This window comes from Humulus lupulus, chromosome 1, assembly GCF_963169125.1.
Source record: "Humulus lupulus chromosome 1, drHumLupu1.1, whole genome shotgun sequence".
In the NCBI taxonomy this organism is placed as follows: domain Eukaryota; kingdom Viridiplantae; phylum Streptophyta; class Magnoliopsida; order Rosales; family Cannabaceae; genus Humulus; species Humulus lupulus.
The window spans coordinates 69,582,808-69,871,165 of record NC_084793.1 but is presented as its reverse complement, the minus strand read 5'-3'; the positions used below and the strand labels follow the sequence as shown (position 1 = coordinate 69,871,165).

The window sequence follows — 288,358 nt, the reverse complement described above, 5'->3', positions numbered from 1 at the left end:
CTTACAATAAAACACTTAAAGTTATAATATTGTTGCAATTTTAATATACTTCCTAACACTAAAATTCCCTTAAGCAACCAAAAAAAAATTAGTGAAAGAACCTCTTGCATCAAATAATTCTAAGAACTCTGTAAAACAATATTATAAATTTGTTAAGAAACTATGATAGTATAACTTGTGAAACACAAAATATATTAGAATTTGTTTCACATTGATACTAAAACTTCCCTCCAAATTCACTCGTGATGAATGTAAATACGAATTTACATGATAATAGTGGAGTAGCCGATATTAAATCTATCATACAAGTTTCTAATGGCTTTCCATTGGCATATTTGGCGAAACATGTACTAAGCACTTAAAGAGAATTTGTAGCCTTTGCGCTTGCCTCAAAGCCTTCATTAGCTTTAGTTTTTTTTAATTTCAAGTGTAAAGAGTGATGTTGAAAATGTTGTTTAATTATGTTCTTTCTCAGCATTCGATTTGTTCTCAAATAAAATTTTCTAATTTAGAACATTAGAAATTTATTGTTTATTCCTCCAGGTATATCTTTAGTTCATGTGTCTATACAATGTTTTCTTATTGCTCTTAGCCTAACAATGTATGTACTTTTGATAAATAATGAGTATACTTGCCTGGTCACAAGAAATTCCTCATTATTTTGTGAAGTTACTTCATTTTTTATATACACAGAGAGATTTGTCTTTTACAAAAAAAAACTATATATATATATATAAATTAATGTAGTTAATTAATTATGCATAGTAGGGATTAGGGCTGAGCATAAAATCCGAAAAACCGAAAAAACCGGATAAACCGACCATCCGAACACCGAAAAAACCGAAAACCGAAAAAACCGCCAACGGCGCAAACCGCCACTGGTCGGTCGGTTTGGAAATATTGTCCGGACCGACCGAACGGAACCGAAACCGACCGACTACTATTATATATAATAATATAATATTATATAATTATTAATTAAAAATTAAATAAAATCTGTTTTTTTTATTTTTACTAGGGCATCAGAGAAGAGTCTCTTCTCTTCCTTCTCTACGCACGGCGCAGGCGCACAGGACTCTCAGCCCCCTACTGCACTCATCCTTCCTCCCTTTGAGCGGCGACTGCCCAAACGAACGGAACAGCCCAGCCCAGCCCAGCCCAGCCTCCTCTGCTCTTCCTCTCTGTTTCGCGAACGGAACGGACCGAGCACGTCTCTGCGGCGGCAGCACTGCCCAGCCCACTCCGGCGCGGACACAATCTTCCCTTCCCACTCCGGCGACCACTTCACGGAGGTATGCCATTATTGTATTATTATATATATATATATATATCATTATAGATTCGTGAAAACAGATTGATATATATATATATAGATGAGCATAATCTTGAAGTTGTTAAACTTAAATATACTGCTTTAGCTGAGCATAATTTAGAGAAGAAGAAGAAAAAATAAGTAAACACTTCAGCAACCTTAAATATACTGCTCAAGACCGTGTTTAGTTGAAATGAAAGAGTAAAATATTTGTCTGTATCTGTATGTGTACCCTTCAGCAACCTCAGTGAAAAATGAAAGAGTGACATATATATATATAGATGAGCATAAGTTGGGCTAGAGTTTGCCCCAAGAGTAAAATCAGATTCCATGGATTAATTAGATTCAGGTGTTTGTTCTAAGCTCTTTGGAAGCTTATTTCTGTTCTTTCTCAAATGCTGAGTTTGTTTGAATGAAATTGTGTAATATTCCTTAATTTTACTTCGGTGAAAAATTGCCTTTTAATTTTCTTATCTTATAGTTGTCAACATTGTATATGCTAGCTAGTTTTGTTGAATATATGGAGATCAATATAAGGGTAGTGTAGCTATAGCCGATAGTATTACTATATATATAGAGCTATAGCTATATAGCTAGCTAAGAGTAACTTTCAATTCAACCAGCTTGTAGTGAGTGAGAGATGAGTCTTTTCTTTGCACTTTCTTTATGGCTTTGGTTTGGTTTGTTGTCAACATTTTAGAACAGAATAAAGAATTAAGGAATATTAGAACACTTAATGAAAGAGTGAAAACTTGAAAGTGAGGATCTTGTAAAATTTGCAGACATTTTTATTGCTTGATGATGGCCACACGTTTGAGGTATTGATGATGATGATGATGATCACCATCATTCATTATCATCATTTTTATGCTCTCTTCAATACCCCTTTTACTGATTTCATCACCCTTTTAATAATTTATTTTCTTAAAAAAAATAAAACTGTTTCACCTTAGCCCCATTATGATATCACTGTAGTTAGTTGATGTTGAATCTGGAGTGATCTTATTATTATAATTAATTATTATCTCCCAAAGTAAAATAGAACAAAAACTAATACATAAAAAGAGAAGTAAATTTATGTTCTCAAATATAATGTACTTATTAGATGCATCAATATGTAATTATAATATATATATATATATAACTACAGCATTATATTTTATTTTTCGAAGAAAAAAACATTATAATGACATAGTTATATATATATTTAATTGTAAATTAAATATGATATTCTTGTATATATATGCACATTAATAGTGTCTTCAGCGCTATTCTTAATATTCAAGCTTGATCTTGGTTTTGATCTTAACCTTATTAGCTTGCCTTTTATAAGCACTAGTGATCCTCCAACTTGATAGTCATATAATTGAATAAACTTACTTATATTTATTAAAATATAGATAAATTATAATGATGGAATTGGAAGTCATCAGCTTTTGCTTCCTCAATTAAGCAAGCATTAATTACTAATCTCTGTTTATTATTTTATTTATCACTAATCGGTCCTATATATTGTGTATGTAGTTCAATAAATGACGATTTGTGAAAAATATATAAAATTGCCAATTATATACATATACAAAGACTTGTCCTTGAATGATCATAATAATCATGTCTTGTTATTATGTTTTATGAGCACATTCATATTATGTTTTATATTTGTTGCTGAAATTGTGTTTATAAATATGTAAATAGATCGTTAATATGGATAACGAGGAAAATTTAGAAGGGATGATGGGGGAGTGGTTGGAGTATACTGAAACTAATTTGTCAAAGTCTGATGGAGAAGAAAAAACGAAGGAAAGGAAAAAAGAAAACGTACGAAAGAAGAGGAATGATCAACAAAATCAAGATAAGGAAAAAGACAAAGAGACCGAGAAAGAGGATAATGAAAAAGAAAAGGAGAAAGAGGTTGAACGACCAGAAAAGAAGCAAAGGGTTGGAAAGAAAACATCGAGCGTGTGGGATCATTACACTATGTTGCCTGATTGTGATCCTAAGAAGCCAAGAGCTGCTTGCAATTATTGTGGCACCGATTATGCGGCTGATACAAAGTTGAATGGGACTAGCACACTATGGGCACATGTGGAGAGAAAATGTAAGAAGTGTCCTTTCAGTGATTGGGTTGAGCAAAGTAAGAAGCAACAATTAACTATGGATAGATTTACTAAAAAGACAACAACCTGCAATGAAGAAGAAGTTGCTTCAAGTGGGCTGTCGCTAAGGTTTAATCAAAATGCTGTTAGGAAAGTGATCGCCAAATATATCATTATGGATGAGTTATCCTTTAGGCACGTGGACGGAAAAGGATTTCAAAAGCTCATTAAACATTTCTTTCCCACATTTCAATTCCCATCAAGATTTACTGTTGCGAGAGATATGTACAATGCGTTTCTAGATCAGAAGAAAGAGTTGAAGTCGATTTTGGTGAAGCACAGAGTGTCGTTGACCACTGATTGTTGGACATCAATCCAGAATATTAGTTATTTGTGTTTGACTGCACATTGGGTTGATGATAATTGGAAAATGCAGAAGAGAATTATCAACTTTATTCAAGTTCCTAGCCATAAAGGGGACTTGGTGGGGAAAGAGTTGATAAATTGTCTTAATGAGTGGGGTATCTCCTCAGTTTTTGCAGTGACGGTTGACAATGCCTCCTCAAATGACGTTGCTCTTAGAAAATTGAAGGGGCACTTGTTGGACAAAGAAAATACCATTCCATTGAATGGCGAAATGTTTCATATGAGGTGTTCAGCTCATATTTTGAATTTGATAGTAAATGATGGGTTGAAAGAGTTGAATGATGCAATTTCAAGCATTCGAAATGCGGTGAGATATGTCCGGTCATCTCCAACTAGACTGAAAAGATTTAAAGAAAGTTGCAAGGATGCAAACATTGAATCAAAAGCCTTGTTATGCTTGGATGTGGTTACTAGGTGGAACTCCACCTACTTGATGTTAGAATCTGCTATAAAATTCAAGAAGGCTTTTGAGAATTTGGAAGCAGATGCGAACTACACAAAGTACTTTGATGAAGAAAGAATGGATGGCCCACCAACCAACCTAGACTGGGAAAAAGCAGTTGTATTTGTCGACTTTTTGAGGAGATTCTATGATCTTACTAATCGATTTAGTGGGTCATTATATGTCACATCCAATCTATTCCTTCCAGATATTTTGAAGGTTTAAGCTGATTTAACTACTATAGCTTCTAATCCTGATACTTTGTTAGGGGCTATGGCAGTTAGTATGAAACGAAAGTATGACAAGTACTGGGGAAGGATTGAGAAGCTGAATATGTTGACATTTATTGCCAATATCCTTGATCCAAGGTATAAATTAGAGGTTGTGAATCGTGGTTTTAAATTTGTGTACACTTCAAGTGAGGCTGAAAAAATGATAAAGTTGGTGACAAATACTTTGGCACAACTATATGCTTTTTATAAACAACAACAACCATCTCAGTCATCTCAAGCTCAACCATCTCAATCTCAGTCTCAGCCATCTCAGCCTGTTATCAATTCCACTACAGAATCATTTCTTCAAGGGCAATTACAACTTAGTGATGATATTGAAGAAGATGATCTTGAATACTACTTGAGTGATCGTCGTGAGAAACTTGATCCTACCTTTGATATTCTACGATGGTGGAAACAGAATGGATTCAAGTATCCAATAGTTGCGCGCATGGCAAAAGATGTATTGGCTGTTCAGATGTCTACAGTAGCATCTGAATCAGCTTTTTCTACTGGGGGAAGAATCTTAGATTCATTTAGGAGTTCCTTATCTCCGAGGATGGTGGAGGCTTTGATTTGTTCTAAAAATTGGTATGCTTGTGAGTCTGAAGAGCCTGTTGTGCTTCGACAATACATGGATGAGATTGATGGTTTAGAGGCATGTGAACAAGTTTTTCCAGGTATTTATTTACTTAATAGCTTATTCTAATTGAAATATTATATATATATATTGTAGCTTATTTGTATTAATTGAATATTTATCAGGTGATGGCTCGTGTATTACCTATGTACCTGAGAATCTTGGCAGTGGGTCTGGGAGTGGGACCGATAAGAACAATTGAAATCTCAAGGTAACTAGTTGAATTCTAAGATTGTAGTTTAGTAGCTTTATTTCTCTAAAAAGTACCATGTAGCATGTGTTATATATACATTATAATTTTATTCTTTCTTTTGTCTTATGAGCAGGTGGTCATGGTTGCTTGATGCAGGCCATGAAATGAATGAATGCTGGATTTTGGATTGGACTTTGTTTTCTATCTATTCTTTTGAAATTTGAACTTGATTTGTGTTGTTGTAGTCGATTAGACTTAGATTTAATTTGTGTTGTAATGGACTATGGACTATGGACTTTAAGTTTAAACTTTAATCATGTGTTGAGATTTGTGGTTGTAGTCTTTTGGTTTTAAATTTTAATTGGGTTGTGTCTTGGATTGAACTAATAGATATTGGAGTATTAGACTTTTGATGATGTGTTGTGATTTGAGATTATGTTATGCTCTTATGGACTTTTAATTATGTTTCAAACTTTAAAATTTGTAAATGTAATTATGTTCTATATATTTATGTTTTAAAAACGCACAAAAATGGATTCCAATAATCCAAAATTTTTAATTTTTTAACTAAAACTAAAAAAAAAAAAAAAAAAAATCAATTCGGTTTGGTCGGTTTAACCGACCAAACCGCGGTCCAAAACGGTCGGTTTTTTTTTAAACTGGTTTGGTTCGGTCGGTTTTCGGATTGCACCAATCCGAACCGAAAACCGAATTCTGGATTTTTTGTTGTGAAAAAACCGCCCAAACCGACCGTTGCTCACCCCTAGTAGGGATATTTACAATAATAATACTCAATCTTTTATAATAGTTGTACTCAAATCCCATTTCAATTTGTTTATGGAAACAATAACAAATTTTTATATTTCACTATAAGAAAATAAACCTTTCGCGCTGTGTTTCATGTACCATGTTAGAAAAGGTAATTTTTTCCAACACATTAAACATACTGGCAAAATATACTACATCAACAACTTGGTGTAACTTTTATTGGCAGTGTTTTACGTTGGGAAAGGTCAATTTTCTTGGCGCTTTTCACCAAATATGCCGATAAAAGTTTAAGCATGAAAATCTCCACTTTAACATTTCGAGTTGACAGGAATAACATTTTTCTCAACACGTTAGGTGAAAAGAGTCAGGAAAAGTTCAATGTTTTTATTACCGCTATTACTTTTATGGAACCTATTTACCTAGCGCCTTGAGAAAAGTTATCACATGATAAATGACATTTGTTGGTAGGTGTGGAGACTTTTGCTAGCGTGTTTCAATTGGGAAAAGTATAAAGTGCACCATGAAAAGATTTTTAAATGCTCGCATTTTTCTTCAAGCTTTTTAAATGAAATTTTGTTGGCGCTTTGATATACACCGGCAAAAGTCTCACGATATACCCAACCTTATGCTACCTCCTTCTCCTTATTCTTCACTCTACTTTTTTTCTTTTCTTCCAGAAACTCTTCTATTCTCTTTCACTTATCTATGACATCCCACTCACTCACTCATTCATTCTCTCTAGCATTCCTCTCACTCTTTTGCTCTCACTCTGACTCATTGGCACTCTGCGATGGATGGCCTCCCCAAGACTTACTCGATCCATTGTCAATCTCCTCTCCTTTCACCAAGATTCATCACATGAATATTTATATAGTTAATTAGTTATTCTTGTGTTTTTTTTTTGGTATTTATTTATTTATGTTTAGGTAGCGGGAGGTAAACATTTAGTGAATGAGAAGATGAATGTTGAGCCCCGTCCTCCCCCTGCTAATTTGGTGAAAGTGAATTCTTTTTTCTGTTTGACATTTATACATGTATATATTAGTTATGTGAATATATTTGGCTTTTTTATTTTATTGATAGAATTTTTCACGACATAGAGTTGAATTTCACTGGATCATGGCAGCAATGTCACTCTGTTATTTACAGTGCTTCATCCCGTACTTAAGTTGTAACGTCCTAAATTACCTAATAAGGCTTAGGGCCTTGATTAGAGTGCCAGGATGGAAAATTATGGGAAATTATTTGAATATATGTGATTTAATTATGGTGTAACGACCCCAAATTTGTTGTTGAGGCTTAAGGGCCTTGATTAGTATGCCGGGAGGGCATAATTGGGTTAAATATGGTTTGCATGTATATATTAATTTAAATGCATAATTCCATGATTAATAATGTTTGTACGATAATTGATGATAATATGATATACATATGTGATATATGTGAGAACCACATTATTATGTGGGTAAGTTTGCGGAGCACGACTCGAGACGATCCTAGGGCTAGTTAGTAGGGAAAAGTCACAACAGGGCTTAACAGTTGGCTTTGGATAAGTCAGGGGTATTTTAGGTATTGGGTAGCTATTTAGACTATCGAGTTATGAAAATAAATATATGGAGATATATTTGAGGTTAGGAAGTCTAGGCGGAAATATTTGGGGATTTTACCGTTTCGCCCTCGGGGACGTTTTCGGCACCCCGAGCCTTAGGTTGACCTAAGTGATAAGGATAACTTACTAAAAATAGAAAGTTGTAGATAGAATAAATAAACCGACTTAGACTTTCTTCTCAGCTCTTCTTTCCTCTCTCTCAAGGAAAGCACAAGGAAGGGAAAAACAGGGAATTTCTGGGACTTTTGAGCTGGGAATTGCTGGATTTTGAGGCTTAGTTCAAGACTCATACAAGGAATTGAATCAACACTAAGGTAACTAGGGATTTCTCTCTCTTTGATTTAAAAATTCTGAGTTTTCAGCTGGGTATTGAGGTGTTTCTACCATTGATGTTTAGGGTGGAATTTGAGCTGGAAAGCTTTTGGAAACTAGCTGGGTTTTGATTAGAGAAAGGATCCAATTGAAGAGGTAAACTTTAATTCACGAATTAGAGGTTTGAATTTGATTTTTTGACTGGTTAGCCTTGAGTGTTTATGTTCTTAAGTTTCAGGAATTAATAGTGTGATTTCTATGAGTTTTAGGTTGAATTTTCTGTTGAATTGTGTGGTTTAACTTGCTCTGAAAGTGTTGGGGTTGTTGGGTGTTGAAATGGGAAGTTTTGGGATGGCTTTGGATGAGGTTTAGATGTTGGAAATGGTGGGTTTTCTGGGCTCGAATGGAAGGGCCGCGGCTCTGTTCTTGAGCGCTGCGGCCCTAGGATGAAGATGAGCCAAGGAGGCTCGACCAAGGGTGAGAGCTGCGGCGCCCAATGCAAGGGCTGCGGCACTTGTCTTTGCCCAGGGTGGTCCTTGGTTCTGTTTTGAGGCTAGGGCCGTGGCTAAGCTTCAAGGGCCGCAGCCCTTAGTTGTGCACTTGAACGTCTAGAGTTTTTAAGGTCGGGAATTGAGCCTAGAGTGCTCGGGATCAATTTCACCACCGTGTTTGGTGGGATTCGATTTCCCGGTAGTTAATTTTGTACCCAAAAACCTATATTTGGATATTAATGAAACCTAATACTTTGGTTGTGACTAGGTGATAAAAGCTTAGGCTCGGGAACAGATCGTGCTTGATGAGTGTTGCTTGTAAACAATGACTGCAAAGATCAAAGGTAAGAAAACTGCACCTGGTTGAATATCTGTGACGGGACTAAGGGTTCCCTATTGTAAATGCTTGAAAAGTTAGTATTATGCCATGCAAGATAATTAGTGAACCAATGGCCTAAGGGTGCCAAGGGTTACACTAGCGCACAGGGCGTGGCTTGGCCACTGGTAGCCAAGGACAGGTTAATATGCACTGAGCTCGGTTTAAGCGGGCCGGAGTCAGTGGGGTAAACAGAGGGTGCGGCCTAAGTTGTCAGCCCTTATTATTATGTGATATGAATGTTATAAGAGTTTTTTTGCATCCATGATTCTGTATTTATACTGAATGATCAATGTGGATTATATAATGAGAATTCATGTTTAGTGAGTTTGTTATTTGTTTCTATTGTTTGTGTTGCACATGTTTTCTTGTTGGGCCTTGGCTCACGGGTGCTACGTGGTGCAGGTAAAGGCAAGGGCAAGCTTGATCAGCCTTGATTGGAGAGCTCTGTGGGCAAAATGTACATGGGCAGCTGCTCAGCAGGCCACGGTTGAGGTTTAGGTAGGGACGCAAAACTCAGAGATTGTCTATTTTGCCTTAGTATGGCTAACAGCTGTTTATGTATTTTTGGAAGTCTGTAAACCAACTTTTAAACTCCGTTCCTTTTGGGATCCCATGTATATAACAATTTAACTTTATGAAATGAAGTTTTTAAGACTAAAACCTTTTTAACCCTGACTCATACATGTTTAGTGACACGTTTCTAAATTAATGACTTGATTAGCAAGTGTTGCACCTTTATAAGTACACAGTGTAGCGGTCTTGGCTATCCAGGGCGTTACATATGGACTATGTGTTTATGTGATATATGTGTGTATCATTATATGAGCACGTGAGTTATATTATAATATGGCTAGATATGCATGTGTTAGGTGTATTAAATATGCATGCGGGTTCGTTTCTTATTAGAAAGGCAATTTTCCTAATTTGGCTCGTTACAGGTATATTTGCATATATGTGATAAATGTGTGAGACCACATTATTATGTGGATATATTTGGGTTAATCGGCATGACGCGATCCTACGGAGCAAGTTAGTGGTCTAGTCATAACAGGATCATATACTCAACTCGGGGTGAGTCTAGAGGTATTTTGGGTATTTAGTACATTACCGAGACTTATCGGGTAATGGAAAAATTGTATGGTGATTATTCGAGGATATTGGAAATAACGGGAATTCTGAGACGTTAATTATGATTAACGAGAAAATGTGACAAAAGACAAATTTGCCCTTGGGGGCATAAGAAGGAAAGGCTTAGGCAAAGGGGCATTTGGGTCTTTTTGTGCCAAAATAGTGACTTAGTCACTAGTACCTTCAGCCTTAGAACCCAGTAGAACCAAGGAAACAATTAAACACTTTCAGCTTCTCTTTCTCTTTCTCGCTCATACGTTTTCTCTTCTCACTATTGCTTGAGCTTAGTTTGGTTTCGAGGGAAGAACTAGTGAATTCAATGCTTGGAATTGGAGGCTTAGATCTAGAGTTTGCTTGGCTGTAGCTAGGAGGTCTTGAATCACAGCTGAGGTAAGCTGCAAACCCATGTTTTAATTGAAGTCTGTTTTGGCTTTTCTAGTGTTCTTGAGCTAGTAGCTCAAGGTAGTGAATTGGAGATTTGTGGGGGTTTTTATTGAACTTAAGGTTGGGTTTTGTTGCTGGTATTATGTTGATGTTGTTTTGGGATTGAATTTTGGTTTTGGGAATTGTTTGGGATGATTTTGGTAGGATTTGGCTGAGGAAGAAAGTTGGAAAATCTGGGTTCATAGGGTCGTGCTGCAATCCTGTTCTTGGGGCGCCGCGACCCGCATGAATGATTGAAGATAATATTTCAAATCAATTTTGAAATATTTCTCAAATATCCATTTAACAAATGACAATCTGGAAAATACAACAACCACATATAAAAAGAACTAAAAATATAAACTAATAATAATAAAACTAAAAAAAAAGCTAAGACTAAAAAATATTAAAAATCTATCCTATCAAATTCCCCCAAACTAAACTTGTACTCGCCCTCGAGTAAAGAACACAAAAGACAAACAAAAACCAAACTAAGAACCTAAAACAATGAACACATATGAATCAAGTCAACAACAACAACAATTTAAGCCTCAAAATATTACGAATAACATGCTTATATAATCTTTAGGAAAATCAACCAATAATCCAGAATTTCAGTCAAAATATTTTTCCCATTCACTTAAGTTCAAACAAAAATAAAAGCTCTTCTAATCATGATTAATAAATAAAATGCATTTGAATCAATTCATACTCAGCAAATTTTTTCATTACAATCAATCATTATCTCATAAGCTTGATATACTTACTAATCTCTACTAATGTAGAAAATACATGCTCAGAAATCAATAGGACTTTCACAACTTATAATTGAATGGCTTAGGTAAATGTAGATGATAAAGTGATTTAGGCTCAAATATATCATAAGCACACAAACCAATCTTGTATCAACTTGCAAACCCCAAATACAATCCCAAATTTCTCAAATTTTTCTTACACTGAGAGAAATTCATAAACTGATTTTTTTTAATGATACTACACTCCCCCAAACTTATTTATTTGTATTTTCAATTGGAGTGTAATTCATTTTCAATATACTTTTTTTCTTTCTTTCCCTCTCAATTTTCTTCTTCTATTGACAAAATTTCCAAATATAAATCTCATTACAAGCCATCCCCCAATCACTTTTCATATGCTCATGGAATATCAATGGGAATGAAAACTAACAAAGTTTCAAATAAGCTCAAAATAAGTGTCAAATAACAAAACGATTTAAATTAAGCTAAAAAATGGGTAACTAAGGATTTAAGACATCAATGTTAGCTTGAAAGGCTCAATCATTTCAAAGAATTGCCTAAATCATCTTCCTAAGCATGTATTGTCTAAGATTTCATTTCAAATTGCAAGCAAACAAGTTCTAGGATAACAATATTTCAATCTCATTAAGCATAAATAATATTCAATCACATAAACTTTATTAAAAAACATGATTAAGCTCTCAATTATTTAAGTGGACAAAGTAAAAATGAAAAAAAAAAATCAATCAAGCACACAGATTTTTATAGTTTCATTCCCCCATTCAATTTATCAACATATCATTCAATATACTATCATTGGTTAATTATCGTCGACTTGATTCACACTAACACCCTAAGCAAAACATAAACCTAACCAAAAGCTAAACAAACACCAAACATAGACAACTAAAATATATATACAATGAGCAAAACAACAAAAATTAAATCCCTTCCCCCAAACTTAATCTTAACATTGTCTCCAATGTATAAATAAAAGAAAGTGAAAAGAAAACTTCATAGCAATCCAATGCATTGCTCTATTGTAGTAACTCTCATTGTTGTCCTCCTTGGGTTGCAAACTCCTTTTTATTCAAAATATCAACTAATTTTCTTCGAATAAACTAATACTACCTAAGATTAGAAATTTAAGACACAAACCAAGTTAGAATTATGAAGGAAAAACAACCAAATTAGAATAAAAATTAATTATTTTTATATCAATAAAACAATCCCAGGAAACGGCACCAAAAACTTGTTGCGGAAATTATGTACTATGCAAGTATACGCAATTGTAAACAAGTAATAAAGTGATAAATAGAGTATCATTCCCACGAGGATTGAATATTAATTACCAATGAATTAATTTCTTAGTTCTATTTGGTTACTAAAAATTGAATTTCAAGAATAAAAGGATAAAAGGAAAAAAGGAAAAAAGAATAAAATAACTAAATTAACAATTGAAAATTAAAACTAAGGTATTTAATTTCATCATTTATCCACTCTATTATATGATCAATACAATTTGTATTATTCTTTCTCTCCTTATGATAGCAAGTTTACTAAAACAATCTATATTCTTATTAGGATATATAAATCTCAACATATATGCAAACTTTCTATATTTCTGTGATAAGTTTCAACATACAGCAGACATTAAGCATAGAAACCTAAAACTACACAAATCATACAGATACTTTCGTCCAATATCGAAGTTTGTGTCTAAACAACTATAGCATATTTAACTCTCACTTTTCAGATTTTAAATCAAAATCATATAAATCATGCAAATGGTGATCAAGCATTAAATACAAATTGAATCGATCACAAGTATGAAGAAGAAATCATAAAACTTGCATTGAATAATAATAGAGTATCAAAAGACTACATTAAAACCCTAGAAAAGAAAATTAGTTCATAAAAAAGAATAGAAAGAGAAGAAAGAGAGAGAAAGAGAGGAAATAGAAGTAAGAGACAAGAGAGAGGAAGAGAGAGAGAGATCTAAAATAGTCTAAAGTATTCTTTTTATAGTGATAAGGTTGTGAAAAGAGTTTTCTAAATGTTTCCATTTGTTACATGATAATGGTCCCAAATATCTTTATTTGAATTTCAAATCACGTAACTCTAGCATGCATAATCTCGTAGGTCAAATATCACCAAGCAAACGTGTGAATTTGATTTTTCTTGTGAAACAAGATTTCGTAGGGATTTGAGTAAGCTTTCAAACGCTACTAAGAACACATAAATCGGATAAGTGAGTCAGGATATAAGGTCAAAATACTGAAACTATCTCAGATTCAAAATATCTCTGTTTTTTCCAACAATTTAAGTTTGAATTATCCTTTATCTTCTCCAATCAATTCAAATAAATATCTTCTATTATTTTTCCCTTGATTGAATATAATATTTCAAATAATTTTGAAATATTTATCGAATATCCATTTTACAATAACAACCTGAAAAATACAACAACCACACATAAAAAAGAACTAAAAATATAAAATAATAATAATAAAACTAAAAAAAAGCTAAGATTAAAAAATATTAAAAATCTATCCTATCAGTGAACCCAAGGCCTAGGGTTTCTTGTTTTGCATAGGCTCGCCGCGACTATAATGCCTTACTACCCTAGAGTCGTTACCATGTGATTTTAAAATGTGCAATTAACTCACTAATTGAGATTTTAGACCAAAAAGTGTGATTAAGTTAAAATAAAGATTCATTTAATAAAATTTCCATAAAAATGTTTAAACATTCATTAAAATTATAGAAAAATTACATGGGATCCCAAAATGTTGTTTAAGACATATTTACAACTCAAAAGTCTTTATATAGTCGACCTAGGTGAAAAAATTGATCATTTACACAACATTCCTCAAAACTACCCCAGTCGTGGTAGCCAAGTAGGCCAAACATGTATGCACTTCTCCATGCCCTCCAACTCATGCTTGGTCGGCCTTTCCCTTGCCCTTACCTGCACCATAGAGCACCCGTGAGCCAAGGCCCAACAAGAAAACTCCACAAACATAGCATATAACAATTCATTTCAGTAAATGCATAACTAAACAAACACAACAGACAATTCACAATAGCGGCCTAAGCCGATCTAGGTGCGTTACAGGTACTAGGTTCATGCTCCTAACCGAGGGTGAGTACAGTATCCTAGATGGCCATGCCATGGCAACCTGCATTCAACATGCTTATTGCCGTTTTGAACCCTTATCGATCTGTCACAAACATATACATGACATAACAATTACATACATTCACACATAATACTAAGCACAGATAATCGGGCCATGCCCTGCTCTACAGGCACAAATAGTTTTCTTACCTTGAGTTCCGAGCTGATAGTACAAGGCGACCCTGAGTACGATCCCTAATGTAACGACCCAAAATTACTAATGGGGTTTAGTGCCTTGATTAGCCTGTCGAGAGGGCATAATTGGAATCATATGTGTGTTTAATTGGTTAAATGCGTGACAATGTGGCATGCATGACTAATATGATTATGTGGATATACGATATGCATGTTTATGAGTACTAGATATGCATGTGGGTCCTTTACTGTTTATAAGGGCATATTTATAATTTTGGCCCATTGAGGGCATAAATGTGATTATATGTGATAAATGGTTGAGACCACATTATTATGTAGATATTTTTGTAGTAAATGGCTCGAGATGGTCCTAGAGAGCGGATTAGCGTAATAGTCACAATGGAGTTTAATACTCGGCTCGGGGGGAGCCTAGGGGTATTTTGGGAAATTTAGAGAATATTCTGGGATTTATTGAGTAATGAATAAGTATTTGGTAACTAACTGGACACGATGGGATTAATTTATAAAGGTTAGGAACACTTGAGGAATTAGCGGGAATCGAGGAAAAGACTATTTTACCCTTAGAACAAATTAAAGGGCTAAGTAAGTCAAGGGGGGGGGGGGTAGGTTGGTCTTTTTTAGTTCAGAGATTAACTCAGTGGGAACTCTAGACCTAGCCAGAAACCACCCCAAGTGTTCTGAATTCTTAGCATTCTCTCTCTCTCCCTCATACACGTATCCCCACTCTATCTCTCTCTCTCTCCTTGTGTATTGAAGTTGAAGAAAAAAAAACATAAAGAAATTGAAACTTGAGCCGGGAACCTTGGAAAGAATTAAGCTGGAATTAGTCAGAAGATTGCTAAGGAATTAGGCTGCATTCTAAGGTAAGAATTCAAGTTGGTTTCTCTAAATTCTGTTGAAACTATGTTGAAGGTTAGAGTTTGCATGAGTTTTAGTTGTTAGCTGATTTTGGATGTTGAATGGTATAAGAAACTGGTTATGGGTTAGTTATGATGGTTGGGATATAAGGATAGGAATTCTGGCCTTGAATCTGAGTTTGGTTGGTCATTTGGGGTACGAATTTGGGGTTAGGCTCGAGGAAAAAATGCTGGAAAGTGTGGTTTTTCTGGGTTTGGGGGCTCGGGTCGCAGCCCTGTTCTTCAGGTACCGCGACCCGCATGCTTTAGGAAGCTGAGAGCCTCTGTTCGCCAGGCGTGCCACGACTCAGAGGGGTGCAAGTCGCGGCCCGTGTCCTCCATCAGGGGGGACTGGGCCTCTGTCTAAGGGGCGGGCCGTGGCCCTAAATGGGAAATTAAGGGCAAACAAGGATTTAGGCTCGAGGAGGCTTGGGGATTCAAACCCAAGCACTCGGGACGAATTCTACTACCTCGTTTAGTAGAATTCGAGGTCTTAGAGGCTAGTTTTTGTTTCCTAAATATTTATTTGGATTAGGAATTGATGGTTACCCATTGACATTGTGACTAGATTTATCGCTAAGGCTCAGGATTGAGGATCGTGCTCAGGACAGTTCTGTATTCCTCGCTCGGAATTCAAGGTAAGAAAACTGCACCCTTGTAGTTGTGAATGGGACTAAGGTTCCCAATATTTGAGTATGTGTACTGTGTGACTGTACGATTGTTATTTATATGAGAATGAACGACCTAAGAGTGTCGGGGCTGATGATAAGCGTACTAAACGCAGCTCGGCCTAAGCGAGTCGGGGTCAACTAGATAAACAAAGGGCTCGGCCTAAGTGTGCCAACCCTGAATATTTGTGTAACTGGCTAAGATATGTACTTGAGAATATATGTTTATTATTGGTAGTTTAATGCTTGCCTTCTGTTAAATAAATGAACTGGTTGTGTTAAGATTGATTGAATACTATTGTTGTTATATGTGCTTGTTGTTTATGGTTTTCTTGCTGAGCCTTGGCTCACAGGTGCTAATGGTGTAGGTAAAGGCAAAGGGAAACTGGATCAACCATAAGTTGGGGAGCTCTGGGGGAAAAGTGTACATACTCAGTTGTTCGACCGCCACGACCGAGGGAAAGTACAGGGACAGAGCAAAACTCGTATTTTTCCATTAGACTGGCTTTTGGTTGTATTAACTTTTGGGGATTGTAAATTACCAATTGTACCATGTTTTTGGGATCCCATGTATCAAACATCTATTTAACTCTAACCTGATAGTTGACCTTAGGATCACATTATTGTTCGTACGGCAGTGCCTCCATATATAGGGTCTGGTAGGGGAGGAGGCCCCAGTAATTTGAAGAGGAAGACCCCTGACACTTTTTCCACTGCTGGTCCTGATAGGAGGGGTTGGGGGTGCTCAGGGTGGCCACCAGGGAGGCGGTGAGACATGGAGGAGTTATCCAGAGTGCACGAGATGCAGGAAGCACCATCCGAGCGAATGTCGGGCAAAGACTTGTTATCTATACGGGGTGGTGGGACACCTCAAGAAGGATTGCCCAACAATGAAGAAAGAAGAGACAGAGAAGGTGGACAGCTTGAATCCAGCTCGAGTGTTCACCTTGACGGAGGCATAGGCTGAGGCTAGTCCCTCGGTAATGACAGGTCAACTTTCTAGTGTTGACTCTTCATATACTGTATTGATTGACTGTGGTGCTACACATTCATTTGTTTCTAGTAAGATAATTGATAGATTGTGTAGACCTAGCGAGTATTATACTGCGGGGTTTGGGACTATATTGCCTACAGGAGAACTGATAGTTTCTAGGAGATGGATTAGAGTACTGCCAGTGATGGTAGATATTAGGGAACTATCAATAGATTTGATCTAGTTGAGTATGGATGATTTTGATTTGATTTTGGGGATGGATTGGCTAGTTAGATATGGGGCTACTATAGATTGCAGGAAGAAGATGGTAACCTTTGAGCCTGAGGGGTGAGGATCTCTTTGTTTTCATGGGTACTGTGCATGGACCCTCATACCCATGATATCAGCATTGTTGGCTAGGGACCTATTACATGGAGGTTGTATAGGTTTTCTAGCTAGTGTGGTGGATACCACTACAGTTATGTCAGTGGGGCTGGGAGAGACCAGATTGGTATGTGAGGTTCTTGAATTTGTTTCCTGAAGATCTACCAGGACTGCCGCCGCACAGGGAGATTCAATTCAATATTGAGTTAGTGTCGGGTACAGAGTCAGTTACGAGGACACCATATAGAATGGATCTGACATAGTTAAATGAGTTGAAGATACACTTGCAGGAGCTTCTAGACTTGGGGTTTATCAGGCCTAGCTTCTCACCGTGGGGAGCTCCGGTTCTGTTTGTGAAGAAGAAGGATGGGACTCTGAGAATGTGTTTAGACTATAGGGAGTTGAACAAGTTGACCATCATGAACATATAACCCTTACCAAGGATCGATGGCCTGTTTGATCAGCTGCAGGGAAAGACAGTATTCTCGTAGATTGATCTTCAATCTAGTTATCATCAGCTGAGGATTAAGGACGAGGATATTCCGAAGACAGCCTTCCGAAAGAAGTATGGGCATTATGAGTTTTTGGTCATGTCGTTTGGTCTGACCAATGCCCCACAACATCTATGGATCTGATGAATAGGGTGTTTAAGGATTTTTTAGATCATTTCGTGATTGTCTTCATCGACGACATCTTGGTTTACTCCAGTTCAGAGGCAGAGCATGAAAAACATCTCCGATAGGTATTGCAGAGGTTGAGAGAGCATCGATTGTATGCTAAGTTTAAGAAGTGTGAGTTCTGGCTACCAGAAGTGACATTCCTAGGACACATTTTTGGTGGAAGTGGGATTAAGGTCGATTCAGCTAAGGTAGAGGTAGTGAAAGATTGGTCGAGGCTAAGGAACGCCTTGGAGGTTAGGAGCTTCTTTGGGTTAGCAAGATATTACAGACGGTTTGTGGAAGGGTTTTCAAAGATTGTTGCACTGATGACAGAATTGACACAAAGAAATCTGAAGTTTATCTGGTCAGACAAGTGTAAGAATAGCTTCTAGGAATTGAAGCGACGGCTGATTACTGCTCTTGTGTTGAGTCTTCCTTCTGAGGGAGGGAAATTTGTAGTATACTATGATGCATCAAGTTTGGGATTGGGATGCGTGTTGATGCAGAATGAGAAGGTTATTGCTTATGCGTCACGTCATCTAAAGGAGTATGAGTAGTGGTACCCTACCCATGATTAGGAGTTGGCAGCGGTGTTATTCGCACTAAAAGTGTGGCGACAATACTTGTATGGAGAAAAGTGCGAGATATACACCGATCATAAGAGCTTGAAGTATTTTTTCACCCAGAAGGACTTGAACATGAGACAAAGATGTTGGTTGGAGTTGGTGAAAGACTATGATTGTGATATCCTTTACCACCCAAGAAAAGCCAATGTACGGGTAGATGCGTTGAGTCGAAGGGGCCCAGGACAGTTATTTTGCTCTAAACAGATATCAAATTAGTTGGCATAAGAGATGGCTAGAGCAAGGATAAAGCTGATAGTGGGCCGGTTAGCCAATATTACCTTACAGTCGACCCTTGATGAATCCCATACTACACCATACTCACTGTAGCATCCCAAATTCCTTAATATGGCTTAGAACATAGATTAGGGGGCTGAGAGGCAATAATTGTTTTAATTATGTGTTAATATAGTATGGGCATGTCATTATGTGAATTATATTATAATATAATTATTCTTGCAGGTTAGAAAGGTTAAATATGCATATGGGCCCGTTTCTTACAGGAAGGACATTTCAGTAATTTGACCCGCTAAGGGTATAATTGTAAATATGCGTCTGTGTGATTGCAATAGACAAACTCCTGACTTATAAGCCAAGACTCTCAGTCGGGAACAAACATACATATAATACATTCATCATACACAGATACAAGACATTAAAATGTACTAACATAGGTATACACATGCATAATTATAATCATGCTCATTAGCTGGGCCCAAGCTCTAATTATTTCTACATTTAACAATTGGGCCAAGCCCCATTCATATTACATTTAACAGTTGGGCCAAGCCCCAATCATAATACATTTAATAGTTGGATCAAGCCCCGCTTATAATACATTTAACAGTAGGGCCAAGCCCTAATCATGTTACATTTAATAGCTGGGCCGAGCCCTAATCATAATACAGTCAACAATAGGGCCAAGCTCTAACCATGTCACATTCAGCAACGGAGCCAAGCCCTAATCATATATTTCACGCATCGGGTGCAGTTTTCTTACCTCAAGTCTAAGTGTGATGTATATTAAGAATGACCCTCGAGCACGATATGTTCCCGAGCCCTAGCAGTAACCTAGTCATAACCATAATAAATGATATTCATCAATATCAAATAAATAAAGGCTTTCGAACCAAGTCCTAGCCTCCGGGACGTTGAATTCTACTAAACCGGATAGTAGGTTTGATCTCGAGCCCTTAAGTTTGAGTTTTTGTCACTAAAAACCTGTTTTGGCCAATTTTTTTATTTTGAGCTGCGGCCTCGCCTAAGTCAGGGGCCTAAAACCCTCTATGACTGCACTTAGCACCGCAGCGCTCTAAACTAGCACCACAGCTCAAATAGCCCAGCAGCCAGCTCCTTCTCCTTCATCTAACTTGAGCCGCGGCGCCCAAGAACAAGGCCGCTGCTCGACCTGGAAACCCAGAATTTTCTCCAAATCCAAACCTTCCAAAATCATTCCAAGGCTTTCCCAAAGCCCCAATTAGGTCCCAAAAACATTTACCCACACCATATACATCACAAACACCCCAATAACCAACTTAAATGCAAACCAAAATTCAGAATCCACGAAAGCCTAAAATTCTAGAATGCTTGGAAAAACTTAAACCACAGAAAATTAAACTTAAAACCAAAACGAATTCTTACCTCCAACGGCTGGAGTATGGTCCCAAGTTTCCTTTAGCTTAATCCTAGACACCAACCCTTCAATCCCCAAGCTTTGTTTTCTCAGAAATCACAAAATCGACAAGTCACCAAGGAGGGAGAGAGAGAGTAAGAGAGTTTTTCCTTTGTTCTTTTTCTAAGTGTTCCTCTGTTTCCACAGCCTTCCACATTGGCTAAGCTAAGCCAAGGTCTACCAAAAGACCACTATGCCCCTTAGCCTAAGCCTTGCCCTCTTAATCCCTTAAGGGTAAATTTGTCATTTGCCACTTATCCGTTAACCATATGTAACGACCCAAAATCACTAATATGGCTTAAGGGCCTTGATTAGTGTGCCGGGAGGGCATAATTAGTTTATGTGTGAATTTATTGATTTAATGCATGATTATATGAATGTAAACGTGGTTATATGTTTTAAATTGTGAGAACCACATTATAATGTGGGTAAATTTGCAGCAAGCGACTTGAGGCGATCCTAGGGAGCTAGATAGCGGGAAAGTCACAACGGGACTTAATATTTGACTTTGGACAAGTCAGGGGTATTTCAGGTATCGGGTGGTTATTTAGACTATTGGGTTATGGAAATAAATAATTGGAGATATATTTGAGATTAGGAAGTCTAGGTGGGAACATTGGGGAAATTTACCATTTTGCCCTCAGGGATGTTTCCGGTACCCTGAGCTTTGGGATTAACTTAATTGCTCAAGGATAGACTTAAGAGGCTTTAGAAAACAGTAGAAAAAATTAGACTGACTCTTTCCTCCTCCTCTCTTTCTCTCTCAAAGGAAAAACACAGAACTTAGAAACTGTAGCTGGAATTCTGAGGATTGAAGCTGGGATTTAGAGGTTTAGCTCAAGGGTTAATTAAGGATTCAATCAAGGACTAAGGTAAGGATTGATTCCCACTCTCTGTTGTTGAAATTATATGATTTTGGTTGTGTTCTAAGTGGTTTTTGGGTTTTGGATTTGAAGATTAAATTGAAGCTAGAACCTTGGAAGTTAGCCCAGAAATCTCTTGGAGGATTGATTCTGCAGTTAAGTTAAGCTCAAATTTATGGTTTAATGGCTGAATTTTTGGTGTTTCCATGGCTGGTTTTTGTGTTCTTAAGTTAGTAAGTTTCAGAGATTGAAATAGGTTTTTGATGGGTTTCTAGTCTAGGTTTCAGCTAGGCTGTGTTGCTGGAATTGTGTGAGAAGTCTTTGGGTAATTGAGTTATGGAGTTGGGGTAGTTTTGGAGGAGTTTGAGTGAGGTTTGAGAGTAACAAATGGAGGTTTTTCTGGGCACGAAGGGTTGGGTCCTACGAAGCAATGGAGACAGGGAGGCTCTGCCGAAGGGGAGAGCCGCGGTGCCATAGGGCAGTGCCGCAGCGCGTGTCTTCCTACAGAGAGGCTTAGCCTCTGTTTCAGGGGCGGGCCGCGGCTAGGTTTTAGGGGCCGCAGCCCTTAGGTGCATTTATGATCTTTTGGGGATTTTAAGCGCAGGAACCTAACCTAGGGTGCTCGGGATCGATTCCACCACCGTGTTTGGTGGAATTCGATGCCCCGGAAGCTAGCATTGTATCCGGAAACCTTTATTTGAATATTAATGGAATCCATTACCTTGGTTGTTACTAGGTGTTAAGCTAGGGCTCTGGAAGCGGATCGTACTCGAGAGTCGTTGCTCGTAGTCAATGAACGTGGAAATTAAAGGAAAGAAAATTGCACCCGGTTGTGTATTTGTAATGGGACTAAGGGTTCCCTAATATGTATGCTTTGAAAGGATTGTATTATGCCATATAAATAGTAAACCAACGGCCTAAGAGTTCCAAGGTTACACTAGCGCACAGGGCGCGACTCGGCCACTGGTAGTCGAGGACAGCTTATTATGCACTAGGCTCGGTTTAAGCGGGCCGGAGCCAGTGGGGTAATCAGAGGGTGCGACCTAAGTTTCCGGCCCTGACTATCATGTAACTTGATTGTTATTAATGCTTGGTTGCATCTTTGATTCTGAATATGTGCTATGTGATTAATATGTGTGTTAAGTGTTTGATCATCCTTATAAGATTTTTCATCTGTTATTGTTGTTTGTGATGCATATTATGTTTTCTTGCTTGGCCTTGGCTCACAGGTGCTACATGGTGCAGGTAAAGGCAAGGGAAAACTTGATTAGCCCTGACTTGGAGGGCTATGTGAGCTGAATGTACATGACTAAGAAGTGAGCCGATGGTTGTCTGTATTTTGGAGATTTTGTAGACCACCTTTTAAACACTGTATCTTTTTAGGATCCCATGTGTAAAACTGTTTAATTATATCTAATGTATCTTTTGAGACCAAAACCCTTTTTAACCCTAGCACATTTATGGTTAGTGACACGTTTTTAATTAAATGACTTGATTAGCAAGTCCTGCACCTTTATAAGTACACAGTGTAGCGGTCTTGGCTATCCAGGGCGTTACACCATAAGTAACATCTCACAAATTCCCGTTACTCCCAATATCCTAAAATAGTTACCAGATAACTTTGCATTACCCGCTCAATCCCGGTAATGTACTAAATTACCAAAATACCCCTAGGCTCACCCCGAGCCGGGTATTTGACCACGTTATGACTTTTCCACTAACTTGCTTTTAGGATCGCCTCGTGCCGAGTAACCCAAATATATCCACATATTAATGTGGTCTCAATCATAAAACACACATATTTACAATTATACCCTCAACAGGTCAAATTATGAAAATGCCCTTCTAATTAAGAAGCGAGCCCACATGCATATTTAATACACCAAAACATGCATGCATAATTATATTATAATATAATTCATATAATTCACATAATAGCATGTTCATAACAAATAAGCATTCAATTGATTCAATTATTGCCTCCCGGCCCCCTAATCCAGGCACTGAGCCATATTAGGGAATTTGGGGCGTTAAAGTGGGGTCCCTATCTGATCCAACTGAAACAACCTATGGGTATCAACTCACACACCAACCTAGTCTCACCTGGTCCAATTGAAACGACCCTAGAGGTATCCATTATGTTTGCTAGGAACCCTATGCAACCTTCTTGCAACAGGTCTCTAGATCTCAGTGTAAAGATCATAGATACTCGTGGTCTACTCACCGTCTCGACAAACACAAAGGGTTCCTCTCCTTCCAGCTCAAAATTCACCATACTTTGCTTGTAGTCTATTGTCGCCCCATAATTTTCTAACCAGTCCATCCCCAAGATCATATCAAAATCATCCATTACCAGTTCAATCAGATCCATTGACAACTCCCTACTGTCTATCTCCAATAGTAACGCTCTAACCCACCTCCTAGAGACTACCAGATCCCCAATTGGTAACAAAGTTCTAAATCCCCTAGCATACAGATTGTTATATTATTTTATAATATAATGTAATATTATATTATATTATAATATAATGTTTTAGATTAAATAAATGTGACAAAGAGTGTCACATATTGTAACATATAATAGAGAGTTACAATATTTAGATATATCCAAATAATGTAACATATTTGGTGTTACAAATTTGTAACTTCCAAATATTACCCTTTATTGTGTAAATTTGGTGTTACACAATATTGAGATGAATTTCATAAAGCCATATGTGAAATGGCTCTTAGAGATATGATTTTAACCCCAATAATGTGTTTTGGGAGTTACAAAATCATTTGGAAGGGTTTGGAACCGTTTGGAAAAACAGCACATTTTCAAGTACTGAAATTGGGCTGTGGCCGCAGCCACTGAATGATGGTGGCCGCAGCCTGGGGGACAAAGAGCAGTGGCCGCGACCACTGATGTCCCTGGCCGCGACCACAGGTGCATTTCAAGCCATTTTTTAGTTTTTTCCAAAAGTGTTGAACGGTTCCAAAAACCCAAATAACTCCCAAATCTCATTTTTAATTCCATATTAATCCAATTAAACATTGGTAACAACCATGGGGGTTGGTGGAATTTGAAATTCAAATGGTGTCTCCAAACTCTATAAATAGGAGCCTATAGCTCACTTGAAAGACACAACATTTCTATCCATTAGAGCAATTGGCTAGAAACACCTTGAAGCTTGATTATTCCAGAAAGCATTTCCAAAAATATGTGAGAGATCCCTTAGTGCTTGAGTTAGGGGGAAATAAGCTTTTGGAGAAAGGTTTCAAACCTTGTTCAAGTTGGTGATCCCCACCACTCTTCACTTTGGTTGTGTGAGTGAGAGTTTATTGTTTTTTGTTCTTGTTCTTATTTTCTTCTATTGCTTTTTATTCTTGCTCTATTTACTTGTACTTTTGTTTAAGAGTTGTAATCCTTTTATTTCCTTGTTCAAACACTTCTAGTTTACTTGTATCATTTTGTAATAGTGTTGTACTTTCTATTTCTATCATCTTACATCTCCTTCTCCTTTTATTAAGTATTTTCAGTTATAGAGTTGTAACACTCTTTTTAATCAATCTATATTTATTTGTAATATTATTGCATAGAGTTGTAATATTCTTACCTATTTCCATTGAGACAAAATAATTTTTTCCTAACATTCAAAAGCTTATCCCTTTGTTTGTTTCAATGGAAGGTGAAACCATCAAAATCATGAATAAAGACCTAGTGAGGTTGGATAGGTTTGATGGGTCCAATTTCACTAGGTGGCAAGACAAGGTCAGATTCCTTTTGACCACTCTCAAAAATCACCTACATCCTAGAATCCACTCTAGAACCTCTCCTAACACCATCCGACATGGACACTCCCGAGAAGGTGGAGAAAAGAAGGAAGAGGGAGGAGGAAAATCTCCTTCGTAGGGGTCATATCCTTAACGCCTTATCCGATAGGCTCTATGACCTCTACACCGAGACCAAATCGCCCAAGGAGATATGGGATGCACCTGAGAAAAAGTTCAAGGCGGAAGAGGAAGGTACCAAAAAGTTTTTGATATCTCAATACTTCGATTTCAAATTTTTTGGTGATAAACCTATTCTTCCTCAAATTCATGAATTGCAAATAATTGTTAACAAACTGAAAGTTTTAAAGATTTAGCTTCCCAAGGCCTTTCAAGTTGGTGCTATAGTGGCAAAATTACCACCAACTTGGAAGAGCTATAGGAAAAGAATCCTTCATAAAAATGAGGATTATTCTTTGGAGCAAATCCAAAAGCATATTCGAGTCAAAGAGGAATCGATATGTAGAGATAAACTTGTGGAGGGGTCTAATGGAGAGACTTCCAAAGAAAATGCGGTGTCACAACCAAAACATCCCAAAAACAAAGGGAAAAATGGTAACGAGAAACCTTTGGGTCCAAAAACTAACCCAAACAAGTTTAAGGGCGAGAAAGGTCCTTGCTTTGTGTGTGGGAAAAATGGTCACTATGCTAGAGAGTGTAGGCATAGAAAAGACCAACAAGGACCTAAGGTGAACACAACTCAAGAGGAAAAAATAGTTGCTACCCTTAGCGAGGTGAATGCGGTCCAAGGCAAGGTGAAAGGGTGGTGGTATGATACATGTGCCACCGTCCATGTCACCTATGACAAATCATTGTTCAAGACCTTTGAAGAGTCAAAGGGCAACCATGAGATTCAAATGGGCAATGAGGGAAAATCCAAGGTACTTGGAAAAGGTACCATTGAAGTCTTTTTCACCTCCGCCAAGAAAGTTACATTAGTGAATGTACTTTATGTTCCCGAAATGAGTAGAAACTTGGTAAGTGGCGATTTACTTGGCAAGCCCGACATTAAAGCCGTTTTTGAGTCCGGTAAACTGATACTTACCAAATCAAATGTATTTTTGGAAAAAGGGTACTTGTGAGGGTATGGTTAAATTGTGCACCAATGATGTAACTTTCAATGTTATCAATAAAAATGCTAATTCCGCCTATATTGTTGAGTATGATTCCTTATTTTTGTGGCATCTTAGACTATCGCATATAGGTTTTTCAATCATGAAAAGAGTAGTAAAATGTGGTATGATTGCATGCAATATTAAAAACTATGGTAAATGTGAAACATGTGTTAAGGCGAAAATGATTAAGGAACCATTTCCTAGTGTAGAAAGATCATCTAATTTACTAGATTTAATCCATAGTGATCTTTGTGAATTAAATGGTGTTTTAACTAGAGGTGGCAAAAGGTATTTTCTTACTTTTATAGATGATTTTAGTAGATATACCTATGTGTTTCTTTTAAAGCATAAAGATGAAACTTTAGATGCTTTTAAATTGTATAAATTAGAAGTTGAAAATCAACTAAATAAAAAGATTAAGGTGTTAAGAAGTGATAGAGGAGGAGAGTACTTCTCTAATGGATTCAATACATTTTGTGAAGAAAATGGTATAATTCATGAGTGCACTGCACCTTATACACCACAACACAATGGTGTTGCCGAAAGGAAAAATAGGACTTATCTAGAGATGATAAATTCTATGTTGGTGTTTTCTAAGTTGAACTTCAACTTATGGGGTGAAGCGCTTTTAACCGCTTGTCACATTCTTAATCGAATACCGATGAAGAAAAATGAGATATCTCCATTTGAGTTATGGAAAGGAAGAAAACCCAACATAGGGTACTTCAAAGTGCGGGGGTGTCTTGCATATTGCAAGAAAAACGAACATAATAGAACAAAGTTAGGTTCAAGAGCCATAAAGTGTTCTTTTGTTGGTTATGCCAACAATAGTAAAGCTTATAGGCTATTAGACTTAGAGTCTAATATTGTGATTGAATCAAGAGAAGTTGAATTTTTTGAGAATATGTTATGTGACAACAATTCTCAAGCTTCAACATCTCTAAAGGAGAATTTGTTATATGAGAACAATTCTCAAGCTTCTACATCCAAAGTTGATTCTCAAGAGGAGAATTCCCAAAAGAATGTAAAGCAACCCTTTGAACCCAGAAGAAGACAAAGAATTAAGAATCATAAAAGTCTAGTAGTGGATGAGATAGATTCTCAACGAATTTCATTCTACATGGTAGAAGGAAATAGAGAGGAAGTCATTAGGAAAATTCCTATTGTACTTCTCATTGAGGATGATCCTAAGACTTATAGAGAAGCTATGCAATCAAGATATAGTGCATTTTGGAAAGAAGCCATCAATGATGAGATGGATTCCATTCTTTCCAATAACACTTGGGAATTGGTAAACCTCCCACCGGGGTCTAAGCCAATTAGGTGTAAGTGGGTATTTAGGAGAAAATACTACACTGACGGCCTGGGGGACAGAGAGCAGTGGGCTGGGGCCACTAATGTCCCTAGCCGCAGCCACAAGTACATTTCAGGCCATTTTTTAGTTTTTCCCAAAAGTGTTGAATGGTTCCAAAAACCCAAATAACTCCCAAATCTCATTTTTAATTCCATATTAATCCAATTAAACATTGGTAATAGCCATGGGGGTTGGTGGAATTTGAAATTCAAAGGGTGTCTCTAAACTCTATAAATAGGAGCCTATAGCTCACTTGAAAGACACAACATTTCTATCCATTAGAGCACTTGGCTAGAAACACCTTGAGGCTTTATTATTCCAAAAAGCATTTCCAAAAAGCTGTGAGAGATCCCTTAGTGCTTGAGATAGGGGGAAATAGGCTTTTGGACAAAGGTTTCAAACCTTATTCAAGTTGGTGATCTCCAACACTCTTCACTTTGGTTGTGTGAGTGAGAGTTTATTGTTTTTTGTTCTTGTTCTTATTTTCTTCTATTGCTTTTTCTTCTTGCTCTATTTACTTGTACTTTTGTTTAAGAGTTGTAATCCTTTTATTTCCTTGTTCAAACACTTCTAGTTTGCTTGTATCTTTTTGTAATAGAGTTGTACTTTCTATTTCTATCATCTTACATCTCCTTCTCCTTTTATTTGTATTTTCAGTTATAGAGTTGTAACATTCTTTTTAATCAATCTATATTTATTTGTAATATTATTGCATAGAGTTGTAATATTCTTACCTATTTCCATTGAGACAAAATAATTTTTTCCTAACACAGATCACAAGGTCTACACAGATGGCCTATCACTTTAGCAGATACAAATGAATTAGTAGCTCCTGAATCAATCAATGCAGTAAATGAAGAACCATCACTAGAAATTTGACCTAGGGACTAGCCTTAGCTTCGATCTGGGTCAAATTATACACTCTGGCTGGAGTGAGGTTGTCGCAATTCTTTGGTTCCTCTTTCTTAACTTTTGGGCAGTCCTTCCTCAAATGACTGACACTCCCACAGACGAAACTTGCTCTGACGCTACACTCTCCCAGATGGTGTCACCTGCACCGTGCACACTCTGGGAAGCTTCTCCAATTCTCTCCCCCGCCCTGACGGCCAACAAAGGCACCTCATGCCCTCCTATCTGAACCAGGAGGAACAAAAGAATCCGAGACCTTTCTCTTTTGCTCACTGGGGCCACTACCTTGGCCAGAACCAGTGAAGGGAGGTACCATCCTTCGAGCATCACACCTTATGGCGCCTTCCTTCCATATCTGGTCATCAGCACCCTCAGCAATAATGGATTTTTCCTCTACCTGAGCATAAGTGGTAGTCCTGGGATCCAACATTATCTTGACATCCTAGGTTATCATGACATTCAACCCACGTACAAAGCGATCTCTTCTTGCCATATTAGTAGGCATCGAATTTGGTGCGAACTTAGCCAATCGATCGGACTTCAAAGCATACTATGTTACAGTCATCTTGTTCTGAGTTAGATTAGTGAATTCATCTACCTTTGCAGCTCGAAGTGCAACATTATAGTACTTCTCATTAAAAACATTCCTGAACTCATCCCAAGTTAAAGTGGCCACTTCTCTCCTCTGAGACACAACTTCCCACCAGATGCGGGCATTATCTATAACGACCCAAATTCCCTAATGTGGCTTAGAGCCTGGAGTAGGGGCCACGAGGGCCATTATTGATTTATTATGCAATGAAATGATAATATGCGTGATTGTGTGAGTTATATTATTATATGATGATAAATTCATGCATGTGGGTCCACTTTTCATTGTAAGGGTATTTTGGTAATTTGGCCTGTTGAGGGCATATTTGTATATTTTCATGCATGTTGGTGAGGTATGGATTAGGCCACATTATTATGTGGATATGTTCGAGCTATTCGGCATGAGATGATCTTAGAAAGCAAATTAGCGGTTTGGTCATAACGGGGTTATTTACCAGGCTCGAGGTGAGTCTCAGGGTAATTTGGTGATTAGTACATTACGAGGAATTAAAGGGTAATGGGATATGATTTATTAACCATTTGAGAATAATGGGAATAACGGAAATTGGAGGACGTTAATTATAATTAACGGGATTAGATGGGAAATGATGGTTTTGCCCTTAGGGGCTATAAAGAAGTTAAATTAGGCTTGGGGGCATTTTGGTCTTTTGACCAAGGGTTATATGTTAAAATTAGAAGGTTGTAGAAAGAGGTAGGCTAAAAACAAAGTGCTTTTTCTTCCTCCTCCACGATCATCTTTCCTCTTTTCTTCCTTTGGATTTTTGAAGCAAGATTGAGGGTTCAAACTTGGGAATCAAAGCTTGAGGTTCTAGGCTAGTGTTTAGCCATTGAAAGGGATTCAAACCTGAGTTTAAGGTAAGGTTTCAGCCATAGTTTTTTTTTCTGGTTTTTGCTCTGTTATTCAGCTGGTTTTTAGTTGATATTTTGGACTGAATAGATGGGAAATTGATGAGGTTTTAAATGTTAAAGCTTAGGTTTTGTTGGTGGAGTGATGGATAAGTTGTGGTAATGCTTTGGTGTGATTTCTAGGTTGATTGGTGAAGGATTTTGGCTGGTTTTAATGGAGAAAATGGCAGGGTGGCTGTGTTCGTGGGGTCAAGTCACGACTTGGCCTAGGCAAGTCGCGGCCCGCCCCTGGTACCCTAGGCAGATTGCTCTCTAACTTGAGGGCGCGCCGCGACTTACTAGGCCAAGTCGCAACCCGCCCTTCTTTTTGTGCAAAGAGGAATTTTCAAGGGTTTAGGCTCGAGGTTTCAATTCTTAAGGCTTGGGATCAATTCTACTAATCGTGTTAGTAGGATTCGAGGTCCCGGGAGCGAGGTTTAGACCATGAACCTTTTATGAATTATTTTATTAATGGGATTTCATATTTGGTTATGATTAGGTGACCACTAAGAGACCAAAGTACTGATCGTTCTCAAAGGTCATTCTTTTATTATTCACACTCAAACTAGAGGTAGGAAAACTACACCCAGTATGTGACATGCATGGTTATTGATGAGGCATGTTGAGTGCTCTATATGTGGACATTGAACAACATTGCAAATGCTTAGCAGTCTTGCTTATCTATGAATGGTACTGACTTATTAGTCAGAAATGGCAATGGTGTCAGTATTAATTGTGAAGTTGTGACTTATTAATCAAGTTTGACAATAGTACTGAGCACTGGTCATATGGTATTGGCTTATGAGTCAAGAACGATATTAGCGTTTTTAACGCAAGCCGAAAAGATTAGATCTAATCGACATAAGCATTATTAACATAAGCATGAAATGCTTGATCGACCTCAAGTTCAATGAAAACAAAAGCGATTGTCTAGTCTAAAGGCTAGTTACTTAGAGCCAGAGCCAGAGTCAAAAGGCTTAGGTGATCATAATGTCACATGGCTTAGGGTGCGGAGACAAAGTTCGTGACTTATTAGTCACTTATCGTATTGGGTTGCAAGCCCCAACATGATTACCAGAATCATTATTGATATTCACTTATATGATTGGGCTGCAAGCCCCGGTATGATTATCAGAATCATTTATTGATATTGCATGCATGCAACAATAAGTTTTATTTTTGAGCCTTGCCTCACGAGTGCTATGTGGTGCAGGTAAAGGGAAAGAAAAGCTCACCCAACCTTGAGTGGAGAGCTTAGGTGGTGATGTGTACATATGCGGCCGCTTGACCACCACAGCCAAGGTGTTTCTCAGAGGAACTATGGGGTTAACCCTATAATTTGCCGCTTAGGTCGGCGGGTTGTAATTTTTATACTGTATTGACCATTTTGGATTGTAAATAGCTTGTACACATTTTTATGGGCCCATGTACAGTTTTATATTTTAAATAAAATATATTCATTCCTTTTGACCAAAATTTTCACCCTGGCCTATTAATGACACCTAGATGCACATTTATAACCTAATGACTCGTTTAGCGAATTAAGCACTATTTAAAGTTCACAATAATGGTCTTGGAGTAACTAGGGCATTACATTATCCCTTAACATATAACTCGCACAAGCAACCCTATCATTCCCTTCTACCCTCATAAAGTCCAATATAGAGGTAATCATGTTCATCCACTGCTTTGCCCACAGTGGGTCTGGATTGCCCTCAAAGGTGGGAGGGTGCTTGTAATGCCCTGGTTACTCCAAGACCATCACACTGTGTACTTTAAATAGTGCTTAACTCGCTAAACGAGTCATTAGGTTATAAACGTGCATCTAGGTGTTATTAATAGGCCAGGGTGAAAATCTCGGTCAAAATGAATGGATATATTTTATTTAAAACGTTAAATGTACATGGGCCCATAAAAATGTTTACAAAGTTATTTACAATTCAAAATGGTCATTACAGCATAAAAGTTACAACCCACCGACCTAAGCGGCAAAAATAGGGTTAAACCCTAGTTCCTCTGAGAAACACCTTGGCCGTGGTGGTCAAGTGGCCGCATATGTACACATCACCACCTAAGCACTCCACTCAAGGCTGGGTGAGCTTTTCTTTTCCTTTACCTACACCACATAGAACCTATGAGCCAAGGCTAAGCAAGAAAACTCATTACTGCATATATACAATATAAATAAATCATTATAGGGCTTGAGACCCTAATCAAATGGTGACTAATAAGTCTTTCTGGGTAGATGACTAATAAGTCTCTCTGGATAGGTGACTAATGAGCCAATCTCTGGATAGGTGACTAATGAGTCACGCTCTGGATAGGTGACTAATAAGTCACTCTCTGAATAGATGACTAATAAGCCTCTCTAGATAGATGACTAATAACTCTCTGAATAGATGACTAATAAGTCACTCCATGGGGTCTCGCGCCCCCAAGCCATGTGACATTTTAGTCACCTGAAACTTTTGGCCATGGCTCTAAGTAACTAGCCTTTATACTAGACAAGCGCTTTAGTTTTCTTCGACCAATAGGTCAGTCAAGCATTTAATGCTCATGTTGATTAGATCTAATCATTTCAGCCTACGTTAAACATGCTCATGCCGCTCTTTACTCATAAGCCAATACCACACGACCAGTGCTTAGTACTATTGCCGATTCATGACTGATAAGTCAGAACTTCATGACTAGTACTGACACCAATGTTGTTTCTGACTAATAAGTCAGTACCATTCACAAGTAAGCAAAGCTGCTATGCATTTACAATGCAACCAATATCCATATATAGAGCACTCAACATGCCTCATTAACAATCATGCATGTCACATACTGGGTGCAGTTTTCTTACCTCAGGCTCGAGCGTAAAATAATTTAAGAATGACCCTTGAGCGCGATCCTGATCTCAGGCCCTTAGCGGTAACCTAATCATAACCAAATACAATAATCTCATAAGATTCAATCCTTAAAAACAAACTTCGAGACCACTCCTGTGCTCTCAGGACTTCCAATCCACCCAACGGGGTGGTGGAACCCTCCCCCAAGCCCCCAAAGTCCTCTCAAGCCCTAAAAATGGGTCTTGATGAAACAGACATAGCGCTGGGGCGCCCATGGGTAGCGCTGGGGCTTTGCCCCAAGTCAGAGAGCACCCATGCTCTCCCCTGCCTAGCGCTGGGGTGCCAGTTCGACAAACCAGAATTTTCTGGTTCTTTCCCCTGAGTTCCAAACTTCAAAACCAACCTAAACATCATCCAAACTTATAATTTAACCCCAAAACTTCATTAATACCTCAACCTCATCAAAACCCAAGTTCAAACACCGTTAAAACTCAAAATCACTACTTGAGTTCTTAAAACTCAAGAACACCCAAAACACAAGTAAAACCCAGAAACTCGGTAGATTAAAGCTTAAAAATGTTACCTTAATCACCTGAAATAGACTCCTAGCTACACCCAATCACTTTCCTAGCTTCAATTCTCCCAAAAATCTAAGCTTTTAATCAAAGTCTTCAAGAGATTGAGAGGGGGTATAAACCGAGAGAGAAAAAAAAGAGTACTCTGTTTTGATGTGTGAGGTCTCCTTCTACAGCCTACCTTGCCTTAAGCATATCTAATGGTCAAAATGACCTAAATGCCCCTAGGGCCATAACATTCTCCCAAACCCTCCAAGGGTAGCTTCGTCATTTGCCACTTACCTCGTTAATCATAATTAACGTCTCACAATTGTCGTTAATTCCAATATCCTCAAATAATTACCAAATAGTTTCCCCCATTACCCGATCCCGGTAATTTACTAAATTACCAAATTACCCATAGGCTCGCCCCGAGTCCGGTATTTGACCCCGTTATGACCAAACCACTAACTAGCCTCCAAGAATTGTCTCATGCCGAATAATCCAAATATATCCACATAATAATGTGGTCTCACCCATATATCACAAACATGCACATAAATATACAAATTTTCCCTTAACGGGCCAAAATTATGAAAATACCGTTCTAATAAGAAGTGGGCCCACATGCATGCTATTATCATCATATAATAATATAATTCACATAATCATGCGTAAAATCACATAATTGCATATTAAATCTATTATGGCCCTCCTGACCCCCTAATCCAAGCACTAAGCCACACTAGGGAATTTGGGACGTTACAATGCTGCTTTCTGAACCTCTCATATAGAGGTTCCCTCCTATTCTCCATCACAAGTTGGGATGGCACTGGTGCCACAGCTTGTGGGGCCTGTAATCAAACATCCCAAGGAGGAGTCTGTTGTCTTAGCTCTCGGAGTTCATATTCAGTTCTTTGAAGTATAGCTTGCATTTCTGTAAACATTTGTTGCCAATTCTATGGGGCATGTTGAGGGTCCTGACCCTGGTTATTATCTTCGACCATATTGCTGCGGAATCGATTTGATCGCCGAGGCATAACTTCAATATGCCTGCAATCAATGACGCTGCACATCAGGCAAGATAACAACATCCAAATAAACCACCCTCAGTTCAATCGATCAAGCACACATAACAAACCAACACAATGTACACATCATAATCATATAACAATCAAAGGGGTCATTCCCTAGCATTATATATACTCATCATGCTCTACATATATCAACAGAGAGATATGAAATTCAGTAAGAAATTAGACAAGTATTTCACTTAATACCGACCAACCCTGACTTGAGCATGTCTCTAGCAACGGACGTACATGTTTGGTCAATCTCTAGGAACCATAAACCTTGGCACGCTCTGATACTAAGTCGTAACACCCTACTACCCTAGATTCATTACCATGTGATTTTAAAATGTGCAATTAACTTGCTAATCAAGGTTTTAGAACAAAAAATGTGATTAAGTTAAAATAAAGATTCATCCAATAAAATTTCCATAAAAAAGGTTTAAACATTCATTAAAATTATAGAAAAGTTACACGGGATCCCATAATTTTGTTGAAGACATATTTACACCTCTAAAGTCTTTATATAGTCGACATAGGCGACAAAATCGATCATTTACACAACTTTCCTCAAAACTACCCCAACCGTGGTAGTCAGGTAGGCCAAACATGTACGCACCGCTCCATGCCCTCCAACTCATGCTTGGTCGGTGTAACGCCCTGCTAATTAGGGTCTATTACCACGTGTCTTTAAATTAGTGTTGGACTTGCTAAACGAGTCATTTGGACTAAAACATGTGATTAAGCCACTAAAGGTTTATGTATTAAAAATATTGGTCAAGGAATAAACATTTCCATTAACATTAAACCTTAGTCTTTATATGGGATCCCAAAATACAAATTTCAAAATTGTTTACAACTCAGGGATTACAAAATAAGCTGACCTAAGCATTGAAATAGGGTCCAACCCTAGTTCCCCTGCGATATCTTGGTCGTGGTAGTCGAGCGGACTGCATATGTACGCATCGCCTATAACACTCTCCAACTCATGGCTGGCCAAGCTTCTCCTTACTCTAACCTGCACCGCATAACACTCGTGAGTCAAAAGACTCAGCAAGAAAACATATTAACAGATTCATATAAGCATAAGAATATAACATCATGCTTAACAGTAGTAACTGAAACCAAGCCAACACAATGTATAGGTAAGCGACCACAGGGTCACACAAGTGTGTGTCGCACGTCTATTTAGTTAAGTGGCATCCGAGCCAGTCAAGTTCATAATACACTCCTGGGGTGGCCTAGCCATAACGGCCTGCGCTCAGCGCGCAAAGTGTCGACCATGACTTATAAGTCGAGTCTTGTAACCCCTCGATTTATAAGTCGAGCCTTGTAAGTCCTCGACTCATAAGCCGAGCCCTTTAACCAAATATGCCCTCGACTAAGAGGCCGAGCCTTTAATTAGATGCAGTAGATAGATTCTCAGCTTATAAACCGAGTTTCCCAGTTAGAACAAACATTCATATAACACACACAGATACAATGCATTACAGTGTACTAACAGAGATATACACATGCACAATTATAATCATGCTCGTTAACTGGGCCCGAGCCCTAATCATGTTCACATTTAACAGTTGGGCCAGGACCTAATTGTATTACATTCGACAACTGGGTCGAGCCCAAAACATATTACATTAATCAACTGGGTTGAGCCTTAACCATGCATCTCCTGCATCAGGTGCAATTTTCTTACCTTTGGTCCGAGTGCAACCATTAGACCAGCAAGCACGACTCCCGAGAATGATCCCCTCCCTAGCCCTAGCGGTAACCTAGTCATAAACCACAAATAACGTTCTCATTACTATTTGATTCCATAATTTAACCCCGAGACCAATCCCATGCTCTTGGAGCATCCAATTCCCCCACACAGGGTGGTGAAATCGTCCCCTGAGCCCATGGGTCTATTCCCTAAAAATGCAAAATGAAGACGCTTGAAAATGGCCTAGCACCGCAGCACACAGCTAGGGCCCCCTGCCTTGGAACATCCTAGCACCGCGGCTCAAAAGAATAGCGTTGCGGTGCCGAGGAGCCCCTACGCGAACCCAGAAAAACTGGGTTTTTCCATCCTTTTTCCCCGAGCCAAAGCTCCCAAATCTCCTCCCAAACTTGCCTTAAAGTCTCAAATGAGTTTAAAACTCGAAACAACATATCATAAGCAGTACAAACACTTCAAAAACCAAACTCAATCTCTAACCCAAATCAAAACTCATCCCTTGGTTTAAAATTCTGCAAAAAATTAAACCATGGCAAGAATTCACCAGAAAACATAGTATATTCTTACCTCACTGAAGAACCATGCCCCTTATCTTCCTCCTACATGAATTCCCAGCTTAAACCTTCAATTTCCAAGCATTTCTCCTTAAAATTCAGCAAAAATCCCAAGTGCATGAGAGAGAGAGAGTGTGTGTAGCGAGAGAGAGAGAAGAAGTTGAGAGTGTGTTTTCCTTAGTGTTCTGTTTCCTTCCCCTGAAACATTCTAGTGCTTAAGTCCCTCCAACTTGGCAAAAGACCAAGCTACCCCTAGTTAAACTCTTACTCATTAAACGCCCCCAAGGGCGAATACGTCTTTTGCCGCTTTTCTCCCGTTAATGATAATTAACGTCTCATAAATTCCCATTATCTCTAATTTCCTCAAATGATTTTCAAATAATTTCCCATTACATTATAGACCCGAGTAATGTGCTAAATTACCAAAATACCCCTAGGCTCACCCGGAGCCGGGTATTTGACCCCGTTATGACTAAACCACTAACTTGCTCCCTAGGATCGGCTCGTGCCAGGTAACTCAAATATATCCACATAATAATGTGTTCACAATTATATATCACACATATTCACAATTATGCCCTCACTAGGTCAAAATTACGAAAATGTTCTTCTAATTAGAAAATGCCCACATGCATATTCAATGCACTTAAACATGCAAGCATAATCATATCATAATACAATTTACATAATAACATGCTCGTAACACATAAGCACCTAATTAACTCAATTATTTCCTCCCGACCCTGTAATCCAGGCACTAAACCATAATAGGGAAATTAGGGTGTTACAGATGGCCTTTCCCTTGCCCTTAACTGCACCATAGAGCACCCGTGAGCCAAGGCCCAGCAAGAAATCTCCATAAACATAATTGTTGACGTCGTTTTTCGTCAACTTAGAATAGAAGAGCACTAAACACAAAATTAGGAAAATCAATAAAACACACACGATATTTTACGTGGTTCGGCAGTTAAAATCCGCCTAGTCTACGAGTCAATATTATTGAATGACAGAATTCTCTCAAAGCTTTTAGAAAGCAATTTTCGCAGGGTATTCCTAGTATCAGATTCAGCGTATCTACAAATGAATTTCTCCAGTCTATTTATTGGCTGGTTTACAAAATATCTTCCCCCTTATTTCAGGAAGTTATAATTCAAATTTCAAATATATACTAATAAATGCATTAATTATATAATATCCCATGATAATTGGGATTCATTATCAAATTACAACAAATCCCCAAGAAATAGGGATTTTCAAATAATAACCGTATTTAAACTAGATTATCGACTTCGTGATTACCGATCTTGAACATTTAACATACATATTTTCGAGGTCAACCAACATCACGAGCTCATCATTTTGATTAGCCTCATCTTTAGCAAGTAACTTTATCGAGATCATCTTCTTCAAGCTCGCAATGCCCAGGCTCGATCCTTCCTGACTGATACTCAATCACCAATACAAACAAATCAAGAATTTATACAAGTGTTGAACCCTTGTAGTTGTAGATTAGAGCTTGATTTGTAACCTCAAAACATCTTCGAGACCGTACGTAGTTTCGAGCTTACCAATTCCATCGTCGTCGTCTAAATACCGAGCGAGACTGTCAAACCTAATCCGCGTAAATGCTGATGACGGGGCACACTTGCTTATTTTGAGCATACATTTTACGAGTCTGTCTTTCGAGACCATAATTTCTATTCTGAAATCTGGGTGTAACAATAACATATAAAATTCATTTCAGTAAATGCATAACTAAACAAACACAACAGACAATTCACAACAACGACCTAAGTTGATCAAGGTGGGTCACCAGGCACCAGGTCCATGGTCCTAACCGAGCGGGTGAGTACAACACCCTAAATGGCCATGCCATGGCGACCTGCATTCAATATTCTTATCGTCGTTTTCGGCCCTTGCCGATCCATCACAAACATATACATGACATAACAATTACAGACATTCACACATAATACTAAGCACAGATAATTGGGCCATGCCCTGCTCTACGGGCACAAATAGTTTTCTTTCCTTGAGTCCCGAGCAGATAGTACAAGGCAACCCTGAGCACGATCCTTAATCCCGAGCCTTAGTGGTAAAACCTTGTCATAACGTAATAATAAATAACCACCACAATCTAAACCGATTAAAATCTTTGGAATAATATACTAGCCTCCAGGACCTCGAATTCTACTAAACTGGGTAGTAGGATCCTTCCTGAGCCCCTAAGTTTGAGTTCCCAAGCCTAAAAACCCTAATTGGCCAACATTTTCCATTTGAGTTGCACGCTCCTCAGAGGCGCCACGACCCTTTACAAGCCAGAGAGCTTGAGACTCTCACTTGGGGGACACAGGCTACGGTGTGCCCCAACTCGCGTCGCGGTGTTTAGGAAATTTCAGAGAACCTTTAGGGCCTTCTCATGCACACAGGCCCGCACTTGAAGAACAGCACCGAGACTCGAGCTCGAAACCCAGAATTCCCTAGCATTTCCCTTGCATTTTTTTGAGCTAAACCCATCCAAATTTACCCCAAGCAATGGGTAAATCCAAAATTGAGCTACAAAACCCAAGCAATACATCTAGAGCAACAATTTAACACCACAACATATCCAAAAATTCCCACAAAACCCTTAAATCCTACCTTGAGCTTTGAAGCTCAAGAACATCAAAACATGGAATTTAAAACTCAGAATCTACAGAAGAAATGGAGTTACAGACCTTACCTCAACAGTAATTTGACCCTAAACTATCCCTTGATCCTAATCCTAGCTTCAACTTCTTGGATTTCTGTCCAATTCCTCAAGAACTTCACAAATCTCCCTAGGACACCAAGAGGGAAGAGAGAGAGCCGAATGAGAGAGAGAGAGAGTGTGGGAGAGAAACTGAGTGCTGCTTGTTTTTTTTTTGTTCTAGACTCCTAAGGTGCTAAGCCTAAGTCTATCCCCTTGGCACCAAAATGACCAAAATGCCCCTAGATCAACTCTTAGCCCTATAATGCCTCCAAGGGCAAACCCGTCATTTGCCACATTCCTGCTAATTCCTCAAGTAGTCCTATAGATACCCAATTAATCCTGGCATACCCAAATAACTGCTAAATAACTACCTGTTACGCGGTAAATCCCGAATACACGCTAAGTTCCCAAAATGCCTCTAGGCTCACCTCGAGCCACGTATTTGGCCCTATTGTGACTATTCTGCTAATCCACTCACTAGGATCGCCTTGAGCCCAATATCGTGAATATACCCACATAATAATGTGATCTCAGTCGTAACAAAGACATAATTATAATTATGCCCCTTGTTAACCAGAACGGGCCCACATACATATTTAATACACCTAAACATGCATATCTAGTCCTATCATATCATAACTCAAGTAATCAAATAATGATGCACATATATCATGATTAATCACATAATAATACAATTAAATAATTTATTGCCTTCCCAACACCCTAACCAAGGCACTAATCCTTATTAGCAAATTTTGGACATCACAGTGACCATTCAGGGCTGAGTCGCGACAGGTATCCCTGGGAAGGTAGGGGCTGGGAATCTCTGACTTGAGGCACGTCGTGGCGTGCATATGCATAATTGGCCAGAATAGGTTTTGAGTGATGGGAACTTAAACCTAAGGGCTCAGGACAAATTTTACAACCCGGGTTAGTAGAATTTGAGGTCCCGGAGGCTAGGACTCAGTCCGGAAGCCTTTATTTACTCGATATTGATGAATATCATTTAATGTTGTTTTGACTAGGTACCACTAGGGCTCGGGAAAGGATCGTGCTTGAGGGTCTTTCTTATTATACATTATACTCGGATATGAGGTAAGAAAACTGCACCCAGTACGTGTTAAACGTGATTGTCTGTGTTATTAGGGCTCGACCCTGTTAAGGAACATAGTTATAACTGTGTTTGTATTTAATTGGTTGAGATATAAGATTAATATGTATGCATACTTGTATTAATAAAAGTATGCCTATCAATATAACCCATGCTTCCTAATCAAGCATGCAAATAAGATATTCATACGTCAACTAGGCAGATAACATGGATTAACAAAAATAGTTACCGAACCCTGAGTTGAGCTTGTCTTTAGCGATGAATGTACATGCCCAGCCAATCTTTTAGAATCAATAAACCTAAGCCGCTCTGATACCAAGTTGTAACACCCTCCTAATAAGTACAGTCACATTGTGTAGTTTAAATAGTGCTTAACTCGCTAAACGAGTCATCAGAGTTTAAATCGTCTAATTAAACTAACTACAGGTTTAGGTACTAAAACTTCGATCAAACTAAACGATTTATTAAAAATGTTTAACTTCCATGCATGGAATTTCATTGTAATTAAAAACGGTTGCAAACCCAAAAACAAATACAACAACCGACCTATGTGGAAAAATCAGGGTTCAATTCTAGTTCCAACTGACAACCTTGGCCGTGGCGGACGAGCAGGCCGCATATGTACACTCTACCCCTGAAGCTCTCCAACTCATGGCTGGTCTAACCTTTCCTTTTCTTTACCTGCACCAACTAGCACACGTGAGCCAAGGCTCAGCAAGAAAACATAATCATACTTATAAGCAGTACATTATCACATCATCGATTTACAACTAACATGCCTAGTATCAATAATCCTACTAACACATGCAATTAACTTAGCTGAGTGGCTATAGAGCCACACTAGAGTCCATCTCCATATTTTGTACAGTCGGCCCTAAAGCTGGCCAAGAGGGTGTGATGTTAACATTTCCGACGACCTTAGAAGCATTCAAGCGTGTGTCTCGCTTCTGGATTGGCTTAACCCTATCGGTCAACGTATGGCACGTTACTGCCACCCTCAACTCCTGGGTCGAGCCTTTAAACTCTCGACTAATAAGCTGAGTGCATCAGTTTATTAAGCCTTAATAGTCATGTCATAATCTTGACTATTAAGCTTGGCCCTTTATCAGATTACACAGATTAACAACCACAAGATTACACAAGTGCGTATCGCACTCCTCCTTATTTGTATGGCATCTGAACCAGTCAAGTGCATGTTACACTCCCTTTCCATTTGTTTGGCACCCGAGCCAGTCAAGTGCATGTCGCACTCCCTTTCCGTTTGTTTGGCATCCGAGCCAGTCAAGTGCATGTCGCACTCCCAGGGTGGCCCAACCATGGTGGCCCACACTCCACATGCATAATACCAATCTCAGCTCATAAGCCGAGTCATACTGATCCTCGACTCATAAGTCGAGCCTTACAAGCCTTCAACTTATAAGTCCAAGCTTTAGTACCCTCGACTTATAAGTCGAGTCTCTCAAAATCCAACGTAACCTCAACTAATAAGTCAATCCCAACTAACATCCTAACAATCCCCTGGTTTATAAACCGAGCTCACTAATCACAATGGACAATCACCTATTTCATTTATCATACACAGATACAAAGACAATGTATTATAATACGCTCAACAACATACATAGGCATAATCATAATCATGCGCACTTTAGTGTGCTTAACCAGACATTCACCAACATAATTATAATCATACTCATTAACAGGGCCAAAGCCTTAATCATGTCTATTTTTAACCATTGGGCTAAGTCTTCATCACACAATCACATACTGGGTGCAGTTTTTTTACCTACGATCCAAACGCAAGTTACTAGTGACGCCCTTTGAGTATGATTCCAGGTCCGAGCCCTTAGCGATGACCTAGTCACAACCATAATAAATAATTCCATCAACATCAAGTGATTAAAGGCTTTTAGACCGAGTCCTAGCCTCCGGAACATCAAATTCCACCCAACACAGAAGTAGAATCGATCCTGAGCCCAAAAGGTTAAGTTCCCGACCTAAAAACACTCCTAGGGCCAAATATCCCCTTAAGGGCCGCGACCCTAAGGACCCATGCTGCGGCCCGCCTCTAAATCAGAGGCTCGACCTCCCTGGAAAACCACACATGCGTCGCGGCGCTCCCCCGAGGCACCGCGGCCCGCCTCTGCCTCCAAGCCCTCCTGGCTCCTTCTTGCTTCATAGGGCCGCGACACACCAAGAACAAGGCCGCGACCCAGCCCTTCGAACCCAGATTTTCTGGGTTTTTCTTTAGCCGAACCCAACTAGAAACAACCTAATTTTACTTCAAATCATCAAATGTTCTCAAGGGCAATTTTGTCCTTTGTCTCATACCAGCTATTCACAATTTACGTCCTATAATTCCCGTTACTTCCAATATTCTCACATGATTACCAAATAATTTTCCATTACCTATTCTCGGTAATGTACTAAATTACCAAAATGCCCCCAAGCTCACCCCGAGCTGGGTATAAAACGCCGTTGTGACTTTTCTGCTAACTTTCTCATCAGGATCGCCTCGCGTCGAGCAACCCAAATATATGCACATAATAATGTGGTCTCAATCACACAAACACATATTTGCATTTATACCCTGAATAGGTCAAATTACTAAAATACCCTTCTTATAAGAAACGGGCACACATACACATATTTAATAATTCTAACATGCAATCATAATTATATTATAATATAATTCACAGAATAACATAGTTGTTGCCTCCCGGCCCCCTAATCCAAGCACTAAGCCACATTAGGAAATTTGGGATGTTACAGTATCCTTTATTTTGTCGCCTAGGTCGGCCTGGCTTGTATTTTGACTTGTATATAACCTTTTAAACATCTCTTTATTTAATTTTGGGAGCCCATGTATATACTAAACTTTTAAATAAAGAGTCAACTTTTCCAATTGACCAAAAAATTTTAACCCTAACCTTTGTCATTAAACTTAGTTACACATTTATAACCAAGGGAATTGATTAGCAAGTCTGGCACTATTTGAAGTACACAGGGTAATGGTCCTGGATTAGGAGGATGTTACATAAGTTGTGACGCCCTGGATAACCAGGAACATTACACTGTGAGTTTAAAATAGTGCAAGACTCGTTAGTAAATCATTTGAACGTAAATGTGTTTCTAAAGTCAACTTGATAAGTTAGAGTTAAAGATTTTGATCATAGAATGGTTGACTTTCATTAAAACAAGTGTTTGATACATGGGATCCCAAAAATAATTTTTACATGGCAGATACAACCCTCAAAAGTTAATATAACAAAAGCCAGTCTAAATGGCAAAATACAATTTTGAGCTCTAATTCCTATATATCCCTCGACCATGGCAGTCGAGTAGCGGCCAATGTACACACAGCCCCTAAAGCTCTCCAACTCATGGCCGGTTCAACTTTCCTTTATCTTTACCTGCACCACGTAGAACCCATGAGCCAAGGCTCAACAAGAAAACCATAAACAATAAGCATAGACAACAACGAGTGTATATAACAAACTTTAATCCAATCAATTCAATTAATCACAAGAATACAAGTATTAAGCTAGGCACCGATAAACATATACTTTCAAACATATAACTCACTCTGTAATACAAATATTTAGGTATTAGCGCCCTTAGGCCAAGCCCTCTGGTTATTTAGCTGATCCCAGCTTGCTTAGGCCGAGCTACATTCAGTACGCTTATCATCAGGCACGACTCCCATAGGTCATGCTTTCACGTAACACATAGTAGATATATAAGTTACAAAAAACATATGTTCATTTACAAGGAGTCTCAATCTCGTTCATAACCACTTGGGTGCAGTTTTTTTACCACAAGTCCGGAGTGATGGGTAAAGAACGGTTCCAAGCACGATCCTTAGTCCTAAGCCTTAACGGTAACCCTAGTCACAAGAAACAATGGATAACTATCAAATTCTAATCCAATTAAATGTTTTGGAAACAAATACTAGCCTCTGGGACCTCGAATTCTACTAAACCGGGTAGTAGAATTCATCCCGAGCGCTTAGGTTTAAATCCCCAAGCCTCCCCGAGCCTAAAAACCAATCTAGGCTATGGCTGCCTAGGCGAGCCATGACCTGACCCTAAGGGTCGCGGCGTGCCTCAGGTCAGATTTTCCCCCTAGGGTCGCGGCGTGCCCAAAAATCAACAGCCCTCCCATGGCCTTCTGGGGCACGCGGGTCGCAGCGCTCATGAACTGGGTCGCGACGTGCCCCTGTGAACCCAGAAATCCCTGGGTTTCTCCAATAATTTTCCCAGCTACATCCTCTAAATTCAACCTAACTAAACACCCAAACCAAAACCAGGTCCAGAATTCTTATTATCACCTCAAAATCAACACATATAGCCTATATCACTAGTTTAATCCTCCCCAAAATACCAAATTCAGAATCCTCCCTCAAAACCCCTAACATGATCAAAACTAGCTAGAAAATCAGCAACTTAAAACCTGAAATCATACCTCAGTTAGAAGCTTTAATCTTCAGAGATTCCTTAGTTGTTCTCCACTTAATTTCCCCAAACCTTAAGCTTAATCCCCTGACTTTTTCCTTCAAAATTTCCTTGGCTTTAAAGCATAGGAAAGAGAGAAAGAGAACGTCAGTGAGAGGGAGAGAGAAAATGCTGAGAGTTGAGAATTCTGATGGGTTCTGGGTATTTCCTAGAGTCTGCTTAGTGTATCCCTTAACTAAGAAAAAGACCAAGATGCCCCTAAAACCAACTCAACCTTCTCATTGCCCTTAAAGGTAAAACGGTCATTAATCCCAATTCCCGCTAATTCCTTGAGTGATCCTACCAATTCCCAATTAATCCTGACATACCCAACTAATCACCAAATACTTACCCATTACTCGATAAATCCCAAATATATCTTAAGTGTCCCAAAATACCACTAGGCTAGCCCCGGGCCAGGTATTAAACCCCGCTATGACTATTCCGCTAATCCGTTCACTAGGACCGCCTCGAGCCGTAAACTACAAATATATCCATATAATAATGTGGTCTCAACCATTTAGCACATATAATCACATTTATGCCCTTAACGGGCCAAAAATACAGATATATGCCCTTATGAACAAGTACGGACCCACATGCATATTTAATACTCATAAACATGCATGCCACATAGTCACACATTTAATCAATTAATCACACACATATCCAATTATGCCCTCTCGGCATGCTAATCAAGGCAATAAACCTTATTAACATTTTAGGACGTTAGAACTATCTCCTCCTATTGAGAATTTCGTCCTCGAAATTTACCTGAATAAATTAGGATACTGATCCTGTATAGTTGTCTATAGCCCCAGGTCGCTTTCTCGAACTTGTTATTCCTCCATAATACTTTGACTACAGGAATCGTCTTGTTCCTTAGAACCTTGTCTTTTCTGTCTAAGATCTGAACAGGTTGCTCTTCATACGAAAAATCAATCTATAGCTCTAGACCCTCATATCCAACACATGAGTCGTATCTGAGACGTACTTCCGAAGCATAGATATGTGGAATACGTCATGAACTCCTGATAATGACGGTTGCAGAGCCAATCTATAGGTTACCTGCCCGATCCTCTCCAAGATCTCAAAAGGCCCTATGAATCTAGGGCTCAGCTTTCCCTTTTTCCCAATTCTCCTCACCCCTCGCAATGGTCAAACTCGCAGAAACGCATGGTCCCCCACCTGGAACTCCACGTCTCTATGCTTAGGATTAGCGTAGCTTTTCTATCTGCTCTGCAAAGCGAGCATTTGAGCTCGGATTTTCTCAATAGCTTCATTAGTCTTTTGAACAATCTTCGGTCCCAAATACTTCCTTTCCCCCATCCCATCCCAATGAATGGGCGATCTAAATTTCCTTCCATATAACATCTCAAATGGAGCTACTCCAATCGTTGATTGATAACTGTTGTTGTACGAAAACTCAATCAACGGGAGGTACTTACTCCAAAACCCCTCGAAGTCTAGCACACATGTTCTAAGCATGTCCTCAAATATCTGAATTGTCCTCTCAGACTGTTCGTTTGTCTGAGGATGAAAGGCTATAATGAACTACAACTGAGTTCCCATAGCTTTCTGCAAACCACTCCAAAACTTGGAGATAAATATGGGATGTCGGTCTGATACTATAGATTTAGAAACCCCATGGAGATGTACAATCTCCCTCACATATAACTCCGCGTACTGATCCACAATATAGGTCAATTTCATTGGCAGAAAGTGAGCTAACTTGGTGTACCTGTCTACTATCACCCACACGGAGTCATGTTGCCCCACTGTCCTGGGTAAGCCTCCCACAAAATCCATGGTAATATCTTCCCACTTCCATTCGGGAATACTCAAAGGCTGTAACAACTCCGCTGGTTGTTGATGTTCATCCATTACCTGTTGACAAGTTAAGCACTTGGCTACGTATTCAACCACATCCTTTTTCATCCCAGGCCACCAGTATAAAGTTCGTAGATCCTGATACATCTTCGTGGTGCCTGGATGGAGTGAGTACGGTGTGGTATGGGATTCATCAAGTGTCTCTCGTCTAATAAACATATCCATCGAAACACAGATCCGATCCTTGTACTGCAGTAAACCCCTCTCTGAAATAGAATAATCCTTAGCCACTCCAACTAGGAAATTCCCTCTAACCTCCTACAACTGTGCATCATCCAACTTACCCTTTCGTATCCCCTCTAGGAGGATAGACTGTAAAGTAATATTGGCCAACTGGCCCACAACCAATTCTATCCTCGCTCTAGTCACCTCCTCTGCTAATTCCTTCAATATATGCTTCGAGCTAAACAATTGTCCTAGCCCCTTCCAGCTCAAAGCATCTGCCACTACATTGGATTTCCCTGGGTGGTAAAGGATGTCACAGTCGTAGTCCTTCACCAATTCCAGCCAACGTCTCTGTCTCATGTTTAAATCCTTCTGGGTGAAGAAATACTTCAAACTCTTATGATCGGTTTATATTTCGCACTTCTCCCCATACAATTAATGTCGCCATACTTTCCGTGCAAACACCACCGCTGCTAGTTCCAAATCATTGGTAGGATACCACTGCCCATACGCCTTCAGCTGCTGTGACGCATAGGAAATAACTTTCTCATTCTACATCATTACGCATCCCAATCCCAGACTTGATGCATCACAGTACACTACAAACTTCCCTTCCTCCGAGGGAGGCTCAACACCTGAGCAGTAATCAATCGGCGCTTCAACTCTTGAAAGCTAACCCCACACTTCTCTGACCAGGTGAACTTTAGATTCTTCCGTTTCAACTCAGTCAATGATGTGGCAATGTTTGAAAATCCTTTCACAAACCGTCTGTAATATCCTGCTAGCCCAAGGAAGCTCCTAAGCTCCGAGGCGTTCCATGGCCTCGGCCAATCCCTAGCTCCTTCTGCCTTGGCCGGATCAACCTTAATCCTATCTCCACTAACAATGTGTCCAAGGAATGTCACCTCCGGTAACCAGAACTCACACTTCTTAAACTTAGCATACAAATGATGCTCTCTCAAACTCTGTAATACCTGTTGGAGATGCTGCTCATGCTTTGCCCCTGAACTAGAGTAAACTAAGATGTCTTTGATGAAGACAATAAAAAACTGATCCAAGAAATCCTTGAACATCCTATTCATCAGATCCATAAACGTTGCTGGGGCATTGGTTAAACCAAACGACATGACCAAGAGCTCATAATGCCCATACCTCGTACGGAAGGCTGTCTTCGGAATATCCTCCTCCTTGATCCTCAGCTGGTGATAACCAGATCCAAGATCAATCTTCGAGAATACCGTCTTACCTTGCAGCTGGTCGAACATGTCATCTATCCTTGGTAGGGGTACTTGTTCTTGATGGTCAACTTGTTCAACTCTTGTAGTCTATACACATTCTCAGAGTCTCATCCTTCTTCTTCACAAATAAAACTGGAGCGCCCCATGGCGAGAAGCTAGGTCTGATAAATCCCAAGTCTAGAAGTTTCTGCAATTATATCTTCAACTCCTTTAACTCTACCGAAGCCATCCTATATGGTGCCCTCGACACTGGATCTGTACCAGGCTCTAACTCAATGACGAACTGAATTTCCCTGTGCAGCGGCAGTTCCGGTAAGTCCTCAGGAAACACGTCCATGAACTCGCATACCAGTCTAGTCTCTCCCGACCCCACTAGCGTAACACTACTGGTATCCACCACATTAGATAGAAACCTATACAACCTCCTTGTAATAGGTCCCTAGCCCTTAGCGCTGATATCATAGGAAAGCGGGGTTCCGTGCATAGTACCCACAAAAACAAAGGGGTCCTCACCCTCAGGCTCAAAAGTCACCATCTTCTTCGTGCAATCTATAGTGGCCCCATATTTGACTAGCCAATCCATCCCCAAAATCATATCAAAATCATCCATACTCAACTCAATCAAATCTACTCACATTTCTCTACTATCCACCATCACTGGCAGCACTCTAATCCATCTCTTAAAAACTACTAGCTCCCTTGTAGGCAGTATAGTCCCAAACCCTGTAGTATAATACTCACTAGGCCTATACAATCTATTGACCCTCAAATTGGTCAACGACACAGAGTCATATAAACGATAAAAAATGAGATGAAAACAAGAAGAAAAATCAAATGGAAAGAAAATGACACAAACAATTTATAGTGGTCCGGCCACAATTGGATGGTAATGACCTACGTCCACTTAGTGTTCTTATTGATATTGAATCCCAACACTGTGATCAATGAACTAGGGTTCACGAGTTTCACAAGTCTTGGGCCGATTATAACTTCGGTGAAAATCATACTATCTTCTTCTCTCAGGATACAAAGATCAAAAGTCCCAAAAAAAAGTCCCTTCCTTGAGCCCTTTGATTCTTATTTATAGGCTCAAGAAAGGTACATGGGCTGATGGGCCTTAATTACAATTAAGACTTGCGTATCATGGTAATAAAAGAAAATATAATTAATGCAAATATTACAAGATTGCATATCCAAAAGGAAGTAAATGAAAGTATGCGACCAGACTGGTCGCACCTAAGCGTGGGGCTTGATAAATCAATAACTCTCTGGTTGATGGTCGAACAAGATTCATTCACTTGAAGTTGCCACGTGTAGGTCGATCCTGCCACATCATTAGGAGCCGTTTTTTGGGTAAACACAATCTATCAATCACTTTACTAGAAACAAATGAATGTGTAGCACCAGAGTCAATCAATACAGTATATGAACAGCCATCGTTAGAAAGTTGATCTGTCACTAGCCTCATCCTCTGCCTGTGTCAAGGTGCACACTCGAGCTGGAGTCAAGCTGTCCACCTTCCCTGGTTCCTCCTTCTTCAATGTCAGGAAATCTTTCTTAAGGTGTCCAACTACCCTGCACAAGTAACAAGCCTTTGCCCGACATTCGCCCAAATGGCGATTCTTGCATCTAGTGCACTATGGATAGCTCCTCCATGTCTCACAACCTCCATGGCAGCCAACCTTAGCACCCTGGCCCCTCCTATCAGAACCAGTAGTAGTTGAGGTGTCAAGGGTCTTCCTCTTCTGATCACTGGGGCCTCGTTCCCTATCACACCCTGTATATGGAGGCACTGCCCTGCGGACATCCCATCTCGTAGCATTCTCCCTTCAAATCTTGTTCCCCACCTCCTTTGTTGTGAGGGCTTTCTCCAACACATGGGCATAAGTCATCTCCCCAGGCACTGATGTGAACCTCACATCTCGGGCTATCATAACATTAAGCCCTCGAACAAATTTGTCATGTATATATGCATCTGTAGGCACTAAATATGGTGCAAACTTCCCTAGCCTGTCAAATTTTAGAGCATACTCAGTAACTGTCATGCTGCCCTGAACCAACCCAGTGAACTCATTTACCTTTGCCTCCTTGATGACAATGTTGTAGTATTTCTGGTTGAACATATCTCTACGCCCATCCCAACTCATAGCGAAAACATCTCGAGTCTGTGATGCCACCTCCCACCAAATACGGGCATCCTCTCTAAGCATATAGGTGGCACAGGCCACCCTATCATCACCTTCCACCCTCATAAAATCCAGGATAGAGGTGATCATACTCATCCACTGTTCAGCCTTAAGTGGATCTGGTCCTCCCTCAAAGATTGGAGGATGCTACCTCCTAAATCTTTCATAAATTGGCTCCCACCTGTTCCTAATCTCAAGTGGTTGTACAGCTGGTGCCACAACAGGTGGAAAATTGGGTGCAGCACTTCCTGACAGAGCCTGTTGCCTCAGAAGGCATATCTCCTCTTCCTGACTCTGAAGTCTAGCTTGCATATCAGTAAGAAACTGCTGCCAGTTCTCAAGGGCTGGCGGAGGGTTCTGGCCTTGCTCATCATCTTTAGCCTCGACCTCGGTGCCGGCTAGTCAAATTGATCGCCTTGGATGCATGACTATCCAATTTTATCTGTAATCCACGACTTGGTTGGTGAGGCAATAATAACAAGTTCATATTCATTCCATGGTCCAAAGCAAATATCCAGGCCACAAATCACAATCATGATGCAAACAAGCATTTAAACAATTACTCGCATACAGTAGCAATGCTAATAAGCATACCTTATCATATTCACATAGCAGTCAGGGGCAGGCCCTATTAGTATATCTCATGTTCCCTATTAATCATGCAGATAAAGCATTTATATTTCATTTATACATTTAAACATATAATCACATATTCGGTTACCAAACCCTGAGTCAAGCTTGTCTTTAGCGGCGAGTATACATGCCCAGCCAGACTTCAGGAACCCTTAAACCTAGATAGCTCTGATACCAAGTTGTGACACCCTGGATAACCAGGATCGTTACATTGTGTGTTTAAAATAGTGCAAGACTCGCTAATCAAGTCATTTGAACGTAAATGTGTTTCTAAATCAAATTGATAAGTTAGGGTTAAAAGATTTTGATCGTAGAATGGTTGATTTTCATTAAAACAAGTGTTTGATACATTGGATCCCAAAAATAATGTTTACATGACAGATACAACCCTCAAAAGTTAATATAACAAAAGTCAGTCTAAATGGCAAAATACAGTTTTGAGCTCTAATTCCTATAAATCCCTCGGCCGTGGTGGTCGAGTAACTACTAATGTACATACCGCCCCTAAAACTCTCCAACTCATGGCCGGTCCAGCTTTCCTTTGCCTTTACCTACACCACGTAGCACCCATGAGCCAAGGCTCAGCAAGAAAACCATAAACAACAAGCATAGACAGCAACGAGTGTATATAACAAACTTTAATCCAATCAGTTCACTAAATCAACAAAATACAAGTATTAAGCTAGGCAATGATAAAAATATACTTTCAAACATATAACTCAATCTGTAATACAAATATTTAGGTATCGGCACTTTTAGGCCGAGCCTCTGGTTATTTAGCTGATCCCAGCTCACTTAGGCTGAGCTGCGTTCAGTATGCTTATCATCAACCCCGACTCCCTTACGTCGTACTTTCACATCACACATAGTAGATATATAAGTTACAGAACACATATGTTCATTTACAGGGAGTCTCAGTCCCATTCAAAACCACTTGGGTGCAGTTTTCTTACCTCGAGTCTAGAGTGATGGCTAAAGAACGGTTCCAAGCACGATCCTTAGTCCTGAGCCTTAACGGTAACCCTAGTCACAAGAAACAATGGATAACTATCAAATTCTAATCCAATTAAATGTTTTGGAAACAAATACTAGCCTTTGGGGACTTGAATTCGACTAAACCGGGTAGTAGAATTCATCCCGAGCGCTTAGGTTTAAATCCCCGAGCTTCCCCGAGCCTAAAAACCAACCTAGGCTATGGCTACCTAGGCGGGCCGCAACCTAACCCTAAGGGCCACGGTGTGCCTCGGGACAGAGGCGCCAGCCTCATGCTCCAAGGGGGAGGCGGGCCCCGACTTGCCCCTTAGGGTCGCGGCGGACCCCCGTGAACCCATAAATCCCTGGGTTTCTCCAATAATTTTCCCAGCTACATCCTCGAAATTTATCCTAACTATACACCAAAACCAAAACGAGGCCCAGAATTATTATTATCACCACAAATCAACACGTATAGCCTATATCACTTGTTTAATCCTCCCCAAAATACCAAATTAAGAACCCTCCCTCAAAACCCCCAACATGATCAAAACTAGCAAGAAAATTAGCATCTTAAAACCTGAAATCATACCTCAGTTAGAAGCTTTAATCCTTAGAGATTCCTTAGTTGTTCCTAGCATAATTTCTCCAGTCCTCGAGCTTAATTCCTTGGCTTTTTCCTTTAAAATTCCCTCAACTTCAAAGCATAGGAAAGGGAGAGAGAGAATGTGAGTGAAAGGGAGAGAGAGAGTGATGAAATTTGAGAATTCTGGTGGGTTCTGGGTATTTCCTAAAATCTGTTGAGTGTATCCCGTAACTAAGAAAAAGACCGAGATGCCCCTAAAACCAACTCGGCCTTCTCATTGCCCTTAATGGTAAAACAGTCATTAATTATGATTCCCGCTAATTCCTCGAGTCATCCTACCAATTCTCAATTAATCCCGACATGCCCAACTAATCACCAAATACTTACCAGTTACTCGATAAATCTAAAAAATATGTTAAGTGTCCCAAATACCCCTAGGCTCACCTCGAGTCGGGAATTAAACCTCCCTGTGACTATTCCGCTAATCCGCTTACTAGGATTGCCTCAAGCCTTAAACTACAAATATATCCACATAATAATGTGGTCACAACCATTTAGCATATATAATCACATTTATGCCCTAAACGGGCCAAAATTACAGATATGCCCTTATGAACAAGTACGGGCCCACATGCATATTTAATACCCATAAACATGCATATAAATATATTCACATTATCACATAAATCATGCATGGAACATAGTCACATATTTAATCAATTAATCACACACATATCCAATTATCCCCTCCAGACACTCTAATCAAGGCACTAAACCTTATTAGCATTTTTGGGTCATTACAAAAGTCATCTACAAAGAATTCTACCTGTCGGGCGGTAGAAATTCTACATGTCGTGTACCTAGTGTGAATATTGTATTTAATATTTTGATTTAGGTGTTTTGATAGAATTTTGCTTTGGAGAGGAAAAGGAAAGCTTAGCTTGGCGAGCTTGCTTTGGAGATGTAAAGTATGTCTTTTACATCTTCATTATGTGTGGTTTTTTTTTGTGCCTAAAATCTTATTGTGTAAAATGCATGTGTAATTTTTTGTTGTGAAAAAAATGTGGTTGTGTGTAAAATGTATAAAATATTGATTGTGTATTTTGTTAAAAATAAAATCTTATTGCGTAATTTTTTTTAGAAAAAAGTAAATGACTACGAGTAAAATGTATAAAATCTGATTGTGTAATTTTTTTTTCAATAATTTGTTGTCATTATTAAAGTTTTGTGTAGTTTTGTTTAACACCCAAATCGTGACAACCATTAAGCGGTGGTTGTAGTATAATCGAGCGGTCGATCCACAAGGAGGTAACCTAAACTCAAAAGATTAGTAGAAAATAACACAAAAATTAGTAACAAGAAATAAATAAAAAGATGGAAATGAAAAGAGATTTGATATTTTGATGTTGTCTTTTTGATGAAATGATAAAATTAGATAAGTGAAATAAAGGTAAGATGTAATCAAGAGTTTGAGAAATGGAAAGGTTTCAAGAATCATCCATATGCTTGCTTAGTTACTTGGTTACTTGATTTACAAAAATACACAAGTAAATAGTTCACATCCCAACATTTACTTGGAAAATCTAATATTAAAGTCCATATTCTTTTCTAACAAAAATCCATTTGAGTTATAAAGTTCTTTACTTTAAAAGCACAATGTTAATCTTATGAAAAATCTAAAAATGACAAAATACCCAAAGGCAATAATGCAATAGAAGATTAAACATAAAATTATGTATCATTATTACTTTTACTAATTAGAAGTACATAGAAAGAGCATGACTAATCCTATATACTATTAGCATAAGTAAATAAAGATAACAAAATAGAGATAGGGATGAAAGAACATAAATAACTCAAATATATTTCATTAAGAACATAGTAAACCAAAGTAGCAAAATAACATCACTAGCATATGGAATCATCCCTAACCTTCCTAGGAAGATTAAGCCATTATGCACATGATTCTCACAAAATTCTAAGAAGAAAATATGAGAAGAAAGTGAGTAGAAATTTTGCTATAGTTTCTTTACTCCCGAAAATTACATACCAATTGTGAAGAAAAAGTCTCTATTTATAGAGGGAAAAAAGGACTAAAAAGAAATTAAACAACAAAACGGGATTTACAAAATAAATCTGAAATATTAATAATAAAATATGATTTTGAAAAAATCAAATCTTATTATAAATATTAACCTATTTATTTTGGTGCATGGTCAAAAGACTATTTTTCTAAAAATACCACAAAGTGTGAACTTTAAAGCTCAAAATAGCAATTTTGCAAGGCCCAATACCCACAAAATATGAGTCGAAGGTGGTTGGTGGCAGAAGTGGGTTTTGACCCATTTCCAGCCAATGAAAATGTGCCACGTAGGCAGGCTGCTGAAGGAAAATGGCTGGTTGGGCCGTGGCAGAGCTGGGCCTTCGTTTGGGGTGCTGGGCATTCAGATGCGTTGGACCTTTGGAGGCTTGCGCTGGGAATGCTGAGGAAGGCTGGGCAGGATGAGCTCTTTGGGCCGCTGGGGTTGACGTTGGGCTAAAGGAGTTTGGGCTGCTAGGGACAGGTGACGCAACAGGGTGAAGCTGACAGGTGGCGCATGGCTCGGCTCGGCTGGGGAGGAAAATGGGCCTGGGCTAATCTAAAAAAATACCATTTTCTCTTCTCTTTTTGTCAATTTTAACTATTTCTTTCTTCTATCTTTTTATTATTGTCCAAATGCAAATTATTTCCTGAAAATTAAAAATAAATTAAACTAAAAATTAATATTTTCAATTAAAACAAATATTACAATAAATTCATGAAAATATTAATTAAAACTTAATTTATTTTACACTTTAAAACTAATGAATTTGCATTTTTGAGCACTAATCACAACCCCCAACTAGCTTATTGCTAGCTAGTCCCTAGCAATTCAAGCGAAAAACAAAATTATCAAGTTGAATAATCAAGTCAAACCAAGCAAAATCATCTAGGCATTTTCAAAGTATCATAAAGAAGTCAGAAATTACTATCTAAGCTACTTAAATTGTGATTCCAGAGTTGTGTGAGTGTGCACCAAACCATATTCTTGTTATCATAAGACATAACACAAATAGTATCGAAAATCTCAAAAGTATAAATGTCTCAACTCCAAATTCCTCACAAACATTAAAAGTATTTGTATGGGAAGGATTTCACTCTTAGGGTTGGAAATATAACAGTTTACGCTCAAATGAGAAAAGATAAACTTTTTAGGACAAGCAATTTGAACAAGTATTGATCACAAGATAGGCAAATCAACTTATTGGAATTCAAATGACAAACAATCTTTGGGATTTACATGAGAAAACTCAAAGAACAAAATGACAACTAACTAGAAATGATAAATAAGAAAATGAAATATAATGATAATAAAATTGTTTTTTTAATACAATTACACAAAATAATAGTAATAGAAATATATTTTTTTTCAACAACTACAAAATAATATAAGGAAGTGTTGCTCTTGTTCTTTTTTTTTTTTTCATTTATCTATTATTTTTTTCTTTTTCTATTGTTTTCTTCTCTTTTTTTTTTATCATTTTTTCCCTTTCTTTTTTTTAATTTTTTTTTATAAGAGACAACACAAAAATGAAAGGAAATTACAAACAAAATCTATTGAACATAAATTTAAAAATTATTACAAAGACTCAGTCTTATATGAAAAACATCCCTCTAGTAAATGTCATGTTTTAAATTCCAATGATGTGACTTTACCAACTCAAATGATCAATAAAAGTTCAAAAAGTTGTTTTCTCAACTCTCACAACTCACCAAGAAATGAAAAACTTTAAACTTGAAATTTCTCTCAACTATTTGTGTTAACGACCAATTTATTATATGTTTGGAAAGTGCACAATAGAACTCTAAAAATCACTTCTTAATAGCTAAACATAGTAAGAACTGACTCAAACCAACAAATTATACTCATGCTTGGATAATTTTGAGAAAAATTGACTTAAAAAAAAATCCAACAAGACAATAATGTTTACCAAATGAATGCTAATGACACAACAATAAGATTTTCCAAATGAAAACCAATGCATGCTCACCACCCTCAACCAAAAATCAGACAATGTCCTCAATGTCAAAATGAATAATCAATGAAAAAGGTAAAGAGAGAGAACACCTGGAGATGACCATGTCCATGGGGCGAGAGCGAAAATAGCCTGGTAACAATACCCCAAAACAAACAGAATACAAAAACGAAAACATACAAAAATAAAAGAAAGACAAAAAGTAAAAATAAAAAGAACAAACACGCAAACCATTCAAAACTTCAGAGTGTATAGATTGGGTCCTTAAAAAGGACCTCCTCAACACGACTCACACTCTCAATGTAATACTTCAGTCTTTGGCCATTTACTCGAAAAATTCTCCCATCGGTTGGGTCCATGACCTCAACAGACCCGTTGGGAAATTCTTGTGTCACGATAAATGGACCAGTCCATCACGATCGCAGTTGACCGGGGTGCAAGTACAAGCGAGAATCATACAGCTACACTTTCTGATTTGGCTCAAAGTGTTTTCGCAGGATTAGTTTACCATGAGCGATTTTCAATTTTTCTTTATAAATCCTGGAATTGTCATATGCAACGTTTCTCAACTCCTCAATTTCAGACAACTGGAGTTTGCGATTGATACTTGCGGCATTCAGATCAAAGTTTAGGGCTTTGATAGCCCAATACGCTTTATGCTCGAGCTCGACAAGTAAATGATAGGCTTTTCCAAAGACAAGCTAATAGGGAGACATCCCAAGAAGGGACTTAGAAGCAGTGCGGTATACCCAAAGAGCGTCTAAAAGACATGTAGACCAGTCTTTGCGGTCGGGATTTACCGTCTTTTCCAGAATGTGTTTTATCTCTCTATTGGCTAACTCAGCTTGACCATTAGTCTGTGGATGATAGGCATTTGCAACTTTATGAAGTACACCGTACTTGCGCATAAGAGCCTCAAAGGATCTATTGCAAAAATGAGTGCCTTGATCACTGATGATAGCGCGAGGAGTACCGAACCTTGATGACACATTTTCTTTGAAGAATTTGACAACTGTAGCGTTATCATTGGTTCGGCATGGTACAGCCTCAACCCATTTGGAAACATAATCCACAGCGAGAAGAATGTAAAGGTAGCCAAAAGAAGGTGGAAATGGTCCCATAAAGTCTATCCCCCAACAATCAAATATGTCAATAACAAGAATTGGGTTCAAAGGCATCATGTGCCGACGGGATAAAATTCCTAACTTTTGGCACCATATACAAGAACGACAGAAATCATTGGTGTCTTTGAACAAAGTGGGCCAGTAAAGGCCGCATTGTAAGATTTTTGCAACGGTTTTCTTCACAGAAAAGTGACCACCACAAGCATCATTGTGGAAAAAATTCAGCACACTAGACACCTCATCGTTGAGGATGCATCTTCGCATGATTTGGTCGGGGAAGTACTTGAATAAGTATGGGTCATCCCAAAAGAAATTTCGCACCTCGACCAGAAATTTGCGTTTGTCTTGCGAACTCCATTCAGATGGGAGTTCACCTATTACTAAGTAGTTGAAAATATGAGCATACCACGGTAACTTAGCAATAGAAAGCAATTGTTCTCGGGGAAATCATCATGAATAGGTGGACCATCAGTGGGATCGCTGAATTCAAGTCAGGACAAGTGGTCCGCGATGACATTTTCAACACATTTCTTGTCTTTGATTGTTATATCAAATTCTTGCAAGAGAAGGATCCACCGTCTTTATCGCGCCTTAGCTTCCTTTTTGGAAAGGAGAACTTAAGGGCGAAGTGATCTGTGAAAATCATAATAGGCGATCCAATCAAATAAGATCAGAATTTTTCAAGGGCAAAGACAACAGCGAGCAACTCTTTTTCAGTAGTGGAATAGTTCATTTGAGCACTTTTGAGAGTTCGGCTTGCATAATAGACAACAAAGGGTTTCCCCTCCCTTCGTTGTACTAGCACAACTCCCACAACAAAGTTGCTGGAGTCACACATGATCTCGAAAGGAAGACTCCAATCGGGTGGCTGAATAATGGGAGCGGAAGTGAGTGAATTGACAAGCGTTTGGAATGATTCCTCACACTTAGGTGTCCATTCAAAAGTGGCATGTTTGGCTAGGAGGTTGCTTAGCAGACAGGTAATCATTGAAAATTTTTGTATGAACCTCCTATAGAAACCAGCATGCCCAAGAAATGATCTAATGTCTTTGACAATCTTAGGAGTCGGCAGGTTGGAGATAAGGTCGACTTTGGATTGATCAACCTCAATTCTTTTTTCAGAAACAATGTGGCCTAAGACTATGCCAGAAGATACCATGAAGTGGCATTTCTCCCAATTGAGTACAAGTCCTTTCTCAATGCATTGTTTTAAAATAGCTTCAAGATGAAGAAGACATGTCTCAAAGGAGTTTCCAAAAACGGTTAGGTCATCCATGAATACTTCCATTGATTTTTCGATCATGTTACTAAAGATGCTCATCATGCATCTTTGGAAAGTAGCTGGTGCATTACACAAGCCAAATGGCATATGCCGGAAAGCAAAAGTGCCAAAGGGACAAGTGAAAGTGGTCTTATCTTGATCCTTTAATGCAATCTCAATTTGATAATAGCCAGAATAGCCACCAAGAAAGCAATAGAATGGATGACCAGCTATAGGTTCAAGGATTTGATCAATGAATGGGAGTGGAAAATGATCTTTGTAGGAGGCGGCATTTAATTTTCTATAATCAATGCACATGCGCCACCCCGCCACCGTTTTTGTGGGGACAAGGACCCCTTTTTCGTTTTGGATAATGGTGACACCAGATTTCTTGGGCACGACTTGAGTAGGACTTACCCATTTGCTATTTGCTACAGGGTAAATAATACTAGCGTCTAGCAATTTCAAAACTTCATTTTTACAACTTCTTTCATCGTGGGGTTCAGTCGCCTCTGAGGGTCTCTTCGGGGGATAGCCTCATCCTCTACATTGATTTGATGGGAGCAAATTAAAGGAGTAATACCTTTGATATCAGTAAGCGTCCAACCTATCGCAGATTTATGCGTCCGCAGTAGCTCGAGTAACTGTAATTCTTGAGAATTTTGAAGGTTGGATGAGATGATAACTAGAAAGGTTTCACCATCTCCCAAGAAGGCATGTTTCAAACCCTTAGGAAGTTGGGTCAATTGAACAATTGGAACCTCTTCGGCTGAAGTATTTGGCTGTGACCTCTCACGAGGTAGCTCTTCAAAGCGGCGTTGCCAAAACTGAGTCCTTCTATGGCATGAGTCTATGCGATCTGATTTTGCAAGAGTAGACTCAATAGAACTGGGACTTTCGTTGTCAGACAGAATGAAGAGTTCATCAAGATTATCAAAGTTGCTTCGCAATTGAACCTCCTCGGGAATTATAGTGTCAATCATAAATGTTTGATAGCATTCATCATCTTCTCGGGGTTGTTTCCCGATGTGGAAGATATTGACTTCAAGAGTCATGTTTCCAAATGATATCTTCATTAGACCATTCCGACAATTTATCAAGAATTTGTAGTGGCAAGGAATGGTCTTCCGAGGATAATAGGAATTTTAGACTCCATGTTCACCATAGATTGGGTATCAAGAATAAGAAAATCCACGGGGTATTAGAATTTTTCAATTTGAACCAATACATCCTCAACAATACCCTTAGGCTTTTTGGTGGAACGATCAGCAAGATGTAGCACAACAGATGTTGGCTTCATTTCTCCAAGACCGAGTTGCGAGTATACAGAGTAAGGCATGATATTTACACTTGCGCCAAGATCAAGTAAGGCTTGGCTGACTTCATGGGTCCCAATTTGGCAAGAAATGGTGGGACAACCGGGATCTTTGTATTTCGGCGGTTCCTTTTGTTCAATCACCGTACTCACTTGCTCAGTCAAGAAAGCAGTCTTCTTAACATGATGCTTCCTTTTTGCAGTGCATAGATCCTTGATGATTTTGGCATAAGCGGGCACTTGTTTTATGATGTGAAGCAAAGGAAGATTAATCTTCACTTGTGTCAAGTGCTCAAGGATTTCAGCTCGGTTATCAGGAAGTTTCCCAACAATTATCTAAATTTATTTCAAGATTTAAATATTAAATTAATTTCTTAAATTAATTCAAAATAAGATGACATAATTAATTCAAAACTAATTATTTTATTTAATTAATGAATAATTACGAAAATTATAATTGATTAAATAATAAATATATTTTCCATAATTATCTCATAATTATGTATTTGCCCATAAACTAATTTTCTTGACAAATATACCCAAACTTGTTCTATTGATGCTCTTACCATGTACAATGTTTATAGAGTCGATTCGGGGACCTATGGACCTATAATTCCAAGCTTCAATAAATTTAGATTATTAATTAAAGCTTTTTAATATAATAATCTTATTTATTAATCACAATATAATTCCACTAAAAATATGGGATTGCACTCTTGTAATTATAGATTTATATTTACTGAGTACTTTATTAAGTGTCCATTGATTCAATCACTACATGCAATTCAATCATCCAATAATTGGTTCATAATTAGAGCTAGGTGAAATTACCGTTTTACCCTTCTAATTACCTCTTTATTCTTAAGTACCATTAATTCACTGGCGAACAGTTAATTTATAAACCTTTTATGAATTAGAGGCCTCAAACTGTTCAGTTCCAGAATTAACACTTAAGGGAGCCATTATCCAATCTTCATATGAAGAAAGCTTGGATTCCATATCTGTAAATCATGTCCTCGACCATCTATGTTAATGAGCCCCCGAAACAAAAGTTTTTAGCCTGATCTTTCTGACAGACCCTAACGAGTGAATCAAAGGACCCATATAACATAAACAAGAGTTCATGATAACTTCAAGATTTAGATAGATTTGCATATCATCATCAAGTGATATGATTATAACTCTTTATGGTATTCATTATTTTAATAAAGAGTTAAATACATATTTGATCCAGTCCTATACAATCTTATTGTAAAAAGAACTTCCACTAAGATGTCCTACTACACCAGTGATCTGGATCTAGATCACATGTATTCATAATACTAGTGAACTCTACTAGCAGTGTTTAATTAAAGATTCCATAACTTTAATATAAATTGCGGACTATTTAATTCATTATCTATAATCTTAATCCTTTCGTACCAATACAAGATTATAGCTACATCAATGAATTAGAAATTTTCTGATATTTATCTAAATATTATTCAATAATAATAAACATTAATTATATATAAAAATATTTCTTTTATAAATTTCATAAATAATGAAGTACTTTAATTTCTTAAAGGGCACTATGCCCAACAATAATGTTGTAATTCTGACATCTTGGGCTATCATAGGTTGTAGCCCCAGAAGGAATCTTTCCTTTCTCGTTCCATCAGTGGGCACCAAGTCTACAACGAAATTGGCTAATCTGTCAAAATTCAGGGCGTATTCTGTTACTGACATACTCCCTTGCAGCAATCAACTGAATTCCTCAACCTTTCTAGCTTTAATTGCCTCATTATAATACTTCTCATTAAATAGAGTTTTAAAGTCTTCCTAGTTCATTGTGATTACGTCCCTAGTCTGGGACACCACCTCCCACCAGATTCAAGCATCCTCCCAAAACATGTATGTGGCACAGACCACTCTCTCATTGCCCATCACCCTCATAAATTCTAGGATGGATGTAATAATAGCCATCCACTGCTCTGCCTTAAGTGGATCTGCGCTACCCTCAAAATCGGAGCTTGCTACTTCCTTAACCATTCATATAACAACTCCCAATGGTTCTCTATCTCAAACTGCTGCTATACGGCCAATACTGTAACAACAGGTGGTGGCACTGACGCAGCGTTCCCTACCGGAACCTGCGCTATCCCAACTGGAAAATCTCTTCTTCCCGCCCCTGCAACCTAGCTTGCATATCAGCAAGCACTTTTTGCCAGTTTTCAGGAGCTGGCGGAGGGTTCTGACCCTAATTATAATTTTTGGCCTATATTCCCTGGCCTACTTACAGATCTGATTGCCCTGGAAGCATACTCCCAAACGTGTACCTTGTTGCAGTAATCAATTCGGCCAGTTATGTAGTAATAACTAAACCTCTTGCCTCCCTATGACCCAAGACCGAACAAACAAACGCTCACACTCAACAGTCATGCTAATAAGCATGTCAATTCATATTCATATCCAAATATGGTGCTAATAAGCACTTCCTAACATTTATAAACAAGTAGCGGTGCTAATAAGCATTTTATGGTACTTACAGACAAATAGTGATGCTAATAGGCCTTTCTTTAACATTTAACATTTCTAATAAGCATATCCTAGCATACATGTTGTTGGGGTTTCATGCCCTAATTTAAACCCAATTTCTTTGTAATCTCATTTATTATCAATAAAAGAACAGAAATCTCTTTCTGACTTGGTCAATCACTTTGCTCACATGCTTTATTTTCATGATTATTTATTTTATATAAACTCCTATTAAATCCCGAGCATATAGCTAATCGTATTTATAGTGACGTAATTACAATGGAATATAAATATGATTATATGTTCAAAATAAGTTAGTCCTAAGCTTAGTCAGTGCACAAGATTTACACTGAATTGCCAATCTACGATATGATCTACTTACACATTGCAGTGTTATGTTCTTTCTAGAACATTAGCAAAGTAGATAAAATCAGATGTATTTGTTACATCTGACTGGACCGATATTGATAATTGATAGGATAAGTAAACATATCGTTATTATCTATTCTAGTCATATCATATAGTTGACCATAGGTCAATTCAATCTCAATTCTGAGTGTTTAGTATTCTAACTGATTGTATTATTCGAGTTCTTTGACTTGTTCGTTACCAGCTTACATGTAACGCCCTAAACTCCAGGGACCGTTACGGTGCGCCTTATAACCAGTGCTAAACTCGCTAATCGAGTCATTTGGCCAAAATCGTGTAACTAAGTATGATTAGCGGTTTAGGGATTAAAAATTTTGGTTAAGATATAACGTTTCATTAGAACATTTACTGTATACATTGGGATCCCAAAAATATAATTTAAAGGTCTATTACAAGAAAATATTTACAACTAGCCGATCTAAGCGACAAAACAGGGTTTAACTCTAGTTCCTCTCCTTCAAACCTCGGCCGTGGCGGTTGAGCAGCAGCATATGTACACATCGTCACCTAAGCTCTCCAACTCAAGGATGGTCAAGCTTTCTTTTGCCTTTACCTGCACCACATAGCACCCGTGAGCCGAAGCCCAACAAGAAAACTCAATATGCTAATCATATTATCATATCAACTCACATCTGGCATGCCTAGAAAATATAGCTCAATTCAAGCATGCAAATAATCTCATATAATGCTGGGGAATCGAGGATAAGAAATCCTGCACTCCTGATTGGATGACTATCAAGTCAATTCTAATCAGATGAGTGATTTAACACTTGAGGTTCTGGTAAACCATACTGAGTGACCGACAAGTAAGTCACTACGGGGCTCAGTACCCAAAGCCATGCAAATGATGATCAGAATGATCATACAGAGCTTATAGCCCTAAACAGATGAGTGAATATCACTTTGAGGTTCTGTTAAACCATAATGAGTGACTGACAAGCAAGTCACTATGGGGCTTGGTGCCCATAGCCGTGTAATGAACCTGTTACTTGGGCTTTCCTGCAATGGCTCTAATAAGATGAGTGACTGATGGGTAGTCACTAGCTTAAACAGATGAGTGACTGATGGGTAATCACCAGCTTAAACAGATGAGTGACAGATGGGTAGTCACCAGCATAAACAAATGAGTGACAGATGGGTAAGTCACACAAGCGCTTTTAGTTTTCATCGAACTTGAGGTCGGTCCAGCAATAATGCTCTTGTTGAGTCATCTAATGCAGATGTCGATTAAATCTAATCTTTGTTGGCTAGTGTTGAATACGCTAAGGCCGTTCCTGACTTATGAGTCAGCACTGTGTGACCAGTGCCCAATACCACTGCCGAACTTGACTAATGAGTCACAGCTTCACAGTTGATACTAACACCTTTGCCAATTCTGATTAATGAGTCAGTGCCATACACAAGTAAGTAATGCTACCAAGCATATGTCATATATTGAATATTGAAACGTATGGCATTTAGCATGCTTACTTAACAGTTGCTAGCCCAATTATGATCACGCAAAAACACAGAGACTCAAGCTCTGATCAGTCTCATAGTCAATGTTCATGGCATGCCCTAATCACATGTTTCTCGTGCATCACATGCATCACACTTAATCATCTAGCATACCTCAATAATAACCATATCCACATGAGCAAGATTGCTAAGCATTCAATATGCTATCAATATTCACATTTAAACATCCAACATGCATCAAGAATAACCATGCATGTCACATATGGGGTGCAGTTTTCTTACCTTTGGTCCAAGCACAGGTTACCAATAAATGAGCCACAAGCACGATCCTAATTCCAAGCCTCTAGTGATAACCTAGTCAGAACCACAAATGGTGACCCGATGAGTTCAAGTTCTAAAACCAATCCCGGAGCCAAGACCTAGCCTCCGAGACATCAAACCCCACTAATCCGAGTAGTAGGAATGATCTCGAGGCCTAAAACCAAGATCCTGAGGTCAAAACACCCAAACGGGCTCAACACCCTGCCTGAGTCGCACCCACCAGCCACATCAAGAGCAAGGGCCGCGGCGCCCAGCAAGGTCAAAGTGCCTCCTCCTGCTTCTTCGAACTAGGGTCGCGATGCCCAAGAACAGGGCCACAACCCCCCACCCAGAACTAGCCATAATTAACCTTTTTGAACCTCCCACAAACATACCTAAAGACCTCCACATCCAAAAATCAAAGTTCCCAAACATCCCCATGATCCAAAACCCATAAAACCCAAGCTTCAAATCTAACAAAAACTCATCAAAACACAAATTCCAATTCAAGCTTATAAACTTTCAAAAACTTAAAACTTGAATTACCTCCAATTGAGTTGTTTCCAACTAAATCCTTCGAATAATAAGCTTCTAATCTTCCCTAGGATCGCTATGCCTCGATCCTCACTTGAATCCGAGTCCTAGAACTCAAGTTACCTTTGAAAATGCGATCGGGAGACGAAAATGGAACTTTGAGGGAGAGAGAACGTACAGAACGTTCTCTTATTCTTTTAAAAAGGTTACTTCAAGCTTAAGTAGCCTCAACCAAATCCTAACGCTCAGGGTCCCGAAAACACTCCTGGGGCCAAAATAGTCAAAACCTCTAGAATTTCTCCCTGATCTTGCTAACTCCCAATTTATCACCAAATATTTATTCCCATTACCCAATAACCTGGTAATGCTCTAAATACCCATTGACTCACTCCGAGTCAATAATAAATCCCGTTGTGACTTTCCCACTAGCTTACCTCCTAGGATCGTCTTGTGCTGAGTAACCCTAGCATAACCAAACCATAATAAAGCACCGAACACATATCACATATATGTCGAATATGCCCGAAATGGCCAAAATATAAAAATCACCCAATTACTCAGAAATGGGTTCACATGCATATTTAATACACCTAAACATGCATATTATCATTCAATAACATAATAGATCAATTATGGCCATTCCGGCCTCCTAATCAAGGTCCTAAACCTTATTAGGAAATTTGGGGCATTATAACTATCCCCTCCTTATAGAAATTTCGTCCTCGAAATTTATCTGAAATGCCTGGAATAAGAATTCCGCACAACGGATTCTAGTTTCCCAGGTCGTTCCCTCAACGTCACTGTTTCTGTAACATACCTTAACTCAAGGTACTCTCTTGCTCCTCAGAACCTTATTCTTTCTGTCTCATATATGGACTGGTTATTCCTTACAAGATAACTTACCCTCAAATCCCCAGATTCTCATAACTCAACTCATGAGTTTCTTTCAACCCATGTCCTCAGCATGGAAATACATAACACACTGAGTACAACTGACAGTGCTAAAGATAAGGTTGATCCAAAGTCAACCTAACCAATCCTATCCAGGACTCAAACTGTTAAAATGATCTAGGGCTCAACTTTCCCTTAACTCCTCACCCCTTTCCATGGTGATACTTTTAAGGAAGATATATTCTTCTACTTGGAATTCCATGTTCCTGCTTTTCAATTCAGTAAAACTTTCCATTTACTTTGAGAAGTGAGTATCCAAGCTCCAACCTCTAATAATCTCAATGGTCCACATATAACATCCCACCCATCTCATTCGATGAATGGGTGAAGAACATGCTCTACCATACCGTAGCTCATAAGGTACCTTTCCAATAACTAGACAACTCTCCCTCTGATTATCATCAGTCTGAGAACAATGAACTGCACTGAATCCCATCTATATATACTCATCGCCTTCCCTCACCCTCCCATAACCTGGAAGTAACAATAGAGTCTTCATCTGATAAGATAGACATTGAATTTCATGAAGGCGCACTATCTCTCTCTCACATAGAGATCTGAATACTGATCAACTGTATTATTCGTCCTTGCTGACAAAAATAAAATTACTTAAAACACTGGTCCACAATGACCCAAACCAATTCACGCTGACCCGCTAACCTAGGCAATCCCACCGTGAAACCCATTGCGATGTTTCCTTATTTCCATTACAAAATACTCAAAGGCTGCAATGGCCTTGCTGTTTCCTGATACTCTGTCTTGACCTGCTAACAGATTAATAACTTTACCACACATTCTATTACATCCCTCTCCATCTCAGGCCACCATTATAAAGCTTGCATATCCTGTTACATTTCCATGATGCCTGAATGAAGATAATAAAAGAGTAGCATGAGATTCATCCAGAATCTCCCAATTAATCTTAGTGTCCATCAGATCCCAAGTCTGATCCTTATACGATAATAAATTCATACCTGACACTGCAAAACCCTTAGCTAATCCAACTAAGACTTTCCACTCAATCTTTCTTATCTGTGGTTCACTTAATTATCTTTCCTTTTTATTTTCTCTGAGATAGTAATCTCAAGCATAAAACTGGCCACCCGGCCCACCAGAACCTCTACTCTAGTTTTGGTCAAATCCTCTAACCAACATGATGCATAAGCAATCACTTCTCCTGTCACTGAGGTGTCATAACCACCTACTAACTGATTCTGATCTGCAAGAAGACTCAGAACTATTTCCCAAGGCCCTGTAATATTCTTACCACCCAAGGAAACTCCTGCCCTTAAGGCATTCCTTGACCTTGGAGAATTTCTGCCGAGAATACAGCACAAAACCATCGTCCAAGACGATCACAAATCCCATTCAAATAAACCTTTGAATGCTATGTTCATCTGATTCATAAACACTTGGCATTAAACAAATTCTCAAGACATACTCAGCACTCTCAGTGCCCTTATCTGATATAAAACAGTCTTCTACATATCTTTCTCCCTGATCTCTAGCGGGTACTAACCAGATCCAAGATCTACCTTGGAGAACACCATCTTACTCACTAGCTGAACCTTAAGTTCTTAAAACTCCCGCTGAACCATTCAAAATATTGCCCTAAATCTGACTCCACCCCTGGCACTAATCCAATTACCATTCTACCATTTTCACATAAAGGAAACCATGGCAGATCCCCTGGTAGCATATCTAGAAAATCATAGACTTATCCAGTCTGTTCTGATTCTACTGGCACAATCTAAGTGGTATCCACCACACTAACTAGGAGTTCCATGCATCTCTCTGCATTAAAGCTCTAGCTCTCAATACAGATGTCATCAGCATACTAAATCTATGCACAGTGCCAACTGCCACAAGGCTTTCCCCTCTCAAGCCCAAGAGATACTTTTCTTTTCTTGCCATTTAAAATTGCCCCACACTAACTAAACTAATACAAATCCCAGATCAAACCAAAGCCAGTCATAACCAGCTTTATCAAAGCCACTTATCAGTAATTTTCATCATAACATAACCATGTGATTTGCATAACATCTTTATGCTTCTATATATGCAACAAACAAAGGAATAACATGGCACCAAAACCAATCAGGATAACTTAGAAATCAGAACTAGAAAACTGACCTGCCCCCCTAAGGAACTAGTCTCAGTCTTAGACTCTGATTGCCTCGGAATAAACACTCGAGCTGGAGTCGAGCTATCCATCCCCTTTTTCTCATCCTCTCTTATCCTTGGGCAATTATTCATGATATGCCCAGCCATATCACATGAAAAGCATGCCTTTGCTCGACATTCTCCCAGATGATGCCTCTTGCACCTAGTGCATGATGGATAAGTCTTCCATCTTTTCTTCTTGCTTGCTCCAATAAGTGGAGATAGCACTATCTGAGCTCCATGCTCCCTACCACTATTCTTCTCATTTCTTATGCTCTCAATAGCAAGAGCCTTTTCTACCACCAGAGCATAGGTAGAAATTTCATGCACTGGAGCAACTCTAATACCCTGAGCTATTCCAAGATTCAATCCTTGAACAAACCTTTCCTTCCGAGCTACATTTGTGGGTACCATGTCTAAAGTGAATTTGGCCAACCCATCAAATCTGTTAACATACTCGGTTACTGATGCCTTTCCCTGAACAAGATTCACAAACTCATTCAACTTAGCAGTCTTAGCTGCATCACAATAATATCTTACGTTGAACAGCTACCTAAACTCTTTCCAGTCCATCACACCTGTGTCTCGTGTTTGGGATATTACTTCCCACCACATCTGGGCATCATCCCGCAATACAAATGTTACACAAGCCACCCTATCATGACCTACCAGCCCCATACTATCAAGAATGGAACAGATCATGGCCATCCATTGCTCAACTCCGAATGGATTTAGGCCTCCCTTGAAAACTGGAGGGTAATATTCCTGGAATCTTCCACAAAGAAATTCTCATCTGTTCTCAACCTTAGGCTTAGCCAAAGCCGATGCCACTCCTGGCATAACCAAGGAAGAAGTGCTCCCCAACATATTCTGATGTTGCTTCAGGCACCTTATCTCTTCCTCGTGCCTCTGCAATCTTGATTACAAATCTATGATCATCTGTTGAAAATTCATAGGAGCAGATGAAGAACTGATACCCTGGCTGTAATTCCCAGCCTCTGTATAACCACCACCAGGCCTCATTATCTGCCTTGGCTATAAACCTGCTGTTTGAATCTGTAGTCAATAACTCGGCCCATTAATCATGATGAGCATATCAAGAGCTTTCCACCACGGGATCAATCTTACCACACCACATTCATAAACCACTTGTAGTGCTATAAACATGCCCACGACATTCATACATCAATTATAATCCCTGTTCTTCAAACATTCACACCATGCCTCCAACTCCAGCATGCAAATATTACAATTATATATTCATGGAGCAGGTAATCATATGATCAAATTCATATATATATTCACGGAGCATATAATCATTTAGTCAAGAGCCAGGCTCTATCAGAATCTCATGCTCCCTAATACAATGTGCAGGTAAAGCATTTACATTCTATTTAAGCAGTTAAGCACATAACTACAGAAATAGTTACCATTCCCTGAGTGAAGCTATCTTCAGGAACCCATAAACCTTGACAGGTTCTGATACCAAATTGTAACGCCCTAAACTCCCGGAACCGTTACAATGTGCCTTGTAACCAGTGCTAAACTCGCTAATCGAGTCATTTGGCCAAAATCATGTAACTAAGTATGATTAGCGGTTTAGGGATCAAAATTTTTGGTTAAGATATAACGTTTCATTAGAATGTTTACTGTATACATTGGGATTCCAAAAATATAATTTAAAGGTCTATTACAAGAAAATATTTACAACCAGCCGATCTCAGCGACAAAACAAGGTTTAACCCTAGTTCCTCTCCTTTAAACCTCGGCCGTGGCGGTCAAGCAGCTGCATATGTACACATCATCACCTAAGCTCTCCAACTCAAGAATGGTCCAACTTTCTTTTGCCTTTACCTGCACCACATAGCACCCGTGATCTGAAGCCCAGCAAGAAAACTCAATATGCTCATGAACAATCATATTATCATATCAAATCACATCTGGCATGCCTAGCAAATATAGCTCAATTCAAGCATGCAAATAATCTCATATAATGATGGGGAATCGAGGATAAGAAATCCTGCCCTCTTGATTGGATGACTATCAAGTCAATCCAAATCAGAAGAGTGATTTAACACTTGAGGTTCTGGTAAACCATACTGAGTGACCGACAAGTAAGTCACTACGGGGCTCAGTACCCAAAGCCATGAAAATGATGATCAGAATGATCACACAGAGCTTATAGCCCTGAATAGATGAGTGAATATCACTTTGAGATCCTGTTAAACCATAATGAGTGACTGACAAGCAAGTCACTTCATTGAACTTGAGGTCGGACCGGCATTAATGCTCTTGTTGAGTCATCTAATGCAGATATAGATTAGATCTAATCTTTGTTGGCTTGCGTTGAATACGCTAAGGCTGTTCCTGACTTATGAGTCAGCACTGTGTGACCAGTGCCCAGTACCACTGCCGAACTTGACTAATGAGTCACAGCTTCACAGTTGATACTGACACCTTTGCTAATTCAAACCAATGAGTTAGTACCATACACAAGTAAGCAATGCTACCAAGCATATGTCATATGTCGAATATTCAAACGTAGGGCATTCAGCTTGCTTACTTAACAGTTGCTAGCACAATTATGATCACGCAAAAACACAGAGACTCAAGCTCTGATCAGTCTCATAGTCAATGTTCATGGCATGCCCTAATCACATGTTTCTCGTGCATCACATGCATCACACTTACTCATCCAGCATACCTCAATAATAACCATATCCACATGAGCAAGATTGCTAAGCATTCAATTCTTTATCAATATTCACATTTAAACATCCAACATGCATCAAGAATAATCATGCATGTCACATATGGGGTGCAGTTTTCTTACCTTTGGTCTAAGCACAGGTTACCAATAAATGAGCCACAAGCACGATCCCGATTCCAAGCCTCTAGTGATAACCTAGTCACAACCACAAATGGTGACCCGATGAGTTCAAGTTCTAAAACTAATCCCAGAGCCAAGACCTAGCCTCCGAGACATCAAACCCCACTAATCCGGGTAGTAGGAATGATCCCGAAGCCTAAAACCAAGCTCCCGAGGTCAAAACACCCAAACGGCCTCAACACCTTGCTTGAGCCGCGACCCTAACACCTGAGCCGCGGCCCCTAGCCACATCAGGAGCAAGGGCCTCACACAACGTCGCAGGGCCCAGCAAGGCCAAAGTGCCTCCTCCTGCTTCTTCGAACTAGGGTTGCGGCCCCCCTCCCAGAACCAGCCATAACCCCAATTTTAACCTTTTAGAACCTCCCAAAAACATACCAAAACACCTCCAAATCCAAAAATCCCTATGATCCAAAACCCATAAAACCCAAGCTTCAAATCTAACAAAAACTCATCAAAACACAAAGTCCAATTCAAGCTTAAAAACTTAAAACTTAAAACTTGAATTACCTCTAATTGAGTTGTTTCCAACTAAATCCTTCGGCTAATAAGCTTCTAATCTTCCCTAGGATCGCTATGCCTCGATCCTCGCTTGAATCTGAGCCCTAGATCTCAAGTTACCTTCGAAAATGCAATCGGGAGACGAAAATGGAACTTTGAGGGAGAGAGATCGTACAGAACGTTCTTTTATTCTTTTAAAAAGGTTACTTCAAGTTTAAGTAGCCTCAACCAAATCCTAACGCTCGGGATCCCGAAAACACTCCCGGGGATAAAATAGTAAAAACCTCTAGAATTTCCCCCTGATCTTGCTAACTCCTAATTTATCACCAAATATTTATTCACATTACCCAATAACCCAGTAATGCTATAAATAGCCCTTGACTCACTCCGAGTCAAGAATAAATCCCGTTGTGACTTTCCCACTAGCTTACCTCCTAGGATCGTCTTGTGCTGAGTAACCCTAGCATAACCACACAATAATAAAGCACCACACACATATCACATATATGCCGAATATGCCCGAAATGGCCAAAATATGAAAATCACCCAATTACTTAGAAATGGGTTCACATGCATATTTAATACACCTAAACATGCATATTATCATTCAATAGCATAATAAATCAATTATGGCCCTCCCGACCTCCTAATCAAGGTCCTAAACCTTATTAGGAAATTTGGGGCATTACATTACCCTTCAATCTAGCCCATACTTACATCTTGGGAACTCAATAGTATACTTGAGTGGGAGTGTTAATCATAGATATGAGCATCTATAGCTTCTGATGAAGAAGTGAAATGATGGTTTCCTTTTAGTTTGGTTCAAGGTGCTAAATGATAGGGATCTCATTTCAGTAATTAATATTAGTTTACTGAAATATCATTTACATGGAACTAAGTGTTTTAAGGAAAAAATACAATGAGGGGTAAAACAGTATTTTAGTCTCATATCATTGTAGACCGTGTATAGAGGATTGAGTGACAATTATGGTTGTAACAATGGATAATTAATAACGTATCTATATTTCTTATAAAACGTTCTATGAATTCAAGAATGCAATTCCGAGTCTTTAGTGAAGTCACGATGAATTAATAAGTTAGTAAATTTATTTGTTAGATTTATGATAACTTATTAGAGCTTGATTTCATAGGCCAATGGTCCCCAATGTACCTTGGATAAAATAATCTAGATAGTCTCAATTAATTGATTTAATTATTAATTAGAATTATCAAAGTTGACTAGGTCAATTTTGGATAGTTTCCCAGAGTTATACAATTTAGAGAAGAAAGGAAAAATTATTGCAGATTTATTAATTAAGGTAAATTGGTATCTATATTAATAAATAAGTTTGAATCAAGGTTCAAATTATAAATAATTAATTTGATAAAGGATTTGAATAATTATTTAATTAACTAAATCAATATAAAATAATATAGTCCTTGATTTTAAGTCCAGCGGGCTTATAATCAAATGGGAAATCTCACGGGCCTAAAGCCCATGATAATTTCGACCTAGGGCTGTTAATTGGCTATTATTTTATTTATTTTTTAATTAAATAAATGACATAATTGAGTCTATAAAAGGAATGCTAAGAGAGAGTTGAAAACACAAGTTCAGAGAAGTTGAAACACAAGTTTCTAATATGTTTTAGATTCTTTCTAAACATAAGTCATTTTCTAAGCCTCATTGTTCTTTTCTCTTCTTTTCTCTGTATCTATTTCATGTGTTGAGAATTTCCCACTCTGTTCTAGGTGATTCTAAGGATACTTTGGAAGGCTGAGAAGAAAATTTAAGATCGGCTCAGTTTCTTGGTAATACTCTGCGACACAAATGATACAAAGGTTCGAGAAACTGAAGCAATGACTCATTCATTCCGCTGCTTATAATGTAAGTATTCTTATCATTATTTATCTTTGAATTCAATTTTAGAAACATAATCTAGGTTGTCTCATATTAACTTGTTTAATTTTAGATCTACATGAAAATAAATAAAGATCCTGTATAAGTTTTTGTAACGTCCTGCGTTTTCGGGTACCTTTAAATAACTCAGGTCGGGATTTTTTTTCTCCGAATTAAGAATATTATTTTAAATAATATTATATTTGTTTGGAATTTATTCCATGAGTTATTGCTAGCCAAATTATTAATTTTGTGATTTAAAAGTCAAGATAAGACTTTCGGTCTTGTATAGACACAAAAACCCTGATCGGGTAAAAATCTCGGAAAATAAAATGAAAAACTATGGCAAATATATTTTGGGCATAAAATACATTCATAAAAAATTAATTTTTGGTCAAAAATAATAAACCTAAGAGAAAATGGAAATTTTAGGGCATTTGGTGTGACATGCTTAATTTTACCGAATTGTGGAATTTTATTCCATGAATGGACCTTAGGTTATTAAATTAAACGTGAGAGGCATTTAATTTAATTATTATGTGTTAAGTTTTATTTTTTTTCTTTTTAAAAAAATATAATAATAACTTTATTATGAGTGAAAAATGTTATAGAAAGTCAATTTGGATTTTTCTTCTGAGAAAATGTTTATTCACCTGTATATAAAAAAATATATATAAATGTAGAAATAGAAAGAGGTGGCCGGCCATGTGAGGTTTTAAATGATGTGAACAAAATTAATTAAGTTTTAAATCCCATTTTAAATATTAGGGTTAATGGCAAGTGGATAGTAAAATACACAAGTGTTTTAGGATATTTTAGAGTAGTCTAAACCCTTATAACCCCCCAAATCTGATCCCCTCTCTCTCACAATCACTCTCATCTTTTTTGAAAACTCTCTCTCAAGTTTTCTCTCCATCTTCAACCTCAAGAACACTAAGGAGGCTTGGAAGCCAAAGCTTTGGTCTAGGAAGGGTTTCCCTAAGGTAAATTTTCAAAAAACTTGACTTTTTAAAGTTTTTAACCATAGGTATTTCAATAGCTAACTATCTATGTTGTTGGGGGAAGTTGGTTAAGGTATTGAAAGAGTTTTGAAGGACTCAAAGCTAGTAGGAACATCAAAACCTAGAACAAGAACAACAAGAGGTAAAATGTTTACTTTTTATGGTTGTTATTGTATGGTTTTTATTTTTAAGCATTATTTTATATATTTAATGCTTAAAGTTTCTTATTGGTGATGTAATATGGCTATGGTAGTTGCTCTATAATTTTTATGATGCTTGTGTGTTGATTTTTTAAAATAGGTACCAAAATCCCCAAGGGGTCAACCATCCACTGTATATTGATTTTATAAAATTAAATTATATTGTGATGTTGTTGAGATTAAGTACATAAAATTGACCATTTGAAACACTAAAAAATGTTTAAAAATGAGTGAGTTATGCTATTTCAAAGTTTAGGTAAAAAACTATTTTTTCGTATTCTTAATTTCGGGACAAAGTCTGGATAGGCATTGTATAGGGCAAATGAACCCAGTTTTTTTCTATACTTTGGTGGACATAATCTTGGCATAACCTAGTATTCCACTGTAAAATTTGGTAACAAAATACTGAACGGTTTGAAAGTTATTAAGTGCCAAAGTTTGGAAAAATTAAGGACTTGAAAATAATGTCATTTTTACCTCATTGTTGGAAAATAATTTCACCAATAAAAAATGTTCATTTTTACCTAATATTTGACAAAGACCTAAATGGCGTACCAAAAATAGAATTGGGAAATTTTGGTAATAAATTTCAAGTTATGTCCTAAGAAAGTATGTAGTTAAAAATGTAAAAAATGAGGTTTTCACACTTATTGTAAAAATGAGATTTTGGAACTTAAGGTAAAAAGTAAAATTTTGCTTATTGCAAGATAAAATGTTGGTAAGTCTTGAAAACATATTTTGACCTAAAATACTACTTTGAAATTAGTGAGAATTATTTTTATTAAAGAATTTTTATTCTTTCTAAAAATAAAAGAATTAATTTATTAATAAGTTAATAAATTAAAAGAGGGTTTAAAACCCTATATTTTGAGAAAATAATAAAGTGAATTATTTTTCTAGTAAGTAAACTTGATTAATTGACTTTGGAAAATTAACTAGTCAAGATGGGAAATTTTTAATGGTTTTCCTAATTAAGATAAATTAGGTTATTTTCTTAAAACGAGTTTTAGAGATTAAAACCTTAAGAAAAATAAAAGAAAAATTAAGAGTTTATTTCTTGAAAATTTATTAAGGAATTTAACTAGTATTTTCTGGATATAATACCGGCTAAAATCTTCCATATATTTGACCGACTTATTGAAAGTACAGGTTAATAGCGATACTTTTAAAGAATAAGATTTTTAGCAGATTGTGGGAAAATACTATTGTGATACCCAAGCCTAGGTATTGAGCCCATAGGATAGGTCTCCCCGAGACTTAGGGTTTAGTCTCAAATATTTTTGTATGTATTTCCTTAATGGGTTTAAAACCAAATAAGGATCATTAATCCTTACAAATGATTTTTTTTAAATGACCAATCTGTCCAAAATAATAATAATGAATTATGAAGTGCCATAATTAATCCAAGTATATTGTATAGATAATTGGCGTATTGGCTAAGCATAACTGGACTTTATATTGGAGGGTGAAATCCTGCTGAGAGCAAAGGACTCCAAGTAGGTCAACTTCTATTGTGTGGCTGTGACATGAAACGACTATTGTATTGTATGTTAGTATAGAGACACATGCACATATATACGCTATCGTAGAAAGTTTGCCTCGAGACGTTAGTCTAGTTGGTGCTGATTCGGAAAATATGACTGATAGATATCAGTCATATTCTAGACGGCTGATCCCCGTCACACTGTTTGCTTTTATTTATGTCCGGTTCATTATCGCGATGAGTGGCCAAGAGGTGAGGATTGTTAGTTTAAACCTAGGGGCGCCAAAATTAATGGGACCTAGGGGCCCTCATGCTTACTTAATCAGTGAACGGTTAGAACCCGAGCAAGTGCTCTAATAAGTTATTCCAGGATAGTAGCCGTGAATATTGGTCATTCAGTGAGAGTGCCTAGAGATACTAGGGGTTGCCAAGTTTGAGTGAGGTTGAACACCCTAGGGGCAACTGCTCACCAGCACCACTGATTAACATAGAAGTCTCTGTAAAACCGTGTAACTTCGATTACACTCTTGGATAAGTAGTGATTCCCTAGGTAACTTGAAGGTTACCCTTGTGAGGGATTTACTCTTGGATAAGTAGCGATGCCCTAGGTAACACGATAGTTACCCTTGATGGGAATATTTATTGGCTAGATCTTAGTGTTGAGACTCGGTTCTCTCTTACAGATTAGCATTTATGCTGGAGAGCGTGTTATGCCCGAATTGTTGGAAGTTATCGAGCGTTGGTCTCGAATTATATTGTGATATATTATATCTGCTTGCTCTGGGATTTTCTGAGTGCAGGAATTTATCTGTTTATATGAAATAATTTGTCATTGGTTATCAGGCATGAGCATAAGTTTGCCAGGACACTTTTGGGTTCTTGAAATTGATTGTGTAGGGTCCGAATGGATCTGAAACCCTAATTCTCTCCATGCTTTTGTTTTTGCTTACCTAGTTGAACTTACTAAGCGTTTTCGCTTACCTAGTTGTTTCCTGTTGTAGGTAAGAACAAGGGCAAGGCAGAGCAGTGAGCTCTGGAGTCTACCTTGCGAATGTACATGTGGACTGACCTTTTTGGGAAGCCGTTTTGTTTTGGAAATGTTGTGTTATTTTCATAAACTAGGCTCATTTTACTATTCATAAAATATGTTTGTATTAAATGTTAAGTATGGCCATACGACTTTTAAAAAAGATTTTTTTATACGGGTTTTCGAGACATATTGTTAAATTAAAACATTTATATTTCCGCATTATTGAGTCTTGAAAATCCAAGTCGTTATAGTTTTCCCAACACATGTATCTATAACAACGCTAATGAGCGTGTCCTGACCCTACATGTCCATATAACAATGCTAATAAGCGCTTTCTTTTGCATTCACAAGCAATGTCAATGCTAATAAGCATCCCTATACTCTCACACATATACAATCATGCTAATAAGCATGGCGATTCATATTAATGTTCAAATAAAGTGCTAATAAGCACGTTCTTAACATTCGCAAGCATTAACAGTACTAATAAGCACGTTCCTGACATTCATATACATAACATAATGCTATTAATCATTTCTAACATTCAAGCGCAATAACGATGCTAATAATCATTTTTTGGCACGCATAGGCAGATAGCGATGCTAATAAGCATTCCTTCTAACATTTAACGGTGTTAATAAGCATCTTCTGGCATACATGCACATATAGCAGCGCTAATAAGCGTTTCTGACATTTAAGAGCAATAATGATGCTTATAAGCAATCTTACAACATTTTTAAGCGACTTTGTGCTAATAAGCACATCTTTAACATGCATACAACAGTTAAGGGCCAGACCCTATCAGAGTAGCTCATGAATTCTATTTAAACAAGCAGGTAAGGCATATATATTTCATTTAAGCAATTGCACACATCACTATATTAATAGTTACCGAACCCTGAGTCAAGCTTGTCTTTAGCGACAAGTGTACATGCCTAGGCCATCATCAGAAACCCTTCAACCTTGACAGCTCTAACACCAAGTTGTAACACCCTGCTAATTAGGGTATGTTTCCATGTGTGTTTAAATTAGTGCGGGACTCGCTAAACGAGTCATTTGGGCTAAAACATGTGATTAAGCCTGTTATCCAAAAAGCAGGCATGGGTGACGTGGCAAGAGCTTTAAACACGTGGCTGACACCTGGCAGAAGCTCTGTTCGACCATCAACCAGTGAGATTCCCCTGGCATAATATTTGGATTTTATATACGACCAGCCTGGTCGTATACTCCATATATTTTGAGATAATCTTGTACGATTGTAATCATATCCGAGATTATCTCCCATGATCCACATTGATCCGATTATTTAGGAAAGAATATATGTAACTAATTCGTGTAATCCTTCTTGAGCTTATAAATAGAGAGAAATAACTCAAGGAATGGACTTTTGGCTGATTTAAGTTTATGCTTTATAAGAGAATTAGAGCTATTATCTTACGATTGTATTATTCATCTCTCTAAGGCTTGTGAAACTCAGAGAACCCTAGTTCTTTGATCACTCCTTTGAGAATTAATATCAATAATAGCTTAAGTGGACGTAGGTCATTACCAATTCATGGGGCCGAACCACTATAATTTGTTATGTCATTTACTGTTCTTTCCATTAGATCTATTTCAACACCTTCCATCACATCAAGCATTTGACTCAGTGTTAGTTGACCAAAACGAGGGTCAACATTCTGGTGCTTTCACTGAGAGCTTGAGACGGGGTTGTTGAAACACTAATGGCGAAAACAACAAAGAAGATTGGGCAGATGGCTGGCGCTGCACCATCTCAACCTCCTCCTCCGAACATGGCTGAAAATGAGCTGCACTTGGAATTTGATGAGGAGGAACTGGACTCCAAAACACTAAGAAATACTCTGGGAGTATTGCAAGACGAATTGGCCAATCTGAGGGCCAGTCAAAAAAGTGCTGTGGAGACTATGGCGCGACAGCAGCAAGAAATAGAGCGTCAGCGCCAAGAGCTGAGTGAAAGACAGGCGGAGATGGACTGTCGTCAGAGGGAGGCCATGGCAGCCCTCAAAGCAGCCATGCAATTGGCTAGGAATCAGGCTACACCTGCCTCGCAGCCTGATCCACCCTCGAATGGGCCACCTCAAAGGGGTCCTAATCCTAGCCCTCCGATCCAGCCAACGAGCCCTAAAAGGCCGGAGCAGCCACCAATGCCTTAGGAATATGTCCCACCAAGGGATCCTAAAATGCAACCTCCATCCTAGGCTGGTCGAGGAAATCCCCCACAGCCAAGGCAGAATAGGGCCGAGCAGCAGCCCCGCAGTCCTAGACGCCTAGGGGGTGAAGAGCCGAACCCATCGAGCAGGGGACAGCGTCCTTCTGGCAATAGAAGGAACTCAGAGATAAGCTCTACGGTCAGGGGCCCCCCATTGCATGATAATGCACGGGGACCTACCGACCAGCGCAGGCCTCCCCCTAACGCTCGGGAAGTTCGAGCCCGAGGAGGCAACCGAGGGGACAGTCGGTCCCACCATACACTACACCAAACACCCATTACCATAACACATCATTATAATACTATTAAAAAAGAGTTATTGTATATTAGGAAAGTTTCACGCGGCACGGGAAAATAAAATAGCGCCAAATATGACTAAGTTTTTCTACAGTAGACTCCCTTTTCCCGTGTACCCATTTCCCGTATACCCATTTCCCGTGTACCCATTTCCCGTATACCCATTTCCCGTCTCATTTTCTTCTCTCTTTCTCTTCCTGGTATACTCTCCCGTGTCTCATTTTCTTCTCTATTTCTCTTCCTGGTATTCCCATTTCCCGTGTCTCATTTCCCGTATACCCATTTAAATGAGACCTATCTCTCTCGGTCTCTCACTCCCCTTCACAAAAGATAAATCCTGAGAAGGGCTACACCACATTCGAAGGCGATATAGGAGTTCTGGTTCGTCGGCGGCGGCAGAGAGGCGACTTCTCTTTGGCTCAATCTCTGCAGCTTTGCCTCATTGGCTTCTTTGACTTTCCCGTTTCCTAGCCCGCCTATAACTCCCCCGTTTTCTTCTTCGCACCCATCTGTGCCTCTCCCTGCATCAAATATTCCATTTACGCAATACCCACCATTAGAATCGACCAGTCCCTTCTGAGGCTAGGAGGCACGATCTTCCCTGGAGGCTTTGGTTTGAAATCAGGTAATGTTCTCGTCACCATCACCAAATGCTTTCCCTTGCTCTCTCTCTTCTTCTTTCTAGTTTCTCCATTTATTCAGAGGCTTGAAAGAACCCAAAGAGTAATCGATTTTGAGAGGGTTTTTCTCTTTCATGATTGAGCTACTATTATTGGTATGTAGTTTTGTTTTCTTTTTTGATTTCCGAAAGCCCCAAAATTGACTCTCAAATTGGTTTGTGTTTCCCCTAGATATCAAAAATCTCTTGCATTTTATTTTTTAGATTTCTCCTCGTAGTTTGGGTAATGCATTGCTCTGTTTCTCATTTTTGTGAAATGAGATTGACTAGTTCAGGCATTGGCATAAATAATTTCTTTCGTTTTGTTCCTTATACAATTTTTTTTTGTTTTTTTGGTTGATTCTATCTCTTGTGGTTTTACGAAGTATTAGACTTGCAGATATAGGTGGGTTATCTCTTACGCTTGTGGCTCACTGTCTTTATGACTCTCATTAGGTGCACACATAATTTCTGGGAATGTTTTTGAACCTCGAGCATTAAACGAACTTCTTCCTCAGTGGAAACAGGAAGAGGTAATTGTTTTCTCTCCTTGATTTCTTTTATTTTAATCGAGTTCTTTAGTCATGTATGTAAATTATTAATGTAATATAGTAAAACTTTCGGGAAGTGATCCTGTGTTAAACTAAGTGTGTACATGAATGTCTCTGGACATTAGATAAGGAACAAAATCTACCTCAGCTTGCGCTTAAATTAGTAATATGAATAAGGACCATGCTTTCACTTTTAGATGAGATAATTCACCCACTGCAACTCTCACTGCAGTTTAGCAACTAAATCTGTTTTCTGCTGATGTGATGATAAGATATTTTCTTCACCAAACTGTGTTTGCAGTCGCTGATCACTGTCCCCGTCTCATCTGACAAATTTTGGTTTCTTACAAAGAATCGTGCACTTTCTTTGCCATGCCCTTTTGATAATAAAGGAAATTATGTAATAAGGTATTCAAGTTTCTTTTTTGCTCTTTTCCTATTTCCCCTATCACAAGATTCACAACAATTCGTCAATTTTATTTTAATTTATTCAATTAAATAGTTGCTTACCCCTATATATTTTTCTTAGCTATTGAGCCCCGAGGATCTATTGCAGTGTGGGCTTCCATATTGTATTCAGTTTGATTTTACCTATATATGCTTCTAGGTGTTTCTTTCCTAAGTGTATAAAGTATGCTAACCATTAGGCTATAAGTGGCACTTAGCCATTGTGCTAGTAATCAATGTCAATCTGCAGCCAGAAGATTGAGTTAGATGCTTTGACTATCTTTTTTTCTCTTATGTCGGACACGATAGTTCCCTTGGCTTGGATGGGTACACAGTAGTTTGACATTGAACCTTTACCCCAATTACAAATATGAAACAAATAAATTGTGAGGTCATGTTCACAACATGAAGCTTTTGGACTCCTGCCAGTCTTTTTGTAACTAAAGTAATATGTGATCAAAATGCTAAATTATGTGATGCTAGTGTCATTGAACTAAATTGTGATTGAAAATTTTGATCCAGTTTAAGTCAATTAGTGCATTGGATGGGAGCCGAGGCTGAAGAATTAGGAGTAGAAATATACCCAGGTTTTGCTGCTAGTGAGGTACTCCTTTTGCTACTCTCTTATTAGTTTTAATATACTGTTGGCTATTTGTATTTACGAGTTATGAAATTAGCAGATATTGTATGATGCGAATGATTTTGTTGTTGGGATTGGCACTAACGATATGGGAATTGCAAAAGATGGTTCAAAGAAGGAAAATTTTCAACGTGGTGTAGAACTGAAAGGCAAATTCTCTCTCTCTCTCTCTCTCTCTTCTCTCTCTCTCTCTCTCTCTCTCTCTCCCTCTCTCTCTCTCTCTCTCTCTCATGCACAACTGCCTATAACACATGATTATGTAAGATTTCTAAGGTGTATGCTTTGTTACATGCTGTTACTGCCATTATTCAATCTTGTCAAGCTACTTGTTTCTATAACTTTAAATCCCTATTCTCCCATTGCATTACTGTCATTTTTGCTTTTAAATCCAAGATTCAAACGTGTAGGAGAAATAGTGCTTCCTAGATGGAACTTCTGCTGTTTAAACTAAGACAATACTCATGATAGTGAAGGAAATTTAGTCTTCCAACTGCCTAGCAAAGCTGTGGTATGGAGTAGATGTCATCAATATGGACACAAATGCTTACATGATTGTACACTTTATGCAAATGTCATGAACTTGTAGCAAGTAATTTTTACCCGTAGATTATTGATAGATGTAGCCTTCTGATTAGCTTGTACATTTTCATGGTATTATCTAGGCTAGACAAATTGATGAACGTGTGAGACCAATGCAAGACGGATAATGCTTTTATCTGAGGGCTGTTGAGGGTCATTATCGGAGGTTTGTTGGGGAAAAAAAGCTGCATAACTTCTTAAAGTTCCAACTTTCAATCTTTTTCAATCACCTATTATAATGTCATACTTTATCTTTATAAGAAAATAATTAAAAAGTACAACTTGAGAGAGAAGGGACACTCACAACATCAGACTTATGCTTTGGGAATTAAAGAGGTGATCTACTTTCAATATATGTTTACTTGAATTTCGTAGAAACTCTAGCATAAAAATAAATAAAGAAAGAAAGAAAGAAGAAAAAAAATGCTTCAAGCACTAGCATCAAATACATTATGTCCATGTTAACTCTATTAATTATATGTATCTTAAGGTAGAACAGAAACTAGGTTGACACATAAGCCTTCCAATTGAGAACAATAAAATAAAGATGAAAAAAATTGTAATACTCCTTAGTGTTGAGGCCCAAAGAGAAGATAGAAATTTCATGCTTTCCCAGAGAGAACTGAAATCCATTTCCTTCAACTTCCAACCAAATTACATAAAGTACTGCTATTGTTTATGTAGAATTATGTCTATAAACATTGAAATATATATTTATTGAGAAACCAATTGGCATGGGAAAGTGTATCAATAGTATTCTATGTAATTTAGTTGGAAGGTAAAGGAAATGGATTTAGATTCTCTATGGGAAAGCTTGACAGTTTCACCTGCATGATTGATACCATAAGGTTTATAAAAGTTTTCATAAATTGTGCTACTTTTCCATTGCCAGGTCTAGGAAATTGATGAGAGCAAACATCATCCTGGTTTTGTGCTTCACACATTGGGTTGGCCTTTGGATCAAAAGACATATGGAGGATCGTTTATGTACCATATGAATGATAGACAGGTTAGAAAGTGCTTTTTTTTTTTGCTTCGTCTAATTCATTCTTGACTACTCCAGAAGAAAAAAATGACTGACCTTATGAGAACTCAAAATAAAACATTTAATTACTATAAGTTTCTTTTTTGATGAGATCGTTGAGCATTGTTTATTGTCTGTGCCACAAGTCTAATTGTTTTGTTGTATGTGTGTGTGTTTTCTTTTTTGTTGTAAACTCATGAAGCGTTAAGTCTTATTTTTTTTATTTTTTTTAATCTTTTAGGTTTCCATTGGTCTAGCAGTTGCTTTGAATTATCGCAATCCATTTTTGAACCCTTATGAGGAGTTCCAGGTAATCTAGATCTCTAATTTCATGATGTAAATGTGGTGATTTATTTATTTTTTGCTGTCTCTTTTATGACTCTTGGGTATGAGAAGTTATTGGGAAATGAAAGGCTAATTTTTAAATTTTGTCTGGAGGGTATTGTTTCTTTCATCTTTGTTGGGAACATGATAGACCCCTAATATGATTCACGCACAATAGGATTACGAGGGGTAAAACTGTGACTTATTAGAAGGAGAAAGAATTAGGGGTATATTGGTCTTTGTACTTGGTATGATGCAGTGACCTACATGTTTTCAGTTGTTTATCTTGCATTTTTTTTTCTATTTCTGGAATATGTACTACAAATAACATATTTTGGCTAGTTTTTCTGTACAAATACAAATATGATGCTAGTTAAATTTTAGTCTATCCCATACCCAGTTTTCCCTGGAGGAGCAATTATTGGATGTTCGACTGGCTTCTTTAATGTTCCTAAAATCAAGGGAACACATACAACAATGAAATCAGGTACCCTTGCCTAATCCTTTTAACTAATTCAATCTGCAATCAATAGATACACAAAGATCGAATTAGGTAAATTTTGGATTTCAAAGGCTGTTTTAATATCTATTGACAAAATTTAATATTCTATTAATCTTTTAAGTATTGATTATATTCTTTAGGTTAGGGATCGAATTGGCAAGGAGCATTGCAAAGGTAATTTGCAAGAGGTACAGAATTTGTTCTTTTAACTCTTATTATTAATATCTTAAAAATGTTAGAGGAGTTTGAATATCTTAAATATTCATCCATAGAGAAGTAGGTTCTGAGATTAAAATTGTGTACTGCGGTGATAACGGAAGGTTGAAAACTTGTGTGTATTAGAGAAGTAGGTTCTGGAAAATTTGTTTGTGTGCTGCAGTGATATAAGGAAGAAAACTTATTGTGTGTTGTTTGAATTTCTTGACTTGGTATTGATAGATGGTTAGGTAAGCTTTTATATGTATAGATTAGATTTTTCATTATATGTATAGATTAAAATTTTCATTTAGTCATATTGTTTTCATTATTTCCACATGTATAGATTAGATTTAATTGCCACAACCCAAGCTAAAATCTTGTCTTTGATCCAAACCCAATTAGTTAGTGGCTACCATTTTAGAATCTGATTTTTAAATTAAAAACAACACTAGAATCTCTTGAACTAGAGACTATTAAATGGATAGAAAATAAACCAGCAGAATTAACAAAAAATGGTGGTCAAGACTTGTGTTTAGATAAGCCTCCAATAAGATAACTAGATAAGCATTTAGATAAGCCTCCAATAAGAAAGACTTGTGTTAGAAGTTGTCTGGGCTGTTAGGTTGGGAAGATATTGTAGATAGAGAGTGAGATTTACTTAGAGAAGAATTTGGCAATCTTTGGGAAAGGGGAGCCTCTCAATCTAACTCAACCTTGGGAAAGGAATTGTAATATGATCAATCTGGTGTCGGTACAGGTCAGTTACCTGAAAAAATAAAAAAGACAAGAACGTAGCAAAGATTCAATTCGAAAATCTACCAACAGAAAAGAAAGACAACAAATTTCCAGAAAAATATCGATGCAAAGTAACATATAATGAAAACTTACTCCACCCTAGAAGATATTAAGATGAATGACAAAAGGATAACACAGAAAACACATGCACATGGACATGGAGGTATAAACCATGGACATGAGCATATATTTTTCTAATTTTAACATTTAATAAAGTTGAATTAAAAAAAAAAGTAATCATATATATTCATATGTGTGCAAGAGAAAGAGAAGCTCAAAACTTGTTGATGAAGCATCATTGTAGACTTCATAAACATAAGTTAAGTAAAAATATAGGGTACTAGTCAATTAAATTTTGGTAGCAAGAATTGTTAACCCTTCACAAACGTCCTGAGCCACAATGATAAATACTTTAACATTTCAACAATCCTTATCAACACCAAAGAATTCTCCAGTTAAACATTACTTACCTCCCATATTACCAAAATAGTCCATACCACTTTGAAGGAAAAAATTTCGAAAAATAAGAAAATATCAAGGGACTAATCAATAATGAGAGAGAAAGAACAGACCAATCATTTGCATAGTCTTTGTATGTTGCATTGTCTCCTACTTCAACCATCACATATAAAGTTTTACGTAATCATCTGATACAAATATTATCAGTTGGCCAAGAGAACCACTACAGCACCAACATAGCAAACTAACATTGAAACCAAAATATAACTAAAGATGATAGACCCTGGAAGAGAATTACAGTACTTGAAAGAATTCCTTGTAAAGTATATATCTTATTGATATCAATCGACTAAGCTTTCGAGTCCTTAGTTATCTATCTCCGTGAAAGCAACTTTACTACAATTAGAAATTACCTAAACATTCACTACCCTAACAAAAGTACAACTTAGTAATAGCATATATTGTAGAAGATGAACAAGAGAAGTAGTTTACTTGTTTCAGACCAAATAATCAGGTCCTACGTCCAAGGCAGTAGAGTCAACAAGGTCCCTATATAGTCACTCAATCAAACACCACACCTACCTCTCTTTAGTACACATCTTCTAGACTTCAATCTAACCTGCAATAGACAATGCATACAACCAAGAAAGAAAAACTGACAGCACTTGTTCAAACCAGAAATTTGAACAGTAAGTAACAAATATTAATTGAACTAGAGAATATTAGAACAATAATAGAATGTGAACACCAAGATATATATATATAGAGCTGGTTCTTCTCCTCTGCACTAATCTGTAATGGTAGTACAAAACAATGGTGTCACCCTCTTCTATAATATTCTCACTTCCCTGTACAAAGAAATCCCAGAACTCACAACAATCTAATCTCTCTTGTCTTCACACACCACACTCCAAGTTTTCTTGCTTTTGATTACAAAATGATCAGTTAACAAAGAGAGGTGACACCCTTTTATACACACTTATATATAAAACTTGTTTGAAGCCTAAATAACCTGTGTACTTGTGTATAAAACTAGCTTGAAGCCTAAATGACCTAAATATACACCAGAATGTATTCAACTTCTCTATTAAACAACATTGACTTAATGACCTTTCTTTTCTTCTTCTTCTTCTGCTGCAACTAACCCCAAAACAATAAAGGAATTCTTTCATTTTTAATCACTCATAGGATAAATAGCAAATATAGGATATTTAACTGAAGAAAAGGATCTTTTTAACTGGTATGACTTGAAATTCTCTTTTAAGATGACCTGAAATTCAACCAAGGCATGTTTTCTTTTAAAAGCATGTGTGTGAATGACCTTGTCATGACCCTGATATTACAACCGCAAATAATGTGATTGTCTTGTCTAACAGTTGTTAAACCCAGACAAAAAACAAGATTTTATTAAGAGAACAACATCAAATACAAATTCATTGGAGATGGATAAAAGTTGGATCCATCTTAACAGGTTAGTAACCAAAATCATATAGTTTATTTTGGATATAAGTTTAAGTGTCAGTGCTTGATTATTGACGTATGCTCTAAAATTGTAGAGCAACGGTGGAATATGAGCAAAAAGCTAGAGAGTTTGTTAAGACAGCCACGACGAATCTTGGATTTCCAGCCAAGATTCTTTGTCCATGCAACAAATGTCACAATCTAAGACATCAACTTTCAGACGAAGTTGTCGAACACTTAGTTTTGTGGGGCATGGACCAATCTTACAAAACATGGTTTCATCATGGGGAAGATCCAGTCCAACGCAGCACGACAAACACACGGTAAATTATAAAAGTTGTTATTGTTTTAAATTTTCATTTTATAAGAACAATTACAGAAACTAATATATTGGCTTTAAAATAAATTTGGTAAAGTATTGCACTAGAAAAAAGACATAACTTTACAGAAGGGAAGAATGCTTGCTACTTGCTTGACTGGGCAGATGTAATTGTTGCTGAAGGTCGTTGGGATTCTAGTGATCCAAAGATAACTGTACATGGAAAGCCTCTTGGACCAGACTTTATGCGAGTATGGGTTGATGTTGCTATTGTACCAGAATCTTACTTATTTCGTCCTAATCATGCGATGCTTACAATACAAGAAGCAGTTGGTTCCACAGTTGCATGGCCTTCTAAAAAAGTTATTCCAAGAGGTACATTTTCATACTAAAAAAATAACTAATGTCTTATAATTTAGTGTTTGGTTTCTTTGTTTGCTTTGGTGTAGTTGTGAATCCATTATTTTGTATGTGGTGTCCTTTCTTGGATATAATTTCCATAGCATTTTTCTTGAAGTAATTTGTGATGCTAGATAATAACAATAAAATATTTCTTTGTTTATTTTGCAGATGTGACAAGCGAAGTATAAAAGGATACTTAAGACTCCTTGAAAGTAGTAACTTTGTTTATTTCTTTGTGTTGAAAGTAGTAACTTTCAGACTCCTTGAATACTTAAAGAATATTTTGTTGTTGATGACAGTGTTGAATGTTTTAAACTAAATTGTGGATTGTTAATTCAATGTAGAATGTTCTTACTTTTTGTTATTTGAAAATCAAGTTCATTTGATGATGCTAGTATATATTAGAAAGCTAATTTTAATTATATAAAAAAAATTAAAATATAATAGAATAAATTAGTGTTATATAAATAAAATATATAATGAGAATTTAAACATATCTAAATATAACAATAATACGAAAATTGAGTTATAATATCTATTACAATAACACTTTTTATGCAAAGAATTATGTTATGCAAACTTCGTTATATAACACAAATAATGTGTTATACTAAAGTATAGTATAACACAAAAAAAGTGTTATACTAAAGTGTAGTATAACAAAAAAAAAGTGTTATATAATCGACTATAAATAACATAATTCAACACTTATCTATATATTAAAAAACACAGAAATTGTGTTATCGTTGACAGTACAATAACACATCTGTATAACACTGATAAAGTGTTATGTAAAGTACCCTGACCTACGATAACATAGTCGGTCTTAACAATTCAGAAAGTGTTATCGTATGTTTTGATAATACATTTTCGGTGTTATTAAAAGCATTTTCTCTTGTAGTGATAGCCAATTGAGGTTTAGAGATGGCCATGGCTACAATGAGGCTGACTCATGCAGAGGGAATGCCGGTCGGAGAAATGAAGAGAGAGGTGGAGGCAGAAGCCCACCACCTAGAGAAGACCAACAAACGAGACGTAACTCTAGGGGGCAACCTAGACAAAACAACGTCTTTAACCGGCTCGGATCAAGAGAGCAACGGCGAAGAGACGAAGACTTAAGGGATGTACTCAACGACCGCCGGGAACGGCACGACTAGTACATTCCCCCGGCAGAAGAGGCCCCAGCGATTCCTGAAGCCGTGCAAGCCAGATAGATGCCCTGAACCAAGTAGTGCACCAGTTGGTCGGGGGAAGAACGTCTCACATCGAGTACGATAGGAGAAGGGGCACTCTTTTCGTTCAGAGAATAGCTATGGCAGAGACTCCCAGTAAGTTTAAGATGCCCACACTTCTGAACTTTGACGGGTATGGTGATCCGGTATCTCATGTCAATAAGTTTGAGATATAGATGGACATTCAGAAGGTGTCCGAAGACGCTCGGTGCAGGATCTTCCTTGCAACACTTTCTGATGCTGCACAGGAGTGGTTTTTTAATTCCCTCCGGCAAGTATTGTATCTTGGGAGATGTTCGTAAAGGAGTTTTGCGGAAAATTCTATGTGGGTCGTGTGCACCCAACTAAGGCAAACCAGCTGGTTGAGATACGACAGCAAGAAGGAGAACCACTGAAAGATTACGTCCAGTGCTTTATGCGAGCAACTGATGGAGCCAAAACAGTGGGAGACGAAGCAATAATGATGGCCCTAACTGCAGGAGTTAGGTGTCGTACGCCTCTTTGGAGTAGCCTCAGGAAGCATAGGGTTAAGACTACCCAAGAATTCTTGGATCGTGCTGATCGATACATCAAGCTCGAGGATGCCATTGCCAGCGAGGGAAAGACCCCAAGCAAAGATAAGGGGACCGAAGACCGCGCCAAAGCCGCTAATGGGTCAAAACCCAACGACAACGGTAAAGGCAATGGGAACGGCAACGGCAAAAATGGGGGGAAGAGACCCCATAACGAACCTTCTACCTCTGATAATAAGCGCGCTAAGGGCAACCGTTATGAGCCACGGTTCACTAACTACACAGCCCTTGCCGAGTCTCGAGCCGAGGTGTATTAGGCCACAAGTTCCAGTGTGCCTTACAAAAGACCCGCTGCCATTCGAAAGTATATTTCGAAAAGGGATACCACCAAGTTCTGTCATTTTCATAATGACTACGGACACGATACGAACGTGTGCAACCAGCTGAAAGATGAAATCGAGTTCCTTATTAGACAAGGACACTTGAGGAGATACGTACGGGCCTTCCCAAAGAGAGGATCCAGGTGGCAATGAGCAGGCGCTTGCACGCCAATGCTCGCCACCTTTGTAGCCTGATCCTGTAACTGGCACTTTACTCACCATCTGCGGAGGCCCGCACCTTGCGGGAAACAGCAGAAAGTCAAGGGAACGATATGCTCGGACCCTATGCCATGACCAGGACATCGAGATGATGACTGTGGAGGACCGGGCATCAAAGAAGGCTCGGTCAGAGGACAATGAGATAACATTCTCTGATTGTGACGCCCAACATGTCCGGTTCCCGCATTCTGATCCGCTGGTCGTGGATGTTCAAATTGCCAACATGATGGTAAAGAGAGTGTTGGTCGATACAGGAAGTTCAGTTAACATCCTGTATAAATCTTCGCTGGAATGAATGAAATTGTCCGTCAAGGACTTGGAGCCCTGCAACCAAACAATTTATGGTTTCTTTGGTGAGGGACTCGCTCCAACAGGGTCAATCAGGCTTCCGGTAACAGCAGGTACAACGCCCGCTACCAGGACATTACTCACTACTTTCATAGTGGTTGATTGTCCTTCGACTTACAATGCTGTAATTGGAAGACCCATACTGGTTGACCTTCGGGCCGTGACCTCAATATGGCACCTGGCCATGAAATTCCCAACAGACGCAGGGGTAGGACGCGTGTTGGGAAATCAGAGGTAAGCAAGGGAGTGCTATAATGCCTCAATTACTAAAGCCAAGAAGGGAAGTCGAGGAGCGCTCCCCCAGAAAGGTTGCAGATGGCCATTGATATACAAGCCCAATTAGGTGATGAAGTCACCAAATAGGGTGTTGCCCAAAGTGAGGATAGAGACTTAGATCCTCGCTTTGGGGATTTTGAGGAAGATGTTGGACCTGTCAAGGACCTTGAGGAGGTCCAGCTTGACGAAAAGTTTCCGACCAGAGTTGTAAAGGTCGGAAAAAATTTGGAAGCAACAACAAAGCACGCACTGGTGGAATTTTTAAGGAAGAACCAGGAAGTTTTCTCCTGGTCACATAAAGACATGGCTGGGATAGATCCTGCAGTCATCGGCCATGACCTGAATGTCGACAAAAGCTTTCCATCCGTGCAACAGAAAAGAAGGCTACTCGATAAAGATAGATCGAAAGCCTTAAAAGAAGAAGTTGAAAAACTAAAGGAGAATGGGTTCATCATGGTGGCATTTTATCCATCGTGGGTCTCTAATCCAGTACTGTTCCCAAGCCTAACGGCAAATGGCGAACTTGTGTGGATTTCACAGACCTTAATAAAGCCTTCCCTAAGGATTGCTTCCCACTCCCAAGGATCGACCAGCTGGTCGATGCAACTGCAGGACATGAGATCCTCTCTTTCATGGATGCATACTCAGGATACAATCATATCAGTATGCATCCCCCTGACGAGGATCACACTAGCTTTCAGACCGATACAGGGTTATACTGTTATAAAGTAATGCCCTTCGGATTGAAAAACGCTGGTGCGACTTAACAGCGACTAGTTAACCACATGTTTAAGGAGTTGATCAGAGTAAACATGGAGGTATATGTAGATGACATGCTGGTAAAGTCAAAAAAGGCAGAAGGACACGTGAAGGATTTACAAGAGTGTTTCAATGTTTTGAATAAGTATCAAATGAAGCTAAATCCTCTCAAGTGTTCCTCGGAGTAGGATCAGGGAAATTTTTGGGGTTCATTGTCAATTCGAGGGGAATTGAAGCCAATCCCGAAAAGATCAAAGCCCTGATCGATATGAAATCGCCGGTAAAAATTAAAGATGTGCAAAGTTTGACTGGAAGGATTGCCGCACTGAGTAGATTTATTTCAAAATCGACGGATAAATGCGTCCCTTTCTTTAATCTACTTAGGGGAAACAAGAAGTTTGAGTGGAATAAAGACTAGGAACAGGCTTTCCAAGCCTTAAAAGCCCACATGGCACAACCTCCTGTCTTATCAAAACCTATAGATGGAGAAACTTTGTTCATTTACCCGGCGATCACCGAATATGCTGCTAGTGCGGTGCTAGTAAGAGAAGAAGAAGGCGTACAAAAGGCAGTGTATTATGTAAGCAAGAGGTTAATCGAGGCCGAATTGAGGTATCCCCCCATTGAAAGATTATCCTATTGCCTAATTTTGGCTTTGCAAAAGTTACGTCCTTACTTCCAATCCCATCCAATCACAATCTTAACTGATCAGCCCCTTCGGCAAGTTCTACAAAAGCCAGAGGCTGCTGGTCGTTTGTTGAAATGGGCAGTCAAACTCGGGCAGTTCAATATAACATACTCACCACGAGCAACAGTAAAAGGACAAGTCTTGGCTGATTTCATTGCCGAATTTACTGAACTCCCAGACAGCGAACAGAGCAAAAATCCTAGTGCGCCTGAGCCTCAAGACATAGCTCCTTCGTGGAAGCTTTTCACTGACGGATCGTCCAACGAATCTCACGCAGGAGCAGGAGTGATATTAATAACGCCAGAAGGGCATCGATTTCACTGCGCAATTAGGTTCGATTTCACCGCTTCAAACAACGAAGCCGAGTATGAAGCCCTACTCGCTGGGTTAAGGTTGGCCAAGGACATGAGCATAAAAGTGTTGGATATATACAGTGATTCACAACTGGTAGTGAATCAGGTCTTAGGGGAGTATCAAGCACGAGGTCTGAAAATGGTGGCCTATCTGAACAAAACCAAAGATCTGTTGGCACAATTTGAGAAATATACCCTCCAGCAAATACCTCGAGATTAGAATTCAAACGCAGTTGCCTTAGCCAAACTCGCGAGTGCGAAGGATGCTGACACTTTAAATATAGTGCCAGTTGAGCAGCTATACGAGCCGAGCGTACGAGCAGATGAAACCAATATGGAGGTCCGGTTAGCAGATACATGGATGGCACCATACTGGGAGTACCTCACGAGTGGTGTACTACCAGCAGATAGAAACAAAGCCAGGACCCTTCAGAGATAGGCTGCTAGGTACATACTGGTCGATGGTGTTCTATACCGAAGAGGATACTCCACGCCACTGCTCAGGTGTGTTACGTTAGAAAAGGCTAAAGAACCGATGAAGGAGGTACATGAAGGCTTCTGTGGAGATCACATTGGGGGGCAGAGCTTATCAAAGAAGATTATGAGGCAGGGTTATTTCTGGCCAACCATGAACAAAGACTCAATGGAGTTTGTGCGAAAGTGTGATAAGTGTCAGAGGTTTTCCAAGATCCCACGCGCAGCTCCTAATGAGTTAAAGCAGATGCAAAGTCCGTGGCCTTTCGCAGTGTGGGGTATAGATTTAATCGGGTCCTTGCCAACAGGAAAAGGTGGAGTAAAATACGCAGTTGTAGCAGTCGACTACTTCACCAAATGGGCCGAAGACAAGCCACTTGCAACCATAACGACAAAGAAAGTACTTGATTTTGTCATCAAAAACATTGTCTATCGATATGGATTGCCCAGAAAGATTGTCTCGGACAATGGCACCCAGTTTGACAGCGGCCTATTCACAGACTTCTGCGAGAGGCATGGAATCATCAAGAGCTTTTCTTCAATTGCACACCCACAAGCAAATGGGCAAGTCGAAGCGGTAAATAAGACATTGAAAGATACCCTGAAGAAAAGGCTCGAGGAAGCCAAAGGGGCATGGCCAGAACAGTTGCCTGAAGTACTTTGGTCTTATAGAACTTCTCATCGAACAGCAACAGGTCATACCTCGTTTTCCTTAGCACACGGGTATGAAGCGATGTTTCCAGTGGAGTTAGATCCACCCTCACATTGAAGAATCACATACGACCAAGACCAAAATAGCCAACTGTTGATGGAGTCCCTAGACTTGGTTGAGGAGAAACGAGAGAAAGCCCAACTCCGAGTAGCTGCGTACCAGTAAAAATTCGCTCTATATTTTAACTCCAAAGTAAAAGAGAGAAAATTCAACGTCGGATATTTAGTACTTCGAAGAGTTTTCTTAAACACTCGCGACCCGACTGCTGGAGTACTCGAACCAAACTGGGAAGCACCTTACCAGATTGAAGAAGTCCTTCATCCAGGCACATACAAACTTGCACGTTTAAATGGAGATCTCGTTCCGCGCTATTGGAATGGAGAACACTTGCGCAAGTATTATCAGTAAACAGTCCTTCTTAAAGGACTGGCTTGTATTAATTTTTACTTTTTACAAGTTTTGAAAAGGGGTTAGTCATGTTATATGGCTGATCGCTTATAAGTGTAAGATCTGTCAAAGATCACTCGTAAAGACATGTTTAGTCCATTTAAATACGAGATTTATAAGGGACTCTGCGCAGCCAGTCATTCTTGCCAAACTTTGTAATTTTTTACAAGTACTTGTTCATTACGTGTGTTGTTTTGCTATATTATAAGTTTTGCATTTGATATCGAGCAGTAATGTTCGTACAGGTTGTGGTTAAGGCAAGTGACCAAGGACCTAAAGCTCCTCACTCACTTGGGGGGCATATAAGGCACATAGAAAGCAAAGCATACCAAGAGGTATGTAAACAAATGAGCAAAATAAGTGAAAGCATGCTACGGTACTTAGAGTATTTTTCAAAATTTATGTTTTGTTAAATCAAGCCAAAGTAATATGCTAAGTTCGGTCATGCAAACAGATATTATCATAAAACATAAATATTATAATGTCATAGGAATCCTTTTACACTACGAGCAGTATTGCTCGGATGTAAATGTTAAATTAAAAGGTAAAGCTGCCCATGCAGCAATAAAAAAGGAAAAATTGTCTTAACATCTGACCCGTGGGCCATGTATGGAAAAGAAAATAAAATAGGTAAAAAGAAAACATGCTAAGAAGCAGCAGGAGGATCCTAGGGAGCATTCTGGTCTACTACGTCTTCTGCAGCTTCCCCTCCTTCCATCCCCGTGGCCAGCGAAATCTCTGGGGAGGCAGGAACTCTGGCCCTTTCTTCAGTAGCCAATCGAGCAGTACAGCGAGCCAGCTCAGCCTTCCTAGCGTCCTCTGGAAGGTAGCCAAAATTTGCACTTTGATTGTGTTTCTAGAAGTCGTAGAAACACCGAAGTGTTGCATTCTTGTACCTTTCCAGGTCCTTGGCATTTGTAAGCCTGAGCTGCTCCACTTGGCTCTTAAGGACAGCGATGCTCCTGTCCTACGCGAGATTCTCCTCCTGAAGCCTCTTAACTTCGCGCCAGTGGGTTCGGCTGGCCTCTTGGTATTCGTCTCTCTATTTTCTAGTATTTTCCAGAGAGGCTTGCTTCTTCACCAACTCTGCAACCAAGGAATCCTTCTGCTGGGTAACCACCTCCAGCTCCCCCGCGTACCTAGCCTCCGCAGCTTGAAGCTCCTCTTTTAGCTTTGCTCGGGTCTGCTCAATGCTTGCACTCGCGTGGGCATGAGCAACAGTCATGGTCAGCATGGCCTGCAATCAAAGAATAAGAGTTAGACCAACTTCAAAAAAGGAAACCTAGGTTAGGTTCCCGTGCTTAAAACCTCCAAAAGATCAAAAGTACCTTTAAGGGCCACGACCCCTGAAACCCATGCCGCGGCCCGCCCCTGACACAGAGGCTAGGCCTCCCTGAAGACAGACACGCGCCGCGGCCCTGCCCTGTGGCGCCGCAGCACTTCCCCACTGTAGAGCCTCCTTGGCTCTTCCTTGCTTCGTAGGGCCGCGACATTCTAGAACAGAGCCGCGGCCCAACCCTTCGTGCCCAGAAAATCCACCATTCCTAACATCCTAACCTTGCTCAAAACCACCCCAAAGCACCCTAATTCCAAAACCCATTGATCACAAGACTTTTAACATGATTATAGCAACATAATCCAACAAAAAACCTAGTTTAAAAACTCATTAAAATCCCATTTCGATTTCTGAAACCCAGTAGCTCAAGAACTCTAAAACCAGTCATTCAAACTCAGAATTTAAACTCTAAACTACGAACTGAAGCTTACCTTCTTTGATGAACCACTTCCTTAACAACTTCTGAGCTAAAATCCAAGCTTTCCAGCTTCAATTCAGTCCTTAAATTTCAAAACAACAAACACTTTTAAAATCAAGCCAAAACACAGAATTCTAGTGTTCAAGAGTGTAATTCAGTTCTTACCTTGGTCCTGGTTGAGTTTCTCTTAGTTAGAACTGAGCTAATCCGTCAAAAATTCAGCTCAAATCTCAGAGTTCCAACTGAATCTCCTTAGGTTTCAAAAGCTTTCTTGAGAGAGAGAAGAGAAGAGAAGAGAAGGAACGTTAAAGGGTTGGTTTGGGTTTTTTTTTCTACTGGTTTCTATTTTACTTAGTCTAACCTTGATTAATTATGTCAATCCCGAAGCTCGGGGTACCGGAAACGTCCCCGAGGGCAAAATGGTAAAATTCCCCAATATTCCCGCCTAAGCTTCCTAACCTCAAATATATCTCCAATTATTTATTTCCATAACCCGATAGCCCAAATAATCACCTAATACCCAAAACACCCCTTGACTTGCCCCAAGTCAAGTATTAAGCCCCGTTGTGACTTTCCCGCTAACTAGCTCCCTAGGATCGCCTCGAGTCACGCGCTGCAGATTTACCCACATAATAATGTGGTTCTCACGAATATAACATATAATCACACGTTAACTTAATAAATTCACACATAAACCAATTATGCCCTCCCGAGAACACTAATCAAGGCCTTTAAGCCATATTAGTGATTTTGGGTCATTACACGCATCATACGCTTGACTGACCTATTGGCCCTGAGAAAACTAGAGTTCCTGGTACGCTGGGCCAGCTCCAAGGCTGGTTATACAGAAGATAGGGCAAAAGGCCCCGGGGTGACTCATTAGTCCCATATCCTAGGGCGCCGAGCCCCAGTATAATTCCATAATCATGTATTTTGGGCATTGGACCCCAATATGATTCCATAATCATGTATTTTGGGCATTGGACCCAAGTATGATTCATTGATCGTTTTTCTTGAGCTATTGGCCCCATATGACACTATAGTCATTTATATGAATGGTATGCATGCATGAGTATGGTTATTACTGCCAGGCATGCTTATTATGATTTGGTAATATGTTATTAACTACTTATAAGCATGTTTAAGTTTTCTTGATGAGCCTTGACTCATGGGTGCTTTGTGGTGCCGGTAAAGGGAAAAGCAAGTTGGACCATCCTTTAGTTGGAGAGCTTAGGTAACGATGTGTACATATGCAGCTACTCGACCAACACGACCGAGGGTTTAAAGAGGAACTAGGTCAGCAGGTTGTAACTTTTTCATTGTAATTAACCTTTTAAATGTAATTTGGGATCCCATCTATGAAGTAAACGTTTTAATGAAACGAGTAACCCAAAAAGAGGAACTAAGATCGCCTCGTGTCGAGTAACCCAAATATATCCACATAATAATGTGGTCTCACCCATATATCACATATACTCCAAATATGTCCATAACGGGCCAAATTACGAAAATTTCCCTTCTGATAAGATTCGAGCCCACATGCATATTTAATACATCTAAACGTGCATATCAAGTCATATTATAATATAACTTACATAATCATGCAATGATACACATGTATATCACATAAACACATAAATTTTCATAGTTTGCCATCACGACCCCTTAATTTAAGGCCCAAAGCCTTATTAGGTAATTTGGGACGTTACAACTACAGTAATACCGTTAGGGTGGCGAAGGTGAACCAATTCACTAGTTTGGTACAAGGCAGCATAACAGTTACTAAGTACGCCCTGAAATTTGATAGGCGAACAAATTTTGCACCTGATCTAGTGCCTACAGATGCAGCTAGGCAAGACAGGTTCGTCCGAGGGCTGAAAGCTATGATAGCCCGGGATGTGCGAATTACATCAGTAGCTGGGGACACTACTTATACCCAGGTGGTTGAGAAGGCCCTCACAGTTAAGGTGGCAGGGAACAAGATATGGAGGGAGAGCGCTGCACAATGGGATATTCGGAGGGCGGTGCCTCCATTTGCAGGATCTATTAGGGGCGAAGGCCCCAGTGATCAGAAGAGGAAGACCCCTGAAACTTCGACCACTGCTAGTACTGATAGGAGGGGCCGGGGTGTCCAAGGCGGCATTGAGGCTTGGAGAAGTTACCCGGAGTGTACACACTTTTAATTTGCACACTCAAATTACATACTATGGTGTAAGTAAACTTAATTATGGGTATTTTTAATTGGGGTCCATATAATATTTAATTATATAGTTGAGATTATATACACATCATAACAACAATTTAAATGTGAGAATTGGGAGTGCATCTATCATTACTTCAAATTGTAATTATTGTAAAAACTTTGGTACTAGTCTTCCGAATATCCCATATGAAAAGATTGAAATAATTAAATAAAATAGAGGAAAAATTTCTTGGATATAGTACAAAAATAAGTGTAATTTAAAAGTTAGTTAAGAAAACTAAGAAATTAATTTAGGGGAATAGTCAATCGATTTGACCAAATTAAAGAAGGAATAGAGAGATAGAGGACTATAACAAAGTTGAGAAGAAAGGCTATAAAGGCCCAAAACTTGTGTGTTTGTGGGACCCACTTAAAAAATTTAGGGCAGGAAACAAGAACTGGATGGATTAATGGATAGAGAGAGAGGTCGTGGCCAAACTCTGCCTCCCCTACTGCAGGCCTCCACTATCCAATCAAACTCCAGTGAATGACACTTCCTTTTCCTTTTACTCTTTTTTTTTTCTTTTTTTTTTAATTTTCTAGTTTTCTTATTTTTAAACTTAGCAACTTTTGAAAGCTTTTGTACCTCAGTGAATTTTACTATGTGCCACAATTTTAGGACACGACACGATCACACGATACAAAACAAAAATAAATAAATTTGGGTGGCATGTTTAATAATTGTGTTTGTGTTCATGTTTGAGATTTTGACATTTTTAATAATCGTGTCGTGTCATAATTATATCAATACGATCACACGAATAATTATCATAGATTTTGTGATTTTTTTATATACTTATGATTAATTGTGTTAATTTTATGTTATGTCATGACACATTAATCATGTCATAATCATGTTATCATGTCGTGTTGGCCTATTTAATAATCGTATTGTATTCGTGTTTGTCATTATTGTATTGTGTCATAATTATGTCGACACAAATCTCATACATTTACACAAATTGTCAGCTCTAATCTTTACCCAACAAAAATAAATATTGGAAGAAAATAAATAATAAAATAAAATAAAATAAAAAAGCTTTGGCAAAAGTAATTGTTTTGGTATGATTATCACAGACAATAGCCTATCCACACTCCCTTTTCTATTCCTTTAGTAATATTTTCACGTAACAGTACTTGCGTGTCCTCATCCCATTAGCTGACTCACTCTCCTCTATGCAAATAGTTGACCGTGATTTTGGAATTTATTTTCTTTTATCACGTGTGTTTTTTAATATAATTTTCTTGGATAAGCTCTTCCAATCCAACTATGTAGACTTTTTTTTGGGTAGGAATAGTGTGAGAAAGGTTGCAATCGTACCTAATTTTATTTTCGACATTATAAAGTGTGTCGACACGTGGCAATATATGTATCATCGGTAATATAAGAATTTCTTGACGTCAAATATTATGGACAGATTACAGTAACTCGTAATTGAAATGATATTGTTACATCATTCAAAAAAAAAATTATAAGAATAAATATAAATATATGATATATTCAAATATTCACATGAAAATTTTCATAAATGGATTAATTAATTAGTGACTTAAGTTGGAGATTATACCAACCCTGAAGGGTTTTAAGGGTTTTCAGTTTGAGTTTCTCCCTTAGACAAAAGCCTGTCCGTTTAATTTGAGTCCACCTGTATATGGTCACTACTTTAGAATAATCTAGCTGTCATATTTTGACAATAGTAAAGACACTTACAAATTATACTGAACACAAATTAAATTAATATAACCTCACTTCAACATCAGTAGTAACAATCATGTGCCAATTGTTTGGAATGAAAAATGATATTTTGTACTTTTGTTAAATATCAGATAATTCACTATCATTTTTTTTATTATAAACCCTTTTATCTTAACTATTAAGTAAATTCATTTTCTCATTGAGGAAACTTTAGATGAATTTATACACAAAAATGCTTGTCTATTTTAATATGCATATAATAGTATCTCTTCCTTCCTCATCGTTAAGCAACTTTATAGGCTAAAAATGATCGATCTTATTAAAATATAAGCATAAAATGTCTTATCTTTTTCTTCTATAAAAACTAAAAGATAATTAATCTGATTGAAATAATCATCGGCGTTGGGATTTATAGATACTAAAATCCCTAACTATACTATTCCAAAAAGAAAAAACCTAACTACAAGTTATGCATTTCATTAGTTCACCTGTAAATAAAATTGAAAGTATATGTTAAATTATGGACTAAATGGATGGACCGATGGAAGCCTATACCGCACCATAAAATAAACAATATATATACATTTATTGGAAAGTTTTAGAGATTATAAAAATGCAAAAATAGTAATAATTATAGCTTAATAATGTTTGGCTTTTTGCTTTAAATAACAAAAAAAGCTTTTTGGCCAAAATATAATCAATTAGAGTTATAATCTATTCCTAAAAAGACAATATCTTATTAGATTGTATTTTATAAAAGGTTTATATATTTTTAGAATCTGTATTTTTTCTGATTATTTGTTTGGACCTTTTGTTTTAAAAATTTATTTTTAGACCTTATATTTTGTAAAGTAGTTTAAATAGACTCTTAAACTCAATTTTAATGAAGAAAAAATTGAATATAACAACACAGTTTTTAAGTAAAATAATTTTATTTTTATTCTGAATTGTTAGTTTAGTAAATTATTTGTGATTTCAGTTGAGAAAACTTTTATCAAAATCGGGTTTAGGATTCTATTTGAACCATTTTACAAAACATAGTGTCAAAACACAAGGTCCAAACAGGTAATCAGAAAAAATACATAGTCCAAAAAAGTATAAACCCTTTTATAAATAGTAATAATATTTTATCAGATTTTCAATAAATATACAAAAGTAGATGCGAGAGTCATGTGATTTAGAGTAGGGGTGGCAATTTGGGTCACGACACGATGACACGACACGACACGATTAAGGTAAACACGAACACGACACGTTTAATAATCGTGTCGTGTTCGTGTTTGAGTTTTTGACACGTTTAATAATCGTGTCGTGTTCGTGTTTACCTTAATCGTGTCGTGTCATAATCGTGTCGACCCATTTAATAATCGTGTCGTGTCATAATCGTGTCAGACACGATAACACGAATACTTTACATAGGTTTTCTGATTTTTTTCGTATAATTATGATTAATCGTGTCATAATCGTGTTATCGTGTTCGTGTCGTGTTGACCCGTTTAATAATCGTGTCGTGTTCGTGTTCATATTTTTGACACGTTTAATAATCGTGTCGTGTTCGTGTTGACCTTAATCGTGTCGTGTCATAATCGTGTCGACACGAATCTGACACGTTTACACGAATTGCCACCCCTAATTTAGAGTACTTCCAATGAGTGTTCTACTCCATCCTTTAAAATACCTCATCAAAACACACATTTTTCTATTTTACCTCTAATTTTTTACATTATACCATACATCAGTTTCTCTATATATTTATCTACATCATTTAAATATTATATCTTTAAACATATTTTATTACTTAAAGTAAAATAAAATAATTGAAAAAGAAAAAAGAAATAATAAATATATATTAAATGGAGAGAGAAAGCTTATAAAGAAAAATAATAATATTAAAATATTATATAAATGATATGTAAATGTTATGTAAATGTAGATATGGATTAATTAGAGTTTGTGCATAACGATTATAAATATATGTATAAATGAGCTAATGGAAGATGTTTTTATAAGTTTTAGCTAAATATTATAGAGAAAGTGTATTACAAAATATATCACCAAAACATACAATTTTATAATTTATCTCGAACTTTTACATTATACCATACATCTGCTTTTCTATTTTTTCTCTACATCATTTATATATTATATATTTTAAAATATTTTATTCATTTTAAGATATAAAATAATTAAATATAATAGTATCACACTCATATATATACAAAAGTTTATAAAAAAAATAATAAAATATTTATAGCTTGATAAATAGTGTTTAACTACATATAGAGAAATACTATTCATTTAAGTAAAAAAATATAACTTTACATCACTCATTGGAAGACTACTTAACTATTTTTTTCTCTATATTATAAAAAATAACACATTTTAGCTCATCCACTGAAAGTGCTCTTTAACAAAATTCAAGAAAATTGAAGTGCTTATAATCCCAAAAGAGACAAAAGAACAATTAAAAGTATATGATAAGCCGTGTTCAAATGAGTTTCATAGACTCAGTTCTAACTAACGATTACTTGTAACCAGAATAATGAAAAGATAAAAAAGATGGAACGAATGATTAACTTTTTTTTTATTAAATTTTTTTCGTAAAAATAATTATATAAATAATGAATTTGTAAGTGCCCTTTTATATTTTTCTTTCCATGAGATTACGAGTTAGACAGATAGAGGCTGGTGCACTATATATATATACATTATATGCAAATAATGTGCAATATGTACGTTTTCTTAGTTTTATTTATAAGATTTATTAATTATTTTTATTAAATTTATATTAATGTTATATAAATTTTAAATAAATATCTTATTTTAATTAAATAATTTATTTAAGTTTATGTTTGTTCTAGTTTTTGAATTTGAGAGTGACAACAAGAGATTATATATTATATGTTTAATGTAATATTAAATATCATACGTGGATTTTAAATTTAAGTTTCTTACTAGTTTTAAAAAAAAAATTTGTTGCTAATTGACAGTAGATTATATTATATGTTTAATATGATATTATTCTAGTAAGTGAGCTTAAATTTAATTAAATTTTATTTAAGTTATAAAAAATATGATTTTATTATTTTAAAATAATTATTATTGTAAAATATCTCAAAAATATTTTATTTTAATTTGTTTAATTATTTATTATTTTTAAATAATTATCATGGTAAAATATCTCAAAAATATTAGATTTTAATTTATTTATTATTTTTAAATAATTATTATTGTAAAATATCTAAAAAAATATTTTTTTTTAATTATTTATTTTATTTTATTTAAGTTTAAGTGTTTAGAAACTGCTGTTGTTGAATATAAAAATATTTTGTTAAAGTAAATAGTAAAAAAATAAAAAATCGTTAAAATTAGGAATATGTTATCTACGTACTTATTATAATATATATATATATTTATCTATATTCTAAAAACACGCGGACACTTTTTGTGTCAAAAATGATAGGTAGCTAGCTTTATTAATTATGAGTTATAATACAATGTATTAATTTATTGACGTTGTATTGTGTTGTGTGCAGTAATAATAATAATAAAAATGCAATCTAATGTAACACAATTTTGAAAAATAGTCCAAAACCGGCTAACAACCTCTTATATATGATTCCTTTTCTGCATTATTTAGGAGGCCTGTAGAAGGCTACACACTACTACATTTCATTTCATATATACAGCAACTCGAGCCTCACCCAATAGTAAGTACTGAAACCCTAGCTGTATAATATGTTTGCCTAAGAGAATTTCATTGACGAACATCTTGCCCGTAATTATTTACCAACTTCCTACCAAAATTTTAACCTCTATTGGTGCTGCTAGAATATTTTTGTTAGATTTGGTAAAGACTTTTTTTGGGGGGGAAGAACCAAAATGTATTTATTAATTTTATTAATTGTTTTTCCATGTGCTTCTCAAAACTTTCAAGTAATTTGAGAGAGAGAGAGAGAGAAATTCAAATTGTTTGGTAAAAATAAAGAATTGAAAAAAATATATGTTTATTCATTTTTTGAAGAGGGTATAAGTGTATAAATTAGAAATCAATATTATATTTACACTCTAAAAATACAGATAGACACCCTATTTATTAAAAAAATTTAAATTTTAAAATTATTTTTAACACTTTTTCTTAATATTTTTTTTGACATTTTTAATTTTTTTTTGTTAATTTCAATAATTTTATTTTATATATTTTTCATATATTTTTTTAAATAATTTAAAAATTTTTAGAAAAAAATTTTACTTTGACAAATTTTTATATTTTTTTGTTTAAATTTTATTTTATTTAAATATTTAAAATATATATTATTTATATGTATTTTCTAGAATATGAAAAAGAAAAGAAAAGAAAAATGTGTGCATAAGTTGATAAAATCAGAGAGTAGTTCTCCAGTGCACCCCCCTCTAGTTTTTGGCTCGGGAAATATTTTCGGCACAATTTTTTTTACGACTGTGTATATTGTAGTTATTTATAGCTTCCTACAAATTTTAGAGAAATTCTGAATAATTGACAATGTAGAAAACAAAGTTTAAATAGTTTGTTGCACACGTGACTGCTTTTTTATGTGGGTGAAAGATAACATGTTTGAACCTTATTTTCGGCACTGTAAATTATTCAGAATTTTCTGAAAATTTGCAGGATGTTCTAAATAACTATAGTATACACAATCATAAAAAAATCGTCGAAAATACTTCTCGAGCCAAAAACACCAAGGGGGTGCACCGTTGTGCCCTTTTTTGGGCTGCACCGGAGAATCCTCCAAAATTATATATTACAGATTAATTTTTAATAAAAATAAGGTATTTTAATCAAATTTTAAGGTGCAAATATAATCACACAATTAAAAATGAAAGTCAACATTTTAACAATTTAAAATGATGAGCTTATTTACTTATTTTTTAAAATTTACTTTTCGTTTTCCTCGTCCAATTTTATATCTATTTACCCATCTTTCCAATTAAAATAAAAAAATTATTTGATGGCGAAAATACCTAAGTTTTTTTTAATTAGCATTTTAATATCTAAATCTTTTTTTTACGATATAAATATATTCCACCACACTTTCTTGACAGTCGTATGTACCTGGTTGTTAAGTACCAAATTTGTGCTTACGTGACAACTTTAGATTGACCCATGTGTTTATTTTTTATTTTTCATTTAAAAATGTATTAAAGTATTTCAAATTAAATAAAAATCATTTAAAATCTCATAAAATCATTAATAAATTATTTAAAATTCATTTTATTAATCTAATTTTCATTAATTACTAAAACAATTACATTTTAAATTAAATAAAACTAAACCCTAATTTTAAACTTTCTAAAAAAAACAAATCGTAATTCTTAACACAACCGTTACTCCTCCCCACTCATTCTTCTTCTCCTTCATGGACACTTTCTTCTTCATCTCCTTCCTGGGCACTTTCTTCTTCTTCTTACACATGCGTCTGGCGAGTTCTGATCAGCAGAGGTGCATCTAGGCTGAAGGCACGGACCAGAGATGAGGTGTCTGGGCTTGGGGAATACGAGCTTGCGGACGACTAGGGACAGACGGAGCTGGAGAGAAGATGATCGTCGTATGGGCGGACCTAGGCTGGGCAGATCTGATGTGAACTGAGTTTTTTTATAGTTATATTTGTTAGAATTTAAATAAAGAGTATGGAGAAAATTAACAAGCATAACAATATATTATTAATAAAAATAAATAAATACAAAATAATAAATTATAAAACTGGTAATTGAAAAGAAAGCCGAGGCACGTAAAACACGCTTTCCTTAAAACAGATTTGCCCCCTCTACCTGATTGGTGTTAGAGGATACGTGAGCAACCACTTCCCAGGATACAACGACTAACGAGTAAAGGAATACACCACTTTCACTACTCCAGCGAACTCGGATTAATACATTTACTCTATCACCTTAAGACTTACGAAAAACAAAGAAGAAGAAGACAGGAGAGCTTTTTAGTGAGTGACTCTATTTGTTGGTCTTTAGAATGAAAGGTGAAGCCTCCTTTTATAAGCTTCATATGGGGTGGAATACCAAGTGTGGACACAAGGGAATTAATGCCAAAAATCCATTGATCAATCACAATCTTTACCATAATTTCTGATATCAATCAGAATATTCACCATTATTACGGTGATTACATCCTTGACCAAATCTGCATTTATTAGCAGCTATCAATGGACCACATTTAAGGCATCAATTTTCCATTCACACATTAGCTTAAATTGGCTATTTATTATATATAAAATATAATTTTTCCAACATTATGTTTTGAATGTCCGGGTTTTTAGACTCATGTACAAGAAATCGATATGCATTGCTATTTTGTGCATAACCAATGAAAATATAATCTACTGTTTTTGGACCTATTTTCATTCTTTTTGGCAATGGTGCAATCACCTTAGCCAAACATCCCCATACTTTTAAGTATTTGTATGAAGGTTGTCTATCTTTCCATAATTCATATGGTGTCTTTTGATCTTTCTTTCGGGGAATCTTATTTAAAAGATAATTAGCTGACAAAATAGCTTCACCCCACATGTTCTGCGGTAATCCAGAACTTAATAACACGGCATTCATCATCTCTTTTAAAGTGCGATATTTCCGTTCTGCCACTCCATTGGATTCAGGAGAATAAGGTGGTGTTACCTCGTGAATGATTCCATTTTGTGCACAAAGTTCACTAAATGGTTCTACATATTCACCACCACGATCACTTCTTATCATCTTAATTTTCTTATTAAGTTGATTTTCAACCTCTTGCTTATAGAGAGTAAATTTCTCTATAGCCTCATCTTTGCTTTTTAGCAAGTACACATAACAATACTTTGTACTATCATCAATAAAAAGTAATAAAGTATTTGTTACCACCTCTTGTTTGAACAAATTTTAAATCACAAATATCATTGTGAATTAAATCAAGGGGTTCAGTGTCTCTTTCAACTGTTTTGAACGATGACCTGGTTAATTTCGCTTCTACACAAGTTTTGCACTTATGTTTTGAATCAATATTGAACGTGGGTATGTGATTCAAGTTAATTAATCTACGCAAAGAATTATAATTAACATGACCTAGTCTACCATGCCATAAATTTGAAGACTCAAGAAGGTAAACAGAAGAAGTACTAGCTTTATTATTATCTGTTGACCCTGATTTTGGGCAACTGACACGGAGTCAAAATACGCTTGACGTGAATAAATGCGTTGAAAAGAACGTGATGACGAAAATAATAAGAACACAAGATTTTATAGTGGTTCGGCCCCAGGATCTGGTAATAACCTACGTCCACTTAGATTGTTATTGATATAAAATCAAAGGGAGTGATCAAAGAACTAGGGTTCAATGAGTTTCACCAACCTCTGAAGAATAATACAATATCTCAAATAGAATTACTCTAGTCTCCAATAACTCAAAAGCCAAAAGGTCCCCTCCTTGAGCTATCTTTTTCTATTTATAGGCTGAAGGGGGATTACATGAATTTGTTACAGATATTCTCTCCTAAATAATCGGATACTCAGGAGATTGTGGGAGTCAATTTCGGGATTTACCAAGATCTTTATAGAAACATCATGAAGCATGCGGAACCTGCGACCAAGCTGGTCGCAGGTAAGCTTCGCCTGCCTACTGCTTATAATTTGTCTTCTGGTCGATATCCTAGCAGAGTTCCTCCAAGTGTCAGCCACGTATCCAAGAATCACTTGCCACGTCATCTACGCCAGTTTTTTGGATAACATTTGCCCCCCAAGTTTATTTATTACGAGCAATAAATAAACTTTTGAGGAAACGACCCTTCGGCGACCCCGCCATACGTGTCAGAACCCTTCGTGTGTTCTTGGAAAGAGCAACCTACTCTTGTCTAATCATGACTTTTCGCTTCCCCAGTAATAATTCGACGGCTATCTCGTTTCCCCATACTTCGAAAAAAGGAGAAGCTGATGATTAATCCCTTTTAATGCCACAAACAAAATTTATATATAACATCTCCGAAGTTCTCTTTTTCTTTTTATGCATGCCATTACTCTTTCAAGAAACCCTAAAACCAGAGCTTCCATTTTCTTCTGGAGACCGTCCTTCTGCGTTCTCAAGACTCAGCCCGAGAGTTCCCTAATCTCCGAAAACCCTTACTAACCTCCAAGACCTTATTCCTAGTAAGGCTTGGAACCTTTATGTTTTATATTTTTGTAATGCATGTTTCTGTATGTTGATTGTTGAGTTTATCTACTTCTGGGTTGAGATGCTTGTCAGTAGAATGTCTTGTGGGTGAAAAAAGTTATGAGTTAGTTTGATAGTTGAGATCATACTTTTTAGGACGTAAAACCGAAGTAAAAGTTTGATTTTTAGGCCAGCCGAAAAAATAGGTTTTTCCCGCCCTAAGGGGAGTTGAAAAAGCTTTTATGAAATTTTTTTTGCTTTCACCCTTTGATCTGTTTCTCAAACTGTTCGCGTGGAAAATTTTAGCTTTTTGTTAGAATGCTGCTGTATAAAAGCCTAACTTTTATACTCGACCAGCGTTATTCTAAAAAATCTCAAAAATTCTCTATCCTCACCTCCCCATTCTTCTGTTTGCGGATTTTAATGCCAGATTTGTGGGGAGGTGAACGGCCCATCGACGACGATCTTCTTGCCCAGCTGCTCGAAGGCGAAGAACAACCGACCGATAGAGTTCACGAGATCCCTTTTTCACGATCTTCTCCTAGATCTCGTCCATCACCCCCTCAAATGGCCCGTTCTAAGTCTTTAGGCAAGAAAAGACCTGACTCCGAAAATAGCCCAAACTCTCCTGCCCAGCCTGATTCACAGGCTAGGGTTCCTTCGACCAGTGGTCGAGAAAATGCCGCCCCTGACCCTAATATCCAAGTCAGAGCCCGCCCTCGTCATCAAAACCTTCCTGATGTCGAGTGGTATCTCTCCCCAACCAGCCAAGTGACTCCTCGGATGCTTGCCAACTACCACAGGAAGTATCCTCTTACAGGGGTTAATCTCAAAATTCCAGCCGCAGACCAAAGGGATAACCTTCTCGGAGGTGTTTACAGTGCTTGGTCTAGGTATCATATAGAGGCGGGGGCTATCCTCCCTCTACATCCTTTTTATCAGGGGGTGGCCAACTATTTTGGTGTCGCCCCCTTCCAAATTACTCCGAATGGATATAGAATGCTAGCCGCACTCTATATCCTGTACAAACTTAGAAAATGGCCAGAACCTACCCCCCATGAGGTCAATTATCTCTTCGACCTCAAGTCTAACCCCCAACAGTATGAGACGGGCTTCTTCCATCTTTGTCACCAGGAGACGAGCCGGACATTCCTGAGTGACACCACACATATATCCAACGTGGGGCAGTACAGCAAGGAGTACTTCCTTACGACGGACATGACCACTAACAATATGGCCTTCGCTCGAGGAGGTAAGTGCTGTTTCTACTGGTCGATACTTTTCATCAGCGAAGTTTCCTTCATTTTTCTTAAAGTACACTTTGTCTTTCAGGACCATGGTTACGTCCGACCCCAACACCAGACATGGTGTTGAGGTCCACCGCACTGGCCAGGATGACAGACGCAAAAAAAAGTGTCAAGTCCTTGGTCACTGATGAAAATCTGAGGCTATCCGGTCCGGCCTCCTGGCTCCTCGCCATGAAACAAGAGGACCTGTGGTAGCAGATGCCACTGCCGAGGGGGATCCCGAGCAGCAACCCCCTGCGTCCCCTCCACGAAGGAGGATGACGGGGGTTACAATTAGGGAACCCACGGGCAATCCTTCCGCAGAAAGGCCTTCTTCACCCCAAGGCAAGGGGAAACAAAAGGCAACAGAATCTGTTGTGGACTTGGGTGAATCCTCCGATGAAAACGGTACATTTATTTTGCTTTTAAGTAGCTTGCCAATTCACTGTCACTTGTTTGACGGGGAGGGAAACTTTACGTATACTCCAAATCTAGGGCCAGACTTCTTCGTGCCAGATAGTGAGTGTGTGACTAATAGAGTCAATAGTATAGCGACCAATAGTTGTAGCTCGGGTATTAAACTTTGTGACATCTTTCCTATTTTATCAAGAGTTTTTATCCGCTTTGATCTTATCATTTGCATATGTTTATTTGTACGCAGATATGGCCACTCCCAACGTCTTCGATTTATATCAAACTGAGGAGGAGGTAGAGGTCCCTCTGGTTCGGCGAAAGACGTCCAGGAGGCATAACGGCGAATCGAGCCAAGGACCTCCTGCCAAGAAGGGTCGAACAGAAGATCCTTCCAAGGACGTGCCAACTGGGCAAACTTCTGCCCAGCCTTCGGTTCCTGTTGAGAAGGAAACCCCGCCTGCTGCGACGAATCCTCCACCTACAGCCGCGAAAGAACAACCCCAGCCTAACGAAGCTCTTGGAGCCAAACTTTCGAACTGCGCCTTGCGAGCAGCCAAGGACCGCCTTGCACACATCGTGAGGTATGACCGCTGTAAGGATGCGATGGCTGAGGCAAAGAATATGGGGGTCGACCAAATTCTGAACAGGGCCCTAAACGAAATGGCCAGCGTAAGCATTTCTTATCTCTTTGGCCTTCGTCTTTTATTCTTGGCAATAGACTCTAACTTTATCTTTTATCCACAGGCCTTGCTGACTGCAACTGCTGCTCGTACCCGTGCCCAAGTTACCATCGACCAGGCTCGGGCAAAGGCCATCGAGAGGTATCCGGCGAAAGCTGCTGAGGAGCTTCAGGCTGCAGAAGCCAGGCATGCTGGGGAGTTGGAGGTGGTCACTCAGCAGAAGGATGCTGCGGTGGCAAAGCTGGCGGAGGCTGAAGCTTCCAAGGAAGCCTTGAGGAAGCAGAGGGAGGAGTACCAGGATTCCAGCCGAGTCCAATATCGCGAATGCAAGAGACTCAAAGAGGAGCTTCTTGCCAAGGACAAGGCCATAGCTGTTCTTGAGAGCAAAATAGAGCAGTTGAAGCTTACCAATGCCAAAGATCTGGAAATGTACAAGCATGCGACGCTTCGGTGTTTTTATGACTTCTGGAAACACAACCAGGGCGCCAACTTTGACTACCTTTCAAAAGATGTCAGGAATGCTGAGCTGGCCCGATGCACTGCTCGATTGGCTGAAGAAGAGGAAAGAGCAAGGTTCCCTGCCTCCCCAAGCATCGCTGGCACAGAGGAAGGAGGAGTCATTGAGGATACGACCAATCAGAATGTTGATAAAGACCCTCCTGTTCCTAATGCTTCTTGAACTTTTTATTTTTTCTTTCTTTAATTACACGACCTACGGGTCGTGATGTAAAGACTATATATCTTTTTTGAATTTGCTGCATGGGCAGCAAACTTTCCTTTTATTTGAACAGTTACATCCAAGCAGTGATGCTAGCGGTGTAAAAGACTGCATTATAATGTTATAATATTTTCATTTACCATAACATCTGTCCGTATGACCGAACTTAGCATAGTACTTTGGTTTGATTTAACAAAATATAAATTTGAAAAATACTCTAAGTACCTTAGCATGCTTTCACTTATTTTGTTCATGTGTTTACATACCTTTTGATATGCTTTGCTATCGATGTACCTTATATGCCCCCCAAGTGATCGAGGTGCTTTAGGTCCTGGGTCACTTGTCTTGACCACGACCTGTTCGAACATTTCTGCTCGGTAGGAAACGTAATACCTATACTACAGCAAAACAACACACGTAATGAACAAATACTTGTAAAGATAAATTTACAAAGGTTTGCAAGAATGACTGGCTGCGCACAGTCCCTTATAATCTCGTATTAAAAATGGACTAAACATGTCTTTACGAGTGATCCTAAAAAAGGATCTTACATTTATAAGCGATTAGCCATATAACGTGGCTAACCCTTTTTCAAAACTTGTAAAAGGTAAATTTTAATACAAGTCAGTCCTCTAAAAAGGACTGTTCACTGATAATACTTGCGCAGGTGTTCTCCATTCCAATAACGTGGAACGAGATCTCTGTTTAGGCGTGCAAGTTTGTAGGTGCCCGGGTGAAGGACTTCTTCAATCTGGTAAGGTCCTTCCCAATTAGGTCCGAGTACTCCAGCAGTGGGGTCGCGGGTATTCAAGAAAACTCTTCGTAGCACCAAGTCACCGATGTTGAATTTCCTTTCTTTTACTTTCGAGTTAAAGTACCGGGCGACCTTTTGCTGGTACGCAGCAACTTGGAGTTGGGCTTTCTCCCGTATTTCGTCAATTGAGTCTGGGGACTCCATCATCAGTTGGCTGTTCTGGTCCTGGTCGTATGTTATGCGTCGATGTGAGGGGGGATCTAACTCGACAGGTAACATGGCCTCATATTCGTAGGCTAAGGAAAATGGGGTATGCCCTGTTGCTGTTCGGTGAGAAGTTCTATACGACCAGAGGACTTCAGGCAGCTGCTCTGGCCATGCTCCTTTAGCGTCTTCAAGCCTCTTCTTCAGGGTGTCCTTAAGAGTTTTATTCACGGCCTCTACTTGCCTGTTTGCTTGTGGATGCGCAACTAAAGAAAAGCTTTTGATAATCCCGTGCCTTTCGCAAAGTTGGTGAATAAGTCGCTGTCAAATTGGGTTCTGTTGTCTGAAACAATCTTTCGGGGCAAACCATACCGACAAACAATGTTCTTGATGACAAATTCAAGAACTTTCTTGGTCGTTATGGTAGCGAGTGGTTCAGCTTCGGCCCATTTGGTGAAGTAGTCGATTGCCACAACTGCGTACTTCACTCCCCCTTTTCCCGTGGGCAGGGATCCAATCAAATCTATCCCCCATACTGCAAAAGGCCACGGACTCTGCATCTATTTCAACTCGTTTGGAGCTGCTCGTGGAATTTTGGAGAACCTTTGACATTTATCGCATTTTCGTACAAACTCCATTGAATCTTCGTTCATAGTCGGCCAGAAGTAGCCTTGCCTTAGAATCTTTTTTGCCAAACTCTGCCCCCCAGCGTGATCTCCGCAGAAGCCTTCATGTACTTCCTTCATTAGTTCCTTAGCCTTTTCTGGTGTAATGCATCTGAGCAGTGGCATGGAATATCCTCTCATGTACATAACACCATCGACCAGTATGTACCTAGCAGCCTGCCTTTGTAGAGTTCTGGCTTTGTTTCTATTTGTTGGTAGCACACCATTTTTCAGATACTCCAAGTAAGGCGCCATCCATGTATTCTCCATTCGGACTTCCATACTGGCTTCAATTGCTTGTATGCTTGGCTCACTCAATCTTTCTACTGGCACAATGTTCAAAGTGTCAGCATCTTTCGCGCTTGTGAGTTTAGCTAAGGCGTCTGCGTTCGAATTCTGATCCCGCGGTATTTGCTGGAGAGTATACTTCGTGAACTGGGCTAGCAATTTTTTAGTTTTGTTCAAATAGGCCACCATTTTGAAGCCTCGTGCTTGATATTCCCCTATAACTTGATTCACTACCAGCTGTGAATCACTGTAAATATCAAGCGTCTTTATGCTCATGTCTTTCGCCATTCTCAATCCAGCGAGGAGTGTGTAACGACCCAAATCCGCTAATAAGGCTTGAGGGCCTTGATTAGCATGCCAGGAGGGCATGATGGGATTTATGTGTGATTTCATGAGTTAAATGCATGGTTATGATTTAAAGCATGTTATATGACTATTTGTTTATCTGAGATGCATGACTATGTATATTAGTATGCATGTAGGCCCGGATCGTGTTAGTAGGGCATAACTGTATTGATATGTGATGATTGTTGAGACCACAGTGGTATGTGGGCGTATCTGTGATTTATGACTCGAGGCGATCCCAGTGAGCAGGCTAGCGGTAAGTCATGGCGGGAATTTGTACCCGGCTCGGGGCGAGCCTGGGGTATAAATTGGATCTGTTGAGTTTATTGGTGTTTATTTTGATATCGAGGAATATTATTTGGTGATTTATCAAGTGTTGGAAAGCAACGGGAAAATATTAGAGACACTTGAGGATTAGCGAGAATTGGGGTAAAATGACTAAAATGGCCCTACTTGGATAAAAGGGTTTAGAATTTATGGGGAGGGCATTTTGGTCATTTGGCCTTTTTGGAGATAGATTAAATAAGGCTTTACACTTAGTGGGATTTATAGAGAAGTGTTGGCTGTGGAGAGAAAGATAGAAAGGAAAGAAAAAGGAAAGAAAGAAAAGAGAGAAAAACAGAGGGTTTTCCTAATGGGGCGGTTTGTGCATTTTTTGCACCATTCCTCTCCATTTTCTTGGAGCAAAGCTTAGTGGAGAGCAATGGTAGGCTGAGCATCAAGGATCTTGGGTTAGACTTGAAGATTTGGCAAGAACACATCAACTTTCGAGGTAAGTTTTAGAGATTTCGGTTTTAAGGGTTTTGATGGTTTGAGCTGTGTTTTGAGCTGAGTTGATGGAAATTTTAGGGAATTTCTGAGCAAGCTTTGATGATGAACAAGCTAAGGAGGTCTAGGGTTGAATCAAGGTCGAAATTTGCATCAATGGTAAGAATTCTGAGCCTTTAACTTTGTTGTTGACTGAATTTTTGAGTTTAGGGTTGATCATGGTAGATTTTGAGATTTGGGATAAATGTTCTTGGGATTTGAGGATTTGGGATGCTTGGGATGAATGGAGAGTGTTCATAAGCTTGATTTTGAGTTTGGTAAAGATTTGGGGATGTTTGGTTTGAGATTGGTTGAAAGAAATCGCAGAAATGCGATTTTGGGTTTTCTGGGCTGCAACTAGCGCTACAGCGCTAGTCAGTGGGCGCTGTAGCGCTAGCCCCTGTTCTGGGGAGGTGAGTTCTGCTTGTAGCGCTACAGTGCCCTCTTTAGAGCGCTGTAGCACTGCACTGTTCATAGAGGTGGATTTTTGGGTTTTTGATGAGGGATTTTGACCTAGGGTTCGGGGCTCGATTCCGCCACTTTGTGTTGGGGATTTAGGACTTCCCGGGGGGCTCGGGATTGGTCCCGAGGCTAGGTATTCGGACTTGGGGTTCGGTGTTGACTTTGACCTATGTTTGTGCCTAGGTGTGCGCTAAGGCTCGAGTGGGATCGTGCTCAAGGAGTTAGGTGATCTAAGCTATTGAAGGGAAAGGTAAGAAAACTATAACACCCGTAGGATAGGGCATGGGCCCATAGTGTGATTGTGGGGCACGGCCCTATATTGCATGTTGCATGATGAGATGATTGCCGGGCATGGCCCTATATTTCATTACATGTTAGGGTGCAGATAAAATAAATTGGCATTTGTTTGAATGTTGCTTGATTTATGCTATATATGATTATAATGAAATGAACGACAAGGGCTGAGTGCGGCGTAGGCCGGGTACGGCAGCGGAGCCGGAAGTAACACTTAGCACATGGGATGCTTATAGTCAGGGCAGGGCTCGGTGGATACATGTGATATCCTTACGGTGAGGACCGAGACCCCAGGCTTCGGTAAGGCTTCTGGGGCGGCATGGCCGTGTTTGCTTAGTCTAATGGTTGACTTGTTTATCTGTGGACTATCTGATATGATTAACTGTATATTTGCATATGTTATGTTCTGCTTGAGTTTTCTTGCTGGGCTTCAGCTCACGGGTGCTCCGTGTTGCAGGTAAGGGCAAAGACTGAGTCAACCAACCATGAGTACGGAGAGCGTGAAGCGACGCGTACATGTTTGGCCTGTCCGACTGCTTTGGTTGGGGGTTTATTCGAAAATGGCTGTAATAATCTATGATTTTAATAACTGATCAACTGTAAACTTATTTCAAGATGTAAATAGTTTTCAAACCTTATTTTGGGATCTCAAATGTCTAATACTGGAAGTTTTTAATGAAACGACGCATTTTCAAAGATTACAGCCTTAACTTTTTATTAGTCACACTTTGGTTTCAAAACCTCGGTTAGCGAGTTCATTGCACACTGTTTTGTCTTAAAACTCACTTGGTAACGGCTCTAAGGAAGTAGGGCGTTACAGAGTGCTTCATATTCGGCTTCATTATTTGATGCAGTGAAGTCGAACCTAATGGCGCAGTGAAATTGATGCCCTTCTAGCATTATCAATATCACTCCCTCTCCTGCGTGGGATTCGTTGGACAACCCATCCGTGAATAACTTCCACGAAGGAACTTCATCTTGGGGCTCAGGCACGCTAGGCTGTACGCACTGCTCGCTGTCTGGGAGTTCGGTGAACTCTGCAATGAGATCAGCCAACACTTGTCCCTTTACTGCTGCTCGCGGTGAATATGTGATATCGAACTGCCCTAGTTCAACTGCCCATTTTAATAAGCGCCCAGCCGCCTCTGGTTTTTGGAGGACTTGCCGAAGGGGCTGGTCAGTTAATACTGTGATGGGGTGGGCTTTAAAGTAAGGACGTAGCTTCCTTGAGGCCAGGACTAAACAATATGCTAACCTTTCGATGGGAGGATACCTTAATTTTGCTCCGATCAGCCTCTTGCTTACATAGTACACCGCTTTCTGTACACATTCCTCCTCTCGCACTAGTACCGCACTCGCAGCAACTTCCGTGATCGCCAGGTAAATAAACAAAGTTTCTCCTTCAATCGGCTTGGATAAAACGGGAGGCTGTGCCATATGTGCTTTCAAGGCCTGAAAAGCTTGCTCGCAGTCCCCTGTCCATTTGAACTTCTTATTTCCCCTAAGTAGATTGAAAAAAAGGGACGCATTTGTCTGTTGATTTTGAATTAAATCTACTTAGGGCTGCAATCCTCCCGGTTAAACTTTGTACATCTTTGATCTTTTCTGGCGATTTCATGTCGATCAGGGCTTTTATCTTATCGGGGTTGGCCTCGATTCCTCTTGAATTTACAATGAACCCTAAAAACTTCCCTGATCCAACTCCGAAGGAACATTTAAGAGGATTTAGCTTCATCTGGTACTTGTTCAATACATCAAAACATTCTTGTAAATCCTTCACATGTCCTTCTGCCTTTTTAGACTTTACCAGCATGTCATCCACGTATACCTCCATGTTTACTCCGATCAATTCTTTAAACATGTGGTTAAATAACCGCTGGTAAGTTGCACCTGCGTTTTTCAGTCCGAAGGGCATTACCTTATAACAGTATAAGCCTGTATCGGTCCGAAATCTGGTGTGATCCTCGTCAAGGGGATGCATGCTAATCTGGTTGTAGCCTGAATATGCATCCATGAAGGAGAGGATCTCGTGTCCTGCAGTAGCATCGACCAACTGGTCAATTCTGGGGAGTGGGAAGCAGTCCTTTGGGCAGGCTTTATTGAGGTCTGTAAAATCCACACAAGTTCGCCATTTGCCATTAGGCTTGGGAACTAGCACTGGATTGGAGACCCACGATGGATAAAACACCACCCTGATGAACCCATTCTCCTTTAACCTTTCAACTTCTTCTTTTAAGGCTCTCGATCGATCCTTATCGAGCAGCCTTCTTTTTTGTTGCACGGGTGGAAAAGTCTTGTCTATGTTTAGGACATGGCTGATAACTGCAGGGTCTAACCCAACCATGTCTTTGTGCGACCAGGCAAAGACTTCCTGGTTCTTCCGCAAAAATTCCACCAGTGCCTGCTTCGTGGTTTGTTCCAGGTTTTTCCCGACCTTTACGACTCTGGTCGGGTCTTTTTCGTTGAGTTGGACCTCTTCCAGGTCCTCGACGGGTCCAACATTTTCTTCAAAATCCCCAAAGCGAGGATCTAAATCTTTATCCTCACTTTGGGAAACACCCTATTTGGTGACCTCATCACCGGATTGGGTTTGCGTATCGATCGCCATCTGCAACTTATCTGAGGTAGTGCTCTTTGATGTTCCCTTTTTCGCCTTCGCGACTGAGGCGTTGTAGCACTCTCTGGTCTCCCTCTGGTTTCCCAATACGCGTCCTACTCCTGTGTCTGTCGGGAATTTCATGGCCAAGTGCCACATAGAGGTGACGGCCCGTAGATCAACCAGAATAGGCCTCCCGATGACGGCATTGTACGCTGAAGGAAAATCAACTACTATAAAAGTAGCGAGTAATGTCCTGGTAGCAGGCGCTGTACCTGTCGTCACTGGTAGTCTGATTGATCCTGCGGGGGTGAGTCCCTCGCCAGAGAAGTCGTATATTGTCTGGTTGCAGGGCTCCAGGTCCTTAACGGACAACTTCATGCGTTCTAGTGAAGACTTATACAGGATATTCACCGAACTTCCTGTATCGACCAGCACTCTCTTCACCATCATGTTGGCCATTTGGATATCCACGACCAGCGGATCGGAATGTGGGAACCAGACATGTTGGGCATCGCTATCAGAGAAGGTTATCTCGCCCTCTTCTGATCGAGCCTTTTTGGTGCGCGGTCCTCCACAGTCATCATCTCGATGTCCTGGTCGTGGCGCAGATTACGAGCGTATCGTTCCCTGGCCTTTCCGCTGTTTCCCGCGAGGTGCGGGCCTCCACAGATGGTTAACAATGTGCCAGTCATGGGGGCAGGCTGCAAAGGTGGCGAGCGTTGACGCGTGGGCGCCTGCTCGTTGCCACCCGGAGCTTCTCGCTGGGAATTTCCCTAGGCCCGTACGTATCTCCTCAAGTGTCCTTGTCTAATAAGGAACTCGATTTCATCCTTCAGCTGGTTGCATTTGTTGGTATCATGTCCGTAGTCGTTATGATAACGACAGAACTCGGAAGTGTCTCTTTTCGAAATATCCTTTCGAATGGGGGCAGACTTCTTATAAGGCACGCTGGAACTTGTGGTCTGATAAACCTCTACCCGAGGCTCAACAAGGGCAGTATAGTTAGTGAACCGAGGTTCATAACAATTACCCTTGGCTCGTTTATTGTCAGAGGTGGAAGGCTCATTGTGTGGCCGTTTTCCACCATTCTTGCCATTGCCGTTACCGTTCCCGTTGCCCTTGCTGTTGCCGTTAGGTTTAGACCCATTGGCGGCTTTGGCGGGCTCGGTAGCCTTCTTATCCTTGCCTGGAGGCTTTACATCGTCGGCAATGGCATCTTCGAGCTCGATGTAACGATCATCCTGGTCCAAGAATTCCTGGGTAGTTCTGACTCCATATTTTCGGAGGCTCTTCCAGAGAGGGGTGCGACGCCTAACCCCTGCGGTTATGGCCATCATTTTACCTTCGTCCCCCACCGTTTTTGCTCCAGCGGCTGCTCGCATAAAGCGCTGGATGTAGTCCTTAAGCGATTCTCCATCCTGCTGGCGTATTTCAACCAGCTAGTTTGCCTCAATCGGATGCACACGCCCTGCATAAAATTGTCCGTAAAATTCCTTTACGAACATCTCCCAGGAAACTATGCTTGCAGGAGGGAACTTAAAAAACCATTCCTGCGCGGCATCAGAAAGTGTTGCAGGGAAGATCCTGCACCGAGCATCTTCAGACACTTTCTGAATGTCCATTTGTATCTCAAACTTATTGACGTGAGATACCGGGTCACTGTATCCATCAAAGTTCGGAAGCGTAGGCATTTTAAACTTGCTAGGAGTTTCTGCCATAGCTATCCTCTGGACGAAAGGAGTACCTTTCCTCCTGTCGTGATCGATGTAATATGTTTTTCCCCCGATCAGCTGTTGCACCGCCTGGTTGAGGGCATCTATCTGGGCCTGTACGGCGACAAGAATCGTTGTGGCCTCTGTTGCTGGGGGATGTTCTCGCCATGTCGCTCACGGCGATCATTGAGCACATCTCTCCAATCCTCGTCTCTTCTCCGCTGCTCGCTATCTCCGAGCCGATTGAAGACGTTATTTTGCCTGGGCTGCCCCCCAGCGTCCCGCCTGTTGGGTTGGTCATCTTGAGGTATCTGGCTCCTGCCTCCACCTCTTTCTTCATTCCTCCGACCGGCATTCCCTTTTCCTGAGTCGGCCTCATTATAACCATGGCCATCTCTGAATCTTGATTGGCTATGGTGGGATCGACTGTTCCCTCGATTTCCTTCCCGGGCTGAAACGTCCCGAGCGTTAGAGGGTGGCCTGCGTTGGTCGTTAGGTCCCCGTGCATTATCATGCCATGGGGGACCTCGGACCGCAGAGCCTAACTCCGAGTTCCTCCTGTTACCAGGAGGATATTGACCTCTATTCGGAAGGTTCGACTCGTCGCCCCTATGGCGTCTAGGACTACGAGGCTGGTGCTCGGTCCTATTCTGCCTCTGATGCGGGGGATTGCCGCGACCAACTTGGGATGGAGGCTGTGCCTCAGGGGCCCCTAGCGGGACATCGTCCTGAGGCGCTGGTGGCTGCTCAGGCCTTTGTGGGCTCGAGGGTTGGATAGGCGGACTAGGATTGGGACCCCTGTGGGGTGGCCCATTCGCGGGTAGATCAGGCTGCGAGGCAGGTGCAGCCTGATTCCTAGCCAATTGCAAGGCTGCCTCGAGGGCTGCCATGGCTTCGCTTTGGCCACGGTCCATCTCCGCCTGCCTCTCACTTAATTCCGCGCGCTGCCGTTCAATCTCTTGCTGCTGCCGCGCCATGATTTCGGCAGCACTTTCCTGACTGGCCCTCAGATTGGCCAGCTCTTCATGCAACGCCCCCAGAGTACTCTTCAGCGTCGCGTCATCCATTTCTTCCTCCTGAAAGTCCAAATGTGGCTCATCCTCAGCCACGCTTGAAGGAGGAGGAGGAGGCGGGTTTGATGGTGCAGCGGCAGCCGCCTGTCCAGTTTTCCTTGCAGTTTTCGCCATTGGTTTTCTCAACGGTGATATATCAACCTCTCAATGAAAGCACCAGAATGTTGACCTTGATTTTGGGCAACTGACATGGAGTCAAAATACGCTTGACGTGAATGAATGCGTTGAAAAGAACGTGATGACGAAAATAATAAGAACACAAGATTTTATAGTGGTTCGGCCCCAGGATCTGGTAATAACCTACGTCCACTTAGATTGTTATTGATATAAAATCAAAGGGAGCGATCAAAGAACTAGGGTTCAATGAGTTTCACCAACCTCTGAAGAACAATACAATATCTTAAATAGAATTACTCTAGTCTCCAATAACTCAAAAGCCAAAAGGTCCCCTCCTTGAGCTATCTTTTTCTATTTATAGGCTCAAGGGGGATTACATGAATTTGTTATAGATATTCTCTCCTAAATAATCGGATACTCAGGAGATTGTGGGAGTCAATTTCGGGATTTACCAAGATCTTTATAGAAACATCATGAAGCATGCGGAACCTGCGACCAAGCTGGTCGTAGGTAAGCTTCGGCTGCCTACTGCTTATAATTTGTCTTCTGGTCGATATCCTAGTAGAGTTCCTCCAAGTGTCAGCCACGTGTCCGAGAATCACTTGCCACATCATCCACGCCAGTTTTTTGGATAACATTATCAATAACAGCATTTGGCTCAACAGCCATTACATTCATCTTCCACATGCCCTCTTTTACATAACCCTTCCCAATAGGAACACCCACTTTAGTGAGTACAATTTTCTAAGATTCAATCATCATCTTGAACCCATGTACACTCAGCAGAGTTCCAGATATCAGATTCCTACGAATGTCAGGCACATACAGTACATTTTGCAGCTTGACATTCTTTCCAGGCGTCATCTTCAAGAACACAATTCCTTCCCCTTTTATCTCAGAGGTTGCCGAGTTGCCCATGTAGAGCTTCTCTCCATTTTCCAGTGTAGTCAAATCAGAGAATGCTGACTTGTTTGCACATATATGACGAGTAGCTCCAGTGTCGAGCCACCATTCCTTTGGATTCGCATCCACCAGGTTGACTTCAGAGACCACGACACATAAGTCTAATTCAGCGACCTCTTGGGATATCACGTCCACCATATAGGTCTCATTGCCTTTCTTCTTGTGCAATTTGCACTCAGATGGTTTATGTCCCATCTTGCCACAGTTAAAGCACTTCCCTTGGAACTTTGGCTTCTTTGCAATTCCACCTTTCGGTCCCAACTTGGGCCCTTGCTTGTGCTTAGGATTCTTCCCCTTTGAGCCTCTATCATGCTCCATCAAGTTTGCCTTGGCATCATTAGGATTCAAGGTTCGCTTCTCATTACCTTGGTTATCCTCTTCAATGCGAAGTCTGAGAATGAGATCTTCAACACTCATTTCCTTTCGCTTGTGCTTCAAATAGTTCTTGAAGTCTTTCCATGCAGGGGGTAGCTTCTCAATAATTGCAGCTACTTGGAATGATTCACTCAAAACCATTCCTTCAGCATGGATCCCGTGGATGATCAATTAAAGCTCTTGCACTTGGCTTATCACATTCTTGGAATCTACCATCTTGAAGTTCAAGAATTGACCAACCAAGAATTTCTTGGCGCCAGCATCTTCAGCCTTATATTTGTGGTCCAAAGAGTTCCACAATTCTTTGGCTGTTTTCTTCACACTGTACACACCATACAGAGTGTCAGATAAGCCATTCAGAAGATAATTCCTACACAGGAATTCAGCGTGCTTCCAAGCGTCAATTGCTTGCTGAGTTTGCACATCTATCTCATCCTCTCCAATAAAGGGAGGATCCTCTTTTAAGAATCTCGCAAGATTCAATGTTGTCAGATAGAAAAGCATTTTCTGCTGCCACGTTTTGAAGTTCACCCCAGTGAACTTATCCGGTTTCTCATTATGGTTCACAGGAACCGTTGAGACCGTTGGTACCAATGGTACTGAAACTTGCACAACCTGACCCTTAGATTGGTCCTTGGTGGTTGAAGCTGGAGTTCGGGGAGATCCTTCAATGCTTCCAGTAGCAATGACATCCATATTTTCAGCCATATCTGATTGGTGTTAGACAAAATTTAGTTATTTTACGTTTCAAACAATAGTATATGATAATTTATAAATATGTATTCACTGCCTAAAACAGTACCAAAACTTAAAAAAAAATTCGCATAAACTAATTGAATTAGAGAGATCCGAAAAAGCATTTATACAATCAGACATGAAAAAAAAAATATTAAACATGAGGCATTAAGAGCATATCAAAATACAAAAATAACATATATAAAATTATATGGATTTTAAGGATGTGAAGACAATTAAAATAAAAAGTTATATTGATCCTATGTAAATAATGTAAAAAGTAAGAATCAAATCAATATATATCATTATAAAATCAGAGAAAGGATGACAAAATAAAAAGTTATATTGATCCTATGTAAATAATGTAAAAGGTAAGAATCAAATTAATATATATCATTATAAAATCAGAGAAAGGATGACAAAATAAAAAGTTATATTGATCCTATGTAAATAATGTAAAAGGTAAGAATCAAATCAATATATATCATTATAAAATCAGAGAAAGGATGACAGACCAATATTTTTTTTCAAAAAGAAACTAATTACATCGTATCATAAATTACACATATTTATAGCATAATATAAAAGATATCCTAAAGGAAAAACAGATATGTAGAAAGAAAGTATATAAATACTATAAGTCAAACATAAATTGATACAAAAGAATATGTCAAATAATCAAGCATAATATATATATATATATTTAGAAGTCACAGAAAACTTAATCATGCATACAAACTTTATATATAAATATATATGATATGAAGTGGTTGAAAACATTGTAATGAAACCGAGATCAATAGTTCACAGTATATATACATATAAATGAAAAAAAAAATTACACCAAAATTTATTTATAACGAAAGAAATTTGTCCTTCAACCAGTTGATCTTCTCTAAAATGAATTTGCTTTAAGATTGTTAGAATTTAAATAAAGAGTATGGAGAAAATTAACAAACATAATAATATATTATTAATTGAAGAACAGAAAAAAAAAATACAAAATAATAAATTATAAAACTGGTAATTGAAAAGAAAGCCGAGGCATGTAAAACACGCTTTCCTTAAAGTAGATTTGCCCCCTCTACCTGATTGATGTTAGAGGATATGTGAGCAACCACTTCCCAGGATACAACGACTAACGAGTAGAGGAATACACCACTTTTACTACTCCAACGAACTCGGATTAATACCTTCACTCTATCACCTTAAGACTTACGAAAAACAAAGAAGAAGAAGACAAGAGAGCTTTTTAGTGAGTGACTCTATTTGTTGGTCTTTAGAATGAAAGGTGAAGTCTCTTTTTATAGGCTTCATATGTGGTGGAATACCAAGTGTGGACACAAGTGAATTAATGCCAAAAATCCCACAAAATTAGTGATATTGATCAATCACAATCTTTACCATAATTCTTATATCAATCATAATATTCACAATTATTACAGTGATTACATCCTTGACCAAATCTGTATTTATTAGCAGCTATCAATGGACCATATTTAAGGCATCAATTTTCCATTCACACATTGGCTATTTATTATATATAAAATATAATTTTACCAACATTATGTTTTGAATTGAGATTAGAATTTGTTCTGGTTTTTTTGGCTCAATAGTCACACCCATGTTTTGAGAACCTATTCAATGTTCATACAAAGGTCACATCAGATATTTGGATTATTAATTTATTTTTAGATTATTTCAGTCTTGTTCTTGTTTTGCATATGGTGAGAGACAATGAACATAACCAAATCAAAGCTTTTATGGTTTTCTTTTTCGGCTTGTTTTTGTGCAATGTTTATCATTTTTCTGGGTTCCACATTTAATATGTTGTGCAATGTACAGCCTTTTTCTGGGTTTCTACAATTGCAGAAGAAAGAGGAGGAAGAAAGAGATAAATTTCATTATCAAAACATTGAGTTCTAAAATCAATGTAATGAGCTGTGAACATATATATTTTTTTGGGGTACGTAGTTTTTATTTCACTCCAGTATGTGTTCTTCTCAAGAACAAGAGCACAGAGGAGTTCCGAGTGACGTGGAACGAGAAAAAAGAAGAAAAAAAAAAAGAGAAAAGAAAAGAAAAAATTAATTTAGATTAATGAAAATTAATTTTTTTAGATAATTTTTTATTGACTTTTTTAGATTTTTTATTTAATTTTAAATATTTTATTAAATGAAAAATAAATAATAAAACAATTGGACCAATCTAAAGTTGCCACTTAAACACTAATATAACACTTAACGACCAAGTACCTACCATTGTTAAAAAACAAAAAAGTGTGAGAGAAAGTTTTTGTCGTAAAAAAAAACTTAAATATTAAACTACTAATTTAAAAAAATTTAATTAGTTATTTTTGCTTACAATTACTCAAATAAAAATAATAGTTTTCTATTATACTTGAATGAGAGCTGGATTGAATGATAAAAAAGGAAAGGAGAAAGGTTATGATATATTATTCTTGAAAGAAAAATTTGTTTTTTTATTGACTTTTTTAGAATATAATTATAAAAGATTGAATTTTGTTGGCCTAAAGAAAAACCATCTGCTTCATATCTCTGCTCGCATCTTTCTCATTGAATAAAAATGGATACTATTTATCTTTCCACTGATCTCCATCAACTCAGAATAAATTCATGCCAAACATTGTGTTAAGGGTCACTTCTTCTTTCAAATGAGTACGTTTGCCTTAATTTTATTTGGACTATTTCTTAGACATATCTCGCTAGTTGCACAACAGCCATCTGACAGATATAATAAACTAATTTAGGGATTTTTTTTTATATTAAAAAAGGAAAAACTAAAGTATTACAACTTTTATAAATCCACCGAGAAATACAAGCACTTTAATATAACTTGCTAACATTTTATATTCTTTCGACTCATGTGTTGTTATTAATAAATGGAAGAAATAACTTAAAAAAAAAAGATATTTATATATATAAAATAGCTAGCAACAACGTGGTACCTTGTCTTCAAATGATGAATCTTAAAATATTGTGTCAAGATGTATAAAATTACTAACCCAAAAATGTTAAATTTGATACACTTGTGGTGGCTGTGGCTGTGGCAAAACTCACTAATTGATATTTGGTAGGTTTGCCAGCTATCCATAAAAATATTAAACTTATTTTATAAAAATAATTATTCCTTGTTTTATTTGGATTGATACAGTTTCGAATTTTCAATTCACAAATGATTGGTTTACTATTGATTTTTCAATTTATATATGATTTTGTCAAATTATAGAGAGATTATATATTTTTTTTAGAGTTGTGTTTTATTTAATTATTTGTTTTGATTATGTATTTTGATAAATAAATTTTTTGGACTATTTTGCCTAACAACTGTATTATTATATTCAATTTTTTATTTATCAAAATTAAATTTAAAAATTTATTTAAATAATTTTACAAAATACAGGATCTAAATAAATAATGAATAAAACACAAAACCAAAAAAAAGTATAAACTCAATTATATATCAAGCCCAATATTATATTATTAGTCGTGTGTTTAGTTTTTTTTTTTTTTTAAAAATGTGTTTAAGTTTCACCTTTCGTGAGAATTTAAATGGTATATGATACCAAAATTTAGACTACGCGTTAAGTCATCAAATTTGGACATGCAAGGTAATATAATACAACACGGCAGAAATTAATTTGAAGCATTTGATATGGTTAATTATATTAATTGGTGATATAATTAAATTCCTGACAGAAAAAACTCATTAATGAAATAAGGTGACACACGTGGATAATCTCAATAGTAAAGCTCAATAATTGTAAAAGTCATACACTGACTAATGATCACACCTCCAAAAGTAGATAGATCAGATCAGATCAGATCAGACCAGGCCCTCTCCTCTCTCAATCAATAGATATCTCTTCTTCTTCTTCTTGCTTAGCCCAAAGTCCAAATCCAGTCAACAATTATAAGTCTAATTATCCCTAGCTATCTCAAAGACTTTGTGACCACCCACGTCATAATTACATTTGGACAAATTTATATTCAGAAAGAAAAAGAAAAAGAAAAGAAAAGAAAAGAAAGAATATTCATATTCATATTTTTTCTTTCTTTTCTGTTTTTGCTTATGTTCAATGTTTAGGTGTGATTTTATTTTTACCCAGCCAAAAAAATTAAATAAAAAGTAGAGGCACCATGTTCTATATGGGCAGCCTTTCTTATGCCCTTTTTTGCATGTTTGTCTACTAAATGACAAATCAAGATTCGGCACGCCTTCATCTCATTATTTATTATATAAATTATATATCGGTGTCTATTATTATTGATTACTACACTCTTTTTTTCTTTTTACTAATTAGGTATGTCTAATAATTAGTAAAGTTAGTTCTTTAATATATTATTCTGGCAAAATAATATACAATAATAAATTCTTTGCAAATTATACATGTAAATATCAATTGGTCAAGTGTATCGAAAATAATACGTTAAAGATAATATACTAGCATATATCCTTTTATAAGCTATTCTTAAAAAATAAAATATTTTACAAAATATCTCATTAATTAATACTCAACTTAGTCGTTTATTTTTTATAGTAGCAGGCTATCAATATAGCTCATGACAATATAAACACTACTAGAAACTCATAAAAAATTAGTGAGTGTGTGTTTAACATAAATAGGTGCATATTAAAATAGGTTAAACGCAGAAAGTAAGATTAAATTATGAGTCAAAATCAAGCCAACCTGTTGAAGGAGAAATTAATTTTTTTAATACGTTTATAAAAGTTACTAATTTATTAAGTTAATTTTTAATTATACTATAATATTTAACATTTTGTTAGGTGGATTTTAAATACGTTATGTAAATGTGTTAATAAATTAAATATGTTAAAAAAATTATTAAAGTTACTGATAAATGTAAATAAATTTAAGTAGGTTAAGCATAACTCGAATATCACATGTTAAAATAAAATTAAAATATGTCATATTGTAAATTATATATTTATTAAACATATCGAGTTATTCAAATTTTAAATGGTGTCGTGTTTGGATTTTTTTTTTAAATACTATATTATATAGTACGTACCGTGACAAAATAATAGTATAATACAATGATATGAATTGCGACTCCTACTCTAGAGAGAGTCATCATCAATTGTAATTAATACGAAAAAAAAAATCATGAAAACTCATTCATATATATATGTTATGGATATTGTGTGTATGTATTTACAATACATGTGTTTGATAGTGACTAAGTTTTACTTCACCAATGCTTATTTATGGTAATGTATACAGTTACGTATGTCATATTCATTATAGTGATGTAATAATACTAGTGGTTAATTAATAACAGTCGTTTTCGTTTAATAATGTCACCTGCGATATATGTTAAGAGAGACATTAATATAAAGCTTAATTGTTTATAATAGAGTAACGCATTTAGTAGCAAACTAATTAAATCTTGGTCCCAAGTTAATTAATTCTCCAAAATCTATACATAAAAACAGAAGTGAAGATATTCAAAGTTAATGCATAAATAAAAATAAAAATAAAAATAAAAATAAATGATGTTTAAATTCTTGTAACAAGCAAGAGTGTGGAGTGCAACAAATAGTTAATGGGCAACATCATTTGCTATGATGATAAGTCCAGTGGGACCACTAGTTGGTGAACCCTCACACCAAAGATGTTATATAGGGCTTCGAGTGATCAATTTCATCTGTGGGTTTTTTCGAACAGTTTATATCAGAATGGGTCCACTCACAACCTAAAAAAAAAACCCACTTTTTGGTTGAAAATAACCTTTGAGTGGTCCTCATAGTTAAAACCCACTACTATGTTGATCAAATCAGACGGCTCTAATTCATTCATCAAAGATTAATTTTAGGCCAATGAAATGGTCCACATACGTACATAGAAAATAAACATAAGATATATAAAAAAAAAAACAAAAAAAAAGTGGACCACCCCAGATCCAAGAATCAATATATTCACAAAGTTTTCTTCTTCCCTCAATTTTTTAAACAACTTTGTGGCATTAATATCTTATAATATTACCATGCAACTATAGAGGCTGACATCGACACTTTTCTTTATAGGTGGAGGCCCATTATCAGGTATCACCATTAGGTTATTAGCAACCATAATAGTGATAAATAGTAAAAGGGTGGTTACTCATACTCACTAGGATTGGCCTTTTCTTTTCAATTAAGTTGAATCAAATTCAAATGGTTTGAATTCGAATGCTGTCGTATAAAGAGTACATATATAAGGCCTTATTTTTCAAATTTTGTCACCTACCAAATTGGTAACTTAATTGAAGTATGTGGGTACGTACCTGTTTTACATTTTTATAACCTTCCTACTATTCCTATTGGTGATTGATGTTAATGTTACGTACCATGTTTATCTGCCTCCCTAGTCTAATGAGCCAATTTTGAGTAGATATATAAAAATAAAATAAGTATACAAATATGATAAAAATCAAGTGTTTGTGAGAAGAAGAAGAAGAAGAAGTAGTCGGCAAACACGTGGACGTTAAAGATTTGAGAGTATGTAAAGCTGTTAATAAGTTGTAATTTATTAAGATGCAAGTGAAATACAGCTGCTACCACCGACATAAAATAGTGTACGAAAACTCCAGTTGTTTATTTGCCTAATTAGTAGTTGTAGGAGGAGGAGGAGTATATATTATCAATTGCGTTGGCACTTGAAAGAGACTAACATATACAACTACGTCCACGTCTTTCTTTCTTTCTTTATGGGGTTCTTAATTGACTTCTCCAACATAAATGGGCCACGCGGAAACCAAGCCTTAACTCTCAATTTGGGCCTACAAATTTTATGGACAACCTTGTAGAGGGATATTTACAAAAATATGGTAATTTTTCAATATGTTTTGAGCATATATGGGATTTTAACTTTTGCCACGAAATGTAGGAATTTGACACAAATTTAAATTTATATATGAGATTTCTACTGAGTATATAATTAGAAAAAACATGTATTTCTTTCAAAAAAAGAAAATGAAGAAGAAAAATAAAAAACTATGTACCTATAGCAATTATACCACAATTTTTTCATGCAAACCTTCCAAAATGGGTAACCAACGCCTTCTCCTTTTATCTATCGATCTCTCGATCTAGAAAAGTAAGAACCAATTACAATTTCCAGTTGAGCTTTGATTCTACATACCAATCACATCAAGAACCAGTTCCATTTTCAGGCATCATCATCTTCTCTAGTTACTTACGTGATCGACGTTCCTGCTTATCTTCTCCGGCAAAGAAGTTGATCCTAACTGTTGGGTAGAGTGCCCTAAAACATGTATTTGTACAGTTTTTTATGAAATGATTAAAAGTGATGTAATTGATTGTTTATATTATTTGTCTATAAAATACATATAAATATAAAAAAAAATCTAAGTTTATTAATTAATTATAATAGTATAAGAAGATTAAGATTATAGGTAATAAAGTAAATGTTCATTACTATAAATGGATGGGAACATGTCATATGGATATAGAATCCAAATCTTCTTAACGAAAATTAAAAATTAGTTCTCTTAGTGTTAATTCTGAAACTAAACGGTTTGAAAACTCTAATTTATAAAAGTTTATAGATTATTTGTTCACTCGTAAATTAATAAAACTTTAATAAGTAATTAGAAGGTTACAACAATAATTTAACCTAACTGTAATTATAAATTAATTACTAAATGATTGAATTGCATGTAGCAATTTTAGTAAAACTTATTGTAATAAACAAGAGCACACTTCCAAGTTTATAGTGGAGTAACTTTGGAATTGATAAATTAAATAATTAATTAAAGAATTAGTTATATTATTAAATTTATTGGAATTTGTTATTACAAGTTCATAGCAAACATTGTCTCTTACTTACTACAAAAGAACATTGTAGATAAGGATTGCTTCTAGATAAGCATTGTCTTGAACATAGTTTTCAAGAATATGTATATTTTTTTAATGGATTAATTACTAAGGTATATACCATTTTATCCCGTGTATTACATGTTAATGGTTAACTGTTTGATATAACTCTATTTAGTTAATTATTTATGATTAGTTAAGTTTGTATTATATTAGTTATTTAGTTTAGGCTTTTAGTTAGTTTTCTTGATTGGTTGTATTCTTTTTCAATCTATAAATAAAAGGATAAACCCAAGCATAAGTATATCGGCTCATGCACTTTCATTTTCTCTGTTTTAACTTTCTTTACGTACTTGCAATTTCAAAAATACCAAATATTACACTCTTTGCATTTTGTATAAATACCTAATTACACCCCTATACTTTTTACCAAATAATACAAGATACACACTTAAACTAATTTTAAAATAATTTTTTAATAAGATACTAATACCCTCTTATGTATATATTTACTAATTAAAATATAGGGATAATGGCGGCAAAAATATCAAATATTTTCAAATACTTTCACTTATATACTGATTTTTTTTTTCGGCGGCAAAAATACCAAATCTTTGTTAATAGTTTCACTTAAGTGCCAATTCTTTTATTTTTACGGCAATAATACCAAATCTTTATTAATAGTTGCACTTAAATACCAAATATTTTAAAATAATTCTTTGTTATAAATAAAATTGATTTTATATATTTTATAAAAACTATTTAAGGAATATATATGTGGCAATAATAATAAATCTCTACTAATAGTGGCACTTAAATATAAATTCAATTTTCTTAAAGTTTTTATATTTCTATAATTTTTATTAATTTTTTATATGCTTTTATAAATTAAAATTGATTTTATATATTTTTCAAAATAATTTAAGGAATATTTACAACAATAATACTAAATCTCTACTAATATTTACCATTAAATATAAATTCAATTTTTTTTTTATTCTTTATGATTTTTTCCATTTAATTTTTAGATTTTAATAATTTAAAATTGATTTTAAACATTTGAAAAATTATTCAAGGAATATTTGAAATAATTATTTTTTCAAATTAGCAAGTATTTGGTATTATTGTCATGACAAAAAAAAAGAATTGGTATTTAAGTGCAACTATTAATAAAGATTTGATATTATTGTTGTCAAAATAAAAGAATTTGTACTTAAGTGAAACTATTAACAAAAATTTAGTATTTTTGCCGCTATTATCCCTAAAATATAAATATTACTACAAATATTATTTCAATTTTCGGAATATTTTTTTTTTAAAACTGTTGACTGACTTTTTTGCCAACAACCAAAATAATAGAAAAAGCTTAAAGAAAATGAAAATGGAACATTGTTTTTACGTGGTTCAGGTTATTAATTAACCCTAATCTACGAGTCACTTGTATTAGAATGATGAAGAACTTGCACAACTCAAGCTCTCTTGCGTTTTCAGGCAACGTTTTTTGCTTACTCTGAAATTTAGTAATCAGATCATTTACAATGTGTGCCCTAGCTCTATTTATAGGCAACTGGGGAAATTAAGCTCATTAATTGGAGCTGATTACAATTATCATCTCTTAATGAAGGTTTGTTACAACATAAACGAACATTCTGTACTAAATAAGCTGGTAGGCCCCAGCGTATCTCGGTGGGCCCAATACGAGGAAGTTCAGCACACTACTTTATTGGGGAAACACCTCTGACACTGTCAAGACGGTAGCTGCACATTTTCCTATGTCAGGCAGCGTAATGAGACATCGTTTTTGCCACTTTCACGGAATCGACGCCACGATCCATTTGACAGAAGGTGTCAAAAGGCTATCTGTGGTCCATGGTATCTTTGCTTAACACTTGACGACTATCCTCCTGGCCTGGAGGAGGGTTCTCGCACACCTAGAGGAAGTGATCTTGTTGTGAGACTTGGAGCAATATCCTTTGACAAGGTCCTTGGGAGGTAATGCTCTTCGGATGATGTACTCCTCCGTTGATGGTGAACTGTGATGAGAACTAGACTCAACTTCCTGTGGAACCTTAACCAGATTTCGTGGGGTCCTAATCCCTCTTAATTTATGCCACGTGTCACTTGGTGAAAACATAGAAAACATTTGCCCTTAATTCTTCACTCTTCCTCAGGGATAGTGGACACTTAACTAAAAAGAACATTCCCTTGGTAATTTTTCCTCGGGGCATGACTGTTGTTGACCACAATTTTGGCCAATGACGAGTAGACGTCAAAACTACAATAAACCTTCAAGAGAAAAATACGACACTGTTAATTTTATAGTGGTTTAGCCCCAATTTATTGGTAATAGCCTAATCCACTTGGAGTTGTGATATATTTCCTACACTTAAGATCAGATGAACTTGAGCCAACTGAGTTTCTTAAGTGTAAGTAGAAAAATACATAGTTTCTCTCTCTAAACTCGTAGATAATGCCCCAAGAATACCCCAAGTAACAGTCCCAAAATCTCCAAACTAGAGAGTTTTCCTCAGTCTAAAAAGATCAGATCCCCCAAAATGATGCCATGAGCCATTTATTTATAGGCTCATGGATCGTACATCAGATATTCCCTTTGACCGGGTCCTTCGTTCTTCCAACAGACTTTAATTAGTCAAATATAAATGAATTTAAATTACAATAATATAGCTATTATTCCGGGATATCTGAGAGATTCCCGCAGCAGTTGAGAATGATTCGGATTGAAGCTGTTACTGAGGAAATAAGCAAGCACCTCTCATCGGCAAAGCACACCTCTAGCACACCTCTGGTCGATATAGGCAAAGCACTCCTCTAGCACACCTCTGGTCTAGCATGACACATCTCTGGTCTAGCAAAACACTTTACTGGTCAGGCAAAACAAATGATTGATCGGCCAGAATAAATGACTGGTAGGCCAAAACGACTGACTGGTCGACCAAAACAGATGATTGGTCGGTCAAAACGACTGACTGGTCGGCCAAAACAGATGACTGGTCGGTCAAAACGACTGACTGGTCAGCCAAACTCCTAACTGGTCAGTCAAAAATCTTTACCGGTCGGACAGAAATTCTATCAGGTCGGTCAGATCACTTTATCACAACTCCAAATAGCCAATACATTTATTGACTATTAATGTGCCATTTACTGACCATGCATTGCCACGTGTCACTTCTGATTGCCACGTCATCGAACTGAAATTTTGGGGATAACATTTGCCCCCCAAGTTTATTATATGATTTACTCGTATGATAAACTTTTCCTCTAGCAAAATGTTTTTGAGGTCATCCGAAAGCTTTCATCCGGTCAGTAACCTTCACTTTTGTAGTAAACCCATGACTTAACTTTTCTGTCCATAAAAACAGTAGTTATCAGTTTCCCATTTCCATTGCTCTTTCGGGCTCATGGGTATAGAATAATCATTGATGTTATCTTGAAGTTTGTTGAACCCTTGAAATTCAACTTGTTGATCTTATTTGCATAGTTCAAAATCAAGAAAATAGGGTTGCCTTTTAGCCCATCAAACCCATAACCTTGGCCACTTTCAGCTATTTAGACCACTCGAATTCATGCCCGTACTTCCCGGACACACCAATCCAGCTCCTCGGATGGCCAGCCAGCATCTCCTCGGACGCCTGGTCACTCAACAGCTTCTCAGGCGCACCTCGATGCCTAACTCTTTGGACACACAAACCACAATTCTGCGGATGCGCTAGGCCCCTCGGATGCACACATGCCAGCCTCTCAGATGCGCACGGATCCTCAGATGTACCTCGACGCCTGGATCTTCGGACACACGGACAGCAGCTCCTTAGATGCGCTAGGCTCCTCGGATGCCCGGCCCAACCAATCGGATGCGCGCTTGCTGCTCGGACGCAGACCCCATCCCGCTCAGACATTCGGACACGCACCCAAAACCGCTCGGTCACTTGCCACCATCTACTTGAACACAGCCCCAGCTGCTCAAACACGCAGCCAACATCCGCTCGGACGCAGCCCCAGCTGCTCGGACACGTAGCCACCATCTACTCGGACACCAGCCTTCGGACGCACGCGCGGGCCTGCTCGGGCACACTCGGCCATAACCCAACCGATTGGGCGTATGGCATAGCTACTTGAGCATATGCCTAAAACACCATCAAAACACCTTATTTGAATCTCTCAAAAGTATTTTGAGAGATTGATTTCTCTCAATCAATCTTGGGGAAAATTGACTTCTCTTCTCAAAGACATTTTTTTACTATGTAGTATTTACTTTGCATTCATTTGTTCGTGTTTGTTTGATTCACTCTAGGGACTCATCGCTGTTAGTCATGCTCAACAACAGAGTTTCCTACTCGACCAGTGATATATGCTCAGCCGACTAGGAAAGTTTGCTCTCCCGACTAGGAAAACTTTGCACCTGATCAACTAAACTTTGTACCTGGCCAGTAGTTTACTCTTTTTCCTTGTGAAGACAATTTTTGCTTAGCAGCTTTGATATTTTTCTCGTACAGTCGAGCTGTTGGCATTTATACTTTACTTTTCTTTGCTAACTTGAAACATTCTAAGTATTTTTAGACTTAAAAAGTTATAAGTTTTTTGTGAATAGTAAAGTCACTCTGATGTATGCCTTATATTTTCGCATGAGTACCTAGTTTTCTAACTTAGAAATTCTAGACATTTCATAAGTCCCTGCTAAGTATACTTTCTCACACTCTTATTGCTCTAACATTTTATGATCATAATGTTTATTGTCACACGAATATCTACTTCTAACTTGAATTTTTTTTTTTTAAAATTCCAAGTTACTTAAGCTTTGTCAAACAAGATAGCTTAATGGCCTTTTTGGACTTCAAAATTTACAAGTCAGCCTAAAAACAGATATCTTAACTCGTGCTCTTATTGCCTGTGTTAAATTATATACCAGTATACCCCATGTGCCCCCCAAGTGATCGAGGGTTGAAAGATCCTTAGTCACTTGCTACTTGACTGAATCTGTTTGAGCAGTTAATTACTCGTGAAACACATAGAATATATGGAAAATATTCGAGCAATTGAACACTGCTTGATTGTATCGACCAGTTGAACACTGTTCAATTTTACCGACCAGTTGAACACTGTTCGGATAATTAACACACATGCACATTTGTAGCAAGAATCGACCACGCTGCGTGTAGTCTCTTTTATTACTCGTAAATTAAAAAAAAGGACAAAACGTGTCTAATAACGAGTCTTAAACAACAAAAATTGTTCAAAAATAAAATGACTGGTTAGCAAATAACCAGCTCATAAACCAAACTTAAATAACAAGTCAAAAAACTTGAAATCAAGCTACCACTCTGAAAGCGGTATTTAGAAATAATATATCCACAGACGCTCGCCATTCCAGTGGTTCCTGATCAGGCTCCGTTCACCAAATCTGATCCTAGCACTCCCGCTCTTGTTGAAATGTTTGGGCATACCTCTCCCTTGCTTTGTTATTATCCTCATCCAAGTGTGGACCCCCACATATAGTGTCTAAGGTAAAGTCTACAGGCCTGGGTTACAAGGGTGGAGATTTCTGTCGTTTGAGCCCAGGATTGCTGCTGCCTCCTTCTCATTGGGGTGTCTCTGCCCGGTACTTTCTCAACTTGTCCGACCAGAGAAGAAATTCTATCTCATTCTTAAGGTGATTGCATTCATTCGTGTCGTGACCATAATCTCCACGGAAACGACAAAACTTATTCATATCTATCTTCCTCATCTCTTTCCTGATGGGTGGAGGTTTCTTGTAGGGAATCTCTTCATGACTAGGAAGATATATTTCCGCTCGGATGGCCGAGAGAGTGGTGTAATTAGTGAAATGAGGCTCATACTTGGCTGGCTTTTCGTTTGAACTCAACTTTGCTTTCTTTTCTTCATGGTGGTCATACCCGTTTTTTCCACGTTTCTTTCCATCATTCTTAGGAGGGTCAGTTGATCCGCCCAGATTGTTTATGCCATTCTCCTCTTTCTCGATTGCATCATCCAATTTCATATACTTGTCTGCTCAGTCAAGAAATTGTTGAAGTGTTGAAATTGGCTTTCTATGTATGCTATACCACAAAGGGCTCCGATAAGTTATCCCAACGGATATGGCAACCATCTTCCCCTCGTCTCCTACAGCAGTTGCTCTATTGGATTCTCTCATGAATCTCTGTATATAATTCTTTAAAGACTCATCTTTCCCTTGTTTGATATCTGCCAAGTGGTTGGCATAAACTGGTGGAGTCCGGGCAGTGTTGAATTGTCTACAAAACTCATTCTTGAATGCTTCCCAAGAGGTAATGGAGTTCGGCTTAAACTTCCAATACCATTCCTGGGCGGTATCTGACAAAGTAGTAAGGAAAACTCTACACCGATAATCGTCACTTACTTCGAGCAATTCCATCTGGTCCTCAAATTTCCCAACATGTCTGATGGGATTTGCCTTTTCTGTATATACTGGCAGCACTAGTGCTTTATATTTTGCTGGAGGCTGGGCTGCTCTAATCCGGGCACAAAATGGGCCGCCACTCCGGTGGTCTATCAAATCCATCCCGGAAGGTCGTTTTGACAAACCTTGCACTGCAGCCGTTAGCACGTCAAGTTGGGCTTGGATGGTTGGTTCAACTGACGAAGTTCCAAGGTTTTGACCGCCTAGTCGGGCATTACCATCTGGTGCACTGTCGTCAAGTATTTCTACTTGACTGGCAGGGCGGTTCAGATTTTGTCCTTCGACCGGGACGGTCCTCCTCTTGTTGGTGATAATGTCCCTTAGATCTCTCCGGGAGACATGCTCTCATGCCCGATCGAACACCGTACTCTTCGATTTTTCAGAGGGCTTACTACGTGGGACTTGCTCTCTCCCACTACGCTGCTAGCCGGGGTGCAGTGGAGGCTTTTCAGTACGTCCCGGGCAGTCTTTTCCTCCTTGTTGGTCGTTTCCCTCTTCATCCTTTGACTGGTCGGTGTGATGACTATCAGCCTCATCACGACCATGCCCATCTTTGAACTATGAAGTCCTCTTATCTCGAGGAGTCCTGGTCTGATCCTGCCTGGGTGGAGTCTTTTTACTACCCGATCAGTGACTCCTGGATCTAGAAGTTTCTGATCGGTGGCTCCTGGAGGGGGTTCTAGAGTTCTCCCTTTGAGTTGAGGCAGTTCTAAAGCGAACTCTGTCATCTGCCCGACTAGTCTGATTACTTCGACTCCGGTCAGGTCCCCGAGAGTTCATCCTTCCAGCAGGGGACTTCTGACTAGCATGTCCTTTCGTGCTCCTTGGGCAGATGCTCGTGCCGCGGCTTGAGCATTGGCTTGGGCCAATTGGGTAGCCGCCTCTAGAGCAAATGCTACTTCATGATGTCTCCGGTCGACTTCCTCCTGTCCTTATCTGAGCTCTTCGCTTCTGGCCTCCATATCGCGCCTTTGTTGCTCTAACGCAGCTCTCTGCCTGGCCATCTCTTCAGCGAAAGATTCCTACTGAGCATTGAATTGCATCATCTCCTGTTGGAAATCGCCTATTGCTTCCTGGAGTTGTTCAACTTCTGGAGTGGTCTCCTCGAGAAAGACCCTGGGCTCAGTCTCTGGGTTCTGCGGTCCAGGACCTTCTGATCTAGCAGGCTCTTTTGACGTGCCTGACTTTTTGGATGCCACATTGGTATTCTTGGGTGCCATCTTGCTATAATAGTCATGTGTTCTTCTCTTTAGGCTCTCAATGAAAGCACCAAAATGTTGACCACGATTTTGGCCAACGACGAGTAGACGTCAAAACTACAATAAACCTTCAAGAGAAAAATACGACACTGTTAATTTTATAGTGGTTCAGCCTCAATTTATTGGTAATAGCCTAATCCACTTGGTGTTATGATATATTTCCTACACTTAAGATCAGATGAACTTGAGCCAACTGAGTTTCTTAAGTGTAAGTAGAAAAATACACAGTTTCTCTCTCTAAACTCTCTCAGATAATGCCCCAAGAATACCCCAAGTAACAGTCCCAAAATCTCCAAACTAGAGAGTTTTCCTTAGTCTAAAAAGATCAGATCCCCCAAAATGATGCAATGAGCCATTTATTTATAGGCTCATGGATCGTACATCATATATTCCCTTTGACCGAGTCCTTCATTCTTCCAACAGACTTTAATTAGTCAAATATAAATGAATTTAAATTACAATAATATAGCTATTATTCCGAGATATCTGGGAGATTCTTGCGGCAGTTGAGAATGATTCAGGTTGAAGCTGTTACTGAGGACATAGGCAAGCACCTCTCATCGGCAAAGCACACCTCTAGCACACCTCTGGTCGGTATAGGCAAAGTACTCCTCTAGCACACCTCTGGTATAGCATGACACATCTCTGGTCTAGCAAAACACTTTACTAGTCGGGCAAAACAAATGACTGGTCGGCCAAAACGACTGACTGGTCGACCAAAACAGATGACTGGTCGGTCAAAACGACTGACTGGTCGGCCAAACTCCTAACTGGTCAGTCAAAAATCTTTACCGGTCAGACATAAATTCTATCAGGTCGGTCAAATCACTTTATCACAACTCCGAAGAGCCAATACATTTATTGACTATTAATGTGCCATTTACTGACCATGCATTGCACTTTGTCACTTTTGATTGCCACATCATCGAACTGAACTTTTTGGGATAACAACTGTTGAGTGTACTTGAAACCTGACGTTCTCAAAAAGCGGTGTGCCATGTGTTGGCTCCCTATTTTTGGGTCAACTAATCAATGACATTTAATGAGGGGTCTTTTCCGTACCCAAGACGTCCTTTCGCCTTTTCGAGTATGATCTTCACCTTGATTTTTGTGACCGTTGGATCACGCTCGAGTACCTATTGTTGGGGTTTTATGCCCTAATTAAAACCTAATTTCTTTGTAATCTCAGCTTATTATCAATAAAATAATAGAAATCATTTTTTTAACTTGGTTAATTACTTTGCTCACATGTTTTATTTTCATGATTATTTTTTTAATATAAACGTCTATTAAATCCCCAGTATATAACTAATGATATTTATAGTGACGTAATTACAGTGGAATATAAATATGATTATATATTCAAAATAAGTTAGTCCTAAGATTAGTCAGTGCACATGATTTTCACCGACTTGCCAATCTACGATATGATTTACTTACACATTGTAGTGTTATGTTCTTTCTAGAAAATTAGCAAAGTAGATAAGATTGGATGTATTTGTTACATCAGACTGGACCGATATTGACAGTAGATAGGATAAGTAAACATACCGTTATTATCTATTCTAGTCATATTATATAGTTGACCATAAGACAATTCAATCTCAATTCTGAGTGGTTAGTATTCTAACTGATTGTATTATTTGAGTTCTTAGACTTGTTCATTACAAGCTTACCCTACGGACTAGCCCATACTTACATCTTGGGAACTCGGTAGTATAATTGAGTGGGAGTGTTAATCATAGATATGAACATCTATAGCTTCTGATGAATAAGTGAAATGATGGTTTCCTTTTAGTTTGGTTCAAGGTGCTAAATGATAGAGATCTCATTTCAGTAATTAATATTAGTTTATTGAAATATCATTTACAAGGAACTAAGTATTTTAAGGATAAAAAACAATGAGGGGTGAAACTGTATTTTAGTCCCATCTCATTGTAGACCGTCCATAGAGGATTGGGTGACAATTATGGTTGTAACAATGGATAATTAATCACGTTTCTATATTGCTTATAGAGCGTTCTATGAATTCAAGAGTGCAATTCCGAGACTTTAGTGGAGTCACGAGGAATTAATAAGTTAGTAAATTTATTTGTTAAATTTATGATAACTTATTGGAGCTTGATTTCATAGGCCCATGGTCCCCACTGTAGCTTGGTTAAAATCATCTAGATAGTCTCAATTAATTGATTTAATTATCAATTAGAATTATCAAAGTTGACCCGGTCAATTTTGGATAGTTTCATAGAGTTATGTAATTTAGGGAAGAAAAGAGAAATTAGGGCAGATTTATTAATTAAGATAAATTGGTATTTAAATTAATAAATAAGTTTAAATCAAGGTTCAAATTATAAATAATTAATTTGATAAAGGATTTCAATAATTATTTAATTAATTAATCAATAGAAAATAATACATGCCTTGATTTTAAGTCCAACGGGCTATAATTAAATGAGAAATTTCACGGGCCTAAAGCCCATGATATTTTTGACCTAGGGCTGATTATTGGCTATTATTTTATTGAGTTTTTAATTAAATGACCTAATTGAGTCTATAAAAGGAATGTTAAGTGAGAGTTGAAATCAAGTTTTTGAAACACAAGTTTCTTAGAAGATCAGAAGATCTATTAGGTTTTAGATTCTCTCTACTGCATAAGTCCTTTTCTAAGCCTCAATTTTTCTCTTCTATTCTTCTTATCTCTGTATCTATCTCATGTGTTGAGAATTGCCCACTCTAGTCTAGGTGATTCTAAGGATACTTTGGAAGGCTGTAAAGTAAATTGAAGAACGATTTAATTTCTTGGTAATACTCTGCGACAGAAAGGATACAAGGGTTAGAAAACTGAAGAAAGGACTCTATCATTCTGCTGCGTATAATGTAAGTGTTCTTATTATTATTTCTGTTTGAATTCAATTTTAGAAATATGTTTTAGGTTTTCTTATATTAATTTGTTTAATATAAAATCTACATGAAAATAAACAAGATCCTGTATAAGTTTCCCAACATCTATTCCCTAGGTGATCAACGACTGGGGATTGAGTTGCCTTTTACCCTTGTTTTGAGGTTTTGAATTTATATTTTGCCTCCTCACAAGTTCCTGTCACTTTTCATTTGCACCCAAAACTCTTCGACTTCCATAGAGCTAAAACCTTATTTTTATGAGATAACTCTTCACAATACCCTAATTTCTTCTTCTTTGAATTTGGATAGTTGGAAGGAATCCAGATACTTCTAGGTGAATCGAACTCGCTATCTCAACATGCGTACTCGTCTCCACACATATCTCTGATATCTATCGAGTAAGTATTCTTTGTTGATTCTTTCCATTTATGTCTTTCGCTCTTGATTTTCTGGGTATTTGTTTGTGTTTTGGTTTCTATTTTGGGATAATGAACCTACTAAGATCAGGTATTATTTACCTCTTATTTACATTGTTTGGGCCCATGTTGGTGTCAAAACCGACCGACTGTAAGTGGTTTATATTATATTTTTACCACAAGTGCAATTTATGGGAAATTTCCAGATTCCGATCATTATTTGGCCGTGTTCTTGAGCTTGTATGGTGTTTTTGGTGACATCTTTATGCTCTGGGAACACTCATTTTCTAGAAAATTTTCTTTCTTATTCTACCCCGAGCAGTTGTCTTAGGGTATTCTCGTGTTCTGGCCATCTTTCTTTCGGTCAGGATACTAACTGCTTGGTTTTGTTTCAGAAGTCTGAGGAGCTCCAAGAACTTCACCAACATGATTTTTACGGGTTTAAAAAGGAAATAAAAAACATGGCCTGAGAACAAGGATGGGATCCCAAAGATGTCCGAGCAGTGGACCACCTAGTTGTAGTAGAGGCGGCTCCTATGGCGGAGAGGCCACTAGTGATAGTGTGCAGATTGACCAAGGCAGAGGTCAACATGGGCCCAATCACCAACGAGTCGGCCCGGTACAAGGCCTTGGGATTTGAGGTGGAGAAAATCTTGACCAAGTTGAAGAAGTTAGATGCTTCGACCAACATAAGATCCTACTATGGGATTCGCGATGATGGATACCTCGTCCGTCTTTGTCAGGAGGCGGAGAGGTCCCATCGGAGTGTTTATGGGTTCGGAGCCGGTAGCCAATCGCACCTCCAGGCGGGAGCAACCATTCCACTCAACCAGTAATTCGTAAACTTCTTGAAGTACGTGGGGATCACCCCTTTCCAGCTAATCCCCAATGGCTACAAGATCCTCACAGATTTGTACGTCTTAAACAAATGTCAGCGGTGGCCTGAGCCTTCTCCAGTGGAGATTTTATACCATTACAACATCTGAGCATGTCATAAGAAGAAGGGAAGTGACATGGATGAGTTTTGTACACTAATGAAGTATTCCCAGTTCCATTACAAAGTCTTTCATCAAAACGAGAGCTATGCTCGAGATTTTAAAGATCACTTCTACTTCTCCACCAGGTTTCCTTTCTAGGCCAACCTAACTTTACTCCTGGACATCGCCAGAGTTGGTAAGTCTCCCCGTTACCTTCCGAGCATGCATTTGTTGATTCTAAAAAATTCTTTAGACTTAGTTTCTTTTTCTTCTATTTTGGCCCATTTGTTCGCACCCCGTTCATCCATGCCTACCAGGAGCGCCTACAGATGATGAAAGAGCTCCCAGATGTGGAGCTAGAGTTGAGTCAATTGGTGACTACAGAGAACCTGATCTAGGCAAAGCTTCTCCAGGACGTGCAGCGTATTGGGAACCTGGATCTTACCAGGTTCCGAAACTCATCTAGAACCCGATCATAGGTCGCGATACATATTGAGGAAATAGAATGGTTGTCCAGGGCCCACTACACTCAACGTTTGGCGAAGGAGCGCCGTGAGAATGCTCAGGCAATCCAAGCAACCCGAGAAGCTTACCTCGATCTGTAGATAAGGATGAGATTGAAGCGGGTATCGGAGCTTCTTCCTTGGATCAAGGTAAATCTTCTATCCTTCTTTACCATGCTAACTCTGTTGGAGATGGTGTAAGTCCCAAGCATGTTTGGGTTTCTCCTTTGCTCCTCCCGTGTGAACTTACCCATGATCGTCACTGGACTTGGGTGGAGTACCAAGACTACCAGGACCTCATCGATTACTATCTTCACCAGATGAAGAAGCGTTTGCCTCCTCAGGGCTTTGTGCCTCTCGACGATGTGACTTCATTTTATGCAATGTGGTTTTGTCAATATGGCACAAACACAACTCAGGAGATGTGATAGATGATGAGGAGCTTTGCCTAATCGATGCTTCATTTGGAGGAGCAGCCAAGTGGCGGGGCTTCTTGAGAAGCCCGCGTGCTCTCGACAACCTTTAGTTTTTCAAGTTTTTTATTTCTTTATCTATTTTTTGCTTTTGTAAGTACTGACATCGTTTTTCTTATTGCAGATCAGATGAGGCTGGGAGATCTTTCTCGTGTTACCGACTAACTCATTGTGGTGCTGGTGGATCTGAGGCTGAAGGATCCAAAAGAGCTCGAGAGGGGGTGGAACCTCCTCCTCCCCCTAAGAGGCAACAGAAAACGTTGTCTTTTGTTGAAGAGCCTCGAGAGGTGACATGCACCCCTGTTTTTTAGGTTTCCTCGACGGAGTCTCCCTTTTGTGGATCTGTTAAAGCCCCTGGGTAGTTGAGGCCCCAGATGGCTTGGAAGTCCCGGAGGTCCAAGATCTTCTCTGCCTGCTAGTGTATCTCGAGAACTACGAGGGAGAGCTACTGGAGCAGTACAATGCCATGATGGAGCACTTCATACTCGTATGGAGGAAGGTAATCTCTCACTCCACGCGATGGGAGATTACATTTGAAAGCAAAAGCCTCACAAGGAGAAGCCATAGGGGCCTCCAATCACTCGGGCTCAGCTGGAGAGCCTATTTGCCGAAAATCTCGATAATTTTGTTTCAACGCTGGCCGCTGAGCTTCTCTAGGAAAATAGCTCCATGATGTGTGATTTGACTGCCAGACGATATGCCCAGCTGGGGAATGATAATGAGGCCACTCTCATCTCCCCGTGTTAGCAGGCCACCGTCAAAGTAAGCATCCTCTTCTAGTGTTCGAGTTATGTCTCCATTTTGTGTTTAGTACTAATTTTGCCTTTGTTTTAGTCAGCCTTGATGTGCTAGCACCTGGGAAATATTATAATGGAGAAGTCTTATGAACTCCAATGGGCTAAGGACAAGTTGGCCAAGCTGAATTCGAAGGCCAGTACCCCTGTCGAGGAGGTGACAAAGCTGTGGGAGCTTGGGGAGGCTTCCACCATAGCAGAGGACAAAGCCAAGGTAGCCCAGGAGGAGGCTAAGGTGGGCAAATAGGAGGCCAAGAAGACTGAAGATGAAATTGAAAAGGCTCAGGAAGAGGTTGTTCGGTCTGCGGAGGAAGCTAGGTTAGCCAAGGAGGAGGCCCGACAAGCTAAGGAAGTAGCTTCTCGGGTTGCGGAGGAGGCCGATGCCCTTCGGAAGGTGTAGCAAGCTGTGAAGGACCGCAATAGGATCGTGGTCTCCAAGATTGCGTCCCTCAAGAAGGAGATAGACAACATTTATGGGAATGCCTTTAATCTGACTTGGTTCCAAAATCGGGATATAGATTTGAGCTTCACCGGTGATGCCGATGCCACTCGGGCGCTTTTCGAGGAACGTCTCTGGGCTAAAACTACTGATATGGCTACTGTTGCTGCTGGCCAGCGTCTTGAATCTAACTCCATCATAGATCTCATTGAAGAGGTTTCTCCTAGGCAGGATTAGACTAGCTCCTTGTTTAATTTTTATTTTCTTTTTGAATGGCTTTTATGCTCTACTGAATTTTCCTTTACTTTCTTACACTTACATACAACGTTTAGTAATAATGCAAATTGGACTTAAAATATACAAGGTTTTATCAATATCCTTACGTAATTTGATATCATGAAAAAATCGTCTTAATTTAACCTTTGTTTGTATCCATTGTGTTTGTGGGCACATATTTTTGGAAAATTGGGACTTGTGAGCCCTTCTTTCAGTCCTCGAGAACTTAACTTTGTTTCTCGGGCGCTTGGTCTTCAGGAAGTAAGCTGAGTTCTTGGGCTTACTTTTACATTAGGACTCTAGACTTTATGGTGCTAGATTTACTTTAAGGTGCCCCATATAGGTTCCTCTTGATGAGTTCTTTAGGCCTGTTAACTATAGCAAGCTTTGTGATGCTAGGTTTACTCTAAGGTATCCCGTATAGGTTACTCTTATTGAGCTCCCTAGGTCTTACTTCTCGTGAGCTATCAACTAGGGAGTAGGTACTCGAGTGTGATCCAAAACAAAGTAAAACAAAGTTATATGAAATCTTTGGATTAAATACTGTAAGTATGGTTCACTAGTATTCTGAATACATGTAATCTAGATCCGGATTACTGATGTAGTAGGACATCTTAGTGGAGATACTTTGTATGAAGTGGTTATTCAAGAATGAGACCCTATATATTATTAATACTTAATAATACTGTTTACTTTATAAGTATTAATTAAATATATCAATAAGATGAACATATGCAAATTGATCTTAATCCTGAAATTATTATGAACTCATGTTTATGTCATATGACTTCTTTAATTCACTCGTTATGTTTGTCAAAATGATCAGGTTGAAAACTTTTGTTTTGGGAACTCATTGATGTAAATGGCTGGGGACATTATATATATATGGAATCTATGCCTTTCCAAGAGGAATTAAATAATGGTTATCTTAAGAGTTGGCTTTTGGAAGTGAAAGGTTATTGAGCTCAAATGAATAAATCAATTTATGAATTAACCTTCACTAGTAAAGTTAATGGTACTTAAGGAAAAAAGATATAATTAAAGAGGTTAAACGGTAATTAATTACTACTTTAATTATGAACCATTAATAGAGGATTGAATTGTATGTGGTGATTAAATCGATGGACACTTTTTTTATACTTAAAAGTACTCAATAAATAAATGTCTATGCTACACCCAAATTTTGAGAATAAATAAACAACCTCGAAATGTAGGCTCGTAAGGTGTGAGATTGTATTTAATAAGTATTAACGTTATACTTGTACATTTATAAGCGAAGTTCCAGAGCTATGTCATTTGCACTCGAGCATGAGTTGTAGGTTTGAAGGCAACAAAGGTCTCCTCCAAAAGATGAGTTCGAAAGACCGATCAAGCAAGGAAGTAGTGACAAATGGAACGATGAGCTCGAAGCTACATGTGATCTTGAAAGCGCGTTGAAGAAGTATTTAGGCTTGAAGACGCGTTAAATTAATACACGCGTTAAATTAATACACATAGATGCTATTAGGAAGTCCCTATAATCATGGGATTTAGTTCAAATCGTGTAATCAACCCTATTGTTTAGGGATATTTATTTACAATAAATGTGATTGAATGTATTTAATCTACGGGATTTGTTGTCCTAATTAAAACCTAATATGGGTAACTCAATATCCCTAAGATTAAGGGAGGATTCTTGTAATTAGTCCTATAAATAGTCTGGGAATAGTTATTTGTAGACACACGCTATTTTGTATTGAGAAAGTCTCTGTGAAATTGCTCTAAAAAAGCTTGAACATAGACCTCAATAAAAGTGACTTGTGGACGTAGGCATATTTTAACTGTTGAACCACGTAAAAATCTGTGTTCTTGTTTTCTTTCTGAATCATAGTTGCTTAATTGTTCTTGTTTTTAGTTGACAAAAAACGTCATCAAAAGTTTGGTGCTTTCATTGAGAGCATTAAGAATTCTTGTTCTTTCAAACCTTCCATTGAACAATCGATGGTTGCACCCGCTATCATTGTCTCTGGGTCTAGAATTGGTCCACAATTACCCAGAATCTCCGAGGAGAACACTCCTCACATGGAAGAACCTCCTCGTCGGCCTGGAAAATAGCAGGCGAATGAGGAAAATCCTAATGAAGGAAGTGTGCCATCGACCCCGCGAGAACGAGGTCAAGGGTCTAGGCCACCTAACGAGGATTATTGTAATCCTGAAAGGTATGTTCCAATGGTGGAGTTGGAAAATCAGAGGCTGCGAGAAAACCTGGCTGAAGCCATGTGACTGAATGAAGAAATGATGAGGAAGGCCGCAGAATTATAGGCACCCCCACAACGGGCTAGGGGACGCCCTCGAGGTAGCACTACGGCAAGAGCGGTCGAACAAAGAGCAGCTTGGCAAGGTCAAGCAACAAGGATTGGAGAGAGTACTATAATCAACCAGTCTGGGGTGTCATCTCAAAATCCCTCGCGAACCAACCGGCCAAGAGAGGTTCCGGTCTCTATTGGGAACAATTGAGCTACCCCTCATGTAGCCCAGAATCATAACCCAGAACCATCGAGGCTAGTGGTGAGCAACGAGAGACCGCCTCCATCTTCAATTAGGCATCCTCCATCACCCATTAGACATCCATCTTTAGATCGAGATTTACCCTAGCGAGCACCTAGTAGAAACTGAGTTAGGGAAAGGGCGCCTTAGAGGCCTGCCCAAAGCATTAGGATTGGAAGTCGGGACAGAAGTCATCAGGCTCGACCAATGCAAAGGGGTGATCGTGAGGTCCCACCAGGGGAACATCAAGGACATAGACAGGCTAGACCACCCCAGCCATCAGGAAATTATGTGTCAAGGTCACGTGCTACCGAATTTAGGGTGCATGTGAATATCCACCTCAGAGACTTGCCCCACGATACCAGCAGCAGCTGCAGAGGACTGTTAGCTCCCTTGAGGGAAGCCAGGATTATAGAAGGTCGGTGAGTGTCTATAACACCGAGCCTAGATATTACAAGAACTATCCGAATGATCATCCTGATCTTCGAGATCATCTAACTAGAACCGAGGGCAATCCAACCAGCCAAACCTTGACCTAAGGGCATACTTAATTGCTCTAAGGGAGCCCTTACAGTTTGTGTACAGGAATTACTATAACCCTATTATGCAACAGGAAGCTAGAGTACATGTGAACAATAACCAGCTCTTGGTGGTATAGGCTCCCCTCCCCCCGGTGGAATTAGTTCAAGAAAGAATTAACCAGCTCAATGAAGCGTTCAAGCTTCTTCAAGATGGGAAAAACAAGGATAACACTTATGACTCAGATGAGGAGCTCAAACCATTTTCTCCACATATCTCAAGCACACATTTCCCCGATGGATTCAAGATACCGACCCATGTAGCCACCTGAACACCTTCAACACTCATTGGACCAACAAAAAGTTGGTTTGACAAATTTTGAAGGCACTCGATCTCGTCATGGGAGCAACTCTCTAAGGAATTTAAAAAACAATTCTAGGCTACGAAAAGCATCAAGCCCGAGGCTTCCTCCATGACAAATATAAGGCAGAAGCTAGGGGAATCTTTAATGAGTTACTTGGTGAGATTTAATATAGAAGCAGCCTAAGCTCGCTACGTTGATGAAAGTGGTCTCCTCATGACAGTGAGAGCCAAAGTATTACCGGGAAGTCCCCTTTGGGACAATATGCAAAGGAAGCCCGTGAGAATGATAACCGAGTTCACCACTCGAACTCAGAGTTTCGTCAATGTAGAAGAGGCGAGGTCATCACTTAAACTGGCGCCTCCCCCCTCAACAACCACAATGACCAACATTAACTCAGCCATGAACTCGGCCACGCCACCCACGATTCAACCTTCAGGGGACAATTATTCTAAGAGAAAGAAGAATGAGGGAAATAACCCTGAGGCAGACGGGGGTAAAAAGAATAAAAGAGATAAGCATTTCTCCATATACACCATGTATACCGAGCTCACAGACACTCGTGAGAACATATTTGTTACAAATGAAAATTAGGTCCCATTTAGATGACTTGAAGGAATACGACATCAACGTAGCAAGAGAGATTCAAATAAGTTCTGCAGATTTCACAGAGACATAGGTCATACAACTATGGAATGCAGACAACTGAAAAATGAGATCGAGGGGCTGATCTCGAGGGGTTACCTTGGACAATATGTCCAAAACTGGAATCTAGCCCAGGCTCCGCCTAATCAAAGGGAAGCTCCAGCTTAACCCGCTCAACAAGCCGCGACACCACCTGCAAGGGATGATAATCGACCTCCCCCAATCGATGGAAACATGTAATAACCATCATTGGGGAACCTCACATTGTAAGGCAAGCATAAATTATCAAAAGGGTTACGTCCAAGAACGGAAGACAGGAGATGGATCTCCCTATGTGCATGAATCGCAAGCTCCAAAACAACAAAGGGTCAAAACCCAACCGATCACTTTTATCGAAGAGGACGCTTCCCACGTCCAATTTTCTCACAATGACCCCCTAGTCATAACATTCCATCTTGCAATTAAGAGGGTTCGCTGAGTCCTCATCGATAGTGGGAGCTCACTCAATATCCTTTATAAGGCGACATTGGAAAAAATTGGTTTGGCTGTTCGAGACCTAAAAGCTTGTGCAACGACCTTGTATGGATTCTCAGGGGAGGGAATCGCTGTTACAGAATCCATCGAGCTCCCAGTCACCTTAGGAGACTATCAACTCTCGATAACTAAGATGCTAGAATTTATAGTAGTGGACACCCTATTAGCCTACAATGTCCTGCTCGGGAGACCAAACTTAATTGGGCTGGGCGAAGTCACATCTGTTAGGCATTTTGCCATAAAGTTCCCAATGCCTAGTGGTATTAGGACATTGAAAGGAGATCAATTAGTAGCCCGAGAATGCTACAATATCTCCATGAGGGGAAAAGGACAAACCAGTGCACACACACTAGTAATTATAGAGGAAATTTAAGAAAGAATCTACAAGGTCGAAGGAGAAATCAACCCCAGGGTAGAAGAAGACAGGGTCGACCTCGGTCCCATTGAAGAGCTCGAAGACATTCAGCTTGATGATAAGGAAACCACCAAGGTGGTAAAAATTGGGAAGAACCTCAAAAAGGAAGCGAGATAGCAATTAAATTGCTTCCTAAAGGAAAATTAGGATGTATTCGTGTGGTCGCACTCAGACATGATTGGGATTAGTTCCAATGTTATAAGCCACGCACTGAACATCGATAAAAACTTCCCTTCAAAGCAGCAAAAGCGAAGACTCCTCGACGACGAGAGGAAAAAAGCCTTTAAAGAGGAGGTCAACAGACTGAAGGAAAATCAATTTATTGGAGATGCTTTCTACCTAAAATGGATAGCTAACCTAGTACTGGTCCCGAAACTAAATGGAAAGTGGCGAACTTGCATCGATTATTCAAACCTCAACAAAGCATGCCCAAAAGATTGTTTTCCGTTGCCTCGAATCGATCAGCTCGTTGATGCAACCGCGGGTCACGATATCATGTCATTCATGGATGTATATTTTGGATATAGCCAGATAGTAATGCATGCACCCGATCAGGAGCATACGAGCTTTATGACAGACCAAGGGCTATATTGCTACAATGCAATTCCTTTCAGACTAAAAAATGCTGGAGCGACGTACCAAAGACTGGTAAATCGAATATTTTCTAAAAAGATTGGAAACAACATGGAAGTGTATGTGGAGGACATGCTGGTCAAATCCAAACAAAATAATAACCATGTTGAAGACCTCGCAGAATGCTTCGCTATACTTCAAAATTATAACATGAGACTTAACCCACAAAAGTGCTCATTCGAGGTATCTTCGGGAAAGTTCTTAGGATTTATAGTGAATTCTCGAGGCAAACCTGGATAAGATCAAAGCATTAATTGATATGCCTTCAGCTCAAAAGCATAAAGACGTCCAAAGTTTGACGGGATGAATGGAGTCTTTAAGTAGGTTCTTCTCGAAATCCATCGACATGTGTATACCATTCTTTAATCTTTTGATACGGGGCAAGAAGTTCGAGTAATCAGATGAGTGCGAGCTCACCTTTTGATTTCTCAAAAAGCACCTCACTGAGCCACCAATCTTATCCAAACCAGTCACGAGGGAAATATTGTACTTATACCTTGCTACAACCGAGCATGCAATCAATGCATCACTTGTTTGGGAGGATAAGAACATACAAAGACCAGTCTACTACGTCAACAAAAGACTAATGGGAGCTGAATCGAGATATCCACTGATGCAAAAACTGGCACTATGCCTAGTTCATGCATCTCGAAAGCTTCGACCTTACTTTCAAGCGCATCTGATTCATGTGATCGATAAACCATTGAGACAGATATTAGCAAAACCTGAAGCATCAGGAAGACTATTAAAGTGGGCGGTCAAACTCGGGCAGTTCGAGATCACATATTACCCAAGAACGACGATAAAAGGTCAGGCCTTGGTTGACTTTATAGTCGAATGTACAGGAATCACCAACGAAGAAGTCATAACCCCTACTCATGAGCTGTGGAGAATTTATGTTGATGGATCCTCCAATGAGACCGGATCGGGGTAGGCATTATCTTAATAACTCCTTTATGAAGAATCTTCCACTCAGCCTTAAGGTTTGGTTTCGAGGCTAAAAATAATTAGGCTGAATATTAGGCACTGTGAGCAAGGCTCCGAGTAGATTCTGAGCTAAAAGCAAAGGCCATACACTGCTACAGTGATTCTTAGTTGGTAGTCAACCAAGTGTTAGGAGAGTACTAGGATCGGGGGATTAAGATGGCAGCACATTTGGAAAAAGTCAAAGAATCATTAAAACAATTCGAGTTCTACGTGGTTGAGTAGGTTCTGTGAGAATAGAACTCGAATGCAGATGCTCTAGCTCGACTCGCCACAACTAGGGAAGCTGACACACTCAACGTGGTACCAGTGGAGTTGTTGCCAGAACCAAGCATAAACGAGCCTGGCAAGGTCGAGGTTGACTTGATAGAATCGCAACCTACTTGGATGACACCAATAATCGATTACCTCGAATCTGGGAACCTGCCTATAGACTGGAACAAGGCCCAAAAATAGGTGTACAAAATATGAAGGTACACTATCTTGGAAGGGAGATTGTACATAAGAGGATATTCCATGCCGTTATTGCGATGTGTAACCTCACCCGAAGCTAAGAAAATCCTGAAGAAATTCACGAAGGATTTTGTGGGGATCACGCTGGGGGCACAAACTTTCGAAGAAAGTAATAAGACAGGGATGTGTAACTCCATTCGACGAGGTTGATGTCGACATGATAGACTCGCAGCCTACGTGGATGACACCTATAATCGATTACCTCGAATTTGGGAACCTGCCTGTGGACAGAAACAAAACCCAAAAACTGATGTACAATATACCAAGGTACACTATCTTGGAAAGGAAATTGTATAGAAGAGGATATTCCATGCCGTTATTGCAATGTGTAACCCCACTCGAAGCTAAGAAAATCCTAGAAGAAATTTACAAAGGATTATGTGGAGATCATGCTGAGGGCACAATCTTTCAAAGAAAGTAATAAGACAGGGATATTTATGGCCATCAGTAAAGACAAACTCATTTGAATACGTAATGCATTGCGATAAGTGTCAACGTTTCACCTCGATACCTTGAGCTCCATCAACCGAGCTCACCATGATGAGTTCCCCTTGACCATTCGCAGTATGGGGAATTGACCTCATTGGATCCTTACTGACGGGGAAAGATAGAGTCAAATATGAGGTAGTTGATGTAGACTACACAAAATGGACCGAGGCAAAACCTCTGGCCACAGTCACCTAGAAGAAGGTTCTGGACTTTGTGGTAAGGAACATCATTTGAAGGTATGGAATTACAAGGAAGATAGTCTCAGGCAATGGAACGCAATTCGACAGCGAGCTATTTACAAAGTTCTATGAGAAAAATGGGATTGCTCCTCAGTGGCCCATCCCCAACCAACTGGCCATGTCGAAGCTGTAAACAAGACTCTCAAGAGTTCTATGAAGAAAATACTTGAAGAAGCTAAAGGAAGATGGCCCGAAGAGTTACTACAAGTCTTATGGGCATATAGGACGACAACTCGAATCTCCACCGGACACACACCCTTTTCCCTAGCCTATGGCTGCAAGGCGATGTTACCAATTGAGGTTGAAGTTCCTACTATAAGGTGTGAAGCATATAACCAAGACTCAAACCAATCCTAGCTTGAAGAATCCCTAGACCTAATTGAAGAAAAGCGAGATGAAGCCCAGCTTAAAAATACTGCATACCAGCAAATGGCTACAAGATATTTCAATAAAAGGGTTAAAAATAGACACTTTGGATTAGGAGACATAGCACTGAGGCACGTATTTTTGGCCACACGAGACCCCTTTGCAGACGTGCTCGGACCTAATTGGGAAGGACCCTACCAAATTGAATCCATCATTCGACCTGGAGTCTATAAACTAGCTCGGTTGAATGGAGAATTGGTCCCATGAGCTTGGAAATTTGAACATTTACGACCATATTATCAATAGATTATGGAATGGTGTTTATTTCGTTGTAACCAAGCTTGTATATTCCCAAAGGCACTCTTTTCCCTTCTTGAGATTTTTCCATAGGGTTTACTCTTGAAGGTTTTAACGAGGCCTTTTATCAATAAAATGTTATTCATTTTCATTATTTTTATTTATTGTTTTTTTCAAGCTCTCAATATTCAATAACCTAAGATTTCTCAATTATAGGAATTTAAGGGGGTATAAGTGGTATACAATCATACCATAAGCTTGGAAAAACATAGAAAAAATAAATATAAGTGCATGGATCACTAACCAAGCACGAAAATAAACATAAGTGGACCAATAACCAAGCACTAGCTTAACTCCATTATGAGTCTGGATTAACCAGTACAAATAAATTGATAAAAGGATAAAGTTGGAATTCTAGATTAACCAACAATATTCATAAATTGAGTAGAGCTGGAATTTTTTGCAAAAAAGTTTCTGTAAAGCCTTAAATTCCAGGGACCGTTACGGTGTGCCTTTTAAACAGTGCTAAACTCGCTAATCGAGTCATTTGGCCATAATCATGTAACTAAGTATGATTAGTAGTTTAAGGTTAAAATTTTTGGTTAAGATGTAACGTTTCACTAAAATGTTTACTTTATACATTGAGATCCAAAAAATATAATTTAAAGGTTAATTACAACAAAATATTTACAACCAGTTGACCGAAGCGGCAAAATAGGGTTTAACCCTAGTTCCTCTTTAAACCCTCGGCCGTGGTGGTCGAGCAGTCGCATATGTACACATCGCCACCTAAGCTCTCCAACTCAAGGATGGTCCAACTTTCTTTTGCCTTTACCTACACCACAAAGCACCTGTGAGCCGAAGCCCAGCAAGAAAACTTAATATGCTCATGAACAAGTAATAACATGTTACTAAGTCATAATAGGCATGCCTAGCAGTAATAACCCTACTCATGCATGCAAGCAGGTACAAATAAATATTTGTGAAGTCTTGCACTCTGAGTAGATGACTAATAAGTCTCTCGCTCTGAGGTACATGACTAATAAGTCTCTCTGAGGTAGATGACTAATAAGTCATTCTTGAACAGTTGACTAATAAGTCATTCTCTAAATAGATGACTAATAAGTCTATCTCAATTAGATAATTGATGATAAGTCTATCTCGATTAGATAACTGATAAGTCTATCTCGATTATATGACTGATAAGTCTATCTCGGTCAGATGACTGTCTATCTCGATCAGATGACTGATAAGTCTATCTCGGTCAGATGACTGTCTATCTCGATCAGATGAGTGATAAGTCTATCTCAATCAGATGACTAATAAGTCTGTCTCGGTCAGAGGACTGATAAGTCCATCTTGGTCAGATGACTGATAAGTCCATCCCGGTCAGATGACTGATAAGTCTATCCCAATCAGATGACTGATAAGTCCATCCCAGTCAGATGATTGATAAGTCCATCTCGGTTAGATGACTGATAAGTCTATCCAAGTCAGATGACTGATAAGTCCATCCCGGTCAGATGACTTATAAGTCTATCCCGGTCTGATGACTGATAAGTCCATCCCAGTCAGATGATTGATAAGTCCATCTCGGTTAGATGACTGATAAGTCTATCCAAGTCAGATGACTGATAAGTCTATCCCAGTCAGATGACTGATAAGTCTATCTTGATTAGATGACTAATAAGTCTATCTCGGTCAGATGACTGATAAGTCCATCTCGGTCAGATGAATGATAAGTATCCCGGTTAGATGACTGATAAGTCTATCTCGATTAGATGAGTAATAAGTCTATCTCGGTCAGATGACTGATAAGTCCATCTCAGTCAGATAACTGATAAGTCCATCTCGGTCAGATGACTGATAAGTCCATCTCAGTCAGATGACTGATAAGTCTATCTCGATTAGATGACTAATAAGTCTGTCTCGGTCAGATGACTGATAAGTCTGTCTAGGTCAGATGACTGATAAGTATATCTCGGAGGTCCCATACCCTCCTAGCCATGTGACGTGTAGGTCACCTTAGCCTTTCTGGCTCTGGATCTAAATAACTAGCCTTTAGACTAGACAAACGCTTTTAGTTTTCATCGAACTTGAGGTCGATCCGACATTAATGCTCATGATGAGTCATTTAATGCTGATGTCGATTAGATTTAATCTTTATCGGCTTGCGTTAAACACGCTAAAACTGTCCTTGACTCATAATTCAATGCCATACGACCAATGCTTGGTACTATTGCCGAACTTGACTAATAAGTCACAGCTTCACAGTTAATACCGACACCATTGCCGATTCTGACTAATAAGTCAGTGCCATTCACAAGTGAGCAAGATTTGCTAAGCATTTGATATGAAATCAATGTCCACATTTAAACATTCAACATGCCTCAATAAAAACCATGCATGTCCCATATGGGGTGCAGTTTTCTTACATCTGGTTCGAGCGAGAAATAAAAATTGAACGACCCTTGTGAACGATCGTTCTTTTAATCCCTTAGTGGTCACCTCAATCTCAGAATCACACCCTCTTCAATGGTGGAACACAACCCAAAACCCTTAAGGCTTGGTTTCCTAGCTTGGTTCCTCAATAGAAGCTTCACAATTCAAGAAGAAAAGAAGAAGAAAAGATGAACGGTTGAAGAGAAGATGATGCTCTATTTTGGCCAGGTTTCTATAGCTTCAAAGGGTTATATCTATCCTTAAGGTCAAAAGACCAAAATGCGCCTAGGTCATTTAAAATCCTCTTAAGGCCACCAAGGGTAAAACCGTCCTTTCCTGCCTATCTCGTTAATCATAATTAACACCCTCCAATTCCCGTTATTCTCAAATGATAATAAATCATATTCCATTACCCTTTAATTCCCAGTAATGTTCTAATCCTCAAATTACCCCGAGACTCACCCCGAGCCCCAAAATTTACTCCGTTATGACCAGACTGATAACTTGCATTCACAGATCGTCTCATGCCAATGGCTCAAACAAATCCACATTATAATGTGGTCTTATTCACAATTCACCAACATGCATGAAAATACACAATTACGCCCTCAACGGGCCAAATTACCAAAATTCCCTTATAATGAAATATGGACCCATATGCATGCTTTTATCATCATATAATAATATAATTCACATAAACATGCATATAATCATTTAATGGCATAATAAATCAATTATGGCCCTCCCGGCCTCCTAATCAAGGTCCTAAACCTTATTAGGGATTTTGGGGCATTATAGTTTCGACCTCGCATTCTCGAGACCATACTCGAGGATGAAGAAAGTTACCATCACTAAGCCATATCAACGACGTTGTCCTGCTTGGCCCTGAATTCCTCAAGTAGATGATCATTCTTGCTCTCAATGAAATCAAAAGTTGTCTTCTTATCCTCCTCGATCTTGGCAGTTAGCTCTTGGATCCTCCTAAGCTTAAGGTGTTTTGCCTCTAGCTCTTTCTATGCCCTCTTCAGGTCATCCTTGACCTTAATTTGTTCTTCCTTGGCACTTTGAGTGTACACCTTGTGCATTGCAACCTCATGGTCCAAAATATAGTTGTGCCAGACAAAGGCAAGGAAGGCCAACAATTGAGACCAAATGTTAAACACCAAAATTTGGGAATAAAACACAAAAGCAATCAATTTTTAAGGAAAAATTACCGAAGAGAATAGCTCTCCATTCTTGTCAAAAAGGGCGGTGGTGTTCTTACAACATGTTTTGAACTCCCACTGCAGAGCCCTGAGGATGTTGTAGCAGGGACATAGTTTATGACTGTGAGCTTGCAATCTTGGGTTGGAGTGAGGGAAGGATGAGTTTTCTTTGCCTGGCTTGAAGGTTGAGGAACAACAACGTCCGAGATCACCAGAGGAACAGTGACAGGGCCCGACTTAGCCTGCCCCAAGGCCACTGGAGCAGCCTTAATCATTTTGGCAACCTTGGAGAAACGAGCTCCCTTCGAGTACACCCAATTGCGCTTGGACCACTTAGACATGGTGGGCTGGCTGAGGATGTTATCAATGTCCAAATCCATCTTGCCTAAAAAAGGAAAGTAAATATTAGTAATTAATCATGTTTAAAAAAATATTAAAACTTCTAAGTGAAGGGACCTAACTGGAAGATCCCTTCTGGCTCGAACTTGGGGACCAGGAAATCCCTCTATCTTTAGATGATTCTAAGGGAGTTCCTTCTCGATAAGTAGGGGACAACCTCAACAAATCCTTATAGTCATTAGTCCTGTGTTGGGCGGCTATCCCTTCCCAAGCCTCGTTTACACTAAACATGGTTTGGTATTTACCTAACTGACTATCGTCCCTGTGTACCTTATGATCTACCCCCAACCAGGTCATAAAACTGTTTCGAGGATCATTAAAAAGGACTACGTCATTGGGATCTTGTTATTAAATGGTTGAAAACCACAAAGACAGGTCTAACACAACTTTACCTCCGTCAGACAAGCTTAGAGAGACCTCGTCTTACGCTTCGGTCCCCGATCCTGAAGGTTCATCTAGGCGAGAGGCTCAAGAACTCGAGCTTGAATGATTCCTTTTGGACGGAAGCTTGATGTTTGGGATAGATACATCTTCCCACCTCGTGTACTTATGAGTCCCAACATCATCTGTAGATTCACCTGCACCGAGGAGACTACATAGGCGGAGCTTGTTCTCGTGAATGAGGTAATTGAGGGACTGCTAGCCATACAGGAGCCTCAAGATTTCTTCCCTATGGTCCTTCATCGCCTTAGATGTCTTTGCATGGTGGTAGTTGGCTGCACTAGTAACTTGGATGAGCAGTTCAAGCTCGAGATGAAAGAATTCAAGAAGAAAATTGCAAGAGAATACTTACAGATTCATTGAAAAGAATAAAATCTGGACAGATCGAGCTCGTCAATCTAGAAGAAGATGGTCTTGAAGTTTTGAGGGTGCTTAGGTATGTCCTCAAACAACCTCCTCTCCCTTGGATAGCTCGACAGTTAATAGAAGCCACCCCCACCGTGAGCTCAGGAAGGGTTGGTTTTTAGGCAAAAAAGATATAAAATCTCATGTGCCGAGGGCCCGTCCCATTTCTTCTCATGGTATAGCAACTTAAATGCCACAAGGACCCTGTATGAATTGGATTGGAACTGGAAGGGGGTGATACTGACATATTCAGTGAACTTCCTAAAGTACTCCTTTAGGGGTAGTAGTGCCCCAGCTCGCATATGCTCATGACTCCATGCTGCGAGCTTAACTTTTCTCTCCGGGTCGTCTTCACCCGAAGTAGAAGAACTCATTTTGTTGGAGCTGGCAGGCCAACACACCAATTTGCTAGACAACTTTAGTCCATGGTAAGACAGAATGTCCGAAATCTGTCTCGTGGAGGTGACAAAACTTCGATAGTGTTCAGCCTCGAAGAAAGACATCTTCAATGCCAGAGCAGAAGAAACTTCAGGGGCTATTTGACTGGTTGTATGGTTTGATATACCCTCCATAAATTCGAAAGAGAGCTTTCCTGGGGGAAATGCTACAGTGACCCTACACTTAGGATCTAAAGGGATCGAATGAACCTTAAGATCTGAGTCAGGATACACGACAAACCGTAGTCTCATTATTTTCCCTCTTCAACCTCGTTAATTTGATGTCAGAAGTAGGCTTGGATGTCTTCCTATTTGAGGCGCTCTTCGTGCTCTCGAATCAACTGTTGATTTTGAGTAAATGGAGACTCAACTCGAGGAGATGGTGGACGGTAAGGGGTTGCAAGCTCAGGCCCCCACCGATTCTTTGAAGACTGCATATTCTAACAAGAAAGAAAAGGGTGAGGGCCCATTACTTTGAAATAATTAGAAGAAAAAATCTTGATAGCTCTAGCTCGCATGCTCGAGATAACGAGATAGACTAAATCATGCCTGAAGACTCAAAATAGCGAGAGTGCTTGAATTCCATGGCTGAATTGTTATAACCTTGGGGCACCGAGAGTAGGTCCATGCGAAAGTGGGATGATTACGTCCAAATTGGGGTATCCTGAATTTCTAGGAAGAAATGGGCAGTTGCCCAAAAAGGGATTTCATTGGGTTATGTGCATTAAAACCCTAATTTAAAACCCTATTCCTTACACCACAAGAAACCTATATCCTATTACCCAATGACTTATAAAAGAAGCCTTTTTTACCAGTTATTTGCCAATTTTTCACCCAAATAGATCTTTACCCATCAAGATTATGCATCCTATGAGTAAAAAAACTTCAACATACAATGAAAATTTCAACCAGGAATTTTTTTTCATGCATAGAAACAGAAAAAATCGTATAAAAAAAGGAGAGGAAAGAAGCAAGGTTCGAAGAACTTACACAAAGTCGATCTTGGGAATGAAGAGACCTTGGATCGAAAGATCGAAAGCAGGAATGAGGCGATGGAACTGAGCGAACTAAGGTTGCTTTGCTTTTGTGGCTTGGAGAACATGCAAGGGCTTGAGAGCTCTGGTTCATGTTTTTCTCTTCTAAAAAACTGAAAGAAAAAAGTGAAAATGAAAAGGTGAATAAGGGTTTCAAATAGGCAAAAAGGTGGCATTCGAAGTGTGATTTGAGCTCTTGATTCAGGTTAAAATGTGACCCAATGGGCCACATTTAATCTCGAGAACTATCAACAACAAGGGGAATGGGAAAGGACGTATGCAGAAAGAGAGTACTCAAGTACTCTTAGCATCCATCCCTGTGAAACCTGTAATAATTCCTAGAAGAAAGAAAAGAAGTCTTTTGTAATTTTTTTTTCTCTCACGTATTCAATCTCGCTCCAAGAAAAAGACTCATTTACTAAATTATTACTTTGACTAAGAATTCTTATGAATTTTCGAAATGTAATGACTAGAAGAGCTAGTGATAATAATGATCCGCATAAAAGAGTACTCTTAGCATCCATCCCTGTGTTGACATGTGCCCACACTTGAGTGTGGTACGTGGGCACATTTTATGAAAGTGAAGTTCAAAAGTTTCCATCTCATTGGATTCGAGCCAACATGTTTTAGGGGGCAAAATATTACACCAAAATTTCGAGAATAAATAAATAGCCTCGAAATGTAGGCTCATAAGGTGTGAGCTCATATTTAATAAGTATTGACGTTATACTTGTACAATTATAGGCGAAGTTCCGGAACTATGTCATTTGCACTCAAGCTTGAGCTGCAGGCTCGAAGGCAACAATGGTCTCCTCCAAAAGATGAGTTGGAAAGGAAAATCAAGCAAGAAGGAAAGCAATAACTAGAATGATGAGCTCGAAGCTACATGTGTTCACGAAAGTATGTTGGAGCAGTATTCAAGCTCGAATACATGTTAAAATTAATACACAAAGATGCTATTAGGAAATCCCTATAATCAGGGGATTTAGTTCAAACCGTGTAATCAAGCCTATTGTTTAGGGATATTTATTTACAATAAATGTGATTGAATGTATTTAATCTACGAGATTTGTTTAACCGATTAAAACCTGATATGGGTAACGCAATATCCCTAAGATTAAGGGAGGATTCTTGTAATCAGACCTATAAATAGTCTGGAATACTCACTTGTAGACACACTATTTTGTATTGAGAAAGTCTCTGTGAAATTGCTCTCAAAAAGCTTAAACACAGACCTCAATAAAAGTGACTCGTGGACGTAGGAAGATTCTAACTACAGAAGTACATAAAAATCTTTGTTCTTCTTTTCTTTCTGAATCATACTTGCTTGATTGCTCTTGTTTTTAGTTGACGAAAAACGTCGTCAACAGTCTATAATTACAGGAGTGTTGTCTCATATTTTTAGTGGAATAATATTGAGATTAATAAATTAAGATTATTATGTTAAAAAGTTTTAATTAATAATCTAAATTTATTGGAGCTTGAAATTATAGGTCCATAGGTCCTGGAGATGACTCTATCAACACTATTCAAGGAAAGAGTTGAAATTGGAAAAAATAAGGGAAAATGTATATTTGGAAGAAATTTGTTCTTTAGGGTCAAATATGTAATTGAGACAAATTATTTAATTAATATATCAATTTTCAAAATTGGTATTTTAATTAAAAATGACTTTTCAAAATTATATTATTAAATTAATTGGAAATTTCAAAAATGGCAATGAAATAATGAAGATAATTAATTTTTAATTAATTATTTGTATTTATTTAATTATTGTGAAAATATGTTTATGATAATTCAAAATGGATTTGAATTTGAAATGATATTTATTATTTAATTAATCTTATTGATGCAGTTTTTTGCCAACGATAGATTAAGAAATATTATAGGGATATTAGTGCTAAATTGTGAACCGTAACGAAATGATAAGAACCCTCTCGTACACACACACAAATTTTATGTGGTTCAGTGGTTAAAATCCACCTAATCCACAAGACAGTATTATTGCTTTTCTCTCACAATTTCTGCTGAGTTTTAGTAATACAAAAAGATAGTCCCCTTCCCTGTCCATTATCCCTGATATTTATAGGGGAATTTCCTAGACAAGTTTGGGTAACCGCGTGAATAAATAAGGTATACATTTAATATAGATTATTCTCATTTACATTGGGACATGATTTGATAACAGAATGTAATGTACTCCTTCTATCTCGAATAATAAATGATAGATATGCGATACAGCCTGGGCATTAATGAGTGTATAATGAGACTTCGAATCTCTTCGGATCCTTCAGTATGCGTTATGACTAGGTTTCCACGAGATTGATATCTCACCCAAGCTGGTGTTTAAAGACTATCTGAACCTTAGTTTGTATTAAGGTCAGAGCGCCCAAATGTGGATCTGAGCACTATAAGTCTCGAACTGGATTGTCATCCTAGGAGACGATCTGATAACAATCTGTACATCTTGTTGTCTGTTCCCAAACTCGAGCTTCTCATGTCATTGTTAATCAGATGTTCCGCTTGGATATTTTTCCACATATTCATCTAACGAGCTGAGTAATTGAACTCGTGCTAATTTTAGGGTACAACGTTTGCCCCCAAGCTCCTACTCTTGCCTTATGTCGTCACTTTCAGACATGCACAATAGGAGCTTTTAGGCTCCTGCCATATAAAATCGTGCCTGCCCACTTCTCGGGTATTGGACACGTGGCTGTCTGTAATTGGCGTCCGTTCGAGTTTTGAGGATTGTGACAACTGTCCTATCAACTTTTTGCTGCCATATGCTTCATTTAATCTTGGCCTTTGGATCTCGAGCTAACCCAATCGAATGGCCTGAATTAATTCCCATAGTTTACATATAAATAGGGTTATCAGACCTACCCTCACCACCTTTGCATTCAAAAAGTTTCCTTTTCAAAAACAAAATTTCCCTTTTTCTTCTCCAACTTCTCCCAAAAAACCCTTCACCCCCTTTTAGATTTTCAGAAGCTTTCAAGGAGTTCTCTATGGACGTATCGACACTTTCTTTGAACCGATCATATAAACTGTAAGTATTTCCTCCCATGGTTTGAAACTTTGAATTCTTTGCTTTCCAAAGAGTTTTTTTTTATTGTGAGAAACGTCCTTTGCTCAATGTCGTTTAGGCTACGTCTGAGTATAAATAGGAAATAGGTTTCAGTTTAGGTTGAATGAATGATATTAGGCTTATTTAGAAATAAGGTTTTCATAAAACAGGGCAAATTTTCTGGGTTTTACAAAGAAAATTCTACTAGTAAATCGATTAGAATACCTATTTGGGGTGTAGAAGCCAAAGGGGTTTTAGGTTTGGTCCTGGGTAGCTTAAAGGTTACGATTCCTTAAGTGGTTTTGCATTAAACCGCTTTCAAAAGAAAAGTAGTGGGTCTAACGAGTCTGACACACGAATCCCAAAGTATTAGGAAATTTTAAGAAATCCAAGTGCGTGGCCTAGGACCACGCGTTAAGGCTAGAACAAAACTTAGCTCGTGTAAAGTTTTAAATCCCAAAAGTAAGCCACTTAAACCCTTAGATCTTCGTACCTGTAGCGCCGTAGTTAGTAATTGTCTTAGGTCATCGCTAACAGGCCGCTTTGTTGCTAAGCGATCTAAATTATGGCCCCCGCAAAGAAAAACACTGTGAGGTCCTTTCCTAAGAGCAAAGATAAGGGCCAGCATGTCGCCTTTGACTCTCCCATCCCTCATTTCGGCTCTATGGTGGAGAGGGAAATCGTGGTCGACCCCAATGCATTCTTCGAGATTGAGCATATAGTATCTCAGATCATGATGCAGGGGAAAGCTAACAAGATCCTACTGCGTCATGGTATTGAGATGGGAGCTGATTGCCTCCATGCCAGACCTCTGTTAGAAGGAGAGCAGAGTTGCACCCTTCTCCAAGATGACTATAGAGCTTGGAGTGATGAGCACCTGAAGGTAGGTGCCTTCCTCCACTTGGACCAATATTTTATAGACTTGCCGAACTACGTCAAACTGGCTCCATTCCTGCTCCCACCAAACTCATACAAACTTTTGGCAGGGTTAAAGTATTTGTTTTTGAGGCACGAGTGGGAGGTCCCCACTCCGACAGACATTATGTACTTCTTTTTCCTCAAGGCCAGTCTTGACTAGAAGAAGCGAGGTGACCATTTCTACTACCTCACTCATTTTCCCAACTCAGCCTCTGTCATCGACCTCCCCAGCCACCCAAGTGACTATAAAGACTTATTATTTATGTCAAATGGGTTCAAGAATTGCGATCACCGATACTTCAACCACCCTCGTAAGTCTTTTATCTTTATGAATTCAGCAAGTGAACTTTCTTATTGCTTTCACACTGTTTTTTTTTGTTTATGTATTCTGACTGAGTTCATTCTTTGTGCAGTTATATTCTCAAGGACAGTGTGGTCTGTGACCCTTGGGGATTAATATGAGACTTTTTATAGCCTTCCTCTGAAGGAGAAAGACTACCATAAGGTTGTGAATGACGCCGCCATGGTGGCCTCCAACCTGATCAGCAAGGTCCAGACGCTAGCTCTTAGGATTTGAGTTCCTCTTCCTGTCATCCCCGAGCTCCCCCCTCCTCAAGAAGCCTTACTAGTCAATGAAGACATCAAAGAAGAGGAAGACGAGGCACTGCTGCTACGCAAAAGGTGAGCCCCTGAGGACAATCAGGGACCTGATCTAGAACGAGCTGCGTCCGGGGCAACAGCTGGCCCCTCTGGCCAAGGTAACCCATACTTATATAGAGAGTTAGATCGGGCTGCTACCAGTTGTAGGCTAATTCGATTCAACCTTAACCAGCTCGTTAGTCGTCATCATACCGAACATGACCTAAACCCGACCTTCCTCCAGTGTGTGGACCATTTGGTGGTACGCTATGACCACAGGTACCCCAAAGGTACCATCGTGGTTGACAACACTCTCAATTTTAGGTCCACCATTTTTCAAGAGTATGGGACGAACCGTAGGACCTGGCCTTCCTTGCGTCAGGGTGCATATGCCTCTGGTTTTAGGTAGTACGTAGATGAGTCCAGCCCCGAGGAAGAACCTGAACCCCCTAGGACCCAGGAGGTCATAATTTTAGATCCTCCCCCACCTCCGTTAATCCAAGAGTTAGAGGTTGTGCCTAGTCCGGTCAATAACCCCGAGTTGATCATAGTAGATTCCTCCCCTAGCTCTGAGGTTAGGGTTCTTGCTCTTGTTCTTGTGTTTATATTACTTTCAATAATTATTTCTTAAATCTGAACCCTTTGTTAACTCTTTTTTAGGTGATGAGATGGAGCTGCTAGAGGCCCCATGTTTGAGGGGTGCTTTTAAGGTCGGTGGGACCGGAGCTGGTCCCGTGGTGAAGAGAACTAGAATGACAAAGAAACCAACTCCGAAGACTGGGGGTACCACCAAGTCTCCGGCAAAAGACAAAGGTGCTAGCTCCACCCAGAGCAACCATAATCAAACTCCCCTCAGCTTTGGTAACAACAGTCACATCTCACCAAGCTCCTCCTCCTCGACACTTACCTCCCTAAAATCTTCAAGTGATCCAAGGTGAGGCTCCCACTGTCTAGATCTCAGTCAAACCACTTGACCTGGACAAGATCCCCAAAGCATTTTGGGACACTGTGTACGAAATGGCGAGCCATATGGTTGGACATGCCTACAGAGCCAATGCTAGAGACTTAAGGGCTATAGAGGAGCGTACTCCTGAGTACGTCCTCAAATTTGCAATGGGAATGAACCTCACCATGAGTCAATCTCGCTCTTTTTCTTTTTTCCTTAGTTTTTTTAATAAACTATTCTTGACTTGCCTCATTCTTTTGTAGTCTATCCTGGCTCAATTTCGAGGAATTTCTCGGGTTAAAGCCAGGGACGAGGAGATCCGAGCTACCTTGAGCGCCGCTCAAGAGGGCGAACAAACCGCCAAAGCCACCCTGGTTTCCTCCAAGGAGAGTGAGCAATCTGCAACATCCATCCTGTTTGCCTCCTAGAATCAGGTTGTGGAGGTGAGTCATCGCGTGGGCCAGCTTCAGGCCGAAAATGAAGAACTCAAGAAGTAGTTAAACAAGGTTAAGGCCAAGGCCAAGGAGGAAGCTTTGGAGTCATCGAATCAAATGGAGGAGATGCTTTATCATTACTCGACTTTCAACTAGGATGAGAACTTCTCCTTTATGCAGCCTGAGCTGTGGGGACCATATCTTGCCAGGTTTAAGATTCGGTTCTCACAGGAACCCTCGAAGATCGCCGAAGCCTCTGAAGCTGTTGTGGGAGATGGCGAGGAGGTGAATTCTCTAGAGTGAGCTAACGGACCTCAGTGACTTATTATTTTCAATTTTATTTTTTAAGCTTCTATAAATAATTCCCTTGGGACCAAAACAATTTCCTTCGGGCTCAGGTCGAGGTTTTTTCTCCTCGAGATGACAATATATTTTTGAATATACATCTAACTTGTGATCTATTTTTATTTCCCTCACTCTATTGTTTTCTCATGCTTATGAATCCTTAAATTCTTGTACATTCGAAATCTTAGGGGTTAACTTTAGATCGGGATAGATTTTATCGATATCTTAGTTGTATCCTAGATTTTGCTCGCTTAATTGTGTCATACCTGTTAAGAATTAGGTCGTGGACCTCGTCCTATCCAAGGGTTTTGATAGGCTTAGCAGGTTTATTGATAACTCTAGAATTTAGAGTTATTTTTATAATCTTTGAACTTGCTTTTCAAAATTAAAAAGAGTAATGAGTCTTGTTTTCATGTAATTTTGTCAGTGTTAGTGTGTTATTCTAGGTAGTGAGTCTGGGTAGAGTTAAGTTTTGTATTGTAATATTTTTCAGTGTTTTTTATGTAAATTTCTGTGTTGTATTAATCAGGAAAGGAAACTTGCAAAATTTGTGAAAGGGAACTTTGGAATCAAAAAGGGAACAACGAATTCTGAAAGGGGCTTGATGCTGCTTCAATGCTGTAGCATCACCGTAGCATCGGGCAGAGCCAGGAAGGAAACGTGACAACTGCGAGCTGGACTTAATGAGGCATAAGTGGCACTGAGGTGGCGAGAGTATTGTACAATTAAGTCAGCTAGGTGATGTGGCACGTGGAGGACAAGGTGGGAATTGACTTGCTAATTAGGGTAAACCAAGTACCCTAAAAAGGAAAGTACCAGCCGAAAAAGAGGCAGCCCCCATTCTGAGAGACAGCTGATTTTTTGAGACCATTTTGGAGAGAAAACAGAAGAAAAGAAAACAGAGAGAGTACAGAGGAGGAAGAGGACCACGAGATGACAACTAGGGGGATTGAGCACAACAATTCCTTCTAACTTCTTCTTCTCCCTTCTTCATTTTGTATTGTATTTTCTCTCTATCTAATTTGTGAACAAACTCCATGGATTTGCTAAAGGCTACTGGTTTTGTATTTCTATTATTAAACATGAACTAAGCTTTTGAGGATTTGGGTGGTTATGAACCCTTTGTATGGATCAATATTTTGAATGCATGGTGAAGTTGTTTATGTCATAGTTCAATTGAATGTGCTGTAATGTTAATTGAATGTTAATTACTGGCCATATTTAGCATTTATTAAGTTAGATCTAACTTGGAAAAGGGAAGTCTAGCTGAACCCATTCAATTGATGCAAGAGACTTACCTAGTTTTAGGTGATTTTTAGTAGTGGAATAGGACTATTTTGCTGCCTTGCATAACCTAAAGATTTGGTGCTTGATGGATTGTTTATTGTCTGTTTTTAATACAGGAATGTATTGAGGGAGGTTATAAACAATAGATAGTAAGTTTTGGGAAAAACTCACTGGGTTTTACGAATTCTGTTAACTGTGACATAAATTGCTGACCCATTGCTGAGGCATTGCTGTAGCAACTGGAACGAACAGAGGGGAATTAACCACCCAGATCTATTTTCTCATATTTGAAATTTGCACAGAATTACTTCATTTGGTCTCTGATTTTTAGCTTAATTAAATTTGCTTGTTTATAATTAATTCCAGAATTAATTACACAACCTTTCTCTTGATTTGGTTACTGTATTATAAACTGTTTTTGGTTGATTTTACTTTATTTTAGTTGAAAAGTCCCTGTGGAGACGAACTTTGATACTTTATCACTGTATTACTTGTTTGTGACTGTGTATACTTGCGCATATTTTAATTGTTAGAAAATTCACAACATTTATACCTGTTAGGAATCAGACCTCAGACTTGGTTATATCCAGGGGTTATAATAGGCTTAATAACTTTATACCTGTTAGGAATCAAGCCTCGGACCTGGTTATATCCAGGGGTTTTATCTTTAGAGATTTCTCAAACTTAGTTCATGTTCAAAATTTTGAAAATTCAAGCTTTAAAAAGCTATTGAATAATCACTTTTTCCAAACTCTAAGCTTGAAAGTTCCTTATGCAAGACCTCCACAATCTGATACGGTCCTTCCCAGTTCGGCCCTAACACACCATCCTTGGGTTCTTTATTTGCTAAAAAGACCCTTCGGAGAACCAGATATCCTAATCCGTGCCTGCATCCCTTAACCTTTGAATTGAAATAATGAGTGATCTTTTGTTGATAATGGGCGAGCTGTACTTGTGATGCCTCTAGTTTTTCTTCGATTAGATCAAGGGATGCACTAAGTAGCTCATGGTTATGATCCTGGTCAAAGGTCTTTTTTTTGTGAGTCGTCACCATCACCTCAATTGGGAGGATAGCCTCGCTTCCAAAGGTCAGGGAAAAAGGGGTTTGTCCCATGGAGGTTTGATGTGAGGTCCGGTAGGCCCAGAGTACTTGTGGGAGCTGCTCAGGCCATAATCCCTTGGCCTCATCTAGTCTTTTCTTCAAGCTTTCCTTCAGGGTTTTGTTTACGACATCGACCTGCCCATTGGCTTGTGGGTACGCTACCAAGGAGAAACTCAAGGTTTTGCCAAATTTTTCACAAAATTCTGTGAATAGATAACTATCGAACTGAGTTCCGTTGTCTGACATGATCTTTTTAGGGAGTCCAAATTGACATATGATATTCTTCACAACAAAGTCCAGGACTCTCTTTGAGGTGATGGTTGCCAAAGGTTTAGCCTCTACCCACTTCGTGAAATTATTGATGGCGACTACTGCCTAACGAACTCCTTCTTTTCCTGTTGGCAGGGAACTAGCAATTAAGTCAATTCCCCATGCTGAAAATGGCCAAGGGGATGAGGTCATGGTTAGCTCAACTAGATTAGCTCGGGCTACTATGGCAAAGCATTGGAATTTGTCACACTTCTGCACACACAAGATCGAGTGCTTTGTCAACGTGGGCCAAAAATAGACCTGTCTCAGTACCTTTAGAGCTAGGTTTTGCCCCCCAGCATTGTCTCCGTAGAAGCCTTCATGTATTTCTTATAAAATAGTTTGTGATTCCTCGGGCATAACACATCATAGGAGGGGCAAAAAATGCCCTGATCGATATAGGATCCCCTCAACCATAACATACTATAGAGCTTGATACAACAAATTTCTCGCGTCCTTCCTATTGTCAGGTAGCTTTTCGGTTGTGAGGTACTCCACTACTCAGTGTTGAGCTTGACTAATAGTGATGATTCCCTGAAATAAATAATAGAAAATTACTTAGAATAAGATCAATCAATAAGAAAGTGTGCACTTTTTATGGTAAGATACCTACACTCATTACTTATGCGAGGCCTTTGTGGAGGACAACTTCAACGCTTTGCCGGGGTAGAGTCTCAAAGGTCTGAGTTGTCTTTTCATGGTAAAGAGTCTGGTCTAATAACTCTTTTCCATACTCACCATCAACGTGAAATGGCTCACTTAAGATGGCTGGTCGGGTAGTTTTCTTCGAGGAAAAAGGTGGAATAGACGGAGGAGTCAAGCACGGGATAGTAGCTAACTGGTTAGATGGTCTCCCCTGGTCGGGTGGGACAGTCCTTGCAACCTTGGTTGGAGGATTCATGCTGCTACCTTCACCAGTTTTTCTCTTCAGGGTAGAGGGAGTGTTGAATTGCTTGAACATGTATGGATCTGCAAAAAAGTAAAGCAAAAACCCGACCAGTGAAAATGAGAAATAAGTAAACGAAAAGTGTTATTGTGACCACATGGCTCTACAAAATCATATCACAATCATTCTCAAAGTTATCTAGAACAAGATAAACTATTGTTACTATTAGTAGAAAAACCTAAGTTTAGAATTTCATTGAAAAAGTCATCCTTGTCCTTCGATGACGAGCTGTCTTCTCTAAGGAGTTCAATGATTTTTCCTTTCCCAGGCCTGGTAGGGAAGGCGGGTCGACAAGGGTCCTCAGGAAGAGGTTCTCTAATGATAAGATCACCTAGTTGGCATGGCTGGGGAGATGGTTTAGGAGAGAACTGGTCAGTTACTACTTCGGTATCTGCATTTAACTGGTCGGTCATGTTTGCTTCATCAGTAATACTGCCACAAAAAATACTTGGTTGTTCTGTAACAACCCTGCCAATCGAAGATTGTCCAAGTTAACTAGATGCTCAACATCCTTCTTTTCAATGGGCATGTTTTCAAGAATCTCTGCCCGGGCGTGCATCTCACTGGTCGGGAGAGGTTGGTGAAAGGGTCCCACATGCGAAAAAGCCAAGTTGTTTGCTTTAATATCTAAAGTAAGAAGGTACTTCGTAAAATACTTTCCAAGATTTGATTTATGTGCAATGCTATGAAGGTACTTAATCCCTGGTTGCCTATGAAAGAGATGGAAAAAATCTATGTTCTTATGAGTAGGATTAGTCCTTAAGTTGAACAAGTAGTGTAACTCATGAGGGGTGGGTGGACTCCAGTCGTGGAGATGATAGAGAATATACAAAGCAGACAAGGCTTGTATCCCGTTTGGAGCTATCTAAAATGGAGAAACATTGAAATAATCTGCCACCGAATGAAAGAAAGGATGCAGAGGGATAGTGGCTTCAGCGTAGACTTGGTATCTGGACCAGGCACAATAGGCTCCTCCGGGATTGTTGGCTCTCTGGTAAGGATGCAGACATATGAAGCTCATTCCTTCAAGGCCCAAAGTCTGAGTGTATCTCTCGATAACTTTGGGATTCAACTTGGAGGATTTAACTACAAACCAAGACGACAAACAATCTTCTTCTTTCCTTGGTTTGAGTACAACAACTCTTTGGATTTCTATTGCAAAAGTTTGGGCAGCCTTTTTCTTTGGTCTGCTGACTTTTTAGAGTAGGCAGGGAGGCCTTGAAGAAGCTTCAGTCTTGACTTATTCTACTAGGTTTTCTCCCACAAAAGGCTCTTGCTCTACTACCTTTTGTACTGTCCGATGAGCTATTTGAGGGACTTGTGCTTGGGGAAGTCGACTGGTCTTTTTCACCCTCATCAAATGGTGTTGATGCTATTGCTTAAGGAATTTCTCTTCATGAAGGAAGTATAAAGATGACTGGGGAAGGATTTTCTTGAGATGATGAAGATGTTCCTCAGGAGTACGTTTACTAGGAGATTTGGAGGAAGATTCGCTGCTCGGAGAAGTGTCACTTTACTCGGGAGATGAAGAATCAAAGTCAGTTTGGTTGTCACCTCCCCTGTAGTCGAAACGATTCATCTACAAAAAATATGGGGAGGTGAGTAAACCAAATAGAAAATGAATCCAAAGTAAAAAAAAATTCTGCCTAGTGAAAAACATATCCGAGCAGTGACAACAATATTCGAGCAATAATAAGGAAAATCCAAATGGTTTAAACAATATACGCGGGGTACAAGGTCACATACAAATAACATCTAATCGAATAAGCTTAAATTTGTATCTAAGAGATACAAAAATTTTGGGCAACATAAAGTTGCATCTGGTCGGGTTCAAATGACACTAGGCGGAATGGATTACATCTGAACGAGTTCAAAAATTTCGAGCAATTTACAAGGAAAAAAAAAGTTGGTGTCACGTGGCATACTACAAGCATAGCCGATTGGGTTCAACAAAATTTCATGGATGGGTGCCATGCACTCGGGTACACGACAAGGGCACAAACTGGAGTAGCTAAAGATGATTCCGAACAGCCTAAATGTGACACGATTGGTATTGAACAAATCCGAGCAGCATAAAATGGACCCTGCTAAGATAATGGTGAATCACCACGTGGAGGCATCTGATAGGATATTTACTAAATCTCTTGTTGGTCATTCAATTTTTGTGGATGCGCCTGGTCGGACTTTTATTATGTAAAAAAGTTACTGACCATGCGTACGTTTTTGGATGACCTGAGTAACTACCAGCTAGAGAAAAAGTTTATCATATGAGTAAATAATATAATAAACTTGGGGGGGGGGGGGAAATGTTATCCCCAAAATTTCAGTTCGATGACATGGCAATCAGGAGTGACAGGTGGTAATGCATGGCTATCAAGTGGCACATTAATGGTCAATAAATGTGTCAGCCAAGGGAAGTGCAAAGCTTAGAAAAGGACCTACAGAGTCATCGCATCACTAGTTTGGAAGAACATTGACTGCGAGGATGGTTTGATATGGTCGGGCAAAAACAAGTATGAATTTACCTGGTCGGGAAGTGATATACCCGACAAGGTATGACAAGCAAAGAGACATACCCGACCAGGTATGTCAGGGAGGTGACATACCAGACCAGGTATGTCATGGAAGTGATATACCCGACTAGGTATGACAAGCAAAGATACATACCGGACCAGGTATGCCAGGGAGTTGACATACCCGACCAGGTATGTCATGGAATTGACATAGCCGACCAACTATGTCAGGGAAGTGATATACCTGACCAGGTATGACAAGCAGAGAGACAGAAACATACCCGACCAGGTATGTTAGGGAGGTGACATACCCAACCATATATGTCATGGAAGTGATGTAGCCGACCAGCTACGTCAAGAAGGAGACGTACCCGACCAGCCACATCAAGAAAGAGACATAGCCGACTAGGTACATCAAGAAGAAGACCTAGTCGATCAGTTATGTCAGATTAAGGAGTGTAGCCGACCAGATATGTCAAAATCTCAAGAGTTAACTGCCCAGTAACTTTTCTACGGAATCTCAGTAACGACTACAAACAGAATCGCCCGTAATTACCACGAGAATCTCTCAGATATCCCGAAGTAATAGTCATACTGTTGTATTTTGAATTTGTTTATTACTTTATTAATTAGAATTAGTTAAAACAACCAATGGCTTCGTCAATATGGGAGACCTTTCTTGTACGATCCATGAGCCTATAAATAGAGAGCTCATGACATCATTTGAGGGACTTTTGAACTTCTGACTTTGGAACTTCTGGGAACTTTTACTTGGGTAATTCTTGGGGAATTTTCTGAGAGAACTTAGAGAGAGAAAGTTTGTATTCTCCAGAAAGAAACTTTGTTTTTACGACTTATACTTAAGAAACTCAATTGTCTTAGGTTCATCTGATCTTGAGTGTAGGTCAACATATATCACAACTCCAAGTGGATTAGGCTATTACCAACAAATTGGGACTGAACCACTATAAAATTGTTTGTCATTTATTTTCTATTCAAGGCTATTATATTTATCGTTGTTTTTGCGTCCACTCGTCGTTGGCCAAAACTGTGGTCAACACGCATAGAGAAAAATATAACATAATATTTTTCCTATCCCTTAAAATTGTCTTAGACCTAATATTCCAAGATTTCATGAGTTGATTACATCTTGTGAATTCCAAATTTTCCCACCATTACTCTTCGTTCCCACACACGTCTTGAGGTGTAGAGATACATCTTGGAAGATCTTTGTCTGAGTATTCACAAGGCTACTTTGGATTGGATGTTTGTTGGAGGTACTAAAAGATAGCGATGATTCTTGATTGTACTACAACTGGGAAATCCTCATCTTTTTATTTCTCTATGATTAATGTTTTGCGTATTAAGGGATTCAGTTATTTAAACACTGTTTAAATAATTTTTTGTAATCTCTGGGCCCACCACCCTGCGCTTTTCGCTTCACATCTGGTAAACAAGTTACCAAGAGAATACACTAACATATAGTCTTTAGTGCGTCTAAGATACCGACCACTATCTAATGTTCATTTCCAAGGTTTCACTGGCACTTGCTCACCACTCCCACTGCATAACAGATCTCCAGTCACAACACACAACATATCATGCAATAGACTTCTAATTGCAAATGCATAAGGAATTCACTTCATCTTTTCTTTTGAGGAGTCTGTGGAGATTGTCGCTTAGAAAAAGAAATTTCATGTCAAGACGCTAAACATCCTTTCTCGGAATTTGTTAAAGAGTAACGCCCAAGCACCTCACCTAAGTAGGTCGCTTGAGTTAGAGCAAAAATTCAGTTCTTTCTATCCCTGATGATCTGGATACCAAGAACACGACTTGCTACAACGAAATATGAAATTTCATTTCTAGCCAGTTCTTTATGTCTGATAATTTCTTGACATTGTTTCCAAATATCAGCTACATAAAGGATTAAGAACACCACAATGTATTTTTCCTTAAGTTGGTTAAACATAAGGCTTAACGAAATTTTGTTCAAAACCACAGGTCTTAACGTTTCCATTAAACATTAAGTTCTAGGAGTGCAAAGCTTGTTTAAGTCCATAGATTGTCCTACTCAGCTTGCCGAATTTCCTGTCCAACTACTTTAAATCCTTCTGATTGATCAATGTTAATGGTCTCATCAAGATAGGCATTAAAAATGCTTCTTTGATGTCCATTTGTCTTATCTCTTAATCAAGAGTGGTGGCTATGGATAAAAGTATACTAAATGAATTTTAACATGTCTACTGGAGAAAAAGTTTTCCTTAAGTCAACTTTCTCTCTCTGCCATGAGTCGAGACTTAAATGTCTCGACCTTTCCATCAACTCCTCTCTTCTTCTTATAGATCCACTTACACCCCATGGGCCTAAAGTCCAACAACGCATCTACAAGATCTCAGAAAAATTTAGAGTACTTATACTCGATTTCCTGGTACTTCACTTCAAGTCAAAGATGCCTTTCTGACAAACCCATTGCCTGTTTAAAGGCCAACGGATCATTGTTACTTGTGTCCCCAACTAGCTTGTGGGTTTCACTATCCATCTCATAGGTACCGGGTTCCAAGAAACCCTCCCACTATGATGAGGCACCATAACTATCTCACTTGGATTAGTGGTTTCTAAATCTACCTTGTTTTCATCGACTTGCGTCAGTGAGAATGGAACAATAGTTTATCATTTTTCATCTAATACTATTTTGCAACGAGGCTTGAAATTCATTATGTAGTCATTATCCAGAATAGTAGCGTTTGCAGAGTCAAACATTTTCTTGCCTATTGGAATATAAAACATACCACCCTGAGTACCTTTAGGATAGCCAAAAAACAAGCAAACCTCAGTTCGTTGTTCTAGCCTTCCTACCTTTTTCCTCATGACATGAGTAGGACACCCCCAAATTCCATAATGGCATAAACCAGGTTCAAGATCATTCCATAATTCTAGTGGTGTCTTGGAGACATCTTTGAAATGGCACAACATTTAAAAAATGTCACATGCGATCTAGGTTGTATGTCTCCAGAAAAGATCTACGTAAGAAGTCCGTAGAGTTGAATAGTTTATCATAGAACACACATTTTCATAAACGCACGATTCACTCCACTCAACAACACCGTTCTGTCCCAGAGTCCCCGAGGCAATTGCTTTAGATAATTCTCCAAGTTCAATTATATGATCTTGGTTCTGATTATCCAAATATCCTCCACCTCAATCAGATCACAAGATCTTTAACGTTCTACATAATTTGGTTTTAAATCCATAGCAATGAATTCTTTAAACTTCTTAAAAAATTCTCAGAATTCCTATGATTTAGGTACTTACATGAGTCTCTAGAGCAATCATAAATGAATGTGACGAAATACTCATAACTACCCCTCCTTTAAACATTCATTGTCTCCAGACATCTGAATATACTAGCCCTAGGGGTTCTTTGGTCATTTCTTCTATCACAAAGAATGGACACTTTGTCATTTTTCCCTCAAGACTAGATTCACAATCAGGTAGGTTATTCTAGGCGAGTTCCCTCAAAGGTGCAACCTTTGTAAGTCTTTGAATCCTATCATAGCAAATATGACCAAAGCGAAAATGCCAAAGGTACATCATTTCTAACGTTATTGACTTTTTTTCGCTTAACGATCCTAAGATTAGTTATCTTAAACAACTCATTATTTAATACATAGGGTTCGTTTAGTTGCAATAGGTATAGCCCATTTTCCATACATCCACCCCACAATTCACATCCATTTAAAGAAATATGATTTTATTACTTGTGAAAGTAACTACAAATTGTTATTGATGTAATAAGGAAAACTGAAATTAAAATTTCCATTGAAAATTGGAATAAAATAAATATTGTCTTAAAACAATATATTTAATTCCAAAATTCATTTAAGTTTATCCTTTGCCTTGTCTGATACGAAAAACCCTTTTTAGAATCCAAGCTTTAGCTCTTCATCCTTCATGGCTTCCTCAATGCTAAAATGTTGAAAAAAAATACATGCATGTTTAGCAAATCATGATTCAACGATCTAAACCCGAAGAATCATCATCTAAAATCACATGCATCCAAGACACATATTTCATTATCTTGGGTTCCATATGCCTTGAGTACCGGGAAATCTTATCCCAATTACCAGTCTCCTTGCAGTTGGAAACACTGCTCTTTAGTGTACTTATAATTGGGCCTTGCTCCAAGATGCTTTGCAACATTTGGTGTCTTGTCAGTGGTCTTCTTATTCTATTTGTTTGAATTTCTTCCTCATTTGCTCTTTGAAGAAGATGCTTAAGGCACCTTCTCCTTGAGCTTGTTTGGTAGTATTAGCCTTCTTTCCTTTGCTTGGTCCACCATCAACAATCCTCTTTGAAGGATTTGGTGATCGTTGCATAGGAAAAAATAGGAATATCTTTTATTGTCACGAACTCGATGTTGTCCATAATCAACAACATGTCGATGTTGGACAAACATTTTGTGAGGTTCCCACCATATAGTAACCTCTTAGAGATTAGAGAGAGTATGGGGTGTGAAACCTAGAGCTACGATTATCAACTAAGTAGAAATTATTGCATTTCTTGACAAACATTCATTCAAATATTTTTTAGAAATAACATAACATAAAAAATGTTTTGAGAATAGCAAAATACTAAAACACTTATCTTATATTTCTTAGGTACTTTAACTAGCCATGAACCCATGTGTCCCGATAAGTGAGAGTCACATATATTCACTTAGTTAAATAGAGAAACATCTCAATTAATAAAATGTCATAGACTTTTATTAACTATCTATCCATCTGATCGAAGTAATGAAAACCCACGTGTCCCGGTAGGTGAGAGTCACAAATATTTCTTACTTTATGAGTTTGACCAACGATTTCGATTATTATAGACTTAATTCCTATAGTCACAGTAGGGATGAATCTATAGAAGGTCCATCTATAACCATCTATCCTTAGAAATTTAATCCCGTTGAGAAGTCTAGTGAACACCTTCCGCAGGGAGACGAAAATAATGCGTCATGAAGCCCCACTGAATTCTTACCTTGTTAAATCAATAGTGATATCGAATTCAAATTTTAAAACTAATTATTGAATTTTCTCAATATAGTATTTATTATTTTTTAAAATTATCAACTTAGGTTTGCAAAATAATTAAAATAATCAATAAAGCATAGTTTATAATTGTAATGTTCTGGTTAGCCAGGACTGTCACACTGTGTACTTTAAATAGTGCTTAACTCGCTAAGCGAGTCATTAGGCCATAAACGTGCATCTAAGTGTTATTAATGGGCTAGGGTTAAAATCTTGATCATAAGGATTGGATATATTTTATTTAAAACGTTAAACTATGCATGGGATTCCATAAAAGTGTTTACAAAGTTGTTTACAATCCAAAATGGTCATTACAGTTCAAAAGTTACAATCCTATCGACCTAAGCAGCAAAAATAAGATTAAACCCTAGTATCCCTGAGAAACACATTGGTCGTGGTGGTCAAGCGGCTGCATATGTACACATCACCACCTAAGCTCTCCACTCAAGGCTGGGTAAGCTTTTCTTTCCCTTTACATGCACCACATAGCACCCGTGAGCCAAGGCTCAACAAGAAAGCTTATTACTACATGTATACGAATAATAATAACGATCATGAAATCATTCTAGGGCTCGCAGCCCTAATCAGATGATGACTATTAAGTCATTTTGGGGTCATACGCCCTGGATTAATGACTGTTAAGTCAATCTAGGGTCCTATGCCCTGAATAGATGATTATCAAGTCAACTTGGGGTCCTGTGCCCTGAATAGATGACTATTAAGTCAACCTGGGGACTTGTACCCTGAATAGATGACTATTAAGTCAACCTGGGGTCTTGTGCTCTAACCCATGTGACCATCAAGTCACCTGAGCCTTTTAGCTCCGTCTCTGAGTAACTAGCCATAGACTAGCCAAGCGCTTTATTTTTCTTCGACCAATAGGTCAGACGAGCATATAATGCTCTTGTTGATTAGATCTAATCATATCAACCAGCGTTCAATACACTATTTTCGATCTTGACTCATAATTCAATTTAGTACGACCAACGCTTAGCACTATTATCGATCCTGATTGATAAGTCAGAGCTTCACGACAAGCACTTAACACCATTGTCATTTCTGACTAATAAGTCAGTGCATTGCTTAGATATACAATACAGTCAAGCATTCATAATGCAACATATATCCAAATATAGAGCAATCAGCATGCTTCAACAATAATCATGTATGTCACATAATGGGTGCAGTTTTCTCACCTCAAACTTGAGTGTAAATTAGGTTAAGAACGACCATTGAGAACAATCCTGTCCTTAGGCCCTTAGCGGTATCCTAACCATAACCAAATATGAAATCACATCAATAAAATGAGTAATAAAAGATTCTCGGACCAAGTCCTAGCCCTCGGGACCTCGAATCCTACTAAAATGGTTAGTAGATTCAATCCCGAGCCTTAAGGGTTGAAAACCCACGCTTAAAACTACGTAAAACTAAGCCTGGCTAAAAACAGACAGGCGGGCCGTGACCTACCCCCAAGGGTCGTGGTGCGCCTCCCAGACAGACATGCCCTTGTCTGGGTGCCAGGGGAGGGCCGCGACTTGCCCTTGAGGGTCGCGGCATGCCTGCCAGACAAAGCCCAGTGAAGGCTCTAATGTTCACTCAAGTCGCGACTCCCATGAACTCGATCGCGACTTGACCCCGCGAACCAAGCTCCCCTGCATTTTCTTCAATTCAAACTCAGGAAAAAACACAACCCAACAATCCCAATATCAAAACCAAACCCCAACACAACATAACCAACCATCTAGCAATAAAACCCAAGCTTCAAAACACCTAAAACACCATCAAATACTCAACTCCATAATCAAACTTCCAAGCTTATAAACATAACTAAAACCAACCAAAAATAGAATTGAAAACTCACCTCAGCTATGAACTGAATCCCTTCACTTGTTGATACTCAATCCTAGACTCCAAGTCTTAATCCTCAAGCTTGAATTCTCTAACTTAGCTACAAAATCCAAAACCGAGTGAGAGAGAGATAAGATAGCAACTCTGTTTTCTACCTTAATTCCTTCTAACACTTACCTTAGCTAAGTATATCTATAAGCCTAAATGACAAAAATGCGCATAGGGCCATTCTACTTCCTCAAAGCCACCCAAGGGCAAAGTTGTAATTTCCACCTACCCCGTTAATCATAATTAACGTCTTCCAAATCCCATCATTCCCAATATCCTCAAATAATTACCAAACCATATCCCATTACCCACTCAATCCTGGTAATATTCTAAGCACAAAATTACCCCTAGGCTCACCTCGAGCCCGGTAAATAATCCCGTTATGACAAAACCGCTAACTTGCATTCTAGGATCGTCTTATGCTTAATAGCTCAAATATAATCACATAATAATGTGATCTCACCCATATATCACATAGATGCACATAAATATACAAATATAGTCATATAATAATACAATGCACATAATCATGAATATAATCACATAATAATGCATTAAATCAATTATGGCCCTCCTGGCCCCCTAAGCCAGGCACTAAGCCACATTAGGGAATTTGAGACATTACAATAATTTTCCTATTAATTCTAAAATTATCATTGAAAAGTAATCCAAAAATTAGAATTAATTTGTTTCTAATCAATTATTAGGTCCAACTAAAAAGATTAACCTAATACAATTAAGTCCAACTTAGGTAAATGGGCCTTAACAATTCAAGCTTGCATGGGTTCAGTATATCGGACCCACTACTAGGCTCCCTAACTTCCATACAAAGCCCAAAAAGACAGAAATTTGAACGTTCATTTTATTAATTGTTATTCAATTGATTAGGTCAAATCTAGTAATGCAAAACAAATGGGCCTTCACAAGTGGAACCACCCACTAGAGAGGAGTTTAAACTTTACATGTTCAATTGGGCCAAAATAAAACCTAACATTTTATGAAAGTTTTATTTGAGTTTTTCCATATTTTTCAAATAAAATTGGGCCATCATTATATTTATATATAAAACTCAAATGCAAAAAATAACTTAATAACGATGCATGACATGTTAACAATTTGATGGACCTAGCATATCATGTTATATGGCATGTTACTCATTTATGACATTTATTTCCAAAATAAACAATTTTGCCAAAAATAAAAATAAATCATAACTAACCAACAATAATTAGGCTTTTATCAATTTAAAAACAATTAATTCAATATAATAATTTATCAGAAAAAATATAATTAATTAATTAAATTTACACTTGATTGTTAAGTTTAGAAAATATCACACAAAATAAGGAAACTAAAAAAATAATAATTAATTTATTAAACATAAATAATTTGAAATTTGATTCTTTTTAAAATATCAGTTTCCAAAAAAAAAAATATCAATTTTTCTTTTTTTTTTTTCACTTAGGTACACGTGCGCACACATGCGCATCTGCCCGCGCGCATCGCACGCCCAACGCGTGCCAAATCACCCAAAAACGCTTAAAAACGTAAATTTTTGAATTTTTTTGTGCAAGAAATCATTCCAAAATTGTTTCTAATAATTTTTGGGGGTTTTATACAATTAATAAAACACACATAAAAATTAAAAAACACAAAAACAATAAGTTTTTTTAGGCAAAATCACATAAAACCTAAACATGCTTCTAGAACATGCAACCATCCAATTTTCTAAACATATCAAAGTTCACAAATATAATCATGCATTCAAAACATCCAAATCTAGGCAACCTAGACTCTGAGCCTAATTGTAGGATCTTGGAATTTAAATCTAGATGCATGCTCCCTATTATTTTTCAAAAAACATAATAGAAACATATAATATCATTACATTTATATGAACATCAGAATGGTAAACTAAAACAAACACAAAGATGTAGAAACTTACGAATACGTAGCGGAATAATGACTCATTTCTTTAGATTCTCTATCCTTTGATTCCTGGTGGTAGCAAGCTATTGCTAAGAATCTAAATCGTTTAAAATATGCCAAAGTCTTCCAAGCCTATCTCTAAATCAAGTCTAACAAAGAGTGTGCAAGTTCTCAACACATGAGATAGAATTAGAAAGGGAAGAACAATGGAATGAGCAGCCAAAAAAGGATTAGACTCTCTAGGTTTTCACTTACCCAATGAATCAATTGAGACTCACACTTAGTAAAACCCTAGACTAGATAGATTCTGTAACGCCCTGGTTACCCTAGAACAGTTACAGTGAACGGTAAACCGGAAATTTAACTTGCTACCCGAGTTCTTTGGTTAAAAACGTGCTTCTAGGTGTTATTAACAGGCTAAGGTGGAAAACCAATCAAAAGGAAAGGATATATTTCATTTAATACATAAAACTATTCATGGGCCCATAAAAACATTTACAAGTTATTTACAACTCAAAATAGTCATTACTGTTTAAATTTACAACTCGCCGACCTAAGTGGAAAAAATAGGGTAAACCCTCTAGTTCCTCTGAGAACTCCTTGGCCGTGGTGGTCAAGCGGCCGCATATGTACACAACACCACCTAAGCTCTCCACTCAAGGGTGGGTGAGCTTTTCTTTCCCTTTACCTGCACCACATAGCACCCATGAGCCAAATCCCAACAAGAAAACACAATATAACATGAATATAATATCAACAATGATCATAATAATCATTCAGGACTTTCAGTCCAAACCATATGTGTGACAATTGGAGAAGTCACCAAAGTGGGTTAAGCTCCCTTTAGCCATGTGACGATAGGGTCACCGGGGCTTTATAAATAAGTTATCCTTTGACTAGCTTATCAAGATAGGTGCTTGATGAACTGGCCACCAATATAGCCTATCGCATGACCATAGAGTCATAACCGTGGGATTCTGCTCCCTAGCCTTGTGACAAGCAGTCACCTAGACCTTAGGCCCTGGCTCCGAGTAACTAGCTTAGACTAATCAAGCGCTTATAAGTTTCATCGACCTTAGGGTCGGTCCATCATTAATGCTCTAGAATCATTCAATGCTGATATCGATTAGATCTAATCTTTAATCGGCCCTGCGTTCAGGACGCTTATGCCGTTTCTGACTCTCAGGTCAGTGATACGCGACCAGTGCTGTCCCTGGCTAATCAGTGCCATACACAAGTAAGCAAGCTCTGCTAAGCATTTAATATGCAATCAATGTCCACATTTATCAATCAACATGCCTCAACAACAATCATGCATGTCATATACACAGGGTGCAGTATTCTTACCTCTGGTTCGAGCAAGAAATAGAACAAGAATGACTCCTGAGAACGATTGACCCTTTTAGTTCCTTAGCGGTTACCTAATCATAAGCAATCATAAGCTCCATTAATGAAAATCAACAATGAAAGGGTCTTGACCTAACCCCACTCTCGGGACCTCGAAACGTACCCACACAGTGAGTAGATTCGATCCCGGGCCTTAAGGATTGAAACCCCGAGCCAAAAACCCTTAAAAACACTCAAAACGGGATTCTGAAGGAACAGAGTAGTGCTACAACGTTGCTCACTAGCGCCCCAGCGCTATACTCAGAACCCCAAACTGCCCAACAGAGCACTAGGTAGCGCTATAACGTTCTCTGGTGGGCGTTGTAGCGCTACACCCAGCCAGAAACTCCCCTGAAACCTCTTCCTTAGACTCCTTCACCTCCAACTCGATTCCAATGCTTCCAAACCTCATTTTTGGTGCCAAATGAACCCAAAAACCATCCTCACGTACCCTAAGCATCACAACCACAAGAACCCTAGCCAAAACTCCCAACAAAACCAATCATCCAACCTAGAAATCTCAGCTGAAAACCAAATCTAAAACAACGCAAACCAGGAAATTTAATGGCTAGAGTCTTACCTCAAGCTCAGATTATGATGCCCTTCCATGGTGGAACACACTCCCAAGCTCTCAAGACTTACTTCCCAAGCATGAATCCTTAAGTTAGGCTAAAAAATCCAAAGAGAAAATAAGGAAAAACAGGTACGGGAGAAGCTTTGTTCTATGCTCTGTTTTCTCTTTCTTTCTACAGCCTTCAATGGCTTTAATCTATCCTAGGGGTGAAAAGACCAAAATACCCCTAGGTCAAATAAGGATTTCTAAAGGCTCCCAAGGGCAAATTTGACATTTCCCACTTATTTCGTTAATCATAATTAACGCTCTCCAATTCCCACTATTCTCGAAATCATCGAACACCAACAATTCATATCTCGTTACCCTTTAATTCCCAGCAACGCTCTAATCATTAGAATCACCCCGAGACTCACCCCGAGCCCCAAACTTAAACCTATTATGACTAAACCGCTAATTAATATTCCAAGATCGTCTCATGCCGAATAGCTCGAACAAATCCACATTATAATGTGGTCTTAATAATATGTCACCAACATGCATACAAATATACAATTACGCCCTCAACGGGCCAAATTACCAAAACACCCCTGAAATTAAATGTGGATCCACATGCATGCACTTAACATCATATCATAATATAATTCACATAAACATGCATATAATCATTTAATGGCGTAATAAAACAATTATGGCCCTCTCGGCTTACTAATCCAACCATTAAACTGCATTAGCGATTTCGGGGCATTACAACTATCCCCTCCTTACATAAATTTCGTCCTCAAAATTTACCTGAACAGCTCGAAATACTGACTCTGCAAATCTGACTCCAGCTCCCAGGTTGCTTCCTTGACCTTGTTGTTCCTCCACAATACCTTAACCAAAGGTATCATCTTATTCCTGAGGACCTTATCTTTTCTGTCAAGTATCTAAACTTGTTGCTCCTCAAAGGAGAGATCTGGCTCAAGCTCCAGATCTTCAAAACTTAAAATATGATTCACATCAAATACATACCTCCGAAGAGCTGAAACATGAAACACGTTATGCACGGCTGACAACGCCGGTGGCAAGGCCAACCTGTAAGCCACTTGACCAATCCTCTCCAGGATTCAAATGGACCTACAAATCTAGGGCTCAACTTGCCCTTCTTCCCAAACCTTCTCACCCCCTTCCATGGCGAGACTCTAAGGAAGACATAGTCTCCCACTTGGAACTCCACATTCCTACGCTTGGGATCTGCATAGATCTTTTTTCTACTTTGAGAAGCGAGCATCCGAGCTCTAATCTTCTCAATAGCCTCATTGGTCCTCTGAACTGCCTTAGGACCTAAGTATCTCCTTTCACCTGTCTCATCCCAATGAATGGGAGATCTGCACTTCCTACCATACAGCATCTCATAAGGTGCAACTCCAATGGTAGACTGATAACTATTGTTGCAGGAGAACTCTATCAAAGGTAGATACTTACTCCAAGATCCACCAAAGTCCAGCACACATGCCCACAGCATGTCTTCCAATATCTGGATCGTCTTCTCAGATTGCCCATCTGTCTGAGGATGATAAGCAGTACTGAACTTTAATTGTGTCCCCATGGCCTTCTGTAAACTCCCCCAGAACTTGGAAGTAAAAGTAGGGTCCCGATCTGACACGATCGACCTAGGTGCTCCATGGAGGCGCACAATCTCTCTCACATAGAGATCTACATACTGATCAACTGTATAGGTAGTCCCCACTGGCAAGAAGTGAGCTGACTTGGTGTAGTGATCCACTATCACCCAAATAGAATCACCCTGACCAATAGTCCTGGGTAAGCCCACCACGAAATCCATCGTGATGTCCTCCCACTTCCACTCTGGGATATCCAGAGGCTGCAATAACCCTGCCGGCCTCTGATGCTCAACCTTGACCTGTTGACATGTCAAGCACTTAGCCACATACTCTACTACATCTCTCTTCATCTCCGGCCACCAATACAACGATCTCACATCTTGATACATCTTCGTGGTGCCTGGATGCAAAGAGTAAGGTGTAGTATGAGATTCATCCAGAATCTCTCCCCTCAAAGCAGTGTCTAATGGAACACATATCCACCCCTTGTATCTCAACAAGCCTAACTCAGACATTGTATAATCTCTGGACGCTCCAGCCAAAACATCCTCTCTGATCTTGATCACTTGTGGATCACTCAACTGACCCTCCTTGATTCTCTCCAACAGTGTAGACTGTAGCGTAATATTAGCCAACTGGCCCACCAGCAACTCTATACCAGCTCTGGTCATATCATCTGCTAACTCCCTGGCCATCAGCCTCATACCATAAATCTGTCCCGGACCCTTATGGCTTAAAGCATCAGTTACCACGTTGGTTTTTCCTGGATGATACAAAATCTCACAATCATAATCTTTTACTAACTCCAGCCAATGCCTTTGTCTCATATTCAGGTCTTTCTAAGTGAAGAAGTATTTCAGGCTCTTGTGGTCTGCATAGATCTCACACTTCTCTCCATAAAGATAATGCCTCCATATCTTTAAAGCAAAGACCACAGCCGCCAACTCTAAATCATAAGTGGCATATCTCTTTTCATACTCCTTCAACTAACGTGAGGCATAAGCAATTACCTTCTCTGACTGCATCAGAACACAGCCAAACCCTGATGAGAAGCATCACAATAAATCACAAACTTTTCCTGATCTGTTAGAAGACTCAGAATCAGAGCTGTAATCAATCTCTGCTTCATTTCCTGGAAGCTGTTCTCACATTTATTTGACCACACAAATTTCTGACTCTTGCGTGTCAGCTCAGTCAACGCAGTAGCTATCTTTGAGAACCCTTCCACGAAATTCCTATAATAACCTGCCAATCTAAGGAAACTTCTAACGTCAGAAGCATTCTTTGGCCTTGGCCAATCTCTGACTGCCTCAATCTTTGCTGGATCTACCTTAATCCCCTTCTTACTGACAATGTGCCCAAGAAAGGATACCTGAGATAACTAGAACTCACATTTCTTGAATTTGGCAAACAATTTGTGGTCCCTCAGTCTCTGTAGAACCAACCTCAGGTGCTGCTCTTGCTCTGACTCAGACTGAGAATATACCAGAATATCATCGATGAAGACGATCACAAGCTGGTCCAAATAATCCTTGAACACTCTATTCATCAGATCCATAAAAGTGGCAGGGGCATTAGTCAATCCAAAAGACATGACTAAGAACTCATAATGCCCATACCTGGTACGAAAATCAGTCTTCGGTATATCTCCCTCCTTGACCCTTAACTGATAATAACCAGAACGAAGGTCAATATTTGAGAATACCTTCTTATCTTGCAACTGATCAAACAAATCATCTATCCTTGGCGAAGGATACTTATTCTTAACTGTCAACTTATTCAGTTCTCTGTAATCAATACACATCATCAGAGAACCATCCTTCTTCTTTACAAACAGAACTGGCGCAGCCCAAGGTGAGAAACTAGGTATGATAAAACCCAAATCTAACAGCTCTTGCAACTGTACCTTTAATTCTTTCAACTCAGCTGGGGCCATTTTGTAAGGTGATCTAGACACTGGCTCCGTCCGTGGTGCCAGTTCTATCACGAACTCAATTTCTCTGTGCGGTGGCAACCCTGGCAAATCTTCTGGAAACACGTCAAGGAATTCACAAACAAGTTTAGTATCTTCTGGTCTCACTGGCACGACCTGAGTGGTATCAACCACACTGGCTAAGAATCCAGTGCAACCTCCTTGCAATAGATCCCTAGCCCTCAAAACAGAATTCATAGGTATGCGAGGTCCATGCACAGTACCAACAAACACAAAAGGATCCTCACCTTCAGGCTCAAAGGTGACCATCTTCCTTCTACAATCAATGGTTGCCCCATACTTCGCCAACCAATCCATACCCAATATCATATCGAAGTCAGTCATAACCAAATCTATCAAATCCACTGACAACTATCTTCCTTCCACTGTCACTGGCAAAGATCTAACCCATCTTCTGGATACCACTAACTCTCCAGTGGGTAACAAAGTTCCAAACCCCACAGCATAAAAATCACAGGGTCTACACAGTCTATCAATAATACTACTAGCAACCAAAGAGTGTGTAGCACCAGAATCAATCAATACATTATAAGGGGTTCCAGCACTAAGAAGCTGACCTGTAACTACTGAGGGAGAAGCCTCAGCTTCTGCTTGTGTCAATGCGAACACTCGAGCTGGGGCCGAGCTGTCCGCTTTTCTAGGTTCTTATTTTCTGGTCTTAGGGTAATCCTTTTTAAGATGGCCCACTGCTCCACATGAGAAGCATGCCCTTGCGCTACACTTTCCCAAATGACGCCTCTTGCATCTAAGGCATTCAGGATAAGACTTCTAGGCTTCATTACCACCTGGACGACCCATTGAAACACCACGGGATCGCCTATCAGGACCTGGAACTAGGAAGGTGTCAGGAACCTTCCTCTTCTACTCACTGGGGCCTATACCCCTACCAGAACCCAAAAATGGAGGACCTGTCCTCCTAAACTCCTTTCTGGCTGCACTGTCTCACCAGATCTTGTTCTCTGCACTCTTAGCTGCGAGTGCCTTCTCAACCACATGTGCATAGGTAGTAACCCCAGCCATAGTGGTAATACGTACATCACGAGCTAATCTGGCTGTAGCCCTTGAAGAAATCTCTCTCTTCTAGTCCCATCAGTGGGCACCAGCTCCATGGAAAATTTCGCCAAACGATCAAATTTTAAGGCATACTCAGTGACTGACAAACTTCCCTGAAGTAGCCTAATGAATTCCTCAGCTTTTGCCGCCCTGATGGCATCATTATAATATTTCTCGTTGAACCGAGTTTGAAACTCTTCCAAGCTCAGGGCATTAACATTCTTGGTCTGGGTAATGACCTCCCACCAAATTCAGGCATCCTCCCAAAACATATAAGTGGCACAGGCCAGCCTCTCATTACCAGTCACCCATGTGAAATCTAGGATAGTGGTAATCATACTCATCCACTGCTCTGCCTTGGCAGGATTTGCACTGCCCTAAAAAACTGGAGGTTGTTGCTCCCTGAACCTTTCATAGAGAGGTTCCCATTGATTTCCAACCTCAGGCAGCTGCCCAGTTGCTGGCACCGACACAGGGGGTGCCTCTGATACACTGGCCACTGCAAGTGCTTGCTGTTGTCTCAGGAGACGAAGCTCTTCTCCCTGTCTCAACAATGTAGCCTGCAGATCATTAAATAGTTGTTGCCAGTTTGCAGGAACTGTTAGGAAAATATTGTTTTGCCTCAGTGGAAATGATTATAATATTATAACTCTATGCAATAATATTACAAGTAAATATAGATTGATTAAATAAGGTTACAACTCTATAACTGAAAATACAAATAAACTAAAGAAAGGAAGAAGATGATGATGAAGAGGAGAATAGTGAGAAGAATACAACTCTAAGCAAAAGATTACAAGTAAAATAAAGTGTTTAGACCAAATGAAAAGATTACAACTCTTAAACAAAATATACAAGTAAATAGAACAAGAGAATAAGAAGAAAAGCAATAGAATAAAAGGAAGAACAGAAACACAATCAAACTCTCACTTACACAACCTAAGTGAAGAGGATTGGGGATCACCAGCTTGAACAAGGTTTAAAACCTTTGTCCAAAAGCTTATTTCCCCCTAACTCAAGCACTAAGGGATCTCTCTCAGATATTGGAAAAGCTTTCTGGAATTATCAAGCCTCAAGGTGTTTCTAGCCAAGTGCTCTAGTAGATAGAAAAGTTGTGTCTTACAAGTGAGCTATAGGCTCCTATTTATAGAGTTTAGAGACACCCTTTGAATTTCAAATTCCACCAACCCCCATGGCTGTTACCAATGTTTAATTGGATTAATATGGAATTAAAAAAGAGATTTGGGAGTTATTTGGGTTTTTTGAGCCGTTCAACAAAGATTGAAAAAACTGAAAATTTGGTCAGTTTTGGCCTGTGGCCGCGGCCACTGGTCTCTGACCCACAGGCCGTGGTCACTGACCAAATTCAGCACAAAAATTGTGCTGTTTTTCCAAACGGTTCCAAACCCTCCGAAATGATTTTGTAACTCCCAAAACACATTATTGGGGTTAAAATCATATCTCTAACAGCCATATCACATATGGCTTTTATGAAATTCATCTCAATATTGTGTAACAACAATTTACACAATAAAGGGTAATATTTGGAGGTTACAAATTTGTAACACCAAATATGTTACATTATTTGGATATATCTCATATATCTAAATATTGTAACTCTCTATTATATGTTACAATATGAGACACACTTTGTCACATTTATTTAATCTAAAACATTATATTATAATATAATATAATTTTACATTATATTATAAAATAATATAACAGGAACTGGCTGTGGAATCTGTCCTTGGTCATTCTCCTGACCCTGACTATTGTTATTTTGGCCTTGATCACTATGTCTGCCCTGGATTCATTCTTATCACTGATACCTTGTTGAAACAATGATCAACACGGCCAGTCAGGTAGTAATAACTAAACCTCTTGCCGCCTTACGGTCCAAGAACAAGCATACAATTATCATATTCCACAGTCATACAATTATACAAGCAGATACATGTTTATAACACTTAGCATGTATCACATAGTAATTCACAATCAACAATACTAATAAGTATGTTCCAGCAATCTTAGTACTATTTAGCACACAGTTGCTGAGGATATAATATTTCAGGGCACAAGTTTAACATGGTGTCTCATGCATACAGGTAAAGCATATATACTATATTTAAGCAGTTATACATATAACTACATAAATAGTTACCAAACCATGAGTTAAGCTTGACTTTAGTGATGTGTGTACATGCCCAGCTAGTCTAACGGAACCCTAACCTTGGCACGCTCTGATAGCAAGTTATAACACCCTGGTTACCCCAGAACAGTTACGGTGAATGGTGAACCAGAAATTAAACTCGCTACTCGATTTCTTTGGTTAAAAATGTGCTTCTAGGTGTTATTAACAGACTAAGGTGGAAAACCAATCAAAAGAAAAGGATATATTTCATTTAATACATAAAATTGTTCATGGGCTCATAAAAACATTTACAAGTTATTTACAACTCAAATTAGTCATTACTGTTTAAATTTACAACCCGCCGACCTAAGTGGCAAAAACAGGGTAAACCCCCTAGTTCCTCTGAGAACTCCTTGGCCGTGGTGGTCAAGCGGCCCCATATGTACACAACACCACCTAAGCGCTCCACTCAAGGCTGGGTGAGATCTTCTTTCCCTTTACCTGCACCACATAACACCTATGAGCCAAAGCCTAACAAGAAAACACAATATAGCATGAATATAATATCAACAATGATCATGATAATCATTCAGGACTATCAGTCCAAACCAGATGTGTGACAATTTGAGAAGTCACCAAAGTGGGTTCAGCTCCCTTTAGACATGTGACGATAGGGTCACTGTGGCTTTATAAATAAGTGATCCTTTCACTAGCTTATCAAGATAGGTGCTCGATGAACTGGTTAGCAATATAACCTATCGCATGACCATAGAGTCATAACCGTGAGATTCCGCTCCCTAGCCTTGTGACAAGCAGTCACCTAGGCCTTAGGCCTTGGCTCCGAGTAACTAGCTTAGACTAATTAAGCGCTTATAAGTTTCATCGACCTTAGGGTTGGTCCATCATTAATGCTCTAGAATCATTCAATTCTGATATCTATTAGAACTAATCTTTAATCGGCCCTGCGTTCAGGACGCTTATGTCATTTCTGACTCTCAGGTTAGTGATACGCGACCAGTGTCGTCCCTGACTAATCAGTGCCATACACAAGTAAGCAAGCTCTGCTAAGCATTTAATATGCAATCAATGTCCACATTTATCAATCAACATGCCTCAACAACAATCACGCATGTCATATACACAAGGTGCAGTTTTCTTACCTCTGGTTCGAGTGAGAAATAGAACAAGAATGACTCCAGAGAACGATTGACCCTTTTGGTTCCTTAGCGGTTACCTAATCATAAGAAATTATAAGCTCCATTAATGAAAATCAACAATGAAAGGGTCTTGACCTAACCCCACTCTCGGGACCTCGAAACGTACCCACACGGTGAGTAGATTCGATCCCGGGCCTTAAGGATTGAAACCCCAAGCCAAAAACCCTTAAAAAAACTCAAAACGTGATTCTGAAGGAACAGAGTAGTGCTACAGCATTGCTCACTAGCACCCCAGTGCTATAATCAGAACCCCAAACCGCCCAACAGAGCATTGGGTAGCGCTAGAGCGCCTTCTGGTGGGCGCTGTAGCGCTACACCCATCCAGAAACTCCCCTGAAACCTCTTCCTTCAACTCCTTCACTTCCAACTCGATTCCAATGCTTCCAAACCTCATTTTTGGTGCCAAATGAACCCAAAAACCATCCTCACATACCCTAAGCATCACAACCACAAGAACCCTATCCAAAACTCCCAACAAAACCAATCATCCAACCTAGAAATCTCAGCTGAAAACCAAAGCTAAAACAGAGAAAACCAGGAAATTTAATGGCTAGAGTCTTACCTCAAGCTCAGATTATGATGCTCTTCAATGGTGGAACACACTCCCAATATCTCAAGACTTACTTCTCAAGCTTGAATCCTCAAGTCAGGCTAAAAAATCCAAAGAGAAAATAAGGAAAAACAGGTACGGGAGAAGCTTTGTTCTATGCTCTGTTTTCTCTTTCTTTCTACATCCTTCAATGGCTTTAATCTATTTTAGGGGTGAAAAGACCAAAATACCCCTAGGTCAAATAAGGATTTCTAAAGGCTCCTAAGGGCAAATTTGACATTTCCCACTTTTTTCGTTAATCATAATTAACGCTCTCCAATTCTGGCTATTATCGAAATCCTCGAACACCAACAATTCATATCCCATTACCCTTTAATTCCCGGCAACATTCTAATCATTAGAATCACCTCGAGACTCACCCCGAGCTCCGAACTTAAACCTGTTATGACTAAACCGCTAATTAATATTCAAAGATCATCTCATGCCGAATAGCTTGAAAAAAACCACATTATAATGTGGTCTCAACAATATGTCACCAACATGCATAAAAATATACAATTACGCCCTCAACGGGCCAACTTACCAAAACACCCCTGTAATTAAATGTGGACCCACATGCATGCATTTAACATCATATCATAATATAATTCACATAAACATGCATATAATTATTTAATGGCGTAATAAAACAATTATGGCCCTCCCGTCTAGTCCCACCTCTTCACCCTAAGCTCTTCTCTTAGTTCCATCCATACACAAGCATCCCCTTTCTCTCTAACAACAGCAAGTAGGCCTAGTAATCCAGCCATTAAACTGCATTAGGGATTTCGGGGCATTACAGATTCGATGGATCAAATTTTGTTCGTTGGCAAGACAAGATCAAGTTTTTTCTCACAACATTGAAGGTACACTGTATTCTTGACAAAGATTTGAAGAGTTTAGAGTCTCCAAAAGATGATGATTCTCAAGAAGTAATTAAAGAAAGGAAGAAAAGGGAAGAAGATGAACTCATTTGTAGAGGCCACATACTCAATGCTCTATCAAATCGCCTTTATGAACTCTACACAAACACTACATCGGAAAATGAGATTTGGGAAGCTCTTGAGAAGAAGTACAAAACCGAAGAAGAATGTACCAAGAAATTCCTCATACTAATAAGCTCTTTGATACTAAACCCTTACTTCCCCAAGTACACGAGCTTCAAGTTATTGTGAATAAGTTGTCTACTATAGCGTCCTAAAACTCCTAATAAGGTTTAGTACCTTAATTGCCGAGAGGGCATACATTGAATTTATGTGGATTGTATTATTATATAATCGAGTGCATGATTATGTGAATTAAATGTGTTTAAAGACCAACTTCTGTTAAAAATGGTATTTTCATAATTTTGACCCGTTGGGGGTATATTTGTAAATATTATGCGTTTTATGCTTTGAGACCACATTATTATGTGAGTATGTGTTATTTTCGGCATGTGCGGATATTTTTGAGTGGTTTTAGCAGAAAAGTCACAACATGGATAAATACCCGGCTCAGGCCGAACCTAGGGGTATTTTGAGAATTTCAAGAATTTGAGATAATTGGTAAATTAAATAAGTTGTAGAATAATTATGTTTTGTGGATTAAATTGGGAATTAGAGGTGTAATTTGAGGTTTTGTGGGAATTAAAGGTTAATGACCATTTTTCCCTTATGGGGCTTTAAGGTAGGAGTATCAAGGGAGGGGTATAATGGTCATCTGACCAAAATTTTAGACAAATATGGCTAAGGTTGGATAGCAACCTGCTCGTTTTTTTTTTCTTTTCATTTTGGTCTTCTTCAAGAGACTTTTTTTCAAGCTCATCAAGGGTATAACTACCAATTGGTCTAAGCTCTAGAATATGAGGATTCAAAGGGATTTAGAGCTGCTAAGGTTCCCTACAACCTGCTAGAATTTAGAATTTTGTAGTGAGATAAAGGAAAGGGGATATTTAATCATCCATGAGTTGGAGGGCTTTGAAGCGACGCTTACATGTTCAGCCTGCTCGCCCACCGTCGTTGGGATATTTTGAGGGACCTAGAGTAAAAGTCCACTTTTGTCGCTTAGGCCGAAAATTTTGAGAACGTTGAATGTAATTATGTTTTACTCAAACTTTTTTGGGATACCTTGTAAGCGTTTAAAGTTTTTAATGAAAAGTTTAATCCTTAAGAGCTGATCTCATTAGAATGAACTCAATATGAGTTACCTTCAAGGGTTGTAGAGCAACTGATATTGCCTAGAAAAAGCCAAAGGCTTAAAGAGGGTGAATCACAAATTAAAACCTCTCAAGTGGAGACTCTTTATCTAGCAGAGGGAAAACACAAGGGAGACACTTGAAAGTATCCCATGGTACTTTAGGTGGAGGATGATCCTAAAACTTTCCAAGAAGCAATGTCCTTAAGGGACTCTAACTTTTGGAAAGAGGAAATAAATGGTGAGATGGATTCAATTCTGTCTAACCACACTTGGGAGATTGTTGATCTACCATAAGGATCAAAGCCAATAGGTTGCAAGTGGGTATTTCAAAGAAAATACAACACTAATGGGACCATTCAAGCCTATAATGCAAGATTGGTGGCCAAAGAGTTTAGACAAAAGGAGGGCATATATTATTTTGATACCTATGCACCGGTAGCAATGACAATATCTATAAGATTTTTTTTGCCTTATCATCAATACACAACCTATATTTTCATCAAATGGATGTCAAAAAAACATTCTAAATGGTAGCCTCGATGAGGAGGTGTACATGGAACAACCGGAAGGGTTTGTTTTAAGGGGAAATGAACATAAGGTGTGTAGGCTTGTTAAATCATTATATGGTTTAAATCAAGCCCCAAAATAATGGCATGAGAAGTTTGATGAAGCCATTACTCCGGATGGGTTTAGACACAATAGTGCGGACAAGTGCTTATACTCTAAGACTTGTTATGACTATATCATTCTAGTGTGTCTATATGTTGATATTAAGTAAAGACATGAAGGCATAATAGAAACGAAGAGGTTTCTATCTTCTATCTTCAAGATGAATGACCTTGGAGAGGTTGATGCCAAACTAGATATCAAAGTTAGAAGTAATGAGAATGGATATGCCTTAGGTTAAGCTCATTATGTTGAGAAAATGCTTGACAAGTTTGGTCATAATATCAAAGAGGCTAACACACCCATAGTTTCAAGTTTAAAGCTTGAAAATAATGAAGGGAAAGTGGTGACTCAACTAGAGTATGCAAGTGTAATTGGGAGTTTGATGTATGTCACTCATTGTACTAGAGTGGACATTAAATTTGCAGTTAGTAAACTAAGTAGGTTTACTAGCAACCCAATTATCTTACATTGGAAGGCCATAGAAAAATTATTTGGATACCTTAAAAGGACCAAAGAGTTATGCCTCAAATATTTTAAGTTTCCTAAGATACTTGAGGGATATTTCGACGTAAGTTGGATATCCAGTGAAGGAGATAATCTCTCCATAATTGGTTGGGTGTTCATCATTGGTGGGGGTGTCATTTCTTGGGGATCTAAGAAATAAACATGTATATGTCACTCAACCATGGAGTCCGAGTTTGTAACGATCTAGTGGCAACCGATAAAGAGGCCAAGTGGCTAAAAGATCTTATGTTGGAGATTTTGAAAACCGCGGTTGATGTATCAATAATTTTAATACATTGTGTTAATTAAGCCACTTTGATTAGAGCTTACAACAAGATATATTATGGGAAGTCTAGACATATAAGTCTAAGGCATGACTATGTGAGGGAATTGATTGATAAGAGTATCATATCAATTTTATATGTGAAATATTGTGAGAACTTAGCGGATTCGTTTACCAAACCTCTTGGGAGAGATTTGATGAGTTCCAAAAATAGAAGGATGGCACTAAAACTCCTTGACCAATAGATTCTCCAATGATGGAAACGCAACTCAAAACTTGTATACATCAAGTGTAGAGTTCAATGGGTAAGAACAAGTCATTGATAAGGGAATATTTTTAACATTAACAAGTCATTGATAAGGGAATAGTTTCAACATTAACTCATCATTGATGAGACCTTTAAGTTGTTAATTTTGGTTGCTATCGGACATGAGAGTTAAGTCATAGGCTTTTAATGAAATTTGGTTGAAAAGCAACAAGCATCTCAAAAGGTACCAAATATGCTATAAGAATTTCACCTATGTGAACCTAGAGGTGGTGCCGCCTCTCAAGAGAGTAGGAGTTTTCTCTCCAGATGGTTCATGAATGGATCAAGCACAAGGTCATAAAAGTGCTTTGCACGAATAGTGGGAAATACACGAGTAATGTTGTGTGAGGCATACCAATTTTTATCACGAGAAATGTTGTGTTCCATCTTTTAAGAATACCTCAACATTTCAGTAGAAACTTTGTAGTATTTTCACTAAGATAAAGTTCAAATCCATAATGTACTTTATTTTATGCACTAATATTGTTTGTCTAGAGGATTGATGATATATTTAATCAAGTGGGGGAATGTTATTATTAGTTAAATACGTGAAATTAGTTAGGCACAAAGATGTGCAAAAACCATAATGATTTCGCAAAAGTCAACATGTGAGAGTTGACTTATGGTATAGGCATTTATACATTATCGTTTTGGGTCCAAAATATTTCTTTGGAGTATATGAGAGTACCTAAAAAGTTTGGGAGCATTTGGGGATATTTTGAGACAAGTTATGGAGTGCCAAGTCAGTGGCATCGACGATGTGTCGCCTCTAGGATGCGACGTGTCGCTCGTTTAAGAAATAAGCACCCAGGTGACGTGTCGCATGGGTTGTTCGTACGAATTCGTACAGTAACGTATTTTGCCTCTAAAATTCAAAATAAAATGCTCTAATATCATTGGTTGAGTCTAATGAGGTTTCTATACTATTTAAAAGATTCATTGAGTTAATTGGTGACTTTATCACTCCCCTCTCTCTCTCTCTAGCTTTCAAGATTACTAGTTTTCTCCAAGATCTTTATCAAGAAAACTTGAATTGTATGAAGATTCAAGGCTAATGAATCCCAATATCATTCCATTGTTCCAGGTATAAGAAATTCCAAGGAGAAGGCTAGGAATAGAGATTTTTGGACAACGAACATTCATTTGTGTCGAGCGTTGTAACATTTGTGGTTCACATAAAATCATAGTCTTGTGATTTTATATTTGATTTATTCTTTAAGAAATGTCTACTCTACACTTGCTCATTTGTGTTTATGTACTTTACAATTATCTTCCATTAGAGTTTAGATTACTTGTGATTATTACTTTGAGTTGTAATACAAAACCGAAGTCATGAGCCTCTAACCCCCCAACAAGTACTTCTATATATATATATTTTACAAAGATCATTTACATATAAGTAACTGGTTATACAAAATTAGCACAAATCCTTCTATTTATTTATTTATTTTTCAAATGCCAATTTTATTCACAGAATTACCTATTATCTCAAATAGGCATAAAAGCATTGAAAATGCTATTGAAAAGCTGTACCCAATTTTTTTCCGTGGAGCATGCATCTTCCATATGTTAAACAATATTGAAGTTAATTTTGCAACACATGAAGAGGATATGAAAATAAACTTTTTAAAGAGTGCAAAAGCATACACGGTGAAATCATTTTAACTTTAAATGGCAGTGCTTGATAAAATAGACATTCAATAAGACTTTATTTGCAAAATATTGGTTACACAACTGGATCTAGATTTCATTATCCAACAATAAGGTACATTATGACGACATCAAACATAGCAGAGCCAATTAACCTTGCAATTAAAGCAGCAATACCTGACTATTACAACTATAATGGAGTGCCTTCGAAGTTTGATCGAAAAATGGGTGTGGAAAAATGGGGAGCGTTCATAGATCCATCACTAGAGGTATAACGTGTACTCAGAGATAGGGGGGCTATCTCAACAAATTTGGGGGCCACGAGCGAAAGTTTAATTTGAGGTCTTTCTAAAATTAGTGCAGAAATACAATAGTTTTACATGTTTTAATAAAAAACCACTAAAGTTTATATTACTCTAAAATTACTACTACAAATTCAAAAGAAGAAAAAACCACCAAAATTTAAACAATAAAATAACATAATAGTACAAGTAAGCAAAAAATTATATAACATAAAAAATTTATTTTTCTTATGTTTTGAGATGTAAATCAAATCCTAATAAGTTTATAATAAATAATATCAAGGCTATGTGTAACTATCACTTGGTTACACAACATATATTTACTTAAAATAGAAATAAGAAAATTTAAGGGAAATTCTCACCTAATAACAATTAAAAAATCTATATCGTCAGTTTTAACATTAGTACATTTTTTTTAATTATATCAATATCAATCAGTTAGTTAATTAGTTTTATAACATTTTCTTCTAAACAAAAAAAATGATCATAAAAAAGTAAGAAAATTGTTATTCTAAATATACTTTATAATAATTGTTAAAAATAAAAATTTTAAATTTAAAATAATATATATAAAGAAAACCAATATTTTGGTACTAGGGACCTTGGGCGTAGGCCAAAATGGTCCACCCCTTGAGCCAACTTGCCCAGAAACAACTTTGTTAGATGCATTAAATCCCAAGTAATTTTAATATTCCTGTCATTCATTATTATTTTTTCTTTAATGTTACATGTAACCTGTTACTAATGCTTTTAAGTAGCCAATCACTAACATATAGTATATATATTTATATAAATGAAAATTACACATACAGTGTAAATTCTAATTTTTTAATTTCACAAAAATTACAAAATTACAGATAATAATTTATTACAGTGTTACCATTGCTTGTAATAGTTTTCTATTTAGTCGTAAATGTTGTTGATAAAATTATAACATATAGCTACAAACTTGTAAATTTTGGTTACAAAAAATTTGTATTGTCACAAATTTGTAATCTTTGTTTAAATTTTTTTTTGTATTTACGATCATACCACTTTGTATTTTCGTAATTCTTTTTAAGATTCTGTATTTTTTTTTTAAATATTAAGCATTTTTGTAAAGTTGCAAAAAATAAAAAAACACACACACAAGAAAATAGTCTTCCTTAGTAACTAGATACATATTTTAGTCATATTTATTTTGATATTTTTAGAACTATTAACAGGGCTTCCCTAGTAACACCATAAAATTCCAAGTTGTAGTAGAAAAGAAAGACACTATTTTAGTCAATCTACATGAAAAAACTTGCACATGTAGAAGGTTCCAGGTTGATTAAATATCATGTGCACATGCAATACCTATACTTGGATAAAGAAGACCGAAAGCTCATGATCACATAATTAATTACTATAAAACAACCACGATGAAAGCAACATATGAATAAATTATTCATCTGTTGCCAAATGAAAGCGAATATAATCTTCTAGAAAGTATAGTGAAATTTGTTGTATCGTTAAATGGAAGAATCCCACCAGGACGAACTTGAAAGAGAAGAATCAGATCTAATAAAAAGGCAAAGGTACATATAAATGTGAAAGATGTGGCAGTCCGGACACATAGAAAACTTGTGAAAATCAATTAATGCTGAAGATACCATAAAAAAAGGCAAGAAATGACTCATACACTTTATACTTACACAAAATAAAAATGTTACAATGAGACAAGATACTAAGCTACATAAATTACACTTACAATATGTACAATCGATACAAAAATTATGAATTTTTAGCATGTAATATGTTACTAAATTAATTTTTAATAATTCAATATCATTCATATTCTTTTTACAACTATAGTAACTTGTTACCTATCATTTTATCATATGTGATAATTGTTTGCTGAATATTTGGAAGATCAAAATATGCCACTTCGAATAAGATTCATACATGTTACATTTATTGTATCTTTTTTTCAATTAATTTTAAATTGGTTAATAATATTTTTCAGATATTTATAATAGGAGAAATAGTGGCAAAAATATTCAATATTTTAAGAAATTAGTGATTTGGTCCCCAATCTTTTTTTTTTGTGTGTGGGAATAGTATCCATTGTCCACTTCTGTCGGTATCCGTTAGTACCCAGCCCAATTCGATCTTATTTTGTCCACGTGTACAATGGAGATTAATTCACCATTTATTATTTTAAAAACCAAAATTTGAAATAAAAAAACGTTTTATTTAAAAACAAAATAAAAACAAACTGAAAATTAAAAACAAAACACAAATACATGAACGGTTGAGCTCCATGAACAACTGAAGAAGAACAAACCCAGAAAACACCCAATTTCGAAAACAAAGCCCAAATAAATCCCCAAACCCAACCACCATTTGCTACGAAAATGAAGAACTTGTTTTGCATTCTCATTTTCGAAAAGAGGGAAGATTACGATTTGCTCCTACGGAATGTCGTTGTTTCGGAAACCAAACGAGCTAGTTCCAGATTATGGTAAGTGTTTTCTTGAGCTTACTCTTTATTTTTTGAATTAATAGGTTAAGTGAATGGGTTTATCTTGGCCTTTTCTTGTTTGTTGAAGTTTGGGGTAGGTTTAGTTGAATAACTGGTAAATAGGTATTAAATGTGTATGGTTGTTAATTGAATTGTTTAATGGGTTTTGTTCTGTTTTCCATTGTACTTGTACTGTCAACCTTGTACTTTTGCCCAATTTATCTAGTGAAAGTGAAAGACTTGGACTGTAAAGTAGGATGTTTTGGCTGACCCACATGAGAATGTTTGCATTGGATACTCTGTTTTTGTTTTGACATATTAAAAAATAAGGTAATTAATTGATGTGTATGTTGTCCTGAAAGGCTCTGTGCCTCAAATTGGTAGTAGTGGTGATACCAATAAGGTCAATGATGAAGCTCCACCTCCACTTAAGAGATGTTATATTGAGGAGATTTGTAATGATGCCGAAGTGGAGGTAGATGTGAGGGTTTGGGCCAAATCAGATGATTATGTGATGAGCAACGAAGAGATGATGGAGTTGGAGGCAAATGACTTTCAAAAGCCAACTGGTGAAGATGACTCAGAAGACTCTGAAGAGTTCATTATGCACATGCCAGATGATTAGAATCAAGATGCTGAGGCTGATAATTGGAGTGAAAATTATGAGGGTGAGTATGAAAGTGACTCGAGTATAGAGATAGTTGATTTGGTAGATACTGACAGTGAGGAAGAGCAGGCCCAAAATGTCCGAGCTGGTGTGGAAGACATGGCCCAAGTTCAAGAACCAACAAGCCACACTGGTCAACCAAGTAATGAGGCCCAACAAGAAATTAATATAGGCCACGTGGATGGTTTTGAGGAAGCCCAATCTGAACCAGCAAATAAGCAATGTGCTGGATTTTATGAACCTGAAACTAGGCAAAGTCAAGGGGTTGTACAATCACAAACAGAAACTTCAATTGGCATTGGTGAAGGGCCTATTGAGACAGAAACTTCTTTTGGGCAAAGTGGAGGGCTTGATAAGACACAACCTATTGAGACAAAACCACAACCTGATCTAGACTTTGTTGAAGAAGAGTATGCCTTAGATGAGGATGAGGTGAGGCATTTTGGGGATAATGTTGCACACCCTAGTAGTTGGTGGAGTTCAGTGGCTGATACCTGCAACCAAGAAGACATAGGAGGGTCTGATAGTGAATATGAGTTTGATGATCTAAGGAGTTTGAACAGTGATGAAAAAGTAGGTGGGGTTAAGAGAGGAAAAAAAGAGTTCCATCCAAAGACTGACTGGAAGGATTTCAAGTTTATACTTGAGTTGGAGTTTGCTAGTAAGGAGCAACTTAGGGAGGCTTTGACTAAGCACTTCATAAGCACTGATAGGGAGTTAACTTATGTGATCAATAATTCTATGAAGACAAAGGCAGTTTGTAAAGGGAAAGGTTGTGGCTGGACATTGTATGCTAGGGTGCAGACAAAAGACTACACAACATTCAGATTCAATACATTGGTGGATGTGCATAATTGTGGCATTGTATTTGACAACAAGAAAGTGACTGCTACTTGGTTGGCCAAGCATTTCATCGAAGACTTTAGAATGAACCCAAATATGACTTACAACAACTTCAACACTGTAACATCCCAAATTTCCTAATGTGGCTTAGTGCTTGGATTAGGGGGCCGGGAAGCAATAACTGTGCTATTATGTAAATTATATTATAATATAATCATGTTTACATGTTAGGAATATTAAATATGTGTATGTGGCCTGTTTCTTATAAGAAGGGTATTTTAGTAATTTGACCCGTTCAGGGTATAAATGTAAATATGAGTTTGTGTGATTGAGACCACATTATTATGTGAATATATTTGGGTTACTCGACGTGAGGCGATCCTGATGAGCAAGTTAGCGAAAGAGTCACAACAGGGTTTAATACTCGGCTCGGGGTGAGCTTGGGGGTATTTTAGTAATTTAGTACATTATCGGGAATTAGCGGGTAATGGGAAATCATTGGTAATCATGTGGGAACATGGAAAGTAACGTGAATTATAGGATGTAAATTGTGAGTAGCGGGGTATGAGACAAAGGACAAAATTGCCCTTGGGAGCATGTGAAGAATAAGCTAAGGGCAAGGGGCAATTTGGTCATTTCTGGCCACATATGTGACTTGGTTGGCTGAGAACCTTTGAGAGGACTTAGGAAACCAAAAGGAAACTCTCAACAACATCATTCTTTCTCTCTCTCATTTTCTCTCTGTTTCATGGAGCTTGGGAAGAATTTTGAGGAAAATTGGAGGGCCAAGCTTAGGAAATTGAAGGGAGTGATTGGCTGAGTTGGGGATTCAATTCAGGGTGATTTTATCTTTGAGGTAAGAGCTTAAAATTTGGTTTGGTTCTTGGAAATTCTGTAGTTTTGTTTGAAGATTAAGTGTTTGTATGCCTAATAGTTTGGAGGGTGAATTCTAAAGTGTTGATGAGTTTTTAGTCTAGTAATTGCTAGGTTTTGCCGCTGGAAAGAAGTGTATTGACTTTGGGGATTTAATTGGAAGATTGGGGTATAATTACATGGTTTCTAGTTGGGTTCGGCTAAGGGAAAAACCCAGAAAATATGGCTTCGAAAGGCTGGGCTCGGAGGCAGAGGTGGGCCGTGGCGCCTTAGGAGAGCGCCGCGACGCGTGTTTGGAACTCCACGGAGGCTGGGCCTCTGATTTAGAGGCAGGCCGCAGCATGGGTCCTTAGGGCCGCGGCCCTTAAGGGGATTTTTGGCCCTGGCGGTGTTTTTAGGTTGGGAACTTAACCTTTTGGGCTCCGGATCGATTCTACTTCCGTGTTGGGTGGAATTCGATGTCCTGGAGGCTAAGACTCGGTCTGAAAGCCTTTAATCACTCGTTGCTGATAGAATTCCTTATTATGGTTGTGACTAGGTCATCGCTAAGGGCTTGGATCAGAAATCGTACTCAAAAGGGCGTTGCTAGTAACTTGCATTTGGATCGAAGGTAAGAAAACTGCACCCAGTACGTGAATGTGTGATTAGAGCTTAGTCAATGTTGAATATAGATATGATTAAGGCTTTGGCCCTGTTAATGAACATGATTATAATTATGTTTGTGAATGTCTGGTTGAGTACACTGGAGTGCGCATAATTATGATTATGCCTATGACTGCTATTTGAATGTATTATAATGCATTGTAATTGTTGTTATGTATGTTATATGAGATATGTAATTGTCTGTTGTTACTGGAAAGCTCGGTTTATAAACCAGGGGATTATTAGGATGTTAGTTGGGATTGACTTATTAGTCGAGGTTACGTTGGATTCTGAGAGACTCGACTTATAAGTTGAGGGTCCTAATGCCTTGACTTATAAGTCGAAGGCTTGTAAGGCTCGACTTATGAGTCGAGGATTAGTAGGACTCGGTTTATGAGCTGAGATTGGCATTATGCACGTGAAGTGTGGGCCACCATGGCTGGGCCACCCTGGGAGTGCTGCATGCACTTGACTGGCTCGGATGCCATACGAATAAGAAGGAGTGCGATATGCACTTGTGTAATCCTGTGGTGGTTAATCTATATATTTGGTTGGGAAAGTTCAGCTTATAAGCTGAAGGTTTTTCTTTATTATCTAATAAAGGGCCTTACTTAATAGTCATGGTTATAACATGCTCTACAGGTTCGACTTATCAATCGAAGGTTAAAGGATTCGACTTATCAGTCGAAGATTGAAAAGACTTGACTTATCAGTCAAAGGATGAAAGAATTCAACTTATCAGTCGAAGGTTTAAGGAACTCGACTTATCAGTCGAAGATTATAGATCCGACTCATCAGTCTGAGGTTACAAATGCAACTTACCAGTCGAAAAACAAAGACTTGACTTACTAGTCAAAGGTAAAGTACTCAACTTATCAGTTGAAAGTTAATGGACTCAGCTTACCAGTTGAATTTTATTGGAATTGACTTACTAGTCAAAGGTTGATGTACCCAGCTTATTAGTCGAGTGTTTAAGGGCTCGACCCAGGAGTTAATGGTGGCAGTAATGTGCCAAACGTTGACCGATAGGGTTAAGCCACTCTAGAAGCGAGGTATATGCTTGAATGCTTCTAAGGTTGCCGGAAATGTTAGCATCACATCCTCTTGGCCAGCTTTAGGGCCGATTGTATGAAAGATGGAGATGGGCTCTAGTGTGGCTCTGTAGCCACTCAGCTAAGTTGATTAAATGCATTAGTAGGATTATTATTACTAGGCATGTTAGTTGTAAATTTATGATATGCCAATGTACTTCTTATAAGTATGATTATGTTTTCTTGCTGAGCCTCGGCTCACGGGTGCTAGTTGGTGTAGGTAAAGAAAAGGAAAGATTGGATCAGCCATGAGTTGGAGAGCTTCAGGGGTGGAGTGTACATATGTAACCTGCTCGTCCGCCACGGCCGAGATTGTCAGTTGGAACTAGGGTTGAACCTTGATTTTGCCGCGTAGGTCGGTTGTTGTATTCGTTTTTGGGTTGTAACTGTTTTTAATTATAATGAAATTCCATGCATGAAAGTTAAACATTTTTAATAAAATCGTTTACTTTGATTGAAATTTTTAGTACCTAAACCTGTAGTTAGTTTAATCACACGGTTTAAACTCAAATGACTCATTTAGCGAGTTAAGCACTATTTAAAGTACACAGTGTAATGATCCTTATTAGGAGGGCGTTACAACTTGGTATCAGAGCGGTTTAGGTTTATTCGTTCCTGAAGATTTGCTGGGCATGTACCCTCATCGCTGAAGACAAGCTCGACTTAGGGTTCGGTAACTATTTTTGTTAATCCATGTTATCTGCCTAGTTGATGTATGAATATCTTGTTTGCATGCTTGATTAGGAAGCATGGGTTATATTGATAGGGCCTTGCCCTTGACTGTTGTATGTATGATAAGAGATGTGCTTACTAGCACTATTACTATAATGAATACTGGGAAGAATGTGCTTATTAGCATCGTGATTGAGCATGAATATAAACTGACTTACTCATTAGCATGATTGTCGTATGTGAAAGTTATTGAAATTCTTATAAGCGCTATGATTGATTATAAATGTTAAAGATATGCTTATTAGCTCTGTTAATTGTATGTAGGCCATGAAATGCTTATTAACACTGTTAACAGCGGCATAGATCAAAGAACATGCTTAATAGCATTGTTTTAAATGTGTAAATGCTTGAACATGCTTATTTGTAATGTTATTGCTTATGAATGATGGAAATGCTTATTAGTGTTGCTATTTGGTGATAAATATCAGGAATTTCTTATTAGCACCTTGGCTGAATATATTGTGTAGTCGTGTTTATTAGCACTGCATCTATTTGGTTGTTTGGTTTTAGACCATTGGGCGGCAAGAGCTATAGTTATTACTTACTTAACGGCCGGTTTGATCAATGTAGAGTGGGTTAGATATCAGTATGTTTCCTCGAAGGTCTGGAAGTTGACCAGCCAAGAGAGGTAGGCCAGGGAAGAGAATGACTAAGGCCAGGGCCCACTGCCAGCCCAAAGAACTGGCATCATTGTTGGCTATTAAGCGGTTTAGGATGTTGAAGTAAAGGGATGAGATTTGTCTCTTGAAGCACAGCAGGTTCCAGCAGGGAACCCGTAGTCCATAGTACCGACAGTGTCACAACCAGGGGGTACCAGCGGCAATACAGCCCCAGGTAGGGGGAGATGGATGGGAAACCCTGTATGGGAGGTTCAGGAAGCAACACCCTCTAGTTTTAGAGTAGTTCAGGCCCATTAAAGGTTGATCAGTGGATGGTTATTATAACCACCATTCTAGATTTCACGGGGTCAGGTGGGAAGTGGCATCCCATACCAGGACAGTAAACTTTATGGAACGGGAAGAGTTTAGAGCTTTGTTCAACGAGAAATATTACAATGACACAGTCAAAGCTGCGAAGATGGAAGATTTCAGCAAGTTATTTCAAGGTAGCATGGCGGTGTCCAAATATGCTTTGAGTTTGACAAATTGGCTAAGGTTGTCGGCGATCCGGTGCCCATAAATGGGATTTTAGGAGGCTGAGACTTCCATTTGCGGGTTTTGTGGAGTCGTAGGCCATAATGACCTTAACGAAAGGACTCCGGATATACCTTCAGCTATAGGACCAGATAGGAGTCCGCAAGACGTACTACTAGGCCGCCAAGGTGGCGGTGAGACCTAGAGAGCATTTCTTAGAGTGTATTCTGTGCAGGAGGTGCCATACTGGGAATATTATGTAATGGTTTTGGAACCTTGTTGCTTGCTAAGGAGTTAGAGGTTATTGGGAGATGGGTCAAGATATTATCAGCGGCAATGAATGGTAGAGAATTGTCAATTGGCTTGATAAAGTTGGCTATGGCTGCTTGATGGTAACCTTTTGGGTCTTAGGGTGAAGACCCCTTCTATAATTGTTGGCACTGTGCATGGACCCTATACCTATGATACATGTACTTAGAGCTAGTGACCGGTTGCAAAGAGGGTGCATAAGAATCCTAGCTAGTGTAGTGATTGTCACTCAGGTCGTGCCAGTGGGACTATGGCAAACTAGATTAGTCGGTGGATTTTTGGATATGTTTCTAGTGAATTTGTCAGGATTACCTCTACACAGGTAGAAAGAATTTGTTATTAAATCGATGATAGGGATGAATTAGTGACTAGGGCACCGTATTGAAGAGCTCCAATAGAGTTGAGGAAATTAAAGATTCAGTTACTGGGTAAGATGGTGTTCTCCAAGGTGGATCTTCGATCTGGTTAATACCAGCTAAGGATTAGGGGGGAAATTATTTAGACGGTGACCTCTTATATCAGATACGGAAACTATGAGTTCTAAGTTATGTCACTTGAATGGACTAGTGCCTCGATAACACTTATGGATTTGGTGAACAGAGTGTTCAAGGGATTTTTAAATCGATTTGTGATCATCTCTATCGATGATATTTTGGTATACTCTCAGTAAGAGATTGTCCAAGGTCGAGGAATGCCCTGAAGACTGGGAGTTTCCTTTGATAGGGTAGGATATTACATGTGTTTGGTGGGAGGATTCTCAAGGATAGTTACTTCATTATTAAACTGACGTGCGAAAATCGGAAGTGTGCATGGTCAGAACAGTGCGAGAACAGTTTCCAAGAACAGAAAAGGTGGTTGCCTATGCATCACGTCAGCTGAAGAGTACAACCAGAGTTGGAATAGAGTTACCGGTGGACGAGTTAGTCAAACATTATGCTATAGTTTATTCTTTTAGAGAGGATCAAGGAAAAAGGGGGTAAGTGACCCCAACTGGAAAAAAAATGGAGAGGATGTTTTAGCTGGAATAACTAAGGATTGTGCGGTAGGAGGGCATCACAATGGGTTTCATGATGGGATTTCCCAGGGTAGTGGGCCAGCATGATACAGCTTGGGGTCATTATGGACCAGTATACATATTTATCAGTAAGGACGAACAACATAGTTAACCAGTATACAGATCTCTGTGTGAGAAAGATAATACGCCTTCATGAGACCTTGGGGTTCATCCTATCAAATAGGGACTCTATCATTTCTTCCAAGTTTTGGGGAAAGATAAAGAAGGCGATGGATACACAATTGAAGTGTAGTATAGATTATCAGACTGATGGTAAATCAGAGAGGATAATCTAGATATTATGGGACCATTTGAAATCCTAGAGAGGATCGGTCAGGTGACCTATAGATTGGCCTTATCTACGGCGGTGTTGGCTGTATACAAGGTATGTCATATTTCTATGATGAGGGAACACGTATTAGATGAGACTCAAGTGTCGAGTTATGAGGAGCTGGGATTTTGGACAGGTCTCTCCTATGAGGGAGAGTCAGTTCAGATATTAGACAAATACTAGACAGAAGGGACAAGGTCCTGAGGAATAAAACCATACATTTAGTTAAGGTATTGTGGAGGAACATCAAGGTCGAGGAGACGACCTGGGAGTTGGAATCAATCATGCAAGACCAGTATCTCGAGTTATGTATGTAAAATTTCGAGGACGAAATTCCTATAAGGAGGGGATAGTTGTAACATCCCAAATTTCCTAATGTGGCTTAGTGCCTGGATTAGGGGGTTGTGAGGCAATAACTGTGCTATTATGTGAATTATATTATAATATAATCATGCTTGCATGTTAGGAATATTAAATATGTGTATGTGGCCCGTTTCTTATAAGAAGGGTATTTTAGTAATTTGACCCGTTTAGGGAATAAATGTAAATATGAGTTTGTGTGATTGAGACCACATTATTATGTGGATATATTTGGGTTACTCGACGTGAGGCGATCCTGATGAGCAAGTTAGCGAAAGAGTCACAACGGGGTTTAATACCCGGCTCGGTGTGAGCTTGGGGGTATTTTAGTAATTTAGTACATTACCGGGAATTAGCGGGTAATGGGAAATCATTGGTAATCATGTGGGAACATGGGAAGTAATGGGAATTATAGGATGTAAATTATGAGTAGCGGGGTATGAGACAAAGGACAAAATTGCCCTTGGGAGCATGTGAAGAATAGGCTAAGGGAAAGGGGCAATTTGGTCATTTCTGGGCATATATGTGACTTGGTTGGCTGGGAACCTTTGAGAGGACTTAGGAAACCAAAAGGAAACTCTCAACAGCATCATTCTTTCTCTCTCTCATTTTCTCTCTGTTTCATGGAGCTTGGGAAGAATTTTGAGGAAAATTGGAGGGCCAAGCTTAGGAAATTGAAGGGAGATATTGGCTGAGTTGGGGATTTAATTCAGGGTGATTTTATCTTTAAGGTAAGAGCTTAAAATTTGGTTCTTGGAAATTTTGTAGTTTTGTTTGAAGATAAAGGGTTTGTATGCCTAATAGTTTGGAAGGTGAATTCTAAAGTGTTGATGAGTTTTTAGTCTAGTAATTGCTAGGTTTTGCTGCTAGAAAGAAGTGTATTGACTTTGGGGATTTAATTGGAAGATTAGGGTATAATTACATGGTTTCTAGTTGGGTTCGACTAAGGGAAAAACCCAGAAAATCTGGGTTCGAAGGGCTGGGTCGCGACCTTGTTCTTGGTGTGCCGCAACCCTATGGAGCAAGAACAAGCCAGGAGGGCTCAGAGGCAGAGGCGAGCCACGGCGCCTTAGGAGAGTGCCGCGGTGCGTGTTTGGTTCTCCAGGGAGGCCGAGCCTTTGATTTAGAGGTGGGCCACGACATGGGTCCTTAGGGCCGCGACCCTTAAGGGGATTTTTGGCCCTAGGGGTGTTTTTAGGTTGGGAACTTAACCTTTTGGGTTCAAGATCGATTCTACTTCCGTGTTGGATGGAATTTGATGTCCCAGAGGCTAGGACTCGATCTAATAGCCTTTAATCACTCATTGTTGATGGAATTCCTTATTATGGTTGTGACTAGGTCATCACTAAGGGCTCGAATCAGGAATCGTACTCAAAAGGGCGTCGCTAGTAACTTGCATTTGGATCGAAGGTAAGAAAACTGCACCCAGTACGTGAATGTGTGATTAGAGCTTAGTCAATATTGAATACAGATATGATTAAGGCTTTGGCCCTGTTAATGAACATGGTTATAATTATGTTTGTGAATGTCTGGTTGAGTACACTGGAGTGCGCATAATTATGATTATGCCTATGACTGCTATTTGAATGTATTATAATGCATTGTAATTGTTGTTATGTATGTTTTATGAGATATGTGATTGTCTGTTGTGACTGGAAAGCTCGGTTTATAAACCAGGGGATTATTAGGATGTTAGTTGGGATTGACTTATTAGTCGAGGTTACGTTGGATTCTGAGAGACTCGACTTATAAGTTGAGGGTCCTAATGCCTGGACTTATAAGTCGAAGGCTTGTAAGGCTCGAATTATGAGGCGAGGATAAGTAGGACTCGGTTTATGAGCTGAGATTGTCATTATGCACGTGGAGTGTGGGCCACCATGGCTGGGCCACCCTGGGAGTGCGACATGCACTTGACTGGCTCGGATGCCAAACAAATGGAAAGGGAGTGCGACATGCACTTGACTGGCTCAGATGCCATACGAATAAGAAGGAGTGCGATACACACTTGTGTAATCCTGTGGTGGTTAATCTGTATATTTGGTTGAGAAAGTTTAGCTTATAAGTTGAAGGTTTGTCTGTGTTATCTGATAAAGGGCCTGGCTTAATAGTCAAGGTTATTACATGCTCTACAGGTTCGACTTATCAGTCGAAGGTTGAAGGATTCGACTTATCAGTCGAAGATTGAAAAGACTTGGCTTATCAGTCAAAGGATGAAAGGATTCGACTTATCAGTTGAAGGTTTAAGGAACTCAACTTATCAGTCGAAGATTATGGATCCGACTCATCAGTCTAAGGTTACAAATGCAACTTGCCAGTCGAAAAACAAAGACTTGACTTACTAGTCAAAGGTAAAGTACTCGACTTATCAGTTGAAAGTTAATGGACTCAGCTTACCTATTGAATTTTAAAGGAATTGACTTACTAGTCAAAGGTTGATGCACCCAGCTTATTAGTCGAGTGTTTAAGGGCTCGACCCACGAGTTGATGGTGGCGGTAACGTGCCAAACGTTGACCGATAGGATTAAGCCACTCTAAAAGCAAGCTATATGCTTGAATGCTTCTAAGGTTGTCGGAAATGTTAGCATCTGATCCTCTTTCCCAGCTTTAGGGCCGATTGTATGAAAGATGGAGATGGGCTCTAGTGTGGCTCTGTAGCCACTCAGCTAAGTTGATTACATGCATTAGTAGGATTATTGTTTCTAGGCATGTTAGTTGTAAATTTATGATATGCAAATGTACTTCTTATAAGTATGATTATGTTTTCTTGCTGAGCCTCGGCTCACGGGTGCTAGTTGGTGTAGGTAAAGAAAAGGAAAGATTGGATCAGCCATGATTTGGAGAGCTTCAGGGGTGGAGTGTACATATGTTGCCTGTTCGTCTGCCACGACCGAGGTTGTCAATTGGAACTTGGGTTGAACCTTGATTTTGCCGCGCAGGTCGGCTGTTGTATTCGTTTTTGGGTTGTAACCTTTTTTAATTCAATGAAATTCCATGCATGGAAGTTAAACATTTTTAATAAAATCGTTTACTTTGATTGAAATTTTTAGTACCTAAACCTGTAGTTAGTTTAATCACACAGTTTAAACTCAAATGACTCGTTTAGTGAGTTAAGCACTATTTAAACTACACAGTGTAACGGTCTTGATTAGGAGGGCGTTACAAACACCTTGACTGCAAAAACAAAGGTCTCGAACACATCCTCTTATGTATTCTACAATACCAAGAACAAGGCCAAAGAAGTGCTGAAAGGTTTTGTGAAGGAGCAGTATAGAGTTTTGGATGATTATTGCAAACAACTCATACCCCACAATCCTAAGAGCACAACCATTATCAAAAGTAGCATTGTCAATGACAAGACGTTGTTTGAGAGAGTTTATATCTGCCTTAAAGCTTGCAAGGAGGGATTCAAGGCTTGCAAACCACTTATTGGCTTGGATGACTGTTTCCTAAAACGGTGCTGCAAAGGTATGTTGCTGGCTGTTGTGGGTATTGATGCAAATAATGGCATGTTTCCAATTGCATATGCTATTTTTAAGAAGGAAAATACGGACACATGGAACTAGTTTTTAAAAACTTTGGAGGATTTGGAGGTTATTGACACTAGGAGATATACACTGATTAGTGATAGACAAAAGGGGTTAGAAAATGCTTTAGGTTCCCTGTTTGATGGTGTTGAGATATGATTTTGTTTGAGACATTTACATAACAACTTTAAAAAGGAGTTTCCAGGTCTTCTTGTAAAACAAAAGTTGTGGGCTTGTGCAAAAGCCATAACACCAGAAGATTTCAAGAGGAGGATGGTTGAAATGAAGGAGGTGAATGAGAAGGCATATGATTGGTTAATGAAGAAGGCTCTAACTGAATGGAGCAAGTCACACTTTAGATTGCATGTAAAATGAACATGCTCTTGAACAATCTGTGTGAGAGTTTCAACTTTTCCATATTAAATGCAAGAGACAAGCCCATCATAACTTTGTTGGAGAAAATTCAGTTATGGTTGATGTCTAGATTATGTAAGAAAAGGGAAAGTGTGGCAAAGTGGTTGTAACCTGTGGGGAAGAAAATTCTAGATATCATAGAGAAGAACAATCAAGTGGCCAGGCATTGTTCATGTATTAGAGCAGATGCAAACATGTTTCAAGTTACTTATCTTGGTAGTGAGAGCTTCTCATGTAACCTAGCTACTTGGACATGCACTTGTAGAGCTTTTGAATTGAGTGGGGTATCATGTGGGCATGCATTGGCCTGTATATGGAGTTCCAACTTGAATGTTTATGATTTTATAATTGATGAATACAAAAAAGAAGACTTTCAAGCATAGTATGCTGCAGTTATTGGACCAATGCCAAGTCCTGATAAGTGGCTAGATCTTGGTTTGAATCTAATTTACCGTCCAACTAAATCAAACTTGCCTGGAAGACCAAAGAAGACAAGAAAAAGGCACCTGATGAAGATGACACCAATGCAACCAAAAAAAGAAGGTTTGGTCAACCAAGTCATTGCAGCAATTGTAAACAAACATGCCATTCAAGAGTCACTTGCAAGAATCCAGCAGTGACACAGGAAGATAGAGTGGACCAGCAACAACATTTCCCTCACCTCAACCAACACCTTCTTAGAATCTAAGTTATAGTGTGTCTGTCATCTTTTGTTGTTAAGACTGTTTTGGGTCATTTATGACCTTTGTTTCCAAGCATCTTTGGCCTAATTTTGTGTATAAATGTATAAGGTATGGACCTTGTGATTTGGCAAAGTATTTTGTGGAGCCTATTTATTTAGAAAACTGATATGACTTTTTTGTTTATGAATTATGACTTGCATCTGTCTATCAATTTGGGTGCTGGTAATATTTTGTATCTGCCATATTGGGTGCCAATTATGACCTTGCATCTTGTATGAATTTTCCACATGATACCATGTAGTCAAAATTATTATTTGCATCTGTGAAATTAAGCATAATGAACTTAAACTAACATGACCATAATTTAACCAGAACAAGCACAATTGTCAAAATGCATTCATTCATTTTAGACTTGCTGCATTACAGATACAATGAAACTAGCACTTTGATAACTGAAACAAACACCATTGTCTTGTATCAGGTACTTTTTTTAACCAAAATCACACAATGTCTAATATTTCAAACACCAGACTAGTACAATTACAAATACAATGAAAACTAACTTTCCCAAACTTATACCAATCCAATCTTTCTTAAGGAGGTGACCACAAGCACTGCAAACATGACCTTCACTCATAATTGGCTTGTTCCTACGACTTAGACTTGGTATTTTAGACTCCAAGAGATCTTTGGCGTTCCAAGTTTCTCCCTCAACTCTTTTTCTCCAGTTTGGAATGACAACCCTTCCACTTTCAGCCATTTCTGGATCCACTCACCGGAAAAAATCGCAACCCCCTTCTAACTGACATAAAGCAAGAAGAAAATCTAGATGAAGAAAACCTAGATACAAAAAAAAAACCAAAACAAATTTATCAACACTTACTTTCATTAATCGATAAGTTCGAAATCTTCTCCCAGGATTTGCTTCAGTCAAAGAGGTTTTGACTACACTTTCTAAGCCATAATCACACTTTTGTTACGGTTGTAATCGACTCCCACCCCTACATCTTCGGGCCACTACTTTTGATCTACTAGAAAAATATGAACTTTCACTCTCCATTTTCCTCCGCTGCTACTCGTCTTCTTCGGTCATTCATGTATTTGTGTTTTGTTTTTAATTTTAATTTTAATTTTTTTTTAAATAAAACATTTTTTTATTTCAAATTTTAGTTTTTAAAATACTAAATGGTGAATTATTCTGCACTGTACACATGGACAAAATAAGACGAAATTGGGCTGGGTACTGACGGAAGTGGACAATGGGTACTATTCCCACAAAAAAAAAAGATTGGGTACTAAATAACTAGTTTCTTAAAACATTGAGTACTTTTGCCGCTATTTCCCCTTTATAATATAATATCATGATACTATATTCAAGGTAATTGGTTGCCAAGAAATGTAAATAACATTTATAATTGCAAAAAGTATGTAGGAAAATTAAGAATAAAAAAAATAATGAAATAATATAATATATTGGAAAACTTAAAATAACCTATATTATATTTCCAAGTAACACGACTACCAAACTATTTAAAATATTAAACAAACCATAAACCTGTTACCAGTTACCTACATTAGCAAAAGAATATTAACTAGTCACATAAAACACAAACATTGTTCATAACAACCATAAATACCATAAATCAGTTACCTACATTACATACACTATTTCATCTGCTACAAAAAAGTACAAAACAAATAACTAAAACTAAAACATCTCATTCTTCTTCCTCCTCTTTGTTTTATTACCTGTCATGTAAACACCAAGCTGCTTCTTTATTGTATAGATGAACAAGAAAATAGCAAGAATATCACGAAAAGTAGCAATTTTGTCACTAAAGTTTTGATATATCTCTTAATCTTTCCATGGATAAACAAATAAATACACTTGATAAAAAATATACTACATTTGCTGTAATACATATAAGAAAAAAATATGATTAAAAATAAAATATTAAGCTACAAAACAACATAAACCAATAAGACAAATATATAAGAAATAGTAACTAGTTACTTGTCCTCTTTGGAGGGATGATTTGGAAAAATCTTGACCTTCAGAGGTTCCTCCACACCCATAAAATGTGGACCCTCGTTCTTTTCGACTAGCATAAAAGCCAACGTGTTCTAGAAGTATTGAATTAAGCTAACTTGTGCTTCAACCTAAGGTAAGGCATTAATCTCATGCTTGGCTCTAGGTAGAGATTTATAAACAATTAGCATCCTCTCCTAGATGATAAAGTGAGCCAATATCTAGTGATCTTTAGCTTTAACATGGACATGCATAAAAAAACGGTTCAGGTTGACCCAAGCAGTGTTGCAAAACATATACTACGCAATGATTTACTCAACAGTAATAACATTAAATTGAAGGGTAATTGGTGGCATAAATACCTAAAGTTTTCACTTTGTTGTAGTTATATACACAATCTTTTTTTTTTTGCGGCAAAAATACCACAATGTTACAAAAACAGTGATTTCATTACCATTTCTTCCATTTTCCTCTATTAATTACTGACTCAGTGAACACCTGTCAGTTCCTTATTGATAAGCGTCTCTCTGTTAATTCTAATAATGAGATGACATATGTCTGCTGAGCTAGCACTTAATAGAGAAAATAGTGACAAAATCACTCTTTTAGTAACATTGAGTATTTTTGTTACAAAAAAAAAAGATTGTGTATATAACTACAACAAAGTACAAACATTGGGTATTTATGCCACCAATTACCCTAAATTGAATTTTCTTTGATCGTTTTTAGTCCCCACAAAACTCTTATACAAACCTTGAAGATTCTAGTCAAATCACAAATTTAAGGTTATAGCCTTATTGCTTAAACTTTCTTTGTATTTGATATTCTTTCATAGATAATGCATAAAAACATTGATATGTTACAGAAATAAAAAATAGTTAAATGTAAATGATAAAACACCATTGTTTACAGAAAAAGGTAACAAACCCTTCCCAATTTTAATCCTTCACTTTTCTCTAAATGTCCTATTTAGGCTTGGATGAACCAAAATCAGTAACGAAATGAGACTTAAGTTGAGCACTATGTATAGGCTACCTCTTATCCAATATAGTTGGATTTCCATTCATATCATCATCATACACAACAACTTTCCAATCTTCTTTTCTCTCATCCATCTCCTTACGTCTTCTATCATACTCCATAATCTATCAATTACTTCTAATGTATCTTAAGAAATATATACATGGTCGAACGATAAACCCTTATCCTCATCACTCTAAAATAAACACAACCAACATAAATAGTCAAATAAATAAATTAAACATCAACATGACTGCAACTAGTTACCTTAGCCTCATGAAAACACAAATAAAAACAAAACATCAACATCACAGTAACTAGTTACCTTCAATATCTCAGTTGGAGTCCTAGGAGAGAAAAGTTGTGATGCACCTTCATCTCCAACAACATTGCATATTTCTTCTCTTGTACAACCTAAAATACAAATACATGTAATTGGCTAACAAAGGAAATAGTTTAGTTAGGCCTTTTAAGAAAAATAACTTTATTTAAAATGTGTTTTCGTAAAGTTTGATGAATATAAAGGGTAATTATTCATAGAAAGAGGCTCTTTTACAATTGTATGTTTTTTAGAATTATAATTAATTTCATCCATAGGGTTATAATTAACTAGTAATTAATTGATTTGTTTAAAAAACACAAATATTCTAAAATAGTGAGTGAGAGAAGGTTGACATCTCAATGTGACCTATGGTCTCCATTATTAGTACAACACCGTGAAATATGATTAGGGCCTCGAGGCGGTTTTGTTTCCGTCCCCCTAAGGAAGGTTTCCAGACATATTAATATCAATGTTGATTTCTTATAAGGATAAGAGTGATGTATTTTAGGCTTGACGACCTTAAGGCGGCGCTCTCTAAGTTAAGTCTTGAATTATGAAATAGTGAGTTACACTCACAAAGATACAATTAGGCTTTTGAGTGGATAATTGTATCTTGACCAAACTAGCGATACTTTTATTTTTAAAAGAGAAAATATGAGTTATTTTGAGTTTTAGTTAATAAAGATAAGATCATCTTATAAGTTGTCTGAAATTAATTTTACCGACCTTAAGGCAACACTTTAATTGTTTGGTAGTTTTATCGTGGATTAGAAAATGTTAAGTTTATGCGTGTTTAATTGTTTCATTCATGCATCACGTTTACTTTTCGAAAGTTTTGATATTTATTTACAATAATAATTATTTTTGTATATTTTATTTCTTTCAGTAACGTCAAACATGGGCAATCTGATTATTGCTTTACTTTCAATTGACAACTTAATAGTGGTAGTTTTATAAGATAGATTTCAAATCTTAATCTGATGTTGATTTGTGAGAACCACAGATTTGTCTTCACCGAGGAATGTCTTGAAGAGCCTGCTGGCAATGTCCTGAAAAATGTTCGGGATAAATATGATGCTTCGATTCAATCCAACAACAAGGCCAAGTGCTACATGCTTGTTAGCATGACTGATGTTCTTAGAACAAAGCACGAAGCAATGTAGACTGCCTATGAAAACATGGATTCTCTACAGGCCATGTTTGGGCAGCAATCTGATAAAAGTAGACATGAGGCTACCAGAACCTACATGAATACTTAGATGAAGAAGGGTGTTTTTGTACGTGAACATGTCTTGAGCATGATCAACGTGATGCATGAAACAGAAATACATGGGGCTATCATTGGTGAGCGTACTCAAGTTAGCATCATACTTGAATTACTCACTCCTGATTTCTCTACATTCACTATCAACTATGTGATGAACAAGTTGGAGTTTAATATGACCCAATTGTTGAATGAACTGCAGACATTTGAGTCTCTTAACAAAAGTATAACCAAAGAGGCAGAAGAAAATGTCATTGAAGAGAAACTTTCAACCACTAAGGATAAAACCAAGAAGAGGAAAAAGAACAATGACAAGGACAAGGGTAAGGGAAAAAAGTCCAAGAAAAGTAAGAACGAACCAACGACCAAGGATAACAAGAAAGACAATAACTCCAAAAAGAAGGAACCGAAATTAAAGTGTTTCCATTGCGAAGTTGTAGGTCACTGGAAGAGAAACTGTAAAAAGTATCTCGCTAAGCTGAAAAAGAAAGGCTAATCTGATTTGATTGTGCTTGAAGCTTGTATAGTTGAAGATGATATGCCATCTAGGGTCATTGATTCAAGAGACACTAACCATGTTTGCTCTTCTGTGCATATACTTAAGTCATCAAGGGAACTTGTTGATGGCGAGGTGACTATGCGAGTTGGAAGTGGAGCGCTCGTGTTAGCAAGAGCACTGGCAACAATACGTTTATTTTTTGGGAACAATTCTTGGTTTTGAATTATGTTTATTTTATTCCTGGTTTTAAATTATGTCAATTGTGACAGTCAGTATCCCGTGATCTGTAGGGGGAAGACCAGGTAAAGTTGTGTAATCCCACACCGCCTGGGGAAGGTCAAGTGTGATGATTATAAGACTGTGTAGGTATGAGACTACACAGTTGAAGAGGGCTTAAATGGATTGATGGGTACTAGCTATATCAACAAGATGCATCTTCTTTTCGGTGGCCCATCACTTGAGAGCTCCAAATTTAAGCGTGCTTGACCTGGAGTAATCTCAAGATGGGTGACCTCCTGGGAAGTTTTCGTAGGAAGCGTGCGAGTGAGGACAAAGCACGCTGGAAAGACTCATGTTGGTTTGCAGGGTCAGTCGTCATTCCAGGAAGTAGCCATAGTGACATGGGGCATTAAAAATGGTATCAAAGCCTTGACCCAGTTGGAAGTGTGTTTGACGGGGACGTCGGGCCCGTAAGGGGGGGTGATTGTGACAGTCAGAATCCTGTGATCCGTAAGGGGAAAGACTGGGTAAAGCTGTGCAATCCCACACCGCCTGGGGAAGGTCAAGTGTGATGATTCTAAGACTGTGTAGGTATGAGACTACACAGTTGAAGAGGGCTTAAATGGATTGATGGGTACTACCTATGCCAACAAGATGCATCTTCTTTTCGGTAGCCCATCACTTGAGAACTCCAAAGTTAAGCGTTCTTGACCTAGATTAATCTCAAGATGGGTGACCTCCTGGGAATTTTTCCCAGGTTGCGTGTGAGTGAGGACAAAGCACGCTGGAAAAGCTCATGTTGGTTTGTAGGGCCAGTCGTCATTCCAGAAAGCAACCATAGTGACGTGGGGCGTTACAAATAGTATCAAAGCCTTGACCCAGCCGGAAGTGTGGCCAACGGGGCGTCGAACTCCTAAGGGGGGGTGATTGTGACAGTCAGTATCCCGTGATCCATAGGGGGAAAGACCAGGTAAAGCTGTGCAATCCCACACCGCCTGGGGAAGGTCAAGTGTGATGATTCTAAGACTGTGTAGGTATGGGACTACACAGTTGAACAGGGCTTAAATTGTAACGACCCAAATTCGCTAATAAGGCCTAAGGGCCTTGATTAGTGTGCCTGGAGGGCATAAAGGGAATTATGTGCGACTTTAATGAATAGGATGCATGATTATGATTTAAAGCATGTTATATGATTATTTGAATATTCGAGATGCATGGCTATGTGTATTAGTATGCATGTAGGCCCTGATTAGGTTAGAAGGGCATAATCGTAAATTTGGCCATAATGGGCATCACTGTATTGATATATGTGATAATTGTTGAGACCACATTATTATGTGGATATATCTATAATCTGTGACTCGAGACAATCCTAGTGAGCAAAGTAGCGAAAAAGTCATGGCGGGGATTTATACCCAGCTCGAGGTGAGCCTGGGGGTATAAATGGGAATTTAGTGAGTATATTGGAGTCTATTTTGACATTGAGGAATATTATTGGTGATTAATTAGGTATTGGGAAGCAAACGGGGAAATATTAGAGACACTCGAGGAATTAGCGGGAATTGGGTAAAATGACTAGAATGCCCTTAAGTTGATTAAAGGGTTAGAAATAAAAGGGAGGGCATTAAGGTCATTTGGCTTTTTAAAGATGGGAATTACTGAGGCTTTATGTTAGTGGAAGTTGTAGAAAAATATAGAAGTATGAGGAAAGAAAGAAAAGAAGGAAAAGAAAGAAAAGAGAAAGGGGAGGAAAACAGAGCTGGTTTTCTCTAGGGTCGGTTTGTGGTTCTCTCACCACTTTTCTTGGGTTTTCTTGGAGCAAAGCTCAGAGGAGAGCTAGGTTAGGTTGAGCATCAAGGATCCTAAGCTAATCTTGAAGAATTGGCAGGGGTTTAGCAAGAACACACCATCACTTGAGGTAAGACTTTGTAGCTTCTTCAGTTTCTGGTTTTAGTTTTTGACCTATGGTGTATAAGCTGGACTTGATGGGAATTTTAGGGAATTCAAGCCAAAGGTTGAGAAAGAACAAGCTAAGGAGGTGTAGAGGTTGTCTTGAAACCGAATTCTCACTAAAGGTATGAAATTCTAAGCTTTTAACTTTGATGTTTGATTGGTTTCTGCTGAGTTTTGATGTCTAGAAGTGGCTATGGTGAATTTTGAGATTAGGGATGCATGCACTTGAGTTCTGGGTATTTGGGGTGCTTGGGATGAGTGGAGTGTGTTAATAAGGTTGTTTTTGAGTTTGGTGAAGGTTTGGAGAAGTTTTGGTTGAGTTTGGTTCGAGGAAATCGCAGGAGGGAAAATTTGGAGGTTGCCTGTCTGTGACTAGCGCTACAACGCTAGCCTTTGGGCGCTGTAGCGCTAGGCCATGCATGCTGAGGGTGTTTTGGCTCTGCTTGTATTGCTGTAGCGCCCTCCAATGAGCGCTATAGCGCTACCCTGTCTTCAGAAAGGGATTTTAGGGTTGTTTTTAAGGGTTTTTGACCAAGGGTTTGGGGTTTGATTCCACCACCTTGTTTGGTGGAACTAGAACTTCTCGGGGGCTCGGGATTGGTCCCGAGGCTAGGTTTTGGGCTTGAGGTTTGATGATGACTTTAACCTATGGTTGTGTTTAGGTGAGCGCTAGGGCTCGAGAGGGATCATGCTCAAGGAGTCAAGTGATCAAAGCTAGCGAATTGAAAGGTAAGAAAACTGCACCCGGTTATATGTTTGTGATGGGACTAAGTGCTCTTGATATTTGTATTGTGTCAACGATGGTATCATGCCATGGGACATGTGATAGCGGCCTAGGAGTGCTGTACACAATATTTGCGCACAGGGCGCAGCTTGGCCATTGGTAGCCGAGGACAGCTTAATATTCACTGAGCTCGGTTTAAGCGGGCTGGAGTTAGTGGGATAACAGAGGGAGCGGCCTGAGGGCGCTAGCCCTAGTTATCATTTGTGAACCGATATATTATATGAGTTGATATGTTTAGTATGTGGAACACTTTATTATAATGAATGCTTATATGATTGAGAATATGTGATGCGATATGAGATACTAAATTGTCTGTTGATTGCTTATGCTCTGTTGTTGTGTTTTATTGCTGGGCCTTGGCTCACGGGTGCTATGTGGTGCAGGTAAAGGCAAAGGCAAGTTGGACCAATCCTGAGATGGAGAGCTGCGGGGTTGAATGTACATAGCCAGCTGTTCGATCGCCATGGTCGAGGAGTGGATCAGGATAGGGATTACCCAACTGTCTGTTTTGCCTTAATATGGCTTGATATTGTATTTAAACCTTATATATTTTTTAAACGGTCTTTAATCTTAGTATTTTTGCAATCCCGTGTAAACAGGAAACGTTTCTTAATGAAAATGTGACTTTTGAGACCAAAACATTTTAACCTTAGTTCCTTTATAGTTTCAATAACACGTGTTTAATTAAACGACTTGATTAGCAAGTCTGACACTTTATAAACACACAGTGTAACGGTCTTGGCTATCCAGGGCGTTACATAAATGGATTGATGGGTACTACCTATATCAACAAGATGCATCTTATTTTCGGTGGCCCATCACTTGAGAACTCCAAAGTTAAGCGTGCTTGACCTGGAGTAATCTCAAGATGGGTGACCTCCTGGGAAGTTTTCGCAGGAAGCGTGCGAGTGAGGACAAAGCACGTTGGAAAGATTCGTGTTGGTTTGCAGGGTCAGTCGTCATTCCAAGAAGCAACCATAGTGACGTGGGGCGTTACATAAACAAACAAACAAACTGTATATGCTTAAACCAACTGAACGATCACTTAATAATTCCGAGTTATTTAAAGTAGCTAATCCTAAAAGTAACAAAAGACAAAAAGTTTCTAAAGAGGATGACACATATCTATGGAATCTAAGATTAGGTCATATTAGTCTAGACAGATTAAATCGGTTAACAAAAGATGGACCATTGAGGGAACTAGCTGTTGGAACTCTTCTGGTTTGCTAATCCTATCTTGAAGGAAAAATGACTAAATGGCCTTTCTCAGTTGAACGAAAGGCAAAAGAGCCAAGGAACAACTAGAGCTTGTAAACAACGATGTGTGTGGTCCAATCAATATACAAGCTAGAGGTGATTATGAGTTTTTCGTCACTTTTATTGACGAATACTCAAGATATGGTCATACTTACCTAATGGTTAGAAAGTCAGAAACTTTTGGCAAGTTTAAAGACTTCAAAGTAGAACTGAGAAGAAGTTAGGTTAATCTCTTAAGATGCTTCGATCAGATCAAGGTGGTGAATATTTGGATTTATAATTCAAATATTTCTTTTGGAGCATGGAATTCTATTCCAACTCACAGCACCCGGAATGCCAAAGCAAATGGTATTTCAAAGAAAATAAACAGGACCTTGTTGGACTTGGTTAGGTCTATGTTAAGCTACTCATCACTTCCTCTCACATATTGGGGTTATGCACTTCAAACGATGACTTAAATTTTTAATGTAGTCTCTTCTAATATCATAAGCAAGACACTGCTAGAGTTGTGGAATTGTAACAAACAAAGTTTGTGCCATTTCCACATTTAGGGTTGTCCCGCTCATGTTCTTAGACCTATGTCAAGAAAAATTGAGTGAAGGTCTGAAGTATGTATTTTTCGTGGGCTATGTTGTCACAAGGACCAAAAGGTATTTATGTTAACAAATGCAACCTTCCTTGTGTACAACCACGACTATATGGCAAACTATAAACCTCAGAGCAAGGTACTTTTGGAGGAACTCACTGTTGATCAGTGATAACTCTACAAAATATAGTTATTTTACCACTTTTTATGTGCTAATTGTTGCTTAATTATTGAGTTTTTAATTGATTTATTAAGATTTTAAGTAATTTTAAATTTATTGGGTTTATTTTGATTTTATATATTTTTTTTTGTGTTTTTATAGTTATTTTGTTGTAAAATGTTCTAGTTAATTATTTGAAGTATTGTTGTTTAATTTGAGGTAAAAAAAATGTTGTATTATTGAACTTAAATGTTTAATATAAATTAAGTTTTAATTAATATTTTCATGGAATTTATGTTGTATATTTGATTATTGAAAATATTTAGTTTTAATTTAATTTATGTTTTTTTTATAGAAGATTTGTTGTATTTTTTCGGGCTCTTGAAAAGCAAGAAAAATGAGAGAAAAGTGGTATTTTTGGGAGAAAAGCTAAGGAAGTAGGCCCAAGCCTTCTCCGTTTCTCGTCCAACCACCTGGCTCAGCAAGCCCCAGGCCCAACGAAGCTCCACAACCCAACCAGCACCCCACGACCCACCTCCTGAAGCCACACAACCCATCTGATGCTTCACCTACCAGCCGTACCCCATGGCCCATCAACTCTCCAACAACACCCTTCACGCCAAGCTCCACCCAGGCCTCCAACCAGCCAGCTCCCAAACACCCAAATGCCCCCAATTCCTCCAAGGCCAGCCAGGCCCACTACGTGGCCCAATTCACCCCTGCCTTCACTCTCACCACACCATAAGCCGCCTGGCACCAGACCCATAAGCCGCCTGCCACACAGCCTTTGCCCATCTACTTTATTTTGCCTTGAGCCCATAAATTACACATTGTCTCATTTGTCACCTTTGTCTAAAAATGCCACATTTTTACCTCACTTTCTACACATTTTACCCAAAAATCATCATTACACCTTATAATTTATCCCTATTTGCCATATTATAATTAATTAAATTAATTTAATCAATTTAATTAATTTAAATTGATTATTTTAATACCTTTTTTTGGCTATAAATAAGGGAGTTTAGGGCTAATTTAAGGGAGGTTACCATACCACATGTTCTACACTTTCAAAACCTCTAAATTCTCTTCATCCTTTTCTTCTATTTGGTCATTTTTCCTATGAGCTTTTAGAGGAAAAATTTGGGGGTTTATCTTCCAAATTTTCCTATTTATGTTTGTAATTTTTAGTTTGTATTTGCTATTTTAGTTATGAGTTTCTAATCTTTTTAAGATTATTAAGGTGATGATGAAACAATATGTAACTAGATAGTGTTTATTTTGTATGTTGATTTCCCATTTTGTGCAACAAAGTTTATGGAATTTTCTTCTTCAAATATCTTCTTTCATCTTAAATATCATGTATTTTGGATTGTTAGCACATATTTACACTTTGTTCTTCATTAGTGCAAAAACATAATATTCTTTGTGTAAGATGTGTCATTAAATTGTACACATCCATGCTTAGAACAAAAATATTATGTTTTGCCTTATAAATAATGTTCATTGATTTATTTGTTATTTCATTAGATTGATTTACACTAAATGCTTTGAAATTATAATTTGAAAAGTGAAGAAAAATCCTATCTTTTTAGAAGTAATTTGTGCTTAAAATTATAAATCTATTTGGAAAATGATAGTTTGATTTATTTTAACTATCACTAAAACTTAGAAATCAATGTACTTATAAATATCATTGAATTTGTATTTTGTGGATTCTAATACCTTAATAATCTTCTTTTACCATCTTGATTTCTATTATTAATTCATGTTTATATATTGTCTTTAATTTCTTTATTATTATCTTTTATTTTATTTTCATTCTACAAAAGTTTCATCAATATTTGGAGCTAGGTTAGAATTTATTAATTTTGGTTTAAAATAGTTTTCTTTTTTTATTTTAGACAAATCATTTGGGTTCGATCTCGTGCTTACACGAAGACTATATTCCATATTCGATTTGTGTGCTTGTGAGTATAAAATTTTAAAACATACCCATTTTGGGTCCACCAATTAGATTACATCATCATCATCACCACCATTAAGGGATAAATAAAAAACCATAGAAACCATTACTCCAGAAAAGAAAACCCTAGTGCAACATCATAATGAGAGGGTTGTGGTACAACCTGTTTGTTACAAACACAAAGTGCACGTCCTTGTTTCTGACATAGACAAGGATGATCCATTGACTTACAAAGAGGCAATGGAATACCCTAAAAATGAGGAATGGGAAGAAGCCATGAACCAGGAAATGGAATCGATGTATTCCAATTCTGTTTGGAAACTTGTAGACCCACCTCAAGAAGTCAGGCCCAATGGGTGTAAATGGATCTTCAAGAAGAATATAGGTGCTGGTGGGAAAGCAGAGACTTTTGAGGCAAGTCTTGTAGCCAAAGGCTGTACATAAAGAGAGGGTGTCAATTATGAAGAGACATTTTCTCCTGTATCCATGCTAAAATTTATACGTATTCTTTTATCCATAACAACCACTTATGACTATGAGATATGGTTGATGGACATCAAGACAAGTTTTCTAAATGACTCTCTTGATGAAAGTATCTGTATGGTACAACCAGAAGGGTTTGTGCAGAAAATGGAAGATTATAAAATATGCAAATTACTATAAAGCATCCAGATCTTGGAAAATTACCTTTGATGAGACAATTAAAACATAGTGCTTTGAACAGAATGTTGATGGAGCATGTGTATATAAATATATCAAAGGGAAAGTAGTGATTTTCTTAGTTCTTTACGTGGATGATATTCTACTCATCAGAAATGACGTAGAGAGACTATCAAACATAAAGAAGTAGTTAGCTAAAAAGTTCCAAATGAAAGATTTGGGCAAAGCGAGCTATGTTCTGGGAATCAAAATCCTAAGGGATAGGGAGAACAAACTCCTGACGCTTTCTCAAGCAAATTATATAGATAAAGTGATGGAAATGTTCTCTATGGAGAATTCAAAGAAATGCCAATTACCGACTAGACATGGAATTGCTCTTTCCAAAGAGCAGTGTCCAAAGACACCTCAAGAAGAAGAGGACATGAGAAAGTATCCCTATTATTCAGCAGTTGGGAGTCTGATGTATGCTATGTTGTGTACAAGGCCCAGCATATGCTATGCAATGGGTATTGTCAGTCATTATCAATCAAATCATGTTTTAGGCCACTTGATTGTGGTAAAGAACATACTTAAGTATCTTCGGAGAACGATAGATTATATGCTTGTTTATTCAAGGGTGAATTAAAACCTACTGAATATATTGATTCCAATTTTCAATCAGACAAAGACAGTCGTAAATCGACGTCTGGGTCAGTTTTCACTCTTGGTGGAGGATCTGTAGTATGGAGAAGTAGTAAACAATACAATATTGCAGATTCAACCATAGAAGCCGAGTATATAGTAGCTTGCAAAGTAGCTATCTACACTGATATGGAAGTAATTCCATACATGAAGAAGCCACTAATTTTGCTGTGTGACAACAATGGAGCATTAGCTAATTTAAAGGAACCGAGAAGCCACAAGAGAGGAAGGCATATAGAAATGAAATACCATTTGGTTAAAGAGATCGTGCACAAAGGTGATGTGACAGTTATGAAGATATCGTCAGAATAAAATCTGGCAGACCTGTTTACCAAGACACTTCCTGCAAAATCTTTTATGGTTCATGTATGAAATATGGGATTGAGAGAGATGCCTCACTTTATTTAAGGTCAAGTAGGATATTTTTAGGGTTGGTGCCTTAAAAGAATGTGTAAAGACAATCATATTGAATGAAATAAAAGTACACTTTTATTATATTCATTATCATAATTATTGTTTGAATAATTTATACATAATTATCAAAAAATTCCATATTCATTTTTCAAAATATGATCTTGTATGCGTACGAGAGAATTAAGATCGTATATAATGAATAAAATAGTTAGCAACATATTAAAGTATAAAATCTTTAATCAATGGTTGCTAGTGTGGTTTACTAAGCATATAGATGGATGCAAGTAATCTAGATTCAGAAAACTGATGTAGATATATATCTTAGTAAATGTACTTTATATAATTACGATTATATATGACAGAATTGATGTGAATTAATTTCATTATATAAACATAGTGTTTGACATAAAGATTTAACTCATCTAAAATGATGATCATTTATAAATCAGTCTAAATCCTGAGTAGTCATGAACTCCTGTTCATGTCTATTGGGTCTTTTAATTCATTCATTAAGACCTCTTAATATAATGAGGGTAGTGACTTTTGTTTTGGAGATTCAATAACTTGAATGGCTGGGAACATGAGTTTACAATAATGGAATCCAAGCTTTCCTAATAGATAAAATATTGGATCCCTTAAGATTAATTTAGGAACTGAATGGTTATTGAGCTCAAATCTATAATATGAATATATGTTAATTATTCACTAGTGAAATAATGGTACTTAAGGAACAAGAGGTATTTAGAAGGGTAAAATGATAAACTTTGACTAGCTCTAATTGACTAATCATTAATTGGAGGACAAATTTACATGTATTGATTATATTAATGGACTCCAAGAAATAACTCAATAAATATAATTCCATAATTACTAAGAGTGTAATTTCATATTTATAATGGAATTAATAAATAATATTATTTAATTAAAGAGTTTAATCAATAATCTAGTTTATTGAATCTTAGTATTATAGGTCCACGGTCCCCGAGTCGCCTCTGTACTACACTGTAAAGGGTAAAAGTGTCATAGGCAAGAGTAATGGAGAAAATGAATAAATTGCAAATGAATTAATTTTTCATGGCTAAGTGTGGACGCTCAATATTCCACGCCCATAAAAGAACCAAGACGCGCGCTAAGGTCCCTTAAAGGCCTAAATGCATGCTTAAGCCACGAGACGCTCGAGCCACCACCCTCTCGCAATGGCCTCGCATGCCTAGGACCATGCCACGCGAGATGATCTCGCGCGCCCAAGCTCACGCCCCAGCGCCCATGGCCTCGCGTCCAAGCCCGCGTGGCCTCACCGAAGTACCCTCGGCGTCGCGCCCCAGCGGCCATGGCCTCGCATCCAAGCCCGCGTGGCCTCGCTGAAGTACCCTCGGCGTCGCGCCCCAGTGCCATGGCCTCGCGTCCAAGCCCGCGTGGCCTCGCCGAAGTACCCTCGCTGTCGCGCCCCAGCGCCGTGGCCTCGTATCCAAGCCCGCGTGGCCTCGCCGAAGTACCCTCGGCGTAGCGCCCCAACGCCGTGGCCTCGCGCCCCAGCAGGCGTTCGAACTCGCGCAGCCATGCCCGGAGTACCCCCGGCGTCGCGCCCCAGCGTCGTGGCCTCGCACCCCAGCAGGCGTTCGGCCTCGCGCCCCGAGCGAACTACACCATCATGTGGCCACGCGAAGGGGGGGGGGGCCTCGTGAAGGGAACTCGTGAGCAGCTAGGGAGCTGCGCCATCAATAAGCCTTCCAAGGAGGCCTCGTGAAGGAATAGGAGCCACGCCATGGCCATCAAAGTCTGAGTGGCATGGGAGCCACGCCACTAGGTGGCCACGCGTCAAGGGAGCCGCGCCCCGAAGGGGCTCGCGAGGAGGGCGTCTCGCCTCGCACCCTTAGACATCTGTCGAGGTCGCATGCCTATCACCCATGCTCGTGGGTGACCTCGGGGTGCTTCAGGCATCTCATGCCAAGGACCCGAGAGCCTCGCCTCACGTCACGACCATTGTATGCAACAAGTGTCCCATTCCCTATACCTTGAGACCCCAATGCTTAGAGGTTCGGGTACGAGTCGAATGGAACATACATGTACGATCTAGTACTGGGTACGACCCTTAAGACCCTGTATGTCGAAGTACGGACACCCGTACCAGTGGGGGAGTGGGAATGCTAGGACATGAGTTATGGCCCGTACGTCTACGGCCAGGAGTCAGAGTCGACACCACTACCACCTGCGCCACTATGTCTATCCTCTGACATGGGTACGGACAAGTAGTGGAGACATCCTCCTGATGCCTGCCCCTGTACTGGATGCACGACCACAACCTCTGAAACCACAATCCTGATAGAGTACTTATGTACCACTTGGTCCCCTGGACCACCATGTACCCAGGGCCATTAGAGCCTACTATAAAATGAACTCTAACTCCACCTGAGAGGGGTTGGAAAATTTACTGTAGCAAGTGCTTGAGAGTGAATGAAAGATTGATTTCTCCATTGCTGTTCTGTCATTGTTCTGGAGTTATTACTTAAGTTTCTACAGCTTTTTCATTAGCTATCTTTACTTGATAATTTTTTCCAACTCAACTTAGTTGATGAGTTCTCGCCGTCAACACTAAGTGATAATTAAGATTTAATTATGTGTAATGAATTAATTATTTGACTGACTAGTTTTTATTTAAAATACTTTGTATTAGTTGAAATTAATATTAATCATATTTGAATTAATATTAAGATACATTTTAACATTATCTTAGTATAAGATAATTATTCAAATCTGATAATATAAGATAAGGTTAATTATGAATTAACTGATATTTATTTTGAAATAATATTTATATAATTTTATGTTAATAAATATATTGCCTTATTTTAATTGAATAAACAAATGAAAATATTGAGGAGCACCATAAGTGCTACAAGCCACTTATTGTGCTTGCACAGTGAGTGGTGCCCCACATTATAGTTATCATGTGCCTAAGATTGAAATTTGAATTGTTTAAATTTAATCTATTAAAATATGGTTAATTTGTTTAATTGATTAATTATTTGTTTTTTTAATTTGATTAAAATAATAATTAAATAATATATCCTAACTAATCAGATTTTGCAGGAGAGATATAAATAGTTTATTATCTCTAGGTTTTCAGAACACATATTTTTTTATTAAGAAATTTCTAAGCCTGAAATTTGTGAAAAAACTCTCTAAGCCTTCTCTCTTTTCCAAACTCTCTAGATCTCATGTGTTGAGAAATTCTAGAGAGCCTAAATTACACATTTGTGCATTACATGTGCCCATACATGTTCTTGTGTGTTTGAGAATTGACTTAGCAAACTATGATATGAGTCTCAATTAGTTCATGATACATTGATTGGATGATCATTTGAATATACGAAAAAGATAACAATGATTCTTGATAGGCATCAAGAGGTATTTTCTATATTCTATTTGCATTGATTTAATGTATAGATATATGTATTGATATTTGCTCAATATTATTATTTTCAAAACACCCCACCTCGTTCTATTGTCACTCTAATTTTCTATTTTAATACTAACACATAATCCATAGAGATGAGCATTTCTCTAGGACCAAACACAGTATTATTGGAAGAAGAAAAAGCAGTCGAACTTAGGCTTACTAATGAGTCCCGCTTAAATTTCATTAGCACCATACTTAATACTACATTGGAGGATAATATTAGACACATGAACATAGACTACCTTGAGATTTCAGAAGATATTTTTAAAGAGTGATCCAATGTGGAAGATTAGTTTATTTTTTTAATTTTCAATTAGTAAAACTTTAAATTTTCAAAACAACCCATTAGAGTTAGGAATTTAGTTATGTAATGAAAATATTTATTTATTTATTTTTGTAATAACATACTATTTAATTGTTTGTTATATCTTGTTTTATTTAATTGTTCATTAAACTGTTGTTTTAGTATAGGACATGGAGTTTGTAAGCGTATCTTAAAATCAACATAGTAATAGATCATTTGTTATGTTTTGTTTAAGAAAGTACTCCTTAGTATTTCTTCATGATGCCTCCAAGGAGATCTGCCCGTATTAGGGGAAGAGCTACAGCTGGGGGAGGAAGAGGTAGAGGTAGAGGTACGAGTACTCCTACCACCCCAAATGATGATGCAGTTCTTGGGATTCTTGTTACTCCGACGCCTGGTAGAGTTAAGTTGGAAGGGGACGTAGCAAGATTAAGGAACCAACTTAGAATACGAGATGAAGAGTTTAATTGCCATAGACAAGCAAACTCTTTTGTGAACACGGAACCACAGCCAGTCGCAAATGAAGGACTACCACTGGAAAACTATGTGCAGGTACCAGAGAATTAATTCGAGTCTGTCTATGAACGATTTAGAAATCAAAACCCACCAAACTTTGAAGGGAGCACAGTCCCGTTGGAGGCTGAAGATTGGTTAAGGTATGTAGAATCTATCTTGGACCATATGAGGTTAAACGATGAAGATCGGGTATCATGTGTGCTCACCTGCTAAATAAGGACGCATGGATTTTGTGGGACATTGTCAAGCAAACAAGGATCGTGGCCACTATGACCTGGGTAAAATTCGTGCAAATTTCAATAAGAAATTCTATAGTGTGCCAATACTTGCCACTCCAATAGATGAATTTGTAGCATTAACTCAAGAACACTCAACAGTGACAGAATTTGCACAGAAGTTCGACCGATTAGTGAAATTTTCGATGGTATCCACTAAGGCCATAAGAATGTTGGTATTAAATGATCAAATCAAAGGTACGCAACAGAATATATGGACCCATTTTAATAAATATTAATACCAACTAGGATCATACACATATATAAATATTAAATCACATACAAATAGATCAGGGGTTACCTCTTGTAGCCTATCAAGTGTCCTTGAGTATTTTTGTATAAATCAACGATCTTCGTATCCAGTGTTCTGAGATCTCACACCCTGATCTTCCAGACCAATCCTCAAACACACAAGGATGTGTGTGGGCCATATAGGATTCAAAAGGTTGATTTATGTGACACCCTAGATGTACTCAACACATGAGATCTAGAGAGTTTTGACAGAGATAAGGTTTAGAATAGTTTTTAGATTTTGAGAAAAACTATCGCTTTAGAGAGAGAGAGAGAGAGCCTGTATTTTTATTTTTCAAAAATAATAATGAAGCCTTATTCTGAAAGTCGCGTACTATCATACTTATAAAGATATTTAATCTAATTAAATAATATTTATTTAATTAAAATATAATTCAAATTAAAACTGATTAGATATTTTCATTTAATTATTTATTTAAATCATATTTAAAAAGAATAATTGAATAAATGATTAAACAAAATGATTTGAAATTCAAAATACAAATCCTAGGGATTAAATCCCTGATGCTAGGCGCCACACATTGTACTATACAGTGTGTGTCGCCCAGCCCTAGTAGAGTTTCCCTAATTTTCTCATTTATTTATTTAATCAACTTTTAAGACAATATATTTATCCCAACATAAATATCTGTTAATTCAAAATTAACTCTGTTATCAGGTAAATTAGCATTTATGACGTGGCAGGTAAATTTTTGATACGTGGCTGACACCTGGAAGCATTTGATAGAGTATCGACCAGGAGACACACCAGAAGCATGACAAGCCTATCTATACCGCGACCAGTCTGGTCGGTGGTTCCACTAGCAGAACGACATTTATGGGAAGATCTTTGTAAATCCCGAAATTATCTCATACAATCTTCCGAGTATCCCACTATTCAGGGGATAATATCTGCAACAAATAATCTGTAACCCTCCTTGAGCCTATAAATAGCAAGAAATAGCTCAAGGTGAAGGGGCTTTTCTTTGGAACGAGAGAAAAAAGGAGAGAAAGATAGAATTTCTGCCAAAACACTTGTATTGCTTTAAGTGAAGTGCTGAAACTCATTAAACCCGAGTTCTCTGATCACACTTCTGATTTCATATCAATATAATTCTAAGTGGACGTAGGTCATTACCAGATCCTGGGGCCGAACCACCATAAATTGCTGTGTTATCTTCACTTTCTTCATTATATTATTTTCTTTATATTTGTTCATATCATCCATATTTTGACTCCGTGTCAGTTGGCCAAATCGTGGGTCAACATTCTGGTGCTTTCATTGAGAGGACAATTCATTGTTGTTAAGAAAACCGATGGCGAAAGCAGGAAGGAAAACTGGCCAAACTGCCGCCACTGCACCATCGAATCCACCACCTCCTCCTCCACCCGCAAGCATGGCGGAAGATGAGCCGCAACTGGATTTTGAAGAGGAGGAAATGGACGACGCAACGCTGAAGAGCACCCTGGGTGCGTTGCAAGAAGAATTGGCTAGTCTGAGAGCCAATCAAGAGACTGCCGCAGAAGCTATGGCAAGGCAGCAGTAGGAACTTGATCGTCAGCGGGCGGAGTTGAGCGAGAGACAAGCAGAGGTAGATCGCCGCCAGACCGAGGCCATGGCAGCCCTTGAAGCGGCCTTGCTGTTGGCCAGAAATCAGGCCGCGCCTGCCTCGCAGCCTAACCAACCTGAGAATGGGCCACCTCAAAAGAGTCCCAATCCTAGCCCACCAGTCCATCCTTTGAGTCCGCAAAGGCCCGAGCAGCCTCAAATGCCCCAGGACAACGTCCCACTGGACCCCGAGGCAAATCCACCATCCCAAGCTGCTCGAGGGAATCCCCCGCAGCAAAGGCAGAATAGGGCCGAGCGACAGCCTCGTAGTCCTAGACGCCGCGAGAATGATGGGCCACCCCAAGCGAACAGAGGTCACTACCCTCCTGGTAACAGGAGGGACTCGGAGTTAGGCTCTGCGGTCCGTGGACCCCCACGGCATGATTATGCAAGGGGACATCGCGACCAGCGCAAGCCACCCTCTAACGCTCGAGGTGCTTCTGCCAGAGACGGGAATAGAGGGAACAACCAATCTTACCACAGCCAATCAAAGTTCAAAGATGGCCACGGCTACAACGAGGCTGACTCAGGCAAGGGAAATGCTGATGAAAGGAACGGAAATAGAGGTAAAGGCAGGTGCCAAATACCTCAAGATGACCAACCAAATAGACAAGATGCTGGGGGGCAACCCAGGCAAAATAATGTCTTCAACCGGCTCGGAGGTAGCGAGCAACGGAGAAGAGAAGAAGATCTAAGAGACATACTCAATGATCGTCGGGAGAAGCATGGTGAGAACATTCCCCCAGCAGCAGAGACCGTAGCTATTCCCACTGCGTTGCAAGCCCAGATAGACGCGCTAAATCAGGCTGTGCAACAGCTGGTCGGAGGAAGGACCTCTTACATCGACCACGATAGGAGAAAGGGCACTCCATTTATCCAAAGAATAGCCAACGCTGAGACTCCCAGCAAGTTCAAAATGCCTACTCTCCCGAACTTTGATGGATACGGGGATCCCGTCTCGCATGTGAATAAGTTTGAAATCCAGATGGACATTCAGAAAGTGTCCGAAGACGCTCGGTGCAGGATCTTTCCTGCAACACTTTCTGAAGCCGCGCAGGAATGGTTCTTTAAGTTCCCACCGGCAAGCATAGTTTCCTGGGAAATGTTCATAAGGGAGTTCTACGGATAGTTCTACACAGGTCGTGTCCACCCGACCGAAGCAAACCAACTGGTCGAGATCCGCCAGCAGGATGGGGAATCACTAAAGGATTACATCCAGTGTTTTATGCGAGCGGCAGCCGGAGCAAAGACAGTCGGAGACGAAGGAAAAATGATGGATATAACCGCGGGAGTAAGGCGTCGTTCGCCCCTTTGGAAAAGTCTTCGTAAGGACGGAGTTAAAACAACCCAAGAGTTCTTGGATCGAGCCGATCGTTACATAAAGCTCGAGGAAGCCATTGCTGACGATGGGAAACCCTCGAACAAGGGTAAAAAGGCCACCGAACCTTCCAAAGCCGCCAATGGGTCCAAACCTAATGGCAACGACAAAGGCCATAAAAACGGCAACGGTAATGGCAAAAATGGCGGGAAACGGCCATATAACGAGCCCTCCACCTCCGACAATAAACGTGCCAAAGGTAATCGTTATGAACCTAGGTTCACTAACTACACTGCCCTCATTGAGTCTCGAGGAGAGGTTTACCAGGCCAAGAGCTCTAGTCTTCCTTACAAGAAACCTGGGCCCATTCGAAAGGACATTTCGAAAAGAGACACCACCAAGTTCTGTCGTTACCATAACGACTACGGACATGACACTAATGAATGCAACCAGTTAAAAGACGAAATCGAGTTCCTTATAAGACAAGGACACTTGAGAAGGTACGTACGGGCCTCGGGAACTTCCCAACGAGAAGCTCCAGGTGGCAACGAGCAGACGTCTACACGACAGCGCTCGCCACCATTACAGCCTGCCCCGGTAGCCGGAACGCTCTTAACCATCAGTGGAGGCTCGCACCTCGCGGGAAATAGCGGAAAGGCCAGAGAACGATATGCTCGAACTCTACGCCATGACCAGGACATCGAGATGATGACTGTGGAGGACCGCGCGCCAAAAAAGGCACGCTCAGAGGGGTACGGTATAACCTTCTCTGAGGATGATGCCCAGCACGTCCGGTTCCCACATTCCGATCCGCTGGTCGTGGATGTCCAGATGGCCAATATGATGGTAAAAAGAGTATTGGTCGATACAGGAAGTTCAGTGAACATCCTGTATAAATCAACACTGGAACGCATGAAATTGTCTGTAAAGGACTTGGAGCCCTGCAATCAAACCATATACAGCTTCTCTGGAGAAGGACTCGCACCAACCGGGATGATCAAACTCCCAGTAACAACGGGTACAGCGCCTGCCTCGAGGACGCTACTCACCACTTTTGTAGTGGTCGATTGTCCTTCAACATATAATGCCGTTATTGGAAGACCCATACTGGTTGAGCTGAGGGCCATCACCTCCATGTGGCATCTAGCCATGAAGTTCCCAACAGACGCAGGAGTAGGATGCGTTTTAGGAAACCAAAGGGAGGCCAGAGAATGTTACAACGCCTCAATTACAAAGGAAAAAAGTGGAACGTTGAAGAGCACCAACCCAGAACGATTGCAGATGACAGAAGACGGTCAAACCCAATCAGGTGGTAAAGTCACCAAATAGGGTGTTGCCCAAAGTGAGGATATAGATTTGGATCCTCGCTTTGGGGATTTTGAAGAAAATATAAGACCCATCGAGGACCTGGAAGAGGTCCAACTCGATGAAAAAGATCCAACCAGAGTCGTGAGGGTTGGGAAGAATTTAGAACCTACCACAAAACAGGCACTGGTAAGATTCTTGCAAGAGAACCAAGAAGTTTTCGCCTGGTCGCATAAAGACATGGTTGGAATAGACCCTGCAGTAATCAGCCATGTCCTGAACATAAACAAAGCCTTTCCACCGGTGCAACAGAAAAGAAGGCTGCTCGATAAAGATAGATCAAAGGCCTTAAAAGAAGAAGTCGAAAGACTTAAAGAAAATGGGTTCATCAGGGTAGCGTTTTATCCGTCGTGGGTCTCAAATTCGGTGCTGGTCCCCAAGCCAAACGGCAAGTGGCGGACCTGTGTGGATTTTACAGACCTCAATAAGGCCTGCCCAAAAGACTGCTTCCCACTCCCGAGGATCGACCAGCTAGTCGATGCAACTGCAGGACATGAGATCCTCTCGTTCATGGATGCATATTCGGGTTACAACCAAATCAGCATGCACCCCCCTGACGAGGATCACACCAGCTTTCGGACCGATACGGGCTTATATTGTTACAGAGTAATGCCCTTCGGACTGAAAAACGCAAGTGCGACTTACCAACGACTGGTAAACCACATGTTCAAAGAGCTAATTGGGATAAGCATGGAGGTATATGTGGATGACATGCTCGTAAAGTCCAAAAGGGCAGAAGGACATGTGAGGGATTTGCAGAAATGCTTTGACGTGCTGAACAGGTATCAGATGAAATTCAACCCCCTCAAATGTTCCTTTGGAGTCGGATCGGGGAATTTTTTGGGGTTCATAGTAAATTCAAGAGGAATCGAGGCCAACCCCGACAAGATAAAAGCCCTGATCGACATGAAGTCGCCGAAGAAAATCAAGGATGTACAAAGCCTGACCGGAAGGATCGCTGCCCTGAGTAGATTCATCTCAAAATCAACTGACAAGTGCGTTCCATTCTTCAATCTACTCAGGGGAAATAAGAAGTTTGAATGGACGGAGGATTGCGAGCAAGCGTTCCAGACCTTAAAGACTCATATGTCGCAACCTCCCATCCTATCAAAACCAATCGAAGGAGAGACTTTGTATATTTATCTGGCGATTACCGAAGTTGCTGCTAGTGTAGTACTAATACGGGAGGAAGAAGGTGTACAGAAAGCTGTTTATTACGTCAGCAAAAGGCTCATCGGTGCGGAATTAAAATATCCTCCGATCGAAAGATTAGCATATTGCCTAATTCTAGCCTCCAGAAAGTTGCGTCCGTACTTCCAAGCTCATCCTATCACGGTTCTGACCGACCAGCCCCTTCGGCAAGTACTCCAAAAACCGGAGGCGGCCGGTCGACTGTTAAAATGGGCGGTCGAATTAGGACAGTTCGACGTAACTTATTCACCACGAGCAACAATAAAAGGGCAAGTCTTGGCCGATTTTATTGCGGAGTTCACCGAACTCCCCAACAACGAGTTGTGTGAACAGCCTGAAGCGTCCATGCCTCAAGACAAGACTCCTTCATGGAAGCTATTCACGGATGGGTCATCTAATGAATCTCACGCTGGAGCGGGAGTGATATTGATAACGCCCGAAGGGCATCGATTTCACTGCGCAATCAGGTTTGACTTCGCAGCGTCAAACAATGAAGCGGAATACGAGGCACTCCTCGCCGGGCTGAGAATGGCTAGGGATATGAATATAAAAGCACTCGATGTTTACAGCGACTCTCAGCTGATCGTGAATCAAGTCCTGGGAGAATATCAAGCGCGAGGATTAAAGATGATGGCTTACCTCAACAAAACGAAAGATTTGCTAGCACAGTTTACAAAGTACACCCTCCAGCAGATTCAGCGAGACCAGAATTCGAATGCAGACGCCTTGGCCAAACTCGCAAGTGCTAAAGATGCTGACGCCTTGAATATAGTCCCAGTAGAGAGATTAAGTGAACCAAGCATTAATGCGGCCGAAGCCAGCATGGAAGTTCGTATGGAAGATACATGGATGGCGCCTTACCTGGAGTACCTGACAAATGGGACATTGCCAGCAGATAGAAACAAAGCCAGAACTCTGCAAAGGCAAGCTGCTAGGTACGTACTGCTCGACGGTGTTATGTACCGAAGAGGATATTCAATGCCACTGCTCAGGTGCATTACATCAGAAAAAGCCAAAGAACTCATGAAAGAGGTGCATGAAGGCTTCTGCGGAGATCACGCTGGGGGGCAGAGTTTGGCGAAAAAAGTTCTCCGACAGGGCTATTTCTGGCCAACAATGAATGAGGATTCAATGGAGTACGTACGAAGATGTGATAAATGTCAAAGGTTCTCCAAAATCCCACGAGCAGCTCCAAACGAATTAAAGCAGATGCAGAGCCCATGGCCTTTCGCAATATGGGGAATAGACTTAATTGGATCACTACCAACAGGAAAAGGAGGAGTAAAGTACGCAGTTGTGGCAGTCGATTACTTCACAAAATGGGTCGAAGCTGAACCACTCGCAACCATAACGACCAAGAAAGTTCTCGACTTTGTCATCAAGAACATTGTGTGCCGCTATGGTTTGCCCAGAAAGATAGTATCAGACAACGGGACCCAATTTGACAGCGACTTGTTCACCGATTTCTGCGAAAGGCATGGGATAATCAAGAGCTTTTCTTCAGTTGCACACCCCCAAGCGAATGGGCAAGTCGAAGCTGTAAACAAAACCCTCAAGGACACCCTGAAGAAAAGACTTGAAGAAGCCAAAGGAGCATGGCCAGAACAACTACCTGAAGTCCTCTGGTCGTATAGAACATCTCATCGAACAGCCACAGGACGTACCCCATTTTCCTTAGCTTATGGGTATGAGGCCATGTTACCCGTCGAGATAAATCCCCCCTCACATCGGCGTTTAACGTACGATCAAGACCAAAACAGCCAGCTAATGCTGGAGTCCTTAGACTCAATTGACGAGATAAGAGAAAAATCTCAACTCCGAGTTGCTGCTTATCAGCAAAAAGTCGCCCGGTACTTTAACTCCAAAGTTAAAGAAAGAAGATTCAACGTCGGAGACTTGGTGTTACGACGAGTTTTCTTGAATACCCGCGACCCCACAGCTGGAGTGCTCGGACCTAACTGGGAAGGGCCTTACCAAATTGAAGAAGTCCTTCACCCAGGCACCTATAAACTCGCGCGCTTAAACGGAGATCTCGTTCCACGCTATTGGAATGGAGAACACCTGCGCAAGTATTATCAATGAACAACCCTTCTTAAAGGACTGGCTTGTTTAAATTTTCTTTTACAAGTTTTGCAAAGAGGGTTAGCCACGTTGTATGGCTAACTGCTCGTATATGTAAGATTCTATTTCAGAATCGCTCGTAAAGACATGATTAGTCCATTTTTAATACGAAATTATAAGGGACTGTGCTCAGCCAGTCGTTCTTGCCAACCTTTGTGAATTTACATTTGCAAGTATTTGTTCATTACGTGTGTTGTTTTGCTGTATTACAAGTATCATTTTTCCGCACGAACAGGAATGTTCGGACAGGCCATGGTCAAGGCAAGTGACCAAGGACCTAAAGCTCCTCGATCACTTGGGGGGCATATAAGGCACATCGATAGCAAAGAATACTCTCAAGGTATGTAAACACATGAACAAAAGGAGTGAAAGCATGCTTCAAGTACTTAGAGTATTTTTTCAAAATATATGTTTTGTTAAATCATGTCCAAGTACTATGCTAAGTTCGGTCATACGGACAAACGTTATAATAAGTAAAAATATTATAGCACTAAGAGTTAAGCTTTTACACCGCAAGCATTGCTGCTTGGATGTAACTGTTCGAACAAAAAGATTTACTGCCCGTGCAGCAAAGTTTAAAAAAAAAAGAAGAAACTATTGTCTTTACATCACGACCCGTGGGTCGCATGTTCAAAAAAGAAAGATAGTTAAATAAATTAAGAAGCATGGGGGGCAGGAGGGTCCTGGGCAACAACCTGATCAGTCACTTCCTCGATGGTTTCTTCTTCCAAACCAACGACGCTTGGGGTTGCAGGAGTCGCAGCTCTTGCCTCCTCATCAGCCAGTTGAGCAGCGCACCGGGCCAACTCCGCAGCTCTAACTTCCTCTGAAAGGTAACTAAAGTCAGCACCCTGATTGTGTTTCCAGAAGTTATAGAAACATCGGAGTGTCGTCCTTTTGTACTTTTCCAGATTCTTGGAGTTATCAAGCTCCAGCCGCTGCACCTTCCCCTCAAGAGTGGCGATAGTCTCGTCCTTAGACTTGACTACCCCCTCCAGATGCTTGATTTCGCGAAGATGAGTTTTGTTGTACGACCGGTACTCTTCCCTCATCTTAACCGCTGCGTCTTTTACAGCTTCAACCGCGGACAGTTTGGTTACCGCTGCATCCCTCTCTCGGACCACCGTCTCCAACTCCTTAGCATGTTTGGCCTCAGCAGCCGAAAGTTCCTCGGCCGCCTTCACCTGATGTTTCTCAAGAACTTTAGCCTCAATCTGCTCATAATAGGCCTGGGCTCGGGTACGAGCAGTAATGGCAGAAAGTAAGGCCTATAAACAAAAGAAAAAGAAGTCAAGACTTATCCCGAGGTCTGAAAAAACAAAGACTCGAGGAATAAGGAGATACTTACGCTGGAGATCTCGTTCAGAACCCTGTTCAGGATCTGGTCTACTGGTAGCTCTTCAGCTTGGATCATGGCGGTCCCAATACGCTCACCTTTGCCTATGCGTTCAATTCGGTCCTTGGCGGATCGGATGGCACGGCTCACGAGCCTGGCCCCATGGGCCTCTTCGCGAGAAAGCTGCTCCCTAGCAGGCGCAGGTGAAGGGTTGGATCGAGCAGGAGTATTTTGCTATTCAGAAGGAGCTGGAGGAGGAGTGGGAGTTCGCCCAGTTGGCGCAGGACTTCGCCCAGTTGGTGTACCCTGAGTAAGGTCCTCTGGTCGATTCTTCTTAGCTGAAGGACCTTGACTGGTTTCACCAGTCCGCTTCTTTGACCTCCGTTGAAGTTGAGGGATTTCCTCTTCCTCTTCGGCCTGGTACATGTCAAAAATATTGGGAGTCGACATTTCTGCATGAAAATAAGCACAAGAGGTTAGTGAGGGAAGAGAAAGGTAAAGGTAAGTAATACAACAGAAAGAAGATAATAAAGTGAATACCCGAGCTACAACTACTGGTCGCTATACTATTGACTCTATTAATCATATACTCATTTTCTGGCACGAAGAAGTTTGGCCCTAGATTGGGCGCATATGTAAAGTCACCATCCCCGTCAAACATATGACAAGGGATTGGCAAATCATTTAAAAGCGAAATAACGTTACCATTGTCATCAGAAGACACCTCCAAGTCAACGACAGTATCTGTGGCCTTTTCTTTCCCCTTGCCTTGGGGAGCAGAAGGCCTTTCTGCAGAAGGACTGCCTGTGGGTTCCCTGATCGTAACTCCTGTGGGACTCCTCCTAGGGGAGGGCACAGGAGGATGCTGCTCGGGAACCCCCTCGGCAGTAGGTTCGTCCGCTACGGATCCTCTATTTTCATGGCGAGGAGCCAGAAGGCCAGAAGACCTCAAGTTCTTTTCTAGTGTCAGAGTTTTGACACATTTGGCTGCAGCAGACATCTTGGCCAGGGTGTTAGACCTCGACACCATGTCTGATGTAGGGGTCAGACGAAACCAAGGGCCTGAAAAGCAGATCAGGTTTGAGAGATGATGAAAGGGAATACTCCGTGATAAAATATCAACCAAGACAAAGATAAATTTATACCTCCTCTCGCGAAGGCCAAGTTGCTACTGGCTATATCCGGAGTAAAGAAATACTCCTTGTTGTAATGCCCCACGTTCAATATATGGGTGGTGCCACTCAAAAACGTCCGGCCGGTTTCCTGGTGACAGAAGTGAAAAAAGCCCGTTCCGTTGTGTTGAGGATTGGACTTGAGGTCAAAAAGGTAGTTAACCTCATGAGGTGAAGGTTCTGGCCATTTGTTAAGTTTGTACAGGACATAGAGTGCAGCCAACATCCTATATCCGTTAGGAGTTATTTGAAAGGGAGCGACGCCGAAATAATTGGCCACCCCCACAAAGAAAGGATGAAGAGGGAGATAAGCCCCCGATTCAATATGATACCGGGACCAGGTGCTGTTCGCTCCTCCTGGACGGTTAGCCCTCTGGTCCGCAGTAGGGCGTGTAATGGTTACCCCCGTTAGGGGGTATTTTCTGAAGCAGTTGGCGACCATCCAAGGGGTCATCGAACTGGCTGGGGGAGTATACCACTCGACATCAGGCGGATTCTGATGGCGAGGACGAGCCCTAGTTTGGATATTAGGGTCAGGAACAAGATTCTCTCGACCACTGGTCAAGGGAGCCCCCGCCTGCGAATCAGGCTGGGCAGGAGAAGAAGGGTTACTTTCAGACTTGGGCCTTTTCTTGCCAGAAGATTTTGAATGAGCCATTGGAGGAGAAGGGTGCAGCCTGGAAGAAGTTCGTGAGAAAGGTATCTGGTAGACGCGGTCAGCTGGTTGATCTTCTCCCTCGAGCAGTTGGGCGAGGAGGTCGTCGTCGATGGGTCTCTCACCTCCCCACAAATCTGGCATTAAAATATGCAAACAGAAGAATGGGGAGGCGAGGTCAGAGGAGTCTAGAAGGCTTTCAGAATAACACTGGTCGAATATAAAAGCTAAAGCCTTTATATAACAGCATTCTAACAAGAAACTAAATCTTTCTGTGCGAACAGTTTAAGAAGCGGATCAAAGGGTGAAAGTGGAAAGTTTTCTTGAAATAGCTTTTCCAACTCCTCTTAGGGCGGGAAAAAATTATTTTCAACTGGCTTAAGAATCGAAGTGCAACTTCGATTTTACGTCCTAAAAAGCACTGATCCTGGGTCTTAAACTTACTCATAAGCCTACTCTGTCTACAAAAATATCCTATCTGCAAGTGTTCACAAACTAAAAACCGAGAGACTCAAACAGTACACCATTTAAAAGCATGCACCACGAGAAATTAGAAGCATGAAGTTTCAAAAAACTTACCAAGGAAAATGATCGTGGAGATGGAAGTAAGAGCTTCGGGAGTCAAGGAGCCCACCGTCTGAGTCTAGAAGGCACAGAAGAACGTTCGCCGGAGAAGGTAAGGCTCTGGTTTTTAGGGTTTTCGACAGAGTAATGGCGTGCGTGAAAAGGAAAGAAATGGCTCTGGTGATCTTATATAAGTTTGTTTCTGATATTCAAAAGGTGTGATCATTGAGTTTCCCTTTTCGAAGTATGGGGAAACATGATAGCCGTCAAAAGTGTTTTTGGGGAACTGAAAAGCCATGATTAGACAGGAGTAGTTTGTTTTTTTTCAAAAATGCACGAAGGGTCCTGACACGTCAGAAGGGGTTACCGAAAGGTCATACGTTCAAAGTTTATTCACTGTTCGTAATAAATAAACTTTGGGGGGCAAATGTTATCAGGTAAATTAGCATTTATGACGTGACAGGTAAATTCTTGATACGTGGCTGACACCTGGAAGCATCTGATAGAGTATCGACCAGGAGACACACCAGAAGCATGACAAGCCTATCTATACCGCGACCAGTCTGGTCGGTGGTTCCACTAGCAGAACGACATTTATGGGAAGATCTTTGTAAATCCCGAAATTATCTCATACAATCTTCCGAGTATCCCACTATTCAGGGGATAATATCTGCAACAAATAATCTGTAACCCTCCCTGAGCCTATAAATAGCAAGAAATAGCTCAAGGTGAAGGGGCTTTTCTTTGGAACGAGAGAAAAAAGGAGAGAAAGATAGAATTTCTGCCAAAACACTTGTATTGCTTTAAGTGAAGTGCTGAAACTCATTGAACCCGAGTTCTCTGATCACACTTCTGATTTCATATCAATATAATTCTAAGTGGACGTAGGTCATTACCAGATCCTGGGGCCGAACCACCATAAATTGCTGTGTTTTCTTCACTTTCGTCATTATATTATTTTCTTTATATTTGTTCATATCATCCATATTTTGACTCCGTGTCAGTTGGCCAAATCGTGGGTCAACAAACTCTATCTTAAAATATCATTTTTAAATTAAATAAATAAATATCATATTATAAATAAGATATTTATTATTCTCTCTCTTTATATTAATCCAAACAAAATTAATATTAATTTTAACCTATAGTTTTTCAAAATAAAAACTATATAGTTAAATAATTAATTAATTCACAATTAATCAATTACCCATAATTATCACATAATTATTTCCTTGCACTGGAAAATTAATTCTTTTGCAATTTAGTCATTTCTCTTTACAAATCTTTCTTCTGACATCCTTACCCTTAACAGTGTAGGACAGAGGTGATCTGGGGACCATGGACCTATAATACGAAGCTCCAATAAACCAAATTATTAATTAAACTCTTTAATCTAATAATATTATTTATTAATTTCATGATTACTCCACTATAAATATGGAATTGCACTCTAAGTATTTACAGAATTATATTTACAGAGTTTTCTCTTGTAGTCCATTGATATACTCAATATATGTAGTTTTGTCCTCCATTATTGGTTCGTTAATTAGAGCTGGTAAAAATTACCATTTTACCCTTCTAATTACCTCTTGATCCTTAAGTACCATTAATTCACTAGCGAATAATTAATATGTAATCTAATTATAGATTTGAGCTCAATAACTATCCAGTTCCAGAATCAACCCTTAAGGGAACCAATATTCGATTCGTTAGGAAAGCATGGATTCCATTATTGTAATACATGTTCCCAGCCATCCATGATATTGAATCTCTAAAACAAAAGTCATTAGCCTTATTATTCTAAGAAACCTTAACGAGTGAATCAAAAGATCCAATAAATATAAACAAGAGTTCATAAATACTCATGATTTAAACTGATCTACAAATGGTCATCTATTATGATAAGAATTAAATCTTTACATCAAACGACAAGTTTATAAAGATAATTAATTCTCATCGGTCTTGTCATATATAATCTCTATTATATACAACACCTTTACTAAGATGTTTATCCACATCAGTAATCTGAATCTAGATTACTTGCATCTTATATGCTTAGCAAACTGTACTAGTAACCATTCATTAAAGATTCCTTACTTTAATATGTTACTGACTATTTTATTCATTATATATGATCTTAATTCTCTCGTACTAATACAAGATCATATTCTCATGAATGAATATGGAATTTTCTTGATATTAATATATAATTAATTCAAACAATAATTATAACATTCAAATATAATAAAATTGTACTTTTATTTAAAACCAATAAAATGTCTTTACATTGCTTTCGGGGCATTAATCCTGACAAAGAATTCATAGGTTTATGAGAGGACTAAAACCTATGATTACTCGAGTTGTGAAGATGATAAGCGTTGGGGTGACTACCTATGCTGAAACTCTGGAAAGAGCCCTGGAAGCAAAACTTATGGAAGATTGTATATGGGAAGATGGAGGAGCAAAGAGAGAAGCTAGAAAGGAGAACATGGATCAAGGTGACAAGAAAAGGAAATTTCTGGAAAGTAAAAGAGGTGAAGCTGAAAAGGAAAGTAAAGTGATGCCAGATATATTTATACTTGTTACATGGATATGCCTAGGTATTCTAAGTGCAATCGCTTGCATCAAGGCGAGTGTAAAGAAAATGCCTGAACATGTTACAAATGTGGTCAGGAGGTTCACATAAAGAGAAAATTTTCCATAATGGAAAGAAGAACCTAAGGAGGAGGAAAAAAGAAAAATTAAAATCTAGTGTTGACTCGGGTATTCTCTTTGACACATGGAGATGCAGAGGTGAGCGCCACAGTCGTGATATGTCAGATCCCTATTGCTGATAATGTACATGTTTATTCGATTTTGAAGCTATGCACTCTTTTCTTTGTAGATTGTATATGCCTTGTGAAAACTTTAGAAATAGGTTTGTCACGACGTTACCTCCAAAAGAGGTAATTTTGTCATCTAGATGGGTGCGTGTTATCTCTATCAAGATCAAAGATAGGGAATTTTTGGGAGACTTGATCGAGTTGGAAATGAAGGACTATAATGTTATTCTTGGAATAGATTGCATGGCAAAGCATGGAACTATAATCGACTACCGGAGGAAGGTGGTAGTCTTCAAAATAAATGACGGATGACAATTCACTTTATGGGGGAAACGTCGAGACTCTGAATACCACAAATTTTGACAATAAAGGTGTGTAGTATGGTTTGCAAAGGATGCTAGGTGTAACGCCCTGGTTACTCCAAGAACGTTACTGTGAGCTTTGAACCGTGCTTAACTCGCTAATCGAGTTCTTTGGTTATAAACGTGCATCTAGGATGTATTAATAGGTTAAGGTGGAAAACCAAAAAAAAAAAGAAAGGATATATTTTATTTAAAACATAAAACAATTCATGGGCCCATGAAAACGTTTACAAGTTATTTACAATACAAAATGGTCATTACAGTGTAAAAGTTACAACCCACCGACCTAAGCGGCAAAAATAGGGTTAACCCCCTAGTTCCTCTGAGAAACTCCTTGGCTGTGGTGGTCAAGCAGCCACATATGTACACATCACCACCTAAGCTCTTCACTCAAGGCTGGGTGAGCTTTTCTTTCCTTTTACCTGCACCACATAGCACCCATGAGCCAAAGCCCAACACGTTATGCACGACTGACAATGCCGGAGGTAAGGCCAACCTGTAAGCCACCTGACCAATCTTCTCCAGGATCTCAAATGGACCTACAAATCTAGGGCTCAGCTTGCCCTTTTTCCCAAATCTCCTTACCCATTTCCATGGCGAGACTCTAAGGAAAACATAGTCTCCCACTTGGAATTCCACGTTCCTGCGCTTAGGATCTGCATAAATTTTCTGTCTACTCTGAGAAGCAAGCATCCGAGCTCTAATCTTCTTAATGGTCTCACTGGTCCTCTGAACTACCTCGGGACCCAAGTATCTCCTTTCACCTGTCTTATCCCAATGAATGGGAGATCTGCATTTCCTACCATACAACATCTCATAAGGTGCAACTCCAATGGTAGACTGATAACTGTTGTTGTAGGAAAATTCTATCAAAGGTAGATACTTACTCCAGGATCCACCAAAGTCCATCACACATGATCACAGCATGTCCTCTAATATCTGGATCATCCTCTCAGATTGTCCATCTATCTGAGGATGATAAGCAGTACTGAACTTCAACTGTGTTCCCATGGCTTTCTGTAAACTCCCTTAGAACTTGGAAGTAAAAGTGGGGTCCCGATCTGACACGATCGACCTCGATGCTCAATGGAGGTGCCCGATTTCTCTCACATAGAGATCTGCATATTGGTCAACTGTATATGTAGTCCTTACTGGCAAGAAGTGAGCTAACTTGGTCTAGTGATCCACATTAACCCAAAGAGAATCATGTTGACCAAAGGTCCTGGGTAACCCCACCACGAAATCCATCGTGATGTCATCCCATTTCCACTTTGGAATATCCAGAGGCTCCAATAGCCCTGCCGGCCTCTGATGCTCAACCTTGACCTGTTCACATGTCAAGCACTTAGCCACATATTCTACTACATCCCTCTTCACCCCCGACCACCAATACAACGATCTCACATCCTGATACATCTTTGTGGTGCTTGGATACAAAGAATAAGGTGCAGTATGAGATTCACCCAGAATCTCTCACCTCAAAACAGTGTCTAACGGAACACATATCCGACCCTTGTACCTCAACAAGCCAAAATCAGACACTGTATAATCTCTGGATACTCTAGCCAAAACATCCTCACTGATCTTGATCAGTTATGGATCACCCAACTGACCCTCCTTGATCCTCTTCAACAGTGTAGACTGTCTTGTAATATTGGCCAACTGGCCCACCAGCAACTCTATACTAGCTCTGGTCATATCATCTGCCAACTCTCTGGCTATCAGCCTCGCACTATAAATCTGTCCCGGACCCTTCCGGCTTAAAGCATCAGCTACCACGTTGGCCTTTCTTAGATGATATAAAATCTCACAGTCATAATCTTTTACTAACTCCAGCCAATGTCTTTGTCGCATATTCATGTCTTTCTGTGTGAAGAAGTATTTCAGGCTCTTGTGGTCAGTGTAGATCTCACCCTTCTTCCCATAAAGATAATGCCTCCATACCTTTAAAGCAAAGACCACAGCCACCAACTCTAAATCATGAGTAGGATATCTCTGTTCATACTCCTTTAGCTGGCGCGAAGCATAAGCAATCACCTTGCCTGACTACATCAGAACACAACCAAAACTCTTATGTGAAGCATCACAATAAATCACAAACTTCTCCTAATCTGTTGGGAGACTCAGAACTGGTGCTTTTCAAAATATTTAATTAATTAATTAAATAAAATAAAAAACCAATAACTGATCACCATCAGTAGTGGTACACGCATAGTGCAGTCCAAGAAGCCCTATGCGTGTAGCAGTTCCTTGAAAAATGGGGATTTGATTTTTCATGCATTTTTAATTTAACTAATTAATAATTAGAAATTCAAATAAGGTATCATCTTTTTAAGGAAAATATATCAACCTAAATTTCAAAATTCAAAATTTGAATTTCCATTATCATCTTATTTATTAATTAAATAAATATAATAATCAAAACCAATTTTGACTATCCATATTTATCATTTCACACTTAAATAAAATAATTGATTAGAATCAATTTCTTTTATTTCTACACAATTTCAAAATTTGCACTAATGCAATAATAAATTGTGCAGCTTCAATTATCACATAATTGCATATTTTTCCTGAAGAATAAATATTCTCTCAAATAGCTCATTCACAGTTTGACCCTTGTATCAACTCTTACCTTGAATAGTGTTGATAGAGCCACCCCGGGGACCTATGGACCAATAATTCCAAGCTCCATTAAATAAAAGATTATTAACCAAAACTCTTTGATTCAATAATCATATTTATTAATCTCATGATTGCTCTACTATAAATATGAGACTGCACTCTTGAGAATTAAAGACATATATTTACTAAGTATTTTATTGTAACTATAAAGTGTCCATTGATATAGTTATTACATACAAATTAATCCTCCATTGATGATTCATAATTAAGTGTGTTATCCAGATTTCCGGATAGCGTTTAGATTGATGGCCTCGGGGAAGCAGAATTATCGATGTCTTTCACGATAGGTGACCAGAGCTCGCGGATATACAGAAAGGCTTCACCTCTCCCGCTTGGTGTCCAGATTATTCTTCCAAGCAAACACAATACGGAAACTCGTCAACTCTCCCGGACTCCCGAAGGGGTATCCTTCGGGGAAGCTCCTTCCAGGAGAAGCTCTTCGAGTGGTCTCCGCGGAAGCAGTTCCGTGCCTCGCACGGAACAAAGCCAAACGGTCGAGTCCTGGAGGAGGCATATTTGGAATGATATCCGCCTGACACAGGATCCCGCCTGACACGCCCGTCAGGTCAAAGCCGCACACATCCCAGCACGCCTAAGGGTACCTTTTCGCCTACTGTTCCGCTGACAACTTGGAAAAGACGGCTGACTTTGTGTGTTCCCCATACTTTCACGTAAATATACCCACATAGAGTCTTGTAGCCATGCTATTACAGTAATTGTATCCCTATTTATGGCTGGTGTAATTAAGACTCATGTACGTAGAGAAAAACCCTGATCCAAAACCCTAGCTATAAAGACCCCTTCATTTTACAAGAAGAGGGACGGAAAAACCAGATAGCAAAAACTCTACTAAAATCTCTCTAGCTTCATCTTCTTCAAGAGAACCCGAGAGAAACATTGTGAGTGTGTGAAGTTCTTATGCACCAGCCATCTTACTGTAATCTTTTCCAAGTATAATAACATCGACTCGTGGACTAGGGCTTGTTAACGCCTGAACCACGTAAAAACACTGTTTGTTTAGTTACATTTCAGTATTTCTACAGTTCTTATCTTTTTATTATTCTGTTAGTTATTCGTTTCCGAAAAACTCGGTAAACATTTTGGTGCTTTCATTGAGAGCTGTAGGAAGTTGTTAGTCAGCTCTTTTTCTGTGTACGTTTTTTGTATTCACTTCGTACTAAAGAGATGGTGACTACGCGAAAATCTGCTGTTGACAAAAATGCTACGGTCAACCCCGATACCGTGATGGAAGATGTGGTGCAGAGCGAACCCTTAGACTACCGAGGTGAAGACCCGACATCCCGCCAGGATCAGGTCAGTACCGAAGATACAACATACTTAGAAGACGAAGAAGAGTATGTCCAAGACGGTTATTACAAGGACGGCTGCTACTATGAGAAGGACCCAGAACTGGTCCAAGTAGGCGAAGAACTGGTGGCCACTAAGGCCAAGCTTGCTGAGCAGGAGCGCGTCTCCGAAAGAATGCAACGCATGATGGAACGCCTCCAAAGTAAGTTCGGAGATCTAGGCGACTCGGACGAGGATACCTCTGTTCGAGGTGGTGCTGATGCCCCCATGCCGGATCCAGCCGCTGCTGGACCATCCAAAGCCGCCCCTAACAAGGGCAAAGAAAAAGTTGGAGAGCCTGTGCGCGCTGACGCCCCTGCACCTCCTAAAGGCGTGAATCACCAGGCCGACTGCCCCCCCCGCGCGCAGAAGGTCTCTGGCGCTCCTAAGCCCAGACGCCCTTCAGCCCCAAGGGGGCACTCTGTGCCTAAAGGGCCCGGTGCTAAGGCACCCAGGCCTAGGGGAAGGAACAACCGCCCCAGTGATTCCGTCAATCAGGACGGTCGGGCTGCGAACTCGCACTCCGAAGATAGCTGGTCCACGGTGGACCTAAGAAGAAGGTTGGAGGCCAAGTATGAGAAGGCCAAAGGGGAAAAAGCCCGACCTCGCGGAGATGACCTCCGAAATCATATTAATGACAAGCTCCGGGGACGTGACCTCCCGGAAAGTGATACGAAGAGGCTCGAGGGACAGATTGCCGCCTTGACCAAACTGGTCCGGAAGCAAAGTGGGGCCCTGTCAGATTCTGAGGAGGAAGACCCGGAACCATGTATTAGGAGGATCGCGGAAACGTCCCTCCCGGATAACTTCAAAATGCCTCACATAGAATTATATGATGGGAGGACAGACCCGCGTACCCACCTAGCTAAATACAATAAAATGATGCAAGTGGCGCGCGTCAGTGAGGACGCCAAATGCATGTGCTTCTCACTCACCCTTACCAAGTCTGCGGAGGACTGGTGGAAAAGATTAGCTCCCGGATCAATCCACAGTTGGAAGGAGCTACAGTCCGCGTTCAGGAGGCAGTTTATTGCTGCCCGCGACCACGATATGGAGGTTGGTTCCTTAACCAACATCAAACAGCAACCCACTGAGAACCTCAAAGCTTTCATTCAGAGAATGATGGAAGCTGCTGCGAAAACCAAGGTCAGCGATGACATGAAGCTGATCGCCCTTCAATCGGGCCTTACTGTCGGCTCCCTGCTATGGGGGGAAATGCAAAGGAGACGGGCAGAAACCCTGTCCGAATTCATGTCAAAAGCTCAGGGAATCATCAACCTTGAGGATGCCTACCAGCAAGCCTTTGGAGTTCCCCCGGCTCCAACCCCTTCCGTGACTGCGCCGAGCTTTGCTTCGCAAGCTCCCGCACCAGTCCTCACGCTTCCAGGAGCCCGATTCACTCCGAGTGTGTATGGGCCTTCCGCGTCTGCTCAGACGCCGGGTCAAACCCATTTCTCTGGGTATGGAGCGGTACAAACCGGATGTAGTATCGCTCCTAGCATGCCGCAGCCGCAAGCGGAAGCCCCGGAACGAAGTTTGAGCCAATCGCGGAGCAAACGAAGCGGAAAAAACTCCAACCGGGGAGACCATTCAAAGAAACCCCGAAAGGATTATGAGCCCAAGTTCACGGAATATACCAGTTTGATAGACTCGCGAGAGAATGTCTATCGGGCGACCTGTAATATGGTCAACTACAGGAAGCCCCCGAAAGTGTCTCACGGAGGAAGGCGTCCGCGAGACTCCAATAAGAGGTGTGAGTTCCACGGAGACGTGGGGCACACCACGAATGAGTGCCTTCAGCTGAAGGATGAGATCGAGTCCCTGGCAAGAGCGGGACACCTCGGTCAGTGGGTGAGAATACCCATAATCTATCCCGGACAGGGGGTAGTTCACGGAGCTGCATATTCACCGGGACAGAGGGGGGCCGCTAGCGCTCCTGGAGCCGGTCACCCCCAAGCTCCCGGGTCTCAGTTCCCAGCACTTCCTGCTCCACCCGCTCCGGCGCCCATTGCCTTGTTGGCTCCAGGACCAGGCAACCCATATCCGCCCGGCCTTGCTCCGCCACCCGTTGACGGACACGTCGCCACCATTTCCGGAGGACCACACCTTGCCGGAAGTACCCGCAACTCCCAGAAGAGGTACTTGAAGGAGTTAGAGCACGCCGAGGAGATGTGCGCTTTGGTCCAATCACCTGCTCAACGTCCCCGAATGATGGATCTTCCCATCACCTTCACGGAGGACGATGCTCGACATGTGCACTTCCCCCACAACGATCCCCTCGTAGTGGAAGCCCAGATTGCCAATAAGAAGGTCTCACGGATCTTGATCGATAACGGAAGCTCCGTGAACATCCTCTTCAAAGCGGCCTTCCACGCGATCGGATTGACCGAGACGGACCTGGCCCCATGCCCCATCCAGCTTCAAGGTTTCAATGGGGACGCACTCATGCCATTAGGCAAAATTCAACTTCCAGTCACCCTCAGAGGAGAAAGCGACGCTTGTGCCTTCAAGCATAGCACATTCGTGGTGGTCGACTGCCCCACGGCGTATAATGCCATCTTAGGCCGACCAGTCCTGATCGATTGTGGGGCCATAACCTCGATACGCCACTTATGTTTGAAGTTTCCATGCGACGATGGGCGTATTGGCACCCTCCGAGGAGACCAAAGAAGTGCACGGAGCTGTTATAACGTCTCCGTCCGATCCGTCTACACGGTCCAAGAGACGTTTGCTGCCATTCCTTTGGCGGAAGAATTGCCAGAAACTGGGGGTGCTCAGGAGGCCTACTTTGACGAACTCGACCCAAGAGTGGGAATCGAGAAGGCAATAGAGCCGATGGAGGAAGTCGAAGAGGTGATCCTCAACCCGGGAGAGCCCACCAAGGTCATTCAGGTGGGGAAAAACCTGCCGTCGGCCGTTCGAGATAAGATCGTGGCCACTGTGAAGGATAACCAGGATATCCTGGCATGGTGCCACGCAGATATGACGGGGATTAATCCCAATGTTGCGTGCCACGCACTCAACATAGACCCATCTGCAACTCCAATTCGCCAAAAGAGGAGGCCGCTAGACCCAGTGAGAGCCGAAGCCGTCAAAGCTGAAGTGGACAAATTGATGTCCATAGGCTTTCTCCAGGAGTCGCACTATCCCGTGTGGTTGGCCAACCCAGTTCTGGTCCCGAAACCCGATAGGTCCTGGAGAATGTGCATTGACTTCACGGACCTAAACAGGGCCTGCCCGAAAGATTGTTTCCCTCTCCCGCGAATCGATCAGATGGTGGACGCTACTTCCGGGTACGAACTCTTATCCTTCATGGATGCGTACTCCGGATACAACCAGATCAAGATGCATGTCGCGGACCAGGAACACACCAGCTTCCTCACGGATAAGGGTGTCTACTGTTACGTGGTCATGCCTTTCGGTTTGAAGAATGCTGGGGCGACTTACCAGCGTCTGGTAAACAGAATGTTCAAGGACCAACTGGGGAGGAACATGGAGGTGTACGTGGACGACATGTTGGTAAAGTCCAAGACCTCCGGGGACCACAGTAACGACCTTGAGGAAGCTTTCGCCATGATCCGAAAGTACGGGATGAAACTAAATCCAAAGAAATGTACTTTCGGGGTCTCGTCTGGGAAGTTCCTCGGTTTTATTGTCAGCTCCCGCGGCGTGGAAGCCAACCCTGAAAAAATAAAGGCGTTCATAGATATGCCTTCCCCCCGGAAGCATAAGGATGTCCAGAGCGTTACCGGAAGGATAGCTGCTCTCAGTCGCTTCGTATCCAAGGCCACCGACAAGTGTATCCCCTTCTTCAATGTTCTGCGAGGGAACAAGAAGTTCGAGTGGACCCCCGAATGCGAAGCGGCCTTCCAACACCTCAAAGAACATTTAACCCGAGCCCCCATTCTGTCCAAGCCGGTCGAAGGAGAGGCGTTGTTCTTATACCTAGCTGTGACTGAGCACGCAGTAAGTGCCGCTCTCGTCCGGGAAGATGGCCGTATCCAGCTCCCTGTGTATTACGTAAGCAAGAGGCTATTGGACGCCGAGTCCAGATATTCGATGATCGAGAAACTCTCCCTCTGCTTGCTGATCGCTTCACGGAAGCTGAGGCCATATTTCCAGGCGCACACCATCAAAGTACTCACCAACCACCCTCTCCGACAAGTCTTGCAGAAGCCCGAGTCTTCTGGCAGATTGCTTAAGTGGGCCATGGAACTAAGCCAGTTCGACGTCCACTACCAACCGCGTGTTTCCATAAAAGGTCAAGCTCTCGCGGACTTTATTGTGGAGTGCTCAGGAATGAATGACCTCCCAGAAGATCCTGTCCCGGAACTTCCCACCTGGAAGGTCTACGTAGACGGAGCCTCAAATGAAAAAGGAGCTGGAGCGGGGGTTATCCTAATATCTCCCCAAGGGCATCAGCTCCAGAGCGCCATCCGTTTCGCATTCCCAGCATCCAACAACGAGGCAGAACACGAAGCCATGTTAGCTGGGTTACGACTGGCCAGAGAAGTCGGAGCCCAAAAAATCGAAGTGTACAGCGACTCCCTACTTGTGGTAAACCAAATATCCGGGGAATACCAGACGAAAGGCGAAAGGATGGCTGCCTACGTGTCTCTCTCCCGCGACCTACTGCAGCATTTCAAAGGCTACCAAATCCGCCAGGTCCCCCGGGACCAGAACTCACTCGCGGACACGCTGGCCAAGCTTGCAACGGACCCGGAGATTGAACAGTATGGCTTAGTCCCCATCGGGCACTTAGAAGCCCCCAGTACTGAGACACGAAGGATAAACGCCATCATCGACCATTCCCACTCCTGGATAGGACCCATCCTCAGATTTCTCACCACCGGAGAGCTCCCCACTGATAAAGCTGACGCAAGGAAGCTCCAATATCAAGCTCCCCGATACGTGGTTATGGATGGAAAGCTTTACCGCAGGGGGTTGTCCATACCCTTCCTTAGGTGTGTTGCCGGAACCGAAGTCAGCACCATCATCCATGAGATTCACGGAGGCTTCTGTGGCGATCATACCTCCGGGCTGAGCCTCTCCAAAAAGATCCTTCGACAAGGATACTTCTGGCCCACCATGAAGAAGGATTGTGTGGATTATGTCAGGAAATGTGAGCAGTGCCAGAGGTACGCCAAGGTTCCGCGAGCGCCGCCTACAGAAATTACCCTAATGACCAACCCCTGGCCGTTCGCCGTTTGGGGCATTGACCTAGTAGGTTCCCTCCCAACTGGAAAAGGTGGAGTGAAGTACGCCATAGTCGCGGTAGACTACTTCACCAAATGGGCTGAAGCTGAACCTATGAACACGGTCACATCAAAAAAAGCACTGGATTTTGTCATCAGGAATATAGTGTGTCGTTTTGGGCTTCCACGGAAAATTGTGTCCGACAACGGAAGGCAGTTTGACAGTGAACACTTCACGAACTTCTGTGCTTCGCATGGAATTATCAAAAGCTTTTCCGCAGTCGCCAGACCCCAGGCTAATGGGCAAGTGGAAGCTGTAAACAAAATATTAAAGACCACGTTGAAGAAAAAACTCCAAGCCTGCAAGGCTCACTGGCCGGAAGAACTTCCGCGAGTACTTTGGGCCTATCGCACAACAGAGAGAACTTCGACGGGGCACACGCCTTATTCCATGACCTTCGGTTGCGAGGCCGTCATCCCAGTAGAAGCTATGATCCCCTCTCACAGGCAAGACACCTACGATCCTACCCGGAACCATGCCCTCCTCCAGGAGTCCTTGGACATGATCGAGGAGCTCCGGGAGCAGTCGCAGGTCCAACTAACAATGTACCAAGGCAAGATAGCCCGACACTTTAACATGAGAGTCCAGAGCCGTACATTCGAAGTTGGAGATCTTGTCCTACGGAGAGTATTTCCTGCTACGCAGGACCCGGGAGTAGGAGTCCTCGGACCCAACTGGGAAGGCCCCTACGAAGTCCAAGAAAAAGTGGGCCATGGGACGTATCACTTAAAGAGACTCGACGGATCTAAAGTCCCGCGCGCCTGGAACGCGGAGCACCTCCGCCGTTACTACCAGTAGGCCCCGGACCATCCAGTCGGAAGTCCTTGGTGAAAATAACAAAAGTGAAAAATGTGGAAATAATCCTCCCTGTTGTAAAACTCACGCCTAGCAGGCTAATTCAATGAAACACGGAGAGATTCACTCCGCTTTTACTGCACTTTTTATCCCTGTGTTCAAAGCTGCGTTTTAACAAGTGACCACGCGGTCCGGAGACGTCCGGACCCCACGCTCACTTGGGGGGTATACATGGCTAAGGCATAACCATACGCCCCTTGAACAAAACGTACACAGAACACCACTTATGTGCTAGCATTGTGTTTGAAATTTTTAAATTGTTTGAAATGTTTAAATTGTTGAGCTTAGGTTTATTTGTTGCCATGAACATGCTTGCATTACGTGTCATATGTGCTTATGTGAAAATTGCCATGGAAATGCCTGCCATTATGTATCATAAGTATTATCTCCTGTGTAGCCCAGCGATGGACGGGACTGGGGGTTGAGGCACGTTCATAGAGCTACGCCAAAACACCCCCAACTCCCTGACAAGTCCTTTGCAGAATTCTCCGCGAGCGCTGTAGAGCTTTGCTTCGCAAAGCTCCAGCTCCGGATCCCGCAAGGAGAAAGATGGCAAGATCCGCGAGCGCTGTAGAGCTTTGCTTCGCAAGCTCCAGCTCCGGATCCCGCAAGGCGAAAGATGGCAAGATCCGCGAGCGCTGTAGAGCTTTGCTTCGCAAGCTCCAGCTCCGGGTCCCGCAAGGCGAAAGTTGGCAAGATCCGCGAGCGCTGTAGAGCGTTGCTTCGCAAGCTCCAGCTCCGGGTCCCGCAAGGCAAAAGTTGGCAAGATCCGCGAGCGCTGTAGAGCGTTGCTTCGCAAGCTCCAGCTCCTGGTCTAGCGAGGCGAAAGATGGCAAGATCCGCGACCGTTGTAAGCCTTGCTTCGCAGGCTCCAACTCCGGATCTCACAAAATAATGCATGGCAAGCTCCATGGCCATTGCAAGTTTCAGCTCCAGAAGCAGACATGCTTGATCCCCCCACTCACAGCCGGCTTTGCTTCGCAAAGCCCCTGCTCCAGGATCACACCTGGTGGGCGTGGCGATTTCCCCAACAGCAATAAGCCTTGCCTCGCAGGGCTCCATGCCAGGTCCCTGAAGTCAGCCACAATGAGGTTCGCAACAACAGTTAGTTTTGCTTCGCAAAGATCTAACCTTAAGTCTAGCGACGCTCACCAAAAGAACTCCCGTTCCAAACAATGGAACGACTCACCTTAGCAATCCCAGCGAACAGTATAACTACAAGTCCCGGGATTGGCTATTTGCCTCAGGAAAGATAAAGTACGGTGAAAGGAGCCTGGCCGTTGGAACCAGAAAACCTTCGTAACCTAGAAACTACGTGGGGAAAGACATCATCCGTTAAAGCTTCGACTGGGAAGTGCATAAGTTTTGGCCGTTGGAACCAAAACCCCATACGCCCCTACAACAGTTTCTACCGTATGAATGTCTACCCTAAGCGCAAAGATAAATAAAGAACTCGGCAGAAAAAGAAAGGAGAATGCTATGATTATGGCAAAATTGTCCGCAATGAAAAACTCAAAAAGAAAAACAATTAAAGATAAAACCCCTTCAAGCATTGGGGGTAACTACAGCGTCCACGACCGCAGCTTCGGGGGCATCTGTTTCAGCTGAGGCTGGCGGAGTCGGCTCATTGGAAGGAGGAATTTGGTCATGAGAAGGTTCAGAAGTCCCCGCCTCTCCGGGATCTCCCGCCTCAGGAGCTTCAGCACGATCGTCAATGTTATAAGTTTGGACGTACGCCTCTGGGCCCTGATCCCACACGAGTAGCTTCTCCCTCATGGCTTCGGCATCATCTCCCAGATAGCCTAACACCTCCGGGTTCACTTTCCAGAGTTGATGCATGAGGACCACATGCGATATATTAATAGTCCTGTTCAGTATCACCTCAGCATCCTCCTTCTCCTTCAACCGCTCCGCCTCGGAAGTTGCCAGCTGTGCTTCCGCGGCAGTTAGTTGGGCCCTCAATTTTTCCATTTCGGCCTTGGAGGCATCCCGCTCCCCCTTAAGAGAATCAATCGCCTTGCGCTGCTCCCTATTTTGGTTCAGCACGGATTGCTTCTCGGTCACATGCCCCCTGGCAGTGAATTGCAAAGCCCCGATCTCTTTATCCTTCTCGGCGAGCCCCAACTGAAGCATAGACACGAGATCCCTGCTCCTCGTCGTGCAGCTTACTCTGAAGAGTGGAATATTCCTCTTGCCGCTTAAGGAGGAGATCGTTCTTTGATTGCAAGCGGGCTTCCAGGGTATCTTTCTCCACCTTGGCTTGGGACAGCTCTTCCCGGAGCTTGGAGTTCTCGGTCTTAATCCCATCCGACCGCTGTCTAAACTCATTCTCTGCCTTGGCCCGGTACTCTTGATATTTGGCAAGATATTTCTTCTCCGCCTCTTCTTCAGCCGTGCGCCGGGCCTGATCAATCTTCTCCGAAGCCCCCAAGGCCTGTTGGGTCAGCTTCTGTTTCTCCGCCTCCAAGGCCTGGCGAGCCAGCTGGCTCTCCTCCAGCTGAACCAGAGCTGCACCAACCTCCCGGAACGAGCGTTCCGCGATCATAGAGGCCTGCAAGGAAAGACAACCGAATGAGCTAAAGCCGGACCAAAAGAGAGGTGATCCCAAAAAAAATAACAACTGACGGCTTACCCCGGACAGTTGCTGCTTCACAGCGTGTGTCAGCAACAGCGGATCCTTGCTGCTACTGATGGCCCATTTCTCAGAATTGAGCTCGCATAAGCTCAGGGCCATGTCCTCCATCATCTCAGCTCCGAACGGCGCCAATGCACGTCCGAGCCTAGGCACCAGCCTCTTCTCCAAGGCTGGACCATCCAGAACCGCTCCGGCCGGGTGAGGAGATCTCACCCCCTCGGCCAGCTCAGCCCTCTTCACGGCAGACAAGTTATCTGCCCGTCCCTGAGTAACGGCCTTCTCCGCCTCTAGCCGCCTCTTCAAAAAACTATCGGCCCGTCTTACACCCTCCAGGAGGGCAGCGGGAAAACTGGTCGGCTTCCGCGGAAAGTGGAACTTCAGGCCAGGCAGGGGAAGATTGGTTGTCTGAGAAGACGGAGACCCCGGAAGGGCGGACCCCCTTTGGACTGGAGGAGGAGGCAGCCGGGGTATTAAGGCCCCGGTCTGTTGCTTCTGCTGCTGCGGTAGCAGAAGTAATTGCCCTTGTTGCTGCTGCTGGTTTGGATGTTGCTGTTGCTGCTGCTGCGGCGTTGGTGATTGTCTCTCTTGTTCCTGTTGCTGCTGTTGTTGTAGTTGTGATTGCTGTCGTTGATGTTGTTGTTGCCTTCGACCGGGAGAGGAGTGTCTAAGGCGTTTGTTCTTAGCACCCTCAGCATCTCCTCCGGGACGCTTGCTTACCCCAGTTGTCCTCACGGGGAACACAAGCCCTTCCCCGTCGCTACTGCTACTCGAGACCACCATAGTCTCGGAAGGCCCTTCAGCAGGGGACTTCTCTACCCTCGGAGACGCTTGCGCCTCGCCACTTGTCTTCTTGGGGGAGGCAGCCTTACCTCCCCTACCAGCCTTGGTCTTCCGTCCTTTCCCCGTGGGCGGGTCTTGGCTGGTGGCAGCCTTCTTAATAAGCAAAGTAACCCTCCCCAACATCTTGGCTTCGGGATATTCTGCAAGAAACGTACAAAGCAAGGTTAACGAACCAACAAGAAATGAGAAAGAAGATAAGCGGAAGACAAGACAATCAGCAACATAAAAGTACAAGCAAGCCCGCCAGCAGGGAACAAAAAACAAGAAAAAGAAAAGTTTGAAAGGGACGACCATGCATGAGAAACGTGGATGGCCTTCCCCGAGCAAAACAAAACATCGCTTCCTGCTCCAGGAAGCTCCCGTACTCCTTGAAGTCCGGGAAGAACATGCTGAGAGAAGAAGGGTCAACCATGATGACACCTTCTGGCAGACTACCATCACTCAGACACCAGAGGAGCTCATCTACCCTATCACAGTACCTGTCGAAAGGTATCCTACGCGGATCTAGCCTAAGGAAACGAGGATCAAACCCCATCTGAGAGGTTTGGGAAACTTCAGACAGGCTGGGGGTGTGGATCAATCAAAAACTAGTCTTACCTCTCCCGGAGGAACTAGCCCCCGGAGCCCCTTCGTTAGGGTAAGCCGCGGCGTGGCGAGCCTCGATCTCCTCTCCCTCCGGCTGGGGGTCGGGGAACCTCTCCGCCCAACTAGGAGATAGAGTATTTTCGTCCCGAGCGGCTTGGGTGATCACCTTAGACAGCTCCAGGGCAATCTGCTCCCGGATGTCAGCCGACACCTGAGTCTGCCCCCTACCACTTACTGGCTCGATATTTTGGAAGGAGGCGAGTAACCCATACTCCCTCAACGATTCGGAGGTCACAAGTCCCTCCACTCTCAACTCTTCCTCGGAAAGCCCTTCGTAGAACTTGGACCTCCTTATCATCTCCGCGCAGCGAGGTGTCCGCGGAACGACTTCTGCAAAAATCAAATACAAGCGTTAGAGATCCTCCCAAAAGGCAAATCAAACACAAAGAAACAAAGTTGAAAAGGAAAAGAGGAAACACTTACCAGGGATTTTGAAATCCAAAGATAGAGCTGGCACCCTCTTCAGCGGGAAGCCAGTCGTCAGGAACCAGTATTCCCGGAGGTCTGGAACCCTCGCGGTATGACAAGTGGGGCACATCACATCCGGGTGCCTTTCTAGCCTGTAAAACCCCACCTTGTCTGAGTGACCCCTCATAGGCTGAGACTTCAACCCGTAAAAGTACAGCACCTCCTCCGGGGTAGGAGCTTCCAGTCTCCGGGACTTGCAAAAGATGAACCACCCCGCTAAGAGCTTGTAGCTGGGAGGAATTAACTGGAAGGGGGCAATCCCCGCCTTCACACAGAAATTGGCGAAATAACTCCTTAGGGGCAAGTGCGCTCCGCACACTATGTGTGCCCAACTCCAGGCACCAAAGCCCTCGTGGCTCTGGCTAGCTGACTCGCCCAGCACCGACAGACGGTGCCACATCAGACCTGGGATGTTCTTCAGGCCTGCCTCAGAGGAATACAGCTCCAGCATGCCATAATTCCTGAAAAGGTTCGGTTTTTGGTCCATCTCCCAGATGGAACTATTGGAGGTTGGTGGGCTAGCCGCGACCGCTTTCGCCTTTCCTTTCCCCTTTCCACCAGCGACAGGAGAGCCCTTCTCTTGGGAAGAATCAGCCTCCCCCGCAGCAAGGAGTTGTTCCTTCGAGATGTTCGTCACTGGACAAAAGATAAGAAAGAAGAAAACACTCTAAGCAGTCAGCACCCTTGTCATACCCTAGTGGTATCAAAGGCGTCGGGGAGACCCTCCTCGAAAACTGCTTGGAGAGGCTCCCACCGAGCTTACCGAGGGATTGGCACCATGCCACCCGAAGGACAGCAAGGAACCAGACTCAGACCCCGAGCCTAAGCCCACCAAAAGAAGTGTTTTTCCAGAGGAAGACACCCTAAAGGCGTTCATGCTTATGCCCTAAAACAGCAAAACAAGGGACGACTTTCCAAACGCAAATCGCCAAAACATGCAGAAAAGGCTACTTATCGACTCACAATCAATCACATGCCTACCAAAGCCCTATTCACAAATGCACATAAGCAATAATGGCAGAAACCTCTACTCTAACAACTACCAACAACCTAAGGTTTGGGAGGAAAGAGCAAAGTAGAAATACTTACTGATATTCGGGTAGTTGGAGGTTGAAGGAGTAACTGGATCACTGCGCAGCACGATCGCGAGAAGTAAAAGCTGCAAAGACGAACGGTGATTCAAACCAGGAACTTCGGGGAATAAACCTACTGCCAAATCAAAAAGAAAAGTTTCCAGATACTTGCCAAAAGAAATGGCGAGTTCGGGGGAACGTAAGCTGGGAAGCCTGAGAGTTCGAAGGTTTGGAAATCTGAAAATCCTAAAGATGGAGAATCTGAAAGCGTAAAGAGGAAGAAAGGTCCTTTCCCTCGTTTTTATAGCAGGGAAGAGGCCGTTTCGAATTCCTCAAGTGGACGGTCCCGATCTTCCCATTCCTTGTGCATCAGATCCAACGGCTGGAGAGGAAGCGACGATCCTATTTATGACTCCTCGGATGGGAATAAAGTATTTATTTCCCATCATTGCACCACCTCGGGCCCGGAGTACCATTAAAAACCGTCAAATCATTAGTTAGATGACTGACGCACGCATACTCAACCAGTCGCCTCACGCACACGTCTTGGTCGCAGAACCATTCCCAGAATGACACGTGGTCCTTGCCGCACTTGAGTACTTGATCTCAAACAGAAGAAATTCTCTTTCTTTTCCATACTAACACTCAGGCGGGAAAAAGGAACCCTTCCGGGAACACAGAAGGTACCCCCTCGCCTAATCTAAGAAACCAATTGTACAAGCTCCCGGATCCCTCAAAGCTCCGTGACCTTGGGGGGTAAATGTTATCCAGATTTCCGGATAGCGTTTAGATTGATGGCCTCGGGGAAGCAGAATTATCGATGTCTTTCACGATAGGTGACCAGAGCTCGCGGATATACAGAAAGGCTTCACCTCTCCCGCTTGGTGTCCGGATTATTCTTCCAAGCAAACACAATACGGAAACTCGTCAACTCTCCCGGACTCCCGAAGGGGTATCCTTCGGGGAAGCTCCTTCCAGGAGAAGCTCTTCGAGTGGTCTCCGCGGAAGCAGTTCCGTGCCTCGCACGGAACAAAGCCAAACGGTCGAGTCCTGGAGGAGGCATATTTGGAATGATATCCGCCTGACACAGGATCCCGCCTGACACGCCCGTCAGGTCAAAGCCGCACACATCCCAGCACGCCTAAGGGTACCTTTTCGCCTACTGTTCCGCTGACAACTTGGAAAAGACGGCTGACTTTGTGTGTTCCCCATACTTTCACGTAAATATACCCACATAGAGTCTTGTAGCCATGCTATTACAGTAATTGTATCCCTATTTATGGCTGGTGTAATTAAGACTCATGTACGTAGAGAAAAACCCTGATCCAAAACCCTAGCTATAAAGACCCCTTCATTTTACAAGAAGAGGGACGGAAAAACCAGATAGCAAAAACTCTACTAAAATCTCTCTAGCTTCATCTTCTTCAAGAGAACCCGAGAGAAACATTGTGAGTGTGTGAAGTTCTTATGCACCAGCCATCTTACTGTAATCTTTTCCAAGTATAATAACATCGACTCGTGGACTAGGGCTTGTTAACGCCTGAACCACGTAAAAACACTGTTTGTTTAGTTACATTTCAGTATTTCTACAGTTCTTATCTTTTTATTATTCTGTTAGTTATTCGTTTCCGAAAAACTCGGTAAACAAAGTGGGAATAAAATTACTATTTTACCCTTTTAATTATATCTTGATTCCTAGTGTACCATTGACTTTACTAGTGAAGTTTAATTCATAATCTGATTATGAATACGACGTCAATATCATTTTTAGTTCCAAAAGTCAACCCAATAGGAAATCATCATTCAATCTATAAAAAGGTATAGATTCCATATATGTTAAGCTATTTCCCCAGCCTTATAGATCATTGAGTCCCCAAAACAATAGTTCTTTCCCTGATCATTCTGACAATCTGTAAAGCATGAATCAAAGGATCAAAAGACATATATAGGAGTTCATAGTAACTTTAGGATTAAGATCAGTTTGTATATGATCATCAGTTGATGTGTTTTATAATACTACGAAATGATATTCAAACAAGTATTATTAAATCACATCTGGTCCAGTTCTACATACTCTCAGTATACAAAGTACCTCCACTAAAGTGTCCTACTACACTAGTAACCTGGATCTAGGTCACACGTATTCATAATACTAGTGGATTGTACTAGCAGTATTTAATATAAAGATTCCATAACTTTATTTTACTGCAAACTATTTAAGTTCATTATCTCAGTCTCGATCCTCCCATACCAATATGAGATTGAGACCACATAGATGAACTTGGGAATTTTCTGATATTTACTTAATATTATTTACAATAATATAGTACATAAGGTACATATATACAATAATTCAATTCATTAATTTATTTCATTAAAACCATTTCCAACTACAATTGCTTTAAGGGCACAACTCCCAACAAGGATACCATCAGTTGAAGGTGCGAGGAGAAGACATCCCCAAGACAACATTTTGGAAGCGTTATGGGCATTATGAGTTCTTAGAAATGTCTTTTGGATTAAAAAATACTCTAGTTGTATTTATGGACTTAATGAATCGAGTATTTAAGGACTACTTGGATAAATTTGTAGTATTGTTTATAGACGCCATCTTAATTTACCCGAAGTCTGCAATTGAACATGAAGACCATCTTCGGTTGACACTACACAAGGCTTAAGGAACACTAGTTGTATGTGGAGTTCAAAAAGTGTGATTTTTGGTTGGAGAAAGTAGCTTTCTTAGTTTATGAGGATGGAGTAGTGATGGATCCTACTAAAGTGGAAGACGTGAAGGATTGGCCAAAACCTAAGAACACGATGGAAGTAAGAAGTTTCTTAGGGTTGGCAGGATTTACAGGAGGTTTATTGAAGTGTAATATTTGTTTCCTTTGAAATGGGTATTTTCGTAATATGGAACCATTAGGGGTGTTTTTGTAATTATATGTGATTACATGATTATGTGTCTATTTGACTATGTTTATGATTTAAAATATATTATGTGAGCAATTTATGAAATTGTGGATGTTTATGAGCAACAACAATGATTCCTTCAAGTAGTAATGACACAAGTATCTCAAATTGTGTAGTTAAGGGCCATAGTACAATTTAAAGGAATTTTGGGTCATAAGTTAATTAAGAAAATTGAAAACTATTAGTTTTGTGTGAAATTACTAAAAGGACTTGATCCTAATTATGAGAGGGTTAGAATTATGGGCAAATTAGTCTTTTAGTTTTAGGGTTAGTATATCGTATTATTGTTAGCCGCTGTATCGATCAAAGCAATATTCTCTCTAAAGTTGAAGTCTAGAAGGTTGGAGGACTAGGATTCAGCTTGAAGTAAATTAATTATTCTATAGAATTAGGTTGTGGATATTAATTGTTTTTGAAATTTGATCTAGAAATCATGATTATATTGTTAGCATTTCTTTTGGGATGATTTTGATTGTAATTCAATGATACAAACTGTAATGCCCTGAATTCTCCGTTATGATTTAATGGCGGGAATAGTAGGTCGGGAGGGCCATACTTGTTTAATTATGCCATTAAATGATAAAATGCATGTATATGTGGATTATATTATGATATGATGTGAAATGCATGCATGTGAGTCCATATTTTTAATTACAGGAGTGTGATGGTAATTTGGCCCGTTGAGGGTAAATTGTTTATTTGTTCGCATGTTGGTGATATATTTTGAGACCACATTATAATGTGGGTTTGTTCGAGCTATTCGGCATGAGACGATCGTGGTATGTTAATTATCAGTTTGGTCATAACAGGTTTAAGCACGGGGCTCGGGGTGAGTCTCGGGTGTTTTTAATGATTAGAATGTTACCGGGCTTTAAAGGGTAACGGGATGTGAATTATTGGTGTTTGAGGGTATTGAGATTAGCGGGAATTGAGAAGCGTTAATTATGATTAACGGGATAAGTGGAAAGTACCAATTTTACCCTTTGAATGGTTTTAGAAGCCTTAAATGACTTAAGGGAATTTTAGTCATTTGGATGGATTTACATAACCCTTTAGTTGGCTGTAGAAGCATATAGAATAAACAGAGCCAAAACATGGTCTTTCTTCTCCAACCCGTACACCATCCTTCACCATTTCTCCTTTGGATTTTTTGAGCTCAAAGTGGGGTTTCAAGCTAGGAAATCCAAGGGCTGGGTTTGTGGACTTGGTTCAACCATTGAAGGAGGTTCAAATCTGGATTTGAGGTGAGTTTAAGTCATTGGTTTCTAGTTGTGCTCTGTTTTTCTTTTAGTTTTTCAGCTTATGATTTCTTGATGAAAGTTTGGATTTGAGGAGGTTTTGATTGAAGTTTAGCTTGGGTTTTGATGAGGGTGAGTTATGGGTGATGTTTAGAGGTTAAATTGAGTGTTTGGAGGAGGTTTGGAGCTGGTTAGAGGGCTTGGTTCCAAGGGAAAACGCAGGGGAAAGTTTGCTGGTGCGTGCTATCCTTTTTGGCTGGTCTGGGTTAAGCACCGCGGCATGGCTGTGGTGTGCCGCGGCCCTTGGCGTCTGGCAGAGAGGGTTGCCTCTGTTAGAGGGGCACGCCCCAGCGCAACTGGGGAGGGCCGCGGCCCTTAGTGGCTTTTTGGCCAGAATGGAGTTTTTAGCTTGGGGATTCAAGCCTTAGGCCTCGGGGTCGAACCTACTACCCGGTTAAGTAGTGTTTGATGTCTTGGAGGCTAGGTTTTTGTTTGGGAACCTTTTATGATTTATTTTATTGATGGAATCCCATAATTGGTTATGACCAGGTAACCGCTAAAGGACCAAAAGGTTGATCGTTCTCAAGGGTCGTTCTTTTATTCATTCTAGCTCGAACCAGAGGTAAGAAAACTGCACCCCAAATGTGACATGCATGGTTATTCTTGAGGCATGTTGGTTGAATGAATATGGACATGAATTGATTGTGGAATACTTAGCATATGTTGCTCACTTGTGCATGGTGCTGACTCATTAGTCAAATTTGGCAAAGGTGCTAGTATCAGCTGTGAAGCTGTGACTTATTAGTCAGGTTCGGCAGTGGTACTGGGCACTGGTCATGTTGCACTGACTCATTAGTCAGAACGGCCTTAGCGTGTTAACGCAAGCCAACAGAGGTTAGATCTAATCGACCATCTGCATTGAATGACTCAAAGAGCATTAATGCCAGACCGACCTCAAAGTCGATGAATAATATAAGCGCTTGGAGGCTAGTGGCTTACCTAGCAGCCACTCTCCCACTTGAAACAGTGACATGCTTGTCAGTCACTCAGTATGGTTAACCAGAACCTGTTGAAGGCTAGTGGCTTACCTAGCAGCCACTCTTCAATTTGAATTAGTGACTTGCTTGTTAGTCACTCAGTATGGTTTATCAGGACCTCATGTGATGTTCACTCATTTTTTTGAAAGCTTTATGCTCAGTGTGATTATAATGATAATCATTTGATAATGTTTACATATAATGTTATGTTTTGTTGCTGGGCTTTGGCTCATGGGTGCTATGTGGTGCAGGTAAAGGAAAAGAAAAGCTCACCTAGCCTTGAGTGGAGAGCTTAGGTGGTGATGTGTACATATGCGGTCACTTGACCACCACGGCCAAGGAATTCTCAGAGGAACTAGGGGGTTTACCCTATTTTTGCCGCTTAAGTCGGCGGGTTTATAATTTTGGAACAGTAGTGACCTTTTTGAGTTGTAAATAAATTGTAAATGTTCTTGTGGGCCCATGAACAGTTTTATGTATCAATAAAACTTATCCTTTCCTTTTTATTAGTTTTCACCTTAACCTGATAATAACACTTAGATCACGTTTTTAACCAAAGGACTCAGGCAATGAGTCAAATTTCCGGTTCACCGTTCACCGTAACTGTTCTGGGGTAACCAGGGTGTTACAGAAACATGCTATGGATTGATTCTTGTGTAATGAGATATGGGTTACAGTGAGAGGTTGTCTAGAGGTTGAAGATAAAGTTAGGGTTCTTGAACCCTAACCATTCATTTATGATAACTTTGAATGAATGCATGAATTAATGATAAATTATTGATTAAATATGTTTGGGAATGTTTTTTTTTATCGATTATTGAGTTATTGTATATTGAAATCTGGGTTTGGTGATGTTTAAGTTCGAGTTTTTGAGAAATTTGGGGTTAAAATTGCAACATACGATTTCTAAGAAATCGTCGACCACGACCACACCCATGGCCAGCACGACTGCACTACAATTCCAGAAAGTTGAAACTTTCTATGAGTGCGACCGTGATACTCCCCTAGGATGGGAAGTTTGGTTTAGTTTTAAATTTCGGTTTTTATTTATTTGTCATTGGTTATGGGTCATGTGTAGAATGGTTTTGGAATTTTTATTAGCACACTTTGAGTATGAATCAAAATTAGGAAGGACATGTGTGCATTTGTGATATAGTTTTTGTTTTGTTATGAAAATTAAGGTTTTGGCATTCTATGTTGTGACCAGGGCTCAGTAAGGGAACTTGAAGAAAACAAAATTATTGTTGTTGCTTGGACCTGAGGTAAGAAGAGTAAATACCTACACACAGAGTGTACACTTGACGTGCTTAAGAATATTTGATTATATATATATATATATATCATGAGTGTAATTTAGTTTAAGCTATTCGAGATATGTGAATTGGTTATATATGTATGTATGTTGTATGTTTTGTGTGACATGCTTATGGTGTGGTAATTTGCATGTTTATGTTATGATTAATTGCATGCGTGTGCTATGTTGAAATGCATGCTTATGTTTTCATGCTTGGTTGCACACTTGACCAGGATAGTATTGGTCTACGGCTAGAGTGATTCCTATATGGTATGTTATGTTATGTTGGTTTTGTTTTTATGTGATTATGTCATGTTAAGTTATGTCTTGTTTTATGAATAGATGATGCATGATTATTGTTTTCATGAATAATAATGTTTTGCTTATAAGTTGTTTTAGTCTAGGTTGGAGGGTTGTGTCCTACACAACTCTTCTTATTAGGCGTTAGCTCACGAGTACTCTGTGTTGTAGGTAAAGGTAAATAGTTAGTTGTTCAGCAATGAGTTGGAGAGCTCCAGCGGAGGGCATACGTGTTCGGGATTTAACGACCATAGGGGTTGGACCTATTTGGATTATGTTATTATTTCAGTTTTCTTTTATGATTGTTAAAAGATGTTTTGTTTAGTTTTGTAAGGATTTTGGTACAAAGATTGAACTACTTGTTTTGTTTTCTTTTCAAAGATGAGACTCTGGAGTTTCTTTTGTTTTTAAAGGGTATTAGTTACCAAATTTTTAGTAAATTTTAAGCTATTTAATTCAAGACATGTCTTCTTATTTAAATACTTTATAAAAATACATGCACGTAGCGTTTCAAGAAATTGGGACATTTCTAACAAATAGTGACACCCTTAACAAATTTGACGTGCAAGCAGCAAAAGTTCATTTGGACGGACAAATGTGATGACCGTTTCCAAATACTTAAGGACAAACTAATATCTACGCCAGTTTTGTGTGTACGAATAAATAAGGACAAATTTGTGGTATATTATGATGCATCCAAACAAGGAATAGGATAAGAATTGATGCAGAATGACAGAGTAGTAACCTATGCCTCAAGACAGCTGCAGGAGTATGAGCAAAGACATCCTACTCATGATCTTGAGTTGGCAGCTGTGAACTTTGATTTAAAGATATGGAGGCGCTATCTGTATGGAGAAAAGTGTGAGATATACACAGATCATAAGAGTTGAAAGTATTTCTTTACACATAAAGAATTTAATATGAAGTAGAGAAGATGATTAGAATTGGTGAAGGACTATAACTGTGAGATGTTATATCACTCAGGTACGGCAAATGTAGTGGTAGATGCTTTGAATAGGCAAAGTTATGGAAGCATGTCTACATTAAATACTCTCGAAGTACCACTCCAGCAAGAGATCGTAAGAGTTAGAATATATTTTGTAACTGGGAAGTTGGCAAATCTTACATCACAGTCAACTTTATTGGAGCAGATAACGGGAAAACAAAAAGAAGATGACGCCATACTCAAACTAGAAGTGTTACTGCAAGAAAACAAAGATGGTGAATTTCTAATATCTGAGGGGGGATTGCTACGATATAAAGTGCGGGTGTGTGTGTGTCGAATAATAACGAGTTAAAGGAAAAGATAATGCAAGAGGCACACACTACGCCATATTCTTTGCATCTAGGGTCTACCAAGATGTACAATGACTTGAAAACTATGTACTGGTGGACAGGAATGAAGAAAGATATAGCGAAGTATGTGACAAAGTGTTTTACTTGTCAAATAGTTAAGGCTAAATATCAAAGACCCTATGGGTTGCGGCAACCTTTGGATCATTCCCAAGTGGAAGTGGGAGGACATAGCTATAGATTTTGTGGTAGGATTACCGATGACAACAAAGCAACATGATTCCATTTGGGTGGTAGTTGACAGACTCACAAAGACAATCCACTTTCTCCTAGGAACCACTTACATTCCAGACCAGTATGTAGAGTTGTATGTAGGTGAAGATATTATGATTGCATGGAGTACCCAAGTCCATCGTATTGGATAGAGGTTCTATTTCACTTCTAAATTTTGGGAAAATTTACAACGAGCAATGGGTGCAAAGTTGAAGTTTAGTACGACATTTCTTCCCCCAAAAGATAGTCAATCAGAACGAACAGTACATATTTTGGAAGATATGTTAAGAGCTTGTGTTTTGGGCTTTTCGGGATCCTAGAGTCATTATCTACCACTGATAGAGTTCTCTTACAATAGTAGTTACCAATCAACCATAGGAATGACTCCTTATGAGATGTTTTATGGACGAAAATGTAGATCACCCTTACAATGGGATGAGGTAGGGGAAATGAAGATATTGGGTCAAGAAGCAATAAGAGAGGCCAGTGATACGGTAGAGAAGATGAGGAATCAAATGTTAATTACTCAAAGTCGACAAAGAAGTTATGTTGACCCTAAGCGTCAGAACATTGAGATTGCAGTAGGCGATAACTTTTGCTCCGGAACGAACTCGGTGCCATCATATGTTTTCAGCCCCTAGACATATCTCTTCTGGGCTCCATTGCTCTTTCCTGCCAGATGAGGTCCGCCTTCAATGGTGGCTATGTTCCTCCCTTCAACAAGGGCAGGGATGATATGATTTCCATGAGCTAGTTGAGCTTGTGCTGGATTGACTTGGTTACTCGGAGCTGGTTGATGGTTCTACCCTGCTGGTTGGTTAGGAGCTACCCTATTCCAAGCGTATTGGGCTAATGGTACAACCCTATTGAGAGTCTCAATCTCATCCTTTAGCTAACGAAAATCATTTGTGTTGTGGTCGGTATCATTGTGGTATAAGCAGAATTTAGCCGGGTCTCTCTTTGCCCTTTAATGATTCATGGGCTCAGGCTTCTTCCATGGAAGACGGGCAAAATTAGCCAGATAAATACGTTCTCGTGTATCTGTTTGGTCAATATACGTGGGAAAGATATAAGTGTACGTCTCCCTGTGCTTATTTTTCTTGGACCCGTTCTGGTCACCCTCACCATTCCCTTTTCATTTATTGCCTCCCACCTGGTTATTCTGGGTAGCGGGCTAAGCCGTAGCTATAACATCCACCACCACTCTAGCGGGCTGAACGAGGGTCTGGCTGGTTCCTGTGACAACAAATTTTGGCTCTTCTAGATTTATCCATTCTTGAGCTCGAGCCAAGAATTCATCTACACTTTTCACTCATTTCCTTTGGAGCTCCTTCCATAGATCTCCTCATGCAGTGATTCTGATTCTCATGGCCATGAGCTTGGCACTGTCATCAATGTCTCTACCTCGAATCGCCACATTAGTAAATCGATTGAGGTAGGCCTTCAGGGACTCACCGATCTATTGCTTAATGTTGGCCAGTGATTTGGCCTCCACTCGAACCTCTTTGGCAGCTCAGAACTATCTCTTGAACTTGGAGGACAACTTTTTCCAAGTGGTGACTGAGTGTTTCTTATTTTTGTTGAACCATAGATTGGCCGGTCCAGTTAATGTAGCTAGGAATAGAACACATTGCATGTCGAGGTTCACATTATGGGCCATCATTAGAGTGTTGAAGGTCCCAATGTGGTTGGACGAATCGGTGGTTTCGTTATATGTGTTCATAGTTGGCATCCTGAAGCCAACGTGATACAGAGTTATTGCAATATGAGGGGCAAAAGGCTCGAGCTCCTCATCAAAATTGTAATCATATATATTTTTCCCAGACAGGAGCCTCTTCATTTGCTCCTCCATTAGGGACAATCGTTCGAGGGTGCGATCCTTTGCCTGTAGGTTATTAGGAGCTGGTTACCAACTCCCATCATATTGTGCGTGTTAGGTGGGTTATTGTCCCCCCAAGATTGATCTCAGTTAAGCGGGACGTTCCCATTGTCACACACAATAGACAGATCTCCCATGTTCTTAGAAAAGGGAATTAAAGAGTTGATATTCAAAAGTATTACCCTAGGTCAATTTCTCATATAGAGAAACAACGTGGGAATTAGAGGAGGAATGATGGAATGGTACCCAAAGTTGTTTATTAATGTAATGTCCCGTAAAATCTCTTAAAATAATTTGCGGAAAACATAACCATTTTCTAAAATAAGGTAACCGAAAATCCATATAAAAAAAACTTTTCAAAACATACAATAGTTCGGAAGTATGCGCATACTTAAAAGTGAATTACAATGTCATAATTTTAAAACATTCACCCAAAATAAACTATTAGTTATCATGTGGGTTATAATCCCAAAAACGTGAATTCCAAAAAGGTCGGTCCACATGTACATCCTCGCAGATAAACTCTGGCGCTCACTGATCCACTTTTCCTTTGAGCTTACCTACAACACAAAACAACTAGGTAAGCGAAACGCTTAGTAAGAACAACTTAACAAACATAACCACATAAACAGAACAATAACTTAACTAACTGTAACTAGGTAGATAATCAACCAAGAATAGGATTATGAGGAAACCGAACCCTAACATATAATTTAAGAACGTGCTAACGTCCTGACAAACTTGTGGTCATGCCTCATAACCAAAATTTATCACCTGAAGGTACACCTGCACGTAGAAAATCCCAGGGCATACATACAGTCTTAACTGGTAACATACATACTTACTTTCTCAATTGTATCATAACATACACTCTTACTTAGTCATTCATATCATATCATACATACTTACTCAGGGTTCTGGAGGAACCTTCAACATAGCTTAACATTTCTCAACATATCTTAGCATATCTCACCATTGCGTCCATGGGTGTAAACTAGTTACAACAATTACCCAGACTCCTAGAGGAATTCGTCATACTTTCTTAGCCATAGAGATTTGATTTTGGAATTAACTTACTTACGTGTCACGGAGTTTAACTAAACTCTTATGTCACGGGTGTTAAGCCAAACTTCTTACATATCACGATGGCCAACCAAATTTAGCCACACAGGCATCGATGGCTAACTAGACTTCTTACATATCGCGATGGCCAACTGACTTAGCCACACATGCATCGGTGGCAAACCGGACTTCTTACATATCGCGATGGCCAACCGACTTGGCCACACATGCATCGGTGGCGAACCGGACTTCTTACATATCGTGATGACCAACCGACTTAGCCACACAGGCATCGGTGGCGAACCAGACTTCTTATATATCGCGATGGCCAGCCGACTTAGCCACACAGTCATCGATGGCGAACCAGACTTCTTACATATTGCGATGGCCAACCGACTTAGCCACACAGGCATCAGTGGTCAACCAGTTTCTCACATAGTTCCCCGGTGGCTAGCTGGAGATCATAGTTGTCACGGTAGCTAGCAGAACTGCTTACCTAAGTCATGAGTATGCGAATTCTCTAGGACCACGGTCTTGAGTAAAAATTCTAGGACTAGTTCAAATTATTAACTATTAACTCAGTTATCTAAACTAGTCATTAACGTGTTGTAGCCAAACATATCATAAGTTGTCTTACTCGGATTCCTCAATGCTTGCTTGTGGAAACCTTCTATCTAGAAGTGAGCCTTCACGCTTAGATAACACTGTAGTGAAACAACACAGTGACTCAGGTTAAATTATGGCATATTCTTATAGTTAATATTCCACAATAGCTACATGAAATCAATTCTTAGGGACTCTATACTATAATCTCTTATACACTTCACAATGTATAAGGTCAGATTTCGTTTTAGTCTTAATGGTATCATAGGAAAATTGGTCTCGCCGCAACACGCTCACCTCCATGCATTTTAATATTCTTTAAATGAAGAACTCACTTATCGGATAACTCGTATTTTGGTTTTAGGAAAAAGAAGTTATACTCAACTCATATCTTTAGAAAATACCAACTTGTCGTCTTCTTATGAAAATTTACCGTTTTTATTAATTACCAAAATACCGCTTATTGATCCGTTTCAAATAATATTTAACCATCTCATATCGCTCTCTTAAATGTTCTATAAAACCCAAACTGCCATTCTTACAAATTCTTACCCATAACCTAGGATATCTCTTTATGTTGTTTTTTTTAAGAAGGAAAATTGGACCCTTAACTTATAAAATCGTAAAAATCAACTTTTCGTTAAGGTTTGAAATTGCTACCTTTCAGTTTTTAGGGCAACATTAGAAAAATTATTTCTCTTAAACCGAAACACATTTTTCTCTAAAATTTTATAGGAGCCCTTGTACACATCTTAAATAATTTCCTTAAAAATTTTATAATTTTTGGGATGACAAAACTTATTCGAATTTTTCCCAGTTTTTGTGGTAAATTTGAAAATTTATTTCTCTTACACCGTAGCCCAGTTATTTCTTAAATTTTACATAGATCTTTATAAATGTCTAAATTAGCTTCCTAAAAAATTTCATAATTTTTGGAATAATAAAACTTAACCAAATATTTAAACCCATCTGGGCAGTGCTTGCTGCCCAGAAGTTTTGTTTATAGATTCTAGGGCAAACTTTGAAAAATCATATCTCTTATATCTTAACATATTTTTCATTAAACTTTCACAGTGACCCTTAAACGTGTTTAAAATAACATATTACAAAATTTCATAGCTTTTTTATTAGTAAAACCCATTCAAAAGTCAAAATAATCTGAGCAGTGCATGTTGCCCAGAAGTTTTCCAGATTTACATCAAGATGCCAAAAAGTTCATAACTTTGGTTTGAAAACACCTTTTTCCCATTTTCAAAAGCCTAAAATCAAGTAATCATCTAGAACTATGAAAACATATAAATTATTTCCACAAATAGAGGTAGTAGGGTATGATCTAACCCGTTTGAAGTCAGACCACGAAAACTCGACAGCATGCATTTTTACACATTCTAGCAAAACTAACACAACTAGCAAAACCCTAACCACATGCATGCAAATCAATAAATCAACCAACCTAACCATCAAGCATAAAATAAACTTCAAAACCAAAAAATCAACCTATACAACCAAATCTAACATCAAAAACCAAAATCAACTCAAAACCAACCAAAGATCTACCTTTGACGGTTCTAGCTTGGAGATGATAGTCCTTAGCTTGTCCAAACTTCCTTCTTGGATTCTATACCCTCAAACTGAGCCCCATAGATTTCACATGCAGATTTTTAAGAGAGTGTTAACATTGCAACAACAATACATGTTGTGTGGTTTTAGAAAATATTCTATACTAGTCACATCTCCTTGTAGCATAAAAAATAATGAATTATTAATGAAAAATCATCAATCAAGTCTTATTGGTTCAAAAATATTACCAGAAGTAAATGCTGCAATATATAACAATTATGGACGTGGCCGTGGTCGTGGTCGTGGTCGTGGCCAAAAACATAGACGAATTACCATTTTCATAATCCCTTGGAAAGAACTTGTGAATACAAAAAAAAAAGGCAATTCATAGATGAGACACAAGTTATTATGGTAATTTTTACTCAAATTTTAGTCAACTACTAAATTAATTAAACAATGGCAAATGTGCGCAAACTAGGAAAATAATAAATGCTGTAAATAAATAAGAAAAAAGGTTTACATTGGTTCGACCTTAATAATTGACCTATGTCTACTTTAGTCACTTATTTTGCTAGTAATTCCACAACCACCAAGTCCAGATGAACTTGAATCATTTGAGTATAATAGTAGTTGAAGAACTTTAATTATTTAGAAATTAATGACTCTTTTCTATAGAAAATAGTCTTTAAAATAAGCTAAGGTTCCTTCTCCCTTCATTTATAGTGGAGATTGGGGTTGCATGGAGTATGTAGATCACTCATTACTAGTAATGGTTAAATCCTATAAACCCTAGGAGTATTATTACCAACTAAAGCAGATACACAATTACATACTATCATTGTGGTTTAATGGTCACACGTGACTTGGAACCATGATATAGGCGAGCAAATCTTCCTTTGGGGTAGCGACAAGGCCTGCACGACCAGCTATATCCTTATGGTAAACAACATTTTCCTGTATCCCATTCTTCGCAGTTTTTCCATGTCACCGGCTATGTTGTTGTACCTAAAAATAGGTATAACAGTAATCCTTCTCAGATTCCTAAATATTCATGTTATAGGTGTGGTACAAAATGACATTGTCGTCTTTGTGAATTATATCAAGCATCTATAAAAGAAAAGGGAGAAGAATTAAATTTGATTGAACAGTGATCCCATGAATAATTCTACTCATATGGATACTTTCAACTTTACTGATGATTTCATTGATAACAATGACTATGATACAGGTGGAAACCAAGAATGATTGGCTTTAATTTGTACTCTAAATGTATTTGTTTAATATGCATTCTTATTTTTATAATGTATTTGTTTCCACGTGATGCAATATGTTATTCTTATCTTTTTTATTATTTTGTATTTCTTAAGGTGTGATATTGATTATTCTTTTATTGAAGATGAGCATAAAGCTAATATGGAATATTTTTCCATACCAGCTACTGGCACAATGTACTGCACCTGCTTAAAGATAATAATAATAATAAAAAAAAAACTATTTTGACTTGGAACCAACAAAAGCAATTGTCAATACTATACCAAGCCCTAGATACACTACAAGAAACAAGCTTTTTGTCAGCGCAATTCCTTATTCACCGGTGCAACTGGTGAATTGCGCCGGCAAAAACAAACACCTTTGCCGGCGCAATTTGGGGTTGCGCTGGCAAAAGTGATCGCTTTAAAAAAAGGCAGTACCTTTGCCGGCGCAACCCCAAATTGCGCCGACAAAAGTACCATCAGATTTTAAAATAAAACCCACAAACTTTTGCCAGCGCATTTCACCTAACGCGCCGGCAAAAGTCAAACGTGTTTTTTGAATTTTGCACGTTTTCAAGAAAGTAGGTGGGTATACTTTTGCCGGCGCATTTCGTTGTGCTGGCAAAAGAGGGCATTAGTAAAACGACGACGTTTTGTGGTAGGGTTTACTAAATACTTTTGCCGGCGCATTTTTTGACTTTTGTCGGCGCAACGAAACGCGCCGGCAAAAGTCATAACGATATTACACAACCGCAAGCCTTCTTCTTCCCCATTTCAGTTCCATTTTTCAGAAAAACGAAAGTCTCTCTCTCTCCTCTGTGTTAATATCCGACACTCTCTTCTTTCATTTTTTTTCAGAAACTCTTCTTCAACGACTCCATCTCTCTCAAGGGTAAGTTGTTTTATTTTTTTGTTTGTTTTGCCCCTAAATTTTCTTCTCATTTAATTTTTTTTTTCTCAGTTTTAGGACACCGCCGCCGACGGGACCACTCCGCCACACCTTGCCGACCGGACCACCGCGCCACCACCGGACCACCACGCTGCACAGTGCACAAGTATACCGATATATATATATTTATATATGTTATATATTATATATATAAACTGATATATATATATATTATATATTATATATAATTTGATATATATTATATAATCTGATATATATTATATATTTAAATTAATATATATTATATATTTAAACCGAAAATGTATATGGTTATAGTTATATTTATGTTTTTTTTTTCTGTTTTGTATTTTGTATTTATTTATTTCTGTTTATATATGATTTAATTTTTGTATTTTGTTTATTTTTTATTTTTATTTTCTGTTTTAAATTTTAGAAAAAGAGGTACAAGAAAAAATCAAATTTTATGTTGTGCATGATAGTATAGTAAAAATCATTACATTAGATGTTCTAATATAATCTCATTATTAGAAATTAATTTAATTAGTATTCGATTAATCTTAAGATTATGAGATTAGATTTGGTATTATAATAAGATTAAATTTTAGCAATTAAAAATCAAATTTTAAAATATTTTAGAAATTTTAAGTAAATATGCGTTTATGTTGTGCATGCTCTGGGAATATTCTGTATATTGATCTAGTAATATTATGTATATTTTTGTGTGTAGTTTGCAGGTTTTATAAATTTTTTGGATAGTTTAAAATATTGCTGTTATGCTGCCCAAATTTTGTTAGTCTTAGGAAAATTAACATTAATTACAAAAAATATAGCCGTTAAAATTAATTTTTATTTTAATGCTTTATATGTATTTGTTTCTCTTAATAACAACTATATTTAAGTTACTTTTATCATATATGTTTTTTGTATTTATTAATTTTTTTGTAAAATTTAAAAAACAAATTTGAATATGTATTTTTTTTTTATTTTAATGTGTTATATGTATTTGTTTAATTTTGCTTGTTAATATTTATTATATTGTATTTTGCGATATATGTATTTTAGTTAAAGTATGAACTTAAAAAAACCAGATTAATAATGTATGTTTATATTTTTAAATTGTTTTATATTAAATGTGATATTTTTGTAAATATGTATTAATAAAAAAATTAGTTTTGGTATATGTTTTTTTGTGGTTAAATATTTGTATATATGTAAATTGATGTATTTGTTAATGTATATATATATATATATGTTTTGTATGATCTGGGAATATTCTGGGTATATATGTGTTTAATTTGTAGGTTTTTCAATTTTTGGGATAGTTTGAAATATTATCGTTATGCTGCTCAAATTTTGTTAAAGTTAGTAAAATTAATAAAAGTTTAATAATTAATTAAATAAAAATTTAAGTATAATTAAAAATTCATCAAAAAAATAATTTTTAACTATAATCTAAATAAAACAAAATTACCAATCATAATAATTGATTTTAACATTAATATTAGATGTTTTGTAATTGAAAAAAGTTAAAAATATAAATGATTTAATAAAATATAATTAAGTAAAATATAAATATAATAAAATTGTTATTGATTAAGTAAATAATCCAATACAAATTGAAGAATTTAATAAAAAATTACAAAATGAAATTAATGTATAATTAAATTAATTTTAAAATAAAAGTAATAAATAAGTAAATGTTAAAGTTGACTAGTCAAAGGACACGTGACACTACATGATTTGTCCACATTGTTATTATTCTTAAAATAATTTTCAATTTATTTTTCAATTTAACAAAAAATAAAATTTACATTTTTTTGATAAAAAAATCAAGTTATTCGAAAGAGGCTATCTGTAAGCATTTTTTAAACCTTTAATAACTCACTATTAAATATTTTGTCTATCTTCATAATATTTTAACAAATTCCAAATTTAATTGTGATTTTAGGAAAAATTCATTTATCCAGAAGATAATCCAGTAATCAACGATGCCATGGTAAGACAAATGCAAAAACATCTGACTGATTGGCGCCACACAATGAAGAAACACTAGGTAGATGTTGGAGGAGAGGTGGACAATGAGAGAGCGAAGTCAAAACCTTTTGTGTCGATTACTTTTTATGATTGGGCAATTTTATGTGATTTTTGAGCTTCTGATTCTCACCAGGTATGCCGTAGATTTTACATTAATTTTTAATTATAAAATTACAATCTAGATTAATGAGTATTGTTTTCTGTTTGAAGCGTATATCGAAGAAAAATAAAGAAGCTCGAGCAAACATGACCATACCAGGAGGACAATGTTCCAAATCCATCGTTGCCCATGTTTATGATCACGTAAATTATAATAACCTATATCCTTACATTTACGAAAATATTATAAATGTCACAATGTTTAAATAATTTGCTTTTTTAGATGGACCCATCTACTGGCGAGCTCCCGAGCATGATCGACACATTCGAGCACCTCCACAAGAAGAAGGATAAGTGGATTAGTGATGCAGCGGCGACTAAACATGTAAGTTGCATAACCTTAACTAATTTATGATCATTTAACTTTAAAAAAGTTTAGTAAATAATTAATAAATATTAATTATTAATTGGTTGTTGTCAATTAGTAATTATTTATTAATTATTAATTAAATTTTTAACAATGAAATCTTTATAATCTATGTGTCAATATTTTTATGATTAATGATTGTGGACTAAGATAAAAAAAAGAATGTAATTGATGTTGTCTCCGTATCAGGGAGCTTGCGGGCTAAAGTAAATTTGGTCATGAAAATTCATATCTGAATGAAAAACATGCAAATGTAGTTGATGTATATGCTTGGAGACGTAAATTCCCCATTAATGGAATTAACTGCACCTACCGTATATATCAACAACATTTTCATGATTTTCATTCAGATATTGATTTTCATGACCAAATTTACTTTAGCCCACTTGCTCCCTAATACGGGAACAAAATTAATTACATTCTTTTTTAATCACTGGTCTGCAGTCATTAATGATAGGATGTTGGCAGATAGATAATAAAATTATATTTTATATGTTGTTATATTAAAAATTTATAAGTTAGGTTTTCAAATAATGTTATATTGGAATTCGAGATACATGCTTTTTATTGTGCAGACTGAGATGACCGAGCGTCGAGCATCGCAGAGTACGGCCCCTGTATCATCTGCTGCTTCTTGTGTCAGCGATAATGTCGACGGTCAGTTCCCGCCTGATATGGATATTGTCACGGATGTCCTTGGACCCCGCTCGCGTTATAAGAAAGGGTTTGGGGGGTTGCCTAGGTTGAAGGCAATTGGCGCAAAGAGGGCAGCATCTTCGTCAACTTCTCAAATGTCCGGGCAATTGCCACCTGAAATGGACAGCCTTTTGCAGCGAACTGAGGACATTATGCTAGAAAATCATAACCTAAAAAAGCATAATACCAAACTTGAGAGTTGTCAACGGCGTCAAGATCTCCTGCTCAGTGCTTTGTTGAAGCAGGTTGGTGAATTGGCTCATGGTTTTACAGTTGACTTACCAGACCAGGATCTGGACGAGGACGATGATGCTGACGGGGGCGGGGATGATGAGGCGGGCAGTAGTCGTTTGTAGAAGTTTTTTTTTATTTATTTAAAGTTTAATTTATGAGACATTTATTTTACTAAACTACTTTTATATTTTCATGTTTGGTGGAGACAATAAATATTAATAGTTGTAATTTTTTTTTATTTATAAAATTGTAATTTTATTTCTAATTAAATAATATTACTAAAAAATTAAATAATTATTAATATATTAAAATAAAAAATTATTAATTAATATTAATATATTGAAAATAAAATTAGTAATTTAATCAAAAATATTATTAAAAAAATACTTTTACCGGCGCAAAATTCCGTTGGCAAAAGTTTCAATCCTCACTATATATATACACCTTTCCCGGCGCAAAAATGCGACACTAAAAGAATCACCTTTTACCGGTGCATTTTTTGCGCCGCTAAAAGTGTTTTCCACAACAATGTGACAAAAAATTTTGCCGGCGCATCATTATTTTTACCGGCGTATTTTTTCGTCGCCAAAAGATACCATTACCGGCGCATTACATTTGCGTCGACAAAAGTGAAATTAGCGACGGGGGTACGTCACGGTCCTTTGCCGGCGCAAAATTGCATCGGCAAAAATTGCCTGGGTTTTGCCGGTGCAAAAGTCCCGTTTTTTGTAGTGATACTTGACTGAATAAGGTCAAATTTCCTATCACCTAATGAAACAATTTTTTTTTTATTTTAAATAATGCTTTGTTTTCACCAAAATTTAAGAGGAATTTGTTGAGTTTTAATGACATATAACTTCTTGGATATGATACCCAGTTTATTACAAAAGGTAAAATGAAATATATGAAAATAATACAAGTAATTCACGAAAGTAGCACTTATTAGAATAACTATCAATGCTCCCAAGTGGATTACACTATACTTATATAAACGAAATTAAGTCACATTAGTAGTTAAAGAAAAGAGTAATGATCTTTCTACATTCAATATTTGGCATGGCCGGCTTGGTCATCCTAGTTCAATAATGATGGGACAAATTATTAAAAGCTCACATGGTCATCCATTATAAAACCAAAAGACCCCTCAAACAAATAAAATTGCACGAAGAGCTTGTTCTTTAGGAAAATTTATTACAAGACCTTCTCCAGGAAAAATAAAAAAAAAATTACCTTCATTTCTTGAACAAATTTAAGGTGATATGTAGACAAATTCATCAAAGATGTGGCCTAACCCTGGTTTCCAAATTGGAATAATAAGATTAAAAACCTAGCGCTAGGCGAGAACGAGTCGTTAGTTTGTTCAAGTCAATAAGAGGTAAGGTCTCGCTTAAGTGTTCTATGTTATCTCTCGAGCAATACATCAAGAGGACCATTTAGTTACTTTATGATACTAAAAGACACATCCAGTAGATGGCCACATGTTTGTTTACTATCAAGTTGCAATGTGACATTTATAAAATTTTTGGCTCAGATAATCAAGCTACGAGCACAATTTACTAATCATACAATCAAGAAAGTTAGGCCTGATAATGCTGGTGAATTTTTCATCTCAAACATTCAAAGATTATTATATGTCCATTGGCATTGTTGTTGAGGACCCTATTGTCCACGTACATACACAAAACGAATTGGTTGAATCGTTGATTAAGCCCTTTCAACTTATTACTAGACCATTAATCATGAGAACAAAACTTCCCATAGATGTATAGTGCCATTCATTTTTACATCCTGCGACATTAACTCGTCTCAGACCAAGTGCATTGTAACATCCCAAATGACCTAATAAGGCTTAGGGCCTTGATTAGGGGTCAAGACGGCAAATTATGGAGAATTATTTGAGTATATGTGATTTAATTATGAAATATGTGTATATGTGATATGTATGTGTATGTGTATCATTATATGATTACTTGAATTATATTATAATATGACTAGATATGCATGTTTAGGTGTATTAAATATGCATGTGGGTCTGTTTCTTATGAGAATGACAATTTTCGTAATTTGGCCCGTTACATGTATATTTGGAATATGTGGATGCTCAAAATTTCATACTTGTGAAATTTCCAAAACACGTGCCAAGGTCCCCCGAATGACTAGACGCCTACCTATGCCACGAACCCCATGGGAGATCTACTTCTCGCAAGGAGGCACGCGAGGCTATTCCCGGCATGCCCAACACCGGAGCATCTCGACAGAAATTCTCAGCGTGTCGAACCCCCAGACGCCCAGCGAGACCTAGCCCCGCAAAGAGCCCTTCGCGTGCCACCAAGGGCTTACGCGCATTGGCCGTGCGACACCACCAGGATCCATGCACGCTGGCCGTGCGACACCATCAGATCTGCGCGTAGGGTGGCCTCGCCGCCAAGGGCCTCGCCCAAGGGCCACACATGCCTAGTGGCCTCGCCCTCAAGGGTCTCGCCCAAGGATCACGCCTGCGTAGGGTGGCCTCGCCCCCAAGGGCCACGCGTGCCTAGTAGCCTCGCCCTCAAGGGCCTCGCCCAAGGATCACACATGCGTAGGGTGGCCTCGCCCAAGGGCCATGCGTGCCTAGTATCCTCGCCCTCAAGGGCCTCGCCCAAGGATCACGCATGCGTAGGGTGGCCTCGCCCCCAAGGGCTTGCCCAAGGGCCACGCGTGCCTAGTAGCCTTGCCCTCAAGGGCCTCACCCAAGGATCACGCATGCGTAGGGTGGCCTCACCCCCAAGGGCCTTGCCCAAGGGCCACGCGTGCCTAGTAGCCTCGCCCTCAAGGGCCTCGCCCAAGGATCATGCATGCGTAGGGTGGCCTTGCCCCCAAGGGCCTCGCCCAAGGGCCACGCGTGCCTAGTGGCCTCACCCCAAGGGCCACGCATGCGTAGGGTGGCCTCGCCCCCAAGGGCCACGCGTGCCTAGTGGGCTCGCCCCCAAGGGCCTCACCCAAGGGCCACGTGTACCTCGCCTCGGCTGCGCCCCGAGGGCCTCGCGGGGGAGCATCTCGCACCCTTCACCTCGAGATGCATCTCCTATGGAGACCTGTGGAAACCCCACCATCTAGAAGTGAAAGCCCAAGTATGATTCAGAAAGGTCATGTTGGTACAATCATGTACGGGGTACGGATTTTAAGACCATGGCACTCATGCGAGATAAGTAGTTGGAGCACTGGGAGAGAGGGCCTGGCCTGCATGCTTCCAACTAGATGTCAGAGTCGACACCATTACCACCTGCACCACTCCTCTGACAGTCGTACGGTTGACTAGTGGAGACATCCTCATGGTACCTGGCCATGTACTTGTACCAACAACACCACCTCTGAAACCACTCTCCTGATAGTGTACTTATGTACCACCTGGTCCCCTGGACCACTGTGTACCTAGGGCCATTAGAGCCCACTATATAATGAACCCCAGTTCCACATGGAGGGGGGTTGGAAAATTTACTGTAGCAAGTGCACCATAGTGAATACAAACTGATTTCACCATTGTTCTTCTGCAATTGTTCTTGGAGTTTATACTTAGATTTCTAAAACTTTTCTTTTGATAATCTTTACTTTGCACTTTTTCTAACTTAACTTAGTTGACGAGTTCTCACCGTCAACAGTTTGGCGCCGTCTGTGGGAATCTAAGTACCAAGCTATTGTTCTACCATTACTTCCGGCAAGGAGAAATAGCAAGACGTTCAAAGCGACTCAGGGAACCACGAGAGGTGGAGGTCCACCTTAACGGAGTCCAGCTGAAGGCCTCCATGAAGGACCCTCCTCCACCTAGAGATATGGAGCCCCCGAGGGACCCTGAAGTTCACGAGGGTGATAGAGAGGTCACGTCACCGGCCGTCCCGCTCGGAGAGAGTCTTCCAAAGGCACCGTCGGGAAATGCCAACGAGTTTCCGCCTCCTAAACCACCACAAGTACCGAACTCCAGCTGGCAGGACCCGAGCCCCTCAACACATAGACATGATAAGCATCCCTGAGTCCATTGCGTGAGCTCGAGTTCTAAGTCTCGATTCTATGAAGAAGAAATATGCGAGCTGCACCGTAAGAACCAAAGGTTGGAGACTACCCAGGAGAACATGCAAGAAGTGCTGAATGGTCTGTTGCAAGGTAAGTCAAGCGTGACCCTTCCCAAGAGAAAGGAGAAAGGTTAGGAGGGGGCAGAGACCACCGTCCCGGTAGACGATGGGAGGACTTGACATTCCACTAGTAACACCCTCCGAACGAAGCAACGAGAACATCCCGAACCACCGAAGCAGGCCCAGAAGCCAGAGCCGAAGACCAATGCTGCCCCTTGCAATGATGACGAGGTCACCTCAAAAAGGGCACCCTCGGATTTACGGGAGGATCTCAATAAGAAGAGGGCAGGCAAAAGGACCACGCCCCCTATGGCGCCTCGAGAGGGCAAAGGAAAGGGGGATCTTAACCCGTCTGCTTTAAGGAACTCCCTAAGAAAGAGGAGGCAGGACCTGGACACAGAAATGAAGAGCCTGCGAAGCAAGATCGTCACCGCCTCTGGAGGTCAAGCTGTTGAGGAAGAGTTCGACCATGAGTCACCCTTCGTTAGGGAGATCCAAGCCATCCGGCTCCCTGCCAATTTTAAGGAGCCCCATATGAACCCCTACGAAGGAAGCATAGATCCAAAATACCATCTAGATACATTTAACGACCTGATGAAGCTGAGGGGAATTGACAGCGGGGCGAGATGTCATTACTTCGCTGTCACCTTAAAAGGACCTGCGTACAAGTGGTTCAAAAGACCTAGACCAGGGTCCATCAGATCTTGGCAAAAACTTTCTGATGAATTCCTCTAGCAGCACCACACCGTGCGAGACTACACGATGCTAGGCACCAGCCTCGCAAATGTGAAGCAAGGAGAGAACGAGAGTCTGAAGAGCTATATTCACAGGTTCAATATGGAGGCAGCTAAAGTAGGGAGCCTGACCCGCCGAGAGCTGAAAATTGCCATCACAGTTGGAGTGCGCCCAGGGAGAAAATTATGGGATAACATGCTCAAGAGAGAGGTCATGGACTTGGATGATTTCTACGAGCGGGCGCAAAAGTATATTCGCGTGGAAGATGGTCACGAAAGCCTCAAGGCCGGAAAAGACCAAAATTCGTCAAAGCCCTTAATCCGGGAGAACCAAGGCAATACCAAGAAAAAGAGGGTTTATGAGGGGGCGGGGGATGATCGAACCCGAAAGCACCCGCGTTCTGACAAGCACAGACAAGGCCCCTACACCTATTATACTGACCTCACACATGCGAGAGAGCATATTTTCGTTACAAACGAAAATCAGGTCCCTTTTAGAAGGCCCCCACCGATGAAAAAAGACCGCTCTAAGAGAGACCCCAACAAGTATTGCCAGTATCACAAAGATATAGGCCACACAAGTATGGAATGCAACCATTTGAAGGTGGAGATTGAAGAGCTCATCCGTAGGGGGCACTTAGGAAGATATGTCTGCAAGGAGAACCATAGGCCGGAAGAAGGAGCGTCCTCACCACGGGCACGAGAAGTAGCACCGGAAGTGCAAGGAGAGGTCAGGACCATCTTCGGAGGACCAGGATTTGGGGGCGACTCGAGGAAGGGACGAGATAGATATGCCAGGGAGGCCAGGCGAAGCCCACCTCCGTGCGTCCTAAGTCTGGAGCAGCGCCCCCCGAAGAGTTTCAAAGGTGAGAACGACTCAATAATTTTCACCGAAGAAGACGCTCGAGGTGTGCACTTCCCCCACAATGACCCCCTAGTGTTGACAGTCCAGCTTGCTAACATGAGGGTACATCGGTCCTTGGTGGATAATGGGAGCTCTGTGGACATCCTGTATCGACCGGCACTGGAGAAGATGGGATTAAGCCTCCGCCACCTAAAGCCTTGCGCTGCGTCTTTGTATGGATTTACGGGAGATTCGATACAGCCCCTGGGGGCGATCGAGTTGGCCCTTACTATGGGAGAACAGCCCAGACAAACCACCATAATGGCAAACTTCGTTGTGGTAGATTGCGCCTCAACTTTCAATGCAGTATTAGGGAGACCTTCCCTAAGAGAATTGAAAGCGATAACTTCTGTGTACCATTTAGCTATGAAGTTCCCAACCCCCGGGGGAATAGCACGCATGAAGGGAGAACAGAAGGAAGCGAGGGAATGCTACAACACATCCCTCCGCACAGCCACAAATCCAACAGCACCTATGGCGATGGTTGTGCATGAAGGCGCAAACCCAAGCGATTTAGACCCTCGAGTCATAGAAGAGCCAAGAGCTGAACCAGTAGAGGAATTGGAGGAAGTAACGGTTGTGAATGAGCCGTTGAGGACGTTGAAAGTAGGAAAAAACCTTGCTGATGACATAAAGGAGAAACTAGTAGAGTTCTTAAGTGCCAACCTCGATGTGTTCGCTTGGAGTCACGAGGATATGGTGGGGATAGACCCAATGGTCATGTGCCACCACCTGAACATCGACCCGAAAGCAAGGCC

At 39.3% G+C, this 288,358-nt stretch overlaps 1 long non-coding RNA gene across 1 annotated transcript; it reads left to right on the top strand.

The window, feature by feature from the left end:
• The first annotated feature begins 83,353 nt into the window (after positions 1-83,353).
• LOC133798316 (uncharacterized) lies at positions 83,354-84,859 on the top strand. The gene is made up of 3 exons (XR_009875828.1): positions 83,354-83,421; positions 83,517-83,591; positions 84,148-84,859. It is a non-coding gene; the product is annotated as an uncharacterized LOC133798316 (long non-coding RNA).
• Positions 84,860-288,358: the final 203,499 nt, after the last annotated feature.